The sequence below is a fragment of the Echeneis naucrates genome, chromosome 16 (assembly GCF_900963305.1).
Source record: "Echeneis naucrates chromosome 16, fEcheNa1.1, whole genome shotgun sequence".
NCBI lineage: Eukaryota > Metazoa > Chordata > Actinopteri > Carangiformes > Echeneidae > Echeneis > Echeneis naucrates.
The window spans coordinates 22894419-23182776 of NC_042526.1; the positions used below are offsets into that span (position 1 = coordinate 22894419).

At 40.9% G+C, this 288358-nt stretch overlaps 5 protein-coding genes across 25 annotated transcripts in view; 3 read left to right on the forward strand and 2 right to left on the reverse strand.

Moving 5' to 3' along the window:
- The first annotated feature begins 26381 nt into the window (after window positions 1–26381).
- Window positions 26382–47497, forward strand: LOC115056819 (ethanolamine kinase 1). The gene is made up of 8 exons (XM_029523554.1): window positions 26382–26522; window positions 30081–30343; window positions 31393–31545; window positions 37012–37160; window positions 37648–37731; window positions 39086–39246; window positions 42744–42817; window positions 47428–47497. Exons 1-8 carry the CDS (start codon window positions 26382–26384, stop codon window positions 47495–47497), a joined length of 1095 nt encoding a protein of 364 aa, XP_029379414.1.
- A 9302-nt stretch (window positions 47498–56799) lies between these two features.
- LOC115056509 (transcription factor SOX-6-like) lies at window positions 56800–160493 on the reverse strand. 7 transcript variants are annotated; one of them, XM_029523003.1, is made up of 16 exons: window positions 160123–160493; window positions 143838–143907; window positions 125233–125456; window positions 122565–122775; window positions 107415–107504; window positions 97668–97840; window positions 95081–95149; window positions 86691–86811; window positions 85423–85502; window positions 78220–78369; window positions 76000–76177; window positions 73383–73579; window positions 65760–65868; window positions 64572–64742; window positions 62614–62827; window positions 56800–59758 (listed from the first exon to the last, which is right to left on the reverse strand). In XM_029523003.1, exons 3-16 carry the CDS (start codon window positions 125449–125451, stop codon window positions 59410–59412), a joined length of 2331 nt encoding a protein of 776 aa, XP_029378863.1. In that variant the 5' UTR covers window positions 125452–125456; window positions 143838–143907; window positions 160123–160493; the 3' UTR covers window positions 56800–59409. The 7 variants fall into 7 exon arrangements, with proteins under 7 accessions (XP_029378863.1, XP_029378860.1, XP_029378864.1 ...); XM_029523000.1 differs by having other exon boundaries at window positions 85423–85505; XM_029523001.1 differs by having other exon boundaries at window positions 59410–59758; window positions 85423–85505; window positions 125233–125452.
- An 18984-nt stretch (window positions 160494–179477) lies between these two features.
- c16h11orf58 (chromosome 16 C11orf58 homolog) lies at window positions 179478–182994 on the forward strand. Of its 2 annotated transcripts, none has more exons than XM_029523456.1 (5): window positions 179478–179613; window positions 180943–181026; window positions 181194–181254; window positions 181476–181585; window positions 182387–182994. In XM_029523456.1, exons 1-5 carry the CDS (start codon window positions 179560–179562, stop codon window positions 182621–182623), a joined length of 546 nt encoding a protein of 181 aa, XP_029379316.1. In that variant the 5' UTR covers window positions 179478–179559; the 3' UTR covers window positions 182624–182994. The 2 variants fall into 2 exon arrangements, with proteins under 2 accessions (XP_029379316.1, XP_029379315.1); XM_029523455.1 differs by having other exon boundaries at window positions 179480–179613; window positions 180940–181026.
- Window positions 182995–183774: 780 nt separating this feature from the next.
- LOC115056914 (NACHT, LRR and PYD domains-containing protein 14-like) lies at window positions 183775–192184 on the forward strand. 5 transcript variants are annotated; one of them, XM_029523708.1, is made up of 10 exons: window positions 183775–183937; window positions 186135–186279; window positions 186385–186492; window positions 186851–186905; window positions 187056–187284; window positions 187613–189428; window positions 189651–189824; window positions 190068–190235; window positions 190348–190394; window positions 190518–192184. In XM_029523708.1, exons 1-10 carry the CDS (start codon window positions 183898–183900, stop codon window positions 191072–191074), a joined length of 3339 nt encoding a protein of 1112 aa, XP_029379568.1. In that variant the 5' UTR covers window positions 183775–183897; the 3' UTR covers window positions 191075–192184. The 5 variants fall into 5 exon arrangements, with proteins under 5 accessions (XP_029379568.1, XP_029379569.1, XP_029379570.1 ...); XM_029523709.1 differs by having other exon boundaries at window positions 187059–187284; XM_029523710.1 differs by having other exon boundaries at window positions 186165–186279.
- A 3632-nt stretch (window positions 192185–195816) lies between these two features.
- The window catches only part of LOC115056913 (pleckstrin homology domain-containing family A member 7-like), a 135326-nt gene continuing 42784 nt past the window's right edge, over window positions 195817–288358 (reverse strand). For 4 of the 10 annotated variants that reach the window (XM_029523695.1, XM_029523703.1, XM_029523704.1 and 1 more), the window contains 25 exons: window positions 257385–257468; window positions 239289–239406; window positions 232205–232309; window positions 230335–230407; window positions 226220–226320; window positions 218007–218188; window positions 215254–215799; window positions 214483–215038; window positions 213338–213421; window positions 209899–209952; window positions 208368–208433; window positions 206201–206281; window positions 205415–205564; window positions 204791–204892; window positions 204432–204591; window positions 203645–203775; window positions 203356–203550; window positions 203146–203242; window positions 202585–202667; window positions 201611–201868; window positions 198353–198523; window positions 197686–197819; window positions 197367–197500; window positions 197133–197173; window positions 195817–196322 (listed from right to left, as the gene is read on the reverse strand). In XM_029523695.1, coding sequence (XP_029379555.1) covers window positions 197148–197173; window positions 197367–197500; window positions 197686–197819; window positions 198353–198523; window positions 201611–201868; window positions 202585–202667; window positions 203146–203242; window positions 203356–203550; window positions 203645–203775; window positions 204432–204591; window positions 204791–204892; window positions 205415–205564; window positions 206201–206281; window positions 208368–208433; window positions 209899–209952; window positions 213338–213421; window positions 214483–215038; window positions 215254–215799; window positions 218007–218188; window positions 226220–226320; window positions 230335–230407; window positions 232205–232309; window positions 239289–239406; window positions 257385–257468 — 3691 coding nt within the window. In that variant the 3' untranslated portion in view covers window positions 195817–196322; window positions 197133–197147. Of the gene's footprint in view, window positions 196323–197132; window positions 197174–197366; window positions 197501–197685; window positions 197820–198352; window positions 198524–201610; window positions 201869–202584; window positions 202668–203145; window positions 203243–203355; window positions 203551–203644; window positions 203776–204431; window positions 204592–204790; window positions 204893–205414; window positions 205565–206200; window positions 206282–208367; window positions 208434–209898; window positions 209953–213337; window positions 213422–214482; window positions 215039–215253; window positions 215800–218006; window positions 218189–223399; window positions 226101–226219; window positions 226321–230334; window positions 230408–232204; window positions 232310–239288; window positions 239407–257384; window positions 257469–288358 lie in introns of those variants that run through there. The other 6 variants (XM_029523700.1, XM_029523702.1, XM_029523696.1 and 3 more) reach the window with 6 other exon arrangements.

The following is a 288358-nucleotide window of genomic DNA, read 5'->3' on the forward strand; positions in this document are numbered from 1 at the left end:
GTACGTAGCATCAGCAAAACTTATAATTAGCTATTTTAAGAGGGTTAAGCAGGCAGAGCCATTTTCACTGTTCTGGAACATAAATCACAGACATTTTGTTTAAGAAGAGGATCTGAGGACTAGTGGGCTAATGCAAGAAGACACTTCTGTGTTAGCCTCTTGAGGCTTTAATATTTTATGTGTCACATCTTTTGCTTCTGACATTGAAAAGTTTCTTTCTGTGTTGCTGTTTTTAATTCAGAGTGCCAAAAATTATTGAAATGTCTTCATCCTTTGAAACTGCTTTCAGAACTTGATTCGTTAGATTTTACTTTGGAAAAAAAAAAAAAAACCTCAACAAATTAGCATGAAATAATTTTGCCAAACTTCAAAAGGCAAATTCCTTTGGATTTAGGATTAAAAGTTATTTAAAGCTTCTCATATTTTTACACACAAAGAACTGGGGGCCTCATGACACCTCATGATGCCATCAGCAGGGGAGATAATTTCAAGGAGCCAGCAGAACACAGCCCGTGGAAGATGACCTCTCACTAAGGTGTGTTAACTTCACTGTGTTAATTTCACTTTCTGTTTCAGTGCATTTGTTACTTTAGTATCTGGCCGTAAAATCCGTAAAAGGCATTGACGTTGCTTTTACTACCAAATTTTAGTAACCTAAACATTTCCAACAATGAAAAGATTGAAAAGATTGGGTATATTTCCAAGACTGGCATCGCATCGAGTTCAATGAGCTCAGCTCAACATGCAAACAGAGATACATATCATTGTCACCTTAGTTGCCAGGGCGCCAAGCATTTACATTAACTTGTGGCTTTGCATTGACTTTACTCTCAAACATGCTGCCTATAAAGTTCAGTTTTGAGTCTCTCTCGCAAAGCACAGACACACACAAAAACATGCACACGCACACACACACACATTAGCACCCCGCTGTAGTACATGTGGACCTCACAATATAAAGACTAATTGTGTCTTCAGTGCCATCACCTGTTGGACAGCCAATTAAGAGAGCAGTATTCTTATTTACTGATATCTCTGGTCCAGTCCCCAGCTGACTCCCATTAGAGGGTCCAGTGGGATTTTAATTGCTGAAATACAACCACAACACAGAGCGTAAATTAATATCAGCTCTTTGCGACCACAACTTTTGGCCGAAGTCAGTGGAGAGTAAAAGCCTCATGCCAAGAATGTTCCAGGGTCTGTGTACTGAGGTCATATGGATTTATTCTGTAGCTGCCATGCGTTACCACATCATAAAGTCTTCCCCAGTGTGTTGTAATAACCCCTTTCATGATTGCGCTGTTCAGTATCTGTGCAGTGTTGATACTGCAGATAAATTAATTGAAGATGCCTTGCAAAGAAAAGCAAATATTCACTGTCTGATATAAATTTAGCCCTTCTACTGTCTGCCATTTGAGGCATGTAAACTGAATTCCACAAAACAGTAAATTAAAATGATTGTGTAGTTGTTGACTGAATTCGGACAACATAACAACCCTTGAGATGTTTAGTATGTGCAGGTTGTACAGGGTCGCTAATTACCAGATTTATGAAAGGAGACGGTCCATTTTCAATTATTTCCTATAACTACTATGTGAGGTCTCCACCTCCCTGTCCCTTAAGGAGACCAGTGGCAGGTCTTCTGACATTAAAATGGCATTTTTTAGAGTGACAGATCTGGAGAATGAGTTTTATTTGATACCTGTCACTGCCTCCAAACACACTACAGCGTGATACAGATCTTTTCTCTCAGAAAATACTGCCTTCCAGTTGCTTTCCAACCGCAGAAGTATAGACTTAAATGTGAAACCATGAATTAAAAGTTTAATGTGAAAAGAAATGCTTCTACTATGATTATCCTTTGACTGTTTTGGATGGAAAACAGAATATTATCAAACTGCTATGATCGTGAACCAGCTACTGTAAATATCATGACAAAAACAAGCATCAAAACCATGTGCACATTTATAACCTACCTGAGGACGACATTTCCGTCTTAACAGGAGGAAGCGATAAAGAATAAGTTACGATAAATGAGCCCTTTATCAAGTTGGATTGCAGATTTTGTCTTATCATGGCAGGGTTATTTGCATTATTTCTTTTTTTTAACATAAAAATCTTAATTTTCCAACACTATGCCATATGGAAGGAAGAGACATGCTGTTTTTGTTAGCACTCCCTCCAAAGTCGTATTTGTTTGTATTTCATTTATTAATGACGCTGACAATGACTTACGCAACACTGATGCAGAAGCTCCCTACGTCAGTGGTGATCAGTTTTAATTATTTAAACTTTGGAATAGGGGGCATGGTGATAGACATTACTTTGTTTCACAATTTCAAAGACATGCACGTGAAAAAAAAGTAGTGAAACTTGGCCATAGGTGTAAACATTTGTGTGAATGGTTATTTGTCTTTACATGTCAGATGATAGACTGATGACCTGTTCACAGTGTACCCTGTCTAGGGAGACTGGATCAGTCCTGTTGTATCAGTGCTTCAATACTCACAACTTACTCATTCGGTATTGATTCCTAAAAAAATATGAATGGGTGCATCAAAATGTTTCAGTTTGGAACAAAAGACTGAAAATGTACATTACTACTACACATACTACTGAGAAGGAAGAAATGTTCTATAGAAAGTGCAATTCATTACATAAACAATTAATCAATTTGAAAAAGCATACAAATGTGTGGAAAAATACCAAATAGTTTTTATAATACGTGTGTTTGTAATACAAGTGTAGGTGTAATGGATATTTTTGTTTTTGTTGTTGTTTGTTTTTCTAAAAAAAAAAAAAAAATGTCATTATTTGGAAACAGTGCATCCCAGCTTAATAACTGTATTGGTAACAAAAAGTATTGGTATTGTATTACTTTTAAAAATCCTAGCACAGCATGCAGGGCCCAGTCCAGCCCCATCCAGCATACTTCAGGGCTCCTGGAAGGGCCCATTTTATACCCCTTTTCCCCTTCCTCTGTTTGTACTCTGTACCTCTGTTCTTGGGCAACATTATAGTGATCATGGCGCTCCTTATTTGTCCTCGTGTGGGCATCCTCTAACAGCAAGGGGTTTCTGCCAACAAAGGCAAAATTCCTCCTTCTCCTTACCCTTAAAGAGAGAGGGGGGACGGCCCGTCATGTCCCGCCCCACCCTGTCCTCACCAGGGAGCCACGCATGGATGGCCATGAATAGTTACATTTTTGGGTGCCTCAGCAGCCATTGCCATGAGTGACCATGGAGAGACTTAGCTCTTAGTTTGCACTGCGTTTGTATGTCTGCAGCCTTCCACAGACCCTTTCTCTATTGCATTTGCTCATCTTTTGCACTAATGATTCAACCAGCAGAGTTTCATGTCCATCCAAACCTTCAAAGGAATCCAATTGCTAATACTATTAATGTCATAAATAAACTCCTCAACTTCATTTGGTCTCCTGGGCAAACAAAATTGGATAATGATGAGATCACATTTCCCCTTTTTTACTGTGATCAGTGTGTGACCATGGTTTAACCACAATAAAAACACTATGAGATGTTCTGATAGAAACCAGTGGATTCCGTTGAAAAAACAGCAATCTGTTTTGTGCCTTGACAGAATTACGGATAGTCTCATAACCCTACATCCCAAAGACACTTTTATTTTCCTGGCCTGTCCTGATACAGCTTAATTTGGCAAACAAAATAATTCACTCTACTCTTCAAAATCCAGCAGCATGAAAGCTTTCACTGACAAGAAGCTACAACAAGCAGTTCAGAAAAAAAGGCATCTGCATGTTAATGTGTGCTAAAAGCACCACTGAAGTAAGTCAGATACTACGAACTGTACCGTAATCTTTACTTTCACAGACCTTCAAGGTAAAACAAAACCTGTTTTTTTCTGCTTTGTGTTGAAAAGAATTCCTGGTGGACTGCCATGAATTTGTCCAATTGTTGCCTGAGTGCACCTTAATTTGTTCGTGCCAGGCAGGACGACGGGAGGCTGCTCTGTGGGGGTCAGAATGACGTTCAAATAAAAGCACTGCGTCAAGGCTCAAACAGCTCCTTTTTGTCTCAAGACGTGCAACCTTGATGAGATGTTCAGTATATTTACAGCTGCAATTTATTTTTCACAGCGTAAAGTAAAGATAAACAATGGTGAATAATTTTCAGTGAAAGAAAATGAACATATTCAGTCTCTATCTTTCACTAAAGTAATTCTTGAGTGTGGTGTACAGTAGCTCATTGGACAGGGAGCGGTGTGCTTGGGGGAAAAAAGGAATGAATTAATGAAATGTGGTGATTAAAATATTAGCACCCACAGTCTTGTTAGTTTCGAGGGTTGTTTTTATTAAGTGTGTATTTTTGCATTTTTTTTTTTTTGTCTGTGTGTGTTGGTGGGACTGTGAGTATGAGACCACTGCTCTTTCAGGACTGGAGCTACACCAGCAGAGAAAAGATACGCTGAATATTTTGTGTCCTCACATGCACACATTTGTACCCACAAATGTACGAGGACCTTTAGTGGCAAAGCTGATTCTTGTCTTTAAACCTTAACCATCATCACCGCATGCCCACTGAGCCAAAACCCTGCAACATGATAAATTTACATTTTTAAGACATAATATATCAAGCATTCAAAATTTGAAAATATATAATGTATATTTTATTTATCTGAATATTAAAGCTGCAGTCCAGTGGAATGAAACTGAATGAACAAATGACATGAAAGAAGTCCTCATTCAGTCTTTATCAAATCCACACTTCATTCAGTTCAACATCTTCATCATTATACAATACGTCTCTGGAGCTGTGCTATGGCTTCAGGGGAGATCGGAGGCTACGGTGAGCTGCTATTGGAATGTGATGAGGCAGGCTGATTTGGCCCCGGGTGCATGATTAGCATGCTAACTTCAAATAAAGGAAATGAGTTAACATTGGAGTTCAGTCACGACTGAGCAAAGAAGTGAAGTTTGATGCAGAACAACTTTTTTCCCTTACTGGTCGACAAACAACTGTTGATGCTAAGTTATGTAGCAATATATAAACTCATGAATAGTTTCCTTAAGATATGGTGCTGTTAATGGGGAGGTCTGAATCATGCCGAACTATGGGTAGATTATAATTTGGTTGAATAACCCTCAAAATGGTAATTTTAGTCCCTTATGTGGTCTTGTCTCTGTTGGGAGAGTGGCTCTTTTCGAGAGTAATACAATTTACTCAACAAAAAACAGACTTTATTTTGAAAATAATCTGAACTCGAACAAATTAAACAAGTGATTAATCTTTATTTTATTTTGGATTTGCAGCTCTTTCTTTATGGTTATTTAAGTTCACATTAGCACTACACTTTATTTATTACTGTTATGTCTGTGAGAATATAGGAGTTTTAACCCGAAACCCATCTCCGAAGGGTAAATTTCTCTAATACACTAAAAAAATAAATGTAAAAAAAAGTGATGAACAAGGCATTTCAAAACAATGCACTGGTCTCTGAGTTACAAAGGGATGACTCCATCAATTAAGCTTCTGCATTTAAAGGACTGAACCCAGTTTCTAACACTTGGAGATATTAGACCAGATACACAAACACTTCACATGTTGAAGTGTTTAACAGTTTTCTTTGTTGTCGTTGCATCTGAGTGCCTACAAGGAAATGCTTCTACCCATTTAGAGAACATTTTTACAACTACTAGACAGTATTTATATCCTCTGGCAGAGTTTCACTCAATAAAATGACATGTTGAAATGGATATTCAGGAATAGGAAATGCCAATTGTTTTGTATTGGGAGTTTTTCCCCAATTATGCTGCGCGCAAACCAGTCATCTGAAATGTGCTGAACCCGGTGGAATCCCAGCCCTTTGCAATAAAATCAGCCATTCCTCCCTTCCAAACATGAACTAATCCTGAAGGTAGTTTAGCCATAAAAGGATAAAGTTGCTTTGGCAGCCAAGGTTTGTCATGTGGACCTCTCCACACACCGTTAGAATTACAATAGCCATGTTTCTTCCAAATTCATTTTTCCAGACACACGCAGGAGCCAGCAGGATCACAGTAAAAACAGTCCTATATTCCGATGCAAGGGTCAAAACCAGGAAGAGTCCGAACCAGTCTGAACAGGGCAACAGCACAAAAGGAAGCAGGCAAGAATCAGAGACTGTGAGCACACGAGGGCCCAGGAAACATTAGGGAAGGATATACATCGAGACACAGGGTGGTGCAAACAATCTACAAGGTGGGAAACTTGACAGGAACACAGGGGTAAGACACAGATTTCGGAAGGGACGAGACAGAAACAGTGCTTTCAAGATAAAACAGACAACTTGACATTGATGGACCCTGACTTTAGAGATGTGCGTGGAGGAAAACATGCTTCATCATCATGAAGTGAAGTGATAATGCTTTAGAGCAGTGGTCTCCAACTCTGATCAGCTCATCATCAAGTTCTGCTGAGGTCTGATAAGGAGCCACTCATTTGAATCAGGTGTGTTGGAGCGGGAACCGTCTCTCCAGGACTGGAGTTGGAGACCTCTACTTTAGAGAATGAAGCTGCACTTTAGCAGAATTTCCTCAAGACACTTCATCAGAAACTTTAGCATGTGCTTGACACTTAAAAACTACAACTATTTGAGATGGAAGTAAAATAGGTTAAAGAAGCTTGTTAACAAGCTGATGATGCTGAATAGGAAACCTGCATTTTATTGTCATGCCTTCTTCTGCATCTGTTCTTACAGGATACTGATGCTTATTTGGTCTATAATCACTCTTGGGGACCACTACTACTGGACTCGCATCTTTAATTAGGCCCACATCATATTTGTTCTTCCTTTCTGTGTGGAGTTTGCAGGTTTTGCATGTTTTCCTCCAGGTACTCCGGTACCCCATCTTCGCCCAGAGTGAGCTGGGATTGGCTAAAGCACCCCTCGTGACTCTTAGAAGCAGAAGATGCATGGATGGATAGATATTTGTTCTTTCACCATAAATGATCAGGAACTCAATCCAAAGCTAGGTGAGAGTTTTCTGTTCTTGGATTTGTTTTAAAAAAAAAATCCTGAACCATTGATGATAGACTTGTCTCTAACAGTTGAACGTTTTTGTAAGCTTTTGAACACAGTGGAAAAGCTGAATAGTGATTCCCCTGTTAGTGTCAGGAATGGACAGACTGAGTTCCCTTAGTACTGAATCCACATCATATTTTGTCAAATCTAAAGTCCTGGCAAGGGCAAACACATATTCTTTTTTGTTTCACCAAAATCAGTAAGCAAAACACCAAAATCCTTTGTAACCATTATTCCACTTCTTGGTCTCCTGTCCTTGGTCTCTTAGGCTTTTCCACTCTTTCTCAAAAGAGTCATCCATACAGCCATATGCCTCATAAATCATCTATATTTATCCGAGTCAAGTCTCTGTAGAGTTTTACCACTACAACCCTCTTCAAGCTCACACAAATCAAATGAAATAGAAGAAGGCTCAATTTCCCAAAAATAAAGACTCGTAAAGAATCTTGGGAAATGGCATGCCATTTTAGTGGAAAGGTCGTCCGAAGGATCAGATTTTTCAAGACCAAACCAGTCTTATTACAAACAATAGTTAGACCCAAAGCACACAATAAATCCCTCACAGCTAGGTTTACCGGACAACGACAAATGAATGATTCACACTCAACTGGACACGGTTCAGTCACTTTTCACGTCACAGGAGTTCCCAAAAGGCCAATGCAAGACTTACTTTTTTTTTAAGACAACAGACAGGCGTCTGTTTTTGATCTTAACGTTGATTCGGTAGCTCCAGTATCAGCCAGCATATCATAGAAAAGTCCATAGATTTTAATCTTAAACAATGGGGGGTCTCCAGATCTGTAGCAGCGTAAGAGATAGAACAATTCAGTTTTTTCAGAATCAACCAGTGTTTCATCCTCATTCTGTCTCATTTCTCTTCACACAGAGAAGATCTGATGTTCTGATCGTCATGTCCTTTGCAGCTCTTGGTTTCTATTTCCAAAGCATCTGTTTACAGACAGGTGACCCACTGGTGGACGTGCCATTCTTTGCCTTCGACTCCACTCTTCTGGTAATTCTGTAGAATAGTTCCTGGCTTTAAAACATCTCCAACATACCTCAGAGTCCTCTCTGTTACCATAGTGGAAGCCCTCGACCTCTGCCTCTGATGACATGGTGGTAGTCAAACAGCTGGAGTGTACGGAGTCTTTCTGCTGTCTGCTTGATTTTCTTTGCCTGCTGAGACTTTTCGTCTCGGACACTGGTTTCAGCATGCTTTTTGTTCAAATGCATGGCACAGAACCTGGCAAGGAGAAGCATAAGCAGTTCACCAAGGTGTCCAACCTTTCCCCAGGCAAGCCCTAATTTTGTCGCACAAACATGTTGAAGCTCAGCCATTGTGAGTTTACACTGGGCAACCAATTTATCCAAATGATTTGACCATTATATGTTTCCCACTATATTTAGTCTCTGGCAGCTTATCATTGATGAACTGTAATTCAGTTATTTTCCATGGTCTGTAAACATCCATCAGGACATTCTGACATTGGCCCCGAGAACGATTTGTCCCTTCTTTTCTTCCCAGATCATGTCTGCAGCTGACAGGTTATCTAAAACTTCCTCCAACAGCCCAGAATTAAAAGGAGGGGGGGTCATGGGAACAATGACCTTGTTCTCATGTTGTTGTTTCTCACTGGAGATGCCACGGCTCTTAGCTGCTGAAATTGCTTTCACAGTTTCATAATGATCAATATCATTCATTTATGCCCACTAACCAAAACGGTTTTATGATAACCTGATTGATTTGTATGACAGACCTTCCGATTTATGCCATCCCATACCCCAAGGCACTTCGTCATGTACTCATAGTCTCATTCAGCCCACCCCATGAGACTATGAGTTCATGTAACAATTTTGAAAGAGCCATCTCGTGGCCAGGTCGGAAAAATCAATAATATGGTGCTGTGTAGTAAGTTGAACTTGTAATGGTTTCAACGGGAGCGCTTCGAGTCAGGTTCATAGTTCTTTCATTTGCTAGAGACCAAGGCTATTACATTTTTCAATTTTTCCTTAATTCTGTCTCTACTAACTGCTTCTTTTTATTCCCACAATTTCAAGCTCTCAAGTTGTTTTGTCTACCGAGCAGCTACTTTTTACATGCACAGATTTTTGCTTTTTTAATTTTGTCTTCAAACTTCTTCCCTATTTCTCTTTGAAGGATTTTCAGCCCAACTTTTAGTGCCATTTTGGTAGGACCTGCACTGCTCCACAACCATTTTCCTCATACAAAATTTTAGCTGGACCCTTTAATGGCAACTGTTGGCAGCACCCATAGTGACCCCCCCCCCCCCCCCCCCCCCCGCCCTCCTTTTTTATTCTTTCTTTTTTACCACCACAAAATACTGACAAACAGGCAGACAACCAGACAGGCAGGCCAGCCCTACAACAATTGAATAACTGTGCATCTTTTTTTAAATTATTTTTTATTGTTTTTAAAGTAGGCTGCTCCTACCAGGTCTTTCGTACGTATCTAAACCAATCACTCAAAGTTGCAAATGAGCATTGTTAACAGCCTTAATTCTTATTTCTCTTCATGCCTGCTTCCCTGCCTCTCATACGTTTTATTTGGCGTCTTCTCTTTATTTCTCTATTTCTCTGTTTTGAGACCTTGGCCAGAGATCCCAGCTCTTTTTCCCAGAGAAACTAACTTATGGAATTCTCTATCCAAGCTTGGAAAGCTTCCACCAAATCAGTGTGTGTTTGAACCTAAACGCATAAAATTTATGATTTGTATGACAATAATTTCCTTCACACGACCATTAATTTTTCCCAATTAAATACTTAACCCGTCTGGCAATATGTTTCATATGGAAACATGATCACACACTTACAAGAGGAGTGTCACCAGTACTGACAAAAAAGAAAACATTCAGAAGCCCCCAGAGGAATTCGGCAGAAATCAGCCACAGATGAACAACCAGTGTCCATAGTGGAACCTCCAAAATCTCGTGGAAGTTTTTAGCTAAAAGCACTCTGAACAACAATTCAGTAAACACAGAAAAAGCACTGATTTGTGGGAAGGAATATATAGACATATTGCGCACTATAGGAGACAAATCCTACAAGCAGATACAAGCAGAGTTTACAAGTTACAGATTTCTAGACAACAGTTATATAGAGTTTTTGGCCACATTGCTGTTCCTGATAATTCTAACTATGTCCCTACATGGATGGTCAGAGGTCACAAGTTATGTTGCCTAACCTAAACTTACTTCTACACCAGGTGCAGAAGTTTCAGATAACATACAGTTGTTTTTCACCGTAGCAGTTGATGTTTTGAATGATGAAACACATACTTTTCCTTGTCAGTTTCACCTTGGGTGTCATATTTAAATATTCACTGAGCCGCAAACTGAACCTTAGCACCTCCAAGTTGTACACTAAATTTTGTTATGGACTATTTCACACATTGCCCTCGAGCTTTTGAATCCTTACTTAGCGTTCAAAGAAAAACCCTGAATTGCCTTCGGCAGATTACGGTGACCCAGTGCAGCTATGTGAAATAGAGCATATCTCTCTGATGAGAGAATAGAAACTTCTCAAATAGCAGAACTTACATTTGAGGACAAATGTCTGACAAAAGAGTTAACATCTTAGGTAGTTGGTGAAGATTTTGAAGGTTTGAGGTCGCTTTTGAAGGCCAAGCTTTGCCACCTTAAAATGTCAGCAGTGCAATGTATTGTTCTAGTTCTGCCAGCTACACCTGAAGCATAAAGTCAATGTTGCTGCAGCCTCCAGAGAGCTACAAACATTAGATCATGTAACAGGAAACCAGATGGTGTCCTGCATTGTGCCCTATTTGCTCACTGTTAGTGAGTTCGTATCAATGGTGAGGTCCATTGTGGTATAGGTATGCAAACACACGCACACACACACACACACGCACACACACACACACACACACACACACACACACACACACACACACACACACACACACACACACACACACACACACACACTCATTAACAGGCGTTTGCAGAATGCCTTTTCCATTCAGGTCTTCCAGTCCACACTGCCCCTTCCCCTCCCCTTCATACATGCACACACTCAGAGATTCTTCTTTCCTTTCTGTCTCTGAGGATTTGTGGAGAGATTGTTTCAACTGCAGACGACCAGGCAGCAGAATTGTATTTGTTTTTTCTGTATCGCTGCCCGTAACTGCAGACAGTAGCAAACCGCTGGGTTGTGTGTGTTAACCGTCTGCGTCCACAGTTATGACGGCGTATATCATGTAACAGCGCCGTAGAACCCGTAGCCTTTAGAGTTTATATGGCTAACAAGCCTGAGAATGTTTGACACTGTTTTGGATTGATAGCAGCTGTCTCAAATCTCCAGGGCATTTATTTTTAATTTAACTTTTTTATTTTGAGTGACATGTGTGATGTTTCTTTATTCTGCTGATGTTTCTGATCTGCACTGGATGTGATGAAAGGCCAGCTGTGAAAAAAATGTCCAAGTTATGCAGTTGTTTTTTTTGTTTTTTTTTTATCTTTTAATGCAGCTTTAATTTTGTGAAGCAATGTTTCTGGTTTCCAAATTTTAAACTTACAAATGTGTAAAGATGGTAATAAGGCAAATCAAATTAATGTGATTAAATGTAGCGTTTCCCAGGAACACACAATGATTGCCTGCAGATTGAATCCTGTTTCTAACCTGTATCCTGAATACACTCCTGGTTAAACATTAAGACAGATGGCCGATTTTGTTTGTCCTCTTGGAGTGGCTGTGAGTGTGTGTGCAGATATTTCCACTTTGTAGATCACATAAAGAATTACAAATGCTGAGTTTGTGAGGCTATGATAATATGATAAGTAAGTGATATAGCCATTTTTCTGTGTAATTGGATTCAAGGAAATGATTCAGACTGACCACTGATCATTTTAACCAGGAAAGAGTGGCACAACAAACCTCAAAAGCACCAAGCGCTAACAGTTGTTCTTCAATGGCCAATATTTTTGAAAAACATTCATCACTGACATTGAACAACTTTGCAGATACTTAAAAAATTTCAAAAGAATGTATATATTTACCCAAAACACATTTTCACATTAGTAGAATATGCTCATAAGAAGAGGGTTGCTTGCAGGGTTAATGCAATCCCAACACAGTTTAAAGAAGGTCTTGAGGAAAGTCTTTGACTAAAAGTGCAAATACTTAGAACATTTAGAACAAAGGAGATTAATGTGATACAAGTACAGATGTTGAGACCCTTTTTAAGTGAAAATGGCATGATAAAGAAAAGGCTGATGTCAAACTGAAATAAAAAATTTGGGTGGACTTCAACTCTTCATTTTATGGAATCAGTAACAGCATTGTCATTTTAAATCGTCATTAAATAACATAATCCACTGGTCAGTATTTTATTCCATTTGAAATCGATGGTGTACCTTTACTAATTTATCCTGCAGCTCTGTGTAGGAGCCACATGCAGACATGATCCTGTTCAGCACAGGGATGGCCTCTGTTCTTAACCCCAGTATGTCGACAGCATGCGTCGGAGCCACCACCTCCTCCTTCACTGGGTTGTTCTGCACCACTGCTCTCCGATCTTACATGGCAGGGACATTACCATCTGTGTGTAAATCGCTCTCTGACACAGGGTAGAGGATGGGGAGGAGATAGAGGGGCCAGAGTGTTTGTCAGCCCCCCCCCTCCCGCCCACCTCCTCCTCGCACACCCTGACAAGGGAAATTACAACAGCCGCTAAACAGAGCACTGGTCAGCCCTCTCTATTAGAGACACTTGTAGACAGAATAAAGAGTCTTTCATTAAGAGAGGAAGCGAGCGACTGTCTGTGTAGGTGTGTGTGTGTGTGTATATGTATGTATTCCATAGGTAGAGGATGTTTCCTCACAGGTGTTGATGTTTCTGATGTTATTTAAATTAAATTGAAAATCGTTCAACATCTCTTGGTCCTGATTCCATATTCACCACCTTGTCCTCGTTTTTTATCACCCTTAGAGATTAAACAAGAGCTGTGCTTGTAACTAAAACCAGGAAGGACAAGTGGATATTAACAAGACAGGGCATTTGACAGATGTTTTTCAGATACAGCAGGGTGCTTTTTCCCTTCCATCAAAAGAGACCCAATAGCAGCATTGGGGGCAGAGCTGTGTGATTTTGTAGCAGATGAAAGTGAATATGTAATTAACGTTCTGTAATTGCTGGCAGTCTCTCTTTTTATTTCAAGATGAAATGATGCGAGCTCTCTCCTAAGCCAAGGTCAGAGGCCCAAGCCTATGTGATACATATTTAATGGAGAAAGACAGAGTGTGAATGTATGTGGCTGGATGCTCCATCTATACTGTATTTTAAATATCATCCACAGCTGCTGTTTGTTCATTTCAGCCTGTGAAATAAATTACACAGTTAACTCAAATCCCTGCATAGCATCTTTACACAGCATTATTTATCATTTTCAATGCGTCATTAATAAGAGATGTTTTTCTTCTTCAGTTTGTGGGGTCTAAATCCAGAGGATGATTGTTCATTTCCTGCACTTCCAACATAATTCAGGAGGCCAGACCGCAACTAGAACGCACTCCACTTAACATAAAAGTAAATGGGCTACCTCCGCCTTATGTGCTGACGTGGTTTTGTGGTTCATTCTTCATTTCTAAATTGTTTCAGCATTACCACCGTGCCGCCATGCTCCATAAACGCCATACCAACTACCACGCTGCTCCTCACAAAAAGCCTGCATCACGAGCACAGACTCTCTGTGGACTTCAAGCAGTACAAACTGAGAATGATTCTGCCTTCTGAGCCACCTCTAAGAAACAGAGTGGACAACATTGTTGGACGGCGAACACCCCAAAACAGTGTGGTGAGAGATGGAGCTGCTTAAGCATCTTTCTGCCAGTGATATCAGATGAAACAGAGCTTCGGGGCCCGTCCGGTGCTGGCTACACAGATGACCTCATCAGCTGTGGCTTGGGTGGTTTGGCAGGGAGGGACTGTGTATAAGCTGTGGCAGGAGATGACAGAAAACACAGCAGAGAGGTTTTCTCCATAAAGCGCGTGTTGGTGCCGACACTGGCAAGAGTTTGATCCTTAGAGATACTTTATTTGATAAACTAAATTCAAGCGGAGTGAACCTTTGGAAACAATTTGGCTGTTTAAAACAGCCAAGTGTATATTAAATATAGTTGCAGACAAAAAAAAGAACACAAAAAAATACTATTACATTAAACACAAATGTATGTCTTTGAAGTAGTGAGCTGGATGGATTTAAGTGTGAAGATAGAATGATATACTTTATTGATTCCAAACTATGAAATAATATATAGATTTTTTTTTATCATAAATGCAAGTTGTTGTCAATCAACCAAATCCGAAACTTATAGTGTTTGTCAAATTAGAAAATATACGGTTCCCGTTTTCATTTTGGGATTATTAGTTCTTCATTGCTGCCTGGCTAAAGCAGTGATTTTCACAGCACAACTGAGAGAAAGAGCTGCAGTGAACATCAGTGAAGCACAACGCTATCAAAAACATGACACATGTCACTGCAGAGAAAATCTGCCCGAAAATGTCCCATCTACCTCTCTGATCTGTCAGCGCAGGGAACAATTAATTGCGGTTGCAAAATATTTTCTTTCTCCATGTAGATCAATAATGTCTTGGACAATTAGCCCCCCCCTCCCTCCCAGCCAGGCTGAGGCCTGAATCTTGCATGTCACCCTCTTCATATAATGAAGAGACAGCGGGTGTCATGTCTGGACTTGGCAATCTGCTACTGACATGAGAGTTAGAGTATTAAATGGACTAACTGCCGGCTTTACCGTCGAGGAACACTGGTGTCTGAGCCCAATGATTACCGCGGCCCCAAACAAAAATGACATTTGTCTGACAATAAAATTGGATACTAACCTGTCTGAAAGCTGTCTCCATTTGCCTAGAACAAATGTTCGCGTCGGCAAATAGTTTGACACACTTTCCCCTGAATGCATAGAGAAGGCGAAGCCATCCCTTGGCTCACGGTAATGGCCCCTCATTGTTGGCCGCAGAGGATGTAGCGCTATTCATACCGGTGGATGATTGAAAAGAAAATTGAATCTCTTTTGATGTGATAAATGTGTCTATTACTGCATTTGCACACAAAATGTCGGTGGAAATTATAGTGGGGAGGCAGGGCTCAGAGGGGAAAATACATAGGGATGGCATATTTGCTAGCCTTGATTGGAGCTGAAATATAAATATACTGTACCGGTAGATGAAATGAGTCCAAGCTCCCTGATTTTTCCACAGGAACTTCACAAATGAAAGGCCTTGAGAGCCCCAATTGTAAGACTATATAAAAAGGTTAAATGTCTGCATAGCTCTCTCTTTTTCTCTCCAAAGAGCTGTTTGATGAAGGACACCAACAACTGTTTGCCTTGTAATAAAAGGGAATTTTCTCTATTCAGAAACTTCAGTTGGCCATGTGTACAATTACTAAACACATTGGCATCTCATCCACCTCCATACAGACGGACACATTATTTGTATGTGGGCATAATGCACAGTTCATACTTTGACTAAATGACATGCACAACAAGCAACCTTCTCCTTTAGTGTCTGCACATTTTTCCTCTGCATTTTAATAACCATTATTTCAACACAGAGAGGTTTCGGTGGTGTTAATGAATGAAAGCTTTCCTTGAACAGGAGTTCGGAGTTCTTAAAGACTTGTAAAAAACTTTTTCTAAAGAATGTATTACACAAATTAATATTTACTCACAATTCTCTAAACCGGCATCCTCTTGTTGGCGAAAGATCAGTGTGATCCTCATAAATTGGTTATCAGTAGTCGTGGTTCTCAAAGGGGGGTCCGAGGTTCCCTCAGGACGGTGCTCGTGGTGAATCATTTATTCTCACTGTAATTTCAAAATACAATGACAGAATTTGTAGCTATTTCTTTGGTCATGGGTTTCTTATATGACAAAACATCTACAAGCAAAAACTTATTAGATGTGGATCTATGGTCTAATTGTGAGATGACAAAGTTTGAGAACCGCTGGTGTATGAGCAACATCGACTGTGTAGCTCAGCCAAGCTGATGAGAAGTCAAAAGAAAGATGTTCTTTCCCAAACATTTGTAGAGCACAAGTGAAAAGAACTTTGAAAAAGACAATCAGGATGCTAAGAAAATCTGGCTATACTTTCAGTAGGCTTTATTTTAAAAGCAACCTTATTTCTCACGCTTGATGATAATTATGCTGACAATTCTCCCAGATTACCTGTCTAAGCTTCTCTTTACACACAAAGCTTTCATTTCATACATAGATTGCATCTAACCTTGTATTGGAATTTGTCTGTTCGCTTTCAATTACTCATAGAAACTGTGAAAATATACATTGTTGAAAAAAAAACCCCAAACAAAATAAACGAATGAAATAATATACAAAAAATGAAGACTAAAGGTTTTTGCTTTTCTTTTTTTTTCTCTTTCAGTTTTTCTCCCTATTCGGGGTCACCACAGCAGGTCATGATTGACCTAACTAATTTTTTCCAGCTGCCCATCCTACTGCAACCCGTCCACATTTATCCAGGTTTGGGACTGGCACAACTGGCCTACCACTGGTTGGCGTTGTGGCCTTTTTGAGTTTGAACCCCGGGCCTCTGCATGTAAAGCATGCACTCTACCACTGAGCTACATCCCCGGGCATAAAGTAAAGACTTTAAGGTGCCAGATAAGATTATATTCAGACAGATGCATGTCCCATTTCTTGCATGTTTTCATATTTTGTTTCTTTTGGTTGTTCCAGGATAAAAAAAAAATAATAATAATTTGTCCCTCAGCCCCTCTCTCAGGCTTGTTCTGGGTCTTTGTAGATTTTTATCATTGGATGTTTCAGAATGTGGTGTAAATATTTTAATTTCTTGCAAACTAGCAATTGCAAACATTTTCAAAACTAAAAACACTTACAGTGTTCTCACGAGTCTAGCGTTTTGCATGGACTGTGTTTTTATTCTGCAATAGTCTTACTAAAGAGAAAAGTTTTTACACATTCCCAGTTCGAGAAAAGATTAAATAAGACATGGCCAAGTTTGCCTTGGGCCCCCTGGCATTAGGCGGGCTAATTTCACCAGTAGCTATAACAGGGTTGAAAATACAAGGGCAGCCATTAATGTTTTCAGTTTTTGTTTGTTTTGTTTCATCCTCGAGAAAAGATCAGAGTTATTGTTACTCTATAAACCAATTTATCAGTGAGCTGTAAGCCATCATTTCAATGGCCCCTTGGTTGTTCTCTTGTAATTGTTACCTACCTGTATGGTGACTGATATGGCTGAAAACACGACAGCGTATCATCTCTCACCTCACCCTGACACTGGAGCTTGGCCTGGGCTCTAAGAGCGGTCTTGGTTCTGTCTCTGGGGGCCACGTCAATCTGGATCTGCTGTTTTGCTGTTGCTCGGATTTCTGCTCTTTGTTTCATTGGGCTGATATACACCGCTGTCAGTTAGTGAGGCGGGTATCAATGCTGTGGTATTGATAATGCAATATAAAGCAATTGTTGAGGGAAAAGGGAGTGTGGTATGGGCATACATTTAACTTGTGGAATAATCCATGGCAAAGTGTAGTTTGTGTGATATGAATTGCCATGTGATTTGTCTTGTGTATATTTTGATTAAAAAAATTCTAGAAAGCATTATTAATATTGGTATTGAATAAATATGCCAAAAGAAGTCATTGCTATCACATCGAATTGTAAGAGTGTGGTATCATCCATCACTACTGTCAGCACATTGTCTTGCTGGCATCCCCACTTCCCTCTTGATCTTGAGAGCAGCAGAACAGCATCTGCTTAGAGCAATTTATTTTTCACTCAACATTTCAACACAGATCTTGTTTTGTGTAACATGTTTTATCTGTGTTTCTTACAGACAGGTAAGGAGTTAGGTCTAAGTTTCATCATGTTCCAAACGTCTGACTTATTGACAACAGCAACAAGAACGGTGGTGTTAATTTGCTGTGATGACAACCAATCAAATTAAATTCACCCTGCTCCTGCTCTGTCTGGCCCAGTTACCACACAACTCGATGGACGAGTCAAACAAAACAGTTACCCATCAAACTCTAATAGACTAATCTGTCTTTTCAACAGACATCTCCAGGATGCACTGGAACACACCATCAGTGTTGTGACCTGGGGTCATCAGGTGTTTCAGGTCTTACACCCTCACCCAGCTGACCCAGCCAGGGTTGATCAGGCCCCGACTTGCATCCCAGCAGCTCCCAACCAAAGCTATTTGTGTTTGGTAATAATTAGCAACAATTAGCATCCTAAAACACTGACCCAGAGTAAGAGGTAATATGATACAGTACATATTTTACCTTCTTATTATCATGTTAGCATTTTCAATGTGCAAAAGCTAGCTTTCAACATTACCATTAAACTAACTCAACAATCCTTGTAACAAAATCTGCCTCATGCAAATGACGACTTTATTCATAAAGAACTGAAGGACAAAGTGTGTCCCCTTTTCTGTTCTGTTGATGGCTATTTGCCGTTGTTTTCAATTTTATTATTTTTTTTTTTCCAAAAATACTGACTCACATTCACACATTCCATTATAATGACTTTGACCATACATACAGTACAGTGTGGCCATTTCCATCAAACTATGTCATTTCAATGTGGAAAGCAGACAATTGCAAAAGGTGGGAATTTGTGTCCTTAGCTGTTCTCATGCGCTCTTGTTGGACAAATTGTACCAAACGTTTTTTTTTTTTTTCTTTCTTTCTTTCTTTTGTCTTGTTCTCTCATTCATCTTTTTCCCTATCAGCCCTGTAACTTGCATGATTGATTTGGCTAGAATTTTTACACAGAATGTCCTTCCTTCCCCAACCCTCCCCATTTATCCAGGCTTGGGACTGGCACAAGCCTGCCACTGGCACTACCACTGAGCTACTTCCCAGAGAAGAGTGGCAAGTGAAAGAAATACTATCATCAATTACAGTGCTATTGCCATTACTTACAAACATTAGCCTAAGATTCCTAGCTGGTTAAGAGGAGGCTGAGTGATTAAACCCAACTGGGAGGAACAGGGGAGTCTGATGATCTTGATTAGGAGAGGTAGGCAGGCAGGTAGGTGGGTGGTTGAGGGAAAAACCAGGAATGGATTGTGACAAATGATGCTCATGATCAAGTAAGTGCTCAAAAAATGTCTCTTTCCATATTACAGCACGCTGTTGACAAGCGTTTCTATTTTTAAGTAACTCAGCATTATTGATTAATATCGTTGGACCTAATTACTTATTCCAAAATAAGGCCTTAGTAAATGAATGCTGTCATAACACATGCACACATATACTGAGTAGTGACAGTGCTTCAACTAATGAAATGTAATTTCTTTTACAACATATGAATACTAGTTATTTATTTAATAGATTTTAAGTTAGTTATTGGAAGAGATTTGGCCTCTAAAATGGAACACACTTAAGCAGAGCTGTCACTGCTGCATTGCGGTATGTGTAATCATGAGAGTAAAAAAAAAAATGATTTTTTTTTTTCATAGGAATCTGGCCCCAAGACTCAAACTTTTTGGTCAGTACCTCCATTAATGAGTCACCAATGCGACAGACATCCATTCCTGTGAATGCAGTTGCTGCGAAGTTCTCAACTCCTGAAAAAGTTAAGCTATCATTTCCTGAATATGTATTGCACACTGATAATGAACTTGAGTAAGTCCGACAACAATACTTTGAGTTGTCAAAGACAGATGAATGGCACAGCTGCCAAATGTCAAAGGAGTTCAGATACTGGCTTATCTGAAATACCATGGCTAGTATGAGTGCAATCCTAAGGGCAAAAGGGAATGGAGAATCACAAAGATTCCCATCAAAGCCAGAAATTACAGCATGCTGTGGGGCAAAGGCCTGGAGAGCACATGAGTAAACGAAATAAATCCAAGCAATGACCAAAGGGCACATTTTTAGAGGCAATTTGAAAATGATTACATTTTTTGACAAAGGGTTGAAAAAACTCCAAATGGGAGACATCAAAAGGGGTAAGCTTGCAAGTAATTTTCCAAGTATTATTTTCCATCAACAATTAATCTGTGAATCATCTCAGGATTTAATCAATGAAATGCCTGATATTTTTTCCCCCAAAGCCCAAGCTGATGTCGTCAAATGTCTTGTTTTTCCACAACCTAAAGACTTTCAGTCCACTGAGAGCTGAACAAGCGGAGAAACGCCCACATTTGAGAAGTTGAAATCCTATTGGGACATCACTCAGTAATGACTTATGATAATCAATCGTGCTCTGGGTGATTATTTTGATAGTTGCTAACTGATCGATGAATTGGCTAATCTTTGCAGCTCTGTCTGGAGCAGCTGACAGACACAGGTGAAATTGATTTAAGGGGCTCCACAACCACTCGGGATCTCTCAGGAAGGAACAGCAGCCCAGACTCACTTAGTGAAAAAGAGGTGAGTGAACTTTGCCATTACAAAATTTGCTTTTGTGAGATATTTATATTTTCAGATAACCTAACAAACCCCCATTATTGGGTCAAGATGTGGCTTATTTTATTATCAATTTATTGATTATTTTGTTCCATTTAACTGAAATTCGGCATTATGCATTATGCTGTTTCGTGTTCTCTTGAGTGCACACACAGGCTTTATTGGTCTGTATAGGTCTTTGACACGTTAGCAGCTGTAATACTGTGGTGCTGTCTTTTATATATCTACTGTGCAACACTACTTTGTATAACCACTTCATCATGTCGACCCTCACTCGTGTGCCTGAAGGAACAACGGCATGACTCCTGCCAGAAGGCGCCATTTTTTGGTGTGTGGAAGCGAATACTGAAATCCCAATGGGAATTAAGAAAGGTAATCAGTGATGTTTTGGTGTTATTCGGGATCAGGGTTTAAAGTTGTCTCTTCTGGCATGTTAACTGTCAAGTACATGTGCCTTGTCAAGTATCTTGTCATCTTTCTTTTTCCTCCATGATGGCTCCCCCATAATTTGCTGAAGTTTCAGTAAAAGCATTATATCTGTTATACACCTTTGATCAGATTTGACCTTGTGCATTTTGTCAAAGGGTTGAAGTAATGAATCTTCTCCACTACAGCTGAACAGGCTCTTGAGATCCTACATGCCACGCCAACATTGTTCCCCGTCCACATCTGCTCCTCCAAAGAGGGTATGAGATGTGAGTGAGGCTCTGCTGCATGTCCTCGAGGTGAGCTATGGAAAATGTTGCAGGATCATTTTGACTGCAGGTCTGAAAGGGTATTTCCTATTACATGCTGTATGTTCTAAGCCTTCAAAGACAGCTGAAACATTTGATTTTGGACAGAGAATTTTACTGGTTAGATGCCTGTTGGTCTCAATGTCACATTATGCACAAAAAAAGATGCATTGCATGGTATCTGGTTTCCTCACTGTAAAAAAAAACAAAACTAAGACTAGCTGAGCCTGAGTAGTCAGTGATTTGGAAGGCTAGACATATGTTAAGTGTAAATGCGTTAGGAATAGCTGATGTAGCTTTCTTAGTACTGAGCTTTTGTCGAAAGGATGCCTGTCTTATGTTTTTAACCCTTTGGACTCTGTGAACTTCATGCAGCATCATGTTCTGCACCTGCATCTGCACCTGTGTTGAACCCCCTCCTCCTGCTGTCATTCTCTCCCTACTCTACCCAACTTTGCCCGTCCCCGTGTGTCTCTCTGTCTCTCTCTCTCTCCCTCTCTCAGCCCAATCAGTTGAGGCAGATGGCCGCCCCCCTGAGCCTGGTTCTGTCTGGGGTTTCTGTCTCTTACAGGATTTTTAAGAGGCAGGCTGTTGGGTTTCTTTAAATCATTTTATAAAGTGTTTGGTCTAGACCTGCTCTGTATGTAAAGTGCCTTAAATAAGCTTTGTTATGATTTGGTGCTATACAAATAAATCTGATTTGATTTGCGTCTGAAGCAGAAGACTGATTTAAGAAGATGTAGCAGCATCGCAAAGTCTCTGTTTGAACTTGTGTCAGAAGCGTGGACTTCAAACTATGTACCAGTTTGTAAATTGTGTTTATAGGCCAAGTAAAACCCAGTTATGATAAATGAATTATGACTGAATGTTGCTGTCATGTTTAGTGCAGCATTAATTCATTAATTCATCTTTTACCGCTCATCCATTTCTGGGTCCCAGAAGTAAATTGAGCCAATCACAGGTCACATTAGGTGACGGCAGGATACACCCTGGACAGGTCGCCAGTCCATCACGGGACAAACACACAGAGACAGACAGAGACACACACCACTCACACTCAGACTGAAGGACAAATTATACTTAGCAGTGAACCCAAACATGATGTCTGAGGAAACCGGAGTACCCGGAGGAAACCCACGCAGGCCCGGAAAAAGAACCCGCAACCTTCTTGTTGTGAGGCGACAGTGCTAACCACTGTTCCATCATTTTGCCCCCTTGGTGCAGCAAGGAACGCTAAGAACTGGCAATTTTAAGGAAAGTGCCTATTAGCAGAAAGAAACATGACAACTGCTTTCCTATTGGTGGAAAATGCACCACATCAACAAATCAAAATAATTATATAGCAACACGCAGCATTTTGATACTGAGGAAGAGGGGAAAGATTGTGTGGCAAAAGAAAGACAGCTATATCAATAGTGAGTTTTGAGATAATGGACCTCCAATGCCTACTTGGAGAAGTTCCCTTTCTCCGGTCCAGTCCTGATTATGAGTCTATCCAACTGTGTCCTAGTGGTAGGAGACGTGCAGATAACCACATTTTCAAAAGACAAACTTACTGAGGGTGCCTAATACCGTTTGACCAACCATTACCTAGACCTGCTCTACATCTAAAGTGCCTTGATGTAACTTTGTACATCAAATAAATCTGATTTGATTCAATTTGATGACCTTCTGTTATACCCTATATCTTGTGGACCCTAAATGTGTTTCCACTGTGCTTTCAGTCATACAGACAGAGGCCGTCTTGCATAAAATGCATGGACTAGATCTCACATCACCTTATAAGAAGAACATAGTTGAGTGGAAAGCATTTATTGGTCAATAAAAACAGTGGTCAGATTTGGACCTGAGGATAGCTCTTCCTCTCCTCCTCTAAGGCTGCTGTAGTCCATGCATACTGCTATGTTATTGATCTTCTGTTGGAATTAGGCCGATAGCTCAGGGTTGATTACAGGCGTGTGAAAATATTGGTCAATTCTGGCTGATGTAGTGAAGAGTTTGGGCAAAAGTTAATGTTTATGTAAGCAAAAAAAAATAATCTATTTCAATGTTACAGCAATAAGGACATGATATCTAGAATGAATCTTTAAGGTTGTACAGCTTCATTGTGTCCAGTAATGTGTCTGGCTACAGTTTGAGTGTTCCTATAAGAAGCAAAGATTTTGCAGTTTGTAGTATTCAGAGCACACAGAGATGTTTGGATTGATTGGAGAGAACTCACTTGCATACTTGGCCTGTTCTGCTATTTTGTTGTTAAACGTCCATGCGTACTGTGAGCCTAAATGTCAAGAAAAAAGAAAAAAAAAAACAGTTTTCCTTTTGTCAAACCCTCTTTGATTATTTGACTTATTGTGAAATTAAGTTGTTGGTTGTACTGCAAGAGTAATTAATTTTTTTCTGTCTTTTAAAAAGCAAGTGAATGTCCTGAATCTAGCATTACTGTAGCAGTGTTACAAATGCTGTAAGGTAATTATACTTTTGATGACAACAGTTTGGAGAATTAGGGGCAGCACTTCCTAATACTGATAGGAATGCTAACATCAAGATATTTGTCTTATATCACAATTACACCACTAAAAATGTGTTAAATAAACTTTTAATGAAGGGGATGAATATTTGAGGCCAAAAAAATACATGCTTTGCTTTTAAGGGAAAAAAATCTTCTTTTGAGCATCACAAGCCTATTAGGAGAAACAAAACTTCACAATACAAGTAAAATATAGCAAAGAATGAGTTTTCCCTGCAAATTTTCTTATCTTTTCTTACAGAGTCTTATTTCAAGAAATCTTATCAAGTAAATGTTCATTTGTTCTGGTGCTGTGTAGACTTTCCCTTTTGGAGAGTGCTACCTGTGCCATTACTGTCACAGCCTGAGAGGCCGCCTTTTGTTGTCCATTGTACAGGGAAGTTCAGAGGAAGCATATTGATAAATAGTTTTTAGATAGATGGAAGTCACCGACTGCATGAATAGACGTGGAACAGTCACAGAAATGGGAAGGAATTCAAGAATCACCAACAAACACCAATTTTCAATAATCAAAAGTGCTGAATACCTACAGTTGAATCGTTTAAAATGATAATTTTTGGTCATGTCAATTGCATGTATTTGGATAAGCTCATTTGTGCCAATCAAATCTTTATTCAGAAAGCATGGAAAACATTTTGGCTAACTTTCTAGGCAAGGCAAAAACAAATACATATAATCTTTTATTAGCAACACAATTTCCTTTGCAAAAAAATGTAATAAATGTCCTCTTCTATACTTATTTTATTTCCACATTTTGTCAAATTCATGTAACTTGTGGTTTCAGGACCTGGCTGAAAAGCCCTTAGACTGGATGATGTTAAAATGTCAATAAAAACTCCAGCAACATTAACTCTAGTTGTGTTTCTCTGTCTAACTATTACTTTGTTGATCCTTTCATAAATGATTACTTTTCAAGGATAAAAGACCCAAATGTTAATGTTTGCATTCTCCATGTTAACAATGTTCAGGGAGAAAAAAAATGAGACATCAGGAACACTGGAAGTTAATTTGAGAAGTGTTATTGCAGTATAAATGTACGCATGGGATATTGGGAGTGCCATCTCTTTTTTTGTGCGTGTGTGTGTGTGTGTTTGTCTGCGTAGTTATCCTAGAGAGCACATGCAGTAAGACGAACACTGACTCCACTCCTCCATTCTACAGCCTGACCCTTACATTTTTAATCAAGACACTCATCTCTCTTTCAATACACAACATCTTTGATGATGAGACGCCCTTTGATTGCAAGTAAATTTCATTTGCGTCTAAAAGCTTGCAAAGTATTCAGTTCAAGACGATCACCACATTCGTGACTTCTAGGCAGTTGCTGTAATGATGCAAAATGGTAAACATTGGCCCAACATCTAAATAATTTAAAAGACTGAAAACATGCTGCTCCAATGTTTATGAAATTCATCTTGTGTTTACAGAGTCATCTTGTTGAAATGTTCCATGGCATTGAGCTAGCAAAAAAGGTCATGTTTGAATGAACCAATTGTGTGGGTCCTCTCACGATGACTTGGTCAGACAATAGACTCCACCCTTATGAAGTCTTTGCTGGTGCTCACGAGCCAAATGGAATACATCTGAAAAATGTTTAGGGAATTAAAAGTCATCTTGTTGGCCTGATTTTTTGCTGGATACTTTTTTCTTTTTCTTTTTTTTTTTTCTTGAATGAAGTAAACTGTAACCTAAATTCGAGATATCGCCTTGGGTACTTGCTGCAGAGAAGTTTTAATGTTAGGACACATGATAGGGAATCCGGCATCAGGGAGCAGCGCTGAGAGCCACTTACACAGAGAGCTCAGATTCAGTAGACAAAATATGTTGAGCTCAATTAGGACACAACTGTCTGTGCTTTGTGGCTGACAGCGCAGACTGCCATCTGTTTGAATGGATTACAGACAACTGACGGTGAAGTTAATTAGTTGCAGGCCTTTATTTTTGAATTGCAGTTCAATGGACTCTGTCACAGAAAATGACACTCAAATGTTTTTTGGGTAAATTGATCATTTCAATAATATATTTACATGTTACAGTGAAATTTAGTCTTTCCTTTATTTTATAAATTGAATTGGTACATGGTTTATTGGTCTTCCCTTTTAACGGCACATTAGAATGACTCTGGCAGATGATTAGATGAGTGGATAAAGGAAAATGTAAGCGCTTGATGCAGCAGAACTTTAGCCACCACGCTACATTCAAAATCAACATTTGTCTCCCACTGACTCGTTTAATTGTTTAACGCACACACGTGCCTACAGCAGAGCGCCAAACACTGGTGGTTAATATGTAACCTGTGCAGCAGTGGGGATGAAGATGCCCATAGGAACATTGGCCCCTGATAAGCAAACCGAGCTGTCACTGACTCGCTGGACATACAAGTGGACAATTACAGCGCCTTTCAAATAGAACTGGTAGCTCTTGACTCGCTATATATCACAATAATTTTTTTTTTAAGAACTGGCGTGTATTTGGCCCTAGATTTTAATGAGCTGGTTTTTCTGAATATAACTCAGCTGGACTAAGAACAGAATACGACTGGCCAGAGCATTACTGAAGGAGTTCTTTGTCTCGAAGCATTTGAAGGTTTGATTTCTGTGGCTCTTGATCTGCCGTGTTGAAAATGGACAGTGGGTCTGCTGACGATAGGAACCAGCTTCTCCATGTGGACATCCAAGTTAACGAGCAAGACCCACGTGGAGGAATCCTGGACCTTCTCAGCAGACTCCGTCCTCACTGGAGGGTGCAGGACATTCAGATGAAGGTGAGTTTCATGTTTGGCTCATCTGGCATTCATTAATAGCTGTTAAGCTATCAAGTCCATATGTTCCTATACTGGTTAATCAAATCTTCACTCATTGGTAGATTGACATTTGATCACCTGCACTCAACAGTCAAAGCAGCAACTGACACAATATAGAATCAGAAGTTTAATTTGTATTTTAGGTTGCTTTGGTGTGGTTTGGTCAAAGTTAATCTTAGTGTAAAAGTTTTGGATTCAGGTGTTGTCATCAGAGAAACTGCATCTTTTTAACATTGGATTTATTTTGATCTAATTTGCAGTCATTCTGTTGATGTGTCTGCATCGTTGACTTAAAAATACAGGTTCTTTGACTGAGCTACTTGTAATTACATGAAATTATGTCTCATGGTTCCTGAACCTTATTTACATATTAGTTTTCACTAAGTTTATATTCAATCATCACTGTGATATGATCTGTGGTGAATGTCACTTTGACTGTTTATAAGGTGGTTTGCGAGACATGTTGGATAAAACATCAAATTATATTTCATTTTAATCAATTTCAGCATTTCAAATAATATGAATAACATCATGCACCATTTATATAATCACAAGCAGAATCAGATTCAATTGAGAGAAAATAAAAAAAAACAACAACAACAACAACTGGATCTTTTTCTTTTACCACATCCAGACTGTATAGGATTGTGTTCATGTGAGAGTCAGCGTAATGTTTGTGCAGTGTCAAGTGAAGCATTGCCTATTCAGACCCCTGAAAAAACTCCCAGGTGTTAGCTCACTTAGTGAGTACAGGAGTGTCCAGTGTAGACCCTTCCAGCAAGCCGTTCTGTTTACACTGATCTTGATTCTCTTGTTTTCATCACACCTATAAGCAGGATAACTCTGACTGGCTGAGGCTCCGATTGGCTTTTCAGCTCAGCAAGCTCCTGCAGCAAATGCACTGCATGCTGGGGATGCCATATACGGAAAGTATAAAATTCCAAAAGTTAACATTTTGAGTATTAAGAAAGTCTAGTTCTCAGCAGTCAGCGATCAGGACAAACTTTTTTGCCCATCTGAACAAAAGAAGAAGCTCTGTCGTTCTTGCCCAGTACTCTTCGACCCCATTTCTGTTCTTCCTCTCTTACCATCCAGAATAAGTTAAATCAATAAGTGTATGTATTGAACAATGAAAGCACTCATATCAGTAAGATGTAACTCCAGTCTTCCATGAATAATATGTTCTGGAAAAGACAGGGCCCCAGACAGCTTGTCTGGGGACACTGTTAAGCCTTTTTAAAATTTCACTTCAGCTGACACAAATAAAGAATATAACCCCCTTTATTCCTTAAAATTGAAAAATTGTCTCCTTAAAGTACAACCACTGCATATTGAATAATAAAAACTTATTTGGTTTTCAAAATAAGAGTTCACTGTGCCAATAGAGAAGTGCACAACGCAATAAAATATAATATTTAGTTTAAGGAATGGAAAAAATTTAATGTCTCAAATTGCAGTGTATAGAAAGACGTCTTGAATTTATTACTCCAGCAGGAAATCCAAGGTAACTGGACAAAACAAGAGACTGTTTTTTCTTTCCTTCTCTTTTTTAAACCCTGGAAACAGATGCGTGGATGTTGTCAGAGCATCTGTTCAGTACAGAATAATCCCATTCTGGTCCCATGTGCAAACACAAGGTCCAATCTTTCAGAGAAATTGGCTTTATGTTTGTTATGTGTCAGCACGTTGGATGGGTGACCTCTCAATCTACACCAGGTCCAGTAATGTACACAAAGAAGTTGATGTTTCCCCTCAGCCCTCAGGCCCGACAGCCCCTTTAATGATGTATTGTGTTCATCTGATTGAAATATACAAAGCGTAAAGGGAAGGGCAGACTGCTCCTGCTGTCACACCTGTGCTTTTAACCGTGTCCCTGTAAACCGCTCTCTGTTGGGCTTCCAAGTTTTTGTTTCCAAACAAACAATTTATGCATTTGCTGTATTGTATTTTCATACATGTCATACATTTACATATTTATAGCATCATTAGAAATCTGATATATTGGTCTTGGATCAATAACATCCTCAAAGTCAGTGACAAACATCTTCCATCTGCTATGTGAATAGTTTGGTCAGATGTCAAGGTACGTTCACTTTACCTCTGGTTGAAAAGCTGTTGTCGGCAGGACCCATCTGAAACTCAGGAAATGCCTCGGAGACCGTGGCCGAGAATGAGAGCCTTTGAGAAACCACTGAATGACAACAAATGTCCGATGAGACATTTGCAGGCAAACAGTGGTCACTGTGGGATTGTTGTGTACACATAGAGAGCTGTGCAAGGATTTGATGGAGGTGTGATCTTGAAGTTCTCTGCAGCTGGATGTCTATTAATATTTCTGGTATTTACCTACTTGTTTATATCTGTCTGTTGGATTGATTTTTTGATTTTTTATAAGGCTCTATTCTTTCAGTTGTTTACATGTCAGTCTCGTTTTGTTCATATCCATTATTTATACAAAACTTTGACAATTAATTCAAATAAATGTGGCTCACAGATTTACTTTCTTGTTAACCCTGTCCATCACCAAAAATGTTTACTAAGGCCCTGCCTGAACACCAACACCCCCACAAGTCAAAAGTCAACAGCTGCACAGTGAACTTTTTGTTGTGCTACAGTTAAGAGTCATTTTAAGGCACTTGAGATATCATATATATATATATATATATAGTATTCTTTATACAAATTTAAATTCCAATCACTTGGTTACATGAATTTCGGTAGATTAAACTCCTAATGAGAACCTCATTGAGGTCACTGAGGAATGAAACAAAGGGTCTTTTGTGTGTTATCTTTTTCATATCTTGTATGTTCTTTCTGCCTTTGCTCATCCTCTCTATTCTTCACTGGGCATTTTTTTGCCAGTTTTGGGATAGTGAGAGAGACAGAGAAAAGTCAGAGAGGTAGCAAAAAGCCGTTGCAAAAATACATCACAGCTTTAGTGGCCATCGTTCTTCCAGGTCAGCCATCAGGGCACCCCATAAATTCTATATATTTTAGAAATTGAGGATTAAATGCGCTCCGATGTAGCACATCAGGCGTCATTTAGATACTCAAAGCAGTAGTTGCTGGAAAATCTTCCTTCCATTTCTGTAACTTTTGATATTTTTCATAAGACTGTGTCTTTAATGAGAGGTTTAAAGGAAATTTTAGGTAATGGGCCATAACAGAGGGGAATTAGTGGCCTGTAAGATGATACTGTACCAGAAGTTGTAATCCAGAGTCCTAAAATCAAACATATGGCATCTGTTGGCTGCAAGCATTTACAGAATAAAGCTCCATGTTTTGTGTCATTGTTCAACACTGTTATGGACAAACAGCAGCTCAGCCTGCTGTTAATGAGAGTTAGAGATTGACATTTATATGTATCTCATTGGCACACGGACAGTTACTGCCTAATATAGTCAAGTAGCTCGTGCTGAAACCATATATGGAAAAAATATACCATATGATGTTTTACTTGCTGAGTTTCAATATTAATTTCTCTTTATATTATTATGTCTTGATTTCCTTTTCAACCAGACGTTCACTGAGGGCATCACCAACCAGCTGATTGGATGCTACGTGGGCTCTCTCCAAGAGCCTGGTTGTGTTCTGGTGCGGCTGTACGGCAGAATGACAGACCTTTATGTGAACCGGGACCGAGAGGTGGAGATGTTCCAGGTCTTCCACACCCATGGCTGCGGCCCACAGATCTATTGCAGCTTCCAGAACGGCATCTGCTATGAGTTTGTCAGGGGAACAGTACTGGATGATGAGCTGCTCCGGCAGCCCTCCATATACAGGTCTGAGCCAGCGCAGCTTTGACATTTTTGTTTGTTTCTTCTCTTAAATTTGATTTGATACACAGACAATGATCTGATCACATATGTGCTCTCATGGCCGAAACATGCAACAGTATGTTGACCATCATCCAGAGTGAAAAAAAAAAAAAAATAATAATAATAATTCACCAAAAAAAATGTGCACTCACCTTTTAGATTTAAAAACTGAGTAAGACTGAGCATTAAAGGATTTAAATAAGAAAGCTCTATATCAAAATTTATCTGAACATAGACACACATACACATACAAATACATACATTTCAAGTAAATATACAACAGACAGATACAACATTTTCAAATCATATAGCATCTATTATTATATTGTTTCTGTGTGGGGTACTTGTATATCATGATTTAAAAACAATATGAGTAATAAAAGAGCACAATATAGATTTTACTTAAATTAAAGCCCCAGTATCAAAGACATACATACACACAAAAAATAAATAAATAAATAAAATAACAATCAGATTTCTCATTGTTAAAAATGGACATTTGGACTTTGGACATTTGTTTTCTGAGGAAATAGTTGGAGGTTGTGTGTGTTCAGTCGTGCTGATGCAGGTATATTTTTTGTTTGTTTATTTCTTTTTCACTATTTCAGTTGAGTCATGTTTCATGTTGAGCAACGTTGTTCGGTCACGGCCCCTTTTCCATTCATTACTGTGATGATAACAGGCAAGCATCATTATTCTCACCACAGGACAGTAGGACAAAACACAGCCGCCAAGGCTGAACAGCCAGGGCCACGATAGACATCAATCACCACGCTCAGCCTGATACCATGCATGGAGAATACCCAGAAAATCTCCTGTCACCACTGAGATGCCTCAAGAATGAGCACTTTGGTGGTCAAAAGGTCACAAATGCAACAAGGCCCATTTTTTGGAAAGAAGAACAAGATAAGAGCGCTAAATGGAAAGGGAGTTTTGAGTCTACTCTGATAATGGTTGTTTGGGCAATAACAGCGTCAGCCAGGCTCATCTGAGAAAATGTTTTCTCCCTGCAGATTGATCGCAGCAGAGATGGGGAGAATCCACTCGATCCAGCCAAAACGTGGGCTGTCTGTTGAACCGTTTCTCTGGACAAAAATGTCCCGCTTTCTCACACTGTTGCAAAGGAGTCCAACCAGCAGCCCAGCTGAGCAGCGCTGCACGAAAAGGTACAAATGGTGCCACAATGATTTCACGGTGCTTAACATACATACGTTCAAGTCTGGAAATATATTAGCTGGTAGTGGTTTTGTTGGTTTTCTTCCTGGTCAGGGATGATAATGGGATCTGCAAATATTTTACTGTTGTAGATTTAACTGAAACTCTACAGCTGTAAAACTTATTTATCACCTCAGCAACAATATTTTACAAGACCTTCTCAGAAGTTTAGGCCTGTTAAATATCAACTGAAATTTGGAAAAACATTTTGAATGTTTTTACCAAATTGAAAATCAGATGCTGAAAACCAACAAGAGCCAGGCCAGTCGGCCGTTTGTTAAATCTGTCCCCCTGAACAGTGATTTCCTGATTTCACCATAGCAATTATAAGTAAGTTTGGCCTGTCAAGTTTCAGATGAACCTACATGTTGAACTGATACAAGGCATCAAAAAGTTTTTATTTTATTCATTTATTTATTTTTTAAATCTGTTTCTCAAACCTAAAACACCAAAGCAAGAGTTTAAAGCGTGGACTGGATTGAGTGGCATGTCTACCTAGTTCAAAACAAACTGTGCCAACTTCTAAAAACATTCTATTTACTTTAGAACATGGGAACAAACAGTAAGTTACAAAGGCCAAACAACACATCATCGACTCACTAAATGTGTGTGGTCACGTTATGTTGGAAAAAGCCCCACTGATGGTTAGCATACTTGTATGCCAGTTCTACATCACCTTAAAAATCTTTCGAATGTGTGGAAGATGGGATACAACTATTTCACTTGGAGGTTTAATTTTGTCCAAATTTAAGGCCATTTTGCAGGACTGGTGTTTTAAAATAGATAAGCCAGAACCAGCTGGTGACAGTTTTTCAAACCCGCCACAATAACTTGAGAAGCCTTTGTCTATTTCTACCTGAAATCAAAAGTTCACTGTTTCAAAAATTACTCACTTGTAAAATTTGTCATTAGCTGCAAGCTCATTATCAGAAAGCCGCACTGAGCGAGCGGGGGGGTTTAGTCAGGGGTGTCAGGTGTCCTGTAAGAAAAGTAAGCTAAAGTGTCAGTGAAGAAGACAGATGTTTATCATCCACTGTACTGACAAGTACAACAGTTTTAAAGCTGCTGTAACTCACTGGTAGATATTTGCTGTCATCCTTTTGATAAAAACCAGCCACATTTGAGGCAGCAGCACTTCCACAGATGCTTTATCATTTTCTCACATGCCAAATAAACCTGCTCCTTTCAACTCACATGTTGCCTTCAAAATTACTGGATAGTCAGTGTTTTTGTGTTGGCATGTTACCACTCACCATGAGGATGAGGCAGATTCTGTGAGCTGTCATTGGTCAGTGGGACAAGGAGGGGGTGTGGCCTCTGTTGCAATGACATTGTATTATCTCTGACAGGGGTCATGGGGTGAGAGGTGAGAGGGGGTGCTCAGACACTACAAACAGATGTTTGGCCACAAGCTTCCTGCAGAGCTATCCCTTATCAGTCAAATGTTCAACCTTGTTTAGGTTTGCAGCGGAGGGGTCGGAAGTCCATCCAAACTGACGCTGCAAGGTCCAGAGAATCTGATTCACTCGCTGCAACAGCTGGAACCTGCTTAAGTTTCAGCTGTAAAAAAGCATCGCAGAGAAAGGACTGAGCCAGGAGAGTCATTTGTGATAAAAAGTAGTTTCTCAGAAAAGTAAAGAACCCACAAAGAGAGAGCCACCATGGCTAAACTTCTTCAGAAGGACCAGAAACAATCAATATTTTGGGGTTCATCCGGTTACTTGTTGTCTTTTTCTGTAGGACAATTTGTTTTTCTTTTCACCACTATCCAGGAATTTTTTGGTGAATTAAAAAAAAAAAACCTACCACAAGCAGGCTAGAATCAATCTTGCATCAATTTAGCCAAAGCTTTTGAATCTCACATTTTTAAATGCATCACCACACAATCAAAGTGTTGTGTAAACATTAGATTTTCTGAGAATTCAACGCACACTGCCAAAGCACAGAAAAACAATGATGTACTTTTAAAGAGATTTAGTTTTATTCGTGCTGACAGCTCACTCATATGTGAATGCTTTAGCTTTAGTGTTATGCAGAGCTTTCCAAAGATTTTAAATTTGAAAAGTGTGCTGTTTTTCATACCATTAGATAAGAAAAGCAGCAAATGAGTAATATGGGATCATACTTGGAAAATATGCATCTTTAAGAGCAAACTGCACCGCACTCACAGCTCCAATAGATGGTGCTATATTGTGAGACATTCGTGTGACAAAATTGTTCAACACAGGCAGATGCTACTCAAACACCGACATATATGCAGAACAATTTAAAATTATCTGGAATCCATGATCTGTGAATATAGGAGTAAAATAAAGAGAGGTAGAGAAGAAGATCAACAAATGGGGAAAATTGCCACATTATGATTTATTAAGCTTGAAATTCATATTTAAGGTTAACTGATGCTTAAAAGTCAAGACTGTGGTTAATGTTGCTGTTTGTGTTTTACTTGGTCTCTTGAGTGTGTAACTGCATGTGTGACATGACACACGCACAAACACACAAGGGCAGGGACAGAGAAGACGAAGAATGGGGGGAATGCAAGAGGGGCTTTAAACAGGCATCAGAGAAACTTTTGTGCTTGAGTGTATGAGTGCTGGTATGAATGTGATCTTCAGAGGAAGCACTACAAGAAAGGCGAAGAGAGAGAGCAGGAAGAGGCTGCACCTGCAGAGGAGGTCGTCAGCTCTCAAGCCACCCGCTGTGCAAAGAGAGAGACAGACAGAGAGACAAAGAGAGAGAGAGAGGGGGGAGCAAAAGAGGCTTGCAGCAGCTGCGAGGTTCGGAGAGGGAGAACGAGGGAGAGATGGGAGAGAAAAGGGAGAAAAGCAATGGAAAGCAAAAGTGCAACCTCTTCTTCTCCCAAAGGCCCCCTGCTACGTCTTCGTTTGCACATCCATGAATTGTGCAAAACTGCAAAGTGGAAAAAAAAAGATCAGCAGCTCTCGGCTGGTGTTTGAAATCATATGTAAATAAGGCACATTGATAATGAAGCGCCAGAGGAGGAAATTCCACTAATTACCTCACAGAGACATGACAGGGTAGCAGGAGGCGAACACACTTGATGTGCTGTGCCTCATGAAAAGGACAGAAAAGAGAGAGGAAAAGATCTGATGGCAAGACGACAGGTTTCCATTTAAAGCCAATGGAGGTCTTTCATTTAGCTTTTGACTGAGAGTAATCGAGAGTTTCTATGGTAAAGTCAGTTTGTTAAGTTAAAGAAGTGGATGGTTTGAAAAGGAATCAGGGCGATTCACCATTCGGCTGTGTATTTTAATTCACATTAGACTGAGAGATTGATAAATTATGCATGGCAGAGAAGGGTCGATTTCTACTAAGAGAAAGATTTCACAGATGAGGAGATGTCAGAGAGACAGCTACATTTTTTTGAAAATGCAATTTGAATTCAAATTTAATTCTATTTGCCCCTTTTTGGGAGGCCATAGAAGTAAAATAACTCTTTCTATTTGAGTAAAAGTATGAAAAATGATTAAAAAGTTTACACGTCAGCCTTCTTTTATTGCGCCTGTCTGTCTGCCCACAGCAGGAAGGAAAAGGTGAATGACTTAAAGGAAGATAATCTACAAAAATGGCCTGTTGTGTTGTCGCAGTTGTGTAGGAGGATTTGTATGAGGGAGTTTGTGTCACATCTGTAAACACTGCTGTGCTCCCCCGCTTTTATTGTGCGTTCCTAACAGGCCTCACTAAATTATGTCCACAAGTGTGTATAATACCGGAGCATCTGTTTGTTCCCCTTTGAATAAATAGGTAGTGTTTAAATTACACTGTTTAAATTACCCTCTTGTCGTGGCTCAACGACTGAAAAGAAAAACACGAAAATTAATTAGGAGACGGATGCTTATGCAGCATTTCTTCCATCCAAGGACATGAGTGCCGTCTTTGATAGATCGAGTAATCAACGGAGTGAAAACAAGGCATGTGACCCTACAAGGGTCCCTGAACTGCCTCAGTTTACAAACATGTTCTGAGCAGAAAAGTGTGGAGTTCAGGACAAACCTGGTCCTCCAGTCTTTCAGCAAACTTTCTTCCTCCCTCCTCCGACTGCATCATGAGATTTCTCTTTGATGCAACCTACAAGTTATGTTAAGCGTTTTTCCCCCTCAGCTGCTGCATATTCACATTTTCTTTCTCACTATGCTCAAACCCAGATTCCTGGATTTAAAACATGATCATTTGAAAAGGCGTAGAGGTAGTACGTTTGTTTGGGTGTTTTTTTTTTTTTTTTACCCTTTTGCCCTTCTTACAGTGAAACACTTTCAGTAGACAAATAGCACAAAAACCACAGACAAGTCAAATTCTTTGCAGATGAACAGGCTTTAAACCAAGGTAAGTCACAGTGTGTGAGGGGAAATTCTCAGGTAGATTGAACCCTTCAAAGAAAATCTGTGCAAGAAACAAAGAGTAGACTGAGGCATTTAAATGCCTCTCCGTTACTTTAATCACCATATTAATCAGGCATTTGTCTTTATCCTGAACAAACTAGTCGACCCACATCGCACAGGCTTTCTATACAAAGGACAATTACTCAAGTTCAAAACTTCAGTACTTGTCTTTTATGGAACAACTTCCCTCTGGAGATACTCAACTTTTTTATCCAAATTCATCCTCTTAATTGTAGATTTCTAAACAGTTTTCACATGTGTATCCATATCCATGTGCTTTGTTCGATGCTGCTTTGTTGAAACACGAGCCGAATGTACACACTCATACATCGAATTTCAAACCGTTGCAGAGTTAAACAGTGATTGTTTATAGATTGTGCTCATGTAATGTTTTCTGTATTTTAAAATGTGATTTATATAAATACACCAGCTATCATACCTACACCCACTGATTTATCAGCAACAGTAAAAAAGACCATCAGCAAAACAAGAACCTCGTCAAACGTTAAGTTGCCAAATTACAAATTACGTACTTTTTTAATGTAATATTCCTTTATACATTTAGACAATATATGTACGTATGTATAATACAGGATTTTCTTTCACTTCTGTGTAATACAATGTTGGTGCTGCAGTTAAAAGAGGGTGCGCACAAAACAAAATGAGAAGCTGCAATAAATGTTGATGACGTCAAAATCACAAATTTAATGAGGAGAAACTGTTATTAATGAAGCAGCACACATTGGCTAAGAGTCTTATCTTGAATAGCATATGTGCAATTCATTAACTTTATTGTCTGAAATGACTCTTGGGTCTAAAACTTGAAGACGACAAAACAAACACACTTGTAGGTACAAGGCGCTCCTTGCTCAAGAAATATGTCTCTGTTACTATAACTATTACTATTGTTATTACTCTACTATACTATTACTACTATTACTACCCTAACTATTAAAAGTGGAAATCTTCTCTCCATTTTGAAAAAAAGTAAGTCATGTTATTTTTTGCATCTTGCAGTTCCGTGGCTCAGCATGAGGTCCCTAGCTTTGAGACTTTGTCAGCAGAAATGGAGACGCTGAAGAGACACCTATCACTAATTGACTCGCCAACTGTCCTCTGCCACAACGACCTCCTGACGAAAAACATAATATACAACCACAAAGAGGGTGAGGAGCAGCCTTGCACGTTACTGATGAGCAGATTTGAACCAGCTAGCCCAACTCCATTTGACAAAACCGCGTGAATATAATTAGGAATAAAGGCCTGCCTTCTTCTGCGCTCTGCCAATGCAGCCTCAGTCTACCACTGAAGCTACTGCTGAATCAAAAGAAAGCGACTCCTTTCTCCAGTTTGAAATAATGCAGCTCACAGTCTTCATACTGCTTCTGTTGATTTTGCATGCAGAGGCGAACCTTTGGACCGCTGAAACTGTATTTTATTTTAATATTTTTACTTTTTATTATGATTTTATTTCTCCCACTTTTTTTTTTTTTTTTACATGATGCCCAGGGTGACTCTCAGTCAAAAGAGACTCCTTGTTCCTTTGACTTCTACTTCTACTTCTGTACTTTCAATAAAAGGAGGGAGGGTTAGCTACACCTAAGATGTGTTTGCCATGTTGCCCTGGTAACCACTGCTCTCTTCCTCCATCAGGGATGTTGAAATTCATTGACTACGAGTATGCCGATTACAACTACCAGGCCTTCGATATTGGAAATCACTTCAATGAATTTGCCGGTAGGTCTGTGTGGTGATGAAAAGTTCAGTTTGGTGTGCACATGATGTGATACGCAGAATGTTCAGTTTGTGCTTTTGCACTTGTGATATAATTTAATCTTTCTGACAATATACCCCATGAAACTTCGTCCTCCTCTTTACGGCTGGCCTCAGTGTGTTTTCTGTGTGGGGAAAATAGGGGCTTTGACGTACCAGCTGTGTTGAAATGAGGCTTGACAGGGTCAATATTTGTGGAAACATCATCACTTCAACACTTTGAGATTGTTAATTCATGTCAACAGTCATTGTCTCCAAATGACTGAAACTGAGGTCCTGTAAAAAAATTGCAAACTTGTCAAACCCTCAAAAACTGAACGCCATATTACTAAAATGAGCAAAATGCCACATAAATGTTATGATGTGATGGGCCAATACCAAAGCTTTGACGTCAGCTGACAGCATCGTCACGGGTCCCAGCGTCGTACTTTCTTGCGATGTGTGAAATTTAATGTGCAGGTTGCGTTCAGGGCCTGTATGAGAGAAAGTATCTGCGCTACTTTTTTTTTTTATGACTTTTTTCATTTTTTTTACACAAAAATATAAATTCCTGCAATATAACCTCACTTACTAAATAAAAAATAAGATTTTAGTATGAAAACTAAATGCAGGAAAATGTATCTTGATGATGATGTCAAATTTCACAACTATTATCTACATATAAAATGAATATAAATACAGCAGAGTAGAAAGCACAAAATACACAGCTTGAGTGAAGTGAAGGTCTAACTGGCCTGTAAAATAAAATGCCAAACTGATGAAATGGTCATAAGTCAGTGTAAAAACTGTAACATAAAAACTACTTCAAGCTCTCTGTTTAAAAGTGTACCTGGGAATGAACATTTGTTATCTCAGCATTGTCTCAATTGCAATTTGGTTTAATTTAATACAAGGCCATTATAAGGTTATTCCTCCGATTTGACTAAAAGCAACTTAAGTGGAGTATGAATATGTCTTTTAATTATGTTGAGTAATTTCCAAAAAAAAAAAAAAGTAGTGCAGATACTTAAAACATATACTCTGACAGTGTGTTGTATGACAGCAAAATTGGGAAAGCCCTATCACTAGTTTCTGTTATTTTTTAAACCAAACACTCAATTCAGAATTTTTTTTCAACTCAATCAATAGTGCTGATTATTATGCCAATATATAAATGTCTGTAGGTTGGTCGTCGAATCTGATTAAGGTGCTATCATATTGACTCCAGCCATGAGTGCTGGCCGAAGTGTTGAGACTCTGCTATTCTGTTATTTCATTCTTAATATCTTCAGCAGTTTCACTATCGTGTGTGTCTGTGTGTTTTGGATCGGTGTTGAAGGTGTGAATGACGTTAACTACAGCCTCTATCCGAGTTTGGAGCTGCAGAGGGACTGGCTGACAGCCTATCTGGAGAGTTACAAGCAAAGCACAGGACGCGAGGGCAAAGTCATAGCTGCAGAAGTTACACAGCTCTACATTCAAGTCTGCAAATTCTCACTGGTAAGTCTCTGCTCCCAGCGACTGGGCTGAAATAATGAAATATCTAAGTTGCACCTCAGCACTTTGGAAAGAGTCTAAAAAGTGACAAATCTCAACAGTTATTTCCTTTCCCAAAGTTGTGCTCTTGGAGGGACTAAAATATCGCAGTATTTTGATATCAGTGTGTGCATTTCAATAATATCCATATGTGTTTATGCAGCCCTCGGAAATGAGAGGGCAGCAACACCTCCCCATCACATCTTCACAATTTACTTTTCCAGCAGCTGACCCACTGCTGCTCAGAGTTTGATGGACTCCATCTGAGTTGATTAGAAACTGCCGTAGGGAAAAAATGAAAGCCAGGATCCAAATTATTTTTCTTATGACCACAATTTTCATTCTTTGGTGACTCAAGTGGTGCTGGTCTATTTGACTAAAAGCACTTTCATAGCTCAACACAATATGTGGAATTGTCTGAGCAATTTCAGTGGCGGTGTGATTGTCTCTTGAAATAGTCCAAAAATGATAAGGAAGCATATTACTTTTTTAAAGTAACGTGTGCCAAAAACCATAGAGGGAGGAGAGAGGGAGAGGGGGAAGAAATATGACCTGGAATGAGAGTGAGAGAAGCGATAACATCATGTTGATTGAAATCAGATTTTCTATGACAAACCGAAGAGGACTCGTGGGGGCAAGTGGGAGAAACTGATCACTGACATTTGACAAGCCAACTTTCCAGCTCCACTGGTTTTGACAACAGCCATGTCAAAGTGAGGGACACTGAGTTTTTCAATTGAAGAACAAAAATGAAATAACAATTACAGTCTGTTTTTCATTATTCCATGGTGTTCTGATGAATAATTATCTGTTTCTGTGCGTTTTATCTAGATCTTAAATATCAATCAAATTAAATCAAAATGAAATGTGTTCATGTGGCACCAAATCATAACAGAGTTCCTTCAAGGCATTTAAAAAAGAGCAGGTCCAGACCAAACTGCTTATGGAATTAAAAATATAATCCATTTTTTACCCTTTTGGGAAATTGCAAGTACATAAAATAGTTCAATCAATGACACCACAATGACCATGACATTATTGTTCGAGTGCTAGTCACTCGTTCTTCAGATGTGAAATATACAGCGGCTCTGAAGGGTCAGTGAAGTTGCACTGCAACTTAAGAATGGTACATACTGATTCAGAAACACGCCATGAGTAGCTAAGATGACAACAGCGGTGTTTCCAGGGGACACAAAAAAGTTGTTCAACGCTTTGTGATTTTGGAAATTCAAAACGTTGAATGACGAGTGCACATGGACGTTTTGTTCTACATTTTCATGCATGCGAGTGTTTCCCGACCCTATTCATCACTTCATTCCAATGGAAACACTTCAGCTGTAACAGCAAGTTTGTGTATTTGTTTCTGTTGTTAATTGCATAGGATTAGGATGCGTATTTGCAGCAGACGTGTTAACAAATTGCTGCTAAGATGTGGACTTTGTATTTGGTTAAAAAGAGGCTGCAGCGCATTAAGCGCTCAAGGACACCGTATATTGTGAAGTTTTGCCTTCCGCTCCATACAGCTCCACTAACCTTTTGAAATTAATTTACATCACATATGATTAATCCAGTGAAACAGAAATCAGTAACTATTAATTGAATTTAATCATTCTTGCCGTTTTTTTGTGTGTGTTCCTTTTTTGTGACTTTTAATGTCATTTTATTATTTTGTGTCAGTTTCACATCACCTGCTAAAAGCGGGAAATATTCAAAGTGCACTGAAGTTGCACCATAGTGAAGTCTCTGCAGTTAATGGCATGTGTAGTGAAAACCCAGGAACCAAGGGAAGCAGTCTGCTCTGAAGGAAGCTGCTTGAAACTGACAAAGCCTGGCCAAATGCCAAAGCTCTGCAGCATCAAGATGCCTCTCTCCCATCTTAATCTTGGTACAACTGTGCCAAGACATCAGGGGGTGTCATCCGCTCCTTTGCTGGGATCCCCGGTGATGTTGAGGCCGTGGCCTGTGGCTCTGTGATGTCACATTTCCTATGTCTCTCAACTCTGTTTTTCCTAAATGGCTCCCTGTCACTGATGGTCTCTGCTCAGTGTTAGACTAATGCACTCTTAATGGAGAGCAGTTATTAATCATAATAGCAACACGCTCAATCTCTCTCTTCAACTAAAGACAGAGATTAGAGATGAAAATCTGCCAGCGAGGGGAAAAAAGCCAAGGAAAACCGCACATTGCTCTTCAAGTATTTCATTCCACCCTTTATTTGATTATCAAATAAAAATGTGATTATATAACTGGGCCACAGAACAGAGGCCTGTCTGGATCTTATTAGGACTCGCTATTAGTGGTCCTACCAAGAAGATTTACAATAAGGGTGGAGAACAACAGAAATTTATGAAGGCATCAAGTCCGCAAGCCTAAGTGAGCAAAGCCATTAAGGAGGGAACTATTCAATACAGAAGTTTGTCATTCTGACGGAGTAGTGTGTAACTGGCGCTTAGCAGCAGCAGCAGCAGAAGCTATGGTTGCAGCTGTAACATGACAGGTGGAGGTCACTGAAGGGTGCTTTTGTAGTTCTGCTCTAATGAGCAATGTGACAAAAAAACAAAGCTCAGTATTTGTGAACCCATATAGCAGCCTGTGACATTTAGTCTGCAGCATAAAACTCTCACAAGTGCACAACAATGTAAAACCACCAACCTAATCTAGATTTCTACTCTCCCAGTCCTGCAGCAACAGCAGCACACACTTAATGGCTCTATCATTCAGCTACAGGACTCCGCTCCGGTCTCGCTTAAGCCAGCATTTACTCCGCTGACGTGGTCTGGAGGAACACACTGACATCTGACCCCACAGTAACCCTCACTGCAGGAGTGGTGGGCCAACAAGGCTGTGCCTTTGAAGTCTTAATTGGATTAAAGAGGAATTGAGGATTGCATGATCGTCACGTTGTAACTGCTGTTCCTTTAAAGACAACATCATGTATTGAACATGCAGCAAACAACAAGCATGCAGACGCATTTCATGGCGTTCAGTGTTTAGTGTTGCAGTTTTTCTAAACTTAAACCATATATGTCAATTCATTCATCTTCAACCGCTTATCAGTTTCCGGGTCGTGGGATATATGTATGTAAATACTGCATACATATATATACATACAGACACAAAATCAATGCATAATTAATGGGTTATTTAAAATCTCACTCGCTGTTTTAAAGTTATCTTTAAAAGAGGAACTCAACCTCTAAAACTTTCACTTGAGTTACACAATACATTATGTCATATTAAGTCTGGCCTTGTAACACTTTAATTTACTTATTTTTGAAGTTCTACTTCAACCGACTGTTATTGATTAACACAAGCAAAGTTTGAACTTCTCGTGGTATTCTGTAAAAGTGCATCTGCTTGAAAGACCAGACAGAAAATCCGGGCAACATGCTTTCTGGTCAACAGCATTTAAGCAGCTTCCTTTACCGCTGCTTCACTGTTTTCTCGGTTTTCTCCTTCAGGCATCAAACTTCTTCTGGGGTCTCTGGGCCATCCTGCAGTCACGCTTCTCCTCGATTGATTTTGACTTCCAAAGGTTTGTACTTCTGACAGAAGCAACTTGGAAAAAAAAAAAAAAAAAGAAAGAGAGCAAGGGAGAGAGAGATTTTTCCATGTGGCTACCTTGTGTAGTGTTTTTGGCAGTGTGTGTCTTGTGTCGCTTTGCATGAACATTCGTTGTCGTTTTCTAAAGCACTGTGATGTGTGTCAGGTTTGGAATTGTTAATGTTCAGATGGACGTTCTCTGACATGAGCAGCACCTTCACATTAACACCACCTCAACAGCTATTTAATATAAAAACACATGAAACCGCAAAGAAAATTACAACTCATTGGACCACCTTATTACAACACTTAACATCATCATTCGTCACTTAAATAAACACAAATGGAAAAATACAACCTGAGCATTGAATTGGACCTCTGAGCATTTCGTTTTAATGTTTAGACAAACAGGATCTTCGTTAGTTTTGCCCGGCGAAGAATTTGTTGGCACAGCATTTGCAATAAAAGATTGGGGATTTGAGCCCAGGGTGTGGAAATATTTCACTTTTTTTTTTTTTTTATATAATTTTTTTTCCAGCAATGCTTCAGAACTGTGTGTTTGAAACTTTCATGAAACAGGGAGGACAAGCACACTGTGTCAACTCTTGTCACTACTAAATGCAGACAAAATATTTACACATGAAATTCTCTGCTTTTCTTTGCTCTTACACTGTCATTATTAAAAAGAGTGATGAAAGGTTGAGCCTCCACAAAGGCATTCAAATGTATTTTGTTTTTTACCATCCAGTAGTTGTCATTAAACAGATCCAGGAGACATTCTTCACTACCAGCAACCAGACAATAAAGTTCAGGAGGGCAATGTGTCTCCCTCCTTGTTCACTTTTTTCTCCTTTCTCCCTCCTCAGTGCCCTGCACCCGCCACAGTTGTGATCGTGATCCTAATCACTATTGACATACGGCACCCTCCCCTCTGTGTGGCTTTCTCTGCCCACTTGCTAGATCAGCGACAGGGCCCCTACCTCATTTCGATCTGGACCTCAGAGGAAATGTGATCCAGAGGGGTGCTGAGGCACAGAGGCACTATTGTTTCCATTCAGTCGGTCCTCGCTTACATATAAGTCTCTCATCCCAGGCTGGGCCACGTTCGCCTGTGAGACGTCTGCTCCTCTAGGCTGCTGGCTGAGGTCGTCCTAAAGTGCAGGGTGAGGGCTGGGTTACGTTTCTTAACTGGAGAGTTAAACTGAAATGAGCTCTGAGAGCAATAGTAATGATGGGGAACCAGGCCTGCTTCCCCAAATACACACTTGAAACCATGTAAACAAATGATGTATATGGAAAAGACAAAAGCCAGGACAAATTTGACCACTTCCATCAGCATGGTCTCATCTTGCAGCATGAATGTATCGCTTAGATGCACATGTAGTCCTCTGAAATTCAAGGTTGCTCAAATGTAAAAAGCCTCTTAAGATGTTCTACATCAGGTGCACATTAGTGCACCATATCAAAACCTCATTGTTTGCCATTGATTGAAAGTGCCAAGACTCAACTGTGCAACAAAAACAATGCCAAAGCAGGCTACTGTGTAAGGCCTGTGAAGAGTCAGATAATATTTATCAGTTCTTTTGATTCAAGATTTAAATGCATTATATATATGTATGTGTGTGTGTTATATATATATATATATATGGAGAGAGAGAGAGAGAGAGAGAGAGATAGAACATAAATAAAATTTGAAGCAGCTTGAGCTATATTTTTGTTCATCGAATCACAAACTTTCCTGTATCTTAACCACTTTGTTTCCTTTATTTTGAGAGACGTGATAGGCCGTATGCTGCAGCGTTAAAACACTTGTGTGTGAGTGTTTCCTCCTACTAATATCCCCCTGAGCCAAATCTCTGCAGACTTCCCATCGAGTGACAGGCGTCGCCCAGGCCTTGTGCTTTAACCAGGGCCAGATGTAGATGTGACAATAGGGAGCCACAAGGGGAATGCAAAAACCCGCCCTCACTCTACCATGGGTATTTACTTTCCTTATATGATTTTATTCATGTGTTGAAAGTGTCTGCGAGTCGGTGGTTTAGATTTGTGGACATGTTGGCAAGGCGAACCGTTATTTGACAAAGACATTATTATGAGGAAATGAATGATGAGGAGGCCCACTGTTTGGAATAGCATGACTGCAAAATTGGGGGAATTGCGCACAAAAGCACATTGTGAAACGGAATACCTGCTTTGGAGGGAGTTCATTTTCCTCTACTTCTGCTAAATAGAAAAACATCTCAATTTCATCTCTGATGATGATAAACGTTGAACACCCTAGTTTTAGGTGTCGGCCTTAATAAAAGCAGGGATGAATGGGATTGTCTGTGAAGGTTGCAGCTCTTCTAAATGGGTATATTCAAATGCAATTTCACTTTCAAAGGGTGTCGGGGGCACAGGTAATTAGATTAAAGGAAAAATATGCTATGACCAGTGGTTAAGATAACATTGAACCTCTTTCCATTTTTTATTTGAGCCTACTAAATGTCCGTTTATTGATTTTGAAAATTTTCAAGTGGTGGTAGTTATTTTTCATCCTGCTTGTGTTCAAGTCATTTCACCACATGTGATTGAGGACATGTCAATTGGGACAAGTTGTTCAGCCAAATATATAAACTGCATTTCTTACACGGCACTCATTACCATGCACTGTATAGGACCAGTGACAGGGTCTGTAGGTAGCATACCTGTGTTCTGCTTGCACTTTTAAACTTGGAGAATTGGCTGACAAAATGAAGCACAGTCTGAAGTGCCGCGACAGAAACAACAACAGTTCTTTTGCTTTTGATCCAAATCCCAAAAACGATCCAATATATTTATTCAATTTGTATCTGATACAATGAAATAACAGCCATTGTTTACTCCATGTTATAAATGTTATTTCATCACATGCTAATTTATCCAAATTCAGAAGTTCCCGGTTTAAAGATCTCCTCCAAAATAAATGAAGGTTTAACCTTGTTAATGCCCAACATTTTGTTATTTATACAATACAAGACACATAAAGAGCAAAAGCAACACCATGGCTTTCACCTTGAATTTAAGCGAACCAATGGCTCTGTTGGAAATCTCAAAAACAGATTCAGGGTTTCATACTTAGTAGAAGGAACCGGTTGATCAGTTTGTGGGGATGTGGCTTAATAAACTGTGAAAGTGTGCAGGGGCACAGCCACTAAGACTGTCAGCCACATGTTAACGTCGCTTCCGGCTGTGATGTTAGGGCCATAAGGTTCTATTCTGATTGGCAATTTGTTTCCTGAGAGATGAAGATCGAGCAGATGTCAGGTCTCGCGTTTGGCTGAGACTCGCACCAACCTCTGCAATGATTCCTTTGATGCTAAACAACTTGATACTTCACGCTCTTTCACTTGTCAACCTAAAACTAGAAGCCATGTTGGTCAGGCACACGGCCTGATGAAAGGCCTTTTCTTCTTTTCTGGACACAAATCTTCGCTAATAAAAAACAACAAAGGAAGCAAGCATACTGTTAAAGATTCAGTAGCACATTTGATTCTGACTTCTGAGAGTCAGAAGTTAGAGTTTCATGACACCCTATTTTTTCACTCACACACACACAGCGAAATGCCTGAGAAGAGGAGGAAAGACTCTTTATTTGAGCTGACTCTGATCCATGATCCTGCCAGTCTCTTACCTAATAATTAACAGAAAACGATCCTAGAAGATCGTCATGGAGAAATCTGATGTTCTCAGCGGCTGCCATGGACTTTCCTCTGTGACAGCCCGACAGGTGTTGCTTTTGTCCAATCAGCAGAAGGACTATTTCATCCAGTTGTCTGAGTGAATGTGAGAACTGCCAATCATCCTCAGTAGTGCATGGTTTACTTAGGATTTTGTCTGCCCAGAGAAAACGCCTGTATGAGTTTGCCAAGCCACAATGAGAGAAGTGAAAATTGTACTCTGGGTCCACTGCCAGCATTTCTACCCTGCCAAATTTTTATTAACACTTTAATTGTATGAAAACACAACATTTAAGAGACAGGGCTGAAGTTGAACATATGTTGTACCACATATCTCTATCACAAGCTACTGGTGTGTGTTCTAAACCTAACAACAATCCCCAAGCTAAGAAAGGACAAGAAAGGGACGACTCATGAGAAAATTTTCAAAGAGCAGACAACAGAAGCCAGACTCTGACACAATAATTAGAGAGTGGTTTTTATACTGAGACACAGGTAGGGAACAGAGTGACGGATTGCAAGTAACTAAAAGGCATGTGTCTGAATTCCCTTTTTGTCTCATCCAGCAATAAGTGAGAGAAAACTGATTCCGCATAAAGGAGTTCAACAAAAGCAACTATTAAAGGACTCCTCTCTCAGCCTTCCATTTTCTGTGCTTTTGAAACTTAACTTAATTTGTATGGGTAGAGTATAATGGCCAAGGGAACATGTTATTATATTGTATTGTACATTAGGGAATGTGCAATAAATGTCCAGATTTAGATTTGAAGTGAGTGCATTGTTATCCTACACAGAGCAGAGGGCAGAACACTTCAAGTGCTGCTGGAAGTTGTACATTTATAAAAGTTGCTAAGTACTTAAAAAGCTTGCATTCTCTGATGCCTCTCTTTTGTCCTCCTCCCAGATATGCTGTGGCACGACTCAACTTCTACTTTGAGAAGAAAGACGAATATTTTGGACTGACAATGAGCTAGAGACTCAAAATAAAGGAACAGCTTTTTGTTGCTTTTCATCGTTATTATAGCCTGTCTGTTCTTGTAATATAATACTGAGCAGGATCCACAGTGAAATTAAGGCACTGAATAAGCTTATAAAGGGGCTCCCCATTGTTTGTTATTTCAGGCTGAAGTGTGAGTTAATATGTTTGCCATCACTGTGATTTTTTAAATATTTGTTTTACCACAGTCACTATGCCGATAAGCTTATTTGGCAAATTGAATTGAAGCTGACGCCAGGAGCACATTAATTGTTCCCACATTTAGCCGGGTCGCATAAAGCCGCAAAAACGGAGCATGATCATAAAACGCATAAGAGAGTTATTTCCAGAGCGCGCCACACTTCTGATGGAAAACAAGTTTTCATTTCAACTTACTGCACCAAATGGTGGGTTATTTTAAATCTGCCTGCTGCTTAAGGACTTGGTGTTAAGCTGCTTTGTAGGAAGCAGGATGTAAGGCATCCAATCAGATTTTAGTTCAATCAACAAATCTTTATAGATTGTAAAAAAAAAAAAAAATCAGTTTCATTAATTTCAACTCAGTCCAACCTTACCTGACTTAAATTGTACTCTTCTTACCTGAAATATAAGAAGGAAATAATTTTCTGAGAAGTGTTACTTAAAAACACAAATAAAATCCACAGGGCATGGTTGAGAGCAATGGCATCCCAAATCTACAAAATCCTGACAGCTCATTTAAGTTTCTGAGTAGCACATATCTGCTTTCATAATAAAAATGGAAATATCACTTCAAACAATGTGGAGCCTTAATAGACTTCGAACTAATAATTCCCCTCATTAAGATAAAAGTGCATTTTCCCACATAAAAGGCATTGCAGCGTCAGTGGCTACAGAAGCTGTTGGTTTTTGCCTTAACAGGAAAAGAACGGCTGTTAGAAGCATTGAATAAATTAAGGGGAGAGAAGTCAACACCTAGAACTGACAAGCTTACATACGTACTGGACATCATCTGGCCGTCATCTGGACCAAAGTTGAGTTGTGACTCCAGTACAGTTATACAGTAGTAAGTTAATTCATCGCACTATTCAGAGGTACACTGCTAACAAGCTCTCTCTTGGTTGCTGGAGTATTTCTGACTCTATTCCACCCCCCCACCTCATGCAAGCAACCTATGTACTGACCTGCTGTGAAAACATTTCCTCATCTTCTAAAACTTGCTCAAATATTTCAATTAGTCTTTCGCTTGTTTACTTGCTTAATGCACAGGTTTAGTTTCCACATGTCTGAGCACAATGCAACATAACAGATCTCAGATTGGTAGAAGCTGAGTCATGGACAAGACAGGCACACTTTAATTATTGCTGGTTCCCCTTCAAATAGCCCACGATGCATTAATGAGGATGCTGCTGTGTTCTCTGACTGAGAAGCTCCAGCTTTTGTGAACGATGGAGACAATAACTACAGCGGAAGTCAAGCTAGCCGTCAAAGACAATACCCTGCTTCCACAAGAGGGCAGTGGATCACATGATGAATACAAACAGGCTTCAGTTCCTTTTTGATCAGGGATCAGATACGAAGAGATACCTCTTCCACTCCAATATCATTCTAAGCAGTGCCTATATTTAGCTTCTGCTGGGCAGGCGCTGTCTGTCCTTTTCGCCCCGACAGCACACCACTGTGGCACATTAAAACTAGCTGCTATGATGTCACAATAGACTGTACTCATGAGAAGGGTCATTTGTGTCAGTCTGATTAATCCCACGACTCTGATTCCACCTCAGAATTTGTGATGTTTCAAGCTCGACTCCTTGTTCTGCTCCAGAGATTGTAACTATACACAGTCAGAGAACCTAGCAGGCTCAAAGCCAGCACAGGCTTCAGGATGTCAAAGGGGCCTCAGTGAACATAAAGCACACAGACATTTTGATCAGCTGATGCCAATAAAGAGTAAGCATCATGTGACCTTTGCAGTGGGTAGATGAATACAAAGCTCCACATGTTGCTGAAATGCGATTGCTATTGATGAAGTCATTTGTCTTTGAAATAAAATGCAAAGGGGCACACTAGCCATTAGGAATTATTGGCCAGGGGGACAAAATTTTCCAAATTTGTAACGGAAGCTGCACCCATGACTCTTCCAGCATCCTCCTGGGTCAGAGCTCAGGTTTGATCAATACGTTATTGAACCATTAAATAATAAGCAACATTATATCTTTTGGCCCACTGCAAATATTGTAATTGTCAAGTACAATGTGACAAATAAACTGATCACTGATGAAATCTACGGCTCAGTCTTTATTTATTTTTTATTTTTTTGGCTGTCTCTCACTTGTGCTGACCTTTTTACAGCAGCCTGTCAACAGAGAGGTGAAACTGCTCACAGTCAGTGTGTCTATGGAGGGAAAAAGGATTTTACCCATTCGAGACAGTATTTTCTTTCTTTTTTTTTTTTTTTTTTAAAGTAAATCCATATGTTGTAGTGAAGCCTGATTATGTGGCAGCTCCCACAAATAAATTAGTATATGGGAAACATAGGTTCAGTGGTGCTTTTTCACTTCATTATATTTGGCCAGAAACTTGGTTAGTGCTTCTCTGCCCTTTCATTTTCTCATTTTCTCTTTATTCTGGATTGATTTTTTAAGTTGCTGATTCTGGTTGCCTCTGCATTTTCACTTAGTGACAGACGGGCTCTGCACATCTGTCTGGCTGGCTTGACTGCACGCTGCAGATAGACTGCAAATTTAAACATATTTTCATGTAAATGCATACTTAAACTAATGAGCAGTGATATAAACCGGTAAGTAAATTGCACCAACTGGAGATGCACGTCTGTCTCACCATGAATTCCCTTTATTGGCCGCATCTCACCTGACAGGCAGCACCACAGTGCAGCATGTTAACTGCTTCTAAGACTTCTAAGAACTGACAGCGGCAGTAATATTTAGTGCTAACACCAAGGCCGGTCATGCTGAAACAAGACGGTAGATACCCATTATCAAAGCATGTATGCTGCTGAGATATTATGTTGTGATGCTGCTTTTCAGGTCCCTCTCAAGTCAAAACTGTGATCAAGTGCTCATCACCGGCCACTGAGCAACGCTCTCCTCCTTATGTTTCAGTCACCTGCATAAGTGAGATGATTATATATCAAAGCGCTATTGAGAAACAGCAGTTTAGAAGTGTAATTGAAAGGTTCCATGTATTTCAAATGTTCCTTATTACCTGGTGATCTGAGGCTGCAAAATTCTTCAATGCTTGTGTGATATCGGTTGCAGTTTTAGTTGATTCTCTTGTGGTTAATGTGGCTCCTGAAACCTGTAATTTATAGGTCTGAATACTTTCATATGACTCAGAACTGCAGGCGACAGTATCACAGTCACTCTACTGCAAAGGTCACATGACACCCTAGTCTACTTTGATTGATTTTTACACACCAACAATTTGTTTAACTTCACGCGCTGAGGGGCGAATATGATGCCACCAGGATTGTGTTCAACAGCGATGGGTTTGTTTTAGTTCAGGACAAAGTAATATATATATTACTTTGTCCTGAACTAAAACAAGTTATATATATATATGTATGTTGTGGGGAGTGAGGCAGAGTAAATGGCGGAGAGTACAAAGCTCATTAGCTTGACAGTCTAATCCGTCAAATCAGTGTTGGCTTCTTCAATATTCTACCAAGACCGCAACCTTTCTCAAAATTTAACCAAGTGTTTTGGTTGCCTAACCTTGTGATATATTCGTCATAACCACAAAGTTTCCAGAACCTTAACCAAGTGCTTTGAGTCGCCTAAACATAATCACGAGGCCCTTAATCAGCCTTTAGTTGCCAGGAACAGATACTGCAGGGAAAACAAATGAAGACAAAAGTTGACCACTTGCAATGGAATTGTAGCTGTTTCAATTTCCTATTTTTTGGACCACTTGAAAAGAACCCAGTGACCAGACACTCAAACTGAGCCTTCATTCTCAGAAAAAATCTTTCAAACCCTTTAAGCTCATCTTTTGCCCCTCCCACCTGAGGGGCACTTTGCCAATGTCACGCCAAAGTAACACCTAACAATGTTACTTTTAGTGTTTTTCTGGCTTGTATGGTCCACATTTGTAATTATTATAAATATTCCCACTATATTGTTGTTCTATGTTGTTCTTGTGTTACTTTGATCCAGTATCGCTTCTAGCCATTCAGACATTTTGTTTATAGCTACGGATTGCTCCAGATTCCGTAGAGGACTGCTACGGATTATTCTGCATTCATTATTTTTGGATTTTTTGAACTTTTTTCTTTCCAGCCTTCAAGCTTATAACAGTTTGCCTGTTTGCTTTATGAGTCCCTCCTTTCCGCACCTTTACTTTCTATGGCTGATGTTGCCTTCTGACTATAAATCCTTTACATAATTCCATCGGGGGGAATTTTACAAGCAGGAAAAAAGGACTATGCAAATACTTTAACCAAGATGAAAACATCAAATATAATGTAAAAATAGTAAAAATTAGTCATGCTTTTCAGTGATTAGCAGTGTCTGAAAATTAGCTGGCAATTTGAAAATGCAATCTGTGCATTTTTCTCTATTTGGGAATTAGACAGTCGTTGTCCAGCGGATGGATTGTTGAAATGTTACACTATAAAGGGATTGAAATAAGTTCACATATGCAACTTTGTAAATGAACGCAATTTTGATTCAACATTAACTTCCTGTTGTTTTATTACAAGGTTGTTGAGTTTGTTTTAGTAACTCTGACTGCTTCATACCATTTTGAATCAGAGAAGATTAAATTAATCTTTAGTTGGTGAAACAAATAGAAATCAGAATATGCCAGATGGATGCAATGTGCTCACAAAACTCCTCCTGTGTATGACTGTGTCTAGTGTCTTTATCTCTTAGGAACTCACAAACAAGAATGTGATTGTAAAATCAGCGTAGAGGATAACAGCAGGTCAAATGAGGGGAGGACTGGCAACAATGGCGTACTTTACCTCCCCATGGTCGCACACAGTTCCGCTGATCAAGGCTACTGCCGTGTCTTTGAGTCAAACAATCCAACTGCTTTCAAAGTGGCATTTTTCGTTAAACCTATAATATTTAATTAGCAGACTAATGCACTTAAAACGACCCAAGGATTTTGCCTCAAAAAAGGAAAAATTGTCCTTTTGTCCGTTGCCCATTTTCCTGAATAAGTGCTGTAGAATTTTTTTTTTTTTTCAGTTCTAACAGCATTAAAGAAAAGAAGTATAGGCCTTTATGCAACATTTCAAAGACACAGAAACACAGACACAGCTAAAGCAACTCCTTTCAAAGGATTTTTTTGTATGATTTTCTTTTATCCAGGTAATGCATTTAGCTTTTTAGTTATTCTTGAAAGCCTCCCAAGGTTGCTGACCTTTGGAATTCTAATAAGTCCCCCTTGTAATTTATAATTGTTATCTTTTTTCATTATCTAAAACCTGCCCAACATTGCATTTCGGCAAGGTTTTAAGTCTAATGTATAGTACATATTTTCCTAAAATTAGATTGATTTGTTTAGAGTATTAGCAGGAGTTTTTTGTTTGTGTCATCACACGGTATGATTTAAGGAAAATACTGAAAGCTCAACTTTTGCATGCTTTACTGCTTATACAGTTGCGATAAGCTGAACTTGAGTACGCTGCAGGATGCACCTTAGAAACATTGGTGCAAAGAGTCCAGATCAGAGACTTAGAATCAGAATGAGAACACATCATTAATTCCCAGGGAAAATTGGCTTTGTTGTAAGTAAAGAGTAGAAATCAAATAGAAATATTTCTATAAATATGAATCCCAAAACCCTGCATCCTCAAGTGATGTCATCACATTTTGGATTCTTGCTCTCTCTCTGACTGATTTTCTCCTGCTTATACATTTCCGGCTCACCAGGGGTGCTGGAGCCAATCTCAGCCAATGTTCCTGGCGATAGCGGTGCACATCCTGGACAGGTCACCAGTCCATCACAGGGCCAACACACAGAGACCAACAACCACTCACACTCACACTCAGACCCACGGACAATCTAGAGTCACCAACTGACCAAAAATGTATGTCTTTGGATGGTGGGAGGAAACCGAACTAACTGGAGTACATGCAAACTATGCACAGAAACGCCCCAGGCCTGCTAACCAAACCCATGACCTTCTTGTTTCTACTTGATTGTTTTGAATTTTTCATAACTTGGACCTGTTAGTCTTTGTGGGCATTTTGTCTGTCATCTTTTTGTCTCAAAAGCACAATTGAGTGATACAGTAATGTACAATCAAGATTCCCATCAACATGCATACCTCATAAAAAGCTTGAATCTCAGGAAGTTAAGAGTTATAATGTAGATATAATGTACTACACCAAATAAAATGTGAAAGTACAAAGTATGAGATAGATTAAAGCAGTGGAACTATTGGAACAAAAATAATGTATTTTACAGATAAGTGTTAGGTATGTAAGGTGTGATTGCATTGCCCCATTATTCATGATTGACAGTTGGAGTTACAGGCTGTGGTGGGAATGATTTCCTGTAGTGCTCAGTAGTTCATCTCAGTGGAATCAGTCAGCAAGTGAGGCTGCTCACCATAACCTGCTGGCCAGCAGGTTATGGAGCGGGTGGAGGGGTTGTCCTAGACAACCGCAGCCAGGAAGTCCACCCCCCGTGACCCCTCCAGTAACATCACTGCTCTCGCAGATGAGTTTGTTGAAGTTTTGACGTCTGTTACAGAGAGATAAACAAGAGATAAACAAAACAACAATCATGCTCACGTTCACAATTTAGTTACCCTTGACTTACAGGCAAAGGGACGTCATGAATGTCGTCATCAATATCCATCAATAGATGGAGAGTTAATGGCAATACCTTTAGTCTGAGCTCAAGACTTCGGTCCTTTCCCAGCTATGATCTGTCAGGGGACAAATGAAGGTAGGGTTGTGAAAGTGTGTTGTAGCTTTTTATTTGAAATCTGATTTCAAATGAGCCAGACTCATAGACTGGTGTTATTGGACAAGATTCAACTTGTGTTGTGTTGAATAACTGAAAAAATCTGCTAGATAAAAGGAAATCTGGACGCCTTTTTAGCAACAAAATCACACAACTGCTCATTGTAAGACATGATCAAGTCAGCGGAAGTGTAGGGGTCAATTTTCCCCCTTTTGTATGAAAGGCACTTGAATGATTAAGCATCATGAGCTCTTAGCTCAAAGACAACGGTAGTGTGTTGCAGCACCGTGACCATTTTGTGTGTTTTAATGAGTACCGGAGCCTCCATGATCATAAACATGGTAGCTTTGATGCCTCATTGAAGGAGCCTCTTCAGAATGTCTGAAGGGGGTTCCTCCTTTGTAATAACAATTTATAATTCTCTTGATCTAAAGGCCCGATTGGTAAGGAGGGGAGGAGAGGAAGAGAAAGGATTTAGTTTTTTCTACTCTCTGAGATGGTTTTCAAAAATCAAAAAGTGAATTTGCCTGGAGGGTCTATCCAAGACCAAGCTTTCATGAAGAAAACATGTCATTATGCCTCATCATCTCAACACACACACACAGGTAAAGTCAAAGTGTGTGTAATTACCACTATGTCAATTTCTCCCTCACTTGAGAAGAACAATTAGTGCAATAACTGGGAAAACTGTCCCGCAGGATCTCTGGCAGAGACATGTCTTTTCTTTTTATCTTCTTTGTCTGGTCTCAGCGATGACGTGTTAAATAACTTCAGTTTCATGCTTAATAAACAATAGAACCAATCTGTTCCCATCAGACAGGATCCCTGAAAGCTGACTCAGAAGGATATGGCTCAGTAACAGTGAGGGCAAATCTAGAGCTTCCTTAAATTTCCCCTCCTCCCAAAAACAGTTTGGTCTTGCTACTTCACACAGACATTTGAATCTCACTGCACAGATCGATTTGGGCCTGTGTGCAGAGTTTTCACATTCTCTGTGCTCAGTTTCAGACACTACCACCAAATCATGGACAAACTATTACGTTAATAAGGTGTAATCCTACTGCATGTGCACTATCTCAAGAGGATGAGAGAATTAATGCAAGTATTTGAATGGATGTATTTCTTAAGCCAATGAAGCTAAACTGTTTGTCAGCGGCGTTACAGATGGAAACTACAGTTGTCCCAACAACTGTACTTATTTTTCTGGTTTTCAGACATAGCTTCTACACTACATGTACACAATGTATTTGTTGAAATATGACATAATGACCTTTCCATGATTCCCAGGGTTGATCTCTTTACATTTTAGTACCAGGAGAAACTTGTCAGGCTACGAAATTGTGACTGCACTCTGCACTGTAATGAACGACACAATCCTTTGTTAAGGTGCTGAAAGCTTTTCATAGACTTACACAAGCAAGCACACACAGAAACAATCTGTCAAGTTGCAAACAGCTAAATGTTCATCCTGAGGAAAAAGGAAATGTAAATTATGATGACTTATTTAACAAGATTAGCATGGCAAGAGCACAAGTATGATTTGAAACACCCCTCCCAACCAAGAGCTATAGCAGAACGTGTGCACACTCACTCACATGAATGCACACAAAGGAGTGTGTGACAAACTTGCCGGCGCCCCTTGCAGGGTGACGCTACAGTTGATTTGGGAATTACAATTAGATTTATGATGTGGCTGCATATGGCTGTGCTCTCTGTTTCTGTCTCTGAAATGCTGGGATTGGCTGCAGCGAGCACCGGCGCCGTGGCGAATACACCACAGCACAGTCAGTATGTGTGGCGTTACCTCACACAGCACACACGTACATACACTCACACAAGACATACACACAATGGAACAATAGGCCACATTTACTGTAATAGGCCACCAAAATATAAAGACCAAGTGGAATAACTCTACTTTGGAAACAGAAAGTCTTGTGTTGGAAATTATTAGAACCCTGGAAAGTAAGCTCACTCTTTTAGAGTAATGGGGAAAAAAAATAAAAAAATAAAAAAATACACAGCACTACCTGAAAATAGTGCACAGAGCCTTTACAAAGAAAACACAATAGGTGCACATAAAAGCCAAAGAAAGGGGACATGTTTGTAAGGAAAATCCAGTCAGAACTTTTTATTTATTTATTTATTTTATTATTATTTTTTTTTTTGATTGTCTTTCTCACCAAGTTTTATTGACACTTTTTAGAGCCACAGCTGGCTAATAAATACAATGAAATGTTAAAACGCACAATTGAATTTCAAATACAATACTCATCACAAAAATGTGTATGACCAGAAAACTTGTGTGTTCTGCTTCCGCAGGCCACAACTGACAAGAGCATGAGGTTAGGTTTTCTTTTTTTTTTTTTCAAAGAGGTCAGAGGTAATGTGACCCCTTCAGCCGGCGCTAGAGCTGCAGCAACAAAAGTTTTGCTTAAATAAATGAAATGCTAATGAAATGGCCATTTACTGGTGCCTGGCATGTACAAGGCCTCCTCCATGTCTGACTGTTCTAATTTATCATGTTGAAAATCAAACAACTTCACATTAGTCAATACTAAAAAAAAAAAAAAAACAAACATAGAATTTATATCCAGTGCTTAGGATGTGTATGACACTAAAGGAAATTTCTATGCATGAGGCTTTTTGTCTATGCATGAAGCAAAAACCAATGTTCAGTCCCAGCTTGTGAAGCTTTTCCATGTAAAAAAAAAAAAAAAAAAAAAAAAAAAAAAGCAAACAAATAAAAAAATATAAACAAATAAAAGAATTTGCCAGATATGGTCACAAAAAGAAGACCTGCGGAAAGAAGGAAAACTGCTCAACAAAGCACCCAGAAACCACGAGGTCACAGGTGTTGAAAATGGAAACATGTTGGAACTGCTGAGAGTGTAGTGAAAAGAGACAAAAAAAAAAAGCATAACGTGTCTTCAGAGAAAGAATGTGACATCTGAGTAGAATTGAGGAAAAGCCGTGCACGCCCAGCTCAAAGCTGACCACTGGGCCACACCAAGACGAAAAGAGGAACATCTCGCTTCAGACTGTGGAAAGACTTGTGTGTGCTCTGACCCGGGGGGGTTGGTGTGACTGAGACACTGAGTGAGAGTTGTGCACCTTTACTACATTTGTTTTGTCCATTCTCTTCTAAATAATTTGCTCGTGTGTAAAGTGTACGTGCAACATAGAAAAAGATAGCCTTTTTGAAATATCTCTGACCTATTAAACCCAATCTTTTTCTTTATATTTTTTTTTTTGACACAAGTTTGGTGTATCTTTCCCTGCGTGATGCTGAAAAGACATTTAAAAATATTAACAAGCTGATAAAAATAGTAAAATTTTTTGTTCTGATTCAAAACACAATTCAAAATACAGTGAAGGGATCCAGAATATTAAATTCTAATCCTACAGTAGGCTCTTCCTGGGGCAGCTCCTTCCCCTGCCCTTTGATGCTGACTGAACAGAGCTCAAGATTCACGTTTAAGACTCTTGAATTATCCGGTGTCTCACAAATTAAGCCAAAAAAACTTCTTTACCTTTAGCCTGATTGAAAGTGACAAATGCTAAATGTCCAGGTTTGGGTCACCGTACTGCACTTGCTGCACAAAGTGTTTGGCCTTGAAGAACTGTGGGCAATGTGGTTTATGAAAGCACCAATGCAGGGGAATAGAAGAGCAGCCTCCTCCGTTGCCACCACTTTGCTGCTCCTCCGACTATCCCTGAAAGCCGAAGGGGCTGCCAGAGACTGATGTGAAATGTGTGTGTGTGTGTGTGTGTGTGTGTGTGTGTGTGTGCGTGATGAGAGCACATCCTCCCTGAGCGCTGCCTGTGATTAGGCCAGGAGAGGAGCCAGCACTTACCAAATAGGATCAGACTCATCTCATCAGATAGAAAAAAATTATTGTATAAGACTTTTTGCAGCATTGGAAGTTAAGACTACAACATCCCAAGTGAATGTGAATGTAGGTTTGGCACATTTGAAGTAAATCTGTACAATGTATGGGTACTTAATAATATTAATAATAATAATCATCATCATAATAATGATAATAATAATAATAATAATAATAATAATAATAATAATAATAATAATAATAATAATAATAATAATAATAATAATAATAATAATAATAATAATGTGATATAAGGGATTTTCTCCCTTTATGTCATTGACAATCTGAAAAGTCCTACCACTCTCTTTGTATGAAAATGAACAAAACAGAAAAAAAAACACATTCACAAGCTGGCACATCATACCTGAGCTGGGGTATTTAAAAAAAAAATCTAACAGTAATGTAATATAAGCAGTTTGTCAGAAAAAAAGATGTAGATGCACTGAATTTGTGACAAACAGAAGTAAGACTATAAGATTACAAGAGCTAGGATTTATATTAAAACTTTTCAAATTTCAAGTTCCGACAGTCCAGAGTTTGTACAGGCAGTGACCTGTCAGAAAAGTCTATCGAACAAAAAACAAAGAGGGGAAAAAAAACACAAAAAAAGGTAAATACATAATGATAAAAACTAAATCACTCTTTAAACATTTAAGACCAAATAGCTGTTGAAGACCAATTCCTGATGCTTCAAAATCCATGCATGCTCTTTCCAAACCACACAGCTCGAAGTGTTTGTTGCTCATATGTTCTCTCTCACTTTTTCTCCTCTAATGCTTGTTCGCTCTGGTTAAGATTGTCAAAGTTGTAGGAAACTCAAGTTCTTTTTCAGCTGGATGTCCGAATGTGTACTCGGCTTGTGTTCACGGCTCTTTTTTTTTTTCCCATCAGCCCTCCTCTTTAGATGGACGTCCATCGATACATTGTCCCAAGAACTTTCTGAGCATGTCCACTGAGATTAAATGCTCAGTCCGCGATGCGGCATGTCCTGAAAGGTCGCTTGAAGGTCTCTGTAATAAACTATGCTTTTAAAAAGTGTTTCTGAGTATAACAGGAGTTTTTATTTTTCTATTTTTACAAACTGCTGCCCTGAGCACACTCAGTTGGCACTGACGGCCTCCCGTGTCTCATGGTCACTGCTATAGTCTGACTTGGGCTCATCCTCGAAGTCCTCGTACATGTCCATGTCGTCGTCTCCATTGGCGGGAACGCTGGGCAGATCCAACGCTCCAACTCCACCGCCATTGCTGCCTCCGCCATTACCGGGCTCAGACTTGACCCCATACGTGCTCTGGATGACGGGTATGGCTGGTTCGGGGCTGGCTGAGTTGCTGGAGCAGTCTGAGGTCAGGTGTGGGGACGGCGTGGCGGTTGTTGCCATGGTTATGGCACCTGGGTAAACTCCTACCCCACCTGGGCTGTTGCCAAGAGGAATCTGTGGCTGAGGCCTGAAAGACAAATGAAGGAAAGGAAGGAAGGAAGAAATAAAAGACATATCATCGGTTTACTAATAACTTTAAACAACTTTTTGCCATCAGCTGTCACTGTGTTTATAAGACAAGGCTGTCAAGGCTGGAAACAGGTTCATGCAGCTTTTATTAGGAAAAACATTATTTTGTGCGTTTTGATTGGGGTAAGAAAGGAATATTTCGGACCAAAACAAAATTTTGTTGAGTACCTAGACTATTGCACATAAAATAATGGGGCCTACAGTAGATTAAGCCTCTCAGGCAAAATGTGATGTATTTCCCCCCTGCTCATTTCAAACGACTAATTTAGCTAATAAGTTAGTTAATAAGTTAGCTAAACAATGGCTGACAGGGTGGATTTTAACATATTTTAAAAGTGTTAAAACTAAGAACACTTTCTTGATTTTACTCATTTCATAGCTTCCTGGGCAGTAGAGAAGAAAGACTGATAGAGGTGTGTCTGCTGATGTTTACAAAAATAAAAAAATAAAAAGCATCTGACGAGGTAACAAAGAAGGAGAAATCAGTCAGATGAGTGCAGAAGAAACATGGGATTGGCCGTGTAACACTGAGCAGATACTACTCAAAGCCAGAGGAAGTGGGCTTCTCATACAGGTGCCACGTAGCATTCATGAAGCATTCCTACTGTTATGAAAGTTTGTTTTAGTCGACTCATTTGCACCCTCCTGAGTTAAGCAGAAAGTGTGTTTGAGTTATGATCGGTCATACAGACACAGACATTGCTCTGGATTGTTCTTTTTTTTCTGCAAAACAGCTATTTTGAAACGCTACGGTGTGGTCTCTGTTTTTGGTTCTCCTGTGTAAGTGTTATAACTCTAAGTAGCTTGTAACGAAGCAGCCATGTATGAGGTCTGTGATATTCTTGCAGGGCTTTGTATAGGTGCCATTTGTAAGAAACAAATGTGGGCATTTTATGTAAACGTTTGAGAGTTGTCGCTGAGTTACAGGTGAGGAAGCATAAAGTGTTCTAACTATACCCATTCTCCCCGATAGTTCGGAGTTCCATGCTGAATTCACATATTTTCTTCTTGACTAAGCAGCTGCTAATGCTAATGCAATAGCAAAACTTACAAACAGCTGCTGTTATAAACAGATTATGAACGGCTTAAAACAGTAGAGAAATGAGAAATTAGTCCAAGAGGAAGGAATGTCCATATTTCACCCATCTGAAAGTTGTTAAGATGTTTCATTTTGGGTTCACTGAGACAGTCATGCTGTCCGCATTTCAGCACACAATAAACACACTGCATAAAAATAATAATAAAAAACCAAAGGTCAACACATCAATTTCTAATGATACCACAACCCTGACAGCTCCTGACTGATCAAATAGTGATTCATTTCAACCTTTGTACAAACTGCTTTGAACAAAACACTAATTCTGAAGGCACTTAAGATAACAGCCCAGCTTCTCATCCCGGCATGTCCCGACTCGGCTCTCCCCCTGCCAGCTCACAGCCTCGTCAGCTAAATAACCTGTTCAGATGGGGATGGAATGAGGGTAAACGTACATCACTCAAACAGGCCCTCTGGCTCCTCAAATGAGCCACATAAAGCAGGAAAATTGCTGTCACTTTTCTCACTTAACAGTTTTCCCTCCTCTGTCTCCTGAAACAGTTACAGCCGTCCGCCCTGACGGACTCATTTTCACATTAAACCCTTTAAAACAACACCGGTCTACGTGTGTGAAATGTGCCAGAAAGTGGTTGTGTACCGGCTTCCAGAAGTTATTTGATTTAACTTAGATTGAAAGTCCAGGCCTGAAGAACTGTACGCGCTTTTCTTTTTTTTTTCCCTCTTTGCTTGACCACACACAGTAAATGTGGCATTTAGATTGTGACGTCTGCTTTTGCTCTGGTTCCCTCTCAAACATCTGCTTACATTTCATATTCCACGATGTATGTCTGTGTCCAATTTCACTGCCCGCAAGCGCCCCGCATTGTCCTAATTTAATAAATGACAAGCTATTAAAAATCGCTCCTATTCAAAGCCGTGGCCTCTGGTAAATCCATCTCAAACACAGGCCACTGTGATGGCTTTAAACACATCCATGGCTGGTTCTTATTAGGACAATGCCACTGTTTTTCCCTTCGCTGACTATACTCTGAGAAATATAATGCTCTTCAGCAAATGTTTAAAGGGTTTTACAGATAGAGCCACACGAGGCTCAGAGAAGAAATTGTACTAGAATAGAATTGAAGGAAGGGCAATAAACCCTGATGGTTTCCTACAAACCTCTAGCAAAAGGTACTTAACAATTTTATTTTATACAAATTTTGACATTTCATAAAAGATCTGACATAAAAGTGAAAAAAGCCATTGTTTGCACATATCTAAAAATAATAATAATAATAAATATATATTTTTGTTGACTTCATTATTTGTCAGCAAATGTATTCAGGCTAAGGTGAACGACAGGATTAATTGTTTTTTTTTTTTTTTTTTGACTGATCGATCACAGGCACAATAATACAGTAGTCATTTTTGAGTCAGTCTGCCATCCTAGGCATGCAGCTGCATGAAAAAAAAAAAAAATGGAGAAGACAATCCAGGTTTGTGATAAATACCTGGTTCATACTAAAAGTTGTTGTAACTGAGATATTCTAATTTTTGAACGTAAAAATTTGGGATGAAAGTGAAAAAGAAAGTGGCTTACTGATTTCATATCATACTGCTTTTGGGATTGGAATATGAAATGGGTTCCTTTAAAGTTTCACTTTTAAAACCACGTAAAGGAATAAACTGCAGCTTCTTTTTTTTTTTGCGAGCAGTTTTAAAGTAAAGTGACGTTCAGGGCCAGCAGTGGCACTCACCCCACAAAGAACTGCCTCATCTCCTGGCGTCGTGACCGCATCATCTGCTTGTACTCTCCAATGCGCAGCTTCTTGCCGTCGATGATGCAGGTCCTCTTGGGCCGAGGCTTGTACTTATAGTTGGGATATTTCTCCAAGTGGATCTTGCTCAAGCGAGCCTGCTCCTCATAGTATGGCTGCTTCTCCTGGTTGGTCATGGCCTTCCAGCGAGAGCCTGGAGAAAAATGTGTCTCACTTAGATATAAAACATATTAGCATGCTACAGAATTCAGATTGTGGGCTGGCAAAAATGTGAAAAATATCCTTGCATTTGAGGGAGTCATGACAATGCTTTTGACGTGCTTTTTTTTTTTTTTTAGCTGTTTCACTGACGTTAGTTGAGCATGGGTTTGTGTAAAATAGATGAAATGGGCTCTGAGTCAGTGATCTAACAGGGCTAATGGGCCGTCATTTCAGCTGCACATTATTTCATTCAAAAGGGCGACACAGCCCTGGTCTATACATAAACCTTCAACATCTCTGGTGGTTTCTTAAGGTTGAATATTATCATTTGAACAGATGCCATTGAATCTTTAACCAGGGAAATTCAGGAGTGGTTTACACTCTGCTCCTTCTTGGCTCGGTAAGAATGACACATTGTGGACTTTATAATTTTCTTTGGTAAGAAGACCTTCTGAAGAAGTGGACAGGGCCATTCCTGCAAGAATGCAGCACATCTGTGAAGCACTCTGACAACTCATTATACACAGTCCGCCTCGCTCCTCTGTTTACCAAGGTTTATCACAAACTAGTCTCATACTTTTGTGACACAGGAAACAGGGAGGAGTTTATTTTAAGCCAGCCACCCACTCCCCTGAGTCCAGCTGTGTTATTACATTAGGAAGACATGCATTGTACACATAGTCTTGTATACACATACAGAATTGTGCACTTTGAGCTCTGCTTTTTGTTCCACTGTTACCAAAGACGGCTGATAAATATCTAGGAAATTATCTTTTAGTGCTTCCTGCCAGCAGGATTTTACTGTTCATATGTTAAACAAACAATGTTAGTAAAATGATAAAGTTTAAATATCATTTGAAAATGATATTTAGTCACAAGCCCTCTCTTTATCACAGCCCATTCAAAGCTCTGAGTCAATGAGGCCGGCATCCCTAAGAAAAATAATTTGTTAATGTTACTCAGGAGGTGCATTCACATTGAGCTCAGTGGAGCCTTGCGCTGGACGGTAGACGTCTTAAGAATATTTCCTGAACAACCGTTATGCTCAGAACTCCTTGAATGGCTATCTGTGTCTGGGAGGTTAGTATCAACACGGCTGCTTTTTAAACTGAATGCATCCATCACATTGCCCTGGCTGACACAGCGGAGCTCTGTGTGCGGACTGTTCCAGATTGAGAAACAGTAGTCCTTCTTATAGTCAGCGGAGGACTGGTGAGAAACCCCATGAACTGGAGGAAAACAGTGGCACTCTATAAGCTTATGAGGCCGACCTGTGATGACGATCAACAATCCGATGCTCAGTCTTTGATTGAGATACTGTAATTGAAAAATGCAATCCTCCCACCCCCTTTTTTGCTGATATACTGTGAGGCTCACTGTTTTTCTTCATTTCACAAAAAAAATACACATTTATAAATAAATCGAATACAGACTAATCCAAACAACATGAATTTAAAGGAATGAAAGGAATGCTTTAAGCATAAAAAAGTGACCTGCACCTGATCTGCTGATTTCCTGTTCATGTTTATCAAATAAGACTAAAACAGACTGAACTGTCAAGTTACAGATCAATGTGTTTGCAGCAAAACGACGAAGCTTTTGCACTCTGAATCCATATGACCAAAATATTGTCTGATGCGTAAATAAAAAATAGTCGAACACAAATATCATGGATTTAAGTTTTAGACTGGGAATTTGGTTAAGCGCTGAATGCAGCCTCTCCTCTGAAGTCTCACCCAGAATCTTGCTGATGTTGGAGTTGTGCATGTCGGGAAAGGTCTGCAGGATCTTCCTCCTCTCGTCTTTGGCCCAGACCATGAAGGCGTTCATGGGCCTCTTGATGTGGGGCTCGTTGCTGTTCCTCCCCCGTGCCTCCCTGAACACCCGCGCCTCTGTGATGTTACTTCCTGTAACACAAAAGAATGACACTTGCTGTAGTATGCTGACACATTCGCTGTTTCATACTGAATGACACAGCAGAGATGACGCCCGGGGGGCCCTTTTTGCCCTCTGGGGAGAGGATGTGCAACAAAGGTCCGATGGGGATTTTGGTGGGATGCCCTTGACATACTCACAAGGACAGATAGCATCTCATTGCCTATGCTTCTGTGTTTACTCCTCTGTCTCTAAACTAAAGCACGATGAGCACTCCTCAACCCCTCATTGACTGTAAACAGTGGTGCTTTATGAGAAACAGGTGGGGAAACACAAAGTTTGTTTCCTTACACTGGGTTCAGAGAAAGACATCAAGGTTGCATTTTAAGCAATTCTTCAAAGCAGGAACGTTCCAATTCGTATTGCTCATTCGATTCTTATCGTTGATGAAAATGATTTGCTACGACCAGAATTAACTACAACAGACTTGCTGTCCATCTTTGCATGCTTTTGTTTGCATACTTGCACTGGGTGGGATCTTGTGTCACAAACACGAGCTGCGGAAAAGTGGGAGGAGAATTCAGCCTCTTGTCATGTACTTGCAGGAATAATAACAGTGTAAAATTTTTGAAGAGAGTAAAATGTTGACACTGAGTGCTGTGTTTAGCTGTGGAGGGTGTCCTTCATCATCGCTCCTTTAAGAGCACAATAAATATTTGTGTTGTGCTGAATACCTGTATGTACTGACTTTCTGGCAGATGCTCTGAGACATGAGGCCCCCAGAGGTACAGGCCTCTTCTTGGTGGGGGCCCACGGAGTGGACGGTCACTGGTATTGATTTAGTCTGAACAGGATGTCACTGCTTCTTACTTTGACGCTGCTTCCGAGAACTCCTGCAACTTCTTCTTCCCTTTTCTATCCAGTTTTTTGTTTTTCTGAATTCTAAATTCTAAATAATCAAAGCCAGTAAACTAGGAAATGAATAGAAGAAAGTTTCAAAAGTTATAATTCCAACTGCTGCTTTTAGACATTGAAGCAGAGGCCCTTACCATCCAGATCTTCTGGTCTTGTCAGGTCGATGACTCGATGGACCATCTTCCCAGCATCCTCCCCAAGCTTCCCAAGGTGCTGGCTCAGCGATTCATAGTGCAGGCGCTCCTGCAGCGCGAGAAAAGGTTTGAAGGGTTACTAAAACCAAGCCTTTTGAGAAATGTGAGTTTAAGTGTACAAAGTGAAAATTCTGTGTATTTTCTGCTTTTGAAATATGTATGAAATATGTGAAATTGTAAAATGAGATTTTACAATAATCCGTCACCACTTCCGTAACTTTGAGACGTCACAGATTTAAAGAATTTGGTTTCGCTGGGTGCTTGCCAGAAATGGTCATTTGATGACTCAGCAGTCAGCCAACCAGAAGAGAGGCTCTGAGACTCTTGTCCAATGGGCTCACTAACTAGAGAGAGGCTTGGGAGGGTCAATGTAAAAGTACACTGAACTAAAACACAGGAAAAGTGAAAACTATAAATATTTTGATGCTGGATTAAGTCACCTGAAAAAAAGACACAACTAAAAAATGTTTTTTGTTGCAGCCTAGATTTTATCTTTGCTTTATAGTTGCTTAAGAAAATGAGCCATGATGTCGGTGATGTGATAAGCTAATAGAGAAGTTATAGCTGCTTCAAAGCTATGATGATCAGTGGTGTCCTCCTCGGTCTCCTATCATTATACACTCCATTTCTGTGTTTCTGTCTTCCTGCCGGCCGCAGCCTGCCCCACGGCCTTCCAGCTAAAATTACCTCACCACGCTCCAAAACTGTGGTGGAAAACATTGAGCACTCCACACAGCTACCGCACATCCACACTCCTCTGCTCTCGTCTCCCCTCTTATGCTCTCTCTACCCTCCTCTCCTCTCCCTCGCTCTCTCCCCCTCCGTTCTCCTCCTTTTTCTGGTGACAGAGGCATTTTGTTTGACGCAAGGAATGGTTGCCGGGTGAAGTCATGCCGCGGTAGCCGCTGGCAGAGTTGGTGGAACTTAAGAGCCGGTGTGTATGTGTGTGTGTGTTTGTGTATGTGTGTGTGTGTTTATAGATGAGGAGCCGGAGCGGGCCAATGTCAGCACTACGGCAGGGCTGTAATCAGGCCCACCACAGAACATGTGCCTGGGCAGTGCCATGCTCACCGCAGGAAGCAACCGCCTAACAAAGGACTAAAGAAAAGAGAGAATGACAGAGCGAGATAGAGAGCGCAAAAGAAAGAGGAAGATGAGTGGAATGGAAAACTAGTGAAGAGACAAGAATAATGTCTGAGTCCCGTTAAAAGTTTGGTGCTCTTTTGCTGAAAGTTTTCCTTGTTTAAATTCTTAAAATAATGCCACACGTTGACTTTGCCAAAATTTTCTAAACATCATAAGCAGTTTGAAACATAGCTTTGAATATTGCTGGTAAATGGGAGGAGACCAATGGAAAACTAATGCAGAGTAGAGTTAGGGTTTTGGAAAATGGACGAGGGCAGCATCAATAGAAGTGGACGGATCCAAACTACAGATTAACAGCAGACCTGGGTCAAAATCTGCAAATATTCCCTGCGGTTGGTCGACTCCACTCTACTTTAAAGTTCTTGTGGCAAATGCAATAAGGAGCTGTCTTTGCTTTGTTTAGTCAAGATTGAAATAGGTTTGGCTTGTGCGCCTGCTGGTTTCATACTGGATGGTTGCCTTCTGGAGCAGCATTATAGACCTTTTTGGGGGAGGGGCTTTTTCTTTCATGCGACTCCATTTGTGTTGTGTACACTATTGGACTCTGCTCCTCTTCTTCAAAATATACAGGCTACCTGTTAAAAATAGTCTACGTCAGTCCTGATGCTCAATTACAGCGAAGAGGAAGCTTGCTGTTCAGGAAAAACTTCACTCAGCCACTGCTGTATGTGAACGGCTTCGACACAGTGAAACTCATTGATTGCATGCTCTGATTCAGCCTTGACTTGGGTGATGATGAAATCAAATCAGATTTATTTGTATAGCGCCAAATCATAACAAAGTTACATGAAGGCACTTTACATATAGAGCAGGTCTAGACCAAACTCTGTATAAGATTATTTAAGGAGACCCAACAGATTCCCGGATGAGTAAGCACTTGGTGACAGTGGAAAGGAAAAACTTCCTTGAAGAGGCAGAACTACCTATCGGGCAGAACCAGGCCATCTACCTCGACCGGTCAGGTTGAGATGAGTTCACTAACCAAGGACTAAATTAATCAGTCACAATGAAGATGAATTAAACCAAGTAAAAAATGTAGATTAAAATCTGACTGAAAAAAAAAAAATGTCAGGTTGAATTTCAGCTACAGATGAAAAGTGATCTGTACAAACAAGCCCTGCAGAAACAAATCACCATCTGTGCTGCTACAGTATTTTTAACACACTGTTTCTTTCACTGGGTCTGGAGCCCAATAGTGCTGCTGAATGTATATTTCTAAATTTAAGAGACACCCGACTCTTTTTGTTCCGCCTGGTCTCTCCTGGTCTTGGCGTTTGCGTCGCTCCACTGTTGCTAGGGTAACACTCTAAACTTTGCTCTTTTTTTTGTGGGATTTTTTGTGTGTGTGTGTTTGTTTTTTTTGTTTTTTCATCCACACCGTATTGAGCTCATTACCCACCGCCAGCATGGTCTGCCTCCAACTGACCCGCAACCGTTTACTGTCTCCTCCCGGACCAATCAAGTTTGGCAGCCTCCTCAGCGCCCCCCTCCCCCTCCCAGGGTCCCTCTCTCTTCCTTTTTCTTCATGGCTCTCTCCCTGTCTTTCCTCCTCCAGACTTTGCTGTGTGCCGATAGAGCTGTCAGTCAAGCCCGTTCGGTGTTTTTTTTTTTTTTTTCTTCCTCCCCCCTCCTGCTCCTTTTCACCATTCCTCCTATTCATAGCCCTCAACACCCTACCACCAGCCCACCACCAACCCCCCACCCTGAAGGCTCCAATCTCCAAAGAAGTAGACACTCAACAGTCTATTTGCAGGTGCCAGACTCCGCTTTGTAGTATACATTATTATAATGTATATCATTCAGGCTTCAAATGCAGCAACATTATGTCGACCTTTAATCAAGACTTGGAACCGTCTGAGCTGTCGGTTTCACAGGCTCGCTTCCTACAAAGACCAAACTTACCAGCGGTGCCAATATAAACGTCTATACAACCATTTCCTCCCGCCTCTCCTCCATCCAGACTTTTCTGCTCCTCCAACAGAAACTCCAAGCATGCTGACCGACTTTATTCAACAGGACACACACACAAAACACTGGGCTACTCTAAATTAAAGCCTGGAGAATGAACAGATCTGGTAAACTTCAAAACGGAACAAAATTAAGGGAGATATGTGAATGTTAAAGAAGAACTGTGAAGAGTATAGAAACACATAGATAAAAATAAAAATAATAGATAGTAAATAATAAGTCAGAAGAGGGGGTTCAAATTCATTAATCGTTAGCCTGGCTTATTTGATGACTGGTACTTTTTAATTTAATCAAAAATTTCATTTCAAATATGCTGGCTGCACAGACATACAAAAAAAAAAAAAAAATCCACCTCCCCACCATTGCTTTTTCAATCAGGTGTTGAGTGATTGTGTGCATAAATGGCCTCACACAAAATGCGAAAACAGAAATATAAAATCTTCCTTGTAATTTGACCTTTACATTTACAATGTCTTCTTCAAATTCCTCCTCGTTCACCTCCATGTTCACCTCCTGTGGAAACTGAAACAGCGCGAAGCTCTTTTTTTTCCAAAGTAGAAATACTCCATTTTAAAGTTCCTGTACTATAGAAACAAAAATATTCATGCATCTTTGGTAATGAAGCATGTTTAGGTTTTATAGCAATTATTTGGAAACGTCAAATTACTGAGTCCACAAAGGAATTCACACAGCCTGTATTCACAAATTGAGCTTTAAAACCGGTGGTCAGGATTTCCGTAGCTTTGTGATGTCCCCACCGTCAGCTATGCTCCCTTTTCTTGCTAAGGCTGTAAATGTAAAGTACAACTACACTAAGATGGTTTTTCATTCTTAAAAGCACAAACGTATCTTCATATGAACAGCAAAACCTCAAATAAAGCACAGGAAGTGTAATATTTGGAAATGCAGGTCCTTTACGCAGATTTTGAACTTTTATGTGTCATTTTTTTTGTTTTTTGTTTAGTTCGAGTGAAAACTCTAACATGGATGATTTTTGGTGTTTTCATCCAAGAAACTGATGTTTTCCTTTAAGTGGGTTTAGGGAGTGTTTTGTGGCTGTTTAGATGAAAAAACATGCACCATCTTTTGCGTACGACACACACACAAACATACATACATTCACAAAGCCACACAGTCATACACAGTGGCTATTTCAGTGAGCTTTGGCAGCCGCAGGCCAGCTGGAAGCAACGTAAGCGTAAGGTGATACTCAACAATGCCACTAACTGGCCAGGCCTCTCGTCTGTACACCAGCTATAATGACATTAACATGGCCAAGGCCAGTACAGAGCCAGGACACACAAACACACACACACACAGTGCACATGATCACTTTCAACTCTTACAAAAAAGTTGATGTCTATGTTGAACACTGCGAGACAAAATACACAAACAGAAAGCGAAATAAACACAAACACACACTCAGACGTCACTGGGACGACTCCCTTTAAGTCAAATCAGCTGAGGCAATAAATAGCTCAGCATTCAACATCACTGTGAGATAGTAATTTACAGCAGTTGTCTCATTCCCTCCAGAGAAGCCGAATGTGCTGCGTTAGTACAATGTCATAAAACAAAAAGACTTCAAAGTTTCAGATGGGAGGATTTGAGTAACAAATTTATATGATGAACAGAAAACAAAACACAAATCCAAGGTAAAGAAAAAGAGCTGGTAACCTCCCGAGGTGGAACGGGTGAGTCACACTCTCAGTATCCAGCAAGTTCCATCCATGAATTGTTTAAGACAGAGCAAAGCCTTTGAGAGCTTTAGAGAAAAAAAACACTCTCTCTCTCTCACACACACACACACACACACACACACACACACACACACACACACAAACTCCTCCATCCCAAAGAAAAAAATTATGTATTTAAAGCTAAGAGAAAGAGTCTTTGAGCTGCTGTTGTTAGGTAACGAATAACAAACTGACAACAAACACAGAGACCCGCTGTCATCCTCGAACCGGAAACAATTACTTTGAGACTTTCCAAATGAGCGTTTTATTAGGAGGCATGGAGCTATAAACCAAATTACTGCATTGCTTTGGTTTTGTCTTTATAAAGTTGGAAAATGCAGAGCTCAAGAAGTGTGTCAAGCTCTCCCTGAAACACACTCACCTTAATCTGTGATCATTTCAACGGTAAATGATTTATTTGAAGCACAAACTTATTTGGGAACATTTCTGGGATATGATATTGGTTGGACCTGCAGCAGACAACTCACATTAGACCTTAATAAACAATTTATTAGTATAGGCTGTTGTATAATTTATGTTTATGAGCTTCTCGCTGTTTATTGGTATAATGTCTCATAAAAAAAAATCAACTTGAGACTGAGGATAAGTACAGCAGAGATATATTTTGCCAGATTTTGGATGTTTTCCTGCTGAAGATGCAAGGCAAACAAGTCCAAAAAAATTCAAAACAGCCCATCCTTGGAGTGCACCAATCATGACCTACTTGAGGTTGCTGAGTTCAAAGTCTCCACCCCTAAAATATTCATGAGTTCTTCTCCTCCTCCTTCTCCTCATCCTCCCAAGCAACATGGGATCAATTGCACAGGAGAGCCTGTCTAATCATGTTCCCTATTTTACTGAATGTCTGATCCGTAGAATCTGTGATTGGCTGATCAGGCTGATTGAAGATGTTTTGGAATATGGATTTCCCCGTGGATATAAGATCCTGGTACAAAGGCTCTGTCTCCTTCATCCAGAGAGAGAGAAATTAGCTTGGGGAAAAGGTGAGCATGGGGGGTTGGTGGTCTTGTCCCTGTAAAAGACCCTCTAATTGGACTAAAACCCTGAGGCCGGGATCCCCCTCCAGGACAAGTGGAGTGACGGACTCCATTATGCACACACACACACACACAGCGACTAAACTTAACACCATCTCCTCTCCAAAAAACACCCACTCAGTCTCAGTCAAGGCAGGCACACAAACACACTCACACGCCAAAACCATCACTTGTCATTGGCCCAGCTGCTGCCTCTTCAAAGCTGTTGGCTTCTGGGTGGCCGTGGAGATGAGAGGCAAAAAGAGAAAGTTTTCAAGAATTGCAGGCTGTTCCAAATGACACAAAATATTGTAGATGAATATTCTTCAGACTTGTGCGTAAGATGGCCACTAAAATACTGGAGACAATATGACATAGTAATGAGTCCATAGAGGTCGGTGTTTGTGTGTGTGTGTGCATGTGTAAAAGATAAAGGATCTTTTCACCATATTGCTGTGGTAGATTAATATTTTAGGAAATGTATGCCACATTGTAAAAATAAAATCTCAAATCATTTAAACTCAACTGAACTACAGTTTTTGTAATAGCTTGCAGTGATTCTGTGGCATGCTGTTGCGTACCCTTTAACTATTGGATTTAGAGAAACAACTTAATCTAAAGGCAAGTTAACAAAAAACAACCCAATACAGTGCTGAGGTTTTGTTGTTTTCTTTTAGAAAATTATAAAGCAGCTTTAGATTCCACATCAAAAATGTGAAAGTATGAAAATACACAGAGAGATGGACACCACCTGCATTCAGAAACTGAGCCCCAAAAGCAGCCATCATATTTTTGTAACTTTATGATGCCACAAAAAAGGAAGCGATTCATTGTAATCCTGTAAATCCTTGGCCCACCATCCAGCCTTGCAGATTCTGCTTTTTCTGGGTTAATTTAAAATCAGTATTTATAAATTAATTCAATCAATCAGAAAATAGTTTCCTCTCTAAATCTGAGAGACATGTAACATTTTAATGAAATGTTTTTTTATCTTCTTAAAACGCAACTATAAAATGGGTAGTTGAAATGTAGCGCTCTGATTGGCTCATAGGTGTTGAATAATGAGGCCAATCTACAGCTATGACATGAAAATGACTTATCACAGACACACGTCACTCTGTGATTGAAAAACACTCCGTGCAACTGCATAGCAACTGCCGCACAGTATGTGCAGTCGGCCAGGAAGGTCTACCTTTTCTGTACTAATTTAAATGCCACATTTTGTGTATATTGATGAAAAACACATCCTAACTTTTTTCACCTTTTCACACCTCGTAACCTCCAGTCCATGAAACTGACTTCATAAGAAATCCTTTCCAGGGCCTGTTGTAAGCTATTGCCTAAACTCGCCTTTCTATGGATATCAACACAATGAAACATCAAAACATTGCGACATAAAGGGACCTTTATTTCAACAACAGTCTTTTAGGGGGTAGAGATTAAGCTCCATAGTTAGCTAAATCATAGCATTAGCTTAGCCATTCACTATTCACATTCCAGTTTCTCAGAGCGGTACAGTAGTTGGTTGAATGTACTATGTGTCAAATGTATTATTGAGTGTGTATGTTGTTGCATTTGAGTAGCTTGTGTGTGTGTGTGAATCAGAATCATTCCTTTACATGTAGAGCATGTGATTCTTATTTTTCCCCATGTGACCGGTGTGTCCCTCAAACCTTGTTGCCGTTGTTGAGACTCATGTTGCTGAGAGTGGACAGCTTGGCCTCCAGACTCTGATGTCCCGACTGCTGCTGCTGCTGGTGGAGCTGCTCCCTCTGGATCTGCTCCCTCATGCTCCTGGCCTCCTGGATGGCCTTCATCACTGCATCCTGGTCTCCAAACAGTGCTGTGGAGTTGAGGCTGGACAGAATGTCTGAGGGGGAGCGAGATAAGACAGAGGAATGGTACATTTTATAGATAGTATTTTACAACAAAGTTGTAACCCGCATCATACTCAGTTTCAATTGTTGCATTCTGTCTGGACCACTTCAACAAAATGACAGAGTAACACACACAAGAAAACCAAGAGTTTAACATTACTGTTGACGCCACTCTATGCTATTAAAAGTCACAGCATATGTTAGGTTTTAGGGCTTTCAGGTGTCTTTTCATAAGTTTAAAGGGGCTATCTATCAGGTGGAGTGGGTGGTGGCGATAGTTTCAGCCATTGGTTGGTGCCTATGATAAAGTGGACTAGCTGGTTAACATGCTCACGCTGGATGATGGAATAATCTTAACATTACTTTCCATCTCTAGAAATAACACTTAGTGAGTAAATAAAGTTTGATGCTGAACTTGAAGCTGGCAATTATGTAACTACATTAGGAAAGGGCTCCCTTAAGGTTTTTACGGTGTAGAGACTAACTGAAAATGATGTTATCTGAGGTGGGCAATTTCCTCAAAATCTTTATGCAGTCTTTGTAAAACAAGTACCAGAAAACGCTTCTTGAGGTTAATGCTGTCACAGATAACCTGCTAAAAAATAAAGAATATGGCACAAAGAAATGAAATAAAACAGTTCAGCTTTTAAACTGTGCTTTTATGCGTCACGTCTGCAGTTCACCAAGAGTTCATCTGCATGCCTGCTGGTTTTTAAATCATTGTGGGGGGTTCAAGGGGGTTTTGTGTCCTGTTTGTTGTTTTTGGTTGGCGAAGGCCTGGCTGGTGCGCTCTCTCTCCCTCTCTGCTGCGCAGGTGGAGGCGTAGTCGGGGGAGAGGTTGGTGACAGCAGGCATCACAGCTGACCGTTATTCTGTAATCAAGCACACGCTTCTTATACTTGTCCGGTCCCTCCCTGGTTGTGAGATTGCTGTTCCGTCACGTGTGGATTCTGGACTTTGCGTGCTCCAGCATGTTTCGCTGAGACTGTCTGAACCCGCCTGCCCCCTTCCTTAGTTTGTTCTTTATTTGTGGGACATTTACCCGCTCTGGTAATCAACTCTGGCTTTGTTTCCTCCTTCTGAGCAATTCTGTGTTATTCTTAAATATAGTAATTCTTACTGTATTCCTGGCCTCCCTGTGTTTCGTCCTGCCCACTTCGGCATACGAATCAAAAATACATATTTGGCTCCATCTGAAACTCCTGAATTGAGAGTTATCTTTCATCTGTCACTTTCAGAGAGTTCTGACTCAGATGCTGTCGAACCATAACTCAAACCTTGAAGAACCTTGTGTGCTGCTTCTACATCAAGCTTCGAGAACAAAGCCAAAGAACTGAAAATAAAAAAATTGAAAACAATCACACACAAATTCTTCTGAAATTGATTGAAAGAGAAAAAGAGGGAGAAAGGGAGAAATTGATTTTTCCCTTTTCAGACATAAATGCTCAAGTTGTTTTTGCAGTCCAATTGTGTCGAAACACGATGGAATCTCCTCCCTCGTGTTTATGTGATTCACACTGTTGAAGCCAATGCACATTTGAAGAATAAGGAGAAAAAAATAAATAAAAGGATGCAAAGTTTCCGTCGCCCTCCTTGTTTAATTAGGAGACAAGTAGGAAGCACTCTATGCTTGGGTGGCCGTTAAAATGGGCAAAAATAACTTTGCAGGGAACACGAGCGACGCGTCCTCAAAGCCACTCCAGAGGAGCTGGTGAAATTGTTTTCTGGGGGGATATAATGAGAGGGTTTAGATTGGCCTTAATAACAGATAGCAGAGGTAGGGGTATAAAAGGTCTAGCGCGGGCAGACAATGATGTGAGGAAGCTCTTAAAAACCAAATAACGTGTGCTGGGTTTCACTGCTTCCGCTGCTGGGGTTTTCATTGGGGCTAAATACAGGGCTTTGGACTCCTGTAAAACACAAACACACACACAGGTCTGCTCATGGGGTTGAGGTGTCTGTAGTCTATCAGGGCATGCAACTGCGCTCTGTTTGTCTGTGTGTGGCTGGGCGCAGGGAGGTGTTTGGGTGGGAGATGTTTTTGTTTTTCCGGATGAGGGGAAGAACAGTTTTACTCTGGAGTGAGGACGTGTTTGTTCTGGATAGACGTTCAGTACAGATGTGAACAATAAGGTGGCGCATGCAAGTGCAAGAGTGTTTGTGTGTGTGTGTGAGTGTATGTGAGAGAGAGCATGTATGTGAAAGTGCGTCACTGTTTCCCTTGTGAGTTTTGTCTTGGCATGGCGACGCAACATTAGACCTGGTGATCATTATTGAACATGTCAGTGAAGCCAATGCTAATGTTCTTGTAGGCAAAGCAGCACTGGTCTGGGTGGCCCACCTCATCCACCAGGCTGTAAAGGAAACGCTGGTGTGAGAGCACCCCAGCGAGATGTGTGTGTTTGTTACCTACCGAGAGATGTGTTCCTGCCCATGTTAGGGATGGGGCTGGGGATGCGGCCCTTGCCCATGCCTGTGGGGCTGGTTTTGTTTCCCGAGAACAGACTCTGTGTTGGGGATGTCGGGGAGCGGAGAGCCTCGGCTGTCTTGGGTCTAGCTGAGAGGTTCAGTGGCTGCGTGGATCCCTCCTCCTGTGTCAGATGGAATACTGATGAATGGAAATCTTTCAAAGTTTGCTTTGTGAGTGTGTGCTGATCATCAGTAGCATTAGTAGCATTATGGAGTAACATTTGACTTCCATAATGTCAGTATTGGTGTGTGGACAATAGGACTGCACAGTCATACGTAAGCCTTTGAGTTATACTTCTGTTTGCTGGATGGTGCTCAGTTGATTGTAATTGAATTGATTGACTGAATATAAGCCCTCTGCAGAAATCACAAGTTGCATAACTTGTTGCTAAAGGGATTTGGAAAGTGAACTGCACACATTGCAGCAGAGTAGGAATGTACAGCAATGACAGTGTAACTACAGCAGCTTAATCTCTAACACCAACCTGGAGTTTGTTATTAGCTCGATGTATGTTCCTGCTATTAGTTTCATGCAACTTCACTGAATGATATATGGTGGCAGTCATGTGCCAAGAAATATATCAACCCACCAACAAAGGCAACACATAAGCAGAGGGCTTGCAAGACAGCATATATGTAAACCACATAGGTTTCAAATTGTTTCAAAATTCTGCACAAATCATTTTTTTGCGATCAGAAACAACATTTAGCACAGTTATCATCCCTCAAGAATGGAGACACTCTAATGCACTGTAGATTTTTCTTGTTTGTTCTTTCTGAATTTATACCAAAGTCATCTTCTCAGATTTCTTACAACACTTTTTTGTGGGTGTCAGGAGCCCAAGGTTTCTTTGCTGTTAAACAGATAACAACACATTTAGTCTATTACAATTAATTCACATTATAACAGAGGTGTGTTGTCGAGACAGAAATCAGAAATCAGAAATCCATTTTCTATGCAGTACTGTCTTACTTATACACAGTGTCTTCCAAGTATAGTGACCAATCTCAAACTACTTACAAATAAGCTTTTGACCATATTTTGGCCATATGTAACTGAGTGAATTAGAACCAAACACTGCCGCTGATTTTTAAGTTGCTGTTTCGGTTCATTAGTAATTATCCTGCTGACTGATCTGTCATCCCCATCAGATCTTTGCCTTCCAAAAAAAAAAAAAGAGAGCGACTCCCACAGCCAACTTGTGTGAACTTTACCTACAGAAGTCCTTATCTGAACAATTGCACTTTTGTTTTTGCGTCTCTTCCTCTATTTCTAATCAAAGGATCATGACCACATTGATTCACAGAAGAAATCCCTGGAAAAGGAAATATAGTGCCAAGAAGTAAACTGACTGGGGCTCTTGTGTTGGAGGCAGTCACTTAATGAACGCGAGGCTAATTTGGAGCTGAGGGAGGGAGGTTAGGTTGCGGGTGGCATGCCAAAGTGTGTGTGTGTGTGTGTGTGTGGAAGGGGGGTGGGGGGGGTGGCCAAGTACTGGGGTTAGCGGAGGGTGTGGCAATTGGAGGGGCATAGCACTACTGTTTGAGTGCGGTGAGCTCTGACGCCAGTCTATTGTGACGCCGGTTGCAGCTGTGTCCCACACGCACACACACACACACATGGTTTCCATTACTGCCTCGCCGTCGAGCAAAGATGAGGCGTGCGCTCTCTCCAGGGAAGGGGTCTGGGCTCATGCCAAACAGCAGCCAGCGCCAGTGTCAGTTTGTGTATGTGCGTGTGTGTGTCAGTGCGTGACTTTTAAATAATCAGTTTCGAATTGATGGCTCAAAACACAGGGCCATTCACAGATTAACTTTGCAGAAGCTTCCTCATTTTTTACCTTTTACATGCACTAACCAACATCCTGATCATTGTGCTTGTCATATTATAAACTCACTCTTTCCTTTGTCTTATTATACTGCCTTACTTCATACACCACAGAGTCACCGTTTTTCCCTCATATATGTAGTTAATGCATTTCTTCTTCCTCGTACTTGTTTGTTTCCTCACAGTCATCAAATTTTCCCTTATTCTGTTGTCTTTGCCCACAACTTATTAGAGCATCAATCCATCACAAATGTGTCCTCCTGGTCCATATCCTGCTGAATAATTTAAAAACAACTCAGTGATTGCACATGAACTATTTTGCATGAACAGGCTCACCTTAATCTGAACAACAGGACTGGACGCTCGCTTCTCGCTCTTCAGGGCGGAGGGTGAGAGCGGACCGGAGGAGTTGGGAGCCTGCGGGAGTGAAGCCATCTTGGCTCCCGGTGAGATCTGCATGCTTGCCAGCTGGGCTGCATACAGCTGCTGCAAAACGGGAAGAAACCAGCAAAACCGACAGACTATTAACATTGCTCGCCAGCAGCTAGTCAGTGGCTTTCCTCTTTCATTCTCTCTTTTCTCTCCTCCTGTGGGAGTATGGTCGAGCCAAACACACACAGAACTCATATGGAAACAGATGTGCATGTAGGCACACGCGCACGCACACACACACACACACACACCTATATCGGGAGTGTCCCACACAAATGGAAGATTTGTTTGAGTATTTATCAGAGAGACATTCCAGCAAAACATTTTCATTTTAAATTATATATGATCTATCTCTGACAGTTATTCCTTCAGCAGATGCTGGAGGCAGCTTGAGCATCGATTTGCATCTAGAAATAAATCCAAATTATAACTAGAGAAACCTCTGAATACTTGACTTGAATCCTCCTTAAGTTTAATACTGACTATTGTCAAAATTGGATATCCTATCCTCAATTGTGCATTAGTATGTGAGTCTACAGTAAGTAATGAAATAAGCGTTTTAAACAATGTCTGGCTCGGCGCAAGGAACAATAAATGTTAACCACAATGGAAAAAAACCACACAGGCCTCGCATTTTGACCTTTTTTTGTAAGTCCTGCCTTTAACTTGGTAATGGTCAAATAAAATAAAATAAATTAAACAATGCTTTATGAGTCTCAACCCTTAACCTTAGCCCATGAGAATAACCTTGTCAAATGTGGTTAGTCCTTGCTCTAACAGTTCAGACACTTCTTCACTAACGTCAGTCCAAAACAAAGGGGGCAAAATAGGGGGCAATCAGGTTTAAGTAGGTACAGATAATTAAATCTTAAGCGTATGAGTCGAAATAAAATAGTATTAAAATAAGAAAAAACTTAAAATAAAAGACTTGGAAAGTATAAGCAGTCTTCCTTGAGGGTAGCGATGAGAACATTAAATTCGTAGTAAAAAAAAAAAAAAAAAAGAGTACCGATTTTCCATCCAAGGTACTTAACAAAAATCAAAGAGTCAAATACTCAGCTCTTGGTCCAGGGTCTTCTAAATCAAAGCTAACTGGCCAGACAAACCGCTGCCTGAAACCACTGTCAACCCCTGTCTAAATGCATTGGAGTGTGAGTGCTGGAGTATCAAAGAGCCTGTCCTCAGGAAAACCACCCAGACGTGGCTGGCCTTCACTTAAAACTCCCTCCTCTCTTTCTTTTTCTGCTTTCCTACTTTCCTCTCATTTTTCATTACTCTCACCTCATTTATACTTAACCCCCCCAATCCCTCCTTCCTCCTCTGCTTCTGTCTTTCCTTTGTCCCCCTCTCTTTTGATCTCTCTCCGACTCTTCCTTTTTCTTTTGCCTCTTAGTATTGTTCCAAAACCATTCCTCACATCTTTTCCCCCCATCTCTATTTCCACCTCTGCTGCTCTCTCTCCTGCTCTGTTTTTACTCTCTTCTCCCTTCAAGCCTAAAAAGCCCTCAGTGTTGTGAGATCTGATTTCCCTGTAGTCAAAACTGCAAAGCCTCCTGAGACCAGGGATCCAAAAGTAAAGAGAGTGCAGCCGAGAAAAGGGAGAGAGGGGGATACAGAGGGCTGTTCTGCAGACACACGAGATCACCATCGCTTCAACGCCGAAGCGCCCGGCTCAGCAGTCAGGCCAGAGAAATTGGCTGGCCCTCTTTCCACTTCTCTCAGAGAGATATTAAACACAAACAGAAGGGGCCTAGTCGTTGAAACAAAGCCCTGATGTCACGCCGCTTATTTTCCTTGGAATGCACCAGGAGTGCTCGGGCCAACCCCTGGCGATATGAGATCCCCGTAAGAATGTGCCTTGAATGGCTGGTGGTGAGGCCTCTCGCGTCAATCAAGCCGACCGCAGAGTTACTGCTGGTGATGCCTGATATTCTTATGGCTCTGAGGGGAGTGGGAGTTGGGGCAGACACACGAGTCTTTGAGGTAAAACACACAGTTAAGCTCTTGCACCCGTGTCAGTACAGAAAAACACACACACACACACACACATAACGCAAATTTACGGCTATTGTGCTGTTAGCAGCAATTCCGTCAGCAATTTCAAATAAGAGAAGGGAACAAAAGCCTGAAACTAAGAGCTTCTACTCTTTTTCCCCCCTCTGTTTCTTACAGACACTCTGAGATTGATTGGTGACTGGGGAGGCCAATGTGCAGCGTAAACAGCCCAAGTAGAGCTCTCACCATTCAGTCAAACCCCCAAGGGAAGACAATGCCGCAATTTCCTAAATTACAAATTGACAAAGAGGGCCTTGAACTGGCTCGGCTGTCTGGTCTGTCTGACTGACCAGTGGATGTTATTGCTAATTTGACTGAAATCCAAATGATTAGTGTGACATTTTTGATCCTCTTTTGATCATCCAATAAGTACTTTTACGTACGTTTTTTTTTTTTTTTTCAAAATAGCATTGGCCTAGTATGGCATTATCCTTAAGAAAGCAAAGAGATGGTGATGCTGTTGTGGTCTGGGTGTGGGCAACAGCAGCTTGCCAGGAGCCTCCTCTGTGCTCAGACCAGCCTGTCCCATTACAGACTGAGTGAGTAGGACTGAGTGAATCTCTCCAGCCGGCCTCTTTTAGTGTTGAGCCGCTATCGATCTCAAGAGTACACAAAACAAATGAGGTTTTGTCTTTTCCAGCTGGTTTTCAAGGGGGGAGGAAGATGAGGAAGAAGAGGGGAGAGGGTAAAAAGATTGACTGCCAGTCAGCGGCCCACACACAGGATGGAGGGTTAGCTTTGTCCAAAACCATGAAAAAGATACATAGAGAGGCAGGATGCATAAAGACAACCATTATCTCATTCCCACTTCTCTGTAATGTGGGAAGTGCTTAAATGTTTAAGTCACATCTAATGGTTTTCCCATCCAGGAGAAAATCAGCCTGACCTCATTACTGTATGGTGGCAACGAGGGAAACAAAAGTTTATTTCTCACCTTTGTCTCCGTTCCTAAGTCACAGGGAAACAGGCAGAACACAAAGACAGATAGCGAAAGATGTCTTATGATTTCAACAAGAATGTCTGCTAAGCAACTGTATTTCCCTCGCATTAGCTGTGCACAAAGGGGGCCTTTCTTCAGCAGGAATCCACTGTTTGTGAAGGGGTCTACGCCGAGGCTCTGGAAACAATTGGCCTGATCAAGTTCCCACGCTGAAAGCACGACATTTGTTCTATCAGAAACTGCTGGGTCCGTTCAGTCATGTGCAGCGAGGCTACTTCTGCCAAATGATTCTATTTAATTTGACGTTGTTTTCTTCAATTGATGACGGCTTAAAAGGACAGAAGTGATCGATTCTTGCAGTAAATTCCCAAACATCTTCTGTCATCTCTGATTATTTGTGGAAGTGGAATAGAATATGCTCTTTCTGCCAGCTCCCCAGCTTATGTCTGCTTGACCATCAGTGCCAGCCAGCTGTCTGAAAGAGTCCTCCAGGACTCAACTTAAAAAAACATCTGGAGCAGTCTGGCTACAACATCTGTCCATCCTGTGCTGAGCACAGATCTGGCATTAGAAGGGTTTTGATAGCAGCTGCCCACGCACTTGACTGCGACATTAGGCAGAGGAGTTTGCTAACGTAGAACTAACAGGGTGTAATTGTTTATTTACAATGCTGATTTATGCTATAATGCACACACTAACAAGCTGGAGTCATGGCCATTGTGAGGGGAGGCGTAGCTGAGACTAACAACTAAAGATCACTCAAAAATGGACTTCAGTGTGCGCACTGGACAGCCACTGCTGCCTTTACAGTAGAGCCTTGTTTAAATCCCATTAGACTGACTCACCAAAAGACGTTCAGTCATTTGCTAAACAAGCAGCAAAGAAAAATCACACTATTGATTATGAATGATCATTAATAACTCATTAACGCATCCAGCTACAGAAGGGGCAGTTTAGCCCACTGTTTTGTCATAGAGTCAAAGGGCCAGAGACAGGTATTGGAGGAAATATGTTAGTGAGGCTCTGGGTGCACATCATCCACTAAAAGTGAATCGGAGGAAAAAAAAAATAGTTTTCACTGCCATTGTTGTCCCTCACCTCCCAAAGGCAGAGCCCATAAATAAAGCAGAGCCAGAGCTGAGAAAGAGAGAGAGAGCGCCGCTGTGGCACTACAGCGTAACCGCAGTGGCTACATGCAGGCCAAAGGGCTTAAAATAGTGCGGGAAGTAGAAAAACTGTTTCAATTCCACTCATTTAATTTGCTGTGCTTGTTGTGCTGGAGTAATGTTCGTTGAGCATTTCTTTTAGGACGGATACAAGAAATGACAACATGGAGAGGAGTTCCATCACACTGCAGGGCTCATGCGTTATATACTGTAGTTTAGCTCATTACACAGGAACTATCTGACTACCTGATCTTAGGTTGCTGTGCATTAAGATCCATCAGATTCCTCAGATTACCTCTCTTAGTGTCAGTGGTTATAATCTTACTATTTGCTAAGGCAAACCCTGCTGTTCTCCAGCTCTCCAACACACAAACAAGCAAATCACATATGCACCAAGGACACAAGCGGGTATTGATGTACCTCAATAAGTACTTACTGCAAGACTGTCAGGCTGTTAGTGCACCATACAGTTCTGCCTCTTCTTCTTCTTCTTATTATTATTATTATTATTATTATTATGTCCAATGTAGATTCAGTATTGAAGAGTGCTTCAGGTACATTTTTGAAATGAAGATACATAACTCAACAAGTAAAACTCATAACTCTCATGATGACTGTTTCTGGCGCTGGCATTGTTGTCAAAACAATGTCCAAACATGTGCTGGAAGCCGGTGCCTTCGTCTCACAAAAATTCCTCAGATAATCAGCCCTTTTTTTCTCTCACAAACATTTCCCCCCAGCGCACTCTGTCTCCCTCCTTTTGCAAGTCTCCTACTCAATTTCAGCCGCTGCTGCTGTGATGAGAAGCTTCCTCATTCATTCAGGTTCCACTCGCCCCCGTAACGTCTCAGGCTGCGTTTAAATGTTAATGACTTTGCATCTCCGACATTATTCATCCTCTTACCTTTCACGCACTGTGCGGCTCTTTTGATAATTTCAAAGCCAAGAGTGGGAAATGGGCTACGCAGAGACTGCGGTCCCCCTCAGCGCAGCACGGCGCCTTGCTAAGTCAATAGCAGCTAATGAAGACCTCGATAAGCAAAAACCACAATACAAATTAAACACATTTAGATAATGATTCTTGTACCATCCAAAAGCTGTGCTATGGCAATGACTGAGATGGAGAAGCAATATTGTTTGCCAGTACTATTTTCTCTGATAGTAGGTAGAGAAGGAGGGATGACGGGGGTCGTGTTGTGAAATCTCAACCCGCCTTTAGGGAGTAAAGATTTCATTTTCTTTTTCTCTATTTTGTTTCGTTTCTTTTTTTTCTTTGCAAATATGTTCTATGATAACCATTATGGAAAAGTGCCATTCTCAAACCACAGGTGTCAAGCAGCAATAAAATATTTGATGAATTGCCTGGGCCAGGTGTTGTGCTGGTGGGGCGGAATTCCTCTGTGATTCATCATAAGAGCTTTTGTTTAACACAGCTGACAGGCTGCAGATAAGCGAGCTAGCAGGTTAGCGTTGGCCCGTGGAGCTTCATCTTTTAACCAATGTGTCATGCTGTTTTATTGGGAGAAGTTAACTCCATTAATATTCATTAAGGAACAAGCTTGTGATCTGAGCCGATTAATGCACGCTGGGCCTTTTCCAGCTTCCATTTGTGTTTCCCATTCATTTTGCTTTAATGGGTGTGCAATGTATTTATGAGCATATACTGCAACATGGAGCAGCTGAGCATATTGGCTGGCTATACAAAGCAGTGAAGGGAGGAAATAAGTCGTGGTAGTGGGCAACTTTTATTTTTTCTTTTAGCATTCTCATTGTGGCTGACATTTTCAACTTGCCAGAGATCACCTGTCAGTCATGTAGCATAGAGCTTCTGTCTTTGAGTTCCCGTTGTTGAAATAAGACCTTCTGTCAGCAACACTGGCTTATTTAACACTACAGTCATGATGGCTTCCACCTCTTATGAAAAATACCTAGATTTTTCCTTTCAATGGCAACATTGAGGTTTTTCCCAGGTAAAACTCACCAGACATGTTGAATTCATATCAGCCTTGGCCTCCAGATCACAGGCTAGATATAAAAGGTTTCATGCGTCAGGTATACATTAAATTACCATTGTGTTCTTAGAGTCGACAACGGATAGGAAGCATTAAAAAGTCTTTTATTTTATGAAAAATATTGCAGTTTTTTTCCCACTTGAACTCAGGGCGAGGTTGGAATGAATAGGAGTTTCACTGAGTTTGCCAATGTTTCTTATCTTGACTGTCTTTTCTATTTATCCTCCCACTCCTGCACGGTTGTCTTGGGCTCTGGCCTGCCAGTTACACCCTCAGGATTAGAGTCATATGTACAAACCCTCATCCTTAAAGCCTTGTCCTTGTTTCTGCTGCTGTTCTGAAACTTTGTCTCTACTTCCACTGTTTATATGATTGTGAAATGCTCACTTGAATGATCATCAGAGATATTGAAGAGGCACTTGTTTAGTTTGCTTTGCCGGCCTTTGCTCTGACACAGCATCCAACTCCTGATTTATTATGACCACTGTTTTTTTTCTGTTGTTGTTGTTGTCTTTTAAAACCTTGGTCAACTCAACATTTCTTTGAGTTTTGGTTTAACTGAAACAACATTGGTTTAGGTAGGAGTTATGTCTTTGACATAACAGAAGCAATTTGTGGTTTTACTTGTGACTAAATGTGAAATTGTTTTGCCAACAACAATAAATGTTTTCATGAGTTTGAGTGTGCAACTGCATGTCTCAGCTATGACATATGCCCACCAACCTCAAACCTCCTCTTCACTGCTTCATTGTGAAACTCTCCTGTCCTGCCATGCAGCATAAAGACACACTCCCTGATTTTGTGCATTTTCATTTAAAGGGTAGGTTCTCTCCTGTAGTGTGACTCCTAAAAGGGTGGGTTATCATGCAAAAAGCTCTGGTTTGGTTAAAATGGTTTTGAAGAACGTCCAGTGAACCAGGTGTTTCAGTCTTACCTGTAGCTGTAATGGGCTGAGTCCAGATGCTGCTGCAGCTGCCATTGTCGAAGGAATGAACTGCATGGGGTAATTCTCACCTGCTGAACAAGGAAAACAACACATATTGTAGCAGATTACTGCACAAGAGCGAACCTGCATTTTTTTTTTCTTTTACCTTTGACAAGCCCATGTCTGTCTCTGTCTTACTCTTTGTCTCTTCCCTTGTTCCTCTCATGTTTTTATTTATGTCAAATGAGACGTAAAGGGTCACAAGCGTTTTTATCCGAAGGTTAATAACTCTCATTGTCGGTGCGCTCGGGTGCTTGGGACCCGAGCGAGAAAAATTCACATCTAGAACTCAAATTCATATTTGAGTACTGCTCATGACCCCTGCTGTTTGTTCCTAAAAGGCTTTCCATGTGTGAGACTCCGTTGAAACCAGGCCAAAGTCAAAGGACAGTGTACAATAATGGCTTCTGAAACCTTTTCGTCATTTCTGCCTTTCTTTGCACCCTTGTGGGAGTGTGTTTTCACATAGTAAGAATAAACATTGATTATTCTGTATGTGCACCACAAGGTGAGCACCTGGAGGAATGCATGGAAGACAGGAATGTGAAACGGACAAGGAGAGAGGAAGAAAGCAGGTGGTGCAGTGGATCCAGCAGGAACGATGACTGTGCACTTGTGCGTGCGTGTATGTAGGTGTGTCTTTGATGATTTTGTTGTGGCTGTTTGCGCAAAATCCTTGCTGAAACATGCAACAATTCCAAATTCCTTTGTGTTTTGCATGCATTTTTCTGGGAATACATGTGATTTGTCTGTCTGCATCACCCTCAAATGTTTGCACTGTGAGCACCAGGAGAACATGCATGAGTGTATGTGTGTGTGAGAAAGTGTGAAATTCCATGTCGCAGATGTGTTTTGCAACTGACATGATTTCAGCACACCATAAAAGAGACGTTCCAGCCTTGCTGTGTCCAATGTATTGTTCTTGACGTGAACAAGCAAGGCTTGTAAATCTCTCTGCTCATTTCTAGAACATTCCTCACCTGACACACCTCATTAACATAGACTTGTGTTTGTGTGCATGTGTGTGTGTCTTAGCGGGAGCGGGGGGTTCCCTATTTCTTTTGTATTTGACATGACAGACGTGGAGCTTTTGTCTGAGGTGGGTGAATATTTTTCCAGAAAACATACATTTCAACAGTGAGTCATCTGTCATGAGTTCAATAGATATATGTGTGTGTGTGTGTGTGTGTGTGTGTGTGTGTGTGTGTGGAGTGTACCTGGTTTGTAGGACATGCCTGGTGGGAAAAGGAAGCCTTGCTGTGCAGCAGCCGCAGCAGCCAAGGACCGCTGGTCATGAGGAAACACTGGGATCATCAGAGGAGGCATGTGACCCTGGACCTGAAAGAGAGGGAGGGTTGTAGTCTCCATGTAAAACATGACGTGACAATGGAAAAGGTAACTGAAAAAAAAAGAAAAAAACTTTCGCAATACACAACCACAACCACTTTACACAAATGGTGCATTGATGCATGTACACGCATGTGAGCACAACAAAACAAACAGCAGTTAAATGGAAAAGAAGAGAGCCAAATAAAGATGGAACTGGGAAAACAATGGAAAGTGGGAGGAACAGAAAGACAGAAATATAAGATTCAAAAAAATATGAGGGATGAAAAAAAAAGAAAAGTGAAGCAAGAAAGTCAAAAGGAGAAAAGAAAAATTAGGAAAGGTTGACAATTGAAAAATGAAATGAAATTAAAACTCACTTTTTTAATCTTTCTTTATTTTTCTTTCTAAAAATCACGAGGGACATATAAGAAAATCAAAGAGGTAACGAAACGAGGAAAAGGAAACACACACATACGTCTCCAGCGAATGACTGACGGAAAAAAAATTATTAGTGGGGTTGAAGAGACAAAGTTAAAGAGAAGAGAACAAACAACAAATAAAGATGTTTCATTCTTGAAAGACAGGAGTAAAAATGTGCAGCAAAAACTCTTTAAAACAACAGAGGAGCTAACTGCTGCCTTTCATGTCAGCTTGAAAGACTCATAAAAACTGTTGGTTGGACTGAGTTAAGGCGCTGTGGGCTCCACATATCAAAGATGAGCCTGTGGGAATCTGTCTGCCTCACTCTCTTCACTTCCATCTGCCCCTTTATCTCGTCCTCCGCTCTCCTTCCTTTAGTTTAGTCCATGTTTAGTTTTTCTCTTTCCCCTCCCATCTCCCTTTCTTGTCTTTCTGACTTTTTTTTTTTTTTAACATTTGCTGTGGTTTGATTTTTTTCTTTTTTCTCACCCCTTCAGATCCTGTCAGTTCCATGTCAATATTATTTAATATATATTATATTACATTATTATAGATGTTGAATGTTTGGGTTAGGTAATTTGGGGTTCAGGAGAAGACAAATTGTCAGCTGACAAAATTTATACTTCAAATTAAAATTAGTTATGTGCCATTTTTAGCTAAGGTTCTACAGCCAAATGTAAATTCAACCAATTATTATTTCCCTGTTTTCTCACCTCCTGATAATTTCTCTTCTATTGAGTCTCTCATCACTTTTGAATGCTTTCAACATTTCTTTATGTAGCCTATCTACATCTTCAGCATTTCAATTAAGGATTCTTTCTCTGGCTTTCTTTGCATTATTTTATCCTTTTTTCGTGGTCACCTTTTGTCTTCATTTCACTACAACCCTTTAATTGCTCAATTCTTTAGTCCACTTTATTCCTTTATCAGTTCTTTATTTTACATCTCCTTTGCTTTCATTTGCTTTTCACTTCTTTCTTCTGGTGTTGACACCTCCCTTCTCTTTCCATTTCCTCCCTTCCGTTCAATGCTGTCTGCCTCCATTCATCTCCTTTACTACCAATTCATTAACCGCATGGCCTCCCTCCCACTGTCCTCCTGGGACAGTTCATCATTAGTGCCCAAATTTACTCTATCAGCATGTTGTGTGCTTACAGTATTCCACTGTGTTTGTGCTGTGTGGTTACGTTGCTGAATTAGTTGAACAAGACGACCGTCCTCTGGGATGTTTAAAGTGTGTTTGTGGTAGGGAGGTTCAAAGAGCAGGAGTAAACAGAGAGGAGTTGAACAGTGCCATCCTTCATTGGTGTGTGTTTGCTGAAAGGCTGTATTATTAATTGGTTGATCAATAAGAGGATCAACAGTATCTACTGTAAATGGAATATCTTTATTGTTCAGTTGAAACAAAACATGCAAGATTTTATTCTGAATTCCTTTTCAACAAAATGGATGTTTAATAAAGAATAAATCCTGCAATGACAGATGGGAGCTAGAAAACCTCACAATTACACTCAGTGACAACATATTTAAAGGTCTAATATTGTATGCGTGCGTGTCTTCTTTGATTATAAAGGAAGTGTAGCTCCTCGATATTACCACTGTGAAAGTATTAGAGTGCTGACTCTACAGAGAAATGCACACAGCCTATATTGAAAAAGGTAAGTTTCAAAACAACCTGTCAGGTCCTCTGTAACTTTGTGATGTCACAACAAAGCAGTCACTGTTCTTAGCCATGCCTCAAGCCCAGCCTTCATGGACCCCCCTTCCAGCCTTGCAGGTTTTGGTTTCCGTAACTGTTTACTTTCATTCTGATATTTATTATTCAATCAACCAATTCGAGGTAAAGCTCAGAGCCTCTCTCCTGATTGGTTCACTGATCTATTGTTTCTCCAGCAAAAAGCCTGACTGAGCATCATCAGGATTGCTTTTGGTTTTTAAAATCCCAAATTTATCTTCTTATGAATATAAATACATCAAATAAAAAGTTTAAAATATGGGACATTTAAATGTCCTTTGTCAAAATCTTTGAATATTTGTTTTATGCATTAAATATTTTGTATCATCACGGTTGTTAAAAAAAATACATAAAAATGAATACACAAATTCAAGCTTTTATAATGCGTCCATATACACTCACCACCTCTCACTACCGCAGCTAACTTAAGACGACCTTGAATAAAAACAACCCAACTTAGTCAACTGAAATTCCTTGAAATAAAAGAGCTGCGTTTGACTCTGTATGTTATTTGGTCTTGTACTTGTACAAACCAGAATTCCACAAGAGTAACAATGCTTTTGTTCAAGTTTGAACTCTTTGGTTGGTGTTCACTTCATCCAAAGACAGTTTGAAGCTAAAGGCTCAACTCAAGTGTCTAAGTTAAAATTAGATTGTGCATGTATGTGTGTATGCCCTAATGTCTTTCCCACCATAACCCATCAAACATCTGTACTTATTCACAGCTCGCGTGGAGTCACACATTAAGCACATGACCAGCTCTTCAGACAGTATTGTTTTGGTCATACAAAAAAAAAAAATAGTTCAGAAGGCCCTCATGATGTGCACACAGACACTAACATCTGCGCACAGACAAACACACACATTGGACGTTCGGGGTATATTTGGGGCATTTACGTACACACACACTCAGACAAGTGTTCTGATGTCTTGAGACACGCAGAAAAGAGAGTGAAGAGAGAAGAAAAACAAGTCTGTGTGTCTGAATGGCTAAAAAAAAAAAAAAAAAGACGAAGAAGAGAGAAGTGGTGGTGGTGGTGGGGTTATAGAGTGGGACAAAATGCTCCCATTCATTGTATTCCTCTGGGAACACTGGGACTGACTGGGGCTGCTTCACTAGCGCAAACACACAAAGATCTCCTTTTTCTGATGGGGGGTAGGGGGGCAGCCCTGGATGAATGGACTGGGGAAGGTGGTGTTGCAGGGGCCCCTGCTCTGTTCAGCCCCTAAGAAAACACAAGGGCCCCTTCCTCTAACTGCCCAGCAGACACATCAACATACACACCTAGGTGTAGGGAACATGTGTACACGTGCAGACACACACAGAATTCATGGTCGTCTTGTGCGCGGGCTGCAAGGATAGGGGCAATGAGTACGAATGCTGGCTGTCTGTATGCTGATGTGTTAGAGAAGGAAGGAGGAGAAAGAAAGACATGTCTGGTGGGGCAGTTGACAGGTACACACACGTGGATGTGAATGAGTGCTCCTTGACTTTGTCCACCTCTTGACTTGAGGCAACAATATGCAAGTTTATGCCAGTAAATCATGTTTTTCTACTCTCTGTGGCTCAAGGGGATAAAAAAAAATGCCTCAGCTTAGGTTTACATGCTATTGACTTGATTCTTGAATAAAAAAAAAAACCAAAATAATTAAACAAATGAAACAACAATTTTATTCAAGTTCAGGAACATGATCACTGCACGGAAACAACACAGCAATGGCAACTCTGTGCTCCCAAGGCCAAAATCTCATCTCATGGCTTCCTCCAAATATTAACAATATGTCTCACTTTTAAACAGTATCTTTGAGCAGAAAAAAGAAGATTAATAACACAGCAAAAACTGGCTCATTGTTTTCATTCTCCTGCCTTTATAAAACTTTTGGATTTGAGTATCGTGACTATCAAACTATACGCAGTGTTTTTCAGCAAATACAGTCTGATTAAATAGGATCAGCCATTGTAGACAGTATCCAGGTAGCTATAGACACAGGGGGTCAAACATGGGTTCAGAAGACTGGAGATAACGCAGGTCAAGAATATTGGGAGGTTTCTTTTCAGTACTTTCAGCAGTCAGTAAGACTGTCCTTTTATCACAAGTCAAACCACATTTGCCATCACAACTAGATAAGATTATGGTACATCAGGGTTGTGGTGCTGTTGTTTCTTTAATGTCTCTCTAATCCACAGCAATGTGCAGTTATTGTATTAGTTTGCCATCAGAAGAGGTTGAGTGGAAAAATTGACAATGGGGCAACAATAATCTGGACAAAGTCTGATTTTTGGATCCATGTCCTTTTCAGTCATCGCTGTTACCTTCACCACAGTATTATGCTGTGTATTACGCTCTCCGAAGACTTTGTTTCTGTCGTAGTGTCACGTTGATGTCATATCACATATATGACCGCACTGCACACTGTACACTGTAGCAACATTCCTTCTCACACACTAAATACTGAAAGAGGTTACAGTTTAAATCTTTACGAGCTACTTGGGTTGTTTACATGCTACTTCAGCTTAAATGCTAACGTTGTGAACATTGGTGTTTTCTATTATGAAACAGCCTACTGAGAATCTGAGTTTTGCGGTTGCTACTGTGTATAATTTACTGCAATCAACTACATCATTGATTTTGCCTTTGTGTGTAATAAACAGTGAAGACTTTATTGTTCCACTTTGTCCATTTGATGGCTTGTAACTATTAACATCTGCAAAGAGTTTGTCTTTGAGGATTATGCTATGTATTCATATTCCAACATCAAATATCACAAAGCTGTTTTTTATGGGGATATCGTCTGTTTCCCTCCATTTGTTTCTGCTGTTTTTCTGCCAAAACAATGCTCTTGCATCTGCAGTGATGTAACTGCAATGTCCCCTCGAGGTTGTTCTATTTACCCTCAAATAATTATAATGCTCAGTTTGTGTTTGTCCACCAGGTTGCTCCATTCACAGTGAAGTTACGAGAGCTGATTTTAATTGAAGCATGCATAATTACACTATGCTTACAACATTTTCTATAGGCTAACACACAGGTTAATACAGTGGAGTGAGGACCGTTTTAAAGTCAAGAGGTAGCCATTCTCCATAGTTGGTGAGTCCATTTGACGTTATGGGCCTTCTGTGGCTTTCCGAGTCATTGTGTCTGAAGCTGTATTTGCTGATGTAGGAGCTGTCTGTCTATCTAGTAACCATTTGTGTGCCCCATTAGTTCTTATATATGTGTGTAAGTGTGTATATGTGTGTCTGGATTATTGCAGTTGAGCCTGTTGTCTTAACGCAGGTTTATCAGCCCTGACTCTTCAGAATCTCTCTCAAAACTGACACTTCATTGCAAGAGAAGCTTCAGTATTTGTTTTATGCAGCAAGAAACAAACAGCCATAAAAGAAAAAGACTAATATTCTGAGGTGCAAATTGGGTAAAAAACCCAAATTAGTACAGATGGTCTAAAGATATAGGTGGATTTAATTCAGTGGGGTTTCACTGGGAGCAGGGCACAGTGCTGTGTGTAATTAATGCAACATCATCATGGGGACGACATCGTCCACAGAGCAAAATAATACAGCAGGATTAGACAGAGACATAAAGGCAAAACGAAAACAACACTCTGGGGACAAAAAAGAAAGAGAAAGGAGGAGGGCAGGCGGAGGAGGAGACAGAGGAGTTATAAATGAAGAACAGAGAGAGGGAGGAGGAGGAGGAGGAGTGCGGCTTTGCAGTCATTAATTAGCCCGTTAGCTAGGGCCCGGGCGGTGTGGTTAGGGCCTGTGCCTTTGTGGGCCTGAAGGAAATGGGCCACATATGAGAGCCATTATAGGAACTGACTTAACAAAGACACATGCCTGTCAGCCACCAGGCTGGGCTGGGCCGCTCTGCCTACGGCACACAAAGGACCCACCATCACTGTGTGCTTCCATGTGTTTTCTTTATATGTATGTGTGTGTCGGTGGAATATGAATCGTCCCCATGTGCATTTAGGAATAGGTGAAGCTCGTCTCCTTTTTAAATATTAATGTCACATGCCTATAACATTGTTTATGTCTGTGCTCTCGTGCATGTATGCACATTTTATGTATGAACATCTGTTGTTTCTTCACATGTTTTTGTTAGTGCGCATATGTGTCTGTTTGTGTGTGAGTGTGTAACCATATCTATCAGTGTGGGGCCTTCGGAAGCGTTTCTTTAACCCATGGACGTCCCCCGCTGGCTCTCCACACCATTTAAAACCACATGACAGGAAACCTGGGTCGCTTTGAACTCTGCTCCCCAACAACACTGCACTGCACTTGCTGACAAACACACTGACACCAACCACGGACAGAGGGTAAAGATGGAATGATGAGGGGGTGCTGAAAAAAATGGCTTCAAGGCAGCGTCCAGCTGGGATTTCATCGTCTCCATTCATAAATCAGACACAGATGAGCCTCACTCTCTTACACATCAGTGCTGATCTATGTAACTTTCAAAACGTCAGATAAAAAGTCATAAAGACTTCAGACTCTTTCATCGCTATATGTTTGGTTAACTTTATTCGCTGCAATGGTCCAACAGATTGCATGTGAGCGCATTTCTAGCAAAAACAGTTACTTATTTTTTCCATCTAAACAACATGTAGTGTTTCAAATTAAGATGTGGACAATAACTGGCACTTCTAAAAAGTGATTTCACCACACTGAGGCCTTTTCTTTTCTGCTGAAACAGTAGCATTTGGTCAGCTCCTCAGAGTATTGGCCTGAGAGGAGCTCAGGTCTGGATTTGATAAGTGGAAACAGACCGGTGCAGCGCTGCCTGTGTGTTTAAGGCCAACACACATCCGACACAGTGTAAACAGCCTGTACCCCAGTGACTAAGCCCTGGAGCTTAGCCATAATAATTCTAAACCTCTGTACAGTAGATAGACCATATGCTCCTTACTAAGCTGGGTGTGTTCGCCGAGAAATGCTATTGTTTTAAAAATAACTTAAATAACAAGTTTGCACATATCCAGCTGTGATCTATATAATATTTACCGCCTTTACAATTTAAACAAATTGCTTTTGTGTCTTTTGTGTATTCCTCTCTGTGTCTGAGCTAAACAGCAGGTTCAAGCACTTCTGGTTATTTTAAATCAATTTCAACATAAGTGTGAAACAAAGGCAGATGCTTGTGAAGCGCTATATGATAACATGCTGCTCTGAACAGCTATTTTCTCCGTATCCCTTCATCCTCAAAACCAAACATGACACAGTATCCGAGCTTCACAGCATGAAAGAGGATCCGAGCAGGAGCTGGTTTTTATGGTCTCACTCTGCCCTGGGGCTCGGGGGCCTAATGAAGTCCAATACGAGCTTTATTAAGATCCAAGGGTGGGGCCTTGTAATAAAAAAGAAGAAGAAGAGGAGAGGGAGGGCAAGCCCTTGTTAAACTACATCACACCTCCGGAGCAAGGGGAGATCCACGGTGGGGGGGGGGGGCAACGGGGGATCGAGTATGAAGCAGCAAGTGGACTAAAGTTGTCTCACAGGTTGATTTAATTCAGCAGCAATCCAACCACTTAAAAATAAATAAACTGATGAAAAACAATTTGGCTAACTACCCACCAGACTTCAGTGTGTTAATTTACCAGCATTTGGCTCACAGCTGGCGGTAATTTCTTGGTCAGTATGTATGAATGCAGAGAGCAGAGCAACAGATGTAGGAAGGAAGAGGGGGGCAAATTAAGAGAAAAAGAAACAGGCTTTTTCTTTCTCTGCATGTCTGTCTCAATAAATTCTGTGTTGTTATTTTCATTTCAGTGGGAAACAACACAGAAAAAGTGAATGTGAGGGCGAAATGAAGCCGCTGATTGAAAGAGACAGAGAGAGGAGACAGCGCTTGGGCGAGGAGAGGAAACACATGTTGATCAACAGGCAACTGGCGAAGGAGAAGCCAAAGGAGAAAGCCCAGAGGAGGCTGTAATATCGACTACTGAGCAATCAATGCAAAAGTAAATGAATCAGCCGTAACGAGGGAAATTACAGGGTCACTGACCGTAGTGCGTTTTTGTGTTTGAGCGAGCGAGATAGAGTGTGAGTATCCACATGCCTCCATGTGAAAAGTGCTGTGTTGTAACTGGGGGGGCAGTCAGGAGGTGTATCTGCCTACTAACCTGGATCTGTTGTTGGAGAATGTTGATCTTTTGCTGCTGCTGCAGGAGCTGCTGCTGCTGCCTGGCGATCTGCACGCGCACAGAGACACAATAGGATAGAAGAAGGAACAGCAAGGTTTCTCTGTTATTTTGGATATTAAATGGGAACAGCATTCTGATACTAACATCAAGGAATTTCAGTTGCATTCATTTCTTTCTTTACCAGAGCTGTGATTTATTGAGAATTGTTCTTTATCAAGTGACAGAAAAGCTTGTTGCAGCATTAAAATCAAATTAAAATATACGTTTCATTGCAGAGAAGCATGTTGTAACTGCAAGTAACAACTTCAGGATTTAACTCTATCATCTACTTCTTTTTTTTTTTTTTTTTGTCAAAAAAAAGAAAAACAAGGAAAACTAAGTTAAAAGGTTTGGTGGCCGTGACATGTTCAGTCACGATGTATCTGACCTACAAAGTTAGCTGAATAATGGCAAACAGAGCCTCGGCTACATTGTTGAAAATTGTCAGTGAGGTCAAAAAATTCTTTGAATGCAGTACCGCAAATCAGAGAGGAATTAGAGTGGTGCTGGCTTATATGTCTGTTTGACCTCAGATTTTTATCTGAAAGGGCTTTGTCCTCGTGTGATGGATGGCACAGCTAATTTATGCAATCAGCGGCATGGAAAGTTCCTCTACAATTCACTTAACCAACTGTGAATCTGTGAGATTGACATGTTTACTGGGCCAACCAACAACATCCAGCATGCCCCCCCAATCCACCCACCCACCTTTGCACATACCCTTCAGTACTCATGCTTAGTTGTTTCTTCCTCTGTTGTTTTGATGCAAGACTGTCTTTTCGAAGAATATCTTAAGTCAGATGTTAAAGTTTTGACGGGCAGCTCGGACCAGCCAGTTGTGTGGAGAAAAAAAAAACCCTTAAAGGGGCAGCCGTCAACTATTTCATCTCGCCCACCCTGAGTCGGAGAAGTGGGGCAGCTGCCTCTCTTTTTTCTTGAGGAGTCGTTTAGTATATTTATTCTGAAATGTAATTATAGGCTGTTGAATGGGAGGCGGCGCCCCATTTGCACACATGTCATATTTCATTAAAGGCAGATTTCTCAGGGTTTGTCTGCAGGGCATTATCCTATCAAGTCTCAACAGCCAAATGACTGGCTGATATTGGAATCTGTCTTTCTTTTCATTCTCTCCATCTTCCCAGATCCTTTGTGAGTCTGTGAAAGGTGGAATGTGTTGTGATGGGAGGTGTGGACTTGTCCAAACAGAGCCTGCCGTATGCCGACCTACAGTAACGTGTCGGCAAAGAGTGAAAAACAAAGAGCAGCTCACCTAAACACTTCTTTACTTAGGCTCTCTCTCTCTGTCACGTGCAAGTTTTTTTTTTTTTTACTCTGCTTGACACCTGAAGTAATGCACCAACAGCAGGAACTTCTCTTATAACTTCTGCAGCCATGCAAATACGCTAATGCGTAATGCTTGTTTTCACTTTACAACTCGAGATGCAAACTGGGAATTTCGGTTGTCACTGCTTTCTGGTATATATCATTTCCTAAATCATCTTTATCAGGAATAAAACCAGAACGAGGTTTAACAGAGCAGGAGATACGGGCTCATGTGAGAAAGAGACTTTAGATTTACTGAACATATTCTTGGTTTTTCTTAAATCAACCTTTTTAAAAAATCACAAAAAATCACATATAGGAGGTGACAAAGGATGAAAAGAGCAGATCTATTCATTTTATTTGCAGGTGAGTGGTGATAATAATAAATGCTTGTTAACAGTGACCTGCTTAGGCCGGGCAGTCTGCAGAACCTAATTAAAAAGAAAGAGGGGCAGTTATTTGAGGGTTTGCCCCCGTCTTCTTTATGGATGAAATAATCCTTTCATCTGCTGCACTTCAGCATCATAATCATTTGTATAACTATTGCTGTTGTGATATTGTGATACCGTCACTTCTATGGATAATGCAATTATTATTTTCACTCTAACATTCAATGAAACTTAAACAATGCTATATACAGCTGTTCCTGGTATCCCTCACCCCCTTCCTCCCCCTTCTCATCTCTCACCTTCTCTCCCTCTCCTCATCCTGCTCTCTAGTTCTTCTTGAGGTTATTTTGCCTGTTAAAGGGAGTCTTTTTTCTCTTTCCACTGTTACCTTGTTGTCGCACTGTTACATTGGAAGGTATTGACCTCGCTCTGTGACATGCCTTGAGATAATGAGTGTTGTGATTTGATGCCATACAAATGAATCCGAAGTGAATCAAACTGAATTGAGTTGAACTGAATTAAAAGGAATAATAATAGTCTATTTCAGTGCGGCTTCAGCTCATCTCTTGAGTTTATAGGAGGCTGACATCTCCAATACTTTTTGTCACTCACACATTATTTTCTTTGCTACTTAACTTTCTCTGTGCAGCTACTGTAGGTGTTATCAAAACCAAACAGAAATACACTGAAAAATCCTTTCACTCTTCTCTAAAGCTTTTGTACATACACTGGCTGCACCCACTTCTTTTCGCACAACTTCGACTTCAATGCCACCCTCACAGACACAAACACACACATCATCCAGCCCTCCTTACCTGCTCCTGTTGCTGTCTGGCCAACTCCATCTGCTGTCTCTGCTTCTCCAGCTGTGAGGCAGCCATCTTCTTCTGCTCGTCATGGGCAGCGAGGAGCTGCTCTCTGAGATTGATCAGCTGACCGATCATGGTAGAAAGCTGGCGTTCCTTCTCCTCCAAAGACTCTGGCGTTCCTGGGCCGGAGATTAGGAAGTGTTACAAATTGAAGTCAGCAGATTGTTTCAACAGAGCCATATTTGACAAAAGCACAGTGATGAGGTTGAATGTTGAATGTTGAACAGTGAATGTTGAGAATGATTGATGGCTGAAATGAAAAGTATGGGGTGTTTACTTCCTGCTCACTGCAGTCTGCCGTCTGCTAAAACTCACACTTATGTTCATTTTGCTACCGTGAAAAAACTTGGTTCATTTTATGCTCAAACTCTTTTCAAGTACAAAACATTTCATGGAGGTTCGTTATGATGTTCAAGGTGTAGCTTAAAGAGGACATGACAGCAATGACTTTCTTGTTGGGCTCAAGTTACCTTGGAACTTTTTCATTCATACAAAATCAATCAATGGAACTTAAACAAAAGCCTCTGTGCACCACAAAGACAGACATATTCACTAAAATCCCTCATTCCCAAATTCCCATAAATCACCTGGCTTGTAGTTCATCTTACTACTCATTATCTTCGGTCTTGTCTCCGCATGCCATCTGTGTTTATCGCTCACTGTCTGCTCCCAAGAACAATAAAATCTGTTTAACTAAACCTTTGCAAATAAGCAGGTGTCACAGGCTTTTGTCAGGTTTATGATGTAGACATTCTTGGGAAGGTTGAGTGAGAAAGAAGCGCCAACACCACTAAGACTCCCAGCCAGTAGATTTATTTGCAGCTATCACAAAAGGCAACAATAATGATGCCAGCATTTTGCATTTATTTCCAGCTATTTTATTTTCAGCTAACAAGAACTTGATATTTTATGTTCAAATTACTTCATAAACGGCAGCACGGTGGTGAAGTGGTTAGCACGGTCACCTCACACAAGGAATGTTTTGAGTTGAAACCAGAACAGTAATTCCCTATTTGCTCTGTCCTTATACTTTTTGCCCTTTTTTAAAACCAAATTCCCTCCACAATCCACAGCAAGTTCTGTTAGCTTTGGGAAGGTGCATACATGGTGTCTTCATCAAGCTGCGTCACTGTAACGGGGTAACTTGGACATTCTCACTTTGTTTAATGAATGGCTCAGTGTATCAGTAGCTTTGTGCACATAAACAGATGATCCCAACTGGATTCCCACTCATAACCCGCAAACAGTCCTGACAGTAAAGCCTTGGACGTTATCTTCAGAATCCATGTGCATCTCTTACCATGCAAAGGGACATTTGCAGTTCAAATGCACCACTGCCCATGTGTCAAAGCCTCAGCCAGGCTAAAAACATTTCAGTAAGACACTGACAACAAGTTGACCACTCGTAGCAAACGGTGTAAAAAACCCGCTTATTGCTCAGGCTAAGCAGAAACACATAAGGTGGGCAATGAGGTAGAGGTCACTCAACATGACTTCAGTGTTCTTCCCAATCTGACATTCAAGTGCTAAAAATGTCTTGTGTTCCTGCTTGTGGCTGGAAAACAGAACTCCACTATTATTTTGCTCTGTGTTGCAAGTCAACCACATAACAAGCCAACCATGGTCCAGACAAAAGGCTGTGTTGCTTTTGAAATTCAAGTGGATTCCAGGGACGCTTTTTAGCACTCATACTTAAATTGTTTCAGCAAAATGTCCATGCAACAACACAGAGGAAGGAAAATTCATTCCCCCAGCAATGCTTATGGGGGCTATACACAGTGTGATGGTGGAAGCCCAGATTCCCCCGGGCTAATTTACATGAGCTACAGTTTAAGCAGCACAACAAGGTCTGACCTTGAAGCCACAGTTCCTGTTGTGTGCGTGTGTGTGAGTGATTCTTTTTGTTTCAGTCAACATGCCATGATGTTGTTGATTTTCTTTGTTGGTGTCCGTGAAAAAGTTTTCACACACATGCGAGTTGGCCTCTGAGTGGGTATGTGTGTGTGTGTGTGTGTGTGTGTGTGTGCGTGTTTGTCTGTGTGTGTAAGGTCTTGCCTTGGGGCCATGTAGGGAGATTGCAGGGTGGCCCCAACACTACCTGCATACTAACAGAGTCTTCATTGTAATCCTGTCAGGGACCTATTGTACCCCAGATTGTCCCCCCACCCGACACCGCAACACCCCCATCTCCCCAACACACACACGTGTAGAGAAAGCACCCCTCGGCACCCCTCTATCAAAGGAAACATTCTCCTCTTCTTGTCTCTTTTTTATGCAGTCATTCCTTGCTTTTTCAGCAACCCCCCCCAAAAAAAAAAAAATCTCCATCAGTTACTCTCGATAAGATGAGATCGTCTTTTCTCATCAGGTGCACAGTTATACATGTTACAATGAGCAGTCTACTCCTCTCCTCTCCAGTATTCCATCCTTCCCTTCAGGATTTATGCATTTCCTCTTTCCCTCTCCTCAGTTTATTCACTCTTCTTGTCCTCATCTCTCCTGGTCTCTCATTTCTCCTTTCTTTTCTTCAGTCTCTTCTCCTTTTCTTGCCTTTCATCACTTTCTTTAACTTTATCTTTTCTCTTCCACTCTCCTCTTACTTCTCCTCCTTTCTCTCCCCTCTTCACATCCTTCATCTCCTCTTCTCTCTTGACTCAATTATTTATTTTTTCCTCATTCTCCACTCTCATCACTTTTCCTCTCTCAGTTCTCCTCCCCTCCTTTCTCGTCAGTCTTCTGAATCATCTCATCCCTGTTTCCTCCACATTGCATCTTATCAGCACTCTTCTCCTCCGTGGTTCCCTTTTTTCCCTTTCATCCCGCCCTCAGTCGCTTTAGCCAAGTTTGCCTTGCAACATTGATGAATACGCTATAGTCCTGTCACACAAACAGACAGGCAGACACACACACACACAGACACACACTTCCTGTTTCCCTACATTCCTTGCAGTGAAGTAAAGTCTATTGTGTAATCGTAACAACTGTGATTACAGCATCATTATTCATCTTCGTAGATTATGGGATGCACATTCCAATCGCAACTCCTTGCGTTCCCTCAGCACTTCTGGCACCAATAATCATCTCTAACGTTTTCTGTTTTCCATCCACCAGGATCATTCCCGACACCTGCTGATGGCACCAGCCAAAACAGAAAAATTAAATGTTTTCTCAGTCTGTTTGGATGATCCGGACAATCTGTCTCTCAACCAGAGCAGACAGACTTCTGCATGAAACATTTGATATTTTTTACTGCCTGGTCGCACAATGTTCTGATTTATGGGAATTTAAGATCTATGGGAAGATCAAGATTGAGTTTTCATCTCAATATATTTAATATGTATTGATATCTCAACCAATAAAATTACATTGTCATGACAGAGAATTTATTAAGTAGGTCATAAAAATGCTCACTATACTTTGAAGGTCCCCAGTTGCATAAGGTGAGATGTCCATGTCATTTTTCATTACAAAGCAGGTCTAGTTTCTATATTAATACTGTGTAAGTATTAGTGGGCACAGATTGTATTGAAACATTAAGTGGCCACCAGGATTTCTATAAATTTGTGACGTTACAACACAGCAGTCACCACCCTCTGACATGCCCCTGCACACCTTGACTGACCCCTTCAGTCAGCCAATCAGAGGAGCCTCTCTTTTCATTACAATTATATCTTCAATTAACAGTTCAACAAAAGAAATCCACTGATATACTGTACATATCTCACATTTTCCATTTGACTACATTTGTTGTTATTATTAAATAAATATTTATTATTTGCTCAAAATGTATATATAGTTTGAATAGTCATAGCATAGTCTGTATGTACGTGTGTGGTATATGTTCATCATTATCATTTATCAAGTCAGAAATAAAGGTATGAAAAGTGAATGCGTATTTTCCATTGTCATTCTTTTATGACATTCAATTAAATCTCATTTCATTAATTGGATTGAGTCACACACAACATTACAAGGATTTGTCTCAGCTGCTTTCCTTTCCACACAACCAGACATAATGCACACATTACAACACACACACAGTCTGGCACAAAAACCACCCATGAAAACACACACAAACTGTCACATCATCACACCTCATGTTGCCGTGAGCTTCTGCCAAACCGTCATGTTTCATGATGCCGACTGTGAGCCAAACTCCCCCCATTCCCCTGGATGACTAAACTCTCTTTTCACTGTCACACCACAACAAACACCAGCGCCCCCCCCCATCAGAACCACAGGCCCCAAAATAAATATGATCACAGAATCTTTCTCAAAACAAGTGTCATAATTTCCTGTGGACAGCAGGGTACAAAGAGAAACCCAATATCAAGATTGATCTGTGTACAGTCAGCCGTACTGCGCACACCAACAGCTCACTTCTCCTCGCTTCCCCAAATTGTCAGCAGCATATATATGAAAAGTTGCAGTGGATCAGATGCCTGATTTAAGTGACTTGATGTGAAATCTCGGTGTGATTATTGCTGCCAGATGTGCAAGCTCCTACATCTGTCAGTATAATCAGACATCCATTTTTCCATCCATCTGTTCTGCTTTGCATCCAGCCCCTTCTTGGTGATGTGCATTAGTTTTGGTAAGTTCAATCATCAGCCAATGGAAAAGTTTGTGGCCCTGCTTCTGTATCTTCTTTTTGTTTTGTTTTCTTTAGCATGAATACTTCAGTGCTGAACTGTTGTTACCACACACTCTTTCATGAACATAACAAAATTGCCAGTTTGATTTATAGAATTTAAATTTTATATAAACTGTCCTATACAATATACGTATTAATCTTTTGTTGTTTTCTTTTTTTATCATTTCTTTCCATTGTCACTTAACTAAACCAGTCTGTGATTCTTCTGTTTCTACATTTTATGTTGCAATAAAAAAACAAAAAGTATATCAAATAGATTGAACTCCTGCAAACTAACAACATCACAAAGGTTAAGTGAGCAAATGATCACAAAACTGAAGTGATGTCCCTGATGTCTCTGAGTGCTAAACTTTACGTGTGAAACGGGAGACACTTACAAGCAATAAAAAAATGCGTTGATATATATAGACACTATACACATATGGATAGACACTGTAAAAACTACATACATGTTGAAATACATTTGTCATCACTAATTAATGTTTCGGTACAAAAAAGGAGGTCACATGTTTTCTCCACTCTAAAAATAACTGCGACTGAACAAATAGGTTCAGGTTGTTGAGGCGACACAGAGCAACAGTTGTGTATTTAGGTCAGACAGGCAGGGCTTCATTTCAACCATCAAGAAATAAAAGACTGTGAAGCTTGAATTCAATAAGAGTAACAGGACAGAGCTTGAGGAGCAGCGATATGGGAGTGGGTCCTGTCTCACTATGCATTTGGGGACCAAACTACTATTTGAAGGATAAGTCCTGAGGGTAGGAGTGTGAATTAGGTTAAAGTTTGGCAACAGGAATGCACCATGTCAGTTATGGGTCCCGACAAATGTTGCTGTACAAGGCGGGGGGCGGTGCAGAAACACAAAAATACTTTTTGTACATGTTGCATGTTTGGTAGATGCTTTATTTATGGATGATTATTCGCACCACCATTTAACACAGACAATTGACAAACTGCACATTCCACGTCTATGAATAGGACAGTCATGCTCTTCTCTTGGTTCTGCTGGCTGCTTTAAATGTAAAGAAAAAAATGACTTAAATATGTGAAAACAAAATGTCAGAAAAATCCAAGGAGAACTTAACACACACACATATATATATGTATATATATATATATATATATATATATATGACTAAATGATTTGCCAATACAATTGTGTAGATAAACTCACTGAATGACTGCACTCTGTCCAGCTGCAGTGTCTTTCAAGTGAATGAAGCGCTGCATTTATTTATTTGGTGATCAGATGCAACAGTGAGAGGACACCTGAGTCTAGGCTTCATTTTCCAGTCCTGTGTCTTGTTGAGCAAAAGAAACCATTTTGGTTAAGGTTAGGAAAAACTTTATGATTTTCCTAGATTTGGTTAAAAGTCAGGCACCACCAGATTCTTAACCATGACCAAAATAAATAAAGCAGTGGTCACTACAAGTTCATATATGCCCTGCAATTTTGGCATAAATTGGGCTTATTCTGACCCATTATCGTTGGGCATCCTGTCATAATTATGCCACAGTGGACATTTGTTGATGGGCTACATCATTTCTACTGTTTCTAGGAGGGTACCTCCACACATGCTGTACAGGTCCAAGTGGTATGTTCAGGTATTTAATATACAGTACGTATGTCAAAAATGTATGTCACAGTGCATCGTGATTAGTGCTGTTGCCTCACAGGAGGAAGAGCATGGGTTCAATTCCCAGAGCGATGGCCTTTCTGTGCTGGGTTTGCATGTTCTCCCTGTGCCTGTGAGGGTTTCCTCCCACCGGCCAAAGACATCATGTTTGGGTAAACTGGTGGCTCTAAATTACCCGTAGGTCTGAGTGTGAGCGGTTGTTGGTCTGTCTCTGTGTGTCGGCCCTGTGATGGTCTGGCAACCTGTCCAGGTTGACCCCGCCCTCACCCAGTGAGAGCTGGGCTTGGCTCCAGCCCCCCCGTGACCCGGAAACAGATAGGCAGCAGAGGATGAATGAACGAGAGTGAGTATGTACTTAGGGTTCGCCCTAAAGAGGACCACAGGTGGGGTTCTGGTCGGCCACTCCCACTGATGAAGCATCGTCACACAATGATTGAAAGGATTATTGTACCACCTGAAAAATTCAACTTTGGGCTCTACGCTGATATTGATTTTCTTTTTGCTATCGCTTCCTCTTGCTGTTCATCAGAGAGAAAAGTCAGAGCCTTGATGATGTTTTGCTTACTGTTCCCTCAGCCAATGTGTGCATTATGATGATCTGTATGCTAATCATGCGTAAATTAGCTTTTAATTTATTTAGTGCTTCAGATTTATTTACAGATTTCGACAACAAGTAAATGTTCACACAGGATAAAAAATGAGAAGGGCTGCTATGAAACTGAAAAAAAAAAACATAAACACACACACACACACACACATTAAAAACAAAAAAAAGTTTAGCTGAAACTGAAAGTCTAAAAGACAGCAAATATTTTTTTTTGATGAGCCCAAAAAAACTGAATGACCTTGCATTTTTTTATTTGTAATAAAAAGTTTGGAGAGGAAGTGTAGCCCTTTTTTCTTTTTTTTTTTTTTTTAACTAAGTTGAGTTTTTGAGACAAAGCAGGATGGATTGAAGTTTAACCCAACACCAAAAAATGTGTTTTTATTGGCGGCAAATAAAAATAATATTCTAAGGATATAAATTATTTGACTGATTTTTAAATGAAAATAATTTTCATTTAGTAAATTTTTATCTTAATACTTTTCATCTTTTGATCTCTGCTCTTATGGGTGATTAGTCCAGACCGTCTTTTAATGGGTGAGATTCTCTTTGATGCTTTGAGCTTGTTTGTGTGTGCAGATGGAGGGTGCTGGTCTGAAAAGGGAGAGCGCAGTGAGAGTGAGTGTCAGCGCTGTTCTGCAGCACAGGGCTCTCTGTAATCCCCCTCTTTCCCTCTCTCCACAGAGGAAATGCTTTTCATATTCAACGGGGTACAATCACAAACGGTTCCTGTCACTGAGAGGAGATCGACTGCAGAGCTGTTACCAACTCACATTACAACACACAGACAGGACTCTCTGGAGCTCAGGGGACGGGATACATACTCTGTGTCAGTTTTATTAACTGCTATGTATTTCACCACATTCAGTCATCGGCAAATGTGAGCACAAATGGCTGATCATATTTTACCAATTTAAAAAAGGAAAAAAAATGATAATAACCTGGAGATGCTTACGTATTAGCAGCTTTCTAAACACGGTGAGCACTTAATGGAAGCAATGAGCACCACGGTCCAGTCTTCATTGTTTTGAAATGTCCTTTTTAATTCTTCTTTTGTTACACACACATCCTTCACACCAAGAAGATGATGTGAAAGGATATTCTACAATTCTGAAACAAGGATAATTAATAAAATGTTTTGAATTGGCTCCAGCCTCCCTGGATTATATCGATATAGGTAATAGATGGATAGATGGATGGATGGATATCGACTTTTGAAGAATAAATAAAACGGTTTGACTGATGATAAAAACTAACTGTTGATTATTCACCTGTTCCCATTAAAGTGAGTTAAAAAAGAAGATATTTTATACACTATCAAATGTTTTTAGTGAAAAATCTACTTGTAATCTTTTTGTTTTGATAAGATTGATAAGATAGTCCCTTTTTTTCCTCAATAAAGTGGAATGTATATGATGGTAATGTACTACGATGATAATCAGTTAAGATATGATTTTATTATAAAAAAATTTAAATTTGTCTTGCACTCCCACAATGCACCGTTTTATCATTTCAACAAAACCTAAATTAAAAACCTAATTTATACACACACACACACAAAAATGATACAAAATATAAACAATTGTAAATGAAACCTACATGGCACACATCAATGGACAACAACACACCACAGGAAATTATCCTTTGGATTCAGATCTCAGTTTAGCAACAGGATGGAGTGATGTATGAAAGAGTTCTTCAGCCAGTTGCCATGAAATTGAGGGACTCTCAACTGTTATTTGAGGGCAAAAGTTGGTATTCAGAGGAGTGAGGAGTTAGAAAAGATATTGTTGGCAAGTCTGAGTTTGCTCTTATTTTGAGCTACCTGAAAGGAGGTTGCCACTAAATGGCCAATAATCTTTGCACAGGTAATAATATATAGTTTAGTTTTAAGTGTCTCAAAGATGCTGCTGAACTAGACCGAGCAGCAATTCAGCATCACACTCTGCACGGCTGCTTTGAAAAACACAACAAGCTCCAAAAGTCTACGAAGACAGTAAACGTGGAGGTAATTGGTGTTAATTGTGAAGCATTTATGATCTAAATAGTCAGCTGACCAATAACTTATAGCTACACTTAACGCTTTCTCTCTTCTTTCTCCATCCTAAGACAGAAAATACTCTCGTCTTCGGTGATATCTTTATAAATGACTTCTGCTTTTATCTTTGGAGGATGACATGCATCTCAGTCCCTCTCTACTTGCCCCTCCCACTGCAACCACTGACTGTAATTTTAACATGAGACAACCCCCCTCCCCTCAACCCGTCCCCCCTCCCCGTCGCCACCTCCCACAATGCTGCTATTTTCACTTTTGAATACCAGAGCAGGTCAAGAATACATTTGCCTTGGAGCAATTTATAGCTTCATAAACGTTATTTGCTGACGCAGACAAAATATATCTGCAGCCTCTCCCCCTTCATACATACCCTTTAATCAAAGTTACAATTACAACTTGGACTGTTAGAGGCGGCCTGTGCTGCTAACCCTGTTCTACACTGACAGGTAGGCCTGGAAACCCTTTACCCTCTTTTGCTTTCACAAGCAAAAACATGCTGAATGTACAGATATGGATAAGAAAATTAAAGCGCGCCTGATTTTAACTTTGAGGAACAAAGTCCTTTTTTGGGTATATTCTATGTGCTTTTTTTGTCATGATGATAACTCTCTTCTGTTTTTGGGTCATCCATAGAGAATATAGTCTAGTTGCTGAGCAGCTTCGCATTTCTGAAACGTACAAGTATATTTTGTTGTAGTTGTGTCATTGTGCTGTGGGTCTTGTATTTTTGCTCCAATCTTACCTTTGACCTCACCCAGCAGTTCATTGGCGTTCAGCCGGTCGACACGTTCCTTCCAGTCCTTAGAAAGGAGCCTCTCCATGCAAGAGGGTTCTACACAAAGACAAAACATAAACACCTTTAATTTTCAATGTTTCAATGTCAAAAACCTGAAATGGGAACTATTCACATTTGTAAATGGTTTTAAAGTCATATCAGAAACATTGCATATTCTTTGTTTGCTGGATTTTTTAAAAACATAAAGCTCTTCAATGAAGCCACTAAAACTGAGTCATTCTCTCTCACAAACACCAACTCTGACCAGAGAAGTATAAAAGTTGGCAATAAAAAGAAGACAGGAAAGGAACACAAAAAAAAATGAACCAATTGAATTGTTAGATTCCCAAAAAGAAGACCAAGGAACCATTTCCTCTCCTTCCTGTCCTCAAAAAAAAAAAAAAAATGAAGCAGCCATCCAGCTGACCAAATGAGAATGTCAGCATTGTTTTTGATACAGGGTCTTATTTGTGTCTGTCTGCTTTCTCACAATGTGTCTCATAGCCTCAGGATAATAGACATCAGAGACACGTGGTTTCATAAGATTCATAAGGTCTCATTTGTTCAGTTGGAGTCTTGCTGTGAACATTCTGAGACACATATGAGGGCATCAGTTAGAGGTGTGTGAGTGAAGACAAACAGACACACAAAGAGAAGTATGCATGCTGACAGGTATCAGCTGGGAAATGTAACACACTGCATCTACTTTACTAGTGACCTTAGTCCTTAAATTTCACTCTTCATTTCTGAAAGTAATGCTGCATTTGTAACACACACAATTTCTATCGCAGATTTAGGTGGAATTCACAAAGTATAAAACCGCTTTTTAAAATTATTTTCATGCTCAAAAATTTTCTGAAGTCGCTATTAAAGGTTTCATTGTCCTTGGCATCGACTACAAAGAAGATTCCTGTCACATATTCAGGCACAAGATTCATATGAAGTGAAGCATGCCCATGCTGGATGAAGCCTGCTGCATGCATGGATTTCACGTGGTGAAGAGGATTAGAGCATCAGGCATTGTCTTCTTTTGCCTCTTTATTATGAACCAATTTCACACAATGAGCCTTTTTTCAATAGTAAGTGGCATAGAGGAAGCAGGGAAAGAGAGAAGTGAATGGCCTGCTGAAAAGGTATCGGCTGCAAATCGAACCCGCGACGCTGTGATCGCGGCACTGATCCACTCGCCCAAACGCTGCTCTCTACACACATGCAGAATTGCTCTTTTCTATGTCTTGCATGTGTTAGTCACTGCTTACAGGTGCAGGGTTCCTCAGGGAATGATGGTTACTAGAAAACAGGATGGGAGGTGACAATCCAACAGGACTGAAATCATAAGAATTCAACTTTTAAGATTTACTTACATCATTATTCATTATTTTAAGAACCAATACAGTTTCTGGGAAACACTTAGCACTGAAAAGAAGGGGATGTGTTGATATGTTATAAAATGTTTGGACTGAATGTTTGTTTCCTTCCAAAATGGCGGATGGCTGAATTATTGAGGAGCATCTATTTGGAGTGACTAAAAAATTCTTACATTTTGTTTTGGTTCTAAGTTTGGAGACTCAAATGTGACGACAGTCTGGTCTATGAGCCAGCTGTCTTCCACACTGTTTTCTGCTGTACAATTTTCACAACCACAATCCACATCACTGGGATAACGAGGTTATTCCAAGGAAACAGGCCAACAGGCCAAGAATCATAAGTATGATCATAAGTATAATCATAAGCATCACTTCCAGGTATCACCTGAATTTGCTGCATTGTATGTTCATGGCACATGTTTATTAACTTGTGTGTGTTTATGTGCCAGTGGACACGCTGATGCCTCAGTCACCAAGGATGGCGAACACACGCAAAAACACACACACACACACACACACACAAAAAGGAGTGCATTCTTCTGTGCTGTGTGGAAAACATGCCCCTGAGGTCTTGCCTGATTTAGAATGGTTAAGTGAAACAATAGCTCATTTGTGGTACCTTTATCCTGACAAAAGGCGCTATAGGCAGTCATAAGGGCACATGGCCTATTGTGCATGGCTTAATGTTTAGTGTGTGCGCATGGGCCCATTGTGTGGTCATGAGATGCCGTCCACCGGCCAAGCACAGCTTCCTCATTGAGTCCATTAAAGCCTTGCATGTTTACAGTCGGATTATGATTGTTGTAAATAAGCTAATGCAGCCGTTCAGATCACATGTGATCAATGTAAACAAAGGAGGAGGAGGCGATGGCAGCGGGGGAAGAAGGAGCAGACAAGCTGCAACACAAAGGTACAACTTGAAACTTCACTAACTTCTGATGATTTCCCATATGTGGAGAAAAAAGGATGTTTCCAGACAGGTGGGCCCAAACTTTGGTGAAATAAGGTCATTAATACAATATCCCTCCCCTTGAGACAATGGAATCTACCCAATTCTTCACAGATGAAGGGTGAAAGCTGGAGGATGGGGCCAGGACGAGGGTTTCTTTTTTTTTTCTTTCTGTCTCTCTCTTCACGGGACCTAAAGTGCACTTCTTCAGCAAGCAGCAAATAAAACAAAATAAGGGCACACAATTTATGGGAACACTTAGGGAGGAAAACACAACCTGTAACTCCAGGACACATCTGCATCAAGTCATCACTGTGTGTACTCTGATGCACAATTTATACCCCCACCCCACATAAACAGATCAGACGAGGAGACGTAGGGGGACGAATGGAGAAAGGCAGTCGAGGAAGAGGAGAAAAAGAGAGGGATGACCTGAGTGAGAGATTATGGAAGAGGGGAAATGAGAAAAGAAAGTAAAGAGAAATCTCCTGCAAAACCCAAAGTTTTTTCCTAAAAGAAAAAGAAAACAGGACTTATTTGGCACAATCGTGTGGCTCTCTGACCAGTAATCAGTTTCTAATTGGTTGTAAACCAGGCATTTTTGCCATCAGCAAAGAAATGCAGGACGGACAGCCAGAGAGAATGGATGATGAGGTGGGATGCAGAGGGAAGGCGAGGGAGATAAGATGGGGTTAAAGACAAGGACTCGTAGTGAGTGTTTGGGGTAAACACGCCTTTATCACCCGTCCCAACACCAACCTGCCAAGAGACAGTGTTATTGGTGTTTTACATGAGCCACAGGCAACTTACAGTGACTGACTATACGTGTGTGTACGTACGTGCATATGTGCGTGTGTGCGCGTGGCAGGCAAACATCAACACTCCCAAACAGCCACTGCCAAGAACAACAGAGTTGCCACAGGCTTCCACTCAGACTCTCGTGTTTCTCTCCTTCTGTTTTTCTGTCTCTGTCTCTGTTTCCATGTGTGTAGAAGCGTCTGATGGAACGAATCTTCACCAAAATATCCTTCAGTAGAAAAAACCTGTAGCATAACGCCATGTCAACATTTAGCTTCAATTATATCCTCAGTGCTTCTCAAAAAATAATCATAGGAGTCTCCCAGGCATAACTTATGTGATGGCCGCCAGTTTTTCATATCTTCAAGGTCCCATATAGTATAAAGGTAGGCTTTGATTATAAAGCGTCCACATTATTACTGTAAAAAGTATCAGCGTTCAGCCCACACTGAAATAGACACAGCCTATATACAGAAACTTGAAATGATCTGTCAGGACGCTTGTAACTTGTGATGCCACAACAAAGCAGTCACTGGCCTCAGCCACAATCCAAACTTGGCCCACCTGGACCCGCCTGCCCATCTGGTAGGTCTACCACATTTACATTTCATCAGTCAGAAAGCAGACTCCTCAGACAATGTGGGACCTTAAACTTCACTTTCTTTCAGATATTTTCTAATCAAGCTGTTCATCTTTTGCACTGCTTTAAAAACTGGAAGAAACTCAGAAATGGCCCAATCACTTGTTGTTTTTGTCATGATTTAGACCTTTCATGCCCCACCTCGCCATCTTTTAATGCAGTTTTTCTGGATCATTATCATTCAGCAGCTAAACAGTGTCTGAAAGTGGCATCACAGTGTTAGACGTGTTGTTTCTTATACATACTGATAAGACTAGTTTCTTTTTTTTGTATGATCCCTATAGATATATTTTTCTTTATGAATACAAGTGGTGTTATGAAATATGACCTTCACTTCAATGGACAGAAGAATAATTATATTTCTTGAAAGACGCTTTCATGAAAGAAACCAGTTTATCTGACTATTTTTTCTGTTTTATATTTGATGATGTTTCAAAGTTTCCTTATAATTCACTTGACATTTGGATGGAAAACAGTGTGTCTTTCACTCTCTCTCTCTGACACACACACACAAACAACACACACTTTGTACTATGCCAGAGCTCAGGATCTGTGGAGTCTGCAGTCGAATGCCAAGGTAAAGAGAAAAAAATATTAATCTGAAATATTAGTTAATGTTAAAAAAACAAAGGCCAATGTTTGAGTGGGTCCCTAGTGTTTGTGTAATGCACACACAGTGGAAAAAAAAATTGTGTCTTCACTCTGCTACTGAGTGCGTGTAAATGGAAGCTGACAGCTACACTTTGCACTTCCAAATTTATGTCAGTGGTACAATTTCGACTGAAAACCCCACGGCAGAGAGAAGAGAAAGGGAAAAGAATGAAGGAACAAACGAAAGAGAGAGACACGGTGGAAGAGCAGAAAGACAAAGAGAAAAAGAAAGAAACGGTGATAAAGCAAAAGATTCAGATAAAGTGAGAGCGATAGTGAGAGAGAAACAGAGCAGGAGAGGCAGAGAGAGAGCAGCTGTCCGAACAGCTGGCCAGCAGGATTGATGTCTCAGTGAAATAAAACTCAACATATGTCCAAACATGAGAAGACAGGCCAGCCAAGAGGAAGAAGCGCACACACACACTGATGTGAGCACACTTTTACACTCTAAAGAACATACATGTGTGCCACACACACTGATTAAAGAATACCGCTACACTGTTGAGACGATTAATGCCACAGAGAGGGTTTATAACAATCACACACACACACATTCACACACGATGGGTGTCCTCACGCTGCTCACTCAGTGTTGTAAAACCATTAAACTGCAGAGTGGTTAGCCCAGCTGCGTGTTAGCACGGTCTCCATTTCACACACACTATTTTCATCGGTCAGATGACACCCAGACTCTCTTGTCGCAGAACATGGCCTGAGAAAGCAGCCGGCCCTGCTGGCTGCAGGGGGCCGATGGGGGTGGGTGTATGACATAGTCGAGTCTGTGCAACCACCTCTTCATACATCACCTCCCTTCACACACACACACACATTTTTTTTTGTCTCGCCTAGCAGTGCACCCAGTGTGCCCAGGAAGACCAGGCCACCTGGAGGAGCCACATGTATTCTTTACATGGCACTCTAATCCATGTTGGCCTAAAAAGGAACAAACAGCGGAATAAACTATTATTCCTCCAGAAAACGATATGCAAGTCATAAAACGTAATTATACAGTAAGGAAAATCTCAGTATTGCTTTTTTTTTTTTAGTAAAGGTCTGCAACTTCACTTTTGTTACCGAGTCATCTGCCAGTAATATGCTCTCATTTCTCAATGAATTGGTTGGTCTGTAAAAACAGGGCAAAACAGCAATTTTCCACAAAATGTAAGAAATGTTTTTGTTTTGTTTGTGAACATTTCAAGACCCACTGATATTGAGTTCACTGTACCAGGAAAGTATGAAGATCTGCAAATATAGATGTTTATATAGGTTCATTTATTTTTTGTGAGGTGACCAGTGGAGCTAGACCTCAAACAGATGCTGTGATCCAGGTTCATTATAATGCTTCCAACAGAATTGCAACAAAAACATATTTTACATACTACCTGTGTCACTGTGGATCCCTTGTCATGTTTATAATACCATGACATCTGACAGTTGTTGCTGCAGAGCCTGCTGAGATGGGCTCCTGTATGGACTGATGTGCATCCAAAGTTGATGCTCTACTGACGTAAACCTATTTGCATAATTAATGTATTTTACTTCACCTGCAGCTTAGAGAAAGTGAGTTCAGGCCCCTGCATCCCCTGACAGAGGCTTTTTGGGTGTCACTAAGAACCACATGCTAAAAATACTCCCAGAAGTGTAAAGCATTTTATTTTAAATGATGTGGCTGCGCAGCAGAAGGCACGGGGTTGAAACCCTGCAGCCCCAAATTAAGAGAAAGGGTAATGTTTCAAGTGAAGGTGTGAGTTTAATGCTAGAAAAGCCAGACTGCTGATCCCCGCTGTGCAGCCTGAGAGGTCAGGCCTGACGCGAATTAAGGCGCTGACACAAATGCCGACCAACTACCGCCACTGAACATTCAACGCCTCAGGGTGGAGGTTCAACGCACACAGAAAATACACTGCAGCTAAGATGAGGCCTGATGAGGATGCGCTGACTATAACACCAGAACAGATGGTTCATCTTATTAGCGGTTGGTTTCATTTCTCAGATATCACTTGTTTGATGAGGAAACAAAAGCTCAAACATTTTCAGGTAGTTTTTCAGCTCAGTATTATGAGTAAGCTGGAGAACAATGAAGTGACTGCTGGGCTTTAAAAACTGAACTGTAGCAGGGGCGTATGACGCTCCAACAACAAGGTCAAATCACTCGGGATTTAATTAATTTAAATTAACATCTATTCACTGGTTATTCTAAGGGGGTCTCATATTTCTTTTCTTTTTTTTTTTCATTTTGTTTGCTGTCTCATGTCTTCAGGGCTTCATTTATTTATTTATTTATTTTAGAATTATAAATGTAAATAAACCGTTAGATAGGATGGAGTGGAACGTTTTTATCCGTGATCAAGGTGAACATTTGAATTGGTCTTCACTTATCAAAGATATGGTCTATAAATAAAACAATATGAGCACATCCAGGGTGCAAAATTACTTCTTTGTCAAACACACACTTCCAAACCAGCAATTCAAAACACAGACTTCTGGTTCCACTTTAGGCATGTTATATGAAACCTTAGCCTACTTAGCACACACACACACACACGATCAACATGATGTGTGGCTGAGACACAATAGAAGCGTTGTTTTGGCTCGGACCCACGGGAGAGCTGGTGTTGGTTTGGGTCACAGAAGAGATATGGTGGGGGGTCAGGGAGCAAGTCACAGAGAGACAACACCTCTGACCCAGTCCTGATCCTGCTGATATAACCACAACAGAAACGTGGGGGGGGAGAGAGGGAACATATGCATAGGACACCTCTGCTCCCCATCCTCAGCATGCGTGTTGTCCAACAGCAAAGTGCATCGCCAAAAAACATTTTCTCAAACCACAACAAGCGCATTATTTTGTATAAAAATTAACTTTTAACTTTGCACTTATTTTTGGTTTTAACATTTTTACTTTCTCATATTTATTAGGGACAAACAATTTTATTGTTCCATAAATCCAAATGCTGCTTCATTGAAGAGCAGTGCTCCGTCTCAAACTGGCCTCTTCAGTCACTGGCGCAGCGTGTGCAGTGTGACAAGGGAGTGCTTTACCACACACTCCAGTTGTGTGCCTACCGGAAATTACAGGCGCACCATGTGATTTGTTCACATAATTTAAAAACAAGTGAGTGCACATCAGTTCCATTGTCATGTCCTCCTTCCTTGGTCATCATTCTTGCAATTCATCACTGACAACCCCACAGTATGGAAGAACACAAACAGACAGGATTAGTTGTGGTTATGCACGAGAGGCCTTCTGATTCATTCATGAAAGCAATGATTTGTGCAGCTAATGGTGTTTTTAAATATCATTATCCATTGCATTATTAATTTTAACAGCCATTTGTTTCAGAAAAAAGTTTATTTCTGATGTAGGACGCTACACACTAAGGCATGTCTGTGACATTCATTGGAAAGAGTTTACATTTCAACAGATTCAAGTCCATCACGATCCATCTTTCATTACAGTTATATCATGTCCGTCTTCACCAGATGTTGAAGATCAGCTGAACAATTTGGCATCTAACTGTAATCCTAGTAAAAGAACGGGGACTTAATAAAATCACAATTTAATCTGATTTGATTGGACGACACTCAAAACTATTTGTGCAAACCACATTGTATTTGTCTGAACATATGCTAGCTGGCCGGTAGCCAGACTGAGCCAGAGAGAGCTACCAGGCATATCCCACTGCCTGTATTTGTATTCAAGACAAACAGGCAGCGGCTGATTAGTAAAGAGATCCCTATCAATTACAGAGACAGAGATTGAAACCAGCCACAAGCAGTCCAGTGGGAGTCGACCTGTTGGCAGACCTGATGGAGAGCAGAGCTGACCACCACACGCAGCGACAGCGTGTAGATTAGAAGTTCAAGATAAAAGAATGAGCTTTACGTTGGGACTTCACTAGTGTCCCAAATCCTGATTTATATGCACACACACACACACGGAGACACAAAACCTCTGGCTGAACACAATCACAGCTCAAGCTACCAATCCCATAGCGTAAGGCAAACATAGTGCGAGAGCCAATAAGCTTAACTCTCAGGGCTGACCTAACTCCGCTGTTAAGCTTTCATCACAACTACTTCCACCTGAGCGTATGGATCCCTAAGCCCTCACTCACATAATCACACACATGCACACAAACAGGTAAGCCACACAAGGTTCACATACCCTGTAAGCGCATCCATTCATTCTTCTAACACTTTTCCATTTCCGGGTCATGTGGGGGTGCTGGAGCCAATCCCAGCTCACGCTGAGTGAGGACAGGGTGCACTCTGGACTGGTCACCAATCCATCACAGGGCCAACACAAAGAGACAAACAGAGACCAACAACCACTCACACTCACAGTCATGCATGTTAATACCAGTTAACATGCATGACAGTGGGAGGAAACCCATGCAGAGAGAACATGCAAACTCCACACAGAAAGGACCAAGGAGCTGGAACCTGCAACCTTCTTGTTGTGGGGCAACAGAGCTAACCACTGCACCTGTAAGTTCAAAGTTTGGTCATTCAGTATAGCTTCAGCTGCAGCTCAAGGGTTAGCTCAAGAGCCTATATCCTATTTAACCTTCAAACATATTCCTGGCAGGCCTGGGCTAATGGCTAAGCTGCTCATTTAAAGAGAGATACATTTATTCTTCTGCAAAAAAAAAAAAAAAAAATGTAAGTGGAACATTTCAGCTAATGTTTTAATCCAGGTTGAGCATTACTTAAATTTTTCTGAGTTACAGTCAAGGATGTACATCTTTAGACCACACGTCAGCTCATCACATCCCCCTTCAGAGGAGTACACATGCTTTCCAGAGTTTGAGTGGTGGAAACAGCAGAGATGTTCAAACAAGTTTTCAGCAGGGAGCAAGAACAAAGCGAAGCCTGGCAAAATGTCTCCATTGTCACAGAGCAGCAGGGTTAAAGGAAGGCTTGGCCTCGCTCTGACCTCCCTGTCCAGCTGGGGAAGCCATTAAACGGGTGATTCGGTGCACAGTTCTGCTCTAGCCTAAACCCAACACACAGAGTAGACTCCTCTAAACTGGACAAGGTGGACTTAAACACACAGTCAACAACAAGATTCGTAATGGAACTTTGGTATTTTTAGTATTTACCACTTTAGGATCAGTGTGTATGTGGTCTGATCAGTTTTCGTTGAAAGTGGCCTCAACGTACAAGCAACCAGCTTTTCAGCGTTTATCAGATATGGCTGAACTCTGATTGGGGACTGAACAGAATTTTTTGCATGTATAAATATAGAGTGTCAGTCATCGAAAAACTGTATCACTGAGAGAACACGTTCCACATTATGAGAAGCTGATTGAATAGATGTGTTTCCACAGACACAAGCCATTCATTGCTTAGGCACAACAAAAAAGAATTATGTTGGGAAGTACAGTAGATGGTAAAGGCTTTGTTTTTTTACACTTGATAATAGGATGTTATTATAAGCTCAAGTTTCCACAAAGATGAATCAAATCAAGACAGACATGAGGGCTTTTGAAAATAAAGTTGGTTTTGTTGGATAGTAGAAATGAATCATCATGATGCCACTAACGCCAGATGGAAGGCTGTGATGTTGGCCGCTTCCATATGATGGGAGGGGCAGTTAGTGGTGTTCGCAAATCTTAAATTGTAGTTGGGGTTTATATAAATATCTAGTGCATGTATTGAGGTGAGGCAAAAGAAAAAAAGATGATGATACGCATTCAAATGATGGCGTGCAAATCTGTATTTAGACTGATGGGTAACTGTCAACAGTGTCTGACTGCCTGTCAGTGTTGAGCAATCGTGAAAAAGCACAAGATGAGAGAGCAGCATCCCATCAGATCTGAGTGTAAAACTGGAACTCTGTAGGGGTCTTTTTTTATATACATATCAGATAAATGAATGAATGAACTTTATTATCACTGTTCCAGGAGTACAATGACATTTGGAGCAATTTCAGTTCTATATTGTTACTGTAAAACTTTCGTACTGAGTACGAGTTCACAAAATGTTCCTTAGAATGAAATGGAGGTCCATCAATCACAATCTCGCAGAATTTGGTTTCTTTTTGTGTACAAATCAAATAATGATGCTAATTTTAATGGAATTACGCAGCAGACAGTCAGTGTGTCAACTGACCAATCAGTCAATGTAAAACTATAATGAGGTAGCTTTTGGTACCTTTTTAAATGTATGTTATTACGCAGTATTGGACCTTTTATCTGCTTTGAGCCACAGAGGAAGGATGTGTCCTTCACTAAAGTTAAACTTCTTCAGTTGAATTCATGACTAAATCACACAGGTGTCTGTTCTATAACCACACTGATGGAGTACAATGTGGTAATGAGCCAGAGCTTATTTGCAAATGAAACACATGAATAGCAAAGCAATTCGTACATATAGAGTTGGGAGGGAGGGGTTAGGGTTGGATTAGAATGATGCTAAGTGTTTTCCAGGCGCCAGAGCTGCTCTAAGCACATTAGATGGCTGACTAAGTTGGCACGGGGGCCCCCGGCCCATGCCAGGGCCTGTTGTTTGTGGTTCGGCCCCACTGAGGCTCAACAATAAAGATAATGGTAATTTGGTTATTTTACACCAAGGAAGCTTGATTGCACTCTTCACTGGATTTAATATCTATCAGCCAGCATCCCATAATACATTGGGTTGATAAATGTCCACTCCTGACCACGTTTTCCCTCTTTGTATTGAGGGCTCAAGGAGACACAGTGAATTCAGATTAATGACTGCTAACAAGCGTGTATTTGTGTTGAGAGACAGCTTATTGTTTGGGTTGTTTCTCTGTTTATTCCAGGATTTTATCCCCCATCCTCTCTATCTCATATTTTTAGCTACAAAATGACAGAGGATGGAGGAGTGTTTCCATTCAGCAGCATGTCCAGTGCCCACATTTTTCCCTCTGATGTTCCCTCATCCTGGCCTTGAACACTCTATTCAATAACAAGCCTACCAGTTTAAGCGCTTTCACAGTACAGAGGAGGCCCTTTGTATGTGGCAAGCCTTTGTATCTAAACCTCAACACAATGGAGACACAACTCAACATAAATGCTAAATTGTCAAAAAAAACAACAACAACAACAACAAAAAACATCAGACCTTCACCCTCTCTGCCTCTGTGGTGTGAAAGTCAACAGGCAAAAAAGATTGTGTTTGCAGCAACCAGCTGTGGTAATAAAGCCGGCTGACGCAGTCTTGAAGAGTTCTTGCTAAGGCTTTTAAAAGCTGAGGTGGCAGTTGGATGGAGAAAAAAATTTCTCCAACATTGCAAAGTGAGGCCATGTCTATTCATTAGAACTGTCACAGGCACTTAGGGCTCCTCTGAACAGCAGGCGACTAACAGTGTGCCGACAGGGGGTGAGAACAGCACAAAGGCTAACAACGACATCATCCACACTTTCGCTCCTTGCTACAGTGCACAGAGGGGTTCGTCATGTTAGGCTAAGGAAGCGCTCCGTGGCTAATGGGGTGCGCTCTATTTGATCATACAGCCAATCTGAAGCCCTTTCAGCAGGAGCTGGGAATGGACATGGAATGGACAGCATTGTTCAGGCTTTAATGCGCCTGCCACCTGAGTACCAATAATCAAATCTGGTCATACTGCAAGGGGAACCATGTTTTAAGTGTCAGTCTAGGTCAACACATGCCACTCATGAGTCGGGGGGGGGGCTTGAATCAAATGCAAAGGAAACCTGAGTTTGGCCTGCACCAAGAATACACAACATAGCTTTAGGTCAGGATGTGAGCAAGGTTGCCTTTCAAAGAAAGATTCCAAATATGTGCCATGAGTGGTTTGAAAGATTGCTGGAGCTCGGAGGAAAAAAGGGGGGCACAGGAACATCTGATCAAAAACAAACCTTAAAGACAATAACAAGGTGAAGGAGAGAAAGGTGTAATTAAATGAGCTTTGTCACACATCAGTTCTGAACTGTGGGTGAACTCACTTAATGAAGCTTTCAGCCTCAGCCGTCTATTCATAAATTGCTCCCTTTTAACTGAATTGATTTGGGGAAAAAAAAAGCAGAGGTACTTGCCAGTCTTCATATGTAGAGTTACACTAGGCTCAGAATGATACATGCTGCCACAGAACAGCATGAAAGACATTTTTACATCATGTCCTCAAGGATCAGAGCAATTCATATGAACGTTTACAAGGTCCTCAAACAGGCGGAGTTATTATCCATGCTTACACTGTGAGATTCGTACACTGAACCTGTTTGCATTGCACAGGTTTATCCTGTTGTTTTGTCTGAGCTAAGTGTTTGCAGCATGATCAGTGACACCTGTTAGGGAGAGCAGCTATGCCAGGCAGCAAAGACCCGAACTCAATAGCTGTTTTTAAGGGGTGAAATGTGCAGGAAATCTGAACCATTTCATCCCTGTATAAAATCATTTTTTCACACACTGCACTGGGCAGAATCTAATGAAAAGTGTACATAAGCATCTTCTAATTATTTTAATTCAGATATATCATCGTAATGTTTACAGCTGCGTTTTTGTTTGTTAGTTTATCTCGACGCTAAAATCTGTATTCCATATAAGCTATAAGGGATCGTCAAATTTAAACAGCATGCTTTAATTTTCTGGATTTGGATGTTTCACATAACCTTGACTATTGAAACGCTGTTTGTGTTGTCTGTAAGTCATTCAGGATCTTAGTCAATTTTCCTTCTGGTAACAGTATATTCAGTCCACAGATTGTAAAACAAGGCAATAAGAAAACAAAAAGTGGCAAAGACCCTTTGGGTCCCCAAAAAAACACTATATATACATATTTATATATATACATTATATAGGCAATAGCAGTATATTCACATTTGTTTTTGGTTATTATTGTATTTGGTTTTAGCTGTTTTCAGGATAGCCATGTATTATGTCATTATGGTCCTTCAGCGTAATTATAATGAAAATAATGATTTCCTTATTTTGGAAAGCACATTTCTGGAAGAGACCATGCGAAAGAGAGTCATATGATCAAAGATTTTTCAAGGAACAGGAGGGGGAAACATTTCTGTTTTGTTTAGCATATAACTAGTATCCATTGCCTTGATCATACAATTAAAATGAGATTAAGTGAAATTGAAGAAATCCTGAAAAAACGAAATGAATGTTTTCACTATGACGGATATGACAATGCTGCACAAACAGAAATATTATAATATTTAGTCATTCATTCGTTTATCTACCACTTATCCGTTTCCAGCAGTGCTGGAACCAATCCCAGCTCACACTGGGACAGATCGTGAGTCAACAATATTATATTATATTATAATATAGATCTCATATGTTTAAATAACTCTGAGCAGGGTCAGACCCAGTTGGTTGGATGAGGGCAGTGAGACCCACACATGATGGAAAAGATACAAACCTTTCCTTCCACTCACATCTCCTTTGATCTGACAAGACGATGTCACAACACTTTTGAACGTACACACACATACATGCAAACGTACACATACACTTAAGTTCTTCCTTTCAAACCATTTTCCGCAGATAAGAGAAGAAGCTGCCTATCTTTCAACTAAAGACTGTCTGCACAGCATTACGCCTCTGGTTGTCCCTCTATTGCCCACTTCACTGTATCAATAACAAAGTAAAACCCCTAAATGAGAGAGATCAAGCACTCCTCTGATATCATCACAATTACTATGTGCAGATAACTGTAAAGAGGGGTGTTAGATGGTTTTAGATCTGTCTTGCTGTGGGGTTTGGAAGGGGCGAGCTGAGGCATGCTGGGAGACTCCGGCTCTTTCCTGTGTTAGAGGTGTAGATCAGAGGAGAAAGGGAAACCTGTGTTTTCACTGATTGATATTGTGATCTAACGAGAGAGGGATCTGTCAGATGCAATTTTAGATGTTCAAAGATCCTCTAGAGCGGATGTGTTCAGCGAGGGAAAACAAAATACAGGTATAGTTGCTTTTGCACTATGTGCAAGTGGGGAGTAAGTGATCGACAACCTGTCAGACGTGTCTGACATTAGGGCGATATCAAGGTCACTTTACAGCTACAGCACAACTACCACTGTTGCTGCAAAGTTATTTAAATCTAATATCTGTCTTGGGTTGGCAAATATAAATCATTAATATTATTTATTGTGTCTGACATCATACGTGAGGACCAGAAAGCTGTCAAAGCTGTTATACTGGAAATTACACGCATATAAATCACACTTAGTGATTTGCTTCAGTATCACAAAATGAAGAAAGATTCTGTGCTCCAGTAGTTAGTAATTGTGGCATATCAATCAAAGATGTTTGGTTCATTTCATGATTTATTCATATATCTATGAATTTATTTACATCAACACGCAGCAACATGGAGTGACATTAAAATCACTGTTCTGGTAGTTCTGCCATCTTTGTTGTCTTCCCAGAGTGAGTTCTGTTAATGGACTTCAGCTGTAACACTTAGACAAGATACTTTATAACAGCTGCAACAGTCGTTTCAGTTCAACAACCAGACAAGCAGCTCTCCAGGCCATCCCCAAAAAAATCTGCGCTGAAGAATCAACAATATCTGGCTGCTTTGTAATAAATGTAAGTTAAATATACAAGAGGTTTTTGACTTTTTTGCTCCATGAAGGGAAATCTAAATGTGCAACATGAATGAGTGATGCAACGTCTCGTTAAGTGGAAGAGCATCTATACTTGAATTGAGTGGGAGCACAGTAAAATAACAAACAGATGCACACACGAACGGAACCAAAAACTTTCTCTCACCATCTTGTTCTGTCTTGGTCAGCTCCACAAGCTTTTTCTGTTTCAGTGTGTCAACCACGTCGGCCAAGCTTCCTTTGCGGCGCTCCGGTGTCCCGAAAGCGAGGCCGATCATGGACTCCCCGCGATCCCGGGAACACTCCTCCGGCTTGTGTGGAGAGGTAGAGTTAGTCCTGTAGGAATAGACTGAGCACCCTTTGCTGCTCTCATTGTCCTGGAAAACAAATCAGCACACGACAATTCAAGGTCAGAAGCTGTTCATTTGTTTTATAGAAGCCATTATTAAATGATTTTTCAGTGAATAATTTTACTTTTTCAGACAAACACGCGTCATGATTCTGAAATCAGTGTCATTATGGCATTATTCTGGATATGCTCTGCTCTGCTTCCCTTTAGTAGGTGGTTGCCTGGCGTGACTTGTGGAAAGGTCAAGTTTAGGACTGCATTTTGCTGCAGACTGAACATGATAATCACACTATTTGAACCCTCTGTCATCAGGAGCCCTGCAGTGTCACCTCATTACATTCCTTTATAAGGATTGGGCCTTCTCTTGTATCTATTATTCTATTATTAAAACTCTCTCCTGGCTTCCTGCCTCTGCTTGTGACGCTCTAACAAAGTTAAAAAAATAATCATCCACCACAAATGTGAGAAACAGAAACATAGAAAAGCTGCTGAAAATGGCAGAGACAATCTGGAATTACTTAAATAAAAACTTATGACTTCAAAAGATTTTCATAAATTGAATACAATAAATTGGAAAAATTGTGGAAACAGAGTCAGTAACTGATGGAATTTCGCATGTTTTTAACGAAAAAAAAAAAAAAACTGGCATGTTGGGACAGCTACCGGTTGGGCTGTCACAACGAGGGGTAGCCCTTAAGGAAGTAAGTAAACTGATAAGGCACACAGAGGTGACTAATACTGTAGTTTAGTTGTGGGCTTCCTAAGATACTTTTCCTGATTAGTTCTTGTTTCAGTGAAGGTGACAAAAAGACTATCTTAAGACTTGTCAGTAGTGAATGACACACAACTAATGTTCCTTCGTATGTTGTGCAGCATGACCGCAGTGTTTGCTTCCCGCTGCTGTTTTCTCTGCTGGGTTACGAGTTAAGCAAGAGGCACAAGGAGTCTAAATTTACCAAGACGATAAGCCCCTGAAGACGACCACATTGTCCCACACAACAGACACTTTAGCACAGGTGTTCTAACACCATAGCTATTTCTGGACGCTTTCTCCTCCCCTTACAGAGTGGGGGGATCTTTAGGAGGCTTATGTTTCAAAGACAAGGGGCTTTGGCTAACAGCAAGATCTTAAGACGCCCTTGAAAATGGCTCCAGAGGGCCCTGTTGTGCACTTTGTCTTTAAGCGGAAAATGCCTCTGTAATGAGGATTAGAAGATAGTGTGTTCCTTTTGGAGAGTTCAGGTGCTAGTTTTCAGGTCCATACATAACACCACATCAGAGTTACACAAGCAGGATGATTTGGGCCAGATGGTGTGATGGTCAGTGCCAATTATAAATTCAAAGGTCAAGTATCCTCTCCGCGCAGGAGACAATGAATGCACATGACAAAGCCTGCGATGTTGTAAATTGTCCTTGGACAAGGCACTAAACCCTGATCTGGTCACTGCACTGGATGTCACAGTGGATGTAAAGGCAACACGCTTCATTTGAAAGAGAAAAAAAAATCACTAAGTGCATCAAACATTTCAGTCAATTAATGAGCCGTGTCACTGCAGTAGGTGATGTCTCTTTGTAACAGGGCGACAAGCTTTTTTTCTGCTCCTCTTCATGCTCCGTGAACCAGCATACCTGGTTATTTTCTTTTTTTCTGATCCATCACTCCCCTATGGTTGTAAAACAAGGGCTGTCACAATGTAAGGTTTTAATCGTGGCAAATCAAACTTAATCTGAGCAACACCACATCCTCTGTCCTCAAAATAACAGGACAGGCTAACTGCTTATTGTGCCAACTTCAAAGGAAGAAAATATGTGATAGAGAAAAACACATGCGTCACTTTAAGTAAAGGATTGAAGGTAATACTGAAGTCATGCGATTCTCGACTATTCTGTTTCTTATATATCACTGTGTATCAGAAGTGGCCTGCTGAAAAACACTTTCTGCCGCAACACTTCTACATCAGGAAACTTCACTCTCTTTCCCCTCAAGTTGAGCACACCTTGTCCATGAGGGACAAACAGAACCCGAACCCAAGTAACTAACACCCCGGTGCACGTACACACATTCACACACTATCTCTGTCACACACAAACACCCATAGATTCACACACACATGAAAACCATCTGCCGATATAAGAAGAATCATGGGATAGGACTCTCTGGTGGAGAACTCTCACTGGGCTGCCTGCAGTGCACAGACCAGAGACAACCAGTGTGCGTGTCCTGTGTGTATTTATGTATACTTGCATTAGTGTGCGTGCACTCAATTGTGGGCAATCATCATTACACATGATGGTTCATACATGAATTTGCACACCCTGTGAACTTCTTCATGTGTTCCAGGGGCGTTTTTTTATGAGCCGTGTGCCCGGAGTGTGTACACTGTACACTAAAAAATGACATTTGTTTTTTGATTTGAGTTACAGGAACATATCTCAAGTTAAAATAAGGTCATTCTCCAAGCTCGGCGCACATTTCACTTCTCACCATCACAGCAGGTCCGACGTTTTCCCACTCTACATCCGTCGGTTTCTCTCTGACTGGCTGCAGCTCGTCGGGGTGTGGTTGGTCGTGAGAAGAGGGCGAAGCCGTCTCTTTTGGGCCCTCTCGCTCTTCTTTGGCCCAGGATGCGTTGTCCTGACCTATTGCTTCCTCTTCCTCGGATGGTGTGTGAAAGGGAGGCGTTGCACGCATGGAAGACATCATTCTGTCTGGGGCAAAAAAAAAAAAAAAAAAAACATTTAGGAAGGAGAGGAGAGGAGAAAGGTTCAAACTTGCACTGTTGATCCCATAACGATAACAAGGGGAAGACACGGTTCAACAGTGACAGCAAGCAAAACATTCAGGGGAAGTCTTCATAGGGCTGTTGTGGCATATGACAGACCAGTGACATCTCAAATGTATGTTAAAATATTTACTTTACATGACTGTACTTTATATACAGTCAAAGTATTGTTGTAAATCTATTCTTTATCTTTCTTGAGTTATCAAGTGAAACTTCATGTGCATCACATACTGTACTTAGTTTATCTGTTTATTCATCATGAGTATTCCGTTTAATGTGCTTATGTGTCAACCAAATGCTGTTCAAAGGATGACTTTTTTAATTGTTTTTGACTCAACACACGATTTTATTTTTATTTATTACTACCATATTTAGATTATTGAAACGTGTTAATTTGTGAATACATACATGTGTTTTTTTGGTCTGTAAACAGACAGACAGCCTATACAGTCATCCTCCAAATATGGTTCAAGAATTGTGGCCCACGGTGATGCATGCTGTTGTTCTTAACTGCTTCCATTGCTGCAGCTGGGTTATTGTGAATTAACAGTCTGTATAATACTCCCAGCTCAGTCTTTTTTTTCCCCACTACTGAGAGTATATTCAAACCGCAAAAAAAAAAATAGCTGGGGATTTTACAAACATGCATTCGAAAAGTTAATTCAGAAGCAGTTTCATTCAAAATGCAAACATGAATGCTAAAGCTGCAATTACAGCTCATACAGACACCAGAAACTTAAATACATACTAGATTCATAGTATTTAAAATAATTTAGTGCAAATCATGACATTCATGCTGAATGCTCCCCTCACGCACACACACACACACACACACACACACACACACACACACATTAAGCACATAGGGATAATCTATTAATCTATTGAGCAGCATCAAGGCCTCTAATCACCACAGAGCTGAAAAAATTCAGTGTAAAACTCTTTCTTTTTACTCATATAAGCCTCAGACTGGGAGTGTCATTAAGCTAATACTTCATTTACTGTAATGAGTTCCCTGCTTCACTTTTCTTATGAAGACTTTCATCGGCCTGATTTATGTCCTAAAACCAACCTCTTCAGCAGCTCAATCCAAGCCCAAAATTTAAGACCAAACAGAAGCCCAATTTGAAGTGTTTCCTTCATCCTTCAGTCCTTACATGGCAAATGGGTCCTTGTAAGTGATACACAAAACATATACACAAACACTTCCAAAAAACAAACACACAGCCACAAAAAAAATGGCCTGGTGATGAATGACAGAGCAGCAGAAATGCCACCATAAACCGTCATCAGACACAATTGGGTCTGGGTGCCCTAAACATAAATCTGACACTCAAAGTACAAACACACCAACATGTACACACACGAGTTCACACACATTTTGTGGGTATGGTAAAAAAAGGTGACAATACATTATTATAATCAGAAGTGATAACGAGCGAGATAACAGACTGAAACCAAAAGCGAATATAAAGCAAAGTGAAAGAGAAAATATATGAAGGTACAACTTAGAGAGTGAATAAGCAATATGTGTGAGTGTGTGTTTGTGTGTGTTAGAGAGAGACGTGCTGCATGATGTTTAATTGCTAATTTGTGCATCTAAATGTGCAGTTCCAACAAATGAGTTTGAATGCTACGTATGAAAGAGTTCATTTCCATGTGTGTTTTTGTTTAAAAAAAGTCTTTTGAAGGGTTGCGGAGGTCTGTCTTTCACTACCTGGGTCACATTGCAGCTAAAATCACAGGAGGGTAAAGGACAGAGCCGTGGTATGAAAGCTGAGACTGGCTCAATTTGATCTGAGGATGCTGGAGACCCATTAATAGTACACTGTTGTAACTACATCACCTCCTCCTGGAGACTGAAAACCATCTGTGATACTATCTGTTTTGCCCTGCAAATAGAAGCCCATTCTCTCTGTTTCATTAAAGCGCCATTTCCAATTTTCTTTTCTTTTATTTTGCCTCTAACATCATAATCACATAGTTTTTGGTAGACTGTAGCTCTGACATTACATGCTTTACAAGGGAACTGAAGCTTATGACATCGTTACCTCAATATATGTTGGTCCAAACAAGAGCATGAGCCTAAATCTGCTGTAACAGATTTTTTTAATTCAAATTGACCAAATATTCACATACATGGCACATGTATGATGACACAGATTATCGCCTGGCTCTACAGTTCCAACAGCTATCTGAGACATCTTTGCATCTTTCAACTGTTTTTTTCCCCCGATGCAGGCTGCAGCGGTTTTGAGAGAAAAGGTGTGAAGAAAGTGGAACACAGCAGCTGAACAGCCAGATATGCAGTGATCTTCCCTTTCTGTAAGTATGGTTAAATAAATAAATACATTTGCAAGATTTTACAATGTGACTGTGTTCGCAGGTTTCTGTTCTCTTTTAAAGTGATATATATATATTTTATTTTTCATTCAAATCAATGTACTTCAAGTCAAGTTGAAAGAGAATTTCTGTGGATATCATTATCCTCATCATCGTGGCCTCAGAGTTACAGCAACAGTAACCAGACCGTAAACTGCTGAAATGCGGGGTTTATGCCTTTTTTTTTTTTTTTGCACTCAGTTAAAATTCTTGTGAGATAAAGTATTTTTTAGGAGCAAGTTATAGTTAGTTATAGTTCAGAGAATCTTTAGGGAAGTCTGAGCTTAACTCGATAGTTTTATTGGTAACTACTGTAGTTATTTATCTTTACAACTTCCCACCAGTGCCACAGTCCGTTTATACAGACGATTTGAATGGCTCTAAAAGTCACAGCAGTTGGCAAGAGGTCGGAATTTTTCCAGTCCTTCGTTCTTTTACACAGCAGTACATGAGATTACAAGACTCCAGACAACCAACAAACACAAAATCACTCGTGCATTATCAAGTTGTGCAATCCACACTGCGGTGATGAGAGAACGGCAGGGAGCAGGGGAGGCAGAAGACAGGGGACAGCCTATATTTAGCTGACAATATTGCTGGTGCTGTGTTTACAGGGGGGCTTAAGACTTGGTTTCTTGGAACTGGTGTCTCATATGGCCAGGAATGCCCAGCCTCATAACTCGCTGCCACTGATATGGTTTCATCATGCAACAGCGCTGGGGTTTGTTGGTAAGCATGCTACAAAGCCTCTTGTGATTGGTAGCTGCAATTTACTTCCTGCACTCGTTATCACACAAGAAATCAAAGATAACTACTTGAAACTGGTAAGTGTTCAGCTGTAGCAATTCATTATTCTGGAGTGAGTTTATGAGCGAGTAGCTTTCTGTTATATGACTTGTTAGGTTCAGGGTGATGAGCTGTTTTCAATGCAACATGTTTGGATGATGATAACAACGATAAATCAACACAAAAGTAAAAAGAGGAACTCCTAGCCAACCCATTTATGCGTTGCCATCAGCCTCCAGCTGTTATTGCCATGACATGAAGAAAAACTGAGAGAAAGTCTTCTGTATTTTGAGATGTCAGCAACCTCTGAAACAGGACTTCACTACTTTTGCAGGCCTGTTACAAACCACAACAATTCAGATTGTTCAGTAACATTTCACGGTGAAGTAAGGTTCCCTTTGAGACAGTCAAAAAAAGTAATACTGCACCAAAAAGATGCTTCTCTTTGTTTGTTTTATTTTTATTTTGTTTATTTTGTTTTATTTATTATTCTTTTGGCTGCATCTTTTCTGTCAGAAAATATCAGGATATAATAGAAAAATAAAAATAGAAAGAGACACATTTCTTCAAGCAAAACCAACCTAAGCATGAATTTGCAGAGATTGAAACACTAATGCGAAGATAATGTTACACTGACAGCTGAAAAACAAATTCATTTTTCACACACATTGCCTTGAGGCTTCCCAAAAGCCTTTTCACATTGTCAGACATTTAGGAAAGCACCAAACCTTTCCCTGAAAACTGTTCTCCTATCTGAAATACTTCTTGGAAAGTGATACTGGTGAGATGGCCTATTTGATAACTAAATACAGCACGCACTGTTGATGGAAGAGTCATAACTTTTCCTCCTTATACATTCTAGCGTGTGAAGTCAGGAGGATTATCCAACCGCTATAATTAGTCGCCTTAAGAGAAAATACCTGCTGACTGCATGCAGCATAGTGTAATTAATAATCATAATGAAAGTATGCTTGCTAATTACCCTTCCATTGTTGACAATAAGAAATCTTTCAGCCTTGAACTTGGAGACACATTCACCACACTGTTACTAGTAGCCAAGGCCAACCCCTTTCTAGAACACGGACAGAAACTTAGAATCCCTTTGTTTGTGGAAAAAAACTAAAACAGGGTCAGAATTTGGCAGGAAAGCCTTGTTCAGATCTGGCCTGAAACCTGGCGACTTGGCAGAAACAATCAGGCATTGTGGAGCGTGGACGGAGAGGGACCTGTGACAGATGAGAGCAGGAGCGAGAGGGCCCCCTCTTAGAAAAACAGTACACAAAGCACCATTCACAACTCAGGTCCCTTCTGCCACTTGTGGAGCGAGAGGAGGCCTCCGACAAAGAGCCTCCGACTCAACCAATTGGGTGTAAAATCTCCAGCCGTCCCAGCTGGATAGAAACAGAGGAAGTGGGAAATGCCAAAGAGAAAGAGAGACAGAGAATGAGAAAGGAGAAAGAAGATGGGGAGAAAGAAAAGCAAGGACTTTCTTTGGAATTGTTTGTCTGTCGCTCCTGATAGAAAGTACAATGAAAGGCTGTTGAAGGTTTAAGGTTTAGATTCACACAGCGGAGCTCTGCAGCAAGCACAAATGACGACAACACAAGCTAAACCACTGAATAAGATGACATGATTGGTGGCATCCATTTTACATACGCATCTTACAAAACTCCCTTATCTGCTCTTTAGCGAGGCAACAAGATAAACAAAAGGTCCGTTACATCAGTTTTGACTGTGCCAAAGTTAAAAATGAGATCTAATGACACATATTACTTTATCAGCCATGAAGCCCTCACTAGACATCAGTGCTTACTGTGTTTTTATTGGAATATGAACACACCCATAGTGTTGACAGCAATCCCTCATCACATACAGCAAACTATGGCAAGTGTGGTAGGTGAAGGTTGAAACAGGATCTCAGTCTCAAGGCTGAATAAATCATTTTTATCCACGCCACCCAATGTCAGTAATCACTTTTTCCAGGATAATGCATCACATGTAATTGAAATGATGGCCAGATTGAACTTGATGACACCCACTTCTTTCAGATCTAATGGCTGCAGTGCTAGTGTTCAGCGGCCATCAGCCGGCAACCGTGGTTGTAAAGGCAACTCCCAGGCATGAACAAGCAGCAGGGCGTTGCTAAATAGATGGTGTGAGCTCAGTTATTTCTCTGGATAAATAAATGAAATAAAGCTTGAGGATACTTGGCCTTGAATGAGAATGACTCTCCCAGTTCCTTAATCTTGGGTTTGTCTGGACTCTCATTAGATCATCGCACTGCGCTGTAAACAGAGGGCACTGTCATAGGTCAGATATGTGGAATGTGGACACACACATGCTGCCCTGTTTTCTCCAAGAGATTCCCTCGGCCCAGTTCTTTTTCCCAAAATAGACACGTTCAACAGCAACACCAGTTACCCCCAAATCGGCCAATTGCATCACTGCCATGACGGCAAGAAAAGCAGTTTTGTTTGCAGAAATTCCAGCCCATTAACATGGTTTTAACCGTCTGAGGCAGCTCTGTAGCTCCGTTGATATAAAAGCCGGCAAGTAGCTGCTCTATTTCAAACCAGCAGTGCCTCATTTTAGGGTATATACTGTGACCTTTTCATGACTGAAGTGAAACAATAAAGGGAGGTTAGTGGAGGGCGGATGCTGTGTGAGATAATCTGGTCAGAGCAGCATGTGCATCAATCAGCTGTCACAGAAGTCACCAGGAACATGTTACATTAAAGAACTCACTTCAGGAGAAAACATTTACAACAACTAAGGAGTCAGGGTGCAGAGCACGACTGAATGAGCTCTCTCATTTTAAAATGCTTATACCGTTCCCAAACTATATATATATACACATGTATGGACTCTGTCTACCTCTTTACCTCCCATTACTAAATACATACAAGTTTTCTTCTTCTGACAGCCAGCCATTATTGAGAAAGTTGGCTTCGTTACAACAGCCCACAACAAGATTCTGTGAAAGAAACATCCTTTTCTATCTGGTGTTTTTCTCTTGTCTCTTTAAAAGCCAAGGCGAGATATCATTGGGTCATTTTATCGATTACTTTTTTCTAAATTAAATTTACCAAACAATGTACCAACCTCTGTGTTTGACTGACATGTTCTGCATGGCAGACACCCCACACCAGTTTAAATATGTCAGTGGTGCAGCCACATTGCACTAGATCTGAAAGAGTGATGACACAGAAGAATGTTCATCACCTGAAGGAGGCCGACAGTGGCGCCCTGTGGAAATTAAGTCGGTTGATAAATGTCAAAGGTAAACATATTTTTCGACTTCATTGATGAAAACACATGAACACGTGTTCTTATTCTGATGTACCGATACCAATTTACAAGAAAATACTTTGATACAAATGGTCCAATCTATGAAATACTATCCGTAAAAATGTGGAGGTAACTAATAGTCGAGTTGGCTCCTATATATTACAAGTCAGAGAAGTGGACAATATTTTGTTTTAAAGTAAGATAGAAGAGTTCCAGCATGGAAGGGAACATCGAACACGACAAACACTGCAATTTACGGAGGTTGTTTCTCATCATATGGACACCTGGGTTCTGATGTCTCCATTAGTCCTGCCGATGGAAAATCTCAATTAAAGCCAATGATGGAGCACTCAAGAAATTCTGAATGCGTCGTTTGTACAGTGGGCGTAAACATACCCTACCATGCTTGGTCTCTGTGTTGAGGCTCTGTGCTTCAGGTGATGCTGGACCAAAACCGCAGACCCCCAGAAATCCAGAAGTGGCCTTATTGACCAATACCCTCCCTTGTGCTTGTTATTTTTCCTGGCACACGAACACACCCCTTGCAAACACAAATACAGTACACATATACATTTATCTACTTCATGGCAATGTTACAGAGTAAACCGCTAAAGAAGCCATTGAAGACCAAAGTCAACACTTGATGGCTCAAAAGGACTGTTTGTCTGCTAACTCCCGCCCACCGTACTTAGAGGACCTGGTTAGTGTCAGCATTTGGACTTTTCATCCTCAAAGTACATCACATTGTCGGGTTTTAAAAAAGAAATAAATTGCCACTTTTTATATTAAAAGCTAAAAAAATATGTTAAAAGATCAATTGAAAACAACCAAACATTTTGCCACATGCTTCATTCAGATGTTTCATAGATGACCCTATCTGGTGGGGAGTTCTAGGCATTATAGCCTCCGTGGGTCAGTTGGTTATGTCGCTTAACTGTGAAACATTACAAGACTTCATGTCTCCTCTTTGAAATTTACACTGAATGGGCTCTTTTGTCCAAAATCATTCTATTTGTTAAATCAGCATCTAATCCCATAAAGTGACTGAATTGATCAAAGACCTTCATGACTGATAGTACAATGAAATACACAAGTTATGAAATTATTAATTAGAAATGGATTCAAAGCATTAAAAAAATACAAAGAAGAACATAAAAGGGGCAATATGTTAAATGAAGATAGCCAAACTAATCTTCTGGTACGTGAGGAGCTCCAAACCTTGGAATGTTTTCTCTTGGAGAGTTTGAAGATAAATAATAACACCCTTAAAGGATAAAAATCTAAATAGATTAGCTCCCATTTTAAAGACAGCAGGGAGCTTTGATTCTATCAACAACGATAGTAAACCCAACTGAACAGCCAACATCATCTTTTGTCTTCATTTAAATCCCCGCAGTGACACTCCTCTATCCTTCTCTCTCTCATCTCTTTCTCTCCACCTCTTTCCTCTTCTGATCGATGTCAGTTTAAAGTGAAAGCAGTAGCACTGGACTGCCACCTGGATTCTCACATCAAGCTATCCTGATTATCGCACTAGCTTTGACCCCTTTGGGGGACAAACTTAATGCCACTGTGATGCACTAATACGCTTGTTACACAAGTTTTAATCCTTGTTGGACTCCTAGATATATTGACAGAGAGGTAAACAAGAGGAAATCCTATTATCTTTAGAAAAGTGATGAGACTATAGAGACCCTTTTTCCAAGGAGGAGACGCCTTATATATATATATATAAATGTTTGCTGGGCTTTCTGTCAAATAAATTAAGACAATTATGTAAGAGTAGGATAATTTTGCAAAGGGTAGCATTTCAAAAATGCCATTGGAAGTTTATTTCAGGGTGACATCAACAGTAGAAAGTCATGAAAGAAGCCTATGGCAGTACAACAGCTGCCCTCACACATTTCTCTGAGTGCCTGCATTAGCCCTGAGGCTAGCAGCACAAAAAAGTGAGTTTCAATAAATCATTACAGAACTCAGCGGTCTCACTGCAGCTGAGAACAATCACCAGACATCCATGTTTACTCTTCTTCAATGCTGTTGATTTACTGCATTTGTCCATCCACACTTCTTATTAATAATTGAGGAAAACTTGAGTTAAGATGATATGATGGCACAGAGGGACTGAATGCTCTTAAATACCTAAGCACAGAAACAATTAGTCATTTCTTAGTTTTAACTGCTCATTTTGTTGAAAACTTAAAAGAGAGCTCTATGAATCATTCATACATGTTCAAAATTATAATAATAATAATAATAATAAAAGAGAGGAGTATGTGAATTTACTGGAACCGCTGATGTAGACAATCAGATTATCTGAGAAATGGCCAATTTTCATTTAATTAGAATTCAATTCAAATCAATTGAATAACAAAAAAAAGGTTTTATTGTAAACAAAAGTATTATCATCAAGCAAGCAGCTCTAGGGTGTAACATCAGCTGCAGGGGCATCCAAACAGGTGGCTTTTAGAGCACCCTGGAGGCGCGAAAGCCTGCTAATCCCAGATTAGGACTGACAAGTCGTTTCACTGGATGCCCCCATTGCAATCCCAGTTGCCTCTCTATCCTCTGACAATGAGCTTTGTTCCCTATCTGAGAAAGAGCTTTGAGGATTTCCTCAGATTTGTTAGCATGAAATGGCTGCATTATTCAGATACATGCTACTTTTAGTCAGTCAATAAACAACATATTTTTATTTAATTATTGACTGGCCTGAATCCGTAATGTGTGCAGATGGTTCTAACAAGTCATCTGTGCTGAGGACACAAGATTTAATTTCCAGAAAGATTGAGAGGGGCAGCGGAAACGTGCTGCAATATAATTACATTTTTAACACATCACGAGTTTGTTCAACAGTCTTGCCCGGACGGTTTTACAGTAAATTTGACACAAAAAAAGAGAAAAAAAGTTTTTTGTTGTTTTTTTTTACAGCATATTGATATTCTATTAACTTTGTTATTGCATTTGAAACACTTTTATTGCAAATGCAAAAATAGAGCAAAGAAGGCCGGAGTAAAATTGACAAGAATAAAGATAAAACTTAAAACAAATAAACAGAACTCTGGTTAGTCCAAGTAAATGACAGGATTTCATCCCAGATTGCTTTAATGATGATATGACATGGTACTCAAGCTCTGTCTGCTCTTTAAATCCCACTCATCCACTGCGGACATAAAAGCCCATGAAGTGGGAGGTAATGCTAAACCAGCAGCAGAGCACCACGAAAACGTCTCCTCTCGTGGAGCAGTTGTCTTGTTTGGCAGCAGGAGGCATGTCAGTGTCCCTCGGCATGTCGAGCTGCCACAATCCAGACTAATCCTTTCCATGGTGTGTCCCCTGCTCTTGTTGAGTCCAGAAGTTATACAGTGTACGTGAATGCCTTTCGCTGTATGTGTGTATTATGGGAAACAGGCTGTGTGATTCGAAACAGTTACGTGTGAGCTGATAAGATATATCTGATACCACGGACATGCAGCCTATATTCAGTAAACAGAAATGTTGAGCAGGCAGTCCCGAGGCCAGTTCACACTGGCCAAGAAAAAGCAGGTGACGAAAGTGAATAAGTCTTGCTCGTCCTCGCTCTGAAAGTGAGAGCATGTAAAAAGCATGTAAAAGCACACACACAGTGTAGAGGAGTGAGAGTGTGTGTTACTTTCTCTACTGCACAAGGTGACCATTGTGCTTTACCAGCCCACAGCAAATATACATTGTTCAGAAGACCAAGCCATGTAGGGTGTTAATCCAGCCAATCACTGCAGCTGTTATTCACACAGGCCTACGGTAAGCTCCTGAATTGGGACAAACGTTAAAGAGTTGGGTGTTTGTTTTTTTGTTTTTGTTTTTGTTTTGTTTTTTTCAGTCCAAAGCGGGGAAGTGGAAAATCTGGTATTTATCTATGAGGCATTAAAACTTTCCTATCAATGACTAGAGTTTCATCAGTGTGGACACAGTAGCTTTTAAAGCAGTGGTGACTGTATTACACAGACGGTTCGTAAAAGCTTTAACATGGCGTTGTTCAGAAGGGCTGATGCCGATGGATCTTTAATGAGAAAAATATCCTGGCACAGAAACAACGTGCCGCATGTTTTGAGTTACAGCTTGGAATAAATAAGAGGGGACCATCAGCAGAGCAACTCAGCACCACCAATGCTGCCTCTACTCAAAAGCTCTATAACCACATGGAGCGGAAGAGGTTTTTATTTTTTATTTTTTCACCTGAAGCCTTCGGATTACCACTGTGAGTGAGTGCATGAATATCTGTTGATGGCTGGACTGAGAGTGGAACCGTTACTTGTCCAGCTGTTCTGATTTTTATGGCATTATGTATCATATCTGGGCGAACCTCTCATGAGACTCACACAAGAATTTGACAGTTGCTGGAAAGGAGCAATGATTTTAATAAAGTAGTGTTTCTTTATTTGCCCGGTGCACCACTCTGGGCAAGAACAAACTCATTCTCTCTCTCTCTCCATCTTCAGCCATGTGTCTCTCCATCTCAGCAGTGGGCTTGCAGGCTGTAAATCACAATTAGGGGGTTCATTAGATATGGCTGATTTATTAAGACCCAGGGCTTGTCCCTGGGCCTTTCAGCCATATATTAGCTGACTACAAGATCTCATACATAGTTATGAGACATGCTGTTTACTGTATGGCATATAGGGTCGTATGCCAATAGATATTAATTATTGAATGAGACTCCATGGGTTAAATTAATAGCATCTAAATGATGAATCATTTTGGTTTAAATATTTCTTTTTCTGTATGCTGCAGTTTTCATGACATCTTTAAACATGCATCTCTTAATAAGTACAAACCGGCAACAGGATGAGAACTCTGTCTCTATTATCAGCCAGTGATCCAGAGCCTGAAATGGAGCCAAGCATTTTGGAGCCTCATCCAAAGGCTTTGACAAACATACTCCCGAGCTGTTTGCCCTCTTCAACATGCACACATAAATTTGGCCTGTGTTACTCCAGTCTGAAGTGTCCCTGTATCACATAATGCTGCATTGCCCTCCTAGTAAATCGAAATGCGTTTATCGCACTTCATATCAGCCACTGTCAATAATTGCCTGTAAACGCAGCAACCACATATGGTGGCATGCAAGCTCTTTCATGTCAAAAAGCAATGCTCTGTTCGTGCACCCCCAGCACACAAATATGTTGTCTCTGACACACTTCTCTTGTCCTGCCAAGACTCAATGACTGAGCTCAATACAATACATTAACATTCGAAAACGCGCTGCAAAAAACATCCTGAAACCGCAATCAACAGCTTTTGATTTCCAAAACAGTCCTCCACCAACAAGGACTGCATCCAAAATCATTTTCCTTTCTTTCTTTCTCTTTTTCCCTCTCTCTTCCAGCACACCAGCATGCCTGCTCATCCCCTGGCACCTTACGGGCCGGATCATTGAACCTCAAGGGAACTATAGAAATAGTTCTGGATTAGTTACAGCTTGAACAGGTGAGCTCCAACTTGTTCAGGCCTATTTATAGTGAGCATGAAATCCTATTGTTAAGAACGGAGGAGGGTTTGCAGTCACAGCAGAGATGTGAAGAGGAGATAAAGATTAATTGAGACACTGAAGTGGTCAGTGGAGCTATCACTTAGGCAAAGGCTAACAACATATTCGCTCCTATAAAGTGACATAAACAAGTTCTGTCTCAGGTGTGTGTGCCTAAAAAGAATGCAATCTTTTTTGCAGCCCGATACTATGAATTAGTCAATGTTTTGTTGTTTGGTAAATTTTTTTGTTGTAGTTGAAATGAGTTTTCAACTAAACCTAAAAAAAAACTTTAAGCCCACAAATAAATCATTTCAATTCCCAACTAATCTCATTGTTCATTTTTTTTGACTAATTATTTGGTCTAAAAGTGTAAACACGATGACATAGACCTTTTATTATCTTTTATGCTCCACCATTATTTAAAATGTAATATTTAATTACATATAGTTTATATATTTAACCACAATGGAGTAAAAAAGCAGTAAATCTACGTGGAGGCTGACTCTTGTGTGTTTTTTTGGAATATTTACTTTCAAGAAAAGTGACAGTAACTTGCATAATGCAACAATGTGTTCTTACTATAAGAGTGAAGTGTGATCAAACATTTCAGGCATGGGCATGTATCCTCACACACACATTTCCCTCTGGCTGACTCCTACAGTAGTACTGACTAATTGACAGTGACAGAGAACAAAGGAGAAGATTACGGGATTGAACGGATGACACACAGCCACAGGTCAAGAAGGCGCTTTAGTCTCTAACTGTGATTATGGAAGGGGCAGGTGTCGGCGGAGGACACAGCCTGAGCTGACACTTCTATACACGCCACTGGGCTACGCTCTTCATCCTGGCGGGTCGGGTCTGTCATGTGGCCCAACAGGACATCGACTCATATGTTGAAGATACGACCAGAACCTGACTAAATAAACCTGGCACCACGTTTGACCGCCTTTCTCTGTTTGTCGGGAGAGATCATTGCCTCATTTCTTCAGGCCTAATCATTAATCAAAACTGTTTTAATTCATTAATTGACACAAGACCTTGAACCTTAATTCATTTAAATAATTTTCAGTGTTGAGCTTCCTTTGAACAGTTAGCTACCTCACACAGTAAAAAAGGTAATTCTTGTTATGAATTATGACTCAAACTTGTTATCTTGTGAGCTTGGAGAAACACTGTAATTCGTCTCCGCCATCTTCATTGGCGCAGCCTCTAATTGGTTGATGGTGCGGTTGATTTTGAAACTAACCAGGAGCGATGTCATCCCTCAGCTCTTGCTACAATGGAGCTCATTGGATTAAGTTTGAGCTGGCTTTGTTAAAAGCTGGTGCAAATCTAATCAAGGAGGAGACTTCAATTCTGCTAGAGAGTACTTAAACGAAAGGTCACTAAAAATGGAGGCCGGGAGAGGCGATGGGTGTAGGAATGCAATCAGCAGCCATTAAGGCAAGTTAATTTTGCCTGACGGCAGACTTAAAATGAGACGCAGTTTTTTTATTTATTTTTACTGCAATGTGAATAGTGTAATGTGATTTTGGTGTTTGGAAGTGAACTGCTCTCAAGGTCAGGGAATGGGAAGCTGCCACAAGTCTCTTAGAAATAGGTGTTGGCTTCTCGGCAAAGGTTGTTGCAGAGATGATAAATGGTGCTCTGACCTTCCCTCTTGCTACCTATATGGGCAACACTGCACTCACACACAAGCTATTTAAATAATTTTTATTAAGTGCTGACTGAAACCAAACAGCTGTGTGTGTCCCGTTTTACAGCCAAGCCTGTTGAAGAATGTAAGGAAAGGTGCATATTGTTTGGAGAGTAGTATATGTTGGATTACTACAATCTAAGCAGCATCCAGTCTCCCCTATAGCCCAGAGCACAACAGCTGAAAGTGACCCTGACCCCGTGACCTTTGTGACCCATGACAGTTAAAACAGGAAGCAATTATCCTGAATGCCAGCAGGTCCAGTAGTATCCCTCAACAAGAGGCCCGAAGACCCAGCTGATGAACAGTTGTCACCACAGATATCAGAGAAAGATGTGAGCATGTGCTTGTGGAAAGACCATTATTGTGGCTAAATGCATATTGATACTGTCTGCACTCATTCTGAATTTCTGTCCAGCTTTTTATTGCTAATTGTGAGAGCTGGGAGGAAACTTTCCTTGGAATAATAATAATAATTTAAAAAAACAAAAACAAAAACAACGTATTTTACTCTTGGTTGTATTGATGAAGAAACCTCAAAATAGCAACTGAAATACACTGTTTGGGGGTACAATAGTATAATAGTTATTACACAATATTTCAGGACATTTCAAAATAATAGATTTTGTAACAATTTGATTGATTTTCACAGCATTGTTTATGCAAGTGCAAGTGCATTGATATTACACATTTTCAAATCACGGAAAAGCGGTATAAGACGGATGGATGGATGGATAGTATTCCTCAGTAGGTTATACAAAATAATTAACTTTCCTGAAAACATAAAGCCCAGCTCCTCACCAGCTGATGTAAGAACTCTAGAATTTAAGAAACACATTTTCCCTGATTTTCCCCAGTTTTAGCCTCGACAATCCCTTGTGTACTACAGCTTGGTCCTCTGCCAACTCAATTGGCTTGGTGTGTGTGTCATTGCATGTGTTTTTCTGTTTGTTTGTTTTCTGGGGGTTAGGTTGGTTGTTTTTTTTTTTCTAGCACTGAAGTCACAGGGTTTATGCTTCAGCAAAAAAGTTAGATTTTACTGTGTAGGAAGGAAGGAAGGAGGGAAGGAAATACTGTATATTAGCTACTGTGTCACTCCCATCATGTTAGTCGATCATTATGAAAACATCACATCCAGCTGTGCAACACATGTGGGCCAGAAAAGGGACACCGGTTTATCATACTCAAACTGTCTCCTGTCTTCCATCATTAGTGTCCTATGTTCGGAAGACAGTTCAAGTCGTTTCTTTAAGACTTTAGGGCTTCACCGCTTTAAAGTTTGGCACAAAGAGCAGCAAGTGGGAAACATGGTTGAGCTCTCTTCTTATGTTCCCACTTCCCAGCACAGTCGGCTGTGTCATCATCAACATGTTGCACAGAAAATAGAGTCACTGCAACAGCTGAAAACTTTTCAAAATTGTTCCTGTTTGATAAGTGAGATCACTACAGCTAATCGACAGTGACTGAATTCTCCTTCATCAAAGCACAAAGCCTCTAGATGATGCTCTGGAGCAGCCAGAACTTGATAACTGGTCACACTGGGCGTCTTTAAGGATGTGTGAGTGTGTGGCCTTCGAGTGAGGCAGGGTGTTAGTGAAAAAGACCAAATATCTCTGAGGAAAATGCTTTCCCTGCATAAATCAAAGGTTACATGTAGCTCCATCTCCAAGCTGCTCATCTCCCTCATCTCTCTCCTTTCTCACTCTGCCTCCTCATCTAGCCTGTGCATTACCTCATCAGAGGAGGATCTGCCTAAAGCCGCAGCGGTCGTACAACAGACAAAAGCGCTCATCTCCAGGAAGCCGCTGCCACTGCCTGTGGTTTTGGAGAGAGGAGAGGAGAGGGGAAAAAGTGACTCAGCCCCACGGCTCCTTTCTTCTCTCTGCCGACTTAGGGATAAATGGAGGGATAAAGCACAGGGGGAGATAATATTTAGACCAGGCCCCATTTCAAGGGCAATAGAAGAGAGAAAGTGGGGTATGAGCTTGGGTGGTTTGGGAATCAGCCACGAGGGTTGGTCTATACTGCTGCTGGCAGCGGGACTCACATCATGGATTTATGTGTAGTGGGGAGGAACCGCTGCTGGCCCAGCCCTGCCTCAAAGCCCTGGCCACTATAGCTCCACAAGCCTCTTCAAAACAAACCAGATGGGCCTCAGACAGGATGTCGATGAGGCGTGAGTGTGCAAAACACAAACATGCACGGAAAGCACAAACACAAACAAATTGACACAGACTCGGCCTGGCAAACAACTAAATACATAACACACAAACACATGTACTCATCGTACGTGCGCTGGTGAGTTGGCATGTATGAACAAATGTGCAGACCTAAAGCACGGCTGGGGCCACTTCTCTTTTCCCATGTTAAATAAGTTCCTTGCCGTCACCTTGGAAGCCATTCTGTCCACTTTAGATCTAAAGTGTACATATGAGTGGGCAAATTAGATCCATTAACTGAATGTCCAAGCCCTCACTAATAAAACGTTAAGCACTGAGAAACTTCACCAAATGTTGCTCTACGCTGCCTGTAACCAGCACTGAGTAGTCCTTCGCTGTTAAAGCTGTGAAGTTCGTTGTCTTGGTTCTGTTCGTTTGTTTTTTTAAGAGAATGAAGCAGTAGAGGACATTGTTTCGGGTAAGCCAAACAGGTAACCTCAGTGGACTCATTAGCTCATTAGTTCATTAGTTTAGCACAAATCATCCCAATGGCTGTTTGCTGTCCGGTCACTTTTTTAACTCTTTGCAAATGACTGCCATTACAGCAACCATGTGTAACCAGACAGCTCCACAGTTAGCCCAAATAGGCTTATTTTTATTTTAATTTTTTTCTCAAAGTCTTCCTCACTGCTATTCAGAGCTGCCTTTTTAAACTTTGCAGGTTCAGCATATGAATAAATCTCAGATGAGAACTTTTACATCTATCAAAGACATGCTGGAGTAGCACATCTGATCTTATTTCCTAAATCCAACACTAAACAGATTTGACATACACAGATAAAGTTCTGGATCCACACTCCACGCTTCAAAGACAAACACACTACAACCAATGAGAACATGATTCAAGACATAGCTGTCTGATGAGACACATGCTTGCTCCTCTGATCATTAAATATATACTGTAAGTCAAGCCCTTGATTTTGCAAATCCTCCAACACACAGCACCAGCAGGCTCCAATCTAAAGTCTTACAAAACGAAGATACTATAAATTATTGCTGTCACGACAGCATCAGTAGCCTATAAAGGCTGTAATTTTGTTATGAGAGTCCACCTGTCAACTTACCACAATGTAATTAAATTTGAAAATTAACTGCATGTTGAAGGAAACAAAATAATGCGATTTCAACTTTCCAGATAAATGGATGAAATTAAAGGTGAGCCTGAGTAGCCTGACGTTCCCCAATCATGGCACAATTCCTTTACTGAAACGCAGCATGGTTAGATAGAAAAATATATGTATGAGGTTTAGTATAAATGGCTGTGCTGATTTTATTGTTTTAAGGTTTGGTTCTAAAAAGATCAGCTAATGAAGAAAGTGGACCAATCAGAAGAGAGGATCTGACTTTCTGTTTTGGGTGGTTGACTGATTCATTAGTGAGCAAATAATAACATAACAGGTTTCAGATTTTGTAAGTTGAGCATTTTGACATTTTCACAGTATTAATACTACCTAGACCTGATTTTTAATGAAAGAAAACATGGGCATCTCACTTTATACAATATGGCACCTTTAACAAAGTTTTTTCGCAGTACATTTTTTGTATTATAAATTTTTATTGAGCCTACAGCTGACCTGACCCCCTAGTTGGGCACCACAGCTCTAGATTGTTATACGCTACAATTTACACGACCGACAAATCAATTCTTTGAAACTGAACTCCCCAACCGACCAACCCACCAGCAGGACACAGATTATCACCCATGCCAAACACTGACGCTCATCTGTCCATTCTACGAGCGACAGAATCAAACAGGCCACTTGTTGACCTAGCAGTGACACGGCTCAAGGGCCACTGGAGAGCTGTAATAAGCATTCTTAAACAGGGGGATTAGCCAGATGGTCAGATCACTCTTTTCTCCAATCACTCCCATCTGTACATTTCATGTCTCCTGCCTCTGCCGAAACCATCCGGATCGGCAGCCACAACCTCACAGTGTAATTTGGGCTAGTGTTACCTACAGCATTGTTTGACTCCAGATATAATCTTTATTGCTCACAGAGAGAAAGTCCATTAAAAGGCATACTGTAGGTCCCGGGGCTGAAAGCTTCCTGGAGTGTTGCCTGTGAGATTTTAAAAGACCCTTTTCTTCACCCGAGTGAAAGCAGCTATTGAGGGTGCACAGGGCAGAATACTAACTGGAGTGGTGGTCTGCATTTGCTGTGAAACAAATCAAAAGTGTTCTGTATGTGCTGATGGAGGGGAGAGAGGCAGTGGACATGCACATAAGTCAGCTACAGTTCGGCTAGCGTGGACTAACACACGCTGCTCTGCTAAAACAAAGTGTCAGATGTGGCATGTGCAAACATCAGCATGAGTCGCTGCGTTCTGCTCGGAGGAGACAATAAAGTGTTCTCCATCAGAGCTTGTTATCTGCCATGCAACGGTGGCACATGAAATAAATGTTGCTGAGGGAAAACTTACAGAAATAAGAGACTTCAACTCCGACACCCTCTTGTCACTTGTGGATGACTGTAAAATTCATGAACGTGACCTGAAAAAGAGGAAAATGGGATCAGGTTATGATGTTTTGAATAATATTTGGGCAGCAGTAATCTTTTTCAAAGCTGAAAGGGGAAGTTTGGGTTTTCATCTTGTGTTAAGTGGTATCTAACCGTCTGTCTCTCAGATTTCTCCCTCCAGCTAAATACAAAAGATGGATGGAAGAATTGTAGATATCTATTATCTGGTTTATGTAATGAAAAAAAAAAACTAACAAGCTAAATTTTAGGTGAACCTGGAAACATTTTTATCCAATACTGACTAAATTCTTCACATCGTGCCAACATGTGAAAATTTGAATTGGAAAGTGTTTCTGGAGCCCACTGAATACACCTTTGGCCCACCTGAGATCCTGCTGTATAGTGGAAGTTCGAGACAGAACAGTGGTCCTGTGTGACGTGCAAGGCAGCGCCAACAGAGGATCACTGTACTTCCCTCACAGCAGTTCCACTGCACAAACAACAACGCCAACTCAGCCAGGCAAAGCCTGACAAACAACAAACAGAGTGATACTTGTACATGGCTTTGAAGTCGTAACGCTGACCACAATCTGTTTTAATACAATTAGTGATGCCTGGTGTTTTCTTTCAAAAATGTATCCTGATGAGAGCAGGAACAAATGCTCTTGTCAAGTGGATGGCTTGCAATTCCTGGGATGCCTGGCTTAAAGAGCTCACTCTGACTCCTGGAGTTAACCTGGAGTGAACCTTATTATAGCCTCACACAAACACAAGCACACACTACAAAAAGCCATTCGCTAAACTGGGGTCCTGAAAAACAAATAATGACATCAAAGAGGTTAAACTGCTGATAGGCCGCTTTGAAGGTACGCCGCTCAGGACAAGGGGCCCCAAATTGAGAGAGGATGGGAGACAGACTTACTTGAGAGTGGGGGGGCCGCTAATTAAAGGAAGAATGAGCTGAACAGGCTGAGGACCGATTCTCACACACAGAGGCTGCACAGCTTAGAGAGCAGCATTTCTCCTGCACTGTGCATCGTGACCGCGCCTTAACACGGAATCTAAGTTGTACAAAGAGCGCAATACAAACATTCCTTTGATTCCACAATTTGAGGCTAATTGAGAACAATGAAGAAAAAAAGCAACACTGCAAATGTATGATCTTTTATTCATGCATTGAAACAACCGAATGATTCTCTTGGATGCATTTTTCTCTCAGGGCATAATTAAGGGCAATTCTGACCAGAACAACTCAAAGACTTGTACACTAAGAAGTTCTTGTGATAATAATAATGATAACAAATAGTCGGCAAAAACACAGTACGGCAAAACATCCCTGCAAATATTATTGTAATACACAACTTCTTTCTCCTCCGTCTCTTGTTGCAGAAGGAGCAGGATCCCCTGACAAACACTGAAAAGCCTTAAGAAGCCACCTTCTCAATGAAGTGACTGCGAGCTGGAATCCCCTGAGCAGCGTTCACACTCTGCAGCGCTTGCTGACCCGTCTGAACACGTTCCAGATGTCTGTAGAACCAGTTATTCTGTTTCCTCTACTACGCCCATTACCCCCACCTTCCATCCATTCCCTTCTCCATTCCTCCGCTCCACATGCCTTGCCACTCATCTGCAGATGGCAGCTCTGACACCTGGAGGATGCTGGGTAATCACAGAGACAGCTGGCTGCCCAGCAGAGGAGTGTAGCAGCAAAGCGCACATGCTGCCACACACACACACACACACTTTTCACTTGCATTCACACTAACATGCATGCAATCTGCACAAATCAGACCATGCTGACATGCACACGTACAGTGAACTTCTGCATCAACACCCCAGTAATAATAAAGCACACTTCCACTTAAGTAATACAAGCAAGCCACCCATTGGAATATCCAGTCACAGCCGTGGTGCAGGATAGATGAGGACGACACCATATTAAATAATAAGACCAGTACTTTAACTAACTGTGTGCAATCCATAATGCAGAGCACACACTGAGGGTGTGGCAGGAGGGTTCATGATGGCAGACAACAATACTGGCAGCTGTATATTTTCAAGCTTCTCTGTGTACATTAACCCACTAGTCACACCATCCATATAAATCAGGTCAACAGTTTTTATTTTCAAAACTAAGAAGCTGTAGCTGCGAATGAGACAAAGGTATGTTTTGAGCATTTTCCGTTACCATCACACTCAGTTGCATTCAAGAAAATAGTGATTGCTGTAAACTAGCATTAAAATGAAGCAACCACCCTGAGCCTGTACGCCTGTACCATTTAATTCTGTGAATGGAAAACATTTGCCATTGTAAGATACAGTGAAAAATGAAAGGTGGCGTTCATAGATCTAAAGAGTAAAACAGATTTAGGTTTACCTTTAAAATAGAACTTCCAGCTGACATTTATAAAAATTATGAAAAGTTTCAATGACGTCTCTGTTAAGAGTGTTTTTATTTACCTAGCTTAGATTGTTATTCCTTGTGTAAACTGCATGTACAGCAACATTCACACTATGTGTGTCACACACACACACACACACACACATCCAAAGTTGTGTCTAAACATTGCTGTGTTTTGTGGTCGCTGGGTGTGTTTGATTGTGCATATTCACCAAGCTTTTTATTTGACAGGTCCAACAGTCAGTCAGGCATCAGTCTTGGCATAAAAGATGTATTTTTTAATACTTGAGTATTTAAAAAGCAAGAAATCACTGGAGGTGCTGCCCTTGTATAGGGTTAATACTTGAGCAGCAGTATCTACAGTTTGACTCAAGTAATGGAGATGTGTCCTTTGTCCACCTGCCAATAATAACACTTAACGCTCTCTTTCTCTCTTCATGGCATATACACACTGAAAGCAAGCACATTAGGTTTAATTTTGTGTGGGGGGGGGGTCTGTCTCCCCTTCATGATCTGCCCACATGTCCAGTTAAAACCATTGCTTCTCTTCTCCACTTCAGCAGGGAGCTGACATAGAAGACTCAGCATATAAAGCCATTTCAGGCTCATCCTGACAACTGCGGGAAGCAACAGTTACCTTTTTGTCCCATTGTCCAACAGCTGTAAAGCAGCACATGTTGCTCTACCGTTGAGCTGGCAGAAAAAATAAAGAAGCACCTGTCTGGAGGAAAACCTTGGAGCAAAAAGGAACGAAAGGATAGAGCAACGCAATGTCGTAACATTACAGCCTTAGACTGTAACAGGAGAGGTAAAAGATATAGCGTGCAACATGAAGATAGACTGTATTATATTTGGAGTGAGGCCTGCACCTGCACAATGAATGCAAGCATTCACGCAACAAAATATGCACAGTCCCAAATGTTGTCTTGTCGCAGCTGTCAATGCCACTTGTGCAGACGCGGACACACTGGAGTAAGAACAATGGAACTCTATGAGACAGAAGCTCTTTCAATGAGCTTAGCACCACATGAGGCTCCGTGCTGCCACTTCCATGTCTGCACCATAGGAACCAGAGTATAGCTCCAACTAATCATATGGGCTTTGAAATCACAATAAGGTTGAGTTGACCCATTCACTGTGATGTTATTGTACATGCTAACTTTATTCGTATGATTTGGCACAGAGGTCATGAGCCAGTAAATTATCTTGCTATTATTAGCAAGCTTTCCGAAAAGCTTTCACTGCATTTCATACATTGGAATTGTTACAGATACCAATCTGGGCCTCTAAAGATGGATTTACGTACAAGATAATTTGCTTTACTAGTGTGTTTTGGAAACTATTTCTGATGGATTATGTTGGCAAACTTTCTTCTAATCCTGGAAGAGTGACATACACACTGTTTGGTTTGAAACAAACTAGTTTGTTTCATCTGTTGTCTGGGCATGTTTAAAAGTCAAAGAGTTTATAGCTGTTCTGAACCGGCAGTGCCAAACCCTTGCCATCATAGGGAGGTGTGAAAACACAACCATCACTCAAACAAAACAGACAGACCTTCCTTCAAAGTGCCGATTTGCTGAAAAATCTCATAATATATTCTCTGGTTATAAAGCTGGTGTAATATACTAAGAATGTATCACATTCAAGTCCATTACCATAAAGCCTGGTCAGAAGCACTCAAAAAGCAATCAGCCAATCAGAAGAGAGGCCTAAAGCCTCTGTCCTACTGACCTGTTAAGAAAGGGGATATCAGACTACACCGAATTGAGCTTTGATTATCGCCAGTGTGTCCTCATATGGACATTGACACTTCAAAGCAACAGAGAGAAGTTCAAGTCCTGCAAAGCTTCTCCAAGCTGTACTCCTGCCTAAGTGACTGTGATTTTCTGGTTATCTGTTATAAAATGAAAATTGGATATTCGAGTGCTTTGCATCTTGTGTTCCAAGTGTGGTTGTGTTGAACACTTGGCAAAGTTAGAGGATAGATAACATAATACACTAACATAATATAAATGTTTTCTGGCTGTGTTGACAAAGAGAAAGGGTTGTTGATGTAGATGTGGGTGGGCAAACCACTGCTCAGAGCACCTTTAATGAGTGGAACGAGGGAAGAGGATGTTTGCATGAGTGAAAAGCTTTTGTGTTTCACTCACAAAAGGCCTAGCTGAACATTACAGAGGCTTAAGTGACAACATGTATTCTCTCCAAAGTCGCTGCTAACATGAAATATTGCTCAAGTGAAGGGTGGGAGAGAGAGAGCAGGTTGGTAGGGGCAAGCGCCAGCACATACATTTCGACCTCACCCCTCTGCTTGCTCCCCTTAGGAGATTACATTAGGGCGCTCACCATTGTCCCACTCCTTCAAGACAAAGCCTGTTCCACTGTGCAAACAGCGCGCCTTGGAAAGATTGTAAAAACAAGAGGTGAATGTCAAAGGCAGAAGTGAATAGGATCTCTCCCTTCTTTTGTCAAGCTGGCGAGGTATGCACAAACACATCGCTGCGTGACAGAGAAGAAAGGAGGGCCTTGTGAGGGAAGGAGCCGGAAAAAGTTGGAGCGTCTTTGCATGAAAGGGCCAATACCGTGAGAAGTCGCCTGTCTGACTCCTAGAGTCTATAGAAAAACCCCTCCACAAGTATTTGGATGAAAGACCCCCCAAAAAAGCACACAGAAGCCATCATGCTAAAGACAAAACAAAAGGAATGGAATGACAACCTGTGGCTGCGGAGGAAAAAGTTTTCTGGAATTGAGTTTGCAAAACCTTTTTGCGTGCAGAAAAAAGGAAGATGATGGTGTGAAATAATATGTTCATCTAGAAAGTGAGTTTTTCTTCACTTGCTGCAAAGTGATATCAGATGTATGAAGGCCAGCCAACCACTGCTAAGCATCCATTGTCCCAGCCTGAAGTCAGCCTTGTCATGACCCAACAAGGCTTTAAACTGTCAGGGGCAATTAATGAGGGCAACCTCGGCCCCCTCTAATTTACAAGGCCAGCGCCAGTCTGTAATTAATTGCTGCATGCATAAATGTAAATGAGTCCACTGGGGAAGCAGAGTGAGGAAAAAAACGGCTGTCAGGCCAATATTCCTGCAGGGAGCAATCTACGAGAGAGGGAAATGATTTAGAGGACAGCGCACAAATCTGCTGCTCTGTAAAACAAGGAGAAGCCCAGTGAGAAGGGAGGCCTGTCGAGGTGGAGGAGGCGATTGTCAGAAATGGCTTTAAAAACGAAGCGAAAACCTGTGGTGGCAGTATATAACTGTTTTACCTCACTCCTCTCCTCCCCCATACGTCTCCCATTTGTACGCATGACAGAAATCCAACGTACAGTTTTTCTCACTCACCATCCCCACCTTGCTCCAACTTGTTGCACTGTGCTGACATGTTTTTATATGGAATTAACGCATATTTCATTTTATAGACACCTAGCATTATGCAAAGGTTTACTGAGGATCAAGACTTTTCCCTTTACTTAATTTCCTGAGATTTCATGACTATGAGTGTGTTTTTTTGCTGCTGTTGCTGCGGATGAAACCGACTTCTTGGCCGCTGGAGATCTGAGGGACCGAGAGAGTGATTACATGGCTAACAGTTATTGATCTGACTGAAGCACCATTTTTCAGTGCTCAGTGTTTTATGATGCTACTCACATTTTATGCCCCATCTCAGTTTGGAGTTGGTTATCATGAAAGCTCATTATTTTTACTCTTAAATAATCTGGGAGAAATTGATGGATTAACACATGTACACATTTGCTGGATTTGCCCTGATGCAACCTTGTGGGCTGCAGAAAAAGCTCCACAGGTGGAACTTTGGCAGATTGAAGAAATTGAGGAGTGACTTGTACTTTCTTTAAATAATAATTGGGCACGCTCTGACTTGATATCTGCACTATGTCTGGTTTATGTTGAATTGGACAGATGTTTTGCTCTCCTCAGGCTGATACACAGCAGGACTCCTTCCATCATCATGATCATTATCTCCACCAGCAGAAAGACATGGAGCTGCACAATGAGAAAACACAAGCATAAAATCAAGGCAGGCGTAAGAACTATGTAATCATTCAGGGTTGCTACAATAGCAGAGCTGCTATGAATTAGAGCTCTCTAATTCATAAATCTCCCACACAAAGAGCCACCACTTAACTCCCTTTGTGTGCCCCATGAAGAAACAGGCACTGTTGAAACCAGCGCAAATGTGAAGAAAACACACGTGAAATCCACAATGTATGGGCCAAAGTAATGACACACACACTGAAACGTACGCATGCACATACAGCAGCAGCAGCCACAATAGCGTCTTTATGACATAAGCTCCTTTTCACTACAGTGCTTTAAAAAAGGCAAATGAGATTTTTCCTATAGCCGGCCTCCAGCAATAACAATTGACATCACAGGCCACCCTACGTATGTTTCCCATATTAAACAGGGAGACACAGTGTAAGCTCCTTGAGAATGAGACTAAATAGCTTGCTGAGGCAGCAATTTTCTCTGCTGCACTAGCTGGCCCTCCAACAGGGAGCCATCATCCTGAGGGACTGTGGCATAGAGCCATTTTATTTGGTTACACAAATCGGCTGCGAGCCAAAACAAATTAGCTACCTTTAACTACCTCTGACAATACAGTGTTACAACGGAACCAATTGGTTGCATCCACTGTAGTTTCATCTCAGACTGAACAGTAAGACAAAGGTAACACTGGGTGGGAGCCATTTAGGGGCTGTTCAGATGGCTCGCTCAAGAACACACACACAATTCTACTATCTGTCAGCGTATCTTATGTGTGTGAGAACCTCTTGGCACAAACATCCACCCCACCATGTAAAGTGTGTTGGATTACGTGGCAGAAACTTAAGGTCTGAGTCCAGTCAGCTTGATACCCAAGCCAGCACCGCTCCTCTGCACACCCCGTCATCACTGAACAGCGCGCTCCACGCTTGTGCTAATCCAACACTGTGTTCAGAACATAGCATACCATATACAAATAGACGTGAGCCAGGAGCATGTCATTTTTTAACACTTTCCCAGGCGCTATATAGCCCTGGGAACTTCATGGCACAAGGAGCGAACCTGATGTGTGTCTCTCACAAAGCCCGGCTGCTTCGGAGCTGTCTGTCAAGCAGTACATTTCTATTCTGAGCCACATGGTGGATACTCTGCCTCCCTCTTTCTCTCGCTCCTTCTTTTCTCACTGTTGCCTCTATCTCTCCACTGCAAGCCCAAACACTCACCACCATCTCATGATGACAACGGCTCGATTAAAGACTTTGCTGGGGCCTCAAAACCATGGCAACGCCCCGCAAAGACAAGCTGGCTGTCGACCAATTGGATTTTGGCTTTGGCTTGGTGGGTGGGACCACGTTACCATGGCCCTCTCGGCTTCACCACAGGGTCATTTCGGAGGCCTTGCACCCCGAACCCCGGTGCCACGCCCCATTACTCCAAACCACTTGGAGCAGCAAAGTGAGGGTTAGCCTTCCTGCTTTTAAAAGCAGAAAGGAATCAAACTGTAAAAGCTATGTAAACATGAGCTCACGGGGAAATCACACCAGGACTGTTTGCAGTTCAGTTATGTTTTTCAAGCTCTAAAGTGATGATCAATCTTTTTCACATTGTTTGCGCAGGTGAGAATAATGAGTTCTGCAACAAATAACCAAGTCTCTGTAGAGCACTTTGCTATGAGTAAAAAAAAATTCATTGAGTCTGTTCTGGAAGAAAAGAAGACAAAGGAAAAAAAGCAAAAGGAAAATCTTAAGGGGAAACCAAACGATCAGAAGAGAAAACTTTCATCCTAAAACGTATCACACATCCTGCAGACAAGGACAACTCCACCAACAGCAGGATCAGGATCTGTTTACTGACGATGAGAAAGAGCTTATGACTTCATAAGGATGTGATTTGGAGGATGCTTGAAGACAAAAAGAATGTAGGCCTCCACCTGGATCTAATGAAGAAGCTCTATTTAGTTGCATTATGTGAAATCTATGTGCCAGCAATGGTGTCTCTTGTCACAGTAAAGATTACAGACACTTGTTTTCCTGTCCTTATATCTTCCAGTTACTACCTAGCCTTGTTATTGTAACGCACCAATATCAAGATGTTTAGTTTATTACTTAAAAAAGAAATAAAAGAAAGCAATTTCAACAGGTTTTTTTGGTTTGCTTGTTTTTTAGGTCTGAAAAAACAAACTATGTGTGACATTTGTTCCCAGGTTGCTATTTATCTTTTATGAAATGTGTGGGTGTATGCCATAGAATGCATATGTGCCCTTGTGAATGAGTAGTATGTGTTCAGTGGCGTGTGGCTCTGATTTGGCAGTCAGAGTGGCATTCATTTGTCCGATTCATACTGCAAACATTTCAGCCAGTTTCCCATTTATTTTCCATCACCAGACACATTCATTTATGGTGGGAGCTCAAAAGAAAACTTGTATTATACGTCTTTGTGATTAAAACATAAAACAATTAAATGGTGATCATTTTAACATGCCCAGCATCTCGAAGCGATTCACCTAACATCAACAGACTTCCATCAATCTATCATGCAAACAATATGTCTCTTTGTTTTAATCTGCAGGGAGTGCCAAAGGGGTGGGGTTTATGTGTTGTGAGAATTCACAGAGTGGCAGCTTGGCTGTCAATAACACTAGATGAGCAAGTCTTAAAGTTCATTCCATTGTAAAAACCTTCTGGGTTTTGTGTCATCACACACACCAAGCCTCACCCCTATGATTGTTAAAGAGGATTAAAAAAACAAAAGATGTTTGCTAATGAAATCCACTCTCTATTAACTCAGAGTGTCATGTGACCAACAGTGCGGGGTGATGCAGAAGTTAGGATTCCTCTCAGGTCATTTAGTTGGAATTATATCTTCTGATGGCCTCCAGTATTGCCCTGGAGGTGGAGCTTTAACTCCCCAATAGAGAGTATCCTCTTAATCCCAACCCCAAAAGTGAACAGATGATAATCTCCAGCATTCCTATTTCAAAGATTTAAACAAACCCATGCTCATTGAACCAAAGAAACAGAAAACATCAAATGCTTCACACACAGAAAACTGTGGTCTGGAAAACAAAACATCTGTCTGAATGAAAGCTGCTGAACAGATCTGAATGGAAATAATGAATGGCATGGATTCATAAAATTTCCCAAACCATAGAATTACCATGTTGCACTTCCCTGAAAAACAATGATACAAATACCTTGAGTTGAGACAACAGCTCACAAACAAACAAAAAAAAAGTTCCCTGTTTTTTTTTTCTTGTTTTGTTTGAAATACAAATCTCAGTCAAAATAAAAGAAACTGTATTAAAAAAAAACTGTACTAACTGCCTTAGTACTGCACACGAGAGTCACTGATAGCATTATGACTGAAAGAAAAGAGGCTGATTTTTTTCAGTCTTTATGAAATGAAGAAGGTTGCAGAAAATGCTTAGGATGTTGGTCTGAGCTGTGTTCCAGCTCTACGGTAAGTTCATCTATCAAGGCTAAATGTAACCAAAACCCCTGGACGTGCAGACACATGTTTTCCCTTTTCTGTAAAATCATCAGGAGCAGTGTAATTGCCAAAGCATCTGCTGCTGCCGCGGCCCAAGGCCACAATGACTAAATGACATATAAAGAGCCACAGGAGTGCCAGTGTCAGTCACCTGGTCACCCCATTGTCTTGTTAGGAATACCAAAAATCTCTAATCTAATTGGCTGAATCTAACAGACCACAGTGCTTTAAATCCTGTCATTCCTTATCAGGGAATTGACTGATGTGCACTGTTTTAACATTTGGCTTTGCCAACTGCGTCTTCGATGTCCATCAACTGCCAATAGAGAGAAATTATGTCGTTTTACAATCGCTCTGCCTTGTTCAACTCAAACAATAAAATGACAATAATGAGATTTCCATGACCATGAAGCAGTGAGTAGTAACTTGTGAGACTAATCTATTTTGCATGCAACATCAGTGGATCTGCAGACAGAATTTCTCTCTCTGAAGCTATATGTTTCTTGAGGGACAAAAATAATTACACAAATGTTAGATTGTCAGAAACCCCACAGTGCTACATTAATTAAGTGTTACGAAATCTACTTTCGATGTTCACAAAAAAAAAAAAACCCACACACTTACTCGATCAATTCATTCAATTAACTGCGCATCATATATTGCAGATAATCCAATGAAACTATGTATAATTCCATGTGCTGTCTTTCTACACTTTGGTATTACTAAAGTATTTTTAAAGTTCCCATCCTGTCTAAAGTCCATGTGTACTTTGCTCACAGCCTGAGCCTTGAAACAAGCCATCGGGACATCTGTAACTTTGTGATGTCATAATAACAGTCACCACCATCAGGCTTGACCAAAACCCGCCCACCTGGACCCATCATCGAAAACTGCAGAATCTTGTTTCTGTGCCTGAAAGCTCCTTTATTTTCATTCATCACTCAAAGAACAGTCAACCAATCAGGGCCTTGTTATTTTTAGACATTCCTTCTTTAGCAGAATTGGATCAATGTGAAATTCAAATAAGTATTTAACAAGAAGTAAAGCTTAGGGTGACACGGTGTCTTAAAAGTTAGATTGGTTCGGTTTCCAGGCCTGGGGCCTTTCTATGTGCAATTTGCATGTTCTGCCCGTACTTGCTTGGGTTTAATCTGGTTTCCTCCCACCGTCCAAAGACATGCATGTTTAGGTTAACTGCTGACTCTAAACTGTCCGTAGGTCTGAGTGTGAGTGTGAGTGGTTGTTGGTCTCTGTCTGTCTCCGTGTGTTGGCCCTGCAATGGGCTGGCGACCTGTCCAGGGTAATCCTGCCCCCGCCCACACTGAGCTGGGATTGGCTCCAGCAACCCCCCACAACCCGTAAAACGTAAGTGCTAGAAGGTGAATGAATGAATGAATGAATTACTCTCAACAGACCAGAGCAGTGGCAGCTCGCTGTGCTGCGTCAATGGAGAGCATGATGGTGAGTTTTTCCACTTGAGGAGACAAAAAAACGAGGAGAGCAGAGGGAAGGGTGCACTAAGTTGTTCACAAATCATGAAACAAATAGGCAAACAGAAAGAAAGCAACACTGCGCACAATATCCATTCCAAACAATAAAAAAATAAAGAGCTCGAAGCCTAATATTATGGATTACACCCAAATCCATTTGTCTCTAAACACGGTGCTCAGTCTGTGAGTGTGTTAACAGTACAGCAATCATTTGTCAAAGGCTCTTGGGTAAAGCATGCCATAATGAATCTTACTCAGTCCTCCACAGGTACACAATCATTGTTAATGTGACAGACATCAGAGGATGGTGACACACACCCTGATGCATAAAGAAAGCAAAGAGTCAGAAAGAGAGAAAAGGCCCGCAGAAGGTGAAGTTCATGAACTTCAGGAATATGAGCTACAATGAATGTGACGAGGACAAAGATGATACATGTAAAGAGAAAGTGGCGGTGGGTGGAGGAGTGCGTGTGTGTGTTTATGTGGAAAGGGGGATGCTGTTGTCATTAGGAGCTGGTGTGTCAGGTAAGCGCTCTCTGGGCTTTGTAATTGGATGGTGGGGAGCAGGTGCTGGAGAATCAGCGGCAGAAAGAAAAGGTTACCCCGAGCATTGAAAGAGTGGAGAATAAACGTTGTGTCCTGTTATTCTGGAGAAAAATGAGGAAGCTGTTTCCAAGGTTATGCAGTGGTGGAGAACAGAGGAGAGATCCACAGAACTGTACGCCCACCCAGCAGGGCATGCACACACACACACACACACACACAGTCAGGTACACACATATATACAGGAAGGAAGGCCACCCAAAGGAAACACACAAAACAAGATATGCAGAAACACGGTTTTATATTGTATGCACCTACAGTTATTGAGCAGAAAGACATGCATATATACATAAAAACAGGCAAGCAAGCATCTGCAGACACAGACACACACCTACAGTACAAAAGCAAAAGAAACTGTATATAAAATGTAAACTGCACAAAAGCACACTGAGGTCACACACAGAGGAACATTTGACAGGTTTGCTTAAGTCAATAATCACAAAAAACACCAAAGACCCAAAGTTCCATAGACACACACACACACACACACACACGTTGTACATACACACACCTAGGCTTGCATTGTGGTTGAGAAACTTATGGGCATCTGCCAGCGTGCCTCAAGTGCTCATTCTCGTGGGCCACAGTCTTTCTTTTTCAGCAGCAAGACTGCAATTTGGGTGTGCCGTTGGGCCCGAGATAAGTATAGGCTGACTAATATGCACTTAGGACCCAGAGAGAAATACTTAGGGCTAAATGTTTAATTTGTGTTTGTACAACACATGTCCAATTTGGGGGCTGGTGTCTTTTTCAAAGAACCCGACAACAAATAATTAGGACTCTCCAGATCAGCCACAGGCTTAAAATGGAGGAGCGACGGTTTTTCCGATGAAGGTGAATTACATCCTCAAACGAAAAAAAAAACAAAAACATGTGGAAATACTTAAATCTATAACATCACTGTCTGATGGACGATAGGCCACTAATCTGTAAAGATATATTAACTGAATGGAGGAGGTAGCGGGGCTGTGTGTCATGATACATCCAAAAACTACAAATACATCTCTTTTGTGCATCAAGATGTTGAGGTTGTCTGATAAAAAAGGCAAACTCGCATACATAGTCCCCAAATTCAGCTCACCCAATCCTCCTTCTCCTCCACAATCACTGTCTCGCTTCATCTCACTCTCTTCTTGTCTCATCTGTCAAATCCTTTAATCTTTCCCATTTGTACCCTTTTCAATAGTCCCTCTGCGCCATGCCAGAGGAGGAGGCCTCTCAGGATCTGGGAAATACATGTGGCACATTATTCATGATGTGTGAGCGATGGCTGGATTTCTAGGAAAGAGAGAATTGGATGCCGAGGTGGGCCTTGCATTATATTAACATGCACTGTGCACATTTTCAAGGATTAAATGGAGATTAAAGGAAAAGAAATACGGTGTTGAGATTTTCAGAATGGAAATGACCTCAGACTAAATGTTTAAAAGCGATTGATAAAACTGTGTTGATGTTGAAATAAAGGTGAAATCACAAATGTAATTGTCTTTATTAAATTAACCCCCCTTTTTTTTTTTGACAAATTTTAATATGAAAAAAAATTATGAATATGTTTTATATATATTATTAATTCGGTAACTGAGATTTAAGTGCACAAAATGTGCGTAGGTTAATTTTTTAGTAAGACACAAAATTTGTATCTTTTCTTTTCACGTCAGGTGCAGATTAATTAGAAGTGGCTGCAAACATGCGCATTTTACGCACGGCTGGTGACTTCCTGTTGCTGCTGGACCACACAGTGACCGGCCGGTCCGCCTGTTGTCGGCGCGGATCCCCACGGAGGAGATGCAAAAAAAAAAAAAAAAAAAAAAAGACCAAGCTGCAGGTCTGCCTTAGACAGCGGAGAGAGCGCAGCCATGCAGTCCGGGACAATGTGCTGAATTGGCAGCCTATATATAAGTCTGCCATTTGGACACTCTAATGCCACTTTACCTTATGAGGGAACTTCAACCCGCAGCACCTGCTCAAAACAAAATGCCATAGGAGATCAACTTCGGCGACCCTCCCCCCCCCCGCCCTGCTCGGATTGTTTTTCAGACAGACACTCTCACTTACAAGAGGCGGACGGGGGGTGGTGGGGGGGCGGGGGGCTATAAATTGTTTCTGCCACAGCTCAAACAATTAAAAAACTTGTTGGAAATTGTGAGTTAGCGCATGAGCTGGTGTGTGCACTGCGAACAGAGGAGTGATTTGATGCGCAAACAAAAAACAATTATCTCACAGTGGATGATGGGAACTTGCGCACTCTCGCGCTCTCCAGAGAAGAGTGTTTCAAATGCTCTAGGATTTCAAAATTCTTCAGATGAATCAGAAATCACTGGAGCACTTATCCAGACTTTTCCTTCTGAGCGCTTTACAAACTCAATTGTGTCATGACAGTGTGATCTTTGTGTGTGCGCAGTTCCAGAAGTCCCTTATCTGCAGGCCAACAGCGGCTTATCTCGGAGGAGTAGTGTGTCTGGAAATGCGGGGAAACACCCAAGAGTGGCTTTATCGGTCTTCCCCAGGTCGTCGTCGTGCGCCTTGTCCTCCTGTACCCCCTGTCACATCCTCACGCCCCGGCCAGCGGGCTACTCACTCCGGAACAAAACCGTCTGCTGCCTGCAGGACTCCCCAAGTTCACACACACACACAGCCGGCCGACACTCTGCCGGGCTGCCGTCCAGACAGGGAAGCCTTCTGCCGCTCAGAAAGTTCCACACTTTTCACAACGTCACATCAAGACGCACTGAAAATCATGTAGGAGGAAAAAGGAAACTTACAGACTAACTCTCAACCCTCCCTGTGCTGGGACCGTCCTGTTTCCCCCGGTATTGTCTCCCACTGGACCCCGTGTTAGGGCTGGAGTCTATTTTCATATGTGACTCACGCATTCTTGTAGGGTCAGCCGCCGTGACCTCCGGGGGGAAAGGGAACTCGGGCCCTGAAGACGCCCCTCTATTCCTCTCTCCTCTCGTATTCTCTCTTTCTATTGTACTCGGGTCAGCTAAGCGTGTGTGTGTGTGTGTGTGTGCGCGCGCACGTGTGGGCAGGTCGCCGTCCCGCTGAGCTGTGACTCCCTCTCTGGAGGTGCAGCGGAGCCGGGGGCGCGCACCAAAGAACCACAGAGGTCCGGCACAGCGCGGTGCGTTCACGGTGCTGGACGTGAGGCTACCGCTGTGTGGCCAAGGAGGAAACTACCGAGTGTCATCCAGCGCATCTGCGTGGGAATTTACTATTCAAGCACCACAGTACTATTTTAGGGGCTTTTTAAAATGAAACTTCAGCAAGTTGGAGGGGAAAAAAAGTTTGAATTTACCTGGCTGTTTTTATGTAAAGCTCATTTGCTCACAGTGCTGCAGAGACTGTTCCTAAATGTCTCTGAAATGGGCTGTGAGACTGTTGGAGCATTCTGTGGTGCTGCAGAGCCGCTGAGCCGCCTCCGTTAATAACGCGTGACAGGGATGTAGTGGAGGACGAGCCCCGTTAGAGTCAAGTTCATCCTCTTCTGTACGTGCACAGAACAGTTGCATCTTTTATGGCTGAAATTAACCTTGACCGCCTTTCATTTGGAGCAGAAAGTTTAAACGCTTAATGTGTGTGGAGGGGCTGAAAATGAATTAACTGAACTAATGATTGGAGATTTCTGTTCACATCTGAGCAGTTTGCAGCGTCACAGATTTTTGTGTTAGATTTTTTACTTATAGAAAGAAATTGAGTCTCACTGGAGCTGAATTTTACAAAGTTGTTTTTTGTTGATCGATTTGAGACTAATCTCTCAATTTGACCGTTTGAGTTTATTACAAAGTCCAAAAGAGTTATTAATATAAATGGCTAATATTTCTAAAACTTAAAACTCTAAAACTTAACTGTGCCACTTTGTACAACTAATAGCGCAGATAACAATTGACAATAATTAAACTCATGGTAATAGTTATTACAAATTGTTATCATTACTTTACTCGTGAGTTTTTGTGGCGTTGTGTTATTGTAACGTGCTTCAGTTAGTCTGGAAAATGTGAAGTTTGTCTGACGTTTGATGGAGTGAGTTAGTGTTGGCAGGTCCTGCCAACACCAACTAATTGCTCGGGTCCAATCACGGCCCGTCTGCGCGTTTAAAGGCTCTGATGGAGGCTGAGTGTGCCGCTGTCATCGCTGCCGGTCGTGCAGCAGATAACCGGAGGAACCAGCAGCTACTTTTTCAAAACAAGCAGCCGGGAGGACGCGCCGCCGGTGACGGTCTCCCGGTCCACACTGACGCAACAGGACTCGTCTTACCTGGATCCGCTGATTCTACACCTCGCTGCGTCCGTCTGGATTTAAAATAAGCAAAAAAAAAAAAAAAAATAGAGCGAGAGATAGAGAGAGAAACAAAACAAAAAAAAAAAACTCCTTGGATTGCTCGATGAGAAGAGAGCAGAGAAACCAAAACAAGAGGGGTCAGTTCAAACAGTCTTCAAATCCCGTGCGTAAAGTCACCATCTCTGGAGCGCGGCGGGGACTCTTTGGTAACTCCCTCCGTTCGAGCCGAGCCGACGATCACAAACTACAACAAAAGTGCTGAGTGTCACTGTGAGAGGAGGCGTTCAGCCCGGAGAGCTGTCATGTCTTTTGGAGGGTATTTTTTAAAAAGTCATTGAAGTAACTTCCCGTCCAGCTCTACGTGGAGGTTAAGTGAGAGTGCGGGGCAGTGTCGGGTAAAGAGGCAGAGGCAGGATAACCCCTCCTCTCTCTCTCTCTCTCTTTCCCTCTCTCTCTCTCTCTCTCTCTCTCTCTTGTTTATTATCTCTCTCTGTCTGTGTCTCCGTTTTTGTGTCAAATGTTCATTAAAATATCTTCCATTTTATATGGAATATGTCCTGTTCCCGCTCTTTTCCTCTTATTCAAACTTCTCACCTTTTTTTCCCTCTTGAAGTCAATGCAAGGCGTGCTTGTGCGCGCGCGTGTTGGTCACGTGCAACTTGGAGTGTAAATTAGACGGTTTATTGATTTTTTGTGGTTTTGTTTTGTTTTGTTGATTTTGAATTTTGGGCACATTTTCATGCAAACTTTTTAAATATCAGAAACGAAATCATTTGAAAAACGCAGCGACCCCGGCAGATTCTTTGACTAAAGTTTTTTTGGCATATAAATGCAAATTAAACCTTTTGTTTTTGTCAATGTTTCATAGGCCTGAGCAGTGAATAAATTTCTCATCATCGTTGGTTTATAATTAAAACTTTTTTTGTCTAACTGAAAAAGAAATTTGAAATTAGATCTATGATTTAAAAAAGAAAAATCACCTTCTCTCTTCGATGATTTTCTCTCCAATCTTCTCTGAAGTAAGCTGATATTTTGAAGTCTCAAATATGTAATTTTTGTTTATTTTCCTCAAGAGGAAAAACAAATCGAAATTATTAAAAGACAGGAAAAATATGTGGGGGCGGGTTAGTTAGACTCGTTTTAAAGGATTAATTAATCTAAACGTGGACTCCTCTGGATTAATATCTCCTGTGCTGCAGAAATGTTTAAGTGTCCTGTCGGAGGTTTGAGCGCCCGTCTCTTTTTATTACACCAACTCTTGCGCCACCTTTTGGCGGTTTTAAAGCAGGTCGTCAAACAGAATGTACATTTTGCACATTTTGCGTCCGTGCGGCCGCAAAATGAAGGTTTTGGAAATTGATATAAATAAATAAAACAAAACATCCGGGAAGAAGCCCTAACGTGATAATGCTCCACTTTTAAATTACAGCACCAGCACCTATCTCAAAGTGAGTTATCCTCCACAATTAAAGGCTCCTTTTTATGATTAAAAATCCTAAAAAAAGGGAACATGCTCAGATTATAAAACGTTGTTCCTTTGCCTGCTTTTACATTATTGGGACAGCAGGCTGAAGCCTATATGGAAAGAAAAAAAAACTAAATGGGTGCATAAAAGAAAATTAAATTTCTCCCACAGCTGGTGATTGTGTTTTAACTGACAGACTATTCTGGATTCTTAATATTACCCCATTAACAACACTCACTCATGTTTTAGGACTAAAAATATTCAGCTTGGAATAATAACAATAACAATAATACACTTTCTTTGTAATGAAAATTACATTTAAAACAAATCAAAGTTCTACAGTACAGCAAAAAAGGTAATATAAAACAATCAATCAAACATAATGCAAAACAATCATAGTTGTAATAATTTGGGGCCGTGATATTCTTCAAAAACAACTTTAAACATGACATGTGCCTCTTACTCACTGAAAATCTTAAGATCTATGATTATGGAAGAATGTCACTATTAATTTTAGAAACTTTAACTCCGAGTCACGGCTATCACCACTGAAATCCATTCTCACTGTTTGCACACTGAAGGCGATGTGAGTCAAAGCTCAAGCCAAAAGTCTTCAGTTTCTTCAGAATTCTGCTTCATGTTCTGCTGACAGCAACATGAAAAGAGAGATCACATTTCTCCCGTGTTAGTTTCTTTGAACTGGTCAAATTCAGAATAGAGCTTAATATCCTTCTCCTAACGTACAGAGATCTTAAGGACCAAATTCCATTGTATCTCAGAGAGCTCAAAGTTCCCCCATGTCTCAGCTAGTCAATTTGCTCTCTAAATGTAGGTTTCGTTGTTTCCTAGACTCTCCAAAAGCTGAAAGGGAGGTAGAGCCTTCAGCTATCAGGCTCCTTCCTGTGAAGCCAACTTCCCTTGTCGGTTCGGGCATCAGAAACCCTCTGTGCATTTAAATTTAGATTTTAAAACCGTCCTCTTCTACCTTTTACTGGCTCAGGTGACCCTGAACCATCCCTGAGTTATCTTTAAGGTATGCTGCTTTAGGTCTAGACTGCTGGCTGGACTTCCTTTTCTGTCGTTCTCTCCTTCCCCCAGAAATTTATAACGCTTTACCACATGCCATTAGCTTTCCTTCCATCTTGTCTACTTTGGGCTTCTGCCTTTGTCCTGACTCTCCCTGTCCTCATCCTGCAGGTACAGAATCATTTTTCCATGTTCCTGCTCGAGGCCTGCGGCTGCAATAGTTGTTGGTTATCATTATTAGCATCATTAGAAACAATACCGTTATTGTCTTTTCTGTTATTTGAACCTGCTGCTGATATGTACTTACTACTTACAATGAGGAGTACCTGTCATAAAAGCTCCTTACAGCTACATATTTTGTGTTTCCTCCTACTCTCCTTCTCTCCATCCCTCCATCTATTCTTCTCTCTCCCTCTTTCTCTGTCCTCTAACCCCTCCGCCTTTTCTCTCAACCCAACCAGCCACAGCAGATTTCTTCCTCTTAAAGGAAGTTAGATAAGATAGTAATCCTGTATTGGTTCCTCAGATTTGGAAATTTGCATGCAGCAGCAAAGAAAGTAAAAGAATGAAGAATGATGAAGAAAAAAAGAGGAAATTGACAGATATATAGAGTTAATTTACATCTAAAAGATAAATTTAACCATCATTGTGTACGAAAATAGTTAGTGGAATTGCACATTGATACTGGCAGAGGGGGTGTGGGGTGTTGCTGCTTATGATGTCTGTCCACTGGAGGAGTTCCTCAGGGCTGTCAGAGTGTCCTGCAGGGGATCGGCATAGATAAGAGCTTAGCTGTCATCCTCCACTGAGTCAAGGGGACATCCCAGGACAGAGCTGGACGTCTTAATCAGCTTCCTGTCTGCCACTGAAAAAAAATGAAATACGGACCAGACTGCATGATTGTTCTCTCAATAAATATCTGTTACAATAAAGTCTCACTGTTCTCTGCCTGGACATCTTCACTTTTCTCCTTACCTGTTTGGAATTATTTTTAAAGTCATTGGGGGGTGGCATTATGTGAACAACTCCATCCCCCACCACCAATGAAATGTTAAAAACCATATGCATTTCAGTTAGGAGAGAAGCCTCCTGGTGGACAAAATAGCATCCTGAGAGTTAGGGCTATGGTCCCATTTAGAGGGAAATAGATCATTAAGCTGGGCATGCATTCAGGCACTGAACCACATGGCAGCCTGCCTCAGGATGGAGTAAAGAGCAGGTCACATCCAGCCACCTTTTACATTAGATATGGTTTCTTCTGGTTTCAAAAATAAAAGATGAAATTGCTAATTACTATCCCAAGGTTTTAAAACTACAGTTCAAAAACCAATGGGCGACATCACAGAGGGTTGGCACTTGATTCTCTCAGGTTTTAGATCCACTATGGGATCAGATGCAAGACAAGATGACTTCTATTTCAGTATTGTCATAGTTGTCAGTGCTTGTTTGGGTTTTCCTGAAGACACATCACAGAGAAATCTCACATAATGTTATTACCTATAGACTTATAGGACTTAAATTTAAAAGGTGGCACAGAGAAATGTTCCTTCTTCTTTCTCTTCTAGTGTCAAACTGCATCGCCTGTATCGTTCTGTACAGTGAAATGATAATTTATGAGTGCAGCAGCATTAACTAAACACATTTTGGAGTATGGAGGTCTGTAATTATTATCCTACTTTTGAAATTACAGGCAGGTATTTTTTTTATTAATTGCACATGGAAATAGCATCCAACTAGTTTGCAAAAACTACCAGTGCCTGCCTCTCCACACTTGTGAAGATACAGTCCCTTTACAGTATAATGTGACCACACCCCCACTTCATTTCATATGCTTTTTAAAAAAGTTGTATTAACTGACTTATACATGCGGTCAGCTGGCAGTTTTTTGGTTACACCTAATTGGCAATACAATGCAACACATGGTGCTACAGAGGTTTGCATGCTTTCCCTGCACGTCGGGTTCCTCCCACAGTCCAAAGACATGCCCCTTTAGGTTGATTGGTGGCTCTAAATGTCCCGTAAGCCTGAGTGTGAAGGTGAACGTTTGTTTGTCTCTAGACATTGGCCCTGCAACCTGTCCAGGATTCACTCCGGAGAGATAGGCGGTATAGATGGATGGATGGAGGGACAACCGATATAATAGTCTAGCAGTGAATTACACTGAGATTATTATGTTCATTTTTAAAGAATAGTTACAGAGAGTTGCTGAATGAACTTTGTGTTGATTGTGTAGGATGTATTGCTTCTGATGTGCACGCTTGTGTACCTTCATTAGAGCATGCCTCAGAACCTGCAGTATCTAAAATAAACAAAAGGGCAACTCACATCTCACAGTTTCAACACAAACTGAACCTTCAAACAGCGGTTATTGCGGTAACTGTGGTGATGTGTATTAGATTTGGCCTCAGACAAGTGAGACCCAGCCCACTGCTGGGTGACAGCACAGTTAACTTGACTGTCTGAGACACAGACACACACACATCAGCACATCGTCATTTTGGCAGTGGCAAGTCCACCCTAATAACATACAAGTAAATGGGGAAAGTGGAGGTTTCCTGAATGAAAAGCACCAATGTTAACCTTTAACTGATTTTGATCCACTCATTTTATATTCAATTTTCTATTAAGTACAAGTAATGACCACCTTTGAGACGAAAAGCTCAAGTCTGTATATAGTGTGGTATCAGTAGGAAGGTACTGTAACTGACAGGGAATCTGTTTTCTTTTCTTTCAGCAGTGAAATTATCAAATAGACGGCACACAATTATTTTATTTATTTTTATCATGCGGCACACGCTTCCATACACAATAGGATGAGTTCAACATCATCATGGTGAGCCCAGGCTTGGCATCCACAGAGCTCACGTACATTGGTTAAAAGAAAAAAGTAGTTATTTAACATAGATAGGCTGATTAGGACTTTTTGTGCCAATCACTGGAAATGGTGTCAGCCGTGTTAGTGTGAGCTCTTCAACTCATGATCTACGGAAAACATCTCAAGAAAAAGCTAAAGCACTAACAACAACCAGAGGAATTCTTTTGAGGGTTATTAATTACATAAACATTTCTAATAAAATGTTTAAGAACAGTCAATATGGTTTTACCTAAAACGTATTAGAGACAGCTTGCTGGCAGGTGTTCATAGCATTTTTCATATTAGCTAATTAAACATAATGTTATACCATCTGTTGGCGTTTGGTTCATTTAAGTATGCCTGAAGTCTGAGAGTAGATGGCGTACTCATGGATTCTCCAGTGATTCAAAAAATTGTTTATTCATACTGTATCAAAATATGGTCCACAGAAAATGTTACGGTCGGATATGTCAGTCCTTTTATTTGCACTCTTTCATAGGCAAGTAGTCAAAAAAAAAAAAAAAAGCAACCTCCTGTCTCTCACTCACAGTCAAAAACATTAGACCTCTTAATGTGCCCCATCTGTCTCCTTAAACACTCGTCTTTCCTCACGGCGCCACCCAATTGTTGCCATGGCAAAACTAGTAAAGAAACAAAGACAATTATAATAAATAATAATAATAACAACAACACAACCAGCACCTAATTGTTGATGGCTATACAAGACATAATGACAGGGTCAGTTGGTGTCAAAATTCTTTTGATGGGGTTTAGTTGAATTTCTGTCCTTGTGGTGTCGCTTCCTGTTTTATTTTGAAGCCTGTGTTATACTCCTTTCTCGACTTCCTGTCTAGTTCCTCCTGTGTGATTCCTCTCCCTGCCCTCATGTGTTGCACCTGTGTCACATTGTCTCCCTCTCCCTCGAGCAGATAAGGTGTGCTCCTCATTCCTCCTGTGCCAATTCTTTTTGATTTCTCAGAAGTGCTGCAGCATTATATCTCATTGTTGCCTGAGTTTTGTCTGCCAGACCTTTGTACCTCTGCCTGATTCTCTGCCTTCCTAGTTTTCACCAAGCTTCTGAATACACAACCACTGAGCCTGCCTGATTCCTGACTCCTCCATTGTGTTCACTCAGAATGTACCTGATAAACAATTACAATACAACTAACATATGGAGCCTTAAATACACAAACAATTTTCAAATATAGGACTGCCTTCTCAGAGCAAACAGTTCACTTTTCTCTCTCTGTTTTTTTTTTTTTTTTTTTTACTGCAACATGCCTGATTTGTCAGGGAATGTTTTGGTCCTGTTTCTGAATCTCCAGAAATTTCTTGGGGCAGTTGAATCTGAAACCAGAACAACGTTCCCCTTTGCAAGATTATGTTTTGTATTGTTCGATTTTTGCCTTTCATATGCCATTATGCCTGCCTGCCATACATGTAAATATGACTCAGTAACATTTCACATATACACGTCCTTGTTTTATGTTGAGCCCAAAATATTCTACTCCCACGTTGGCGAAGGGAGGCAGGTCTGAAGTTATTCTGTGCTTGGGGCGGTCCGCCTCTGTGTCGCTTGCAAAAAAGCACATCAGGACTGTAGTTGCATTGTCATGAGCTATCCAATACCTTTCTCTTAATATGGAGAGGGTGTCATTTCTCCCACTGTGTGCTGTTTGTTCTTGAATCTGTTTCAGAATATAGGCTGATCCTTGGACATGATGATTGGTTGTTTGTTCTCTTTAGGCATTGCGGTCCTGGATAGTCTGCCACCTCCTCTTAGCAGTCCGTCCTCCAAAAGAGGGCTCAGGTTGTCGATGTGACTACTCTTTTTTATAAGTTTCCCAGCTGACGATGTGTATGTTTCGCTGTCAAACATTTCCCTTTGGCAGAGCTGATAGTATTTTCTGCCATTGTCAGGTCATCAGTTCAGTGTCTGGCTTTCATCATCTCCTGTTCGATGTGCCTGAGATCTGCAGAGGTAACCAACAGAAGTTGCTTCCTTTTTCAACTCAGTTCCAATGGAGCCCTCCTTATCCTCAACATCCACGCAACTGCAGTCCAGTCTCTTAAATTAGAATGATACATAATGTACCATTAGTGTTTGCAAAGATCTCCCTTTTGACCTCTGGATCACCCTCATAAATTGTAGACTTTGCAGTGTATCCATGTTTCCTTTGCTGCCCACAAGAATTCTGTGCAGACGTTTGTGGACCGTCAACCCTTTTGATGCATCATCTGCAGGATTTTATGATGTGTGGCTAACAGAATTGTGATGGCTATTCTGTTAGCCACGAATGTTTGGTTTCTTTCATTCTCATTGTTTGTGTATTTCAGCACTGTGTTGCTGTCAGTCCAAAAAGGATTCTTCTTGGTCAAGCTATAATTCTGCTTATACCATCTTGTCCATCCCAAATAGCCAAAATGGTGGCAGTCAGCTCCAACTGAGGGATTGTTAGTGGCTTAAGTGGTGCCACCTCAGCTTTTCAAGAGGGAAAAAAACTTGCTCATGCTGTAATCTCAGGTATGTTGCTGTGCCATAGCCCTTTTCACTGGGTGTGTACAGGTGGTCCAAAGTCATGTGGTTTGAAGCACCTACTCGCTTCAAACTGTGTTAGCTCTTTCAGATCAGCCAACCAATTGAGCCAGTATTGCTTCAGGAATTGCAGAATTTGTTCATCCCAGCCATAGTTATTTCTGCACAACTGATAAAAGTGCATCATTTCTTTGCAGGCCATTTGGAATTTGAATGCATCACTTTCCAAACACCATTTGAGCCCTCAGGCTCTTTCCAATGGGAATTGTTCTCCGTCAAAATTGAGCTCACTCACATTTTTGGATTGTTCTTTCTCAGTAATTGTGTGCAGGATTTCGCAGGAAGTCCATTCTTTAAGATGAAAACCCTCCTTTCTGGAAAAAGTCACCAAGGTCATTAGAAAGCTGTACTGCTTTTTCTACAGACAGTGAGCTTTTCAAGCAGTCATCCACATAGAAATTTCTGTGCAGTGTCAATCACTTCATCCGCAAAGCTGCCCTGGGGTCTTCTGCAGTTTTTCCTCGATGCATAGTATTGCCAGCTGGGAGATGACACTGCTCCACATAGGCGCACATTCATTCATTTTGCAACCTGTCTCCTTGTTTAAAGGTTTGTTGATAGCACAGACATTTGTGGCAAAGTCATCTGATTTCATTTTTAGCTTGATTGGATGCGCATCCCTCATGCATTCCCTTTTCTGTCATTTTGATACGCCTCAAAAATTGGAAAGGACAAGAGCTTAACTTGATGTTCCACAAAATGCATGACGCAGTTGAAATTGGGTTTGTGTCTTTGGTTCTCTTTAATATCGCATGCAGTTTTTCTGAATTGTGATTAGTTTGAAAGGAAGCTTCAAAATGGCAACTTTGGGATTGTCAGACATGTTCAATTCTCTCCTAACGTGCAAATCAGCCATTGCATTGTTGCAGCCACAGAGAAATGCAGCATAATCCTGAAGAAATGAAACATTTTCAGCCTTGACAGGAGGCCAGTGATGAACTTTTGCTATATATGCTATGCTGTGATTTTTGTTTCATTGCCAAAATGCTCTTGAGGGAAGGCTTTGGCTGTTTCAAAGCCTCTTCACTCATATGCAAACAGCTTTGTACGTGTTTCCGAGGACACCCTCTGGTGTATCTTCCCAGGAAATATTGCAGTCCCCTTTAGGTTTACTTTTACCTTCCACACAGAGGTTAAAAGCTTGCATGAAAATGTTGATTTAAAGAGGGTCACCTTCAAAAACAGGCATCTTCCTTGGTGGAAGTTGACTTGAGTTTACAGACTTTACGTGCTTTATCAGCACTTCGGATATTTGGCTTTGCCTTCATAGAATCAGTAGCATGGTGTTGTCAGTCATTGAAACAGGTACATGTGAGGGTTTGCTTTGGGTTTTCACCAGGATTAACAGTTGTTTCCTTTGGTCTTTGCTTCTTAAAGTATGATTCCATTCCATCTTGATCTGAAAATGCTTGCAAAACTGATAGTTCTGCACATGCAGCATCTATCTCAGCCTCAAGTTCCATGTGCTCCACTTGTTTGAGTAATGATTCCACCTCCTTTTCCAAAGCGTCTGTCTTTTTAAAAACATAGCTGCACAAGCTCGGAGTGCTGCTGGCTTCAGTTTTTGCACTTGTTGTCACAGTTTGGTGGGGGTGATGCGGGAATGAGGACCCAAAAGCAGGAGCCATGAGAACCAGGTTTTTAATGAACAAAACCAAAACTACAAAATAACTGAGATCAGAGACAACAGGCAGAGACACCAGGCAGGAGTCAGGAAACCAGGCAGGCAGACCAAATGAGACAACATCAACCCACGAACAAGAGCAACGGAGAGACAAGGATCTGACGTGGACTAAATACAGTGACTGGACAGGACACAGGTAAACCACATTAGGGAGGTCAACACGAACAAAAACAAGATTTTCAAAATAAAACAGGATGTGAACACAAACAAAACTTAATCCCTGACACTTGCAATTTGAATTGATTTGCCAGATTGGCTTGATCTGGATGGCCGTGAATTTTCACATAGCTGTTTTTGTCTGATCCAAAATTTGACACGCAATCTTTCGGCTTTATTTCATCAGTGATGTCATCAACATGACGTGCACACTCCAAACATTCATTTACACTCAACAGTTCTGTTTTGAATCATATCTCTTGATTTTCTTTGTCTTCCATGGGCAACATCTCAAGCAGAGTGCTATGAGCAGCTAATGCAACCTTGATCAACTTTGGATATATGTTAAAGTTGCTTTCAGTGTCATTTGTACAACCAGGCTCACACATCAACCGCTGCCCTGTCCTTTTAGCTCTGCAGCCTTTTTCTGTTTAGATTCTCGGAACCCCCTATTTTACAAAGCAGTGCCTTTGTGGTTGGTTTTGACTCTTTCTTTTTGACAGAAAGCCCTGCCCAATTGTCACTTTGAGTGTCAGCTGGACTTGGATCAGTAAGAGATGTTACCTTTACACACAAATCAACCTCATCCACTTTAACTCTGTAAAACTCTGTAAAACGCCATTTATTTTCATTTTGTCCTAGGTGTAGGGGAAAGACAAGGTTCAGAGGCTTTGTCTCTGTTCATGCATCAATATGAGAGTCAGGTCATCAGGACCTGCTCTGGTGCCTGAAAAATAAAAACATTAAGTAGAAGACATCTGGGTGCCAGGACAGAGAACTGCACTACACACACACACACAGAGCTGCACAATCAGTATGGTTGAAGTTCATGATAAGGGTGAAGGCTATCCACACAACACACACATGTAACCTGTCCTAGGTATAAGAAGCATGTCACATGTTTTTCTGGTTGGTTCTGTCTCTGACTACGTTGTCAGTAGGGCTGATGTGAATAAAGAGATTCCCCATCTGACACCTGTGTCCAGACAACACGATTTCCTCTTTTCCACCTCTTTCCGCCATAACATAATTGGTGACCTCGACGTGATTGAGTTTGGATCCTGGGCTGAGAGGGAGGCCACCATGTCCCACACCAAACAAAGCTGCAGCCTAAGGTAGGTTAAATTAAACCTACACTAGCACACTCGCTGCGGGGGGTGACGGCTAAAGTCTCAGCTTTTGTGGATGCACTCGAAATGAATATCCTTGGATTGAGGCTATTGGAGCCAAAACATTGTTGAAGCATTGTTGAAGGAAAGAGTGGTGGAGGATCAGAGGGAGACACAGGTCCCAGGTGAAACCTGCACATGGAGGTTCTGCCAGCATATTCTGTAAAAGTGTGTTGTATTATTATGGTTATGTATTTATGAGAAGCACGGAAGGTGCTCTGTGGCAGCTTGATCAATGTAGGTGTAAATTCCATTTTGGCTGATCGGACATATCTGGCAGTGCGACTGGCCAGTCATAGTGCTTGGATAGGCTGTCTGAGAGAAAGGAGGGACAAGTTGGACCCCTGTAGTGTGTTAGAAAAGTTAAGCTGTCCAACCACAGAACGAAGCCGGAGATGCTCGAGCTGTGTGCTGTGGAAATAAGAGTTTAGTGAAGCGCTGTATGATAAGTGAAGAGCCGGCGCCAGGAGCTCCCTGGTTTGTGTGCATGTGATAACAGGCTGAGGATTTAAATGAGATGGGAAGCCCACTGTGAGCTACGCTGTAAATCGGTGGGGCTATGGTGAAGTCTTTGGGCGGCAATACTCTTAACCGGGGAACCTTAACCCAAATTGTACTCACTTATTAATAAATACATATGTGCAGGAGTGTCATAGTTCATCCGCTAGTCAAGGAACGAGCCGAACTTAACAGATGCATTTATGTAGCAGTGCAGAAGAAAAGAGAAAGAGGCAGTTAAACTGCAACCTATAAGTTCAAGTTCATCGAAGAAAATCAGTCAGATCCTCAGCCCTGGATTGGGGCAATTTAGAATTAAATACGTTGTAATTATAATACCTGTGTATAAATCCTAGCTAAGAGTGAATTTCAGACCTCTCTAATTTCCAACTTACAAAAGTTCAAACAGGAGAAAATGTTCAGGTTACTACAGGTGGAGCTGGTCTGGCCAGCCAGTTCTCCCACTCCCAATAAATTAGTTGGTTAAATTTAAAATGAAGTCCCATAAATCTCCTGAACAACCAAGTGGGTTTAAAAACCCCAAGAATTAGGACATAAAATAAATAAACAAATGCATGTAGATAATTTCTCCTGACAAAGACAACTAACCAGACTTGACTTGGACTGACGGTGAGTGCTTCTGACAAAAAAAAGGGGGGGAGAGAGTGAATAAAGTGTGAGAGAGAAGTGCTGGGTGAAAGTATTACACTGAATGCTGATGGGTCCAGTGGACTTTTCAAAAGAACACAGCAAAGCTGTTTGTGCTGATACGCTGTGTCACTGAATATACTGTAGCAACTCTAAAATTCTGAAAGTATTTTGCATGAGCAAAATTCCATTCTATGAACATAAAGTGTTTTTATAATGCAAGCTGTCTTTTTTTGGTAAATCTGCAACGTGTGGTTAATTTGAAAAAATGCATAAATGTATGTTGATCTGCAAGGCTGGGCGTAACTGAATGGATGAGAGAGAAGTGTTTTATGGTTGAGGGGAGACCGTTGGAAGTGAACAAACAGAGTGAGGTGTTCAGGCCAGGTTGTAGCGCAGAGAGGAAGTCAGAATCGAAGGAGTTAAAGGAAAATGGAAAATGAGCAAAGAGGAACGCCTCCAGGCTCCTCCTAGTCAAGTGTGATTGGTGTGAGTGGCCAGCGGGAAGTGAAGAAGGCGTGTGTGGGCGTGATAGTACAGTTTACTCAGATGGCAACTGGCCGAGGAAAGTACACAGACACAGAAAGCTAAAAATAGTTCCCCGTCCCTTGTGCTTTCCCAAGTCCTGTTCAGAGACATAGAACTTTTTTTTCTCTCCTCTCTTTCCTTATACATCAGTTAACATCACTTTAAAAAGTGCTAATAGCAAGATGAGTTTTGTGCCAACAGCCCTGATCGGAGCTAAGTATCCAGAATACTTGAAACCAATTACTAAAATTTCTAAAAAATGGGAGAAGCGAACAAAAGGAATGACCTCTGCATGGCCCAAGGATGGCACATTTGACGTGTCAGTGTGTGAGGACATGGAAAGGCAAATCAAAGATCATAAAATAAAAGACAAAAGTAAGAAAAGACAAGATAAAAGAGACTTGGAGATAAAAATGTTAAACATGTTTAAAAAAGAAGGAGAAAACTACAGGAATTTTCTGAAGGAAGGTTTGACTGAATTAAAGAAAAAAAAAATAAGCGTTACAAAAACCCCAAGCAGGAGCCAGCAGGGGTGTATCCATCCCTGGCTGGGGTCATCAATTTTTCAGGTGACTTTGACCTGTTACCGCAGGCTGTATTGAGCGAGTGTGACCCAAATGATAGCTCAAGAAAACAAGAAAACGCTCAGATGAGAAATGATCATGCTAATGGTAATGCAGTCCTGAACAGTAATGCAGGCAACCAGGAGAACTCTGAGATAAACAGAAGTCAGTCAACAGGGTTAAACAGAACAGCAAGCCAATCTCAGATTCAAACACCACAGACTGACATAGCCATGGCCTCAATATACTGTAGCACTGAAAGAAAACAACCAAAAGTGCTAGACTGTTATGCAAAACATAATGAGTCGTACTGGGTTTGAACTTGACCAAACAGAAATGGACTTGCAAAGAGGGGAAAATCGCAGAATGATTCAAGAAATTGAGAAAGAAATAGACAGCTTACGTAATAAGAAATGTAACCTGGAGGAAGCACAGGTAGCCAGTGACGTGGACAAACCTGCTAAAAGATCATCAGAAGGACAACAAGGAGGTCAAACATATGACTTTAGGCTCAGACCACATCTGTAAAAACCTGACTGCTACACAGACGGCCAATATCCAATATTAATTAAAGGAACTGAAGGACATTATGCATCGTGGCAAACACTCGACCTCGCTGGGTTGGTCAGCCGGCTGTCTGATATCCATGGAGGTGCAAACAAATGGATCAGAGCTTTTAAGGAAGAAACTGTGGACAAACTGCTGGCCCTGGGGGACATTAAATCCATATGGACACAGTGTTGTGGTGCCCCTGTTATGCAAAATATACTAAAAACCAGCAAAAATGACTGGATGTTGAACCCCAGAGCAGATGGAACTGAGTTCAATGCATATCGATCCATACTCTGGAAGGCACTGCGCGGTGAATATCCAACAAAAGTAGATCCAAAAGTGTTAAAAGGGGAGCCCCTATCAGAGACTGAAAATGCTGCAGCCTACATAACATGTCAAATGAGGAGGTGGAAACAAGAGACAGAGGAAGAAATAGAAAAGAGCTTGGTGTTGACCACGTTGTTTCGCAATGCCAGCCCCTGTCTGAAGAAGGTTGGATGATGTTGTGGGATTGACATCCATGCCACATGAACAGTTTCGTGATCATGTGGAGCATGCTGTTGACAAACACAGGACGGATGAAAAACGAATGAATGAGAAGGACAAAAACATGAAAAAGAAAAATTGCACATTTGCAATTGGATGAGCTGCAACGAAAGAGCAGGCAAATTCTCAGGTTGCAGTCATGACGACCAACGACACTCAAGCAGCAATGGTGCAGCCGAGTGAACTGACTGCACCTGTCCTGGCGGTGGGGGCACAGAATGTTATGCCACCCCACCCACTGACACAACCAGCTTTTGGAGCTCCCCATGCTCAGCCATCCACCAGTGGTCAATGTCTATCAGCAACAACATGACATGCAACATTCTGGCAATCGTCATCAGGGGTCATGTTGACCTCGGAGGATGTATAGAGGAGGTGGACGTGGTGGTGGTTGCACAAAGGGGTGTTGGAATTGTGGTGAATATGGACATATTGCTGATCGGTGCCAACACTCTCAAACTGGCAGAGACTTTCAGTACGGCCTCAACGGGGTGGAGCTGGAGGCCCGGTAAACCCATGGGCAGGGCCCAATCACGGCTACTAGGGCTGCCCAGAGAATCCTAAAGGGGAGGGTTAGTTCCCAACGGTTATCATGGGGACTGATGAAGAACCAATGCTGCAGGTTCAAATAGAAGGCAGGCAGACGCCCATGTTGGTAGAAACTGGAGCAACTTACACCTGTGTAAGTCCAAAGTATGCCACTCACCTCCTATTGTCTGAAAAATTTGTTGAGACGGTAGGATTCTCAGGAATAAAGCAGCTAATTCCAATGACTGCTCCAGTGAAAATTGCCACTAATAATTCCAAAATCAAAATTCTAATATTAGTGTCAAGCCAAACCCCAAAAAATTTATTCGGAAGAGATGTGTTGTGTAAATTAAGAATTACAATTTGGTGCTCTCCTGTAGGAGTTTATGTTGACAAAGACGGCCAGAAAAAAAACTGAAAGGGCTAATGTTTATTGGCTGAGCGAAATCTCTACACCAGTAACACAGGTGTTAGAGAAGTAGGGAAAGTACATCCAGGCCCAAAGCCCAACAGCCTCTGAGCCATCGTTTGACTATCATTGCACAATATTCTATGATGAGACAAAAAGTGAGAAATTCGAAGAAGAATGGGACAAAATGACAAAAGGAATCAAAGTTGAGCTGATCTCCCGGTACATTGTAATTGGGCAAGAAGGAGCAGTATTACAGGTAGAATGTAACCCGTTTCTCACAGAATGGTTTAATATGCCAAAATCAACACCACACTTTACCTTGCTAAAAGGCAAAAATTTTAAAGATAAACCCTCTGGACCATTGATGGAAACTGCCAAAACTGATAACCCACTGATTTTTCATTCCCCAGAGGCAAACATGATAAAGATCCTGTGTGGCACATCAATGTTGGCAAAACCCCAAGAGGTGATACTGATGCCAAGTCACACTGTTCTAATAACCAACGAAATGGAACAGACAAATGTGGAGTTGAAGGATGACATGTTCCAGAAGTGTTGTGCTCAAAGCATGATATTGACTTTGGCCTTGTGAAATCTGTCAACCCCGTACAGGTAAAGCTAAAACCAGGCGTGCGACACCCTTGCCGCGCTCAATACCCACTGAAATCGGAAGCAGAAGAAGGAGTGAATAAAACAATTACAGGGTTAATCGACGCAGGAGTATTGGTTGAAACACATAATGTATGCAATACCCCTATTTTACCTGTGTTCAAATCAGACAAATTAAGACACAAGTTGGTTCACCAACAGATCACCAACAGAACACCTTGGTTCACCTCACACACTACTCATGAACGGCCACCTGAAGCAAAACTAAGAGGTCCTCATAAGCGACCGTCGCTTGAGCAATTGCAAGATGAGCTAAAGGCATAAATGAAACAACTAACTGCTATCCATAGATTTGTATACATGCAGGAAAAAGTCTGTGAAATCAACCAGAACCAGGATCCAGCCCGACCAGTGGTGCTAGGAGATCAGGTGCATGTGAAAGTCTTCTGTCGAAAGTGGCACGAGCCTAGATGTGAAGGACCTTACAAGGTTGTAAGAGCAACGCCGACGGCTGTCCAGGTGGAAGGAAGCAAGACTTGGTATCACCTAAATCACTGCACCAAAAAGGTTCCGAAAGACAGAAAGGGCAGTATAAAACTGAGAGAGAACGATGAGGAGAATGACTGTGTGGTGAAAACTAGTGACAGGCCCTCTCCTGTTGATGTCACTAGGCAATCTGGAACACATGAAGCCAGTGCCAACCAGCCACTGCCAGGCCCAAGAAGATCCAAGCGACTGCAGGACACTGGAAGGAAAGCACCAGACCACGAAGGGAGCCGCTCCAAATGATTCAGATGAGTACGATTCAAAAACAAACACATCCATCCAGACAGTGCTAGGGCCCACACCAGGTTCACGCCACACCAACCGTTACTAGTAAAACACATGCTGAGACACAAGTTAGCCGAGACAAGTACACTGTATGGGAATGGGTGACACCCCAGACCATACCAAGTGATGTTAAGTCAGAGGAAGCAACTACAGTTACGACTACAGTAAGAGCCAATAAGACAATGACCCCTGTGACCATAGTAACGACAGAACCAACAGTTATGACTGAGAAAGTAGTAATCACAGTCCATACAGTTATCATTGACCCAATAATTAAAATTATTAACGTTGAAGAAATCACTCCAACCCAATGTGTGGGGAGGTTGTGTTGTGTAATGTTCTCCCATTAAGGTGGATAGGATTATGTGCTTTAGTTAGATTGCAAATTATGTATGAAGGAGTGAATGAAATAGTCAAGCAGGAAATGGAGTAAGATCAACCTCGAAGATCAAAGTGATATTTCATTCTGGACGAAGGAATACAGTTAGAACCAACTACAGCAGTGACTTGTTTAGAGCTTTGGGGGAACAGTTGCATGCAACTACCACAGTAGCATGGCAGAATCGACAGGTGTTGGAATGGATGACTGCAGAACGAGGAGGTGTGTGTCAAATGTTTGGAAAATATTATAGTACTTGTATCCCAAACAACACACATGCTGATGGATCATTCACAAAGGCCATGACTAATTTACAACAGTTAAAAGACAAATTAAGGGGAAATGCTGGTTGGGGAGGTAGCCTGTCTTTGGATTGGCTGAACCTAAATTTAGGAAAATGGGGAGCCATTTTGGCCGTGGCAGCCATGAGTGCTGCCATAGTTCTAATTCTGGTTTCTTTTTTGACATGTTGCATCGTTCCCGTGCTGAGGAGACGGTGCTTGTAAGCAATGGACAGACGCACGAACATGATGATTGGCCTGCAGGGAGCTCGGATGGTAAATAATCTGGCAAATGGACAAACGACTCACATGTGTCCAGTGGTCCAAGGACTACTGCGGAACGTGAAGTGATTCGTCACACCGGATTATTTGAACAATGGTGATGATTCGGAAGACCAATCAGAGTAAGAGAAGATGGAGTTCTGAGTACAAAAAGCCCGACGGGGGGGACATGGGCAAGACCTGTTGATGGACTCAATGAACTGAAATCTTTAGATGTGAGTTTGAGTGTTACTCATACACACACACACTCTTTAAGGTAACGTGCTTGTTGTCGTCAGTTGAGTGATGAAGGTTGAACTCTTCTAGGAAAGAGGTTCTGTTCCTAGTACCATGTTGACACTCCTAATATAGAAGGTTTAGCTAATGTATTAGAATTGTTTTATTATTTCCACATGCTTGTGCAACGAAGACTCGCTTGCTGCTGGTATATGCAAAGACGAACAGCTTACACACAGTCGCTCACATATAGGCTGTTTTCATCATATATTCTTGAAGTAGGTATTAGCAGTAAGAATCAATTTATCACCACAGTTTTGATTGTCATATCAATATCCATTTAATTTCATTATTCAGTGTTTGAGTTTTTTATGAAAATGTGTTATGTTGATGGTTCACGGTTCAAGGTGTGACTTGAGAAGTTGGTCGCCAGAGGGGAAGGGGCCATGGGAGAATTTTCCTGAAAGGTTTTTCGCTCCCATAAAAGTTGTGAACTGTCTCATGTATCCCAAGTGTATCCAGATGAATGTTGTCATTATTACAGTAATGTTAGACTTACTCAATATCCAGTATTTCATATCATTTTTATGTTTCAATAGATAATATCATTTTGTGTTTTAGTTTTTAGTTTAGTTTTGCAATGTTATGTCATCCATCATTTATAAGCAACACATTTAGTTTAAATCACTGTTGTGATTTCAGGGGGGATATGTGGGAGAAAGACAAGGTCCAGAGTCCTTGTCTCTGTTCATGCGTCAATATGAAAGTCAGGTCATCAGGACCTGCTCTGGTGCCTGACAAGTCAAAACAATAAGTAGAAGACATCTGGGTGCCAGGACAGAGAACTACACTACACACACACACACACAGAGCTGCACACTCACTATGGTTGAAGTTCATGATAAGGGTGAAGGCTATCCACACAACACACACACGTAACCTGTCCTAGGTATAAGAAGCATGTCACATGTTTTTCTGGTTGGTTCTGTCTCTGACTACGTTGTTAGTAGGGCTGATGTGAATAAAGAGATTCCCCATCTGACACCTGTGTCCAGACAACACGATTTCCTCTTTTCCGCCTCTTTTTGCCACAACATAGGCAAGTAATCAACAAGTAAAAATAAAGAGCAATCTTCTGTCTCTCACTCACGGTCAAAAACATTAGACCTCCAAATGTGCCCCACCTGTATCAATGAGTGTGCCTCTTTAAACACCTGTCATTCCCCGCGACGCCACCCAATACTTAGACAAACTACCAACTAGTAAACAAACAGCCACCGTTATAATAAATCATAATAGCTCCAACACCATCAAATACATTCAGAAGTAATTGTTAAGTTTTGCCTCTGACAGCTGTCTCCCCTGAATAAGGTTTGAAAAGTGAAGCGGGGGGTATCTTTCCCATGAAGAACGTTACAGAATGCCACTACCAAGATGGCGGCGATACTGACGTACGATCCGCCAGTGAAGCGTCTACGAAGAAGAAGCAGTGGAGGAAGTGACGACATGGAGTGTTGACAACGTCAGCTAGCCTATGCTAGTCCAGTGGTATGGTATTATATTGACATTTTACTATAGCCTTGGTTTATAATGAGTTCTCCAGAGGACAGGCATGGAACGAAACGTCCCGCATCTCCAAGCCAAGTGAGTAAAATAGTAAAAACCCAAAATAAGTCGTAGGTGAAGACACTGAATCACATAGATAGAGTTATCTCAGTGTTAGCCTGTCTGCTAACGTTCCAGACAGATCTTGAAATCTGAACACGTTTCTTGTTTCTGTCCTGAACAAAGTGTATTTAGGTTGGACTTAAGCCTAACTAGTATATGATATTGTTCGAGATCTTTTTTTTTTTTTTGACTGCATGGGTTTTATTCAACGAGGAGGGATGACTGGATGCCACATATTATCTTTATTTTATTTGACATATTCTCAACTACAAATCACAAAATCAAGACGCAAACAGGAATATATTATCAAGACCTTTACTTTGCTAGAAAGTCAATCATCATTATCGTTTTAAACCGGGGAAAATATTTGAAAATAGTTTGAAGTGACAGTCAGCTGTCGGTTTATTAGGAACAGCAGGTTAAAACTAAAGCAGTCGAAGGTAACAGTCCTCCTTTCATGAAGACGACGAAGCTGCTAAAATGTGATGTTGTGTTTAGGGACGTCTGTCAACATCAGCACCACAGACAACATGCTCCTGATTATTGGAAGGTGTATCAACATGAAACAATTTCACAACAATATGAACATTCATCTCTTCGTGAAGGGAAGATTTGTTGCAGCTCCATCTTTCAACAGATTTACACAATGATTGTGTGTCTAAGAAGTTGAGGGTTTTAACCATAATTGGTGTTTTAATTCCCGTTAGTGATGTGGTTTGGGTATATCGTTACACTTTCCCCCTTTTTTATCCAGAACTTGCTTGCTTCTCTCCCAGACCACAGTGGACAGAACTCATTAGCATCATATAATGCAACATAAGGAACCACTTTACTTTGTAGTATGCTACAGTTCCAGATATGCAATGACGGTTTTCTTTATTTTACTATTTAAGTTAACTGGTTTATGGCCCTCTAAGAATATTCTTGCCACTGTTGATTTTCCCAAATTACAGAGCTCAGGGGAAAACAAAACAAAATCCCAACACATTTTGTTTATAAGTCAAACTTAAGTTGCCACTGGGCTTTGTGGCTTAAAAGCTATTATTGTGGTGTATAAATGGTGTCAATACATACACAATATGTGATGTGAAATAACTAAAAATAGTCTGATGATAGCTAGATAGATATACTTTATTTATCCCAGGCTGGGGAATTGCAGTGTAGCAGCAGCATTACACACAGAGACATCCAACAACATAGGATAAGAATGAAAATATATACAGTAAAGAACAAATTATACATAATAAACATCAATATCATATATGACATGATCATTATGTTTTTCTTAAATGTTGGTTTCAGCAGGATGGGTCTACTCAGTGGGCATCCGCTGATCTAGGAAGCAATGAGAGGAAACAGAAGTTTCTACGGTTGATGGGTGCTGGAAAGGTTTGTTTGTTTTGTTTCATCTATTTTAGGTCAATTTTACATTCATTTGACTTCATGGTAGACCTGTAGTTTAGTTCACCAAAGCTTTGTTTAGCCTGATACCAGCACTATGACTTTTGGGGAATATGTGAATATTTATGTAAAATGTGATTGTTTTTGTTCCCCAGAAAGAACATACGGGACGCCTTGTGATTGGTGACCACAAGTCAACATCCCACTTTCGTAGTGGTAAGCTTGATTGTGTAGCTTTTGGAAAATGATGGATTTTTTCTGCTCATGTAAGAAACGTTGGAACTATTGTTCCTTGTTATTTACCAATGCTGCCTTTTCCTTTCGCCCATGCAATTAACCTGGCTTCCCTACTACGCATCCGCCGCACAGATCTATCCATGCAAGGATAGGCCTGTAATGGCAGGGTGTGCTTGCTGTGACCAATGTCTCCTCTGCAGGGCAGGAAGATAAGAAAATCAATGAGCAGCTGGAGATACAGTACCAGCAGGGTATGGATGGGAAGCTGTCGGGCCGGAACCGAAGGCACTGTGGCCTGGGTTTCAGTGAGGTGAGGGTTCATTCACACCCAGAAGATGGCAAAGTGAAACACACCATAAAAACATATGTTAATATCTCATAGATGCATAGTATACAGATGGCTGCTACACTTTACAGCGGCTCACAAGTCTGACAGCAGAGAGATGTCAGAAACAGGCAAAGTGAGCGGGAGATTTCTTTATTTACAGTTATTCATTGTGCGACAAAGTAAATGCAGTATATGAAATGCAATTATTTATTTGTCAGTCAGCCACATAAAATCGGTGATTTTTGGAAATCAACAAGTATATCAATCTTTGTATTGTAAAAATTCCGGTTTTGAGGCAATTTTATGGCTGCAGCTTTAACTGATTATCAGACATGCACAAAAAAAAACGTATGTTTTCATTGAAAGAGTTTTCTGAATATACCTTCATTTTGCTGCTGTAAAGTTCCTCCTCCTACCTGAACTGTGGCACTTGTCTTGCCCCTCTGGAGGTGACAGTACATTTGTTATTAATGTGAGACACTCCTCTGATCTTTTGTGTTGTCAATAGTGTGTGCAGAGCAGGGTGTGACTACCAAAGATTGCACATACATTAAGATACATACATGCCATTGTTCCTGATGTAACTGCTTCAACAACTTCTGCAACTTCCTGCCCAGACTGATCAATTTTCAAATGTTTGTGCCATCAGTCTGCCTTTTGATTGCATAGTCATTCCTCATGCTAATTACAGTTTTTGGACAATAAAGAGATGGAAGACACATTGGCTCCAGACAGATGTCTATGTATACAGAAATAAAAGCCTTTCTATTGTCTTATTCTCAGCCTGAGCCTGAGCCAGAGCCAGAGCCAGAGGTGGTCCCCCCTCCACTAGTAGATGGACAGACAAAAGACACAGAGTCAGAGAAGCCCACCAGTGACAAAGAACCCACAGAAACCCAGGACAAAGACCCAGATCCCATCTCCAAACAGCAGACTTCAGACCAGGCCAAAGCCAGCTCAGACGGAAGGAGCAACGAGAAGAAGCACAACTATAAAATGACCTTTGTGAAGTCAGCGTAGACACAGATAGGACAAGCAGTTTTTGGTTTTAGTTTTTGTAATCCCAAAATTGTACAATTTGACATATTTTACTGTCGGCCATTGTAGTTCTTTGAAAGTGCTGAAATGGTTTATATACACAAACTCTCACCACCACACGGCATTGTGGTGTGCATGTTGTCAAATTATAAGTCTGGGACTGCAAACTCAGCATTTTTGTTAAGTGGTGATATATCATGTAACGATGGCAAATTGTCTGTTTTTTTATTTTTTTGCAGTCTCTGTATTTGCCACAAATGGTGTAAGAAGAAATGGGCTGCTGCTGAAATTGATTGGTATAAACATTGTGAATGTTGTGATTTGTTTAAAAACCAATAAAAGAAAGCATCAGTTGTAATGTTTGCCACTTTCCTCGCTAGAACTGCAGTCCTTGTGGGCTAAGAGTGAATGGGCTGTTGGTTTTATGTAAGGAATCTCTCTGCTCCATTTTTATCCAATGAACTGTGACCACAAGGGGGGATGTGAGTGTGAACTCATGAGGAAATGAAGTCAATCTAAAAATCAAATTGCATTGAAGGATTCTCTGAATACAATCTGCAGTTTTAATCACACAATACTGGAACTGTGGAAAACAATAACTAAATGTAGATATTAATACAACATTTCCAGTGCAGCTAAATGAGCAAAGTGACCCAGTGACTAATTTCTCTCGGATATCCAGGAGTGGAGGCTTTGTCTAATTAATTTTGGTTCTGAAACTCGATACATTTAAGATAATATAAATTTTTTCTTCTTGAAATTTCTTTTTTCATTTGTTCTGTACATTTTGATTGTGTTTTCATGATTTTATTGTTTTTTATTGGCATGCCTTCCGTAAAGCTTATTTGAGCATTCTATTGATAAAGTGGTCATTATCAATATTTTTATTATGTATAGTGGAGTTTTCCAAAAAAAATTGAGGGGAAACATTAAATGTGCCGTATGTACAGATAAATGATGAATGATCGTTTTTTAGAACTCTCATAAATGTTCATCAATCAACATGTTCCTCTGGATTTTCAGTATATAATACATTTCCACATTTTAAAGCCGCGGTGATGGCGCACGAGCGCCGTGTTTACTGGAAGAAGACAGAGCTGCGCCCTGTGGTGACGTAACCGGAAGAGAAAGTGTCGAAGGAAGCAAAGAGCTGCAACTTTGGAGCTCCAAGTTATATTTATATTATAAATATATATCTACAGTTTAATCCACCGGTTAAACCTGGTAGAATGAGTTGTGAACTGGTTTGGAGCTGAATGTTGAAACTGGGATCGTTTAAGAGGCTCCGGGCTAACGGTAGGTTTAACTTTGGGCTAAGTTTGTTAAATATCAATACCGACTAAAAGCAAAACACGTCCAGTTAAAGTAGCAAAATACATTAACGATGACTTTTCCTTTTCTATTTTATTTTTTTTTTTCTGACACTCGTCAGAACTATTATTTCAAAATATGAAATGAAATCAAAACATCAAAACTCCACAGCAAAGCCTACTAAATAACAGAGGGTTGTTTTTTTGTTTTGTGTTTGTTTGTTTGGGTGGGTTAGGGTTAACCCTAAAATCCAACCCTAACCTCCACCTCGTTGCCACCGCTGCTGTGCCCCACACCCGGCTGTTTAGACCTGTTTAGAGCTGGCTGCTCTCTGCGGGATGAATAAAGATAATACCATTACTGCTCATCACAATGACAGCAGCACAACCACAACTGTCCAGGAGAAGAAGGTGGAAACATATGGAATAGACAGGAGTCTGTACAAAACCTTTGTACTGTCACACTAACGTGGTTGGACAGATATTGACTGATTGAAAAGTTACATTAACTAAACAAACAAACAACGACTCTTTGTGACCGCACTCAGGCAGACAATCAGCTACCACCTGATTTCCACCGGAACAAGTGTTCCTCCGAGCTGGCGGAAATAAAATGCTCTCTAGTGATGTGTCGTTGGTGAACGATTCGTTCATTTTGAACTAATCTTTTGGGATGAACGAGTTATTCGAGTGATTCGTTCTCTATATCTTTGGTCCGCGCATGCGCGCCTCAGGCTCAGATCCATTCACGATCAGGTCTTTCTGACACATATTCTCTGTGTAGGAATGGCTGATTCGTTCACTCATAAAATAGGGTCTTCGGGCCTGAGTCTCCTTTTCACTTGTCACATGGCTGCTTTGCAGGCTCAGTGTAGAGATGAATGATTCGTTCATGACTCTTAACTACGGGTCTTCAGGTCTTTTGTTCATTAATCACGTGGTTACAGCAGTAACATGACCAATGCTGTTATTACTGGTGAGGAGAGCTATCAGACGTTAGCACAAAAGTTGGCATTAGCTATGTAGCTATGGGATGGTTGTTTAATTTGCCTTTCTGTTGGAACAAATTCATACACTGTGGGTCTTCAGTGACCAAGTAGGCTAAAGTGAAGAGCCATTATAGATTTTAATCATAGGCGGAGCGCTCTCCTACCGGCAAATGAAGTAGTCAGTAATTTGGACTTCTGTGGCCCAAAAGGCTGCTCAATAGTTTAACAAAAGCAAACTTGTGTATTATATGCCAAGTGAAGCAAACCATGTTGCTCTTCAGTGTTTGAAAGCCGTGCTTTTTCAGTCATTACTCAAATGACAGCTACAGTACCACGCTGGTTCTGATGAAGGAAATGGATGAATGACTTGAAAGCAGAGAATTTGTGGGGTGCATTTGTGAAAATAACATCTATCACGGTGGACTTATTGAGGTCTTTTTGATTTAACCGGGTTGGTGAATTATCTGTCTGTTCCAAACAGAGAGAGTCACAAGTGTCTTTAAAAGAATTTGACAGGTCCGACAGCCAGTTCCAGTTCAGGTCTTTTAAAAAGCCTTCTGTGTATAATTGCAATAACAGTAAAATTGAATGTAATCTAATTCCAAATAGTGTGCATGCATACCTTATGTATCGCAAACAACATACATCTCTTAAGATTTTCATCATAATTCTTGTAATCAGCTTTTTTTTTTTTTTTTTTTTGACTTCCAGTTGTCACATATACTTTCTCTAATATTTGTTTTGTTCAGTGTCTTATTATTATTGCATTTAAATCTTTTATGCCACTTGTTGAATGTGTTGATAGTCTTGGTTATTTCCGTGTAAAATAAAAACATGGCTGTTAAGGGCACCAAACTGGCCCCTGAATGTTAACCTTCACACAAAAATTAACCCTCCAGTGCAAATCTCAGTGCAAACAGATGACAGGGAATAAGGACAAAAGTCAACAAGAGCTGAGATGAGCAACACGCACATGAATTGTGAGAACACTTGCCAAAGGAAAAACATTGTAAAAAATTGTATCGATGCAAATGAAAAATTTTATTTTTTATGAAGAAATGGGACTTCAATATTCTTAATATTTAAACTGAAGTTTCATTACTGGTAAAAACTGATACCCTTAAATCCAATAAGCGTTAAGATTGACTGAAAGCTAGTAAACCACTGAGTTTACCACAGTGTGAATTTAAATAGGTTTCTTTTATGGAAAAATGGATGGTGCAGAAGATTTTGGACAACTTCCTGACAGACGACAGCCTCCTGCTTCCGCCTCTGTGTCCATCAAAAGTGATGCCTCCATGGAAGGTCGTCATAACTTTAACAAAGAAGCAGCTGAAAGGTTCATAAAGTCTATTTAAAAGTGTTAGCTCTTTGACTATTTAGTCTCAAATGTTGCTTTGTTCAGTGTTTGGATTGCATGTAATATACTTATCTGTGTTTCCAGCTCAGGGAATTTTGAGAAACCAGACTCAGCTGTGTCAACTTCTGTGTCTATGAAAAGTGATGCCTCCATGGAAGGTCGTCATAGCTTCACTCTGGAAGCCACTGAAAGGTTCATAAGTCTCTTGAAAAGTTTTATTCCTTTGGCCCAAGGGCCTCAAATATTGCTTTGTGCATGTGATCAGATTAGCTCAAATATACTTACCTTTTTTTTCCAGCTCAGAAAATTACATACATTACAACATACATTTCTCTCTGAATGATAACACAAAATGTTTACACAATGAATACAAGGATAGAATGAGCCCATTTTAAATCAATCGATTATAACATATGGTTTATGTAAAAATCACATGTATGGCAATCAAGATCTAAAGTAGCAGTCTTCATATTTAAAGATGCATCTGTGACTCAATCAGTTCATGGGAATATTCTAATCTTAAATGACAATTTTCAATATTTGTCTTAAGGGATCACTATGGCTGTTCAGAATCTACAGAGATGGATCCAAATATCCTTTTCAAGGTGTGTTAAATCCAAGGGCTGTAATGAACTGGCTAACAGAAATACTTTTATAATAATGGATCATTTTTAACACAACAAGGTTGGTGAGTTCATTTTATATTAAAAATACTATTACTACTATTACGACCATATTTTCTTCTTCCATTGCAGCAGGTGGAAACTCATGTCATGGAGATTGTTCAGAGTGACCTGCGAAGGTATAAAAAGATGCTCTTTCCAGATATATTCCAATCATCTGCAAGCGAAAAGCAGGATGCAGAAAGTTTGACTATGAAGGACAAAAATCACGATAATGGTGCCACGGAGGGCGTTCTGATGGTTACGCTGCGTGTCTTAAAGGAAATGGGTCAGAAAGCACTTGCCAGTGAACTGGAGAGACGTAAGTACCGAGAAGAGAGTGTTTAATATTTTTGAATGCTGATGTCTGATTTGGTCAGATTTTTTTAAATCCTATTTTATATATGATTAGATGTAATTTTAGTTTATTGTTTTTTATAATATAGAGTATTGAGTGAAAATGTTAGAACAAGATGTTTTTAACGAACAGAACATTGATGTGTCAAAAGAGTTTGTACGCTACTATGTATGAGCCTGAATTTTCAGAGTATTATTCCTACAGATTAAATTACAAATTAACTTTTGAGGCATCAGCACTTAAAATTTATGTATCAAGGAAACTTTTAATTTTGTCTTCTTTGTCCATCCAGACATTTATGGTGAGCTCGATGTCTGCCAGCGCAAACTCAGGCACAAACTGCGAAAATTTCAGTACATTTATGAGGGAGTGGCACAGCATGGGAACCAGACACTCCTAAACAAGGTGTACACTGAGCTGTACATCACAGAGGGAGTCAGTGGAACTGTTAATAATGAACATGAAGTCAGGCAAATTGAGGCTGCAAACAGGAGACCAGCAGAGGAAGAGAAGCCAATCAAATGTGAAGACATCTTTAAATCCCTCCATGGACAAGACAGAGTCATCAGAACTGCGCTGACTATAGGAATTGCTGGCATTGGCAAAACTATCTCTGTACAGAAGTTTAATGTGGAGTGGGCAGAGGGAAGAGTCAACCAGGATGTCCAACTCCTAATCAATCTTCCCTTTCGAGAGCTGAACCTGATCAGCTGTCACTGCTCACTGACACAACTTCTTCATCATTTTCTCGCAGAGGCAAAGGAATCAGGAATCTCAAATTTTGACAAATATAAGCTCGTGCTGATATTTGACGGGTTGGATGAGTGCAGACTTGCCCTGGACTTTCATCATAACAAGCTTTGCTGCAGTGTTTCAGAGCCAGCTTCAGTTGACGTTCTGATGACTAATCTGATCAAGGGGAATCTGCTCCCATCTGCACACATCTGGATCACCTCCCGGCCTGCAGCTGCACATCGTATTCCAATTGATCTTGTTGATCGCCTGACAGAGATACGAGGCTTCAACGACCCCCAGAAGGACGAGTATTTCAGGAAGAAAATACCTGATCAAAATATGGCCAGTAGGGTGATCGCACACATTAAGGCAACCAGGAGCCTTCATATCATGTGTCACATACCTGTCTTCAGCTGGATGTCTGCCACAGTTCTGCAGAGGATTTTAAAAGAAGCAGAAATGGAGGGACATGGAAACACAAGAGAAATGCCCAACACTTTGACACAAATGTACACCAATTTCCTGGTATACAACTCCCTGATCAAAACTCAGAAGTATTTGCCTGGAGAAGAGGCATCTGAAACACAGTTCCAGGTTAGAATTGGGGAAAATATGATCCTGAAACTTGGAAAACTGGCCTTCAAGAACCTGATAAAAGGCAACATGATCTTTTATGAGTATGAGTTGAGGGAGTACAATATCAACATAAACGATGCTGCAGTGTATTCAGGAGTGTTCACACAGATGTCAGAGAATGATTTTGGATTTGGTCTGGAGAGGGTCTTCTGCTTTGTGCATCTCAGCATTCAGGAGTTTTTTGCTGCCATGTACATTTACCACTCATTCATCCGCTTCAATCAGAACTTGCTGGAACCAGAAGAAAGCACCGCTGACTCTGAGGCTCCCAGTGAAGTAACCAGCCTCCTCAAGAGTGCAGTGGATAAGGCCCTGCAGAGCAACAATGGAAACCTAGATCTTTTTCTTCGTTTCCTTCTGGGCCTGTCACAGACAACCAATCAGTCCCTGCTAAAAAGCATTCTGACCACAATGGAGATCATCCCACAAAGGAATGAGGAAATCATTGAGTACATCAAGGAGAAGATCAGGCAAAATCCCTCCCCAGAAAGATGCATTAACCTCTTCCACTGCCTCATTGAGCTCAACGATCAGTCTCTTCTGGAGGAAACCCAAAACTACCTGAGCTCTGGTAGTTTACCAGAGACCAAACTCACACCTTCACAATGGGCTGCTCTGGTCTTTGTGTTGTTGACCTCAAAGGAAACGTTGGTTGAGTTTGACCTGAGGAAATATTCAAGATCAGAGGAGGGAGTTCTGAGGCTGCTACCAGTGATCAAAGAGTCCAGAGTGGCTGTGTGAGTAACGAATGTTAACCTTTTCACCTCACACCACCATTTAAGTGCAGACAAGTGAAGCGATAGTTGTGTACCATTTTAGCAACCATGAGATAAAGATTAGAGAAGAGGCTTCTGTTTGAAAAGGTGACTGTTCAATGATGTACTGATACATCATAACACATAAAATAGTAAATAATAGATAATAGAGTAATTACAGTGGTTTGTTTGGGTTTTTTTCAGGCTCAAAGAATGCAACCTTACATGGAAATGTTGTGAAAATCTGGCAACAATTCTTGGCTCAAGCATTTTGTGTCTGAAAGAACTGGACCTCAGTGACAATGATTTGCAAGACTCAGGGATAATGCAGCTCTCTTTTGGACTGGCAAGTCCAGAATGTCAACTGGAAAAACTAAGGTTTGTAAAAAAGCTAATTATTAAGCTATTTACTAAGAAAATTTAAAACAAAGCAATATGCATGAGCAGTGTGCTTAGGCACAAAATGGCATCTTACTAGCTGTATCAGAATCCTTCCAATCAACTGATTGGGATGTGGTTAATTGGATTAAAGCACATGGTAAAATCTATTAGCAATAACTTATTGTTTTTATTTATTACACACTGGGTTAATACGAGTTCCCTACTATTTCTCAATTTCAGGTTGCAATTCTGTGGAATCACCGAGAATGGCTGTGACTTTTTGGCTCAAGCAGTAATGTCTAACCCTGCCCACTTGAAGGAACTCGATCTGAGTTATAATCACCCTGGTACACGGGGGATTGAGCTGCTGTCTGCTGTACAAAAGAACGTTGACAGTCTCACTATCAAGTAAGAATGTGAAATCAGTGAAATGACACAAGTTCATTTGGTCGTGTGTTTCAGCTAAATTCAAACACCTTCATAAGAAATCATTATAAAAGGCGCTCTCGCTGTTTCCTAGTTTCAGCAGCAATGCAGAATGCTTTTTGAAATCAGCCCTGAAGAAATGTACGTATTACTCCTTTTAAGTTGACAGAAAAATTGGCTTTTGTAAAGAAATCCCTTGCTTGACAAGGGAGTCAACAGGATTATTTCTTACCACAACATTTTATTTCATATTTCTTTCATCAGATGAGTGCAAGCTCACTTTGGATCCAAATACAGCCCACTCACACCTGTCCTTCTCCGAAGACAACAAAACAATGACGCGGATGGAAACAGCTCAGCCTTATCCTGACAACCCAGAGAGGTTCACAGACTGGGGACAGGTGCTCTGTAAAGAGGCTCTGACTGGTCGCTGCTACTGGGAAGTGGAGTGGACTGGTGAATGGACAGGTATAGGAGTGGCTTATAGGGGCATTCTAAAGAAAGATGATGGTAACTTTCGCCCCGTCTTTGGATATAATAACAAATCTTGGGGTCTGCGCTACTATCAAGGCAAATACACTGCCTGGTACAATAATAATGCAACTGTAATTGTTCCCTACTTCAACTTCAAAAGGGTTGGAGTGTTTTTAGACTGGGCCACTGGCACTCTGTCCTTCTATGCTGTATCACCGAATGCCATGACTCACCTGCATACATTCAATGCTGAATTCTCAGAGCCACTTTATCCAGGCTTCAGACTGGGATTCGCAAATACTTCGCTATCTCTGCAGGAACCAGAAAGGCCTTTTCCTAAAACGTAGAAAAGCAAAGAATGACATGGCATACATTCATGGTGGAATGCACATTTTGCACTTACCTGCAAAACGAAGATTTTAATTTTTGTGTCCAGGGTGCATTAAGACAGGAAGTGGGTGTGTACATTCTCAGAAAAGCTCACAGCACTGAAAACACTGCAACACAAATACAGAAGCTTCAATGCAAATAATAAGTTGGAATGCAAATGAAAAATTCCCAGCTGAAATGTGCGGTCTGATTCAATAATTGGTCCGGGTTACTGGGGAAAAGAGAAGGAAAAGGAGGGGTAAATGAAAAAGTAAGTGAATTGTTGTTTTAATGAAACTGTTGTTTTAATGTCAATAAGTGACTGTACTATATTGATGTATAGTTAAGTGTCAGGTTTGATAGAATCATGCTAACTTTAACACTGATCTAAAAATAACATATTGCAAAGTACAGCTACTTGTTGATGTTAAAGTCAGTTTCCGAAAAACAGTGTTTCACTTACCTTTTCCGTCAGCCGGCTCTCAGCAGTTTTTTTTTTTTTTTGTCATATTCCCTCCATGCCTTAATGCTGAATATAATAATATAATATAATATATAATAATAGTTAATGTCCATTAATTATTTTGTATCCATCTGCTTTCTTAAACTTTTCAATAACCTTTTCTCTGAGTTGTGTGAGAATTCTCTCATGTTAATGATGTAATTGTTGCAGGGATACTGATTACATTGAGACACATTCACAGCACTCAGGTCATTTCCATTTCACTAACAGTTCGACTACTAGCTGCAAATGGATGGAAGATGGACCACTTTAAAGGGCATGAATGGTTATGTAATCACTTATTTTGCCCTAAGTATTTGTATATAATTGACATTAGTTTGTAGAAATCAGTGTTTTGTTTTGGTTTTTTTTTAAGAAAAAAGATTGATCTTGATTTAATTTATTAAAGCAATAGAAGGTTAATATAGCTTCATATGCTTATGTTAGCTTTATTGGTCATGCAGTATAGCAAATCAGATTTATTTGTATAGCGCCAAATCATAACAAAGTTATATCAAGGCACTTTACATATAGAGCAGGTCTAGACCAAACTCTTTATAGAATTATTTAAAGAGACCCAACAGATCCTCCGATGAGCAAGCACTTGGCGACAGTGGCAAGGAAAAACTTCCTTTAAGAGGCAGAAACCTCGAGCAGAACCAGGCTCAGGGGGGGCGGCCATCTGCCTCGACCGGTTGGGTTGAGAGTGGGAGAGAGAGAAAGATATGTGTTCTTGTATATATTGTTTTTAATGAAAACTCTCATCTGTACTGGACAGTTTTATTTATTATACACAAAATTTGTAATAATAGTCATAAATAAAAAAAAATTGCCTGTATAGCAAATGTATTGTCTTACACAACAGGGATCGGGTGTGAACAGCTCTTTTCAAGTCTAGCCAAAAAGCAACATTTTTGTCCCACCAGACAAAAGAACTTTCTTCCATTTGACCTACAACAGCTGTTGCATGTACAGTCTCTCCTTCTCCTTCAGAGAGTTTGTAGATGACCCGGTGACCTCCCTCAAAAGTCTTCATCTTGCCTGATCACTCAGTTTGTGAGGACAGCCAGGTCTGGGTAGATTTAGACAAGTGCCATACTCCATTTACTTCCATTTCTTAATGATGGATGCTCAGTAATTGGAAATCCTCTTGTAGCCATCTTCTGCCTTGCTCTTTTCTTCAAGTTGCTTTTGTGCTCTTTTTGTTTTCATGTTGCAATTATAGAAGGAATACTGATGACCACAGACTGGACCTCCCAGACAACAGGGTGTTTTTATACTCCAATCACTTGGCACACATCAACATCAATTGACACTGCTGGCATCAGCTGGTTGGTCATCTGTTGAATGAGGTCGTTCACTTTAAAAGGAGTGAACTTTTATGCTTAAACACTTATTTTCCACTATATAATTTGTTGTATAATCTGTTTTCACTTTGACATGAAAGCTTCTATTGCACATTTTTGTCGAAAAGCCAAATCAAATGGACCATGATTTCATTGATCAGGGCGTCACAGTGCTTAGCCTACACAGTTCACTTGACTGGGCTGGTAAGGAGACACACCGACTGCTGAACCTTTCCCAGAGAGATAACTTCTGCGTTCCAGACAACTCGGAACGAACTCGGAAATTTCCCAGTTGAAATCTCCGAGTTCCCACCTCGAAGCTTTTCCAGGCAAGTTACGACTTCCGTTTGAGCGCAAGGAATTCTGGTATGTAAACAAGCGAACATGACGGACACTAAGATTTATACTTAAACATTTCAATCACCAAAGGTGACTGAAACTTGCTCATTTGAGTGAAACGGTTTTGTATTGGTTGACAATACAAGACTGATTTAATTGATTAACATTGTATGCATGCGGAGTGATTGTACATTGTTTTCTTTAAAACTAGCACGATCGACTTTTTAACGTTAGCTAGCAACTAGCTATTTCTTGACGGCGACATATTTGGGTGCCTTTTCGAACACATAGCAGATTGTAGTACACAATCGTGTGTGTAATATTTTGATTGCAACGTGCCAGTTTACTTGACATTGTTCTAAAGTCCGTGTGCCACGCGCAGTGCTACCGCATCCATGGAAGCCGCCATATTGTTTCGGAAGCGATCTGACGTCATGCGTCGTAACTCGTAGTACATAGTTCACGAGTGGGAAGTTACGAGTTCGGCTGCCTGTCACAGAATCTATGAACCCAACCTGGTCGGGACCAGGTTTTCCTCAATGAACATCTGGTTTCTCTATGACCCTCTTTCAGCTGTACACTGTATTTGATTTCCTCATTCATTCAGTCAGCAGGCCAGTTTTGGAGTAGCACAATTCTGCCGTCTGTTATAAAAAAAAAATTAGCAGGCCAATATTAGAAGTCCAATAGGCGATTTTTGTCACTAACATGGCATGTCCTTTTGATAACGATCCTGTGGATGCAGGTGCAGCATTACTGGGCAGAGAATTAAATATTTGCCTGGAGATGGTTATCACACCTCTAGATGTTCTCATGTTTCCAGACAGTTATCTTTTTGAGCGGTACAGTCGGCACAGTCCATCAAACATTTCCTGACATTTGCAGCATTGCCAACCGTAGTCATGCTCTCACATCCCAGCAGATATTGCTGCAGATAACCTGCAAGCTCAGTTTTCTCATGTGTTGGCAGAATTAGACCAATTGGGAACCACATCATACCAAAAACCAGAGACAGACACACTCTGAAACACAGTTTATACACACACACACACACACACACACACACGTGTTGTCCATGCTAATTACTGCGACTAAAAAAAAAAAAACACTACACACACATAGTCTAATGTATAGTCTAGCAGCTTTAGTTAATTTAGAGTAAACACAAGAAATATGTGCGACAAAAAATGGACCAGACTCAGTGACTAACTCCCTAACAACAAACCTTCACCCTGCCTTATGTGCCCTGAAGATAATATCTAACTGCCAGTGAGCAGTGACAGCTAACATGTCTTTAGGGTCATCAGGTGGGAACCTCCTTTCACCGGTGTTTCGTCTGCCCTCGCACTCCTTAATATTTCCTCCTGTCTATGAACCTGCTCCACAACTAGCTTCCTCTTCTCTTTGGGACCTGCTCTACTCCACAGCGGTTTGATTATGTTGCAGTGGTTAGGCTAAAATGGATGTCATGGTATTGACAGGTAGTAGGAAACTTATGTTTGTGTGATCAGGTTAAAGGTTATTGGTTAATCAAAATAAACAAGAAACCAAGAGTGAATTCAGAAAGCCATTACAATTCCATGTTGAAAAGAGAATTTCACACCTGAATTGAGTTCTGAAAGCTGTTTTGTTTCTTTGATAGCCTACTGGTGATGTGAAAGTAATATGTATTCAAAAGGATGTGAGATCAACAGTGAACACTAAGATACGCAGACATAAGACTGTTCTTACCCATCCATCTCCGCTTATCTGGGGTCGGGTCACAGTGTCACAGAGTTTAAATCAGTTTTAATTGGAGTTTAAGGTCGTCTATTCTTATATTTAATAAAAACTGAGCTGGGAGAAGCTGATGCAACATTCTCCTCTATCTGTTTCGAGCAGCTCTCTTACCTCAGACCTGCAATATTATTCCAACAGCTCTTATTGGTTTGTAGCAGAACCCTCTCTGGGTGATCGTTAAGGGCAAACATATATATATAGTATATTAAAGAGTTCATGTGAAAATGTTTGAACTTGACTTTGCGCTTGCTCCAACCTGGAAATCCAAGTTGCTCTTTCAACCTTAATAGTATGTGTCCAAACTCTTCAGTCAGCATAAATCACATTTTGTTCTCCACAATGCCGTTCCAGTACAATACCTGCATAATTGGACACCTCACTGACGGAGTTCACTTCATCTCCTCCGTCAGGCAGGTCAGCAAAGTGTGATGGAACATTCCACTCTCCTTCCTCTAAGTGTCCCTTCCACAGTCTCCATTAAGGTATGCTGACCTCAAATAGGGACAATGTCAAAACTTCATTCACAAGTTTAAATCCATCATGTGGCAGTTTTAACATCCTTCACTTGGGACAATGGTGTCTGTCTTTTATAGCTGTACCATGCAGTACAATTTATGTAGAACAATGTGAAAGAGAAAACCACAAGTGAACTTTATACAATCTAAAAAAATATGAGTTTGGGTTGCGGTTTCTCCACCTCATGACAACTGTGTTTTGAGTGTGCAAATAAGAAACAAGTCTGAGATCAAAAAGGTCTGAAAGAGAAGAATTTACTTGAGTCATCCAATATTTATTTTATGTAATAACCTCACTGTTTTAATGTGTTAAAATATTATTCATATTATTTCAGTTGATTGTTGGGACTATGATCACTGAGAAAATACAGAGTAGAAAGTGAGCAAGCATGTGAAGCCAACCAATGTAATAAATAATGTCAAATCATCTGGACTATAATCTAAGCATGCGGGCATTGGCTTTCATTCCACTCGTTTTATTCTCTAATAAAAATGAACAATTGTAAATAAAAAAAAAACAAAGCATTGCACTTGCGTTAACAATTATTCCATAATTAATTGTGAAGAAGCAGTGACGTGATTCTATTTCAAAATGTCTTAGAATTGTGTGTAGCTCTCAGTCGTATGAAAGGCTTTGTTACAAATAAGTGAATTAGTTGATAATGGATAAGAATGATTTGATCCTTCCTCTTCTTCTGTTTTCTTGTAGGTAGTCTTGTGGGTCAGTGCTCTGCAGCAGCTTTGGCTGAGGAAAGGAAAACACACAGGCCTCAGTTTGGAGGTTCAAACATGTCTTTCATTTGAGTCACAGAAGCATATGCAAATTAAACACTTCATTTGCACCACTTATGTGAAGTCAGTCACATTTAACAGAATATTTGTATGTGCTTTGGTAAATCTGATTCCTGGAATTGATCATATTTGCAGACATATTGCACAAGTTTAATTAAAACTGAGGGGAAAAAATATACTAATCCACTTTGTTTACAATAGTTTAGTGTAGAATGTACAATATTGAGATGCTTTAAAGGTCCCATATTTTTCCACTTATGTCTGCTCTGGAGCTCTATCAACAACAGGCCAAACAGTCAGGCATTCAGAAGAGACGCTCTGAATCTCACTTCTGATTGGCTCACTGTTTTATGAATGATTGTATAGCAATAAAGCAGATTTAAAGTTAAGAAAAGACAAGCCAAATCTTGTAAGGTGGGATGATCCATGTGGGCTAAACGTGAGGCATGGCTTTGAGCTGTGACTGTTATAATTATGTCATCACAATGTTAAAGAAGTCATAATAGCTTGACATCTCACTTTAAGCAATATGGGACTTTTAATCCTGGGTTAGATATGATGTCTTAAACACTGAAATGTTCATATAGTTCTATAGAAACTTCTATTAAAGCACTCAACTCATACTAAAGATCCAGTTATACACACAAGGTCACCACATTTCACCAAAGCACCCATTTCTGACAGCATGAAAAGAGCAGCTGAACCCAGGACAGAAACCAGACGGTGACGTCACACTGCTACAAAGGGAAATGGGCACGTATACCTGAATCAGACATGCTCAGCGACCCTCCAGCCATTCAGTCCCTGCACACCAGGGACAACAATAGTGTCACATGTTGCCAGTGTAAAGTCGATATTCTACAAGAGACTACTACATGGGCTGGCCCTTCTGCAAACACATTTCTGTTTGTTCGTTGATTTACTGTTTAAGAGCTGATTTCCTGTTCAAGGATGGGATTATTTCAGGTTACAGCCAAAGAAAGGTGCGTTCACGAACCTGCGACCAGTTTGCTCTTGCGTGACGCCTCTGCAGCCAGCGTTTGGGACACATTCATGATCCTCTCCTGCTGCTGTAGCGCTGTGTCCAGCTCACTGAAGTCTAGTGGGGCAGATTGTTGGATCTTCTGAACGCTGTGGAAAGGAAACACACACAAGCACACAATAAGGACTGTAAACCTGACAAAGGAACAACAAACACACTGGTGGTTTGATTATGACAACATGACAATGATTCTGAACTTTTTAGATGATTCATGTCACTATTTGAACCTCATGAAAAAAGATCTGACAACATGACCGCAGTGTCATCTGCCAACCTGGATTTGGCAAGGAGGTTCTTGATGCGCTCGGCCCGACGGGATCGTTCCTCCAGCTCCTCTGCACTTGCAGGCTCATCAGGGTCAGACTCCACATATCGCTCTGGGATGGGAACCTTTTGTGGCTTAGACAGCTGTATTTTGAACCGACAGGTAGTTAGTTTTATATTGCACACCTGTGTTTTACCATAGTAGACAAGATGTGGCACCTACACTAACAGCTTCTGGCTTTGCCTATTGTTTTCTATACAAGTTAATACTTTAGCGCTGAGTAAGAGTAAATAAAAATGTTATATTATTCCACGAACAGTCACATTTACGCATGATGCTTTTATTCACTTACAAGCGAGGGATAGCATAAAGCTTCAGTGCAGAAAACGACTTCAGCGTAAATACTCAGAACACTTATTCAGTTCTTGCCTGAAGATCACGTAAGACGTGAGCGTTAAGCAAATTTTAAGTATGTTACAGTGTTAAGAAATGAAGTTCCCTCTGATGTGATGAGCCTGAGGGAAAGAAGAGACTCCTGTTGTTCCACCATGAGGAACTCAGATGAGAACAGTTTGGACTCTGATTGTCTTTTGTGTGCAGAGGTAGTAATGCCAGATGACTGCCTGGAATGAACACAGCCTGTGATGTCATCACTCTGTAATTGAGGTGTGTTTACCTCTCGGCTGATGTCCAGGTCATAGTCCAGAGGCTCAACGTCCACCTCTCGTATGTGTGCAGTCACTGTCACCCATTCATCCGAATGAATCCTGCCTCTCTCTTTCACTGAGCTATGTCCTCCATTGCTGTGACCCTCCGTCTCGACTCGCTCCGCTGGCCAATCAAACACCTGGAAAAGTCAGGGTCAGGGTTACACAGCCATCAGTTTAAATGGGTTCAAATATAAATGGAAAATTTACTTTGAGGTTTCATTATCATTGGTTAACCAACTGTCTGCCAATAATATGCATCAAGCCATGTTTGTTTAATAGTGCACATTAGTTGATTATTTAGTACTTACATTCATTTCTATAAGTTAAAACGCAAAAGAATGTTGTGGCTTCAGCTTCTAATATAGTAAGCTGAAGACCTTTGGATTCTGAACAGCTGACCTCACAAAACAAGGACGTTTGAAGAAGTCATTTTGAGCAGAGTAGTTGTGCAGATAAGTGAAGCTAATACTCTTGAATGAGAGGAAAGAAAAGACAAAGCCATAGAGAGCAGTGGGAGACAGAAGAATAGGAACAGTCTTTCTGTGAAAGAAAGCCAACACAGTCCAGTCTGGTCCGATGTGTAAAAATGTGACACAGATAGACTCTTTGGGCTGGCAGGTTAAACCTGTGGTGTGTGACGTTGCTGCAGTGAGTTGGGTCTCAGCTAGAGGGAGACAAATATAAACTTGAAATAACTGGAGCAAGAAGTTTATCGAGGGATTTGAACGGATGATACTCAGTATAATCACCTCAGAGGGGACCCAGGCAGATGATAAGTCTGTGTTTCTGTAATTATATACACACACCACATCTTTGTCCCCAGTGAACACCAGCACGTTTGCATAGAAGTATAAAAATAATCTCACATTTTCTGAAGAGACCTTGCATGTGTTTGTCTGGACTCTGTGTGTGTGTGTGTGTGTGTGTGTGTGTGGTACTTGTGAGTATCCATCCAAGGAGCAAAGCCATGCATGCATCCTTCCCACTTCAGTAGCCTGCAGCAGGGTCTGATCTGGTGGTGTGTTCACATGCTCTGAGAAACACTGCATCCCATGCTTTGGTGTGCTCAGGAGAATCACAGGCACGAAAAACCCAGCAGGACAGAGAGAAAGAACACCATGCAGACAAAGACTCATCAAAACCCCCCACCAGATTAGGAAGAACACAGCAAAAAGGAAGTTTCAGAAGCAAGAACTCTTTATTGTTGAGTGCAAATCTCTACATGATAGAAAAGAAAAAGGGAAAAGAGTTGTGTTGCTTCTCAGTTACACAAAATTAGGTGATTAGCGGTTTGTTTCTCTAAGTTCTCAACTATAATTCTACTCTTCAGCTGAGCAACCTCCTACAACTAGTTATCTCTCTGTGATCTGTTCACTGAACGTAGCTGGGGAAGGGTCAAAGCAATATGGCGGAAAGGCTCTCCTCATTAATATTAGTCAACAACAAGGAGTGGTCAGCTGTGCCTTGGAGATCTAACACCACCGCACTGATAACCTTTTCAAAGAGATCATCTTTGCTATGTTACTGCAAAGACATGTTTGTTAAAGGAAAATGATTCAGCTGCAATGAAATTTATCAAATAAAAGGTGCCACATTTTTTCTTTCATCATTAATCGGAGAGTCTCTCCGGCTAAATCGTTAATTTAAGGTATTAAAATATATTTATTTATGCAAAGCAATCAAACCTTTACCCATAGCTAAGCTGTCTGCTCCTTGTTCACTTTTTGTTTCATTGCATTTCAGCCCAGTTGCTCAAACCTGTCCTGTATATTTATGATGCATAAAACAGCACAGCATAGGCCACGTAAAAGTGCTCCAATAAAGAGAACAGCTTCTATTCCCAACTTGAATTGCAGCAATAAATTTATCAACCACTGAAAAATTATAAGAAGAACCTTGAAGTCCATACAGGAGAAGACTGGATAAATGAGGATGTTATTTCAAATATAAGATGGCGTAAACATGATTTATGCTGGTGGTTGACGAAATAAAAATATGCTCTGGCATTTGTGGTTATATTGACTAAAATAGAGGAGGAAAGATCACAGACTATGTATTGCTCGCTGTTACAGGGAAATACCACAACAAGGGTTTACGGGAAACGTGGTTTGATTACAGTCTGGTAATGAAGTGTCTCACCTGTAATTGTAATACCAATCTGGTAGTTTATTATACGTCACACTATGTTAATGGAAGGCTTTGACATTTCTATTACTTCTTATTACTTTTTTCCCCCCACTCTGACGGGTTAGGCATTGTTAGCATTCCTCATTAAAATCAAGGGGCTAAACTAGCACAAAATCAGCTTCAGCTTAAATGTCAAAGTCAGTCTGGGTTAAAAGCAGCAGTGTCCCCACAACATCCTGACGTAATGAGAGTCTCTGCTAGTTCTTGCATTGGTCCTGTGATTCTGCAGTGGAGACGTGTGCTTCATGAACTAAAATGCTGATTAAGGAGGTAAATTTGGGACAAAGGCAAAAGGATCATCAGCAAAACAAGGCACTTGAATTTCATCTGAAGAAAAGAAAGCAGGGAGGTGTAATCATGATTTATGCCACTAGCATCGCCTCTTCCTTCATTTCATCGACCTGAATGCTTTTTTGTTTCTTTTTCAGACATTTCCCCTTCTCCTCTATATGATCTATGTACCAAATCTCTATGAAATATAACTGTACAACTGTATGCTGAAAATATGCCTCAGTAAATAAATAAAAGTGTACAAGTACACGGTATGTAGATGTACATAAATGGGCTTTTCTCTCTACTACTCTCTGATGATTAAAATCAGAGAGCCGAAGGCAGAGCAACACCTTCCATTCCCTCCTTTTCTCGATGGATTTACATTCAGAATTGTGTCAGTGAGGTCCCACCGGGGGCAGTGGTAACAAGGTTCATTTTGACCCCTGAACCATAAAAAAATAAATAAATAAACAGGGGGGAAACTATCCCAGTCCAAAGCTAGCCAAGCATTCAATCCCCTGTTCTTGTTTTATCTCCCATTGTTCTTAAAGCGTTAACCAAGCTAGCTAGCCAGCTGTGGCTTGTTAGTGCTTGTGGCTAATGTCATCAACCTCCAGCTGCAGAGCAGAGAGTGCTATTGTGTTAGCATTCCTGCAAGGTTGTTATGTGGCTGGGGGCTGGAGGGTGGCGTAGCAGCAGTGGTGGTGGTGAAGGTGCTGCTCCCTGTGTCTGCTGCTGCCACGTGAGGGTTGGGTGTAACGTACGGAGGCCGCAGGGTCAGAGCTGCTGGAGGGAAGCCTGGAGGAGGACGAGGAGCGCTGGCCGGTGATGGTAGAGGCTGAAAGGCTGGAGCGCTCCCCCTGGCTGAGGTTCCTCTTGCGCTCCCGAACCAGCGCCTTCTGGTGGCGTTTCATCCGCTGCAGCTGCTCCTCCGCCGTCATTCGGCCCCGGGCCTGGCTGCTGTGGAGCTGCAGGGCCTCTGTGGGTGATGACAGGCGCTCCAAGGCACTCTTAGGCCTGTCCTGGAGGGGGAGGGAGCACTGGGATTTAGAGCAAATCATGAAAAGACATGGAAAGTAATAAATGGGGAAGAAAGACAGAAAAAAGAGCAACAATAAAGCAAGCTAAATAAGAGCCATGAACACTATATAACACACACACATACACACATTATGTGAAAGTGATCGTAGACCAAGTAAAGCCAAGGCAAATTGTTTCTATCTAAAAATCATCAGGGTTGACTCCAATGATTGTAAAAGGAAGTCATATTTTACTGACACCCATGGTAAACTGAGGAAAGACTTTTCAAACGAGTTTATGGTCTCAGTCTCGAGCTTCAAACGCTGGAAAACAGCCCATACAGCAGGGTATCATTAGGGCGTGGCTACGTGTGACTGACAGGCTGTACCAAATATGGCGACCTGCCTGACAATGAGAATAGAGTCCAGAGCAGACAGCATCCAGCCCTCAGTCCTCTGCAGCCACATCTTCTCCTTCAAATGTAGTTTTTTAGGTTCAGAAAGAAAACAAGATGGTGATGGCCGAATTACAAAGTGGAGACTTGAAAGCATCAATTAACACCATATTAACAATATTATCAGTGAGTAGTGCCATGTTGGACAGCATAGATTTTTTTTATCGTCTCTTCTATGACACTTGGCATTTGGGCTGTGGGACAGTGAGAATGTCGACGTAGGTCGGATCTGACTGTGACCCAATCCTTCTTGCATTGACTCACCCTGGCTGCAGAGCTCCCAGGACCTCTCCTTAGGGTGACGTAGGACGAGATGGAGTTGGACTGGTTCAGATGTGATGAGGTGTCTGACACATCAAGTTAAAGCAACATAGTTTGGTCAGTGTGTGAAATGTCCCTACTTCTAAACTGATTTAGTAATTGCGTAAAGTTTTTTGCTAACAAGTTTACAGTCTCAGTGTCTAATTTCAAGTTTTCAACACAGCATGATGTTTTGGTTTTTTTTTTATGATGGCCCCGTTAACAGGAAAACAGACCAAAAAGCAGGGGATGGAGTAGGAGTTGTGGCTACTGTGTGATTGACCTTCCTGTCAATAAGGATAGAGTCTTTAGAATCCTTCCTTCACATCCTTCACTCTTCTTGGCTGCATTTTCTCCTTTAAGTATGGTTCTGGTTTCAAGGCCAAATTACAAACTGAAGGCTTGAAAAACTCACAGACATCATCCATTGATATTTACTTTTACGTGTTAATAATAAAAAGATTTGGTCAAATAAACAGGAAGTATTTATTTGTACATTTATTCCATGTGCTACTGCTCGGATACCTTTGCTTGTTAAATAGTGGTAGTCAGTCTCGTATCCAGTGTTGTGGTGACTCATCCCTGGCAGCTCTGGTTCACTCAGGTACGAACGCAAGTCAGCCTAAAACCAGAAGAGGTTAGACAGGCAGCTGGGTTAGGGTTAGCTTCTACAGCTAAGTGATCCAGTGGTCTTGGTGCAAATTAAAGAAAAAAAGGAGTGAAACATAAGCACACCTTACAGTCTCCATTGGCAATATACTGCCCACTCTCCCTGTCCCTCTTCCTCTCATCTGATTGGCGTTTCAGTCCACGCACTGATGTATGGCGGATGACTGAGGCCTCTTTGGGGAGAGGAGGCACCACAGGAGGCGTCTCGTCGTAATCATACAGGCGTGGCAGTGGTGGCCGAGGTGGGGCGCTGTCCTCAGCCTGCACAGCCCACAGACAGGCACAAATTTAGTTCAGGTTCCTGATGCACAGCTGAAGTCAGTTCTGCTGTGCTGTTTCTTTTTTCGACACTCACCCACTTTGGCACGGTGCTGTGAGGCAGAGTATAGGAGAGGATGCTGGGGATGGAGCTGCGAGGAGGTGGCTGAACCTCTGTGCTATGAGAAGGCACGGCCGAGTCCGTAACTGAAGGCACTAATTTCCTCTCTGGTGGGGCAAGTGTGAATACAGAAATTTGAGCTTATAAGTATTCTATATGTGGCTTTACAGCCAGGATGGGAGGACATTTCTGAGAAGAGCCTTTCCTGAAGTGTGGTCTGCTGACAACTAGTGGGTCACATGCGACCTCATGAGGCCCATAAATAAATTTGTTAAAATTTCATGTTCAATGTTTTGTCTGTCAGTGACCACAGAGCCCACTATGACGACTAGATGGCCATGTGGTTAGGGTGTATGCTGTGTTATCTTAAGACAGCGCTTTTATTCCTGGTCAGCTTGACTCCTTACTGCTTTGCCTTTTCCTGATTTGTCACTGACCAATAATGACATCAAGATGCAAAACTTACAAATTCACTACACTACTACTGAAGCAGCAATCCTGGGGAGTGAGGTGGTGTATGAGTTTTATTTTCATGGCTAAATGGTCCTTGGTCCAAGAAGTTTGAGAAACACTGATCTAAACCCAGACTTCAACGCATGCAGCCAAACCGCAATGAATACAAAACTGTTAACGTGCAGCAAATCTGAGGAAAGAGTTTGAAAGATTATGAGAATCTTTTGTGAGGCTGTGATGGGATATTTGTAGTTTCATCTATAGATGACATGTGGAGTGAAGATTAATACCAAACCAAGACATTCATTGCCTCTTTCCATCATCAGCTGATCCTGGTGGGCGGCTGTGGTCTTCTCACCTGGGTTCTGCACAGAGTCAATGGTGATCTTGTAGTTGGCTTTGCTGGTGCTCAGTCCCGCCATTACATCTTCAATCCTCCACAGCTCGCGCTTCATCTCAGCCTTCTCCTGCTACAGTTTGATCAAATGGATGCACATATTTACCTGTTTGCACTGTTCAATGATTCATCTTCAAAATGATTGATTAGCAGAATGTTAGTTTTCAAATTGTCTGGAAAACATGAGGAAAAATTAAATGCAGACTGTGACAGATAATTGTGTATATGAAACCCATCTTACAAAAGGAAGAGCTGCAAGTCTCAGGCCTCACCTGAGGGGTGGAGCTGTGGTTCATGTGTGTGAGCAGCACTGCTCTCAGCTGCTCCACTGATCTCTCCAGCTTACTGTATTCCTCCCAGGCCTGAGCCATCTCCTACACACGCCCACCACACACACACACACACTCTGAGAATACGTCCACTGAAACACAGATTTATGTGAATAGAAACTGTTGTGCTTACAGTGCAAAAAAAAATAATAAATCACACCCTTGGATTTTGCCCTTTATTGAAATAACAGTAAACATAATTTGTTTTGTTTTTTGTGAATTAAAAAAAACTTTAATGTCAAAGTGAATATAGATTTCTTTGAATCAATGTATATTAATTAAAAATATATAAAGTAAGTGAGTGAATAAATATTCACACCCATTAAGTCAGTATTTAGTAGATGCACCCTGACCATAATCAGAGCACAGTCTGTGTGAAGAGGTTTCAGTCACACTGCAATTTTATTCCAATCTTCTTTGCCAAACTGTTCAAGCACTATGAGGTTATACAGGGATCAGTCTTTCCATAAGGACTGTACTAGTGTCTTATGAAAAATATAATGATAAAGGTTTTGACAGATTCATGCTATGCATACAGCTCACGCACACACATACAGTCATACAGACCGTGGAGAGGCGAGATATTTGGGCCCTGATGGTAACCAGGTCCTCCTGCAGCAGCCTCTGCTGATAGGCTATCTTGTGGGCGTGGGCGGGCTGCTCCTGGAACTGCTCCATCTGCTGGTGGGACACATCCAGTACGGTCTCCAGTTTGTCCTGGGGGTGGGGGTGGGGGGGTTGAAAGTACAAGCGACTCAGAGAGGCTACATTTACAGGACAGTGCTGTGGGTGAAGACTGCTCAGCAGGAGGCAGGTTTCTCAAATCGCCCCTAGAGGGCAGAATATCTCTACAGTGAGTTACATCCTCTCCCGTACAGGGCAGCATGAGATTAGTCTTTCCCTCCACAACTTCTAGTTTAATATATTATATACATTCCTTTTTAGGTGTGGAAGCTCATGTGTAAACTCATGTGCCTCCTGTTGGGGAGCTCTGCTCGCTTTAAAATGGAAGACATTTGTTTCCCTGTCTCACCTATAATGTGATTTCAATAGAAGATAAGATAATACTTGATTGTTCCCCATCAGGGAAGTTTGAATTGTCTCTGTATAAGTGACAATAAGCAACCTTGACAGAATGCGAGGCACTGATTTCTGAAGTCTAATGAACTGCTATTTCCTTTCAATCATCAGTCTCTGTTATCAGACTCCACTGTAGCTCAGCTGGATTGTCCTTGAATGTGGCACCGTCATGCATTATGGTTTATTTCTTATAATTTGACTCATCATAACTGAGAGATGCCAGCGAGCTTATCTGCTAGACTGAGAGCCCACACACAATAGCTGAGGGTGTACCTTATCCTCCTTCAGGGAGCTGATCTTGGCTTCCAGATCCTTCAGGATCTTGTCCTGCTCACATAATCGACTCAGCTTGACCTGTTGGGGGAGACACAGAGCTGAGCAGTTACGTGGGCTGAGGGAGAGCAACAGCTGTACTCTATGTCAGATAAAACATCTTTAAAGTGCTCACCCAAATGTATGTGTGAGGTTGTGTGTTTTGACTTTCTATAATTTAGTGGCCCATTTACTTAATTGCAACTTCCCCTTGTCTCTATTATCTATTTGGTTACATGTGTGACATGTGCACAGATGTGGCTGCACATGTGAATGTGAATATATTTAATTTGTCTAATGTTTGAGTGCAGCATGCATGTTTGTGTCACTAAATATTCATGGATTCCCTGCTCCCCTGGACTTATGGGGTGTAATTAGTCCAGGGGAGTCCTGTGAGTAAGCCCATTAGACAAAGTGGGTGAAACCCACCTACCGCTCTCTGTTTCCGTGTCAGGGAGGCTCTGAGCCTTGTTAATTAATCCCTGATTAGACTCAACAAACTTCAAGGCATATGTTGGATCACTATCATCTTGAGGTGAAACAACTTTTGTGTAGTAAAGTTGTGACTGAATGTTTTGGTGAGCACATAGTGCATGGTCATACAAATTTTTTAGTTTTTAATATCACATCAAATAAATTATTCATCCAGTTGTCTTCTCTCCAGTGATGTTGTTGTTGGATCTAATCAAATATTCATTGCAGACAACGTCCTCATAAATTGTTTAAACTGTCTGTGTATGAAGCTCAGACTTATGTAAGAGAAAAAAGAGTGTTTGAAAAGCTGTGGGGGAATTGCTTGGATTATAAAGCAGAACAATCACTTTGGCATTTATCGCCTCAAACTCTCACTCTCCTTTTTAGCTAAAAAGAGTTCAACACATTCTCACACAATTTTATGAAATGATCCATATTTTGTTGAACCTTCATCACCTTCACTTGTTTCCCAAATGAACTATGGTGCTTTGATACTCCCCTAAAAAAACTAGGATTTCTAATGCAAGAGGATGAGGAGCAACTAAAGTTGCAACATTTGCCTGAAGTACCTTCTGCTTTGATTGATGCTTTCCCATGAAAACTGGACGGGGAAAAACACTTCAAACACTTATTTCTTCAATGAAAACTCTGAATAAGGCCTTTTGACACAACAGCATCGCTGCTGACTCCAGATTCACAGGTGAAAGAGTGAAGAACATCAGAGAGATGCAGACACACATTTGAGTCACACTGCAACTCGGATGAGGAGTCAGCTAACTGAGCAGTTAGCGTATGATCCTTTATTTGCTTGTGTTATTTGTAATCTTGTAACTGACAGTTGCTGACAAAGTCTTGGTGATTGTACTAATGCCACCCACTGTTCTCGGCAGTGATGAGGTATTGACATTATTTTGCCCACCAAGCTTGTCCCTGAAATTGGAATTCGATATTTCTTGTACTTGGAAAGGGTGAGTCTGTCTGAATCTGTTTTTATGAGCTTGTCATAGGTTAACCACAGTTCGAAATGCTTATTTCATTCATAGTTTTTATACATATATCATTTTCCAGATTTCCAGAAATTGTGAGAAAGTAGCAAAAATGAAATTGAAATATTTCTTACCTTTCAATATTAGCAAAATCTAATCAAATAGAAAAGTGAAATAGTTTTTTGTTAACATGGTCTTGAGAGTGGTTTGCAGGTTTTCACCCTTCTACCACAGTCTGGATATTATGATGGACGCAGACCCAAAGTGAGATGCACTGCCGTTTCCACCTTGGCAGGTTTGGACTCTGCCTCGTTCCCAACTAATCTAAAAAGGTAAAGGAGTAGGGGCACATGTGGAGCTGAGACTTTGGTGCACGGCACTCACTCCCCTCACTCAAAGCGGAAATGCCCTAATGATGCATAAAACTGTGTTTTTATAAGATTTAACAGGGTGAGCTGTATAAAAATGTACTCCTTGTGCAGTTGACATGTACGGGCAAATTAGCTAGAGAGAGAGACCTAAATCATTAATGTACCAGGCTGTAAACATGACACATTTCTGCTGTAAATTCTGACATCTTAACATGTAGCACGAGTTGCTTTTAGAGAAAGCCTCAAGTTGCCAGTCAAAGGAGTGCTGTTTTGTGTTCCTTTCGGACTTGGACTTACATCCACGTCACTTTCTGCAACCTTGACAGGTTTCCATGACTCCTTCAGTGTCTGACTTCCAGCAACCTGAAAAATGAAAAAAACAATATTTCCATGTGTTACTTTGGACTCCATGCAAAAAGAGAGGAAATACAGAAACACAGAGAACAGACTAGCTACCAACTATCACAAGGCTGAGGCTGAGACAGATTATGTGTGACATCTTCTCTTAGCCTTGCATACATGACAATGTGAGTGAGTTTTGGCATAACAAAATCAGCTCTTGCCACGAAGAACACAATGGCTATGGACACTTTGAAGCCCTGCACAGATTGACTTCTCCATTAAACATCTGTACCCAATATACAGAAAAGTGTTTTTTAGTGTTTTTCTTCATAAAGGGTTTGGTCAAGACCTGCTCAATGTAAAGTGGCTTGATGTAATCCTGTTACGATTTGGTGCTATATGAATACATTTGATTTGAATGGGGAAAATGTTTGTTTTAGTTTAGGTGCTGACTGACAGGGTTCTACAGTGCTACACCAACCTCCAAAACACTCACGCTGGTTTGGGTAATCACGAAAGTGCTAAAGCAAAACAATTTCCTGTGCGTGCTTGGATATGGAGGGTTTAGAAGAATGTTTGCTTCTTTTGGAGAAAAGTGAAAAGGTGACACAGTCCAGCCCTGTTCTGTTGTCAAGGAGGTGCAGCGTTTCAGAGACGATGGTAGAAGCAGCTGGCTTTTCAACCACCGGGCCACAGCCACAGCCACAACACATGCACTGCCGAGCCATCCCATGCCCACTGTTCCACAGCATCAACAACATCACCACATGGCAGAAAGGGAGGGGGGGAGGGTCAACATTATAGATGCCAAGCTGTGAGTGCGGTGCTGTAAGCAATGGGATGGTCTTTCTAGGACACACAGACTTTCTAAACACAGGAACACACACACACACACACTTACATTTTCATACAGACTACACAGTACAGTTACACAGTTAGGAGAAACATGCACAGGTGCCACAGACATACCACAGTTACATACAGACACACGCACGCGCGCGCGCGCACATACACACACACACACACACACATAGTGCTTACGTTCATTACAGGCCTGAGTGGCCCAGCAGTGCAGTGCAGTAGTAAACTGTGAACTGCGAGGATCAGGGGCTCTAGAGCTCTGATCTGGGAGTTAAAAACCAGAGACATAGAGCTGCAGTCACAAATTGGTGGCTGCTTTTGTGAGATTCTTCGAAAACCAGTTCAAGAGTTAGAAGATCAATGCAAGAACTTGGGTGTTGGGGATGTTTTTGTCCCACAACGATGCCTGAATATTTTCATTTGTAGCTGCAACACACTAACATCTTGGCTCAAATAATCAGCATGGCCCAGAGTTACAGTTGGTCGTCAGTGAAAAACACCAAGTGTGTTAGTTTGAGGTGGAGACATTTCAGATCAGAAGTGGAGCACTTGAACAGAAGCAAAGGAGAGGTTAAAAGAACCAACTGGCACCAGGATATCAGCTCTGCCCCTGTCACTGTCTTACCTTCAAGTCCAGATACTCCAAGTCCTTCTTCAGCTGCATGTAGGTGTCATCAGCCTAGAAGGTGAGAGAGCAGGCATGACTGTGGATTAAATCATTTACCATCTGGTTCAAGTGAATCTACAAACATGTCATTGACAAGAGCTGTGTCCCAGTTCAGGGGCCGCATCCTTGGGAAAGCTGCATTTACATCATGGATGCAACAAGGCTGTCACATTTCAGAGGCTCCTTATAATGCAGTCAAGAACTGCAGCCCTCATACCCTTGGCGACAAAGGATCCAACAGGTGGATCTTCATGGTCCAACCAATTCCTAGATTCATAACATTCGCCAAGCGTTTGCCCTTGAGGGGATATGGTGGGTCTCTTTAGAAACTCCATAAAGAGTCTGTTGTAAAGCCCTATGTGTAAAGTGCCCTTATGTAACTTTATTATGATTTGCCGTATATAAATAAATTTGATTTGACGTGATTGTTCATAGCAGGGTTAGGGTTAGGTACCAGCTCAGTTCAAAAGTTTTGGTAAAAAAAAAAAATAAAAATTACATGTTGTTGAAGTTGCAAGGCAACACAAACTGAGAGTGTTCTCTTTTTTTCATCTTCTTCTCTGCATGTTTTATTGATATGATTACATTTTTCTGTAAGATTTTGTAGTTTTTTATTGACTTAATAATGATTACTATCATTATTATTTCGGTTCAGTCTTCACAAAGGCTACTCTTTTGTAGACCATGACCTCTGAGGAAGTGGCTACTGATTTGGGATACAGTCAATGTTTCTTGAGGATGTAGTTAGATCTGTGTATCAAGCATGGTGGTTAATTGTCATGCACTGCAACACATATACAAAAACTGTAAAAATTCAAGCATGTATCCTTTGATTGGAGATGTTCAGATCCAACTGCAACAAACAAAAACACCAGCACAAACCAGATCCATCAGCAGCAGGTCCTGACACATCAAAAACTCAGCTTTGAATTCAGCTTCACAGCACTCAACAAAAAACAAACAAGTACAACCAACAATGAGAGAGTGCGAATCAGAAGGAGATGTGGCCGTCACATCCACAGCCAACCGGTCAGCCATACCAGGGGATGGCTTCACAACATGCTATGGACAGCATCACCAGAAGCACATTATGGAAACTGACCAGCCAAAAAAACTGCACATGGAAAAAGTGTAGATGGTTCTATGACAGCAGCTCGGCCAGTGCTCACAGATCAACCATGCCCAAAGTCACACCAATAAAGCACAGGAGGTTTTGTGTAGAGGTTGCCACTAATATACGAGACCAGGTGTTGGTGCAGCTGTTTGGGCTTTATTTATCCTGGGGTTGGTTTCTTGTTCAGCTTGATTTTCACCCTGACACACACTTTTACACTTGTACATATAGATGGAAGAGATTAGAGTGAAGTCAAAATGATACAAGTATTTAATTCTAATCTTCAAAATCAGATACTGACAGTATGTTCAACTGTGGCCCTGTTCACATCTGACAGGACAGTTTTAAACATGTCACAGCTGATGTTAATCAGTGTTCACCCAGATCTGTATACAGACGTGGACAAAATTCTTTGTACACTTCAATTAAAAGGAGAAAAACACACAATGGTTACTGAAATAAATTCCAAAAGTAATAACAAATGCAAATTTACTGACAATTTTGGCTACAGTCCCGTGGACCTTAAACATCTGAATAGCATGTGCAACTGTAGTGACAGGAGCATCAAGCTGCTCGGGGATGGTCTTACAGCCTCTACCTGTGATGCTTGTCTATAATTTTCTTTCTCATATCCTCAGACAACTCTCTCCTTATCGTTCTCTGGTCCATGTTCAGTGAGGCGCACAACATGATACCAAACGGCACAGTGACAACTTTTCACCCTTTAAATAGGCAGAATGATTGATTTCGAGATTGAAGGCACCTGTGATGCTAATTACAAGAGACACCTTAGTTTAATGTGTCTCTTTTCTAGGGGTACCATCATTTTTTTCCACACCAGTTTCATTAGTTTGTTTTTTAAAATGATTCTGCTGAGCTACAATTCAAAAGCAATGTCTGATTTCCATTAGTTAACAATAATAATTGGGTTTTTCTTTCTTTAACAGAAGGGTATCAACAATTTCGTCCACATCTGTATGTACCTGATCTGGGGGATGAGGTTGGTGAAGGTTGAATTATGTTGTTATTTGGTATCAGGCTAAGAAGGGCTGTTGGATGTGGATGAAGTTTGAGACTGTGGGTGACTGATAGGTAGGGTAACAAAATACAGCTGAGGAATCTGTCACTTAATATTACACGTGTATAAAACTCAATAGCATGGGGACACCAGAACCTGGTGGGTGCACAAGAAATTCAAGGCATCAACAGGGTTCGTCCTCTGAGGACTATGATTATCCACAGCAAAAAGGAGGTCACGTGATGGGAATTCAAGAATGTAGTGATTTTTCATGGACAGCCAGTAAGATGGTTGCTGAATCATTTCGCTCTGCATCCACAACAATAGACAAACAGAGAACAGTGAAATCCAGAGCCATGAAAACAGGATAAAAACAACTCGTAAGAATTACTGCAGGATCTGATTTAAGTGTGATGTTTAATGGCAACCTCTACCAGCCCCTAGTAAAATGAGAGGGGGACAATGGGGCAGGCGTGCCGCAGGGGCCCCCACCTGGGTACTGCAAGGGCCTGTGGTAGCTGAGAGGCCCACATGTCCAAGATGGGACAAAGGAGAGGGGCCGGCGCTGAGGAGAGGGCTGGTGCTAGCGGTGGTAGTGGCGAGGAGGTGGTTGTGGTGAAGGGGCTCCGTGGGGCCGTTGACCCGCTGGAGCTGGGCTAATGTGTGCTGGCGTGCGGAGGCCATCTTGGCCTGATGCCGGCGCAGCTGAATGAGGAGCAGAGTGAGCTCCTCGGGCTGTCAGGCACCACAGGACATTAAATCTGACAAATATCTGGTAGTGACCACCGTAAGCTTGAATGGAACTTGTCCTGGTTCAGCTAAGTAGCTTCTCTTTGACGGCACTATGTAGGCGGTTTGTAATGCAGCTGGCTGGTGGCTAATTTGAACAAGCAGCTAAATGAGGGAGGATTAATGGCATTCAAACAAAAGGGAGATGCACAACAACAACACGCTGGTGAGAAGCACTTCTCCCAAAAAAAATCAGCTCCAGTCAGCTGGTTAGTGTTTGGTAACATCTACTCGTAGCAGAGGATGGAGGCAGAACATGTCACAGATTCGCTGCTGGGAATATGATCACTTCTTAAAACCCCATTAAATCTAAAGTCTCTCTAAAGAGCAAGGATTCCTTACCCAGATATTCAGAAACTATTAAGCAAAAAAAATAAATGTAAATACATCTATACATAATTTATGCATTTAGTTTACTCATACACATACATATGTTTGTTTGCAGTGTACTATTTGTTTTTTTTTGTCAAACATACCGTTTTTCCATGAAGGCTGGGTGCACTGACTGTGTGTGTGATGTAGCCAGACGGAGGCATCGACCGTCTCTCAATGGTGGCAGCCTGAAAACACAAAGCCAACACATATTACACTGCCACGGTTTGGACTGTGGTTAATTAATGAAGTAATTCATTAGATACCTTTGGCAAACTAAAGGAAAACACAGTTTATTTTGAGAGATTTTAAAGGCGATCCATGAGAAAGTCTTAAGGAACACTGTCCATAGTTCAGTTGGGTTGAGATTTGGTGACTAGGAGAAGCAAAGCTTACAAGTCCCATTATTTTTCAAACTCATCAAAGCATCAGTGACCCCTTCTTTCCTCTTTTGCTTTGTGGATGGAGGGAAAAATGTGTCGTCCATCTGTATAAAGTTTGAAAGTTTTCCAGGTCCAGTCTTACCACACAGAATTGACTCTACTGGTGAAGAATCACCCTGAGCTTGTTTTAGTGGCTGCATGACCTTGTTAACAAAACAGTGCCATGTTCATAATCTCTGAGCATAATGAAGTGGTTATGGTTGTGGGTGACCAGGTGCACATTTGCATATTAAAAAGGAGACGTGCAGCTGCTGATGGAACATGCATCAGCTTCCATAAATGTGACAAAAACATAAAAGCCAGTTTCCCCGTGGCTGACTACTTAACTGACTCGACGCATTAAGGATGTGTCCGCCATTGGGCCTGAAACTCCAAAACAATTACTCTGTTCAGTGGAGCACAGATATAACCCCCCCCCCCGCCCCCAAACACTGTCAGAATAACTGAAATGGTTCTGGATGAAAAGTTATTCTATTTGATATTTTGCACTTGTCTGTGGGAAAAAAGTGTCAAAGTGTTATCTGTGGAAGAGCACAAACAACAAGATGGTATCAATTTCAACGCATCAGATAGAAAAAACACAAGAAATCTACTCATCATCCCTATGACACATGAGGAATAGGAGACTGCATTAAATGCCTAAATTGTGTATAGTGTAGAAGCACTGGTGTTATAACATTCAAATTTTACCCGACTTCCTTCTGCAGTAAGATTGCCTCTCAGTGCACAATGTGTGTTTAATGTGATGCAGTTGGTCACGCCTTGTGTTGTCTGCAGATAGTGTAAGCTCTTTGGCATAATTTTACCTTAAAAAGCTGGGATTTGGTCCTGCGGGGGGACACAGTGAAGGGGATGTCCACCATTGACTGGTCACCCAGCGGCCTGACTGTCACCCGTTCAGCTGGTGTGTGCGGCCTCCGTGTGGGTGACAGGGTTCGGCTAGTGCCTGGCGGGGGCCCCGGAGGAGGGATGTCTGCAGATGATGGCGGCACTGACACACAGCGAGGAGACCCCTCGGACCTGGGGGCTGACGAGGAGGGAGGCACAGTGGACGGTGGCCGGGGGCCGAAGGGGTACTCCGGAGCCGGGGTGTAGAGTGGAGCGGTGGGGCTGCCGTGACGGAACTGGTGACGCTGCTGCCACTCATACAGCTGCCAGACAGTGTTGGACCCAGGGCCAGCCTGCTCTGGGGTGAGGCGGAAGTGGCTCAGACGGTCCTGGGCGTACTTGTACTCACCAAGTCGGGCAAGTGGGGGACTCTGCCGAGGAGTCTTGGGCAGGGTTTGGTACACATCCACAGAGGTGAACTTGGGCTGGGTAGGTGGCGTGCGACGTGGGAGGGTGTTCTCTCTGGACGGTGCACTGTTGAATAACATCAGGATACATGGGGATTTTTAAGGAGGATTATTAAGCACACACACATATGTGTGTGTGTGTGTGTGTGTGTGTGTGTGTGTGTGTGTCTCAAGGGGCTTTACAAGCAAATATCCAAAAATATTATCAATTAATTCCTGATTGCTTGAAAAAAGCTTGAATTTAGAAAGGTTTTCTGCAGACAGTGTGTGACAATGACTTACCCTTTGTGCTCAGCTTTCTGCACTTGGATCCACTGCTCCACCTGGTCCAGAGCACTTCTCCTCTGCACCTGCTTGTGAGTGTCAGCAGGAGGCGGTGGAGCCCTCTGGTACGTCCCCGCTGCAATCCCATTGGGCTCCAGAATGGGGCTGGGTGTGGAAACAAGGCCATTCCGTGTGCAAACGCTGGAGGGTAACGTAGAGGCGGCTCTCGATGGCGCCCTGGAAGGCACCCTGGAAACAGGAGCGGAGGCTGACACCGGGTCCGCCTGCGGGAGGGCGGAGGATGTTGGGTTGGAGGGGAGGGAGGTGTGCGTGTCCATTTCCAGACCCATGTTGGGCTGCTCCAACATGGTGGTGCCAGAAGAGTCTTTGTGGAAGCTGCAGCGCTCATCAACTTCGCGGCGTATGGGCTCCAGGAGAACTTCATGGATGGTTGGTCTGGTGGCATCAGAGTCTGAAGTCTTTGTACTGCGATGGTTGACGTTGTTAGTCTGTGGGACAGGCTGTTGCTGCAACATGCTCAACTTCTCTAACTTGTCAGATGGTCTGTGGAGACAATAAAGATACTTTCTGTAAGTTTCTCTTTAATATTGTGAGACTTTCACTCCTGAGAGAACCAGAAGATAACAAACCACAGCAAAACTTATCAAAAGATTTCACTAGTTTTGTTTGATTTGATCACTTCTCTAATTTCCCATGGACAGAATGTCCTTCCACTTTTTATTCTTTGTTTCAATGTGCTGAGCTGAATTTAAAATGTCACCATTAAGGGGAAAATTTTAGCATGTCTCCTAACATTAAGGACAGAGCTACACCATCTCAGGTCAGGCAGATAACAAGCAAAGATTGTAAATACAGCATGAAAACTCATTTGACAAGAGGAACAAGACACTGTCAGGTCTCTGAAATTCAATGGAGCATACGACAAATTTGACTTTTTAAAATGAATGAAGCAGCCTCAGATGACAGAAAGAAGACTTGAAGAAGACTACAGCTTGTTTCAAATATATTTATATATGCATGTACGTGTGTGTGCATATATGTGTGTGTGTGTGTGTGTATATATATATGCACTTAGGTGGCTGACCTGTCCGTTAGATTGTATAATAAATGGGGCAAACAAAGCAGTTTAGATTTTACAGCAGTGTCAGGCATACAATGCTGTCAATCAAGGTATATTAAAATGCATTTGCATTTGTTTCAAGCCATGTAAGTGTTATTAGTAGATTATTGCTCAAACAGGAAAATACTGTGCTGAAAATGAATTGAAATGACATTTCAGGAAAGTTTCCCTCCTGTCATTCACTGTCACGCCTGTATGATCATCAGGGATATCCCTTTGCAAAATGAAAACAAAGCGGTTTCAAGGCGCCGGCGTCTGGGGCTCCCAGTGGGTGATGTGGCGCATTTGATCTGGGCCTCCTCCCCTCGTCGAAACATGAATAATACATCGAGGAAGCTACTGCTCATTCAACAGCAGCATTTCACAGCATCAGAGTGTACTCTTTGAAAAGGGAGCAAGCACACATAAATAAGCTTCCTACACTGGTACACTGCAGCATTAGGGCGCACAAAGATGTGTTGAGGCTGTAAACAGTAGAGTGGGATGTTTTCCAGGAATCTGCATCATCTACAGTAACATATCAGACAATCAGATGTCAACACTTTCCACAAGGCATGTGTTTGTGTCATACAAAATACTACAGACAAATAGTTTCATGCCACATGATCACCTAGCAGATGGTACCTGATGGACAAAGAGGATTCAGGTTTCAAGCATTCATAAGATTATAGTCGAAAATATTTCAAACATCAACATTAAGGAACCCTGAACCATAGATTGGAGACGAGTGGAAAAAAATGCATAAATGGAAATAAATCAAACCAACAAACAACTGACATCCCTGATAAAAAACTTCAGGCTAAATGAAAATGATTAATTAACTGACTGATTATTAATTAATCAATTACATAACAGGAGTTAGGGTTAGTTCACAATCAGGACAATAATAATTGAATTCAATAAAGTTTTGTCGGTGAGAAGTACTTTTTTTGAGTTAAACATGAGAAGATAAGGTCACAAGACTGATTAAAAGGTGGTTTCTGGGAAGTGTAGTGCAATCATCCCCACAGCACAGCTACAGCACAAGAAATTATACTTTGCACCAAAGACGGACTGATAGTGACTACTTTACATAAGACGAGTCATGTCACATTCATCAGTTTTACATTTTTTAACTAAAACATACAAGCAAAACATTTTTCTGCATCACGCGGCACTTTTTTTGTGTGTGAAGAGAATCAAAAGCCACAGCAAAGCAATAATAATAATAATAATATATAATAATATATAATATATCACAGTGTGATAGTGTGAGTTTGTTTTTTTCTTTTTGCTTTTTTTTTTCCCCCAGTTATCACAGATAGGAATTATTCTTGAGTAAAAATAAAATCCAAGTGGCTTTTCTGGACAATAAAGAGTCCTGCAACTTGGTATCAAAGGGAGTGAGGTGAGCAATACCTTGGTTCTTGGTGGGCGACCTTAAGGAAATTTGATGTCACTCATGAAAAGATCAGTGGCTATAACCATTCATGATTATCTTAATTATCTTGAGTAATTTTATTGCCGTATTCAATAATATCACATATTGGCCCATTCCTAGGCAGTAATGGACTTTTTGATGTTGCTGGCATTCACCGTTGCCGTTTTTTGAGAAGTGTGTGTGTTCAGTTCAGTGTGTATTTGTGTGTACCTGATGAGTGCGTTGGCGTGGTTCTGCATCAGTGCGGCCTGGTTCATGGCCTTCAGCCAGGTGCTCATGTCCTCCTGGGTGTCAGCGCTGAAGTAATATGTCCGCATCCCAGTGTGCTCTGCCTGCGAGCCAATCACAGAGCTCTGCTTGTAAATGTACGAGCGCATACCAGTATGGCTAGCCTACAGGAAGAGAGAGGAGGCTGGATCAGTGTTGTGTTTGGAGGCAGAGTCATCAGATGAGCTGGTAGTGAGAGTTAGACCAGTTGCAGCTTTGGTCATAGAGACAGGGAGACAACATGCCATCCAATGAGAGAAACAACATCAAGGGGCCAGATAAGCATGGACCAGTACAGACAGTGAAGGAAACCACACAATAGAAATACAGACAAAAATGCCAGCCAATAACAACCAACAGAGCCATGACTTGACCAATGAGCAGGAAAGTCTGTACAATGGAGAATAGAAAAAATAAAAACTAGGAACACCCTCTTCCTCCAACCCCAAAGTTTTCTCACAAACTTTGTCCTTCCTGCTTTTACAGCTTAGATGGAAACCTACTCAGAACAGATATATAGTCAGTTTACAAACAACCAATGATCTTGTAATAGACTTTCATTTATGACTGCAATATACTGTATATCTCTGACTAATGTGAATTTCAGTGGTTGATAAAGTAGTTCCTCAAGGAGGGCAGGTTAAGTGAGAGTCTGATTCACTTTTCACAGCACGCCAGGTAACTGTGATTTAGGTGCCGAGCTCATGACAACGCATATTCAAACTTAAGATGGATACTTCTTTGTAACATGGAAAAAAGGCTTTTAGTTTGGTGATTTAGCACGCGGTTGTCAGAGAGCACAGCTGCATTGATTCTTCACTGACACTGTGTTTAGACTACAATCAGTATCACAGTGTAGATGCTGCATAACAAGCCTCATTCATGCTAAAGGTTCAATAACATAACACAATAATACATATGATCATTTGAGTTGTGAATTCTAACTTTTATCATACATTAGTTTGCTTTTAAACCTTCACAAAATGGTGATGTCCACAGATGTGATTTTATTATCTTATTGTCAGATCATTGTTTTGGTTTTCATGTACACAAGCAATTATTGGATTTTAATCCAATCTGGATGTTCATTGAGACAACTCAGGAAGCACCACGCAACTTCCCGGACATAAAGGATCTGCTGCTCTCGTCTTCGTCCAGATACCACAGCTCAATGCAGAGTCTCGGCCTCAGCAGGGCTGACCTTTTTCACTCGCTGTTGTAATTTCCTGCATTTCCTTCAGTTGACTGTGCACCAGAAGACAACATATCCAAAAACTAATTCTGTTGGTGTAACTACAGAAACTGAGGGAAGGTTTTCTCCATGTGAATGAAAATTAGAACTGTCCCTTTAAGTTTCTGGCTGCACTGCATTTTAATCCACTGACACCGCAATCAGTAGAGAAGTTGCTTGTGCTATAGATTTCTGCCTCAAAGTGTGTTGAACTGTTGGAGTCCAGAGAAAAGCCTTGAGAGGCTGAAAACGAGTTTTTCTGCTTGATAATTCATACAGTTAGAAAAATATTCCTCCTGCCGGACTCTGTTTTAGCTCCACTGAAAATATCCAAACATGAAGTCACTGATATCCACACAGGTGAGAAAACACTCCATCAAATACAGAAATGGGAGAGAAATACAAGGAACATTACATCACTAATAGTGTTTTTCTTTTTTTACTCTGGAAAAAGACATAACCCTGCATTTCGGCAGTTCTATAAATACTTTACATCCACTGCTCTCCCTCCCTCTTCCTAACTTCCTTCCCTCAGTGTTTCAGTGGCTGTTATTGGAAGACCAATGGGAGAGCCAACTCATGAACAGATATATGCAAATGAAAAGTAATTAAACACTAAATCTTCACTACTCTAGTTCATTCACTGAATAATGCATGCAGGTTAATAAGAGTTTGCTTGTTGTGGTGGGAACACAATAACTTTGATTTCTTGATTTGGCTTATATTGCGATACGATGGGTGTGAGTGCTCAACATCTCCTCTGCAGCGTGATGGGCATCAGTACGCACCACACTCACTTGTGTTGTTTAACATACATGCTGAACAAGTTCATGAATAACACAAGGACATGCTGTCACCCCCTGCTGTGCTGTCACTGGCACTGTGAACTCCAGAGAAACACACACTCAGACAAATCTAGACAAACAATCTCTCCCAGGTTTCTTTTGATACAGCAAATCAGATCCTCTCTTGTTGTTGTCAGCAACAAGTTGCTACTGAACCAATAAAACAACTTTGAACATGCCATCAGTGTTTAGTTGGCACTGATCCTGATACATATCTTGTGATGTGGGAGTTGATTGCCACTCTTGCTTATTTAGCCTGGCTCTAGGTAACTGAAAGTGAACTTGGTCTTACTTCTTACCCAGGCAGTTTCTCAGTCAATTAAATTTTGCTTTGACCTATATGCAGGCAAACAAAGACTGCTGATGTTCTCCTGAACTATTCTAAGATGATGATCCTCCGTTGCAATCTTGGCACATCCTGACTCCACCTTGTAATGGGGTGATGAAGGCCGTGAGTGGAGCTAAGACTTCACGTGCATCCAAGTTTGAGAAAAAATAATACTCACCCACAAAGTACTCGAAGCAGACTCCCCTTAAATTACACACGATTTCAAGCCTTAATAAAATGTAAACAGACAAATTAAATAAATGTTTCATAAATGCCTATCTGTACAGTTGTCATGGAATCAGCCATAAAGGTCGACTGTAATCGGATTTATTTCTGCTGGAAATTTGGACACCTTTATGTGGGAACAGCCTCTCTGTTGGAGCCAGATAGAGGCAATCTGTGGAACAGCAGTTTTCTCACTCCAGTTTTGCTTCTTTTTTCAGCCTCTTGGTGCTGATGGTGACAAAATGTTATATCTTTAATATCTGGGAGCCAGTCAGCAGCTGATTTGACTTTTGAGCTGAAATAATGTCACCTTATCACCTGGTCTTCTGGTTTCCTCGACTGAACCTGAAGACAAGCCAGATTCACCTACCTACCCGCCCCTGCTCCTGCTTTCTCTCAACGACCCTTTCTCTTTATTAAACATTTTCATATTTTCCCCTTGGACTAAAAGACTCAAAAACAATCAGTAGATTACTCAATAACACGCACACATCATCAGTGGAAGCCCCAGTTCGTATATTGTAATGTGCCGATCATACTGAATCACAGTATGTAACTTGTGGATATGCTTCTTATCTGCCTTCATCTGCCTCACATGCAAATAGTTGGTTCTCTTTAAAGTTACATCCCTGGAGTCCTTATTGACCTGAGTCACTGGTCATCTGTTACTGTCGATTGTTTCACACAGTGTAACCCAATTTCCCTGCACTGGCTGAAGCTACAAGCCGCAGATTCGTCCATTTAAATGTTAGTCATGCAGCAACAGGGTGTGACATCCTGTGATCACAGTGATCATACTCGATGAGATGTTCTCAGGACCAGGCCAATTTAATGTTCAGGTTTCTAATCATTTTATATATCACTTTATGGTATAGTTACTCTGATTCTGATTCTGTCTTCCTGAAGGTTAAATCAGGTCTGTAACTCACTGCTACTCAGAGGGAGCACAGATGTGAACCATCCACAGAACTCAGTCAATTGCTGTGACAAGAGCTTTGCTTAGGTCCATCACAAGACAGGAAGCAGGCAGTGGAACTATTTAGCAGCCACTTACGTAAAATGAGACAAATAAAAAAAATAAAAATAAAAATCAAATGGTAGACGTGTTTAAACACCCTAAAACTCCAGAGGAGTGGAACATCAGCATCCTCCGGAAGCAGCTGTCAAAACATACTGTCTAACACACCATCAGCACTCTGACAGATGGCCTCTGTTAGCTCCAATGGGACAAGCTGCACGGTGAGAGACAGAGGACTGTACCTCTGTCAGATGTTTAGGCACATGCAAAGATACTGTGTGCCAAACTGTAAGGCAAAGACAGCATTTATACAGATATATGTTGAATGAACTGAGGTCAAAGCCTGAGTGGAAATCTAATGTCTAATCTCATCTTTGATTCCAAATCCTACTCCTGTGGTTGTGTGTTTTTTAAATGCTCAGACCACTCACTCGGATCGCCATCCTCATGTCTACCCTATTTTAGATACATGAGAATGCACATCCAGACACACAGCAGTGACAAAAATGCAACACACACCTCCGGCAGCAGACTAAAGCAGGAGTGACTGCGTCAGGATTGTTGAGTGGGTCACACAGCTCTGAGAGCATGACCACCACCTACACTTTGGACCCAGGCACTGCTCGGCTTTGTGTTGTCATTTGTGCTTGTGTGGGAGCTGGTGGCTGTTTCTGATGATTTCTTCTCTCCATTACATTATGTAATCATGCATTATGAAACAAATTTCTCACCATCTCTTTCTACCCTCTCTTTCACCGTGACATGCCCTCATCACTTCCTTCCTCTTCACCGCTTCTCCTTTTTCCCATCTCTTCCTCTCTTCATTATCCTGCTATTTTCCAGCCTTGATCACTTCCTTCCCTCTCCTCACTCTCTCCCCTTTGGCCTCTCATTTTCTACAAGCTAGAAAATATCACACACTCAGAATAGTGTTGGCTTATTTCCTGTAGAAATCCCCTGACAAACACACGCTCTCTTTATGTGGGCACTATTTAAAGAGCAATTGTGCTCACAAAGATAAGCCCCAGCAGCCACAGTGCCACAAAGCTCCTGATAAGGTATATTCGCTTAAACTTGCAAGTAGAAACAACAACAACAACACAAAAATCAAACATCCATCCAAATTTGCTTTGGAGAAAAAAAACAAAAAACAAAAAAAAAACCCAAAACATTCCGTTCTATTGGAGATCTATATAAATCTGTTAGGGAGCTGACCATGCTGTTGTGGAGTAAAAGATTTCCTTCAGCTTCTCAACTTTATTTCTTTCTCACTCTTTCTTTTTTTTTTTTTGTTCCTCCCCAAAAACCCTTTTTTCTCCACATCCTCAGAAAACATGCTGGTAGAGTAGAAGGGACAGATGGAGGAGACAGAAAGAGCAGCACATAGATGAACGATAAGCTCAAAACCAGATAAGCCAAATACAAAGATTTATATTATGATAATGAGAATGAGGAGAAAGAGTGAGCAGAAAAGGGGGATAAAGGCAGGAGGGCAAATTAATAAGACAAAGAATTCTGGGGGAAAAAAAAGTAACAAAAAAATACACATCAGCCAGTTTGACACGTTGTTCTCAGGACATGCATCAAAAACCAAAACATTCTGTAATGTTTGGACCCAAAAAGCCACACCAGCAGTAGACAACAGAGATATATAAGGTTTGCATCTGGTAAAGTGAGAGCGTGGGGTACCTATTTATTGGCGCACTGTCACTGGACGACGCGACACACTCACAGGGAGGGAAGTCCCAGTCGGGCAGCCAACCAATGTGAACAAGAGAGGGAAGAGGATTGGTTGAATAGGGGCCCATGTGATTAGACACAGAGAGAGAATGGGCCCTGCTGAATTTCCCTCCGGAGATTAATAATATATATCTGATTCAGATTCTTATTTTGCTGCGGGTTACAGACTTGGGCCAAGTGGTATTTTCAATCATTCCTGATAGAAGTATTTTAATCTGCTTTGAGAAGCAGGCAGGAGGAGTTAACTACAGCAGACCCCTTCCTATGGAGTCACTTCAATTATCACTCCAGGAGGACAAAAGCAAGAGCTCTGTTTCTTTTTCCTTTTGTGAAGCACACCCAGGGTCACTGACTGGTGTAGAGCTATGCTGTCAGCAGTGATCCCTTTGGATTACACCTGCACATCTCGCTATCATAGTGAGAAGATTGTAATCTGACCCCAGTCTGCTTTTTAAAGGTATGCTGTTTCAAGATGGGTCATACTGGGGACACAGTTTCACTGTGATCGCAAAACTAAATGAATCTTGACGGCTCTTTGTTTTAAGGCACAGATTTTGAATATGAGCGGTGTTCATTTTGTCTGTGGACCCATTGATAGTCTCACAGAATTAAAGTTGCCACTACACCTGCTTCATAATCCAAACAGACATGTACTAACACTTTGCACGGGATCTTTTTAAGATTTAAAGCCTGTTTAATTAGCCCAATATGTATATATATATATATGCTCAGCATCTTTTCGGGGCCCAGTCATTGTTTGTTCGTTAATTTCTGCAAACTCCCTCCTGTCTAGCAGAGAGTGATTAAAATAAACACTAGCAATCATCTGGACAGAGAGTGAGAGTTTCAGAGAACAAAGGAGAACGCAAGTTGACATTAACTCCTGTTGACACATGCACACGCACTCAGTTTTATTTTATCTCCTCTCTGATTCTGGTATAAAAACATGGAGCATCTTAAATGTGTCTGAAGTGGAAACAATATATATCCCACAGAGTCAGACAACAGCTTTGTTGAGAGAGGATGAACAAGGTGCATAACAATGGCAGGAGAAAGAGGTGGTCACAGGCCACTGACAGGCTTTTACTTTCCACACCCTCAGGCCTTATTTATTTATTTTTTTTAAAAAGGGGAAAAAAGGCTGAATAAAAAATAACAAGTTGGAGACTAAATGCTAAGACTTCTTTTGAACAGAATTCATGTAGTAAACAATTGTAAATGTATGTTAAGAAGAAGGGCCGACAACATCATCCATTTCTCTTCAACAAATATACGTTTGTATGTATATTCATATAAAAATATAAATTTGATAAAATTGCTGCTGGAATATCAACGATTAGCGCCATGCTTGTGTATAACATTTGTAATATTTGGGTTGATTCTCCATTAAAGCTTCAATAATTTAAGATGATGCCAGTACATCAACATGGATGTGAGTCTGACATTAACCAATGAGTGAACAGGGAAACGCATTCATGTGTTTGCCATTTTTATCCACCAGGTCCATTGAAAGTTTCTCGATTTGTTCAGTTTAGCATGCCAGCCTGGACAAAACATTTTAATGATAAGGGCCTGATACAAAGAGCGTTGAGAAATAAGAAGCGGTGGATCCTGGCCTGTCTCCAGGATGAATGTCAACATGCGTCTTCAGGAACAAACCAGGGCTAAAAGTTAAAGTGAGCTTGTTTACTCTGGCTGTGAAAAGCTAACGGTTGTGTTGGTGGAACACAGAAAATATTCAAGCAACTTTAACCTGAAGAGACTTGTGCTTCAGGGGATGAAGAGGCTTCATTCCAGAGAATATTGTCTGTCTCAATGAAGACGCTGACAGACATTCAGTTGTAAATAGACATCAATGCAACAGGTGGTGATTGGTGGGTAGACAGGCACAGTTATGAGCGTGGGCCGATATCCGTGTTAACTGTAACTCCAACCTTTGCTGAAAATGCTCAATTTGAAGAACAATGATAGATTTACAATTAAAGACAGCGTAATTGTCTGAACACATTTTTCTGCTGGTGGCCTGATGATGTGTGAGAGAAACTATATATCCAAGGGAGGTGGGTGCATGCCAGCAAACCTGCCTGTCATCATACAGCAGGTGTTAGAGTAGCATTCTGTGTTGAAGTGCTGACAGATCTTGGTTGTTGAGGATTTGCTTTACATCTATTGAAATTCTCCGTCATTAATGATATGCAAGTGCTTTAAAAAGCAGGACGGCTTACATTTTTAGCATTTGTTCCTGCAGTGGGAATGAAACCTTTAGAGAGTCAAATTCAGTGAAGTATTTAGAATATCTTTCAATTCTCCTCCTCACTTGATGCCTCCTTAATGTTCAACAGTGTCAACCTGGCTCTGAATGTTGACAGCTTTGCATTAATTCCATCAATTTCACTTGAAAAAGTGAAGTATATAAAAAGTGAATATTGATGTTTTGGTCACATCAGCTTCTGCATTTTTTCAAAGCAGTGAGGTTAATTCGAGCTGTATTTACGCCAATTCTACTTTCAAGTCATTAGCAGGTTTTTGTTTTTTAATAAATGCTTGCAAATGAATAATCTGAAAATTTGTGCTGCATTTCTTTTTTCAGTGGGAAGCAGTGTTTGTGTCAGAAACCAGCAAATACAGGTGGCTTCATAGACACGTACTGAAACTCACACACACACACACACACACACACACACACTACACTAAAAGAAATTGCATCAGTGAATGTAATTAATAATATGACACAGCATAGAGCAGTCTGTAGAAGAAAGAGAGGCGTACCTTGAAGGCATACTTGCGACTGATGTGGTCTTCAGGTCCCACGGGTGAAATGACATAGCTGGGTAGAGGAATACTGCCTAAAACCGACTCCTCTCTGCTGTCTGGAGAGAGAGAGATAGAATGGGGGAGACAAAGGGAGGAAGGGAGTAGATTATCAGGGTGAGGAGGGTGAGAAAAGAAGCAGACGATATATGGCGGAAAGGAGGAGCGAGTGAATAAATATCAGTCATCACCCACTAATTTCATCACTGCCTGCCACCAGTATCATAACACTCACACACACACTGACACACTCGCATGCCGTCATTCAAACCATGGTGCTGTGCCAGGCAGTAAATGACCACTCTGGTATCCCAGTGTCACAGAGTTAAAGCCAGCTTGCTCCGACTGGCAGCCAGCCACCATTCCTCCGTCCATCTGGTTCACACACTTAAAACACACTTGTGCTTCTATATTAGTGAGGACTGATCTTTCTTTCACCCTTAACCCTGAGCACAGTCCTCTGAAGAAGAAGAAGAAAAAAAAAAAACTCTCAAGGTCTGGATCCTCATACAAAGACAGACAAACACAAACGTGGCATTAGAGCAGCCTCTCTCTTAATTAGTTCACGTCTACAAATAAAGACGCACCGACATTTTATTTACACATACACACCAGAATGTGCATGAGCATGTGTGTGTGTCTCTCTGCAAAAGGTGCCACATTGTAAGATGTCATAATGATAATATAAATATGAAAATATGTACGCATGGCACCTTTGAGGGTGTGTGTGGCGGGGGGGTAGTTGGCTGAGAGGTGATAAGGCTGTGCTATGGATTAAAGGGGTAATTGGTTAAAAATAATTCAAGGACCTTTGGAGGAGACATTCCCTAAATAGTGGGCGAGACAAGTGAGGTCCTTTTTATCTGCTTTGCCACGTCTGTCTCACTCGTGCACACAAACACTGAGCAGGCAAGACTGAGACAAGTGGAGTCACATGACATCCAAACAGAAGACTAACCGTGATACAAAGATGGAGGATGGAGGAACCAAGATCATAGCCAGGATTTTACAGACACTCAATCCAATAGTCTTTCATCTGACCATCTGCCCAAAAGCCAAAAACCAAGACATGCACAGGATCTCACATTTGAGAGGCTCAAATTATAGAATATGCTTCACTTTTGTTTGAAAGTTGGCTGAATGAATCCATTGAAATCTTGCACTTCCTGTCAATCAGCTCATCAAATAGAGCATCTTTACACGCTATATGAGCCTGTTGCATTTTCATATAGCAATAAAGAACTACTGATCTATGTAAAGATATAGTGAGAGTGAGGCCACACCCCCTGGGGGTTCTCTGCTCTTTGTTTTGGTATCAGGGGCTTTGACATGTGCATGTTTGTGCGTGAGAATGCTTGTTGGCTATCTATACATGTATAAACACAAAAGAATTGGGTTAGAGGTGTCGCGTCCAGGTGAGACCAAACTCCACAAAATTCTTCCACTAACAAAACTTTTTTTTTTTTTTTTTTGGCTAAAAAGGCTATGGAGAAAAAGAGATAACACCAGATCACAGTCAACTGGCTGTGGGGATTACAGCTCAAATATCGGTCAGCCGTTGGACCAACAAAACATCCTAACCCCCCAAAGTTTACTGTGGCGCTGTTAGTGTCATTCATGCGGCCGGTCCCAGCAGATAGGTCTGAGGCTGAATGGAGCCTGCAAGTGTGGCCAACAATGCATTTGTTTTGCTCTGACATGCTGGTGGCCCAGAGCCACATCAAGTGGCAGTGATTCTAAACATTCAACAAATCGAAAATGGTGTGTTTTTTTTTTTAACTCAACACTTCCTGTCAGCCATATTTTCTTATTTTTGTGCCCTCATTGCTGGACAGATAATATTCTTAATAATAGAATAAGCCTATAAAACAGGTGTACGTTTTTTACACATCTATGGGCCCAATGAAAGGCAACAATCAATAGATTTAAAAAGAAAAAGATGGAGAGAAATGGGGCTTTTGTTGTGTTTGTTTGTCTAACAACATGAGAAGAAGAGAGGGGAAAAGTGATGCTGCAGACAGATCAAATGTGTTCATGTTGAGAGCAGAACCTTTGAACTGAGCATGAAAGATGGAGGGAAAAGTGAAGAGAAACGCCAGAGCATTGATTCCATCGTCCTGTAGACAGGAAGGAGGTGGAGAAGTGTGTCTCCAAAGGTTTGGTTAAGAATGTGGAGTGAAAAGGAAAGGCATGGAGAGGCAGATAAAAACAGCCGAGGGACTGGGAATGATGGTCAGGGGTGGTATAGTTCAGTGTGTGTGTTTCATTTGTGAGTCACTGAGAGACAGATCAGCGTAATGCCCACACAGACTGACTCACTGGCCCCTGTGTCAGCTGCTGTTCACTTCCAATCCAGCATCATTACAGTCCAATTCAACTTGAAGACTGTCACACCGTCAGTAGCATTTCCCCTGGTGGAGTGTATTACACTTCATTAAGCACCATTCGCTTTCAATCGCATATCACTGTCTTCATCTGCAAGTTGTCATGGAGATGAGTGTATCCAAAGCTGTAAGAAATGGTATTAAGGTGGAGCGGAAATGTAACTATTGTTCCTGCCATCTTCTGGGTCTGTGATGGTGCAACGTTTTCAACTACGACTTGCTGTGTGGCCATGGCAACCACACAAACCACACATTGGGAAATAAAGTAGGTGGTGATCAGGGCTTCCATCACTAGCAAACAGGAACAATCAGCAAAAAGAGATCACATTGCAGCAAGGTCACCTTCAGAGCGATAAACAACATTTTATGATACTATACAGCAAAAACTGCTTTGTTAATTGTGTCTTATAACTAAACGTGCCTTTCTCTATTTAATGAAGCAAAATGAAATCATAGTATTAGGTGAATGGCAGTGGTGTGAAAATCCTGTGGTGTATGTACTGGTAAGATCTGAGTTGGCCAGGAGCTGTGGAGGAAGACTTGCTACTGAATTCCTCCTTATCACATCCAGAAAAAAGCTCAATAGAAACACTGCAAATGCATATGAAGAAACAGAAGTCACCTGGATGGAACTGAAGTTAGAATTATGAGTGGGTGGCACATTTGGGAAAAGATTTCAAGTTTCAAGATTTCAGTTCATTTTGCAGTCCCTCTCGTCCCCACAGTTTGGCTGTTATATGAACTATGAATCCCTGGCTGTCTCAATCTGTTACTATGACAATGTTTATCTCAGCTCCAAGGCAGAAACACAAAGTTCTTGCTCACTGACTGTTTTATTGATTGTATTATATAAAGAAAATCATATGGACACGTTAAGAGGATTAAAAACTCGATTTTTAGTATAAACTAATTTATACCATGGTCAGTGTGAATACTCTTTTCTGATTGGTCGGCAGGTGTGCGTTAAAACCGTTAAACACACATGTAGTTCGGCTAAACTTTGTAGGCTAACTGCTCTAAATGAATCTGTGCATGTAACCATAGCAACATAACGAGCCCAGCTGTCATACTGTCAACTTGTCCACTGCAAGTTCAGAGGAAAAAACTAACAGAAATGGGTGATTTTAACATTTCTTTTAACTTATTTGGAGAGTACAAGAATTTTGAGCAATGGGATGCCACAGAAGAAAAATAAATGGAGAAGAAAAGACAAATATCGAGAGAAAAACGGCACAAGGAACTGACACCTGAAGAGCTGCAAATGATAGAGGAGGAGAAAGACGGGATAAATACTAAAAAGATAACAAAATGGGTTGTGGAAATGTTGACGGACTTTCTCTGCTAAAAACAATAGAATATGGATTTGTAATCGGCGTGGTTGTAAAAGGGACTTGTCATGACAATGGTAAGCTCTTGCTTCAAAAACTCGATTTGGAGTGCAAAACTTTCACCAAACGTTGGCAAATCCTTTTATTTGTATATTGACCATGGTATAAGCAGGTAAATCCACGTTTTAATGAACGACCGTTTCAAGCACACCGACTCGTGATTAACTCTTACATCATCATTGGACAATGTCTAGGCTTGTCTCTTGTCTCACAGCTACTTCACTTAATCTGAGAGATGGTAGTTTGACAGGTTACCAAGATGTTTTTTGGGTTTTTTTTAGCTGCATTATGTCAGACTCACCTTTGTAGTAGAACAGACAGAAGTCTGCCAGAACGAACCACTTTCTTTTCCAAAGACGCATCCCAGAGCTATCCTGCAGAAAGAAAGAAGGGTAAAGAATGTAAGTAATCAACGAATGAAGAGCGAGACGGGGAGAGGCACAGATTGGAGATGTAACAAAAAAGAAAGAAAAGAGGAGAGAGAGGTGAAGCTGATGTGAGACTTTGAAAAGTTAAGAGACAGAGGATGGATAGAGGAAAGAAACTGAGGTAAAGAAAAGATGAGGAGGAGAGGAGCAGGGATGAAGAAAGTGAACAGCAGAGGGTGGGAGTGATCGTTTGTCCTCGTTCACCGGCTCGCTGGGCCTGCCACTGCTGCTTTACTGCCCATTTTGTCTTTTATGTTGTCTGCCTGCTAATGGTGCTGGTCGAAGAGCCGAGGGATGAAATCACCTCAAACACAGACCTATGAAGCCACTGCCATATTACACAGTGTGTGTGTGTGTGTGTCGGGCGAACCTGATAGTGTATTTGTGTTTGAGTTGTTTGTGTACATTTATGTGCATTTGAATGTACAGCATGTGTACTCTCTCTGCTAACACTGTGTGTGGTCTGGGCAACTGCTGCTGTGCATTTAGTCTTATGTATATCTGCATGCGTGTGCTAATTAAAATATATTTGCCTTTCTGGAACATCACTCATTTATTTGATTAGTATGGAGGCCAAAAGCTTTTCAGTGCAAAGGTGCCAGTGACACACAATTCAAAATGAGCATGGTCTCCAGTAACAGTCTGCTGTTGTGATCAACAGCAGGTGCTCTATATTGCCAAAGCAAAAAAAAAAAAAAGAAAACTGGGCCATTGGAGGAAATATCACAAGCTCATTCCGACTAAAGCTGGAATGCATCCTTCTGTGTAAGGAGGCACTAACAAGGAGGCATTACAAACTTCACATAATATTATATTCTGATAGATATAACAGAACAAAATATACAAGTCTAAAAAGAAATCCACACAACTTTCATGCAATACATGTATTTTTGATATGGCATATATATTATATGTAATATATATTTTTGAGACAATATACAGCACCAACTTCTTCTATGCAAAAAAGTATCTAACTATCATATGCAGGTTTTCATACCCAGGACTCAGTTTACTGAACGTCAAGCTGGCTTTGCTGGCTGTGAAACCGGTGACACACCACACCTTTCATTCATTCATCTTCTACCACGTATCTGTTTCCGGCTTCACTGGGGCTGCTGGAGCCAATCCCAGCTCTCACTGGGCGAAGGCGGGGGGTACACCCTCCACAGGTCAGCAGTCCATCACAGGGCCAACACACAGAGACAGACACAGACCGACAACCACTCCCACTCACACTCAGACCTACAGACAGTTTATTAGTTAACCCAAACATGATGTCTTTGGACAGTGGGAAGAAAGTGGAGTACTCAGAGGAAACCCACACAGGCACAGGGAGAACATGCCCGAGAATCAAACCCTTGACCTTCTTGTTGTGACGCAACAGCAATAATCACTATGCTGCCATGCTACCCGCACCACACCTCAATACATCTATACCTATTAATGTTTATATATGGCTTTCAGGCTGTTTAAGGCAAAGAGTTGTGATTGATTTTATGCTAAGTGCACATTTAAGTAATCTGTGGAGATAATTTGTAATGTACTCTTTATTTATTTTTATTCATTTATCATTACATTTCTGGTGATGTACTTACTTGAAAGCTGAATTGCCCTTGTGGGATAAATACACTTCATGGACAGTTGAAAGTGTGAACTATAGCCCAAGTTAAGATGTCTTTCAGATAAAGCAGTCTTTATTTGCACCGTGTGTTAGGAGTGGTGTTGGTGTGTGTGCGTCCTCACCTGTTTGTACAGCCATCCTCGGACCACCACGGGGACATTTGGGTTTCTCTTAATGGCTTGCTCTCTCTTCCCGAAGCTGTGCACCTTGCCACCTGAGTGGGAGCCCTGCAGAGAAAGAGTCTGGATTAGTTCATGACTAATTCATCAGCTGCTACATGATTCGTTATCACTTCCTGACATTAATTAGTCAATCAAAAAATTTCTTCACAAAGTTTTTATGCACGTCATGCTCAATAGTAAAGTTTGTGGATACTTTGTTAGCATTTACCACCTGTTTAATCTGAATGCACCAAAAACAATGGTTGTGTCTGAAAGCACTCACTCAGTTAGTAGTGAATTTAAAGCTAAGCATTACTGATAAAGCCAACTTTTCAGGGGGGAAATGTTATACTGTCATCACAGATAGGTGCTAAGCAATGCTTTAACTCAGGTACATGACAAGGTAAAAGTCTAAAAAGTTTAAACTCTGTAACCAGGGTAAGAACACTAACTACTTTGTTTAATTTATATTTAACCTGGATCATGGGAGAGCCTGTCCCAGCTCACACTGGAGGACAGACATTTCACAAAGAAGGACGCCACAGGTGACTCCAAATGTCAACACACGGTGAGGTCACCCACTGGTTTGAGAGGTGCAGTTTTGAAGTCTCCAGTTTGCAACTCTTCTGTTGCTATGAGTCAGGGGTGGCTCGGACCTGCTCTGTTTTCTATCCAACTTGTCAGACACCCTTGTCAGAGTGTGGTACAGACAATGTACCAATGTCAATCACAACGTAGTCACGCCCTAACACATATCCTGCTTTATGGTCTATTTTCCTCTAAATGGGACCTTAATTTAAAAATGATGTTGTATTATAGAAGAACTGAAAGTAGAGACTGAGATATGCAGCTGATGCCCACGTCTATATATAGTCTATGGTTGATCCCCCTTGTGGCCCACTCTTTGTGGATAGTATATAATTTATGCAGCTATTACGGACAAATCATAAAATAACTAAGACACCCTTCAAGATTATGGAATAATGGAGACATTGCCTTAAACTGAGATTGCGCAGCAGCAGCAATTAATGCCCATGCAGCTTTTCTTTCCTTTACAGCACTGTTTATTTTTGGTCTTATTATCAGTATTATTGTGTAGTTGAGTTGCTGCGTGCCTTCCTGCAGTATCAGCCAGCAAACATACACTGCACACTCATGAAATGTCATTACACCACCCTCCATTGTAAAACCTTTGAAGAAAGACAACTCCTCCTCGCACTGCACACACGCATCAACCCCGCCACCTCCCTCACACAGTTTTAATAATAACAGATTTGGTGTGATGGCTGCATGAGCATGTGTATGGACTGGCAGCAGCACTGGGATGTTTTCACAGCTGGAAATCAGCAAACACATAAACTAATTAGAGGGAAGCTGTTCAGCAAAGCATGATACAAAGACACAGAGCTGTCACATCTGTCCCTATTATAAATATACAGTAGATGTATTTCCCTGCATGATTGTTTGTCTGCAAATATGCGTGCATGTTTGTGTTTGTGTGTGTGAGTTGCAGTGGTCTATTTTTAGGCTGGGGGCAGTCCTGTAGAAATGGCTGTGGTCCCTGCTGCAAAGTAGCACTCAGCCTTGTAGGTGAGCCACTTGGGGTGCAGAGCAGCTATTAGTTATATTAATGGTACGAGATCAGACAAACCTGAAAGCCTAAAGAGCCCCGTCTGAGACCTGCAGGTTGTTGGTTCAAATCCCAGCTGGCCCAAAATGGCTCTTTTTGGTAAGCTGCTGATCACATACCTACTCCTTACACTTTATCTCAGTCTGTTAAGATGGATCTGATCAGTGCTGACAGCAGCAGTCGAACTTTCACTATTACTACTCTGTGCTTTATTCTGATTTAAACAGAATATCAGTGGCTTTTGGATGATATTGTTGCAAATCATTGCAGAAGGAGCACAAGAAAATATAACTGACTGAAGTGAAAATGATGACCTCATGAGTGAAAGAGTCACTCTTTCCTGGAACACGGTTAAATAAGAGGAAGTATAAATAACCCCCAGTATAATGAACATTCTTTTTTTGGGTGACTCCATTTCACATCTTAACAAATTGAACAATTTTTATAATAATCTCAACACTGACTCTGAAGAAGTACACCTCCTTTCTGCTTCCTTGCTCTTTATCTTCTTCCTTTGAAACATATTAAATCTCTGCTCTCGTCTGTGGGTTGTTTTTTTTTTTCTCAGTAATGGTTCCTGTCATAGTGATTCTTCATAAAGTAATGATTTAATATTTGTCAATAATTTAGAGGTTATTGGTGCCACTCCAGCTAGGGCAGCTCTGAGTGCAGATTTGGATGGTGGGCCTCTGTTGTAGACAAATAGTGATCTAAAAAAGTGACGGATTACTCAGTATTGAAAAGACTTTCTGATTTCCTATAGTGATCCACTAGATGTCGATACTTGACAAGATAGCAAGAGTTAAATTATTGATCTGCTGGATGAAAAGTCAGTCTTTGGGATTCATCTTCTGAGCACCATGAAACTCCAGGTTACCTAGAGGGACCAAAGCGGTGGACAGACAGACACCAGAGCTACTACCGTGAATCCAAAAGAGCTTAAATCAAGACTTTGAAGGTCGGAGTCACGAACACAAAGTGATAATACAAGTCCTTTCCTTAAACAAAGGATTTTCAGATGTGGGCTGCTCAGCACAAACTCTCCTACTTATCACTGTGCTCGACTGTGTAAATCTAAAACTCAGCAAAATTAACAACAAAAAAAAAGTATAATAATAAAATAAAATAAATAATAAAACCCAGAGAAAAGCAGCCACAATATGACTGATGAGAAAAAAATTCTGACTAAAGCAGATGACAACGTCGGGAGCTTATCTTAATGGCTGTCCCTATCCCAGCCTTTTTTTGGTCCAATTTTTTCTATTAACTGATCCAGAAAACTTTGGGTAATGATTTGTGTGATGGCTTGATATGCAAAGTAGCACTTAATGCTAATGAGTTAATTAAGTAAGGCACATGAAGGCAAACTGGAACCCAGAGGGCTATCTTAAATGACACTGCATTTGATGAATCCCAAAGAAGTAATGAAGGCTGGAATGGACAGAACATGACAAAACATGCATCAGGCAACAGAGAGCACAAGTGCTCAAAGAGAATTCATAGTAGAAATGGGATGAATTCTGACTTGCCCTGCCTCTGATGGTGTGTCAGAGGCAGAATGAATGCGACTTACTCCAAAATGTGGATATGCAATGCAGTGAGAGACACAAATGACTCATCTTTCCTCAGAGACTGGAATCCTTTTGTTAAGAGTTTTTCTTGTCAGAATGAGGCATCTCAGCCATTTTCCTGCTGTTCAATGGCAGGGTTGATGAGCCAGAGCACCTGGGAGGGCTATGGGCCAGGAAAACATGCAGCGTGGAAATGGCACCAGGCCACTGTGATGGATGCCCTGTCATCTCGGGGCCCCACCCAGTGACACATGTTCAATCGTAGGCCTGCGGCACCTGTTGATAGGGCCAGATGAGATTTCACGCCACTGCAGAGCTGTGCATGTCCATGCACGCCAGTCAGTGAGAAGGAGTGTGACAGATAGACTGAAAGGAGTGTGGAGTGAAGAGAAGAGTGTGGGAGGAGTATCCCATCCGGTGGTGTAGTCAGAGGTGATATGCAAACATACACTGTAGAAGCATCACGATAGCGCCGACCTCTCTGCATAAACACTATGAGGTGTTACGTCAAGTGAAAACAATCAATTTATAAACTACAAAACGTTAGCGAAGTTTATCAATCGCTGTCAGTGCCTCGCTATGATACACCCAAAAGTCAGTCATACCATTGTGACCCCAGCCTAATGTTATGTAGTCCTGATCTGCTGAGCCCTGGACTCCTTTAGACTTTTGAAGGTTCGCTGTGGTACCTGGGAAGAGGGTGTTATGTTGCAGTGAGGCGAGGTTATGCTTCTGATAAAGAGGAAGGACTGGACTGGCCCTGCAACAGTGTGTCAGAGTTATTTCCACGTAAATGTCAGGACCCAAAGTATATCAGCAAAACCTTGGCCCAAGCATGACACTTACATCAGCTTGTCTCCTTCCCATAATGTATTCTGGTAGAGTTCCAGCCATCCACATGAAGCTGTTCCAGATTTTCAAGTTTGGACTGTGATCAGCAGGGGTACTCTGACCAGTCTGCACTCTGTATTATCTATGTCAACCTCTTTTGGATCATACCACGCAAACCAGCCTTTGCTCCACATGTTGTTGTAGCATGATATCTCATTTCAGCTGTCTGACTTTGTGTTGGTTTATATTTCTCAGTGACCGATAGATGATAACAAGACTGCAATCAGTCAATTGATCATTTTTCCTCAATTTTATTCTTTCACTAGAGATGAAGAGCAGAGGGTTAAGATGGTTATTCACACCACCAATCTTATCCTCATTTAACCACCTTTTCCAAAGAAAAGTACCCCGATTTACATGAGATCTGCATTTGGAGGCTCAAATTGAAATTCAGCTTTGTTTGCTTATACCAACCACCCTTGGAGATTTTCATCAATTTGGCAGCGACAGCAAATTGCCAGTCAATGACAGCTTGAAGGGCAGTAAGACACAGGGTGTAAATTGGCGAGAAAAGTAAAAACAAATCTAATTATTTCTTGTTTTGCCATTGCTGTCACTATCAATTGACACTGGAATGTGTGTGGTTTTATCCTGCAACTGATGTGAGAAGTGAGATATAGAATCTGTAATGTGAACAGAATCAAATACAGACAAACAGAAGGACAGAGAAAAAACTTAAGTACAGAGCAGAGGAGGATTTCCTTCTTTCTATGAACCAAAATTATTTTTTATCACTGAGGTTCATTGTTTGGTATGCAACACACTGAAAGGTTTGTCAGTCTTTAATTAGCTGTGTTGTAAGTAATTAACAAAATAATTACTAAGTAGCACAAGCTGCTGTTAAAGACTTAAGAGCCTAATAGAAAAAAAAGCAGGATAATGAGGTCTTATTTAACCATCTAGATCAGCACAATCTTCTATGGTAAAAATGTCCCTCTGCTCCTGCATGGTAGACAGGTCTGTTGTGATTACATCACCCCCCGATCCCCAAATCCTGCTAGAATCAATCGAGAACTGCGCTGACCCCGTCGCCATCACCAACCCTCCGTCGACTTGCACCTTCATTCTTGTACATCTGTTATAGATCCCAGTCAACCGAGCAAAAGACCTCCATTCATCATAATCTCAGCTGGTATGAGTCAGCCAAAAACAGCCAGTGGGGAAGGGGAGTGCCACCATCAACATTATGGTCTAGCAACGTATCAACACTAAAAAGCCCAAAACTGACTGGACCTGTGTTATGTTAGTGACTTTAATGAATGTCAGACATGACATCCTCTGTGCATTTGTAAGCGTTGGGGTTGTTGACAGGAATTTCAAGCTAGACACTTTTAATTTGGTTGTTTTAACTATATATTTTAACTAGATGACGTTCTACCTGAGGTCCCACATCTAGCAAATAGTAAAACACTGACTTGAACGTGAACCTGCTTTATTCTGTATTTCTACTGGAGGGAAACTTCAGCCCCCAGCTTCACAAGTGACATGAAAGGATTCCAAACCAGGAGGAGCTGACAGCAGCGGTTGCGAGGACAATTCCCATGGTCCCATGCTATTTCACGATTTCACCCAGCAGATTCGTTTGTTTTTTTTTTTTTTTTGATTGACAGACCCCTACCAGCGGAAGTTACACACTGTGGGTTGAAGATCTCTGCTATACTTTGTTTGGTGGTGGCAGTTTGTGTTGGTATGAAGCCCAAATTAACTCATGTCTGTCTGGAAGTTTAATTTAGGCATCTGCAGCTGGACTCACAGTACCATCTGACAGGTTGACAGTGCTGTTTGCAAAGGAAGGGTCAGGAATCCTGTGGGTTTACTCACTCTTCATGCAAAACCTAAACTAAAAACGCTCACTGACATGAGTGTCAGAACGTGATCTTTACAATGACACCTCCAGTCAACACACTTTATATACTGAGGTGGCTGTTGGGTCTTTTTCACTCAGCCTTGCTAACATTATGGTTATATGACTCCTTATATGAATATGATTATATTATTATATAATGAAATACACAGTACTGTGGATCTCATCCTAATACTGACACCGAAGGGAGCAGCAGACAGTTGGACAGAGTCATTTCAGAACATTGGGGTCAAACTATGTGGAACAAGAGCAAAAGAAAAAAACAGCAAAGCAAACTACTAAATGACTTGATGTTATTTCACTGCTGGCCGAAGCACCTAAGGCTTGATTCCCCACAGTTTACAGAGGCTGATGGCAGAGGCTCTGCCATCTGCGTTGTCAAGCCAGTGTCAGAGGGTCTGTGGGTTCACCCTGGCTCATTAAAACACTGAGCTGTGTTTAACATTTTAACAGCAGTTACCAAATTAATCCATTTCACTTCACCCATCAAAACAATTCCGATTAGCATCCGAGACCAGCACTGACCTGACTTGTGAATCTTTGCTTGGTGTGATTAAAGTTTGCATTTGCCTTTCCAACAAGGATTGAGTTTGATAACGATACAAAGGGTCAATGCAATGTTCTCCACTCTCCTTTGTCTTTTTAAAGCAGCATTAATCTCTGGATGACAACTAGTCTCTTTATGTCATTTACTGTTGATTTTTTCTATCCCACTGGTTCTCCTGATTCTGAGATGTCTCTAACCTTTACACATCTGTTAGGAAGCTGAATATTTTATACAACACTGACTGTGTTTAATGGACTTTTTTAACTGAGTCTATTTTGTCATTGTCATCACTGGATGAAGGTTTTCTCAGAGAATTACACTTTTCTATGAAAGGAATTTAATAGTAAATGATCTAAATGCACACACACTGACACACACCGCTGACTCACGTACTTTAGATGACAGATATGTCCCCAACATCGCAGCTCACAATAAACAATGCTGTTCTCACCATAATGTGAGGAACTTTAGATACAAGCACAATAAAAAGGCAACAAACAACCTTCACTCACTCAGTCTCACAAACACACACAAGCACAAACCTTGGAGGCAGGGGTGGTGTCTACAGTGGAGGAGGTGAAGGTGGTGGAGGCCTCGCTGATGGTGGTGCTGGAGAGCTGCTCACCTGCCGGTTTGGACATCATACGAGCACCCTGCGGCCTAGATGACAACACAAAAAGATACAAACAAAGGATCAATAACACTTTCTCAAATGTGATGTAGCGTTTATATTCATGGGTGCATTTTTTCTGGGGCCTAAGAGCTCTACAGCCATGGTTACAGACACTTCGAGTGTGGGGATTGATTTCTGCCTTGATTCAGAGAGACAGGACAGCGGCGGGATGATCATTAAAATCTCTAGATGTGGAACTAAATTTGTTTCCATTCACGACCCACAGTCAACTGCAACTTCATTGTTAATACACTGTGTGAATTGCAGCTCATTATCATCAAGCACATTTCAAGGAGCCTCAAATAACGCGTTTTAAGTACCAAGGAGGAAAAATGGATGAGTTTCCATGGAGTGTGAGGAGGGAGAGTCAGGATAGAGAATGGAGTCTGGATGAAAAGAATAGATAAATATTTGGTTTTGGAGTTGAGATTAGAATTAGACTAAGGCATTTATTTGTGAAAGTGTTTGTGTAGTTTTACATCTTCTCTCGAGAGCTTGACTGTTTTCAGGTTAACACCAACGCCTGTAAGATTGGATGGTGGGCGGGGCTCGGGGCATGGCTGAAGGCAGTGGCTGCTTTTTTGTGGCATCACAAAGATCCCGAGGTCTTGGGTTAGGGTTAGCTGATTTTAGGGGTCAGTTTCTAAACACAGACTGAGCACTTTGATACTCTAACAGTTTTAACTTTGCCTTCACAATTAATCAAAATATAATAATAAACAACTGGCCAACAAATCATAATGTCCAGACGTAAGAGAAAATGCTTGTCTAGTACAAGACCCAACAAAAATCAACCGCTTAATATTTATTTCCTGTGAAAATAAAATGTAAAAACAACCATTCTAACATAATTTACATTTGCAATATCTGCCACACTGTGCAGTCCACGTGTTAATATAGAGCAGACTGGGAGATTCTGCTTTTATAGACAGAACGACATGAGCATCATTAAGCTTAAGATAAGGGTCTAGACTAGAGAATGAGAGAATGCATTATGGGTGTTCTGACAAATAATGGAAATGTGGGTGCGTGTGTGTGTGTGTTTATGCAGTGACAGCCAACATCTGACAGTGAGGCAGCTAAATGACCTGAAGTCAGGATGTCCTTAATTTTCCAGTCCCCATAGCACACACCTTCGAGTGCAATCAATAAATTCTCTTCTGTGTGTGTGCGTGCATCTATTCCCCACTTGTACCCTTAGGTTACCCTATTACCTTACATGACTCTTTAATAAATAGAACCAAACCAGATTCGCAGCAGAAAAATAAAAGTGCATGCAGCAGTAAGCTATGTTATATAACTGCATATTTCAACAAGACAAATTAGCACCAGCGTCTGAACTAAATGTTACTTTTAATTATTTTCTTCCTTTAAAAGTAATTTGAAAGCTGGATCAACATCAGTTTTTATTATACTTTTGACTGATTTACTGAACTGGTGTTAAAGTTTCATATCACATGGCTGCTGTTCCAGGAGGAATAACGAATAGAGAAAAGAAAAGAAAAAAAAAGTGCTTTTATTTTGTAGGCAAAAGAAAGAAAGAAAGCATCTGTGGGAAATTGTTGCTGCCATGATGGGGATTTATCATTCTGCCCGTTTTATAGTGCTGCCTGTGACCCTATGCCTTTCAACATGGATCATGGACCAACCTTAAGCGTCTTCAGGTGGCAGGAGATTCTAACAGCTCAATGATGGAGTGTCTGATTAAAAAAAACACAAAGCTCTGATGGGCCATATATTACTGTCTAGCCAGTATTTGCTCATTGCAACTGTTCAACATGATGTCGTTTATGGACCAAACCTCCCAACTCTCCATTATTAGTAGCAACTCATAACAACCTTCAATGGAAACTGATCATGAAGCTGAAAGTGATCCAACATCTGCTGAGAAGGTTTCACAAACCAAAATGATGACACAATTTTTCAGCTCCTAGATAATGCAACCATTATTAACACAAATTAAAGTCAAACTAGAAAGCTGTAGTGCATCAGCAAGGTTGCATAGCATTTCATTCCTGTAGACAGTGGCACACTAAGTGACGAAGCAGTGTGATCAGTGTGAGGCCAGAGCAGGTTGTACAAACAGCTAACAGAGGTATGTCATCTGTGATCAGAGGACTGTAAATGAGCGAGCCACACAGCAAGCTATTCAGAGATCAGCAGAGTCACCCAGACATTTCTGAAAGCATGATGTCCAGTGCTTTCATGACCCCGGTCTGCTGTCATAAAAAGATAAAAATAATATAAAAAAACATGTTCAGGAAAGAAATGCAATGCAGGTTAAGTTCAAGTTCAAGGTTCATTCTCTCTGTTCAGGGTTTTGCTTTCAGACTGAGACACGCAGCTAATCTTGGACTGGTTTTTAACAGGTGCTCCCCTCACATCCAGTGATTTATGAGAACAGCTCAACACCCGGCAAACATCGTCTCCGCTAACCGGCCTCAGTAAAAAAAGAACTAGATCTACTCTGCAGTCTTTTCTACTGTGTTTGTTTAAAAAAGAGCAAAAACCAAGACTAACTGGAGATCATGCTCTTATTTATTTCCTGTACAGGCAGTTTTTTTTTCTCTTATGTTTCCATGGATACAACATGGAAGCCCTGCAAGTTTGTTAGCCCCCACAGCTACACAGCGTGAACATCCACTCAGTGTTACTTCAGACTGATTTAACTGTGCTGTGCTGATGCTGATGATCAAACATACTGAGTTCTTGGTGGAAATAAATTTAGGATGTGAATGTGTCAAATTAAAGTAATCGCACCAAACAGCCAATGTGTTGAATTTCTGTTTTGTATCTTCTTTAGTGTGAAGTTAAATAAGTATTGGACATACTAAACCTGACTATAATGTTTTGCTTGGAGAAAATTTGAAGAAATTTCTTTTTTTGTGCTTTGGCACAGAACCATTTCAGAGCTTTTATATTTTTAAATTGAGAGCATGTTAAGAAAAAATGAACATTTTCAGATAAACAAGTTAAAAATGAAAAGCCTGATTTCACATTTTATTTATAACCCTTGAACATTCTTATCTTGGGAAAGAGCATGCTTTAACAATCCATCCATCCATCTAACCCTAACCCTTTCCGGATTGCGGGGCTGCTGGACCCAATCCCAGCCAACGGGCAGGGTACAACCTGGACAGGTCGCCAGTCGCCAACACACAGAGACAGACAAGCACTCAGACAATTTACAATCACCAGTTACGCTGGATGTCTTTGGACAGTGGGAGGAAACCCACGCAGACACGGGGAGAACATGTAAACTCAGCAGAGAAAGGACCCAGGAACCGAACCTGTGACCTTCTTATTGTGGGAAGACAGTCCTAACTACTACGCCACCGTGCTGCCCTACGGTTTAACTACATTTCCAAAATATGACATTTAGTCAGTTTGTGTCAGTGTTGACTTTGTTGACTGCTCATCTACCCTCTACTGTGAATGAATATATCTAGAAAACAGTGTAGGTTCAACAGAGCGTGCGCACACACACACACACACACACACACACACACACACATACACAAAAACACAGTTCAGACAGCAAATCCCAGTGAAATATGACTGCCTGCTTTCTTGGTACGTTCAGTATCTCTCTGCGTGATGACAGCCATGTCACTGCTGCTGTCGCACTGTGGTGAAACTGACGTGACAGAAAAGACGTTCCACGCTGGAGTTTTTATTGTCAGGGGGCCACAGTGGGCAGAGTATATGTATAAATTCGTCTAATTAGTTTCACAGGGGACAACCCTGGCAATGTAATGCATCCATTGATGCAAAAATCCAACCTAATTATCTAAAGCTACAATACTGCTACCTTTTTCAAATAAATCATTCTTACTTTAAGTTATGTCTGCATGCATGTGTCTGTGGCTTCTCTATTACTAAAGAGGAAAAAAAATCTTATTTATCTGAGATGAAGATATTTTTGGAATAAATCAACATCACAGACTCCATGCACTCTCCTCTCTGCCCTCCTTATTACAGGCTGCACTGCAGCACACCAACACATCCACCACTTTCAGTGTACAACCAATATATATCTGCAGATGCATAATGTAAATGTCTCAATCGTTGTGTGATTGGGTTAAGAGAGATAGTCAGAAAGAGAGAGAGAGAAACGTATTTGAATTTTGCTGTCAAGAGAATTTCATGCGAACTTTTGAAAGGTCACGGACTATTAAATGTAAATTAGATGCATTTTGGTCAAAGTCAAAATAATTTATTCACTGGACAGCTTTTGAATAGAACGGATTTTTAACAAATGACTGATATCAGGGAAAGTCACTGGTCTTTGATTAAAAGCTGTTGTACTTTACCCTCTCCAAACAGGCAAACACAGACAGGCATCCGACATTTTGGGCCAATCCTCTGGCCAACAAGAACAAAACTTTTCCTTTTTTATTCATTTATTCTTCTTAAAATAAAGTCTGTTCTGAGGAAGTTTAGCCATGTTTTTCTGCAAAGAAAGACCGAACCAATGACAAAGTTTTATGAACAAAGAGACTGAAGGTGAGATCAAGTGAAAGATTTCTTCACAGAAACAACCTTAAACCACAGAAAAGAGACCTTTGCTTTGTAGTGTACAAGACTCACCTCCTACGTCCGCATCAGACTCTACTGGGAGTTTCCAATGTGACTCAGTAAGATTTAAAGTGACTTCACCAGACGAAAGAGAAAGGGGAAGAAACCACAATGAGTGACAAACCACCACCCTATACCCTGCCATAGGAGTCCATCAAATCATCTAAATTATAATATCCCCTTGTTCAGACTGTGTGCACCAGTTCTACTTTTAATTGTTCATGATGTTTCTTATGTAATACGTCTATAACCTTGGTCCTCACTGAGCCAGCAAACCTCTCTGATCAGATGGAAAGTAGTTTAACTGAGAAGAAGGAAAAGAAGACACTGAGTAATTCATGAGCAACAAAATGAACGGAGAGTGAAACACTCCACTAAAAACTGAGCTTCGGCTCCATCAGTGTTTCAACTCCTCAGTAGAGTGCTTTTACTATGCAAGGGTAACAGACTGAAAAGTTGCAGTGTCATAAGTGATTTTATTTTCTTGCATTATTATGTCAAAAAACATGAAATGACTATTGACTGAGTGTAGCCTCTGCGGCATCACAAAATGAACAGTTGTGATGCTTGTGCACTTTCTGAAATCAGATACTTCAGTCAGTCTACTCACATGTAGCACACAGTGTACTCATTATTCTACTCAATAAAATCTAAACTGAAGGCTTCCCTCAATTTTCTGTAATGCCTGCATATTCTGTTCTTCTCAGCATGAACGCATTTATATGCTCAAAATAGCATCTTAATGCCTATTTATAGAAAAATTAAAATTGTCATGCTGTTGTCATGTGGAACAAAATCAGCTATAGAAACCAAATTTATTGTTTACTCCAGGAATCAAGCGTTTTTTTCCCCAGGGAGTCTATGGTGACTGACTGACTTTCAGAGCTAACCTCAATCAGGGAAAATATTTGTGGTGTGTGTGTGTGTGTCAGTGCGTGTCGGTGTGTTTCAGTGTTTGAAATGCACCAGACAACAGTTCCTTAAAAGTTTGGCAGCTTTACCAGATTTAAGGAGGCAGGAGCTCAACTTATCAGCCTCAAAAAGCCATTCCCTGTTATTTGCAGTGTATCATCCTGACTACTAATGTACATTTTATTTTCTTTATTCTGACCTTCGACTCTAAATGTTGTTCATTCCTTTTGTCAGTTTGTGGGCTGTGTCTAAATTGAATAGCAAAATTAAATATATAAACTCAATTGACACTGCAATTAATGATTTTTACTCCACGAAAATAGCATCAGCGTCATGGCTCCATTTCTTACACTGAGTGAAGTATTGTCCTTGAACCAGCACCAACAATGGGAATGAACAGTGATTTTCAGATTTTGTAAATAGAAAAGACATCACATTTCTGGCTTGAGCAAATACCCAGTGAGACATCATTCAACAAGTACACATGCAGTATGTTAGAAAAATCACACTGGGAATTTACAAAGCAGATCTAGTGAAGCAGCTGTGATTTAAGTGCCTTTCTCAAGGGCACATTGATTGTAGTAGACACAGTAGGAGGCAAAAGCTTGATTTGCTTGATTTCCCTGCCAAGACTTTCCCAGTTGGTCGTATTATTCGAACTGTAAAATTTCCCATTACAATCCAGCAATTCTGACCTTTAGGCTATTAGCACCACCACAGAGTGAAGCCCAGTTTAAATTGATTTACGCCCTTTCTAAACACAGTCTGTTGAGCTGTCAAACACACTGATCTTTTTGCCACAAAGTGGTTATTCTTATTAGAAGTCAGCATTGTGTTGAGAATTTGGCACAGGAGCAGAATAAAAGTGGCCAATCTGAATTTGGGTGTGAAACAAAGCCATGTAATAATTAATAATTCATTTCTTCACGTTGGGCCAAAGAACGCCGCTCAGCTGTGGTATAATGAACGTATACCTCGGCCTGTCGTGATGTATCGTCCCAACTCTCCTGACGTTAGCTCTGCATGTCGTCTTTCCTTTGCTTTGTTTTTTTTTTCTTAGGAGAAAGTCACTGTTCAATCCAATCTACCGTTGTCAACCATCCCTGGAGGTGAACGTTAACCTTAAATGTGAATTCAACTCATTTAGTCTATTTGTTCATTTTGTCAAAACACTGACACTAAGGTTTGCTACCTGCTATAACAGTTGGTTGTTGTCATGGAAACATAGCTGCACACAGGCCGCGGTATTATTATTATTATTATTATTATCATTATACCACAGCTGAGGGGTCCTTTTTGCTACCTGCTAACAGTTGGTCGTGGTCATGAGTATATTGCTGCTTCCCTGACGCAGAACGATATGCTGTGACAAGGCTTTAGAATAGTAGCTGTGGTTTACGCTCAATATATCACAGTCAACAACAGTCAGATTGGAGGATTTCACCTTTCTGCTTTATAAACCAAAATAATCATGAAGAACAGTGATAACGAAGGGAAATATTTTGTTTTTGGGCCTGGATGCTTCCTTTGCACACAACAAAAGGCAGTCAGTGATGCAGGTTTCATTGCCTCTTGAGAAAGTCCCCTCCCCATTCCCCCTGTGTTTGATGACTGATGGATACAGGAGAGCAGAGTCCCGAGTGGTGATAGCAAACAGACAAATTACACAATTTCTTCCTATAGAAGGCGCTGCTGTATATTCCTGTTGCACCTTAAAGGCTACAGTCACCTCACACCTTTTAACTTACCTTCAGGAGGAGTATTTTACTCATCTGAGGCTGACACTGTTTGATGCTTATTAATAATCTAAATGCATTTATAATTATATTATGTCATAAATGTGTACAGGATAACTGAGCATTAGATTTTCCCAGAGCTGTGTCTCTCTCTCTCCCTCTTCCCTCTGAGCTACCCTTCAGGTATGACTGAGATGTCCCATTCACAAGGGGGAGACACAGATATGAACACTTCAGATATCGTATGAAAAAGGCCATAAATGTCACAGTGACCCTTAACTTTTAACCAACAATCTCTCATAAGCATTCTTGAGTCCAATTTGGCATTTGTGCCAAATCTGAAGGGATTTCTTCAGGAGTTTCTGAGATAGCGTGTTCAGAAAGCAAGCCAAAACAGTCTTTGACCATCAAATTCTAGTCAGCCTGTATTCAAGTCTAAATGAATGTTTGTGCAAGAGTTTCACTCAATGTGTTCCTGAGTTACTGTGATACAGAATGAGATGGGTGAACATTCGTATGGACGCTGTCACTGAAAACTGAAATGCTTCAGTTCACTTTTTTCCAATCTGTCTCTTTATTGAAGTGTAATATTAAATCACAGGAGAACCTTTTTAATGACTTCACTGAAGGAGGAATTTTGTGAGTGATGCAGCATTGGAACGGGGAGGACTCAATTCAGAGACATCAACACATCTAACCAAAATGGACTGGGCTGTTATTTCACCACAACCAAAGGACAATTATTTGAGTGACTTCAAAAGTTAGATACCATTATTAATAAAATTACATGGAAACACGGGACCAAGTATCGCCAATGACAGCTCAAAGACAAACAGTGAGAACACAATGTTCCGTTTCTTTTGGCTATTTTCTTCCTCGTCCTGCAGCAAATGTGCATTGTGCTTCTCCAACTATGAATACATAACAACCACCAACACTTAAGACGGCCCCTTAGTAGCCCAGAGAGAGTACAACAGTGCAGCTCTCCAGATCCAAATCATAATGCATATTAATCTCACTCAGCAACACTGGCCATGAGTCCAGAGTGACAGTACAGCAGTGGTCAGAGGTCATTCATTGTCTGTTCAGTAGGAGTTTACATGGCTGTGGGAGGAAAAAGTGGCCATGCAATGAAAAAGAAGATCTGAGAAAGATTTATTTGTCCAGGAAAAGTAAAAATCAAGAGGATTCTGACACATGACCTCCTGTATTTGAATGATAACTCACAAGAAAACAGGAAAAGTCAAGACACTTAAAATCATGGCTAATCCAAACAGTTCCTCATGGAAACACTGCAATAAAATATGAAAATCAGTATTTTTGGCAGCCCACACAGGTACAGCTGACATTTAAAATATAGTTACACCCTTGATGGCTCTTACATTCAAGAACAAAAGCTGTGGTTTGGGTTAAAATAAGTACTTAAAGGGTAAATCATGTGCTGTTGCCAAGGTTACAATACTGATAAGTGGTTACAGTAGGGGTAAAACAAAAGAGATGTAGATGGGAACACCAGTGTGATAATCCTGTGCTTTACTGGCCATACACAATCTCTGGCACAGTGATAACACAGTATTAATTTAACAGTATGCTAAGTCACAGTTCAGTATGCACCTCGGTTTTGAGATCATGGTTCAGCACACCTTTGGTACAGAAAAATGCAAAAAACTAAAACTCCCTGAACAAAAGATGGTTCTTTTTAAATAAAACCATTCGTGGGCCTAGGTAGGAAAATAGAAATACGTTCTAAAGATCAATTAAAGTGCAGCATGCAGAAATTTTCAACTTCACATCCAACGGCTCATTTAAATAAAAAACCTCTAAAAAACCTGCTCTATTATGCAAGTTGAAATCTTGACATCTGGTCTGTGCAACATGCTAACCAGGATGTCGACATACGGTGCTTTGTGATAGTATGCCGTCACTCTGAGGAAACAAGGAGCAGTGAGCAGTTCTGGTTTGCTTTAGTGTGGCAATATTTTTGCATGTATTCGTAACTGAGCACCCTGTACGGAAGTTTACACCAAGTTTGCCGTGTTTGGCACAATAAACACCCTTTAACCCGACCACATATTCCATCTACACCTGTATTCTGCGCTGCTGCCATGGCAACAGACAATGGCAGTGTTGCCTTGGCAAACCACTCATCACATTTTCTGGCGTGACTTCCTCTAAAATACCAGATCCCATATGAACAAGAAGAGGACAGGACAGAGACATAAATACACATGGACAGCCACAGGGAGGAGAGACACCAGCCAGTGGAGAGCTCAAAGAGAGACAGAGGGGACAAAGACCCGAAAGAGACAAATATGAGAGCAGGACAGATGGGGATTCAGTTAAATTCCATTGACATAGTTAAGGGATAAAATAGGCAGGCTGACTCTGACTGAAATTCTGCTTCTATTTGAGTAGACAGGTTCCAGAGATACTTTCAACAAAAATCTCCAGTTTTAAAAAGTATTTACAGATATGAAAATGAATAGGAAAAAATAGGATTTTGCTGCCAAAGTGGTGTTAAAACAACGGAAGAGAGATTTACATGATGTTGCCCTGCAACCACATGCTGGAAATTAAAAAGTCCTGATATATTTCTTTATTAGGATTAACAATAAAGCCTGAAATAACACCAAACACCAGAGGTAACATTTTAATAAACCTTGAAATGTAGATTCCTTAAAATTATCCAGGAAAACCAAAATACTAGTATCACTGATGCAAACTGTGGAGTCAAGAAGAAGAAGACAGACAGATGTGGTGCGAATAGACTCAGACACACTTGAGATTCAGACGATACTGAAACCCAGACAGCAGCAGTCAAGGAAGTTATTCCATCACTACTATTGCAGAGTTGATAAAACACTCCTAGCAGCTGTAAAGTCCTGACATATTAGCCCTTTTAATCTGTGATAAACCTCATGAGCAGGCTCGCTGACGCCAGACCACACACACCCTGCTGCTAATAATGCTCTCAGATGGCGTTTCATTTCTGCTTTGATGGCCTGTGAACTTATTCCTCCATCAAAGTTAACGCTGACATTAAGTTGACATTAAATATAAAAAGAAAAAAATTAGGGTAGGGGGGCTCTGGTTGGTGCAAGCAGAGCCGGATGTAGAAGTGACAGACCTAAAGCTGAGTATCTGCTCGAGTGAACTCCACAACTTGTGTGCCAGCATGCGGCCTCGACAGGGCGGCAGTTATCTAAAGGTTAACTCTGCTCCAGCCAAGAGGCTCTGTGGCCCACAGCAAAGGTATGAATGTGTTTGTAAGTACATGAAAGTGAAGCAAAGCTGAAAAAGCTCAGTCCTTGAATAAAAAAGAAATTTTGAAATTCGAGTTTTCAAGTGACTCACCGCGGCCTATCCAAGGCTCTGAATGGCATCACAGCAGACGTTTGTGATGGCACAGTGGTTTCTCTTGACTTGTTTGCAGTGGTGTGATGGTAATTGGATAATTAGAGTTCACAGCTAACAGAGGGTGGATGTGTATAATATCAGCCTCCTACATAGGTAGCAGTTGGAGAAATAGAATTGCATAAGTGTTTCCAACCTGACACGGCACATGAAGCATGACTAGCCCATTATTATGAACAAAGACTAATACCAAGCTACTTAGCTCTGACGTACTGTAATTTTAAAAAATGGGCAACAAGCGATCCCATTTGTACTCGACTATAAAAGCTGAAAGATACAGGACCCCTGATAGACTTCAGCTCTACTGACTTAAATACTGCACACGTGCATCAGTTTAAGCGATTCCACTATGTGGGGAGACACAATACGACCGAAAACCTGTGAAATAATGCCAAAATCTCATTTAATCTTAAACGAAAAAGTGCATGTCAAACTTTTTCAGAATGAGGATCTAACAATTAAAGTCATGGCCCACCTAACTCCCATCTGTGGTTAGTTTTTTATGGAGACAAACATTTGAAAAACAAAGCAGCTATCTATGAATTCCTATGAGATATTGTCTCAGATGTCATTGCAACACAATTGCAACACAAAACCTAACACTTGCTGTTCTTTCCATTGTGTTGGATGTTCCAGTTGATTCTCTTTTCATAGCTCATGATCAATTCAGGATAATTCTGGTATGAAATTTTCATATCCGTTTCCTAACTCTAAGCCTAACCCACAATGGAAGCATTACTTTTTGAAATTATATCCTGGGGCACTTTATTCAATATTTTCAATCAACATTTTTGAACCGGTTAAAAAAAAAAAAAAGGACAAAACACTGGTCAGTCAGTGAAATATAGACAGGGTATTAAGTTTCCTTCTCATCAACCTGATACATAATTTTCTCTCTGGCTGTTTTTGTTGAATATTTAGATGTGACTTTATTTGATCTTTCCAACCCATTATGCATTTGCCCTCAACAAATTCCTTTACTGTGATAATGTGTTGGTATTTTGGAGCCTCTCACAGTCACAGCAAAGAGCATCCTTGAGTATAACACTGCAATATTACACAGGGAGGAATTAAATGCAAATATAACACACAGCCAAATGGCCAAATTGTGTGCATATGCAGAGGTGTGTGTGTGTGTGTGCACGAGTGTGTTGCACTAACACATTATCACAGCAGTTTGGACAGGCCTGCTTCACACCTACGCAGCTGCTAATAAGACAGATCCATCAGAACGCAGGAGAAATGTAACCTGCTCCCACCTCATCTGGATCGCAGAGATGGAGGATGGAGTAGGAGTGAGTGGAGGAAAAAAGGGGAAGAGGGACTGAAGAGAAACAGGAGTGCATGAGAGGCTGGGGGAGTGAGAAATGCCTAACTACAAGAAAAACGTGACACAGAGGGAGAGAGTGCACCATCAGACTGAGAGAGAAGTGCTACTTCGGAAACATGGAAAAGACATGATAGCACGTGATCAATGGCAGTGACAGGAGGCTGACAGAAATGGATTTCCTGTAAGCGTGATAAATGGAAACTATCTAATGTATAACATGCTTTCAATGATAAGCATGATTAGACCTGGACATCCGAGCATCAACTTTCCATCTTTCTTTCACTTTCAAGTGACTTTGAATGCTAAATACTAGTTGGATCCATTTATTGTCTCTGTACTACCATACCCATTAGAATGAAAGTAAGATTAAATTAAACTAAACTAATTTGAATTTATTTAAATGAGGTGATAAATTCAAAACTGTACACCAGAGTGTGACACAAAGATGAAGGCAAAAAGAATGAAGAGGGAACGAGGATGGAAAATGAGGGGAAAGAACAAAACAGGCAGAGTCATGAGAAGAAGGGCAAGAATGGAGACAGACTGGGAAGGCAGAATAAGTGAACAGGTGGGATGGATGGAGCTGGAGAGAACAGGAAATTAAAAAAGAACCCATGATGGTGACAGAAAGGAGGGAAAAAATGAATAGCAAAAATAGTTTTCTAGAAATGGAGCCAGTGCAGTGAAGCCTCATTGCATTTTAATGTGTGTCTTCATTAGATTAGCAGCTACAAAAGCTCCAGTAATTGTTCACCCAACTAGTGACTGAACTTGGCTTAGATTTGTTCAGGAAGAATTAAAGCAGGACAAGTTAGTGTTCCCGCCCGGTGCACGTGAAATAACACACTCAAAGAAAATGCAAGGCGAAAATCATTATGATGTGAACCACAGATCATCTTTGGTTCTTAACTGTTCACAGAGAGCTGAAAACCTTCCTTTAACTGGGCTCTGTCAATGGAAGTGAATGCAGAGAGATTTTTTAATCTCAGTGGGCTAAAAAACTCTGAAATAATTAACAAAGGAGACATTTCTGGTAGTTGATCTAATTCTTGCATGCTGTTGTTCAACATTTGATCCATCACTGCACTGCACGTGTGTCAAGTAGCAGCACTTGCATATGAAATGAGTTTGTTGCAGGCATGTTTGTAGATTTTCTCTGCTGTCACAGACGCTGTCTTGTAAAGAGCAGGTGTTGGTGATCGTGGATTGATTTACATGCTAATAGCTTATCCTAGGCCATGCAGAAGGGACGGGCACTACCTAACTTTTATTTTTGATACAATATCAATAATTTTGTTAGAATTTCACTGATACCAATATGTTTTCAAACTGACGTGGTTTTAAGAAAAATTTAACAAAAACTTTACATTTAAAAACAAATCAAGGCATATTATAACTATTAATTAAAAATTAAAATAAAATTATAATCCCTAAAAAAAAAAAAACAACAACTATTAATTTCTTAATATTGTCACACATTCAAGTTTCCTGACAACAATGCTCAGAAAAACCTACTGAAGAACTTTCTAATGAGCATTTCACCCTCCTCAGTCGAGGTGTTCGCCGTTGAAACGTAGCCTACATTTTCACAGTCCCAATTGATGCACTCAAACCGACAGACAACAGATGCAACACAGGAGAAGAAAGTTGCTTTTATAGTGCTAGCAGCTACACAGTGTCCGCTTGGCTCTCGTGTCCCATTGGTTGCCACAGCCATGTGACATGGACTGACTGGATGTGTTACATCTATTTTAGCAAATTAATTTTAAAGAATGTAAATGTTGGGAGAAATGAAGCCACTGATATTTATTAGGTTTTGATATTTCTTAAAAGGAATCAATACCACACGTCCACAGGATTGATCCGCCCCCCTGCCATTCTGGGTGAAGAATTAGTGAACATGAACAGGTTTTTATGCACAGATTGACATTCCACAGCCAGTAAACTGCTTCTCTGTTCAGACTGGACACTGAACACACACACACAGTAGGGACATGGGAGGGACGGTGACCTTCTAGACGGCATTCAAACTGATAAAACTGGATCTGCTAAGTCTCAGCTCAGTCTCAGAGGTTGGTGCTAATAGAAAAGTACTGGAGCCTTGGCTGTGTATTTTTAAAAGTTATTTCAGAACTTTAGCTGACTCTCAGGGGAAGGTGTAGACATGGTGTTTCCAGACAGGTCACAAGTGTGTGTCTGTGCTCTGAGAGACATTAGACCAAGAGAAGTTTTTCCCGGGTGTTTACATCAATGTCGATCGGTGCCCCTGTGTACCCTTATACCATACAGCCATTTCTTCCATTTCTTCCACGTCGAAATGCCACTTTTCCGTTGATGAAAAAAGCCAAATGTTAGAAGGTCTGAGTACATTTTTGACCAGAGAAAATAGGCTGAACGAGCGTATTGGATTAATACTGTTGAATTTAAACAGAAGACACAGACGGCATGACCCATGGGGGTCTCCTGAAGTAGCGCCACTACAGGAGTATCAGGTCTGGGTTGACACGGTTGGTTAGATTCACACACAAAAGTATCCTTCAGATTAGATGTTGTTGTCATAGTTACATTACTAACAATGGGCATAGGTGAAGCAAACATGACTTCTAATTAATCAGGAGTGGATCATTTAGTCAAATCTTCAAGTTATTAACCTGAGGAACCCTTCAACTATACTGAAGAACATCAGCCTGTGACTCAGAGCTGAGTTAAGGAACACACGAGTGCAACCAGCTCCTGCAGAGGTGATGACGTTTAGTTATTCTGGAGGATGAGCCATTTCTTCGGGTTTGATATTAAAAGATTAGGTTTTAATTCGTCCCACAGTCTGATGATGACCAGTCAAAAGAAGTGAAATTTATTATGCTGAACTTCAGTTATTCAGGAAATCTCGTCATTTATTTTCCCTGAGAGCAAATGACGTATAAACAAGATCACAGCAGGACTAAGCAGAAAAACAAAACCAAGATGATTATTTTGTTTGTCTGCTTTATAACACACACTCACACTTACTCTCTGTCTCTCTCTCTCTCACACACACAAACATATACACACTAATTAGAATGACAGATATTATTAAATTATACTGACAGGAATAGGAAATTATTTTCATGATCCAAGTCAAAAAAGATGTATCTTTTATCCAACCAAATGCCTCCAGATGCCACCATCAGAGGGCATTGTACATGTAAAACAACTAATTTACAATAATGAGAGACATTAATGTTGTAGGTCAGCAGACGGAGGCTGCAGCAGGGTTTATGTGGCACGGGGACCGCAGCATGCCTTCACTTCATAACAAACTGTAAGTTGTGCCATGCACATTAGAAAAGAGCATCATTCTGCTCAGGAAAGGGAATCACTTATTAGAACTACAACGTTTTTCTCCATGTCATGCTTTAGTTTGTCTGTGTAATATGTTTTACTGTTTGATATCTGATGTTTCCAGCACCGTTTGGCGCTTTGCTTTGTTTTCTTGGTGTGGTAGTCTTAGACAGATCCACAGGGAGCAGTATAATGTTGCCTCTTACAAAATCATTGAACAATGTCAATGTTGGCTCTAACAACAAAACAACAAGAAAAAAAAGGTAACACTATCTGTAAAAGCTGTGCCAACAGGCATCTTACGATGACAAACCAATAAAGAACTACATGGAGAGTTTCCAGTTGGTCCCTCCCTTCAGATCAAACCCACAGGAGCATGCCAGGCCTTCATCACCAAAGTAAGACTGCTCATGTGGCTATGGCTGCAGACAGGTCACTTTATTATCTTTGTGCTTGTGGTAATTATAGCAATTATACAGGAAAACTAAAAAAAGGTCTCCAGTATACTAACCCTAACCCCCTTCTAAGGTGGATGTTGCTACTCTATGTGTACCACCTGACTTCATTTTTAGCTGTGATGGATGGACAGACAGACAGACAGACAGACAGACAGATAGATAGTATTAATCCCTCAAAGGAAAGCTATCAGGGAAATTCAGGCTCCGATATTGGCACCGTGCAGCAGGTTAGGACATAACACAATGCAAAACATAGGGTTAAAACACAATATGAATTAAAGGCACTGTGCATATAAATAAATAAAAGGGAGCTGGCAGCAATTAACTGAAGGTCGTCAATAAGCTGCTTGCACAGATGATTGTGGTTATGATAAACAGTCTCATGCAGATGCTCCATTGTAACATACTGCTGCAAAGGGATGAATTCTCGGTTGGGTTTCTTTTTGACAGTTTTACACATTTACATTCAAATTCAGTTTCACCTCAGGGAAGTGGACCTGAGACATGAGAAGAGATGGCAGGAGGACTGAAACTGGATCAGTTGCACTCTGGTTCCAGACAGAAGACAAAAGCAATAAAATAACTGAAAACACAGGAAAAGTGCCAAACACATAAGTAACCCATTTTGAGTTGTACTCTACTGACATTGGTTTAAAGAAAATGTTGCTTGGAGCAAGATGTGCAATATTTTTTTCCTTACAGGGCTGACAAAGACAAACACTCTCTAAACAAACCAAACCCCCTATGCACCTTCTGCCTCAAAGAAGGCAGCTCTTAAAATCAAGCGACACTTTGCTTCAGGTTTTATCATGTTTGTTTCTGGATGGTACTAAATTTAAGCTCCGGGATGTATTTATGCAAATCCATCTGTAATATTGACCTACATTACAAGCCAGGGTGGAAGGAGAGAAAAGTGCCAACCCTCCCCCGTATCTGAGGCCTCGAGGAGTGTCGCTATTGCGGTGAAAGTCTGGTGTTGAGTTCAGGCACTGGCAGGAAATCTTTGCCTAATAAGAACACTTGGAGTGAAACATAAACTGCTGACCCAACAGGCACGAGTAAGCACTCTGACTTCAGAGTTTATTTCCCAGAGAGACCTGCACTCACCTGGTCCCATGATGCTCAGCAAAGCATCATGGGACATGAAAGCAGCAAGAGCAGCTGACTGAGTCATGACTGGGTGAAGATGATAATTCCTCTAATTGAAAAGCAAAAGTAGTATAAGAGCAACTTTAAAGTTATTACATGGAAAACTGTGGTGTCATTTCAGACTTGCACTTATGATAAAAAAATTCTGAATAAAAGCTCTAATTTGCACTTGTGTAAGGGACCAGGTTGAACCCTGGGTGAGGCTTCAACAATACATTACATTCATGTCCAGTCATCACGATACAGAACATTATCTCTGCGGTGGAAGTGTCCTGTCCTATCATGTAATTGTATTGTTTTATTTTGTGTTTTAAACTACATTTGGCTTTGTTTTTTTGGACGCTTTCTGAAAGAAATTATAGCAATATTCAATATTGTCCAATACTGGAAGCCAGAACTTGGTATCAACACAAAAACTCCCCCGACTTTACCATTAAAAGAGAAATTCTACTATCCGGCTGCTTATTCAACAATCGTTTCCTCAAACTCTGGCCAAAAAAGCAGACTTAACGAAACAGATGCAACTATTAGCACATTGAGTTGCACCTTCCAACTGTAACATGGCGAAGAAGATCTGACTGAAAATTAGCAAATGGTGAGACCACTCCAGCAGCACTGCTTGTCCTTCTCCTTTCACTTTTCTTTCAAAAGCAGCCCTTTGGATTTATCATGCCCTCATCTCAACTTCAACAACATAGAAGCTTTCAAGGAGCCTGCATTCCACCTACTCAGTGAAGATGTAGAAAATATAATTGAGTTAAAACAGAGAGACATAGGTGAAATTATTTCTGAGCCGTTGTCAAAGAGAGGGTCAGACAACTGCAGGATGACACTATAACAATCTACAAAACAGTCCTAATTCCAAAAGCAGATTTTCTTTTTGAGATGCTCCTCATTTTTAATGTCATTTTATGAGGTGAGTGACACAAATTTAAGATAGAGAACACGTCAGCATTGATGTATCTCAAAACAGCTGGCGGAGCTAAATGTACCTCAAAGCAACCAAAATGCCTGATGGACAGATGCATGGACAGGCTGCAGAGAAGTAAAAAAACTCAATCACTTACTGTTCATGCAGGATAAAGTCTACGTTCTCTGGAGAAATCTGTCCGGTCACTGGGTGCCGAAACGCCGTGGTCCTCTGGTTATGACTGAGGTGACAGAGGAAGGACACAATTAGAAACCTTCACTGTGCTGTAAACAGGGTGAAGGCATCACCCAGGATTTTTACACCCTCCCTCACAGACTCACAAGTCCGCAGGTTCACAAGCACAGCGTACACAGTCCAATCATTCCCCAGAGGAGCAGCAAGCTTAGGAGCTTTGTCCAACCTCCTCACCCTGATGAATCTTCATCCCTGACGTTTCCAGCCCAGTGTAGAATGTGAAGGGGCGACCACAAGACCCCCACCCACTCACCCCACCCCACTCGTCCTGTACAGCCTGTATGGGCTAAACTGTTGGGCTCAGCACAAAATGTTGAACAGCGCAGGCCTGGGCCTCCACCGGTTACAGACTGACTGAGGCAGTCATTCTAAGCCTCAACCAGAGTGTAAAAGCATGTCACTGGACAAACAACACAGGACAGTATGGAGGGTGACGGGATCGCTGTGTATTTTAATGTTTACATTGATTGTCAACATGAACAAAGAAGTTATTGGCTAAATAAACTTCTCATCTCAAATAAACACAAACACAGAGGTGGCATAGTGGTTAGTGTTGTTGCCCCACCATAAGACGGCCTGGGTCCTTTCTCTGCTGAGTTTGCATGTTCTCCCTGTGCCGGGTTTCCTCCCACTGTCCAAAGACATCATGTTTGGGTTAACTGCTGACTCTAAACTGTCCGTAGGTCTGAGTGTGAGTGGTTGTTGGTGTCTGTCTGTCTCTGTGTGTTGGCCCTGTGTTGGAGTAGTGACCTGTCCAGGGTGGCCTTGCCCTCGCCCAATGAGAGCTGGGATTGACTCCAGCACCCCCTGTGACCTGGAAATGGATGAAATGTAGAAGATGATGGAGTGAATGAATGGAGACTTTGAACAGTCTGAGTAGTGAAGCCAGTGTTGAGGGGCCTTAGACCTGATGATGAGGTCATCCACTGGTTCTAAACAGTGATGCTAATTTTTAAATAGTGGTTCCACTTAGGTAAAGTAGACCATAAAGCATGGAGGGGCATGGTCACTGTGTGATTGACAGACCATATGGCCCAATGAGGATAGAGTAAAGAGCTGGTCAGTTCCACGCCAAACTTCTTAGCTCCTATTTGTCCTCGAAATATGGTTTATACTGGTTCAAAAATAAATAAATAAATAAATAAATGAATCAGGATGGCGAAGTACCAAATACAAAGTGGTGGCTTGAGAACAGCAGCCAACAAAAAAATGTGTGACATCACGGTGTCACTTCAAGAAGGGATCAGTGTGATATTTTATATTCCTTTTGACTGAAACTGGTTTGTTTCTGAAAACGTAACATTCAAATGATGAATCTTTTGATCGTCAATGCCAAGCAGGAGTTTCTTACTTTATTTTATGATTGCACACTTTATATCAAGCTTAGGACCATGTGGTTGCCATGGTGTCTTAGATATGATATTTTTATTATTCTATGACATTCTACAGATGAAATAAATTAACTGACTGTTGAGCAGCACCTCTCCTGCCTTTTCATAAATATACATATATCAAATACAAGTATAGCAGTGACGTTAGACTAGTGTTTGCACACGGTTGAGAGTTTTATGAGTACTGTCTCACAAACATGTAAAACATATCTTATGTGCCGCCGCCTGAAAATGAACACAGAACAAAAAACACTGAGAAAAGGTCCCGCCCTCTAAAGTTTCCGAGTAGCTCTGCTTAGCGGTCACCAGCAGTTGTACAACACGGTTGAAGAACGGTATGCTCCCTTAGCAAACACACCCCGTGTGTGGAAAGGTTCAGAGCTCCTCCTCCATCTCTGACAACAATCAATACGGAGTCACTCTGTTTTCCTTCCGTTTGCAGCATGCACAACTCTTGCTGCAGCCCACTCCCACTTGGAGTATCTGAAGATTGACTCCCACAAGGTTACTCCGGAGACCCAGTAACATGGCAGCAGCAACTCCCCAACTGGGACTCAGTGCCATTATTAGCTCACTACCAAAGACATCTACACAACTTGTCAAATGAAACCGATTCCAGCTAAATGCACCCCACATAGACATCTTCTTGTTAGCAGGCAGTGATGTATGTGACACAGTTCCCTCCTGACAGGTAATTTACTACTACTAGTAGTACCTATTACTTTTCCTGTTACAGTGGCAGTAACACGAAGCCCTTTAAAATCAATTAAAAGCTTTTCCATTTTTAACATGTTTTAAATCCACCAGGTGTTCCACACATTCAGAATCAGCACAAACTCAGATAATCATTCATGTCACACATCAGACCCTTCTTTACAACGGGATCTTGGCTCATAAAACAAGAAAAATCAGCCACAGATTTTTTCTTATTTTCTAGTTAAAACACTAGGAAGACAAACTGGTCTTTGACTGTGAAAGGGGAAAAACAGCCTGTCTCAAGCGTACATCCTGAGGCAATAACACTCTAAAGACAACATGATATTTGAAAGCAAATTCACTCCTGTGGGTTTTTCACAGTCTATTACTTATTTAAGGGACATTGTCTTACATTGAATTAACTGCAATGCCTGTCAGTATCTTATTGTTTTCCCAAGTTTGGATTTTGAACTCCAGAAACTGCCAGTAGTTCAAAGACAGCACAAGACCATTATGGTCCCTTGAACATGCAAGCATCTTTGGCCAACAAGCATTAGGAGAGCTAAACATCGAGACCCTTGTGTGCAAAATGGCAGTTATGGGTTAGTTGGAGCTTCCTTTGAGCCAGTGTCGAGACGCAAATAGAAGGGGTGGTATTTAAACACACTAAACAATACCTTCACCAAAAATACAGAGCACATGCCAGTAATAAAGAGTGTGAAAACAGCTGCAGTTCACAACCTAAACTGTAATTAAAGCCTTGTGTATGCTCGTGGTGTCATTTTCTTCTGTTTCTTCTACACTTAATACACTTTGCCTCGTTTTCTTTAAAACTGTTAAAATACAACCACACTTTAGATGGTAACTCATTGTCTCTGTTCCGCTCCTGATCTGAGATCAGTGGGCGGGTCCACTCAACTCACTCACGTAGATGGACCACAGTCACTTCAATGCACAGGCACAGCCAAATGAAAGAAGAATTACACAGCTGCCAACAATCTAATGCCCTTTTGGGGAACCATCACTCCAGAAGTGATGGAACCGGTCCCGGAACCAGAATTTTGGACCCTGTTCCAAAAACCACAGCTTGATTTGATCTTTGAGTGAATGTTTGTGGCACATCAGAGAAAAGTGCCTTGGTAGTTCCTTGGGACACAGAGGTTACAAGACCAAAACAGTCAGTTCATTCTTCCATCCCAGAGAAATGAATGACATGACACTGAGAAGTCACATTTGAAAGAATGGACATGGATGGACTCAAAAAATCAAAAACATCTATGAACGTTCAGAAACGTGATTGACTAACCACCACTCCGACTGTACTTTTCTATACCTCAACACATTGACTTTACTGCGCAGGCTGTATGTTCAGTTTTTAGGCAAGAAGCAAAAAAGAAAAAGTACATTGGCTACATAATGTAAAGAATCTCTAGCCAAATAAAATCTCTGGAAAGGAAAATAAAACAAACAAATAAAACAAAACACAGAGGAGCATGAGGAGCCTTCGTTTTCAAAAGCACAAAGAAGTAGAACTGCACGATGCTGGAGATTGTTGCTCAAGCTGTCAGAGAACAGGGTCTTACTGGATTCTCACAGGTTAGTTTGAGGAGCTCCACAAATTAATAACTGTCAGAAGAGCACTGAAATATAATTGATCAGTTGTTCCATGGAAAGAAAAGAAACTATTTGTCCTCAGAGTGTCTGAGCAGTGAGTTATGACCGTCAAACTCTTGTTGCAGAGCCGCGACAAATTCAACAGCAAATATTAAATGTACTTCAGTCATATGTCAGTGAGCTTTTACCGACAGGCACCGAGCCAATGCCTGGACTGTCATGGATGTTGCATTCATGGTTACCATCTGTAACACTGAGCTACGAACACTTAGTTAACACATTATTACTCGTGAAAAATTCAATGACACGTCTTGCCTGACCCTGGCCTGACAGTTTCCTCTCAATTAATGATGTGCAAAACATTACTGGATACTCTAGTTTCTTGACTTCACTGTTTCTTTCTCTTTTTTTTATTGTCCTTATGTAATGCGGTTATTTTGTCTTGGGCCTAAAGTCTTCCATCTATTTGTTTATCTCAATAGTTGTTTGTTTTTTGTTTGTTTGTATGTTTTGCTTTTTCTTTTTTTTTTTATTCAACATCAACAAGGAAAAAAAGGAAACTTTCAGTTATATTTCAATTATAAAATCAACATCACATTCCAAAGAAGTAGAGTTGAAATTAGAGACTGAGAACATGAACTCATTAGGAAAATATTCACCGAGCTAATAAATCAGTGAGAATCAGTGAGATAATTTTTCTATAGACTTCAATGCAATCAAACTTCTTTTTATGGCCAGCTGAGGTGCCGCCTGATGGTCAGTAGATAAAGTGCAGGTTTATGGTTCATCAGCATTGTCTTTACTACACTTTGTAGTGTCATCAACCATTTTTTATATTTCGTATACGGTATTATTTCATTTGACGATATGAACACAACACAAAAAGTCATTGCTTTCTAAAAAAAACATAAAAAAGAAACTTCCAGATGGAAAATAAAATAAATAATCTAAAAGCAAAGAAATTATTAGTGGTACATTTTAAAAAGGGATGAATATATATGGAAAAGGTCTGTGATCAATAGATAGATAAACTTTGTCATTCAGGTACACAGGCACAGTGCACAGTGAACGAAATGACATTGCATTGATGCTGCAGTAGCATTAAAAGTAGACGTACTACTACGACGTACGTAGAATACTTAAGAAAAAAGATAGCAGCAAATGTAAGCCATGCAAATATTTAAAAAGAGACTAAATAAATGAATGAATAAATTTACGTACGATTGTACGGTACGAAACAGTGGTAGCAGCGGTTTTATTTGGAGTTCATTTGGAGCTCATGGTGTAAATGGATTATATAAAAAATTTTTAATTACATCAGCTGGAAATTTACATTTACATAAATAGGAACTAAATTACATTAGTAATAAATTATGGAACAGGATTGACACAACATTAATGGTTTATTATGTTAATTCAAAAGAATGGCACTAAAAGCAATGTTCTTCAGTGAAGCACCACTCCAGGGGAAAGGCAATATTATTCCAAATGTGTTGGAGAGTAGCATTCATGCACCATGGTGAAACGAGGTGAAATAAAAGCACGTGAGGTGAAATAGTAACTCAGCATGTGATGTACATGCATTAAATACTATATCAATTTATGGTGATGAAAAAATGCATTCATTCACACAAGCATGTTAAACATTATTAGAAGCAGAATCAACGGTGACGTTCTGCAATGAAATTCAGTATTTGGTTTATGTTAACTTGGTAACCCCGATCTCTTTGTCACACTGTCACATGGTAAACAGGCATTTACGACTCCTCTCACTCACTCTCACTTTGATGCAGATATTGATCCTTACATATTGAAACAAGAGATTGTTTATTCCAGAGCCGATATGTGAAGCTGATATCATCTCTGATTGCTCACAGAACATGAAGGGGAACAACGTGTCCAACAACGTGTTTATCAGCAGCATCATCATTTCATTCTGCAGACAGTTTCAAAATAGACTGAGATATAATAGCCTTGATATTCTCATTTCAGAGGAGAGGAAAAATGCAGAGCCACACTGTGAAACAAAAATGCTGAAAGGAGCTCTAAAAGGTTTACATTGGACCCTTTAAACAATGGCCTTTAACATTTGCTATGTCCATGCACTGGGTGTTCAATTTTCCATTCTTTCTTATTCTCCCCTGAAAAAGGGAAAGTCCAGTGTAGGTTCATTAGATTTGGATAACATTGGATAACATGAACGTGAACCGTGAAACATAAATGGTAAATGTCACGTTTTTAGTTGGTTATTCAGATTGAAAGAGTAACCTGAGTAATAGCTAAAGATGTCCTGTACAAGACTTCCCTACCCATCTGACTGTCAATCTCTGGGGATTAGTAAAGCACTGAATGCAGGTAAAAAAAGGACACGATGAAAAGTCAAAAGCTGCAGTTTTCAGTAATCTGATTCGCTCGTCTGATCATGTATACTGTGAAATGGACTACAGAAATACCAAAACAGAATGATCATTTGACTCAGTGCTACAGCTTGTGATGAAAAGTTAATCGTAACGGTATTAAAATTGCAATGTCCAAAGCGAAAGAGCTGCAAGGAAATATGTGTCATAAGGTGACATTAAAAGTACAGCACACAGTTCTGACCTGGCTGACTGATTTTTTTCTGGTCGCGTTTGTCACCTTGTTCTTATTGTCGTTGTTGTCTGTGTCCTATTTAAAATCTATATTTGTCACCTATTCTATTGCCTTGTGCTGCTGTGACATTTGAATTTCCCCAATGGGGATCAATAAAGTATTATCTTATCTTTCAAACTAATATGACTTTTTTTCCTGCATATTGATAAAATAATAATTTAGTTCATTTAGGTAAGATGTTTTTCTCCTCATCAAACACATAGAAAAACACCCATGTCCCTGTCAGCTGTCTGTATCATGCTGAAACCGCACAGCTCCTGTATAAACATGATCTCATTTCAAACGAGATGGAATTCAACTCACTATGAACTCATTGTACGCAGTTCAAAATGTAAAGCAACTGCCTCAAAAGACAACAGAAGACCTTGCGGGCGTTGAATTGAAGGCTCTTGCTCAGACTTTCATTGTGTTCTTCAAGTGCTATATCTCCTATTGTCGGTAATCAGCCAAATGTGGCTGACAGGTGAAGAGCACCTGAAGCACGGTATCAACTAAAACCTTTCGCAACAACTGTAAATATGTCTTCCACTCCCTTTTCAGCACTTTGGGTCCCTCTCATGAATGTGAATCTCGAAGGACTACTGAGGGTCTGCTGTACCTTCCCCTGCTGGTTCTCCAGCTATGAGAGACTTACATAACAACAATATTGTTCAAAGAGCTGCCTCTCAAAAAAGCCCAACACCCGCTGATTAAAATAGCCCACTTGATGCTGACGGTAGGCTTGCAGCTTTCCATGTAAGGTGTCGTGTTTACCTGCAGTGCAGCTTTACAACATGGCCTCATCAGAGGAGGCCCAACATGCCAATGCAAAATGATGGCATATTTATAAGGCTGGTTAGTGTTTGAGGACTTGTAGTCATGCTGATGCACTGTGATGTTTCAGATTTTCCACAACAGCCAGAGAGCAGAGAAAGCCTCACAGGGTTCTCTTCAGTTTCCACAGAAGGGCTATTCAACAATATGTGAAATACAGCTAGTTCCAAGGAATATAGGCCTTAGTAGTAACGGTTGAGGTGCACACATTTTTGGGTTAGTTAGTTATTTTTGGAAAAACTACTCTTCCACACTTACAGCTGAAAAAACAAGAGGATATAGAAACACTTTGTCAGAAATGGTATGGGATTTGATTATTTATGGGTTGTTTTGGTCCTTGTGTGGATAGGATGTCTTCTAGGTCTGGATCTTGACCTCTGCTGTATAGGTACTAACCCAAAACTTTATCCAGTGCTTCACATTAAAAGCATTCAAAAGGCAAAACACGGTTTAGCTTTTATTTTTAAGCGGTCACAGTAAACCCAAAGTACTTCTGAAGAAGAGCCCCAAAATAACTCAATAGCAAACTCACTCATGGGAGTGAGATCAGTGTGCAATACTGCAAGGAGTGACACAAGGAGTGACACAAGGAGTGACACAAGGAGTGACACAAGGAGTGACACAAGGAGTGACGCAAGGAGTGACACAAGGAGTGACACAAGGAGTGACGCAAGGAGTGACACAAGGAGTGACACAAGGAGTGACGCAAGGAGTGACGCAAGGAGTGACACCTCAAGGTAACACACTCTTCAACTGCTATTGTGCTACCTTTGCAGCATGAAATCAGGTAACTTTCCCTGCGGTCCATGTCTCAATTCAGAGCTGCATCAAAACTGATGCATCACAGTCTACGCAACTAGACTGTCCCATTTATGGGTGGCTCCTTTTCAGCTCAACCTATCCCAGGATTCATTTCACACTGGTAACAAAAGCACTATGGCAGCAGAAACACACCAACAGAGAGTATTGGGTTTCAGCTAACAGTGAAAAACGTGGGTTTTTATGGAAAAATTAACGTGATACCGAGGTTGCTAAGGCAACAGAAGCAACAGCAAAGGAGGAACCTGGAGCATATTCATGGTCAACAAAGGATATGAAGGACCACAATTTGGTTTGTGTCCTCCAAAGAAGCAGTCACCAAATGGCGATTCGATTACAAGAACACATTCAGCTCCATCTGCGTCAGCTGAGTCACTCAGGTGCAACTGACAGAGGAGGTAATTGCAACAATCAGCTGACATCAAATAAACTTGTATACAGCACATGAGATTCAGGGACCTGTTTCTGATCCCGCCAAGGAACTTTATCTTTATCAAAACCATCCAAATCACTGCCGGTTCTGAGTCATATACTTTAAAGTGTAATGGGGACATTTATCCTGTCAATGATACAGCAGTTTGTATTGTAAAGACAAGTGCAACATTGAATATAAATAAACTTTTCAGAGAGTGGCTCATTAGTTTAGAAGTAGTCTGAGAAAAGCAGTATTGGTATCTGTCCGTTTCACTCGATCATCCACTTAGAGACATTGAGACTCAAACTGTTCAGAAAAAAAGGCTCATTATTTTCACCTGAGAGAAAGCGGAACATACAAAGATCACTCTCCTTTTCATTTCAGTTTAAAGCTTTGATTTTTATTCCTCCAGCCCCCAACGGAGCTCAATTCACCAGAGCCGAGCAGCTGAGGCAAAGTGTGCCCCTCACATCGGGGAGTTTAAGTGAACTCTCCTCTTCACTTGACCACTGCGCAGCAGTCAGCTGTTTACACTCTAAGGCCTCTGCGTCTAGTCTGACTTCTTTGACCTTGTCAATATCCACATGACATTTATGAAGGACCGACACTAAAACCTCCACTGGTTACATAAACACAGAACAGTCCGCACAGTGCAACACACCTCACATGTGAGCACGCATGACCACACGTACTGGACGCGTCACTGTCTGTCACTGACACGCAGTGCACATTGCACCTGCTGCATCACATGACTTGGATGTCACTCTGCTTCTCCAGAATTTTGGGTTGTTTTGCCTGTTTGTCACTGCAGTCACGCTACTGTAAAACCAAGCAGCACTGAAATAATTAACTGATCAGTCAGTCCAAGGAAAATGAATCACAAAAATATTACATTATTTATTTAATTGTTTCAGTAATTTATCAAGAGGGAGCTCTGACTCCAGTTCTGAATAATGAGAAAATATATCTCTATAAACTGGAATTTTATGGCATACAATGAGAGTGTGGATCTAAAACACTTGGGTTTCTATGATTTATCTGTCTCAAGTCTCCTTTTATCTGGTCATCTTTTCCAACTGTGATAGCACAGGAACAAGAGCCCCTTCAGTTTGCCTGACAGGAACATATTGGTGTGGAGGAAGCTGTCCTTCACCTGCTGCTACAGTACTACAGTACAGCTATCTGGATGTTCCCCCATTCCCCAGAGCACTGAGCATGGCCTGCTTCTGAACATCTCCAACAGCAAGAAGTTGGTGATGGATTTTAGGAAAAATTAAACCACCATGTCAGCTGGTCTGCATACGAGGGGTGGACATTGAGGTTGTGGAGACCTATAGATATTTGGATGTTGAGTAGTCTGCTAACATGGACACTCTGTATTAGAAGGTGCAGAGCCAGCTCTACTTTCAAAGGAGGCTCAGATCTTTTGATGTCTGCAGTGAGTTGCTGCACGTGATACCTGACAGCGGTGGCAAACTCTTTGTTTTACACTGCTGTCTGCTGAGGAGGCAACATGGTGGACAGAAACAGGAGACGCTGGACAGCCTGGATAAAAAGGCCTGCTCAGCAGGAGGCTAGATGGATTGACAACTGAAAAAACTGCACACCATAATGGGCAATGTGAACCGCCCTCTCCACATCATACTGGCTGGATGCAATTAGCAGCTCATCTCACTGCGCTGTGGGACGGAGAGGCTGAGAAGGTCCTTTGTCCGTCCAACCACCAGCTTTGCAGCTTTTTATTATGATGAATACCAATTTTCAACATTGCTCTTGATAGCTATTTATTTATTGATTATTTATTCATAGTACATCTGTAACTGGTGTTGTGTGTTTTGTGTGTGTGCTGCTGAATACGTGAATTTTCCTGAAGTATCTTCCTCTTCTTTTCAACCCTGTGTTTCAAGACTGGCACATTTGATGTATCATGCCCCTTATTTTGACTTTAAACCAAAGCCCCTGGTCGCCCTTTATGGCAGGGTGCTGTGCTGGAGGTACGCAGCGGTGTCCACCTATGCTCAGTGGCTGGGGGACATCCAGGCTTATCTCAGCCTTGAAAAGCTCAATAACAAAAATTTTAATGAAGGTGCGGGGCTTTCTTTGCTGTTATTTAGTTTACCTTTATGAATGAGGGCGGAAGAAGGAGGAGGAGTGTGTGTTTTTTGTTTTTGTTTTTTTTGATATTTGTTTGGCAGGTTAATATGCATGCATATGTATACAATAATTTCAGTGCAATACTAACGTAGCCAATGTGTAGTGTGCAAATGTAAATGCTGTTTGTTTGATTAAAGGCCAAAAAATATGTATTTTTGAGGATAAAAGTTGAATGTTAAGTGTATGAAGACATCTACACTATAAATAACATTAAACTACTTCCGGAAAATGATTTACAGATTAAACAGCAGTAAACACAACAGCTCAACAATCTAATTTAAGTCTGTGTTGGCTCTTTCCTCCTCTCAGCCCCGTGCCAGAAAGTGTTGGAGCATCCTGATAATCAATATCTCCTCACAGCCTGAGTGAAACTGTGCCAGGACCTTTATGGTCACTGGGTTTTTGTCATTTTTCAGACAGTTGCTCTGATGTATGTTCACACTATGATTCATGATAGGCTGACATCATCTCTGTAACTGTGATTTGCTGATAACCTCATTACTTTCTAATGGCTGCTGGTCTGGGGAAAGAACAAAGAGGCTTGATCTGGAGCAATGATTTCTTTTTTCTTTCACTTAATTTCTCACTTTGTGCTGATGAAATGATTGAAACAAACAGCACACTAACCCTAACCCTGACCCTGTGGCAGCACTCCAGAGATACTTCTTCCTCCACTTCATTTAAGGGCGAATGTGAAAGTCTATCAACTATACAGCTTCAGGAATCCTACAGCGAAACCCAAGAGGTGTTAATTCAATGCTCTTAATTTTATGGGTGGCCTGCTATGGGATTGAGCTAAGTGCCCTTTTATCCGCAGCTGATTACCTGTCAAACACAGACAACAGAAAAAAATCATGGGCTGGAGGCTGAAGATGAATGAAAACAGATGAAATAGTGTTTATTTCTACACTAACACTGTGACCATGACTCAGACCTCTTTGAGGGACTGACCAGTGTTTTGACAGCTAAAACTGTTTCAAAGATAATACCATATGAAGCGCTCCACTTCTTACCTTACAATCTGTGGTGCTTTCAGCTGTTATCTTAACCACAGGTCTCATATGTGCACATTTGGCCGATTAATTCCACAGCTGTTCTTTCTACATGGACTTCATGTTTAATTGTCCGGCATGAGGCCACTAATTTGACATCTTCTGCGAATCTCTTTTTGTTTTTACAGAATAATTCCTCTTTGCAACTCTTATAATCCCTTGTTTAGGTACATGGTGTCATAACCAAGCTCTCCGTGTTTCATCAAATACTGAAGCGCTCATCCACATTCACAGAGAGGCCGCAAGAAATCTGTCATCTATGATGGGAAGGGGGGCAAAAAGTCTCATACGACCTGACGGGTTCTAAAAAGATATAACAGATGGTTTGCTGACATTTTCACCAGCTTTTACAACACCAGATTCACAAATTCAATAATAGTCTGCTTAACATGAATATTATTCATTAGAACTTCAAAAGAGTCCTAAACATCCGTCACATTCGCATGACACTCTGGATGCTGCAACCTGCTGGTGTGCAGGTTTATTTTGTAGAGCATGTGAGATCAAAGTCTGTGAAAACCCTGAACACTAATGAGCCGTCATTGGAGCGATATATTCCTACGTGAAGTTGATGAAGAAATCCAGCTGATGAGGGTGATGTTTACATACATACATAAGATGATCTCAGATGAGCATCCTCTTCTTTTGCGGGGTTAGACGTGATAACTGTTTTTATTGATGACAGACCAATGGATGCGTCAGCTCAGCACACCTTTATCTACCTGTGATGGATGTTGCAGAACGCAGAGCTGAGATAAACTGTAGGGATTCGTCTTTTGTGTCGCTGCCCATGTTCAACCAGACGAGAAACAGACAGAGTTTCCAGAGGATTCGGTGAGTGGGTGTTGGCGCAGTCAAAGGTCATGTCTATTTAAAGGGTTTTTCCACATGAAATGTGTTTGAAGTGCAGAGAGGTAGGCTGCAAAGGCGCAGCGTGGGGAGACACAAGGTCATCCCCATCAGAGTGCATGTTCAGCAATGTGCAGGGTCTGTTAGTATGGGTTCACCATCCCATCCTGGTTTGGTGGAGAGAAAGTAAGGGTAAGAGAGCATTTACTGTGTGTGTCCATGGTAAAATATGTGTCTGAATTGTTGTGTGCGATTTTCACTCTTTGAAAGTATTTTTCTCTTCTTACTGACCACTTGAAGCACTCTGCGATAGCACCTGTCACATCCATCCATCAGTATCAATGATCAGTATTACACCACTTTGACACCACTGCAACACACAGGTTTGAAGGGCTGGGGATCCAACCACTGGCCTGCCAATCAGGGGGCTTTAGGAGCCAAAGGTTTCATGCAAACGTAAATCTTTACTGCCGCTTCGATTTCATAGCATAAATGTGCTTTGAACTTCACAAACATAATGTGAGTCACCCCGTTCTTTTCCACGGTCCCTTTCTCTGAGCCATCACACTGTCCTCTGGCAGACCACAGTCAGTTTTCTGCATCCTTTTTAAGGATTATGAAACATTGTTTATTTTATAAACAAATATTATAATGAAAATTATAAGAATATATTATAATGATTGATTACTTTCAATCAGTGTTTTGGTTGTACAGCAAATTAGAGTAATCTAACTGAAGTTGGGATCAACCCTTTCTCCCCACTGAGCCTGGTAAAAAAAAAAGAAAAGTAAAGCAGCCAAAAACAGAAAACTCTCAAACAAATTTACTGAGGTATAAGTTAAGTAAGTTTTCTTTAACAAGAACTTAGCTACATGTGACTTTTTCCATTTCAATTCTCAAAAGCCGAGGATGGCTTTCAAAACACAATTAGGAAAATTATAAACTAAAGCCCCATTGGTTTCTTCTGAACAAATGACCCAAACACTTGATCAACTCTGGACACAAATGAATTTGGTCTCTGAAAACAATGTGACTTAAAATCTATTGGAGAGCTGTCACTGATGTGAAAACACTCAAACACACACAGAAACACACACAAGCCCTGTTGCCAAAAACAAAACGACTCTTTGGTGCGCGGCCTAATGTTTAAATAAACTACGCCTAATGGATTTCCACATTTCCATAGCTGCAAAAAGAGATTCTGATTTGGCCGCAGCAAAGAAGCAGGTTAAAACATTACCGCTGTAGATTTTCTGGCAGCCAGCAGAGCCGTTGGCATAGCAGCTCTCTTTACCAGCAGCCACAGGTCCTACAAGTCGTAAAAGCATCTGGATCTGCATCTCTGTCACATGAACTTTGAGGCTCCCAAAATATCGCTAAAGTAACCTTAGCTAATAAATCTTGGTGCTTAAAAATGTTAATTGTTTTACTACGATGTTCAGTAATCGTTTTAAATAATATATGAAGTTAAAAATTAAGTATTCCTTGGTGCAATGCCTGCTATTTCACTTGTTTTGCTCCAGATGGCATCACAATTAATTAAGGCTGAGCAATTCATTGAAATATCATCAAACTTGAAACGTGACCAAGTGCAATATCCTAATCAAAGGAGCTGCATTTTGTAGAGACAGATAAAATGTCACAACAAATGAGATATGAAGCACCGTGGTGCTGCAGAGACTCCCCCAGCGCTCCAATGAAAACTGCATCACCATTAGTGTCTCATTTCTCTAAGTAAACATTAAATACGGCAAAGACCACTCCAGCTGAATTCAAGACGCATATCACAAACACAATATCTGCCAAAATAACAGCAACACCATTTCGTAAGCTAAGCCAAATGATTATAAGTGTCACTGATTACAAAACAATGTTTATTACTACGTTACAACAATAAAGACAGAAATCACAGACTCAATGAGTACGACAGCAGCAGTGACCACAAAGCTGAAGCACATACCATGCTCTGAGCAGGTGAGTCCGCGGTTTGGACTCTTCCCTTAACAACATTCTCCTTCTCTCTATCCCATTTCCTGTGTCTGCACGCTGTCCTATTATATGAGAAAAGCACAAAAATATTGCTGCAGCCATCGATTGCTTTTGTAAGCGAGTGTTCTATTGATTCTTTCATCGCATAATCAAATAAATTCTTTTCCCTTATTAAACAGTAATGGTAAAAAAGGAAAAAAGGATCAAATGAAAGGAACGTATGATTATGTTATCTTGTGTTGGCTCAGCTCTGTGGACTTGAGTGCCTTCGACTCGAGTTCCATTTTAACGTGGACGCACTCACAGTGTTTTTGTAGCTGGAAATGATACTACACCTTTGACACTTTCCATTTTCGCTTTCTTTCTATTTTTTCTTGCTGCATCTCATCTATGATGACGCAAGCAGATTTGGAGATGATGTGCATCAGTAATAACCATACCTGTGAAACACAAGCAGAGCCTGTCGTATTGGCGGGTGAAATTGCTTGAACAAAGCTTGGTTTCGCGTTTTTTGAAAGTGAATTATTCAGGAAATCGTTTCAGGCCTAACCCAAATCACACACGCTGATCCCAGCGCACTACAAAACTCACTTTCACATACAGAACCTTGTGGAACATTCAGAGAAAGTGTCACATAAATAATATAAAACATTTCTACTTATTTCAATTAAAAACTCTCCAGTCTTAAAGAGCAAGCACCATATTTCCCCCAGCCAGTGACCCTTTGATTAGAGGAGTTACTCAGCGACTAACAGTCCAAGCAACATGTATGAGGAGAGCCTGCGTGCTGTGTTAGTGGCTGTGGACACAGCAGCTCGGCTCAGTGTCACATTAGAGCTCACTTCCACCTTGCCAAACATGAAAAAAGCAGGAAGCCCATTGAATCATGAAAAGCATGAAATACAAATGCTCTGGCTGTTTTTCTTTCATTTTCTCTATCCTTTTTCTTTTGTTTGTTGTTGATGTTGTTGGGTTTTGTTTTGTTTTTTACCTGTGCCCACGCTGTCTGTGCTGTGGCTTCCAATACTTTTATTCCTCTCCAAGCTTGTGAATGTGGCTGAATGTTGCATGCAGGGCACGCTCTTCCTGTCTGAAACAAGGAGGAGGCAGTGCCAGCACGCTGGTTTATAACTGGCTGGGGGGGGAAGAAGTGGAATATAATCTGACCATTACATATACACACAAAGTCGAACACGCATCTAACACACATATAGTCTTGCACACACACATGCACTCAGGCTTCCTGCTGGATTCCTAGCAGGCCACTGTCACTGCCAGTAAATTCTTTCCTTGGGGGAATGAGGCAGCGACACTTTCGACTTAGCTGCCACCACTACTACTTGTTTTGGGGTCATAGTCATCAATGATCACATGTACCTGCCCACGTCACAGACACAAACAGTGTTCCTCCTGTCATTTTTCTGCACTCCTGCTCACACGCTCCCTTTCACTCCCAGTCACATCATAAAACAGTAAGAATTCGCCTTTGTTCAATAAAATCAAGGTAATTACAGGTCTGCAAAGCGTTTGTCAGGTGGTGAAGCCACTTAATCTGTGTCCTGCTCCAATTCAATCTGTTATTACCACAGACTGTACATAAAAGTGGATGTAGGTTCTTAGACAAAATGATAAATGGTTGCGTCCAAGGTTCCATTTAGGGGAAAACAGACCATAAAGCAGGATATAAAAGGGGGCGTGGCTTCCCTATGATTGACTGGACCACTAAGAGAAACTAGCCTATCACTCAATCAGTCAATCAGGATGGAGTACAGAAAAGAGCAGATCCAGCCAGGCCTCACTCAGGCCTCAGCCCCACCTTCTCCTCCAAACACACACACATACACAAGATGGCGATGGGCAAATCACAAACTGGGGGATTCAAAACTGGAGCTCAGATAAACCAGAACCATTATAATACCCATGATGCTCATGTTTTGTGAGTTAAAAGTGTTGGACATGATTTCTTCTCAGAGGTGCTTTTAAGCTACATAAAACTGTTTTATCACAAATTGTCCAGAGCTTTTTAAGTTGAGCTGTTTTATATTAGCTTTTTCCCCTCTGTTTTTACAGGAAGATTAAGTATTTTGTCACAAGTGACTGCATTACACAAGATGATGCAAGATGCAGCTCTTGTTATGTTCGTTCGCTCCCTGACACATCACTGACTGAGCTTGCCCCAGCTCTCACCAACTATTTATCCTTCAAGCAGGAAGCACAGTGAACTGGCCCCGTGTGTGACCTCCAGGTGGCCGGCAGCTGATGTGCAAAGTGTCATTTTGCTCATTATATCGCAGACCTTTTATATTACCTCCTCCAATCTCTGGTTTCAGGATGACCCACTAAACTAAAGAGCATCTCCAGCAGCACAGAATGTAAAAGGGGGGTTGGAGCATCATGTGCAAGGCCTTCGCTCGTTGGCAAGTCTAAGGGTGACACAGTGCCAGCTATGAGCCGAGAGAGACACAAGTGTCGCTGACATCCCTGGTCGGGCGGGGGGGGTTCTACTGCCACGGCCCTGATGGACGTGAGCTTCGCCTGCCACCTGCTACTTCTACAGTGCCCTCGACGAAAGGCACCACAGCAGTGGATTACTAATGAAAACAGACAACCATTTGACAACAAAGACACTGTCGAAAACTGGAGGTGGACTCCAAGGTCCCAATGTATAAAACGCTGAAATGTGTGTACACAGAAAACAGGAAATATATGGATGCAGTCTTTCCAGCAGATTTCTAAAATCCTAAATATGTTTGTTCCACGTCTTTTTCCCTGATACATCTGAATCATCCTGCAATTGTGTGCACAAGCATGACCTTGCAGGGCCATTATAAAACGCTCCCGACACACCCATGGCTTGCATATAAAGGGCCAGCATTTAGTTTTGCAACAAAAAATAAAGACTTCACAGTGCGGCTGAGCAGGAGCCTGGTAGGTCAGCAACAAACTAACACAAATCCGATGCATCACATGGTGAGCTGGCTCGACTAAGCCCAAAGCTCCAATCAGGGATAACGAGTATCACGACGGTGGTTATCAACTTGATTTGTTGACCCAGGCTTTCCTCATCAAGCTCTGTGCGCATTCACATTAAAAGGGGCGTTTAGGCGTCATTTGACGCCATTTCAGCAGAAAAACTGTCCGATTACGTGCCGCATATTTCAGCCAAGAAGAGCAGATTATGATAATGGAGAGCTATGAAGAGTTCAGACCGATAAGAACAGCTGAAAGCAACACTGTTTCTACAAAGAAGGCGAGAGAGGAAGCCAGACAAAAAAATTCTGATCGTGTAAGTTAATATTATGAGTAAATTAATATAATATATCGTGATATATTTAATTCCCTCCCTGACATTGTCTCACTATAAAGGATACATGGAAATCACTTAGATCAGGGCCAAATCAAAGTGAAATTCATTCGATTTGTCTTATTTGTGATAAAGTCTAAGCAATTTTCTAATTGGTCTTCTATTAGTTGTAGTGCCAGCAGGGAAAAAGGTCTTGGCAGCAAATCCAGACCAAGCACAAGAATATCATCCAAAATGGTATGTATTCATCACTCTTAGTGTAATGTGGATGATACACTGCGTAACATATTACGTGTTAATATTATCTGAAGCAAACCAGAAGAAAAATGAGAAGAGAAAGAGTGGAGGTGCCGCTCCAGCAGATTACACGGCCTCAGAGGAGCTGGATCATGGAGGGGATATCAGGGGGTATTCAGTCAGACCCTGGAGCTGGAGCAGCCACGGGATGTATAAGTGCTTTGGTGGTAAAATACTAAATGCATATTTATTGTTTCTCAAACGAGACAAGTCTTAATCTAATTTACAGTTGAAGGAGACACTGTAGAGGTGCTCAAGCCGCCAGCACACACCCTTACTGACCCCCACACAGAGGTAAGTGTCAAAGAAAGTTGTCATGTCATCTTTGTTTGCTGTGGTGAATCCACTTTATTCATTTCTCTTCAACTATTCCACAGGTGGAGATCAATAATGAGCAGACACTCAGTGTATTCAGAGGTACATCTGGGGTAGATATTTTAATAATCTAAAAAAGAATGTAATTAAAAATGTAAAATAATTAAGTTTTTTGCTCATGAATGTCACAGGGAGAGGACATTGTGTAACCCTCCCTTCAGCCTGTGGCCTCCACCTCTAGGTCCACAGAAAAAAAACAAGGGCTAAGGGTTTTATCATTTCAGTCCTATGTCTACTTTTAAAAAGTAATCCTGACCAAGAACACATCAGTGAATGATGAACATAGTACACCAACATAAAAGTCTATCTCACTCATCTCTGTTGCTTGATGTCCTATTGGAGCAGACAATATGAGGGCCCTTAATAAAAGGAATGAAGAGCTGGATAATCAGAAACTAAAACTTGAGATCGAGCAACTGGAGTAAGGGCAAAAGGGTACTGCCGTAAATGCTACTTTAAAATGTTTTATTAAGCATGATTGACATTTTATACGTATGACTTTTCCTTTTCCCAGGAAAGGCAGAACTTTAATAAATAATAAAACACATCCTGTGATTGGTGGTGCACGGCTTCGTGTGGTCACATTACTTGCACATGGTTCAACGAGACTGTATATGTAACATCTTCCCTGAGCTGAGAATCTGTATCACTCAGAGAATATCATCAGAAAACGCCAACAGATCACTCCGGGCTGGAAAAACTCTCCCTCAGAAGAGCACCTGTAATAATTCAGTCACCTAAATCCACCGGATTTAACGGTAACATGGTAACGGGGTTACCATGTTCAAGCAGGGTGATCGGTGAGGGAGCGGACTTTAGGCCAAAAGTTGGAGCATAAGTTACCCCGGTGATATAGTCAGCTTAAAAGAGAGCCACCTTTGTGACATGGAGAAGCCTGACTTTAGGCTCAACATAGCTCGCTAAGGCACTAACCTCGCTTGGTAGTATACCCCTCTGGAGTCACATGAAAGGAGATGCATGTTTTTCCATGAGCTATCATACTAACATTTGCTTTGTGTTTACTTTTGTTGTTGTTGTTGTTGTTGCTGTTGTTTTTAGCAACTCACCACATTTTTTACAAAATCAATATTTTTTTACTCAGAAACACATTGCAATTTGAAATGATCAACAATCTGAATTTAAAATGATCCCTCTGCAAGAGACCCTGTGTGGTTAAACAGTGCAGATAAGGGATGGATGGATGTTCTGATAGAATACGCCCCCGACCCCCACTTCTGCCATGAATTAGCACATTTATCAGTCTTCATCATTAAAAACAGATGCGGTGGGTGAACAAATCTGGAGCAAACAGATCCCTTCCGTTGGAATATGAAATGTTAACAAGCGTGTTTCATTTTCACCACATGGATGCAGGCGGCTGGTGCAGAAAAATGTAAAATATCAACATCTAGTTTTTGCTTATTTACTGCAGCTCTCCCTTGTTTGGTTCAAGCTCCGATTCATTTTCATGTATCTGTTTTTCTCGCACCAAATCACAAGCCCAGGGTTTAATCATCTGTGTTTTCAGGTTGGACAGTTGTGGAGTCTCTTGTCCTCAGCGCAGTGACACCTGAAGCTGTTAACCAGGTCTCTGGTTTTAAGGGATTTGCCTGGTGAGCAAATGGATAGATACTGCACATAATAACATTAGTGATTCTAATGACTTTTCATCTAATATCATCAGTGCAAAAATGCATTTTGTACCATTTCTACATACAGTCTGAGGGTTGTATGTAGGGCATCACATCGACTGCTGCATTTTGAAAACAGACCCACTCTAATTATCCAAACCACTTGCAGGAGCTTTTCCTGATAGTTCTATGGAAATCAGATCACCACTTGTGAGCCACTTGTCCACGTTCAAATCAGCTGTGACGTTTTGCCTCCTCCCCCTTTCAGCTGCCTGGCTCAATCTATTTATAGCCACTTTTCGCCGGGCTGAGGAGCAGGCTGCCTATTAAATGTCTTATTGCAGAGATAATGAAAATATTGTGCATTAGCATAAACAGGAATGACAGTGGAATGGAGGCCTGTGATTGGGGAGAGCATGTAGGAAAGTGAACAATGGTAGGACTCATTATGAAAGTGGCTGCACAAATTGTATATTAGCTTTCACTGGGCAATTTGTCCCTTCACAGCAAATAAGTACTGTTGTGAGCATATGGAGAAATTGCCTGCGAGGGTGGAATTTGGGAGGCTATTTCTGAGTTATGGAATAAACTGAAATGAGGTGCTGTTTGCGGATTTGAAACACTTCCGCATGAGTCAAACCTTCTCTTAAACAATAATGCCATCAACTTCTGGGTGAGAGCAAAGACTATAAAAGCAGCACAGGACAAGAATGTAGGAGTGTCGAGTTAACATAATCGGCATAGTAACAAGGATCCCATCTACTGGCTGCTCTTCAGCTGTGCCGAGGCTGCGTGGGCGCAGGTCAACATCAAGAGGTACAATGGTGGAAAAACGTGCCAGCTGAGCCGTATCCATGGCTCAAGCGGCTGTTCTGAGCGTCAGAGTAGCTGGGTTTCTGCTTACAGTACTCAGAGGTAACAGCGTAATGTGGTACTTCATTGATCCCTGTTGGCAACTTCTCTTTTTTGTTTGGACACCTACGGAAATGCCCTGCTGCAGTGGGCTGGTTTTCAGAGATCTGCTGAAGGGCCCTTAATGTTTGTGATAAAAATTTAACTAAAACTCAAAGACAAAGCTTTGTTCCTGTTTGCCTTTTTTCAATTGATAATAATTGAGGGAAGTGAAAGAGCCTTTAGTCATATTAGCAGCTCTGGGAGGCTGCAGCTAAATGACGTAGCTAACACACGGCTGTTTACTGCTGACGTCGTCTCCTACCATAGCAGACTGGGATCACATCAGGGATGCCTACTTCTTCTGCATCACAACAAAACAGCTGGATGGTTCAAACAAGGACAACAAATCCGCTTTTATTGATATAATGTGTACACTAAGTTTTAGTATTGCCATGCTAATATTTGCTAATTAGCACAGGTAAAGCTGAAGCTGAAGGGAACGTGCTTTTTAACAATTTGGTTCATTTGAAAGTTTCATTTTTGGTGCTAACGTAACACAAAAAAGTCCTCTGAAAAATACAACCAAATGTCAACAAACCCAACAAAAATAAACATCTTCTAACGCAGCAAAAGCATTTTTTTTTGGTGTGAATATGTCCACAAAATGAAATTCTTCCTGCACTACTGCAACTATCTTTAAAAAATAAAAAAGTAGAATTATAACAGAGGAGCAGTTTCACGTTAGTTTGATAGCTCAGACTAAGCAGCTTGTTTCGCACAAAGCAGAAGTAGATGTGACTATTACTGAAGAGGAGACAACTAGATAATATCATTCCAGTGAAAGGGATAGACTAAGATTAAACAGTAAAGATGGTAATAATTTAATGGGAAGATTAAGTATTTATAGCTGGAAAAACAAGGAGGTATAAAAGTTAGCATATCTCCAGATCTTCAGCAACTGTTAGAGTTTATTATTTTTATACAGATGTTACACAGATGAGGCATGAGGAGAGAATATTTTCAGTAAAAATTGCTAAAATAAAAAAAAAATAAAAATCTAAAAATAACATTCATTTATCTTTTATCATTTATCTTCTACCACTTATCTGTTTCCGAGTCGCAGGGGGTGCTGTGGCCAATCCCAGCTCACTGTGGGTCAGTTCATCAGGGCCAACACACACAGGCCGAGACCAACAACCACTCACACTCACACTCAGACCTACGGACAGTTTAGAGTCAGCAGTTAACCCAAACATGATGTGTTTGGACGGTGGGAGGAAACCCACACAGACACAGGGGAACATGCAATCTCCACACAGAAAGACGACAACCGAACCCGTGACCTTCCTCCTGTGAGGCAACAGCTGTCCCTAAAAGAAACAGTAAAGAATTATTTCTGTGACAACTGCACAAACTTCATTTGCAGTTTTCAGAGCAGAAAACTGTGGTGCGACTGAGTAAGTGAACTAAGTTGGCTGCTTAATCATATTTTCCTCCCACTGTTTCTCACTGTATCCACACACCTGCTAGGTATATAAAGAAAAAAAGCACAAGAAATAACTAAATTAGAAAATGATAAGAATATGGTTTTAAAACACAGATTATGAAACAGGTAAGTGTAATATTAAATGTTTAATTAAAGACAGCAGAGAACAGAACAGGTTTTGGCTTGTAGTTTGGTTCTATTGATACTCAAAATATAGTGAATGAATGTGTTGTGAATATGCTTTGAATTGCATTCTTTCCAATTATTTCTTTTATTTTCTATTTTTTGTTTTTATGGCTGTGTGATCTATTTTATTGTTTTTCACTATCAGTATCAGACAAATGAGGATCTACCTTAAATATTGTTTTTTAGCACAATCTGATTTAATATCCATCTCATCCAAATTGAGAACAGATGAGAAAAACCATGCACTCATTCAATTCTGTTGAGATATACGTTCCAACTGCTAATTTTTTCCTGCAGGATTTGGCCTCCAGTTTTGTTTTCAGCTAAAGCCGCGTACCAGCTATCTCCATCTCTAAACCCTCAGCAGTCAAATGAAGGCACACTGATAAGTAAAATTATTACAGAAAAAGAGAGGATATATTTAATAATATAATAATAATATACAGGAAAAATATTTCAAAGCTGGTGTAGCTGTCAGCTCGACATTGAGACGGCAGCTTGTGTTCACTGAGAATTCAGAACCTAAGCAGGACAAATATCCTCTAAAACCATGTGAATTAAATCTTTTGTGCCACATGAGTCAGTGTTGTTGCCCTGATCATATTTTCATTGATTCCAGGAAAAGCAACCTTTGTGCCCCTCAGAAGTGAGTCTGCAGGACTATTTATAGAGCATCCATGGGGCTTGGCAGACAAGCGCAGCCTCACCGCCATGACTACAGCTCACAACCTTTCTTGTTCTCTCGTGCCTCCCACCTCCTCTCAATCAAAAACTTCACCTCTAGTGCTCACTATGGCTCTTTTGTGTTTTCCCTCCATTTCTTCCCTCTCATTCCCCTCATATGCCCAAACTTTCTTTACATAATTTCCTTGCTGTACACTCCTCCACTTTGAAGAATGTCATTTAAACCCATCTTTTCTTCTTTACTTATTTCATGGAGTCTCAGTCCAACTTCGGCAGCTGACCTCCTGCTTCCCACTATGATGCTCCCCAGACAGACACATGGGTCATAAAGTGGCACTCTCAGTTAATTGCAGGACCATCAAGAGGCAGGATTGGGATTCTTCAGCCCTGATGAGCTGTTCTATCTTGATTGTGACTGCATTTGGGAGGGAGTGATGAGGTCTGTGTGTGGTGGTGGGGGGGACGCAGCTGGTGGGGGTGGGGGGGTGTAATGGACATATCCATCAACAACCAATGAGACGTCAGACAGTGTGGCGTCCACTTCTGTTGCTACTAGTGATACTACAAGGCAGAAGAGAACACCCCCTACCCCTCAAGAGACTGCTTCGGGACATTTGTAGCCATGGTAACATGAAGATATGGCCATTTTTGGCTTTAAATAAGCCCAGATTCTTGTCTGTTGCAATAAATTTTGCCAAACAGTGCTGGGATTTTATAGTGGGCTTTTGCAAAAAAAAAAAATATTTGATTAGAGTGTTCACTACAAGCAGCACTTGCAGTAACACACATAAATAGTGTGTGTGGGACAACACGGGGATGTGGAGGCTGACAGCATGGCATGCTAATGGAAGACAGCTCCACACTGCATTCATATTCAAACCCCTATCAGTGTCAGTGGCCCCATTCAGACTGCTATTGCGTCCTCAGTGAGCCAATCACAAGTGGTCAGCTTTTAGTGCATCTCTTCGAGCCTGCATCTCTGGAAATAAATAGGTGTGTGCTGTCAGTGTGCTTATGTGTGTATATGTGCGTGGGAGAATGAGCAAAATGCTGCGCCGTGCAGAGGGCTGTAATGTTAATGCGCGTTGTAGCCATTTGAAATACTAACATATCTTGTGTTTCAACTAGAGGGCTTCCCTAGAGGAGATGGTTCTTCAAGGTCCCCCAGAATGTATTTGTGTTCACCACCTTGGAGTACAAACTGAGTGATCAGACATCAGATGTGTTGGGTGGGTGATCAGATCACCTGAGGTGGATGTTATTACCAGGCCTGAAAGTACAAGTGTCAATGAGAGTCAAACCCAGCAAGAGACAGCAAGAGCTAAGGAAGTTATATAATTCAGTTAATAAATGGATACTAGAGATACAGAGACATATTTTCTCTAAAATACACACCTTTCTACTTTCACTATCAAACAAACACAAAAGCCACAAAAGTTTAAAGAAAAAAAGCTCTTCTTTATTCTATTTTCACCATAAGAGTGATGGAGTGAGCTTATCATGGTCAACATTTAAGCATAATCTGTTTTGTTTTTTTTTTGATTGCAGTTATGTTGTCGAATCTGTGGTACAAAACCGCATCAAGAAAAGTGATTAAAAAAAAAAAACTTCTGAAGATGCTGAAAACTGTTGTTTTACACTGAAACAGTTTCATCCCCAGTTGCTGAAGTTGCATAATATCTCAGTAGTGATCATTACTCACTTTGTTTAACACTATGGTTTAACAGCATCCCACTCTCATAATATTTGTCACATTTACCTAAAGTGAAGGTGTGCTTTAATTAGTTCGATTCCAGCCAGGGATGTCCCTGCATTCCTTCTGTCTCCATATACTTTTGTTTATAATTTGAAGAAAGGACTGAGAATGTTTGCCAGAAAGGGATCAGACAAAGGTTTAAATACAAAGCAGAAATCTGTCTTACTGCACAGAGCAGCAGTGACATTATTATATTGCACCCTTTTTTTTTTCTTTTGCATTGTTGGCCCATAACAATGCCATGATTCCCAGCCTGGGGCCTTTCAAAAATAGCCCACTCAGTTCAGTACTCAGTCCCACCACAGTTTTCTACTCTGTTGAGTTGTCATCATCTGCACATTAGGTTTGTGCAGTTGTCAAGGAAATAATTCTTTACTGTTACTTGTAGGGGCAGCACGGTGGCATAGTGGTTAGCGCTGTTGCCTCAGGTTCGGCTTCCTGTGTAGAGTTTGCATGTTCTCCCTGTGACTGCGTGGGTTTCCTCCCACTGTTTGGGTTAATTGTTGGTTAATTAATGACTCTAAATTGTCCATAGGTCTGATTGTGAGTGTGAGTGGTTGTTTGTGTCTGTCTTTGTGTGTTGGCCCTGGGATGGACTGGTGACCTGCACAGGATGTACCCCATCCCCACCCAGTGTGAGCTGGAGCATTCCTGTTTCCTGACACATCATGGAAGCGGACAACGCAAGAACAATTTCATTCTGATGGTTTCTTTTGGTTAATAAATCATTAAGAAAAGCAAATACTAAGCATATATATCTGCCTGCTGTCACTTATCCAAAAATCTACAGAGAAAAAGTGAATTTTTCAGTCCTGTTTAGGATGGGTGATCCATAGTGATTAATCCAGATTAGTCAGGTTAAAAATGTTGATAATTTGACAATTTACCTATCCCTAACCCTAATATCAACATAAACAATGTTATTAATATTCCACTGAACACAGTAGTTAACAGGCTCCATATATTGTTGGCATATAAAACTACGTTGAGATGTTTTAAGGCATCAAAGCTGAGACAGTTTCTGTAACCACAAAGCAACAACGTTGCAAGAGCTCTAGGTGAAAACATGTAAAATTGAGTGTCTGATGCAAGTGCGAGACATGAAATATCTGCTGTGAAAATCTTGCTGAGATGTTGGAAAATCACTTAAGGCTTCAGAAATGTGCATTTCCTGTCTCTCGGGATGTCAATAGAACCTGAGAGACCAGTTAAATTTTTTGGCTCACTAATGGGACAGAAATGCACCAAGATATGCGGTGGCCTCTGAGCGAGAGCAGACAGGCAGACAACCAAACGGTGCGATCAGGGAGCAGACTGCGGAGAAAATGTTTGGGTTTTGAAGATAGCCCAGGCATCTATTCAAGGTAGACAGATGTTATATCTTCAGAAGCCGTGTTTGATTCAGGCATTTAAATGTCTGTGAAAGGATGCAATGAATAACTGCAGCCAGAGACAGAGATAAAAACGGCCCAGACAGACGTGACCACGCCCACACAAACACAGATATTTCCCACTTGAGACCAACTGACCTGCGTGTTATTGATTTTGTTGAAAAATGCCTCTAAATGCCATGCAGTGCCAACAGATTCCACCCTGATCTGATTCTGTGACATTTAATATGATTCCATCAGTCTGCTGGCTCCCACATTTCATTCAGGTAACACAAAGTGCTAAACTTGGTGATCAGAATTAGTGACATCACATTCTATGGCGAAGAAATTCCAATAGTTCAGCCTTTATGTACAGATATGCAGCTCTGATAGCTCCTTTATTTTGAACATGATGTTGGGCATGCTGTTGTGTTTTCTCTCCTGTCTGCAGCAGCCAGCTGACCACTGAATAACTTTTGGATTGGTGGCACGTGGTGCAGCCTCCAGAAGTCAGGGCTCCTCTCTGCAGAGCCAATAAATCTTACATTAGAACAGCTTATGTTAACAGCTCTATTCAAACTAAATAAGATCTGCTGGCCTCACACCTGTCTGTGAGATTACAGGCTACTCTGTGTACAGCTAGCATCTAGCAGGAGTGATTGCATGTGATGTGTTTAGGGGATTGCTGTAAATTGTAACCGGGTTACCATCTCTCCAGCAGGACTGTAAACAACCCCCCCCCCCCCCCCCCCGCGCCACATTTAATCAACTTGAGTGTCACCCCCTGATAGGAAGTTAAGCATCTCACCTATGAGTTGAGCAGTGAGAAGTAAAACATCACTGATCTCACTGAACAAAATGTACTATACCAGACAACACTTATTCTGTTTCAGACATGTTTGTCTCCATCTTCAGCTCACACTTCAGCCATAAATCTATGTCCCCCTGCAAACCGCAGCTTCTATCAACACTTTGTGAGCTCTGTCTCTGTGGCGACACTGACCATGGACCCTTCAGATATTCCTGTGCAGGTGATACAGAGGACTGTCCAGATCAGTTGGTCAGCCATAGGGAGAGGAGTGGAAGAACCAGGAGAACAAGGAAATAAATTTCATGAAATGGCAACATGAGGCTGTTAGAAATATGGAGAAGATTCTGAAATATTTCTTTCATCCATGAGTCAGTTCTACTGACAAGATCAAAAACAGCAGAAGAATACAACCAAGATTTGGAGCATCTGATTACATCAGACAAGAAAGTATAAAATCCAAAATGATCCATGGGTCAAAGTTCAACTAGCCAGAGCTTTTATTAGTGTTAGATTTCACTGCTGACTAAACCAGCATGGTCTATCACTTCAATGAAGCTGGGCTTTAAAGACGTGAAGTCTTCCTCCGCCACCAGGGATACACAGATCTGCAGCAGCATTTAAAAGCAATGAAGCAAGTGTGCTTGTAAACTACAGTAAAAAACTTTTAGAGCCCAGCAGAGAAACTTAGGAACTAAAAATAAGATCCATCTCTGGGTCGTTCAAACCTCCTGAAGCTTCATATGTCCATACTGAAATATTCAGAAGTATGGGCGTCTGGGGCAAAGCGCAGGTGTAAAACGCCACTTTATGTCTCATTAGGAAGTGCAGAGAGGAATCCGGTCTGCGCTGAGGAGAATCTCTCCAGTTCTGCTCCAGCCCACGCGTCCCTTAGCAAGCCTGCAGAGACTGAAGCCAGGCAATGGGCTTCTCATTTGGAGCTGCCAATGTGGGAAGTGAAAAACATGCAATGGAAATATGTTGGAGTTTTGTTCCATTTGTGCAACTTAACAATATTTATCTTTTTTTCCAAGTGCATTAATTGCATTGCGATATGATCATGTACATAACAACAGACCATCCTTTGGTAATGAAGCCAAATTACTGACTTTACTCAGTGGTATAGTTACAACATTATGTTAGCATCAAAACAATTACTGTACGTCAAAGTCAAAGTGACACACCACAGCCTCTCTGAGTATTGATGGAAATCGTTTCGTGTGTAACCTGTGTGTGTCTGTGTGTGTTTTAATGCACTGTCCCACCACTTCAGGCATGTACAGTGGATTCTTTGATTCTCAGATTAGGCAGGGATTAGAGCTGTGTTGCCCACAGAGACTGGGCCAGCTGGAGTATAACGTGAGACCTGAGGGATTGTCAAACTCAGAATGCTTCAGAGACAAATACATAAAGAACAGGGGGCAGGCTGGTATCTGAAAGCTCCAGCTCTGGGGTGGAGGCAGGGGAATGATTCTTTTGTAACTACATCTTTAGATCTGCAGAGAGCATGGACTCCATCACACACACTCATCAGAAGAAACACAGTTCAGTCTTATTTCTCCTGAGCGTGTTAACATATCATCCCAATATCATCAGGAATTGGAACTTTAAATCATACAGAAACATCAAAGCAAAAAGAAAACGCTCAAGTTCGCTAACCCCACGTTGAGTCACAAAACCAGTGTTACACACCAGGAGTCATACATCCAGAATCTGAACTCCAGCTTACTCTACACACCTCCTTTCAAAATTTCTGACAAAAATGAAGTCAACAACTATGAGCTCTGAATCTGAATTTGAATCTACATACGTGTATATGAAACATTCAATAAAGGAATCAATTCCTTAATAATGGATTTGGTCTATTTCTACATTAATATTGGTTTTATGTGTGTGTGCGTGTATACATATATACAGTATACACACACACAGTCTGGCTGTACCATGAACCCTGCCAACGCTCTCAGCTTTTGTGTGTCGTCCTCCTTACTGCAGGGATTCATTTTTACAGACATAAACCAAAGAGTGGCGCTTTGGCACATCACTTTACAGTGGTTGCACACAAGCAGTGAGGTAAAGCTCAGTAAAATGAGAATGATATAAAAATATGTGAAACATTTAAAAGATATTCTTCAAAATCCTTGTGAGAAAAATGTGTTCAAGGAACAATCAATTTCAGATAATGATTTGAGATGTTATAATAAAGCTTCCTGATATTTCCCGTGACAGTATATTTGACTCGGGTGTCTCCTACCTTCTGTGGCCAAGGCCCAAACAGACGCCCACGCTTCCCCAACAAGTGTTCAGCATCTCTGCGCCTCTCCAGTTCAGCCAAAATCAACAGATGTGAAGCCTTTGAAGCCAGCAGCCTCCAGGCTACCGTCCCACCATCTGCATGGTACCGTTCAACTCTAATGAACCCATACCCAGCGAGAGTTTAGGTGCAGTTTCATGGTATGGTGAAGATACGCTTCTCATCTTCACTGTAATTCAAATTGTTCACGTCCACAGCTGTTTTCTATCCTCCAGCCTTGATCCTCTCACTCCTGCCACAACACACACACTAACCCTACAGCTGATGAAACTAACTTAAAAAAAAAAAAAAAAGATTACACTCTCCACCAGCAGCTTTTCTGGACAGGATTTAGCCTCCAAACCTCCAGTGAACTCTCCCATGTTGCTGCTCAGAGCAAAAACAACTCTGCTTGTTATTATTTCCTCCCCCTTCTCATGAATGAGGCAGGTCTAGCATTACAACAAGGATGACATTTGGAAAGTGTCCCGTGTAAGAATATAAAATGAGCTCATGAGGTTGAACTTCAGGCTAATTTACCACCCTGACCGAGCTGGATATACTGGGTGTAAACTGAGTTAATCTGACTAATGAGCACAGGGGAAATTTGATGACATTCGAAAAAAATGTCAGCAGTGTCAATTATGTTTTAATTTGAATTCTGGGTTTACGTTTTTCCTCCCACTGGCAGTTCTGTGGCTTTATGACTAATATAAAACAAAAACAGGCCTAAACTAATGAGGCCATTACTGAAACACTTACAATCTGGAGATGTGAGCTTTCCATCGGACAGCAACAACGCAATACCAAACTAAGTCAGATTGTTCCCAAAATGCCAAATGGCTTGATTTTCTCCTGAGAACCGTCTTAATCATCCATCTTGTCAAACTGATATAAATGCTTCTTGTGTAACTTCAAAATCAAATAAAACACTGATAAAAACCTGATTCTATTCACACACTGGGTCAGTATCAAGCTACTGATCCTCATATTTTTTTAAATCAGAATTATTTATTTTTATACATGTACAATGATAACACAACTGAAGCTACAACAATTTTTTTATTTTTTTATTTATGAATTCGTTCTTCAAAATGGAAGCAACACCTCGAGCAATGAGGAGCCAATAACCACAGTTCTTCAAATGACCATGAAAGCAGTCCACATAGACTCAAATATTAACATGTGGGGTGATTTTTGAAGAAGTCAGCTGTTTGAATTTTATTCATGTTTAAAGTAGGCCTGCATAATATGATAAAATTATAGAAGCTCTAAAGGAATATAATGTGATCGATCAGAATCAGCTAATAAGGATATTGGATGGCTGAGGCAGCCTGACAGCAAAAAC

What these genes read in the sequence shown, in the direction of transcription:
- c16h11orf58 (XM_029523455.1), top strand. Translation starts at nt 179,560, where the DNA reads ATGAGTTCTCCAGAGGACAGGCATGGAACGAAACGTCCCGCATCTCCA. An exon ending in GGTTGATGGGTGCTGGAAAG is followed by an intron (nt 181,027 to 181,193) that starts GTTTGTTTGTTT and finishes TTTGTTCCCCAG; the next exon opens with AAAGAACATACGGGACGCCT. An exon ending in GTGGCCTGGGTTTCAGTGAG is followed by an intron (nt 181,586 to 182,386) that starts GTGAGGGTTCAT and finishes TCTTATTCTCAG; the next exon opens with CCTGAGCCTGAGCCAGAGCC.
- LOC115056914 (XM_029523708.1), top strand. Translation starts at nt 183,898, where the DNA reads ATGTTGAAACTGGGATCGTTTAAGAGGCTCCGGGCTAACG. An exon ending in AACAAAGAAGCAGCTGAAAG is followed by an intron (nt 186,280 to 186,384) that starts GTTCATAAAGTC and finishes CTGTGTTTCCAG; the next exon opens with CTCAGGGAATTTTGAGAAAC. An exon ending in TGCCAGTGAACTGGAGAGAC is followed by an intron (nt 187,285 to 187,612) that starts GTAAGTACCGAG and finishes TTGTCCATCCAG; the next exon opens with ACATTTATGGTGAGCTCGAT.
- LOC115056509 (XM_029523000.1), bottom strand. Translation starts at nt 125,451, where the DNA reads ATGATGTCTTCCATGCGTGCAACGCCTCCCTTTCACACACCATCCGAG. An exon ending in ACGTCGGACCTGCTGTGATG is followed by an intron (nt 122,776 to 125,232) that starts GTGAGAAGTGAA and finishes TTTGTTTTCCAG; the next exon opens with GACAATGAGAGCAGCAAAGG. An exon ending in GACCAAGACAGAACAAGATG is followed by an intron (nt 107,505 to 122,564) that starts GTGAGAGAAAGT and finishes GTCTTTGTGTAG; the next exon opens with AACCCTCTTGCATGGAGAGG.
- LOC115056819 (XM_029523554.1), top strand. Translation starts at nt 26,382, where the DNA reads ATGGACAGTGGGTCTGCTGACGATAGGAACCAGCTTCTCCATGTGGAC. An exon ending in TCACTTCAATGAATTTGCCG is followed by an intron (nt 37,732 to 39,085) that starts GTAGGTCTGTGT and finishes TCGGTGTTGAAG; the next exon opens with GTGTGAATGACGTTAACTAC. An exon ending in AAGTCTGCAAATTCTCACTG is followed by an intron (nt 39,247 to 42,743) that starts GTAAGTCTCTGC and finishes TTTCTCCTTCAG; the next exon opens with GCATCAAACTTCTTCTGGGG.